This window comes from Oncorhynchus tshawytscha, linkage group LG01 (assembly GCF_018296145.1).
Source record: "Oncorhynchus tshawytscha isolate Ot180627B linkage group LG01, Otsh_v2.0, whole genome shotgun sequence".
Classification (NCBI taxonomy): domain Eukaryota; kingdom Metazoa; phylum Chordata; class Actinopteri; order Salmoniformes; family Salmonidae; genus Oncorhynchus; species Oncorhynchus tshawytscha.
Genome location: NC_056429.1, coordinates 69,568,850 through 69,857,207, shown reverse-complemented (window position 1 = coordinate 69,857,207; position 288,358 = coordinate 69,568,850). Strand labels below are relative to the sequence as shown.

Below are 288,358 nucleotides of genomic sequence, written 5' to 3'. Positions count from 1 at the left end.
TATACAGCTAGGGAGATGGGTTGTATTTATACAGCTAGGGAGATGGGTTGTATTTATACAGCTAGGGAGATGGGTTGTATTTATACAGCTACAGAGATGGGTTGTATTTATACGGCTAGGGAGATGGGTTGTATTTATACGGCTAGGGAGATGGGTTGTATTTATACGGCTAGGGAGATGGGTTGTATTTATATGACTAGGGAGATGGTTTGTATTTATACAGCTAGGGAGATGGGTTATATTTATACAGCTAGGGAGATGGGTTGTATTTATACATCTAGGGAGATGGGTTGTATTTATACAGCTAGTGAGATGGGTTGTATTTATACCGCTAGGGAGATGGGTTATATTTATACAGCTAGGGAGATGGGTTGTATTTATACATCTAGGGAGATGGGTTGTATTTATACAGCTAGTGAGATGGGTTGTATTTATACAGCTAGGGAGATTGGTTGTATTTATACGGCTAGGGAGATGGGTTGTATTTATACGGCTAGGGAGATGGTTTGTATTTATATGGCTAGGGAGATGGGTTGTATTTATACGGCTAGGGAGATGGGTTGTATATATATAGCTAGGGAGATTGGTTGTATTTATATGGGTAGGGTGATGGGTTTTATTTGTAATGGTAGGAAGATGGATTGTATTTATATGGGTAGGGTGATGGGTTGTATTTGTATGGGTAGGGTGATGGGTTGTATTTATATGGGTAGGGTGATGGGTTTTATTTATATGGGTAGGGTAATGGGTTGTATTTATATGGGTAGGGTGATGGGTTGTATTTATATGGGTAGGGTGATGGGTTGTATTTATATGGGTAGGGTGATGGGTTGTATTTAAATGTTTAGGGTGATGGGTTTTATTTATATGGGTAGGGTGATGGGTTGTATTTATATGGGTAGGGTGATGGGTTGTATTTATATGGGTAGGGTGATGGGTTGTATTTATATGGGTAGGGTGATGGGTTGTATTTATATGGGTAGGGTGATGGGTTTTATTTATAATGGTAGGAAGATGGGTTGTATTTATATGGGTAGGAAGATGGGTTGTATTTATATGACTAGGGAGATGGGTTGTATTTATATGACTAGGGAGATGGGTTGTATTTATATGGGTAGGGTGATGGGTTGTATTTATATGGGTAGGGTGATGGGTTGTATTTATATGGGTAGGGTGATGGGTTGTATTTATATGGGTAGGGTGATGGGTTTTATTTATAATGGTAGGAAGATGGGTTGTATTTATATGGGTAGGAAGATGGGTTGTATTTATATGACTAGGGAGATGGGTTGTATTTATATGACTAGGGAGATGGGTTGTATTTATATGACTAGGGAGATGGGTTGTATTTATACAGCTAGGGAGTTGGGTTGTATTTATACGGCTAGGGAGATGGGTTGTATTTATCCGGCTAGGGAGATGGGTGGTATTTATATGACTAGGGAGATGGGTTGTATTTATATGACTAGGGAGATGGGTTGTATTTATATGACTAGGGAGATGGGTTGTATTTATACGGCTAGGGAGATGGGTTGCATTTATACGGCTAGGGAGATGGGTTGTATTTATACAGCTAGGGAGATGGTTTGTATTTATACAGCTAGGGAGATGGGTTGTATTTATACAGCTAGGGAGATGGGTTGTATTTATACAGCTAGGGAGATGGGTTGTATTTATACAGCTAGGGAGATGGGTTGTATTTATACAGCTAGGGAGATGGGTTGTATTTATACAGCTAGGGAGATGGGTTGTATTTATACAGCTAGGGAGATGGGTTGTATTTATACAGCTGGGGAGATGGGTTGTATTTATACAGCTAGGGAGATGGGTTGTATTTATACAGCTAGGGAGATGGGTTGTATTTATACAGCTAGGGAGATGGGTTGTATTTATACAGCTAGGGGATGGGTTGTATTTATACAGCTAGGGAGATGGGTTGTATTTATACAGCTAGGGAGATGGGTTGTATTTATACAGCTAGGCAGATGGGTTGTATTTATACAGCTAGGCAGATGGGTTGTATTTATACAGCTAGGGAGATGGGTTGTATTTATACAGCTAGGGAGATGGGTTGTATTTATACAGCTAGGGAGATGGGTTGTATTTATACGGCTAGGGAGATGGGTTGTATTTATACAGCTAGGGAGATGGGTTGTATTTATACGGCTAGGGAGATGGGTTGTATTTATACAGCTAGTGAGATGGGTTGTATTTATACAGCTAGGCAGATGGGTTGTATTTATACAGCTAGGGAGATGGGTTGTATTTATACAGCTAGGGAGATGGGTTGTATTTATACGGCTAGGGAGAGGGGTTGTATTTATACAGCTAGGCAGATGGGTTGTATTTATACAGCTAGGCAGATGGGTTGTATTTATACGGCTAGGGAGATGGGTTAGAGTCTATACACCTGTCAGCGGCGGGTGTGGCTGAAATAGTCGAATCCACAAATTTGAAAAGGTTTCCACATACCTTTGTATATATACAGTAGTTTATTACTCCATTGAATAATGCAACCAAACCATATTACACTCTTGAATAATGTAACAAGTCACAAGCATGTGCAGACAACTAAATGGTTTATTTTCTCGTCTGAAGGCGACACTCGTTACATTTTAGCTTCAAAAGCACAGAGTTGCTAACATCACGTCTTCAATAAGTAACGTTAGCCTAACAAAATTGAACGATTAGTACTCTCATACAAATATAAAAGTACAATATGTCTACCTTACATTACAACAAACCTGGCTTCTTTTATCCATATAATGCATATCATTACATCTGGTATAAGCTCATTTCAACGAGATGTTCTATATGGAAGTCCATTTACATGAAATGCCTATCAGGTAGGAAGGTAAGACCCAGATGCAGACAACATCAAATGAACAATGGTTTAATAATCCAACAGGGGCAGGCAACAGACAGGTCAAGGTAGGCAGAGGTCAGTAAACCAGAGGTGGGGCAACACCTGGAGGGTGGTGGAGACAATCACAAAGACAGGTGAAATAGATCAAGGTGTGACAATGCCTCATGACTTGTCAACATGCACAATTAGTCTGTGCTTCAGTCTGACCAACTGTAGCCTACTGATAACAACCATAGCTGCAGGTAGCCTAGAGTCTGCTATGCGCTCTGATCCCATCTGGGCCTGGCCAGGGGAGATGTAACTTCATGCTTTTATAGCCTAAACTATGTAGCCTAAAATAGGCCCATTTATGTGTGTTCTGAGAAAATGTGAATGTGATCAAATTTGGTTTATAGTCAAACTTCAGGAGGCTAGGCTACCTAGGCCTTTTTAATCCAAAATGATTGACTGGAATCAATCAACACAATAGTGATGACATACTGTATGAGTATATTGTTTTAAAACGATATATATAAATCATATGACCTGATTTGAAAAATAATCTGGTCCCATCATAGCCCACATAAAACCTTTTTTTTACAACAATTTCTTTTACCATGTCATATTCTACAACTAGGGTCCGGAGTTGGTTTGGTTAGCCTACTACCAGATCAAGAAAAAGGCCCCAGAAAAACTATTTCCCCCCCTCCACTCTGGGACCTGTGGTGCCACCTCTGAAATCACCACACAATGTTACAAATTAAAAAACATCCGATTCGTATGATCTGCATTTTTGTTGGTGGCTGATGAGCTTCCATCGTTTTATGTGGCTTAGTGCAGCCGGCATCTACTGTGACAATTTCAGAATATAACATGCTGTTACTGCAATTTCAGGTAAAAACTCAATAAAACAAGACTCAAAAAAACATTGCTGTTTAAAGGTCTTACTCACATCAGGTACGGAGAGAGTGATCACGCAGTCGTCCGGAACAGCTGGTGCTCTCATGCAAGTTTCAGTGTTACTTGACTCAAAGCGAGCATAGAAGTAATTTAGCTCGTGTCACTGGGCAGCTCATGGCTATGCTTCCCTTTGTAGTTTGTAATAGTTTGCAGAGGGGTTGAGACATAAATGACCAGAGAGGTGGAGAGAGTGGGAACACCCTATTGCTTGTGTGTGTGTGTGTGTGTGTGTGTGTGTGTGTGTGTGTGTGTGTGTGTGTGTGTGTGTGTGTGTGTGTGTGTGTGTGTGTGTGAAAAAGAGATACATCACTTTTATTTCTCACACAGGCCCACTGCTGAGCTCTCTCTCACTCTTTTTTGATTTCTCTCTCGCTCTCTCTCACTCACTCTCTCACTCTCTCTCTCTGAGAAAGAAAGCAGGCTGAGAACATTCTACAGCCACACACTTGTATGTGTGTGTGTGTGTGTATGTGTTAGAATTTTCTGTGTTTTGAATTTGCCTTGTTAAAAACGTGATGGAAAAGCTTTTGACATTTCTCAGATAAAAGGCATTGTGCAATTTGTCTGCCCTTTTACAGTGCATCACAATGTGAACATGTTCAAATGGCTCTTTTGGTCCCTTGAGATTGTGGTTCAGGCCATTAGTGATGCGATCATTATGATGGTCAAATACCAGATTGATATTGTATGTCTAGAAAGATGTGTGTCCGTGTGTATACACACACACAAATACAAAGATGATGTGTACCTGTTAGAGAGGATTGGCTCCAGTCCGAGCCTCAGGCTATGATTACACTCTGACAAATTAGCTCCAATGTTAAGAGCAGCAAACCATCATCATAACAAATCATAACTTTGGCTCTCTTATTTCACAAAATATAGTCTGGTGTTCAGTAAACTTTTGAGGAATATAATTTGTCTCAATACATCAACTAAACAATCGCACCCTTTCAGATCCCTTAACATCATGCTCTTACTCCTCATCCCCCTCTCCTCTCTCTTTCTCCTCATCCCCCTCTCCTCTCTCCTTCTCCTCATCCCCCTCTCCTCTCTCTTTCTCCTCATCCCCTCTCCTCTCTCTTTCTCCTCATCCCCCTCTCCTCTCTCTTTCTCCTCATCCCCCTCTCCTCTCTCTTTCTCCTCATCCCCTCTCCTCTCTCTTTCTCCTCATCCCTCTCTCCTCTCTCTTTCTCCTCATCCCCCTCTCTTCTCTCTTTCTCCTCATCCCCCTCTCCTCTCTTGTTCTCCTCATCCCCCTCTCCTCTCTCGTTCTCCTCATCCCCCTCTCTTCTCTCTTTCTCCTCATCCCCCTCTCTTCTCTCTTTCTCCTCATCCCCCTCTCCTCTCTCTTTCTCCTCATCCCCTCTCCTCTCTCGTTCTCCTCATCCCCCTCTCTTCCCTCTTTCTCCTCATCCCCCTCTCTTCTCTCTTTCTCCTCATCCTCCTCTCCTCTCTCTTTCTCTCGGCCAGGTGAGGATGACGAGGATGAAGAGTGCGGCGAGGAGAAGCTGCCGTCCTGTTTCGACTACGTCATGCACTTCCTCACCGTCTTCTGGAAGGTTCTGTTTGCGTTCGTGCCCCCGACAGACTACTGGAACGGCTGGGCCTGCTTCGTGGTGTCCATCTGTATGATCGGCCTGCTCACAGCCTTCATCGGGGACCTGGCCTCCCACTTCGGCTGCACCGTGGGCCTCAAGGACTCTGTCACCGCCGTGGTGTTCGTGGCCCTGGGGACCTCCGTGCCAGGTAATATTATAAACTAACCCTGGTGTTTATGCTAGATGTACTTGCTTTGTAATGTTGACAGTAGCACTCCTTTTACAGTAGCATTTAACCTAGATGTACTACTATGTAATGATTGCGGTAACGTTTTTCCTACAAAAGTCCTCTAGAATTAGGGCATGATTCAAACCATATCGCGTAAATTCATCACTACAGCATGATTGAAATGTAAAGGCGATGTTCTCGCGTTGGCAGAGACTGCAATCACGGTAAACGCTGTGTATGTCGGCTCAGTCTGAAATTACCTTTACATTTCAATCGCGCCATAGCGCTGAACTTCCGCGATACGGATTGAATCGAGCCCTTAATCGCTCCGAACACTCCCAGTGTCCAGTGTTCACCTCCCACCATTCATTTACACTGCTTACACCCCAGCTAGATACATGTATACATGACATGTTAGTCAGTGGCCGATGCTCTGTTCCTGAGCAGCTTAACATCACCGTATACAAGTGAGTGGGTTGAACAAGAGCCTAAATAAATACACATGGAACATCAGTTCAACCCCTCAAAGCTACCATGGCATAAACCTCACACTCCTATGATGAATATTATTGCACAACCATAAGTGTATGGAATGGAAAAGGTTGAAACAGAGTAATTGCTAGTAGGAGAGATGTCAGGCGTGGCTTAGTCCAGAAGATGGCTGATGTCTTTAGAGGCAGAAGATGGGCAGTGACTCAGATGTGAAGCCAAACACACACACACACACACACACACACACACACACACACACACACACAGCTTAATAGCTTTCAACTGGGACTGATACAGTGCTTAGCTAATTAGCTAATTAGCTCTCAGTTCATGTATTGTACACTGAGCTGCATCACAGACCTGCTGACCAGCCAGCCACTGTAGTTCACTCAGGACTCACCGCTCTGACACTTCTAGACATTACTCCTGAAACACTGTTCCCCTCACTTCACCAATACTGTAAACCCCATTTCACAAGCACAAAGGACAAAGATGTGCAAAGAAACAGTACAAGCAGTCAATATTCTTTGTGTCTGTCATTCTGTTTGTTTGCACAAGGCATGTTGTGTGTGCATGGGTAACTTTCCAACAGAGTACACACGTAGTGGCTTCCTAATTTGAACCCTGCCTCCCTGCCTCACCATGCTCACACAGACACACACCGCTGCACTGCTTCGCCACCCATGTTCATTAGTATTGAGTCATTTCTCATGGGGATCAGGTGTTGTGCGGTGTCCTGCCCTTTAGAATATGATGCATTACTCTACACAGGAGCGATAACAATAACCGAGGGGGTTAAGCTAGCATTAGCCGCCATAGCGCTGTGCTGCTGTGCTGCTGTGCTGCTGTGTAAATGGACCCTGCTGGAGCCCTCACACCACACCTCTCACCCCACTGTAATTATAGTCAATACAAAGGCACAAAGGCCACAGCCACACGTCTCAATGAGCCTCGTTTGTCATGGTTAGTGAGCCAGAGAAGAACATCAGCAACCCATATAAAAGTAACATAGAGGGAGGTCAGATTGTGTGTGTGTGTGTGTGTGTGTGTGTGTGTGTGTGTGTGTGTGTGTGTGTGTGTGTGTGTGTGTGTGTGTGTGTGTGTGTGTGTGTGTGTGTGTGTGTGTGTTTCAAAATAAATTAAGTATGATAAAGAGCACACTGAGGAGAATATGTAAAACTCTGCATTTAATCATGCAATGTCATTGTTTCTAGTGCTATGGACTACTCCTCCTATAGGGGCCTTACTATGCAAACAGCCAATGGCAGCCAATGGCTGATAGATCAATCCAAGACGCCGTCTGTAGGCGTGAGCATGATATTCATCATGGAGGTGTGGATAGCTTACGGGGTGCACTGTCACAGACATTCCTAACATACAGTATCTAGAGAAATGAGAAGCTCGCTACTGTCCTTCCTGACTCACTAGAACCATGATTGGATAGCGGGAGTGTGGGAGCATCAAGTCATGTGAGAACACTCCCAGCACACAGGAAGTGACATCATCACCATCACTTCCTCCTGGCCTTGCCAGGAAGGGAGAGCAGCGACGGACAAGGCCATGGAGGCCCAATTGCCATAGTAACCGATATAGCCATTAACGGCAGCTGCAGCAGAGAGAGGATGCTGCTGCATGTTAATAGGCCCGGAGGGAGCAGCAGATGTGTAGTAGGCAGTTAAATGGCTGGTGATTGTAGGGCTTGTCAAAGATAACAGTCTCCACTGTGACTGTGTGATGTCACAGCCAGGAAGTGATTAGCAGGCAAGCTCTTATCATAGAGATGGAACTGGGAGGTGTAAAACAGTCTCAGGAGCTTATGCCTTCTTCTATCTGCTTTAGAAAAGCCATTATCTTGGAGGTAGAGAGGAGCCAGGTTTTGCTGTATACGGTCTTGATTGGGCAGAGGAGATTGAGTATATGGTGTAGGATAGAGAGGAGCAAGAAGAAGGACAACACAGTCACACAGAGATGCTCTCTCTGCCCACACACACTATCCTTACACAATCACAGCCGCCAATTGGACTACAGTGCGTGTGTGTGTGGCAGTGCTGGAAATCACTGCCTGGGGTTGGAAACTGCGCACACACAAGCACACAGCCCACAGCCCACACACACGCACGAGCACACACACACACCATGCAGGGACAAACAATCTCTCTATTTCATCTGACAGTACATACTGTGCAATTCTATGTCCGACAGTCCTCGCTACACAAATGTCCCTCCCGTATCAAAGGGTAGCTGCAGTAGTCCCCACCCTGTTGTGTGTGTGCTTGCGTGCATGTCCCTTTCTATAGATGCTCTGGTTTGTGTTGTCGAGAACTGTGAGGCTGCGGCGTTCCCAGTGTCCCCTCCCCTCCCTCCATTCCCTCCATCCCTCCTTCCATTCTCAGTGAAGCTGCACAGTATGATGATTAGTGCAGACACTTACGAGGCAACCCCTGTCTGTTCTGCATCAGCCTTTCGCCACTCCACAGCTCTCTCCCGTGTCTTTCTGTCCGTCCTGCTTTTGTCCTCACCCTGGATTCTGCTCAGGGGATCCGACCACACTGTTATCATAGAGAGAGAGAGCCTTTTGTCCAGTCTGCCGCACAAAGACTGCTGCACTGCCAACGCCTGGCTCAGTCTACTGTACTGCAGCTCTCCCTCTCTCTCTCTCGCTCTCTCCCACAGACATCTAAATACACCACACTATCCAGCTAGCTAGAGCATTCTCTGTAGAGAGAAGATTGAAGACGTTGCGAGTTTTAATGTCACATGCACGAGTACAGTGAAAATGTCTTTCTTGCTAGCTCTAAACCCAACAATGCAGTAATCAATAACAATGTAATACTACAAATAACAAGGTAGAACAAAAACACACAAGAAATAATAAGAACTGTCATTGAACAATACATGGGCCAGAAGAAGATTTAACCAATCAATTTACTCATAGAGACAGAAAGAGATAAAAAGACAAATATCTCAGTTAAACTGTTGTGTGGATGGCTGCTTCATGACTCTGTACATAGCTCCAGTACTTAAAATAACAATTCACCCATTTTGAATGTTATAACATTTTTGAGCATCTCTGAGTGATGTTCTATCGAATCCCAGGGTCATTTCATGTTTTCATGTGCATTACAGCCGGTACGCGAGTTTTGCATCGTATGATAGAACATTGCTCAGAGATGCACAAAAATTATGTAACATAAAAAATGGGTTATACATTTACTTTATGTTTTTCAATCGTATTTCTTCCTGGGTCTTGGTCCAGTGGTTTTCCAGCCCAGTGCAAGGCCCGAGTGGCCAGTCGGCAGGCATGGGATCAAGGGACAAGTCCCTGTGAGTACTATCCAGTCACTGGACATGAGATGGATTATTTTTAAGTGATGAATCTTCCTCAGTTACACGTTACAGCTCTCAGACCAGTCATTACTCAGCATCTGTTCTAAATCAATCACAGATACTTTATTCACTAGTGTGGTCCAGTAATGACCACACTTCCATGTCGGTGCCCGTCTTGTGCCATGTTGAAGTTAGCAGAGCTAGATTCCCAGTGAATAGTGCCACTCGAGGCCAATGACCATGGTATCATGTCCAGCTGGCTAGAGCCTGATGCCAGCTCAGTGAATGGAGTCACCCTGGAGAGTAATTTGTCTCAACCTGGCCTTTCTCGCTAAATCTCGGGCACCAGGAAAATAAAAGGGAAGGGTGCACAGAGGAAGTGAGGAGGGACCGAGGGACAGAAATGGGAATAAAACAGAGTGCTCTGTCACTTGCCAATGAAAGACATCTCAAACATTAGACTGGGTTCCTTGACTCTCTATGAAAGCACTTTCTCCTGGCAAGGTAACTGCAACTTAGCATAAACAGCTGGCTCCACTCCAGAAATTGAATGGTGTCTTCCTGCTGGGCTGCTGTTGTTCCTACAGCAAACTGTTTAAATCCAGACACATAGCCGGCCATTTATGGAGAAGATTGTGTGCTTGCCTCGGGTATTGATCTGGGTCTGGGGGAAAGAGACCCAGACAGATGACTTCTGCTGAGACGGAACTCCTGTCCCTGCAACGGTGACAATTTTGCTCCCTGATTATAGTCTGCAGACATTACATTGAATTATGTCTTATGAAACAATGCTGTTCAGTGTTTTTTAGACTTTTAATTAATATGGAGCTTTTTTGTTTTGCCTCTCACCCTTTACCCACACCCTCTGCCCCATACCCCATCACCATTAATTCCCCCAATCCAATAACATTTTCCCAATCCGTATTGAATCACACACACAACACCCTCCTCCCCTCCATCCTCTCTTCCCTTTCTTCCAGACACCTTTGCCAGTAAGGTGGCAGCCATCCAGGACCAGTATGCTGATGCATCCATCGGCAACGTGACGGGCAGCAACGCGGTCAACGTGTTCCTGGGCATCGGCGTGGCCTGGTCCATCGCCGCCATCTACCACAACTCCAAGGGCAACGACTTCAAGGTAGACCCGGGGAGCCTGGCCTTCTCCGTCACCCTCTTCACCATCTTTGCGTTCATCTGCGTGGGAGTGCTGATGTACCGGCGGCGACCTTCGATCGGCGGCGAGCTGGGGGGTCCGCGGACTCCCAAGATACTGACCACCATGCTGTTTGTCAGCCTGTGGCTGCTTTACATTCTGTTCTCCTCACTGGAGGCCTACTGCCACTTCAGGGCCTTCTAAACAGCTACAAACTTAAGGAGGCCCTAGAAGAGCTAACCGGAGACAAGAAGGAGGAAACAGCAGCAGTGAAAAACGTTTTTCTCTTGTCGTTAATAACCCCGACCCAACTCACCCAACCCTGACCCACCTCCCCCTTTTAAGAAGTGAAAGATCCCTCCCCTAGTGCTTAATAAGGGATGAGACTGGTTGTTCAGGCGAGGAGAGGCCTGTCAGCGCTGGGACAGAGAAACCTGTAGAATGACAGTTGTGTGTGTGTGCGTGTGTGTGTGTGTGTGTGTGTGTGTGCGTGTGTGTGTGTGTGTGTGTGTGTAGCTGTTTGTTATGTCTCTCACTACCCAGCAACCCTATAGAAACAGCATCGTCGACGCCTGGCGCTCATTTCAAACTAAACACTAGACATTTGAGTGAAATCCTTTAATAATTCCCATACCACCATTATTGATATGTATATGCATGAACATCAAAAGAAACAAAGATACGGCTGTTCACAAGCATAGTGGGTGGGGAGTAACAGGTACTTTTGAAGAAAGTCTCTTGTCTGTGTGTTAGTCTTAATAAATCTCAGTTAGGGCCTGGCTGCAAGAGCTGCTCACCACCTTCTGACCCTCGGTTTGATCCCCAGTAGAACATCTGATTAGGTGTCCTCTGTTCTTTTATCTTGCTGTAGATGTAGTTGTGTTAAAAGAGTTTAGCATACTTTTACCTTTAAGGCCGTATCGTGATTGAATGGCCAGCGTTACCATTTTAACTATCAGATAACTCGTTGTCAACTTACATTATCATTTTCAAAACTATCCCAAGATTGCATTTCCAGTTTAGTCAATAGGGGTTTCACCACCACCATGCTTGATTCAAATTGCAATAGAATGCAGAGAGACCGCACTGGATCGCCCTCTGCATTAGCTTCATCCATTGGCTACACATCTTTCAGCAGCCTCTCACTATTGGCTCTTTCTCTCTATCTTTGTGTCTAAGCTCCTACCAGACTGGTCTTTTTATCAGTCTCAGTCCTCAAGGGCTCTACAGTCATTTCTTAACCACTAACCCTAACCAGAAACCCTTTACCCCTCACCCCTATCATAAACCCACCCTCAACACCCCTATCATAAACCCACCCTCAACACTCCTATCATAAACCCCTCAACACTCCTATCATAAACCCCTCAACACTAAACCCTCTTTCTCTCTCCACTGAGCTGCACATCTTCATTTTTTAAAACATTAAATGGAATATTTCAATAAACAATATCTTAAACATAAAATACATCAATTGTAATGGTGGATAGATGTGTAGATTAAAAGGTTCCTATAATGCAGTAGCTACAGGGACATTTTACAGACGTTCAAAGTGAAGCTGGTGAGAAATACATTGACTGACTATTTTCTATTTTCTGAGGTAAAGGCTTTTGCCTTAATGATGCAATCTTTTGAATCCATCTAACTGCCAGTCCCCAGATATAAGGGTTTACATCCAAGACTGTTACTCCGCGTCCAGTTCAGACACATCAGGCAGGTCAGTGTGTGGAAGAGGAAGACGGTCCACATTATTTGATGAATACCCCGAGTTTCCTACTGAGTTGGTTTAATACACAATACTTGATGTGTAACGTAACAATGAAGTAAAAGTAATCGTAGTTTGGTTTAGAAAATTAAGACTTTGTCTCGTTCTTGTCATTTCTCACCACAGAAGTTGCAGCCCCTGAGAAGGTTCCATCTAGGTTAAAGTACTTATATGGAAGCCAAGTGGAGTTTACTCCTATTTTGCCAAAGGGAACTATTTCTAATGGAAACTCCAGTAACAGCTTAGCCAGAATATGAGTGTGTTTTCTAACACACTGACGTTTCTTAACACCACCAAAAAGATCCCTGTGTGGTACTTAAAGCCTTGGTATTGTTTGACCGAAACAGAACATTTCTAATTCCAAATTTGGATGAAAACATTCACATTTCGTGGAGATGGGTTGATGTTTCGAATTGAAGGAAAAACATTGCACTGGTTCCCGTGTTTCTAATGAAAAGGATGACATTGTTTATATGCTGACGATGACTCTGCTGTTACATGATTATACATTATGACCTTTCTCTGATCTGAAAAGGTTACTATGACATTGAAATACTAAAAAAGACCTTTCCTCCAACCCTAATACTCAACTAACCAACTACAAATGACAAGAAGAGGAGGAAGAGAAAGAAAGAACATGTGAAGTACAGCCATACATTGTGTACTGGTGCAGTGAAGCACAAGGACTTCTCCTGCCCAGCATGTGTTGCTATAGTGTACGTCTGCACTGTGACTGTGCAGCATCTCTCTGTGTCCTCTACCCTGCCCACATGCCATGTCCATATTTTGGAATGTTAATTGTTAATTAATGTGCTACTTGTTCACACTGTGCATGAATGATAACATGTCTGTATATACTAAGCAGTATCCCATTCGTTGATGTTGACGGAGGTTTGAATGTTGTATAGGTTTTGACTTTTTTTTTTTTATGTACTATAACCTAATGTTTTATTTTAAGTTGAATGATGTATTTGGTAACTTGCACATTAAATTTAAAAAAGGCAATATCTGCTGTTGTTGAATGAGGGTGAGAACTTAACGAGTTACGTATCTTAAGGGAGTTGCATGGGTATTTGTACAAAAGACAATGCTTGCTTATAATGACATGGCTGGTTGTATTATTTGACAGTGTAAAGGCTATTTTGTCATTGAAGAGATAATATGTGTATATACTGTACATTGTTACCAGAGAGAGGTCTGATACCTCCACATATCTTAGTGAATTCTACATATTTATTTTAAAACCCTCACTAAACTCAAGAATGACAAATATTGCCTTTTTGGAGAAGTATTTTGCTTTAAATGCTTGTTTTGCTCTCGCTCTCTTTTCCTTCCGTGCTGAACAGTGTTTCGTCGTAGATATCTGAAAAGTGTGTCAGTTCGTCATGCGGGGTGGATTCCTTCTTCAACTCAAGATCTGTCTGTCTGTCAACCTGGTATGTGCCCAGCCATCTGTCTCTCTGGCTGGCCGGTACTGTACCTGCCTATATGTCTCTGTCCCTGTTCAGTGTCTGTCTGTCTGTCTGTTGGTACCTGAGGTGCGTCATCTGATTTACACCACCACCGCCCACTGCTCAGATGGACCGTCGTTTTTCAGGGTTCTAATATATTTCACTTTCTCATTCTTTTCCCTCCTTGCATTCGCACTTTCTCACTGTTTAGCTCTCTCTCTCTCTTCTTTAACTTTCTCTCAACCTTCACCTCTCGATCTGTCCTTTCCTTGCTGTCTCTCTTTAACAGGGTTTAGTTGGCTATTTGTTTTGTCTTTTTGTTTGATTCTAATTGATAGAATATCATGAATTTGTCTTATTTTGTTGGTGTTGTCTGTGTTTTTTCTTTGTGTCGCACAAACGAATAGGAAGACATTACACTAACTGTGATTACTCTACATGGTACACTTCTAACACAGAAAATAAAGTTTGGAATACCCTGTTTCAAAGACCCTTGAGTGGAGTTGTTTTGTGGGTCTGCATGTGGAGCGAAGTGTGCTGTGATGTCAGTGTTCTTAAAACTGTTGAAATACATCAGAAAAATTAGTCGCCTTTATGCTTCCAAATTGTAGTTCAGCCAGTGTCCATCCACACGTTGATGTCATTCTTCGCTCTAGCCTCCAAACACAAGAGCACCTGGAATTAAGTGCTCTCTATGTCACATTGCAGGTTGTGAAATCTTCAAAAGTGTGTGTGTGCGTGTTTAGGAGACGTTTCCCTCAGCTGGATGAAGTGTGTTTAAAAGGTAGAGAGTTCACTAGTGGGAAGTCTGGGACAGTGCCACTCAACAGCGAAACTGTTAATCAACCTGAGTGTGAAATCGGGCACCACACTTTGCCTCTCCCAGAATAGTGTTGATTACTGTAGCAGAGAGATAACCTTATCTCTCTCTCTCTCTATCTCTCTCTCTCTCTCTCTCTCTCTCTCTCTCTCTCTCTCTCTCTCTCTCTCTCTCTCTCTCTCTCTCTCGTCTCTCAATCTCTTGTCTCTCCCCTTTCAATCTCTTGTCTCTCCCCTTTCAATCTCTTGTCTCTCCCCTGTCAATCTCTTGTCTCTCCCAAGCGGAATTTAAAAATATATTTTAATATATTACAAGTATATGAATGTATACTTAAATATACAAAAAAATGTAATAATATACTTCAAATATTATGTATTGTTCTAGTACATCTTAAGTATACTATAAATATATTATCATCAACCTTCAATACACTTATTAAAAGTGTACTTTAAATTCATTGTTTTTCAGTCTTTAAGTATACTATATTTTCACTATCATTGAACTTAAACACACACTTAACATTTCAAACACTTACATTGTAATTTAGTATATTCATTCAAAATACACTTGTTTTTAAATTGAAGCATAGATAAAACATTTTATGAAACTGCATGTGAGTGATCAACTAAACTATAAGTATACAGTACCTTGGAAAACTATTCATACCCTTGGATTTATTCAAATTTTATTGTGGTAAAAAGTGGGATTCAAATTGATTGAATTGTAATTTGTTGTCAACAATGAACTCGAATACTAATGTAATGTCAAAGTTGGAAAGAAATTCAAAAGGAAAGGAAAATTAATAAAAAATGGATAACTAAAATATAGTCATTATAAAAGTATTTAGCCTCTTTGTTTAGGCAAGCCTAAATAAGTTCAAGAGTAACATTTGACTTAACAAATCACAGAATATGTTATATGGACTATAATAGGGGTTGACACGATTGAATGACAAACCCTTCCTCTGTCCCCCGTACATACAACATCTGTAAGGTCCCTCAGTCTAGTATTGAATTTCAACTACCAGGGACCCTTTCAAGACCAGGGACCCTTTCGAAAGCCTCATAAAAGGGCAGTGATTTGGTAGATCGATAACAATATCAAATCAGACATTGAATATCTCTTTAAGCATGGTTAAGTTAATAATTATGCTGTGGGTTATTTATTAATCAATCCATTTGTATTTATAAAGCCCTTTTTACATCTGCCGATGTCACAAAGTACTATACAGAAACCCAGACTAAAACCCCAAACAGCAAGCAATGCAGATGTAGAAGCACAGTGGCTAGGAAAAACTCCCTAGAAAGGCAGGAACCTAGGAATAAACCTAGAGAGGAACCAGGCTCTGAGGGGTGCCCAGTCTTCTTCTGGCTGTGACGGGTGGAGATTGTAACAGTACATGGCCAAGATGTTCAAACATTAGATGACCAGCAAGGTCAAATAATAATAATCACAGTGGATGTAGAGGGTGCAACAGGTCAGCACCTCAGGAGTAAATGTCAGTTGGCTTTTCAAAGCTGATCATTCAGAGTTAGAGACAGCAGGTGTGGTAGAGAGAGAGAGTCGAAAACAGCAGGACAAGGTAGCACGTCCGATGAACAGGTCCACCCAGACACATCAAAGACACAGTACATTCGTCCTTCTGAACAGAGCTGCAGGACAGGAATGAAACTGCTCAGGGATGATTGTAAAACAGTTCAGTGGCTGTGATAGGAGAAAACTGAGGATGGATCAACAACATTGTAGTGAATCCACAATAATGATTTAAATGACAGAGTAAAAATAATAATACAAACATACAGAATAAAAAATATTCCAAAGCATACATCTTGTATGCAACAAGGCACTAAAGTAATACTGCAAAAATATGTTTTTGCCTAAATTCAAAGCCTTATGTTTGGGGCAAATCCAACACAACACATTACTGAGCAACTGCTGCCTTATTTTCAAGCATGGTGTTGGTTGCATCATGGTATGGGTATGCTGGACATCGGCAAATATGGAGAGTGTTTCGTGTTAAAAAGAAATGGGGTGGAGCTAAGCACTTTACAACAGACACTGGGAGAGGAATTCATCTTTCAGCTGGGTAATAACCTACAACATGAGGCCAAATCTACACCGGAGTTGCTTACCAAGGGGACAGTGAATGTTCCTGAGTGGCCAAGTTACAGTTTTTTACTTAAATCTGCTTGAAAATCTGTCAAGATTTGAAAATTGCTGTGTAGCCATGAGCACCAACATGTTGACAGAGCTTGAAGAATTATGAACAGAATAAAGGTATAATATTGAACAATCCCTATTACCAGCCTGTTCAACCTCTCTTTCATATCGTCTGAGATCCCCAAGGATTGGAAAGCTGCCGCAGTCATCCCCCTCTTCAAAGGGGGAGACACCCTGGACCCAAACTGTTACAGACCTATATCCATCCTGCCCTGCCTATCTAAGGTCTTCGAAAGCCAAGTCAACAAACAGGTCACTGACCATCTCGAATCCCACCATACCTTCTCCGCTGTGCAATCGGGTTTCCGAGCCGGTCACGGGTGCACCTCAGCCACGCTCAAGGTACTAAACGATATCATAACCGCCATCGATAAAAGACAGTACTGTGCAGTCGTCTTCATCGACCTTGCCAAGGCATTCGACTCTATCAATCACCATATTCTTATCGGCAGACTCAGTAGCCTCGGTTTTTCGGATGACTGCCTTGCCTGGTTCACCAATTACTTTGCAGACAGAGTTCAGTGTGTCAAATCGGAGGGCATGTTGTCCGGTCCTCTGGCAGTCTCTATGGGGTGCCACAGGGTTCAATCCTCGGGCCGACTCTTTTCTCTGTATATATCAATGATGTTGCTCTTGCTGCGGGCGATTCCCTGATCCACCTCTATGCAGACGACACCATTCTATATACTTCCGGCCCGTCCTTGGACACTGTGCTATCTAACCTCCAAACAAGCTTCAATGCCATACAACACTCCTTCCGTGGTCTCCAACTGCTCTTAAACGCTAGTAAAACCAAATGCATGCTTTTCAACCGTCCGCTGCCTGCACCCGCACGCCTGACCAGCATCACCACCCTGGATGGTTCCGACCTTGAATATGTGGACATCTATAAGTACCTAGGTGTCTGGCTAGACTGTAAACTCTCCTTCCAGACTCATATCAAACATCTCCAATCGAAAATCAAATCAAGAATCGGCTTTCTATTCCGCAACAAAGCCTCCTTCACTCACGCCGCCAAACTTACCCTAGTAAAACTGACTATCCTACCGATCCTCGACTTCGGCGATGTCATCTACAAAATTGCTACCAACACTCTACTCAGCAAACTGGATGCAGTTTATCACAGTGCCATCCGTTTTGTCACTAAAGCACCTTATACCACCCACCACTGCGACTTGTATGCTCTAGTCGGCTGGCCCTCGCTACATATTCGTCGCCAGACCCACTGGCTCCAGGTCATCTACAAGTCCATGCTAGGTAAAGCTCCGCCTTATCTCAGTTCACTGGTCACGATGGCAACACCCATCCGTAGCACGCGCTCCAGCAGGTGTATCTCACTGATCATCCCTAAAGCCAACACCTCATTTGGCCGCCTTTCGTTCCAGTTCTCTGCTGCCTGTGACTGGAACGAATTGCAAAAATCGCTGAAGTTGGAGACTTTTATCTCCCTCACCAACTTCAAACATCTGCTGTCTGAGCAGTTAACCGATCGCTGCAGCTGTACATAGTCTATCGGTAAATAGCCCACCCATTTTTACCTACCTCATCCCCATACTGTTTTTATTTATTTACTTTTCTGCTCTTTTGCACACCAATATCTCTACCTGTACATGACCATCTGATCATTTATCACTCCAGTGTTATTAATCTGCAAAATTGTAATCATTCGCCTACCTCCTCATGCCTTTTGCACACAATGTATATAGACTCCCCTTTTTTTCTACTGTGCTATTGACTTGTTAATTGTTTACTCCATGTGTAACTCTGTGTTGTCTGTTCACACTGCTATGCTTTATCTTGGCCAGGTCGCAGTTGCAAATGAGAACTTGTTCTCAACTAGCCTACCTGGTTAAATAAAGGTGAAATAAAAAATTAAAAAATAAAAATAAAAATGTGTGTAAAGCTCTTCTTACCCAAGAAGACTCATCACTGTAATTGCTGCCAATGGTGTTTCTAGCATGATTTGACTCAGGTGTAACGTCTGCTTCCAACTCACACCCTCAAACACCTAGATCCCCTGAACGCAGCTCACTTTCCAGCTCACACCCTCAAACACCTAGATCCCCTGAACGCAGCTCACTTTCCAGCTCACACTCTCAAAACACCTAAATCCCCTGAACGCAGCTCACTTTCCAGCTCACACTCACAAACACCTAGATCCCCTTAACGCTCTCCATTTCCCAATCACCTGAATTCTAATCAACTGTTCACACACCTGTATGTCATTACCACACACTATTTACTTCAGTTCTTTGCATCCTATCATTAAGAGGTATTGTTTGTTTTGTGACACACATCTTTAGGAACGCTGGGTTTCCTGATCTCCCGGACTATGTTGCTAGCCTTTTCCCTGCCTGTACTGTTGCCCTTTTGGTCACCCTGTGTATGACCTTCTGCCTGCCCCTGGATCCAGCTACCTGCCTCCTCCTGTGGTACTTTGCAATAAACACCTGCTGCGCCCTGCGCTTGAAACCAGCTCTCTGTCTCCCCTCGTGTTCATTACACAGGGAGCTGAATACTTCTGCAATAACTTAGTTATTTAACTTCTATCAATCTTTACAAAAAAATAGCACTCTTCCAGTTCGAAATTAGAGTATTTTGTGTACGTAGACAGTTGACAAAACATTACAATTAAATACATTTTAATCCCACTTTGTTACAACAAAATGTTAATTAATCCAAGGGTGTTACACCAGCTCCCGTTCTCCCTCTCTGGCGCTCGAGGGTGCCAGGCTGCCCTTTATTACACACACCTGTCACCATCATTACTCGCAGAAGCGCTCATTGGACTCCCCTGGACTCCTTCCCTTTGTTGATTGCCCCGTCTATAACTGTCTGCTCCCCCGTTTGTTCCCTGTATATGCATTAATGTCATTATGTGATCTTGACCAGATGCTGTCCTGTTCCATTCCATGTCCGTTTATAATTAAATGTTCACTCACTGTACCTACTTCTTGTCTGTACCAGCGTTGATCTTTGCACAAGGGCTATGAATACTTTTGCAAGACACTGTAATTTCAGTACTAATAATGAGTTTAAAGTACTTTCCGAATTGCTGTTCAGAATAGTGCAGAGAAAGTTGACAATTATAATGGTTGTTTTATTGCACAGCTGATGATCATGCTTCCTGAGAGTATACTTTTGTCATATCTCACGAAAATATACTTGTATACTTTCAAAAAAGTACATTTCACTTAAATGTCCACAAAATATATTTAAAGTATACTTTCAAAAACGAATTTGCACAAAAATGTATATATTCCCCAGCATCCTTTTCTGCAGATGAAGTTGTGATTTATAATATGATATTGTTTCTCATATTTAGATTATTTACATTTTGTATGTTAATTTTCAAATTGAATAATGCTGTACTTTTAATTACACATTACATATTACACATTACACATTTTATTGAAATGTTAATTTATTACTGTAATGTGAACATCTCAAAAGTGTTACTTGTAAATTGCTGCTCCAGGAATGGCTGAAGAATTGCAACATTTACCTGGAGATAACTCTGCAAAAGCACTGCTGGGTGATTTAAGAATTCATAGTCAATCGATCAATAATATAACAATACTCTTAGAAAAAAAATATTTTTAACCTACAATCTGTAGAAACTATGAGAATACAAAGGTTCAGAACTTTTGTGAAACATCACAGTCCATATTTGTCAAATAGAAATTAGAACTGGATGCTGTTCAGAGATCAAATCAAATCAAACTTTTTTTGTCACATGCGCCGAATACAAGTGTAGACCTTACCGTGAAATGCTTTACAAGCCCTTACAAGAAGAGTTAAAAAAATATTTACCAAATAATCTAAAGTAAAAAATAAAATAAAAATAGATGGGAGGGGTTTAGTGGAGTTGAAGGCTGGGACAAAAAATAAGATAACTGATGTAAAATATACTGTGACCGTAAAATGTATATAGGTTCAGAACTTTTGTGAAACAGCATAGTTGAAAAATATATGGCAAATAAAAATCTAAACTGGATGGTCTTCAGAGATAGAGGGGAGGGGTTGAGGGTAGCTGAAGGATGGGACTAAAAACAAACAAAACACACAGTACTAGTCAAAAGTTTAGACACACCTACTAATTTAAGAGTTTTTCTTGATTTTTACTGTTTTTTTACATTGTAGAATAATAGTGAAGACAAACTATGAAATAACACATATGGAATCATGTAGTATCTAAAAAAGTGTTAAACGAATCAAAATATATTCTCTCAACCAGCGTCATGAGTTAGTAACCTGGATGCATTTCAATTAACAGGTGTGGAAAAAGTCAAGGGGTCTGAATACTTTCCGAATGTACTGTAATGTATAAGCTTGAAGTGGAAGCCTAAGTGCTGTTGTGCATTCATTTACTCTAATTAAGGGAGGGGTGGTAGGGTTAAGGGAAATAATCAAGGAAAAAATGTATTAAAAAATATCAATATTTTCTTTATATATTTACAACAAAAGATATTTGGGGGACTGGAAATGCTGCAGACAATTACATTGATAGAAGCCACAATCTATCTGCAATATCAAAGCTGATCTACCGCCTAAACACTAAACAAATGCTGTTCCTGCCACAACAGCTTTGTAAATAGCATGTTAACATTGGCTGAGAAGATGCCTTGGTCAATCAAGGTAACCTTTACATGGCTAATTACAATAGCTAATGTGGTTAATGAGTAGAAGTGTATTTGTAAAAGTATACAATAGGAATGCTAATTCAAATACCATTTTAGTATATTTCTAATTTATGAGAAATATACATAAAATGTGCTTAAGATGTATTGAAAGTATATTTGTTTTGCTCTTTATCTAATATATAATATACTTAAGTACAAAAAAGTGTCCTAATATAGATCATTTTAAATGTATTTAATATACTTATATCCTAATAAAATAATAACATTGACATGAAATGTATTTAAATGTTCCAATTATTTGAAATATACTAAACATATATTATTGAAGTATGATTTAACTCTATCAAAAAAAGAAAAAAATCTGCTTTGGCTAATTTACATATACAATTAACAGTTTAATTGTAATGTGATCCTTTCACAATGTCTACATTAACCACTCTCTTGCAGGTTACAATGATGTACAGTAATACATCATGTGTATAGAAGCTTATTTTCCCTTTCTGTTGATGTTTATCACACTTCATCGTGCATACTTGTGTGTCAGAGGGATAATGAGTGTGTCAGAAGGACTGAAGGTGTGACCCACGGATTGTTTGTCTTTTTTAATTAATCCTTTATTTGTTTAACTGGGCTATGAGATGAAAGATCTCCTGTCATATAATGTTATGAGAGTTACTTCCTGTCTTATTGGTACTGAAGTATTTCCCCAGTCTTTCTGAGACATGTTCGAAGAAAGAAACACAGGTGTGAAGACGTGTGAATGCACAATGCGCAGAAAGAGCTGAAAAGCAACACAATTGTTTTCAGTTTGTCACAACATTTTATGTTGCTAACTTGACGAATACTGTCATTTTTCATTGTCCCCATTTAAAAAAAAGTGTTTCTGAAGTATTTACCATTGCATTACCATTCATTAGGTGTTACTTCCCCTGTTCATTTGTGTGCGAGTTGCTCGGCTGTCACTTTTGATTTCCAAATGGGCACCTCAAAAGGACGTCCAGGTTTTTATCTACAGGAAGCGCAGACGTCTGTTTGACAAGTCGAAATAAATGTCATCTCTGGAAAATAGAAACATTCACCGTCAGAAATGATAAATACAGAAGAGCCAGTTAGTCAGCACAAAAATGATTGGATCGGGGGTTATACAGGAAATGTGACAAATTATTCCATTTCTGTTTCAACTTCAGACAGTTTTCTGCACTTCTATTATTGTATTACTTTGTTTCTTTTGAATGGAAAGTAGACGGTCTGGTTTTAATCCCAGAAAGGTTGACAGGCCCCTAAGGCAGACTGTTGTGTCACAGACCAGCCCTTATAGCTGAGCTGAGATTGGCTATCATTCCCCCCATATCTCAAGGTCCTCGGACCAAATGGCATTTGTGTGATGGAAATGCCAAACATTGCTGCTAGAAAGCCAGGCCAGGTTTTAGTAAGCTGGGTCTCTTACAGGGCGAAACTATTTAAATGTCTCTTGCTCCCCCAGTGCCAGGTTGCTGACCACAGCTCTAAGACTGAGACAAACCCTGAAGTTCTGCCTCTGGGTTAGGCCAAAGACAGCAGTGGTACAACACATTAAAACAGAGATAAGTGAAGGGAATACTGATGGTGTAGCAGGAGAGGTTGGATCCTTTGATCCTGTGGTTCAGAGGCTAGTGAAGTCCTCCCTGAGCCAGAAAAGCCTAAACCCGGGTCTCGAATGGAGGTAGTAGAATACCTAGATACGCTGTGTCACCATAGGCATCTAAACAGTATTGAAAACAGTTCATGTCAGATATACAACGTTGCACTCAAAGTTTGTTAAAGGCCAAGTCAAACATGCAATTTGCCTGTGTTTTTTATATATAGATAATTCATCTATGAGGTTGGAATAATACTGTGAAATTGTGAAAATGATGATAATGCCCTTTTAGTGCATGAGTTGTTTGAAAAGACCACCTGAAATGTCAGACTTTTTTGGTGGGATGGAGTTTTGGCCTGCCTGGTTACCAGAGGTGGGACCAAGTCATTGGTTTACAAGTCACAAGTAAGTCTCAAGTCAAGTCCCAAGTAAAGATAGGCAAGTCCGAGTCAAGTCTCAAGTCAAGACCGTCAAGTATCAAGTCAAGTCTCAAGTCCTAAACTTTGAGTTTCGAGTCCTAAACAAGTCATAATGTGCTCTTCACCAAATGTAATGCCATTTCATATTTTTAACAAGAGTAATAGTATACTACATTCACGCAAATCATGAATGCTTTTAAAAATATCTATATATTTATTACTTTCCAATTAAACATTATATTTCCATGGAAATACATGGTTGCCATGAGAAATCCCCACCCCCCCACAGTGATCGACTATCAAGGATCACTATGGGGCGCAATCGGGCGATGTAGGCTTGTACACAATCACCCAACCTTAACACACACACTCTCTCTCTCTCTCTGTGTGGTTACAGTAGGCTAACGTATGTCAATGGTTTTAGGAACAGCAGTAACATCAGGCAGGATTTAGGCTACCGACTGCCTAGCCAGTTGTAGCTCAACCTTGGGTGCAATGATCATGTTCCCGCACTGACTGTGTAACGGCTTTCTTTTGTGGACGAAGGAGAGGACCAAAGCGCAGCGTGGTTAGTGTTCATCATGTTTAATAAAGACCATAAACGTGAACACTACAAAATACAAAACAACAAATGTGGAAAAAACCAAAACAGTTCTGTCTTGTGCAGACACAGGAAGACAGAAGACAACCACCCACAAAACCCAACACAAAACAGGCTACCTAAATATGGTTCCCAATCAGAGACAATGACTAACACCTGCCTCTGATTGAAAACCATATCAGGCCAAACATAGAAACGGGAAAACTAGACACACAACATAGAATGCCCACTCAGCTCACATCCTGACCAACACTAAAACAAAGAAAACACCAAAGAACTATGGTCAGAACGTGACAGACTGACTGTGTGGAGGCTCATTGATTTAATGTTACGTTAGCCTACATGATACACCAGTAAAGTAATCAAATATATATCTGTCGGCAATATTAGCCACGACTTACCGTTCTTTGTGCAGCTTCAAAAGTCGAACAAAGTTGGAAATTGTTGCGCCTCCATCTGTAATTTTCTTACCGCATGTTTTGCAAGTTGCAATCCGTTTTTTTGTTGATACAGCGTGGTCTTTATATCCGAAAATAATAATTTTGGGTATCATCGTTGCAAGGGCTCCATCTGAATTCACCCGCCGACATTCCTCTACACTGTCACGCACAACTTTTTCTCAGCTGGCACAATTTGATTGGCTGCTCTCCGATTCAAACTGGAATCTGTTAAATGAAGAGTTGATGCGCTGCACACTTTGTTTTTAATAGCATCATTTTTAGTATTTGGGCTTGTGGGGGGGTATCAAGTCAGGTCGAGTCATAAGGCTCAAGTCCATGTCAAGTCACGAGTCATTGGTGTTAAAGTCAAAGTTGAGTTGCAAGTCATCATATTTGTGACTCGAGACCAAGTCATGTGACTCGAGTCCACACCTCTGCTGGTTACATCAATAATAAAGAGAGTTTCAGCCTCTCTGCCAATATCATCTCATTTTCAGTTTTCCCCTCCCCACTCAGACCACAGACAGTCTTAGCAAAATTCTTGCTTGAGAAATTGGCCTTTACTAAGAAGCAATTTTTGTTTATTTGTGACCATTTTAATTGAAAACTAACACAGTAATGTGCTCAATTGTTACCCAGAAATGATTTGATATTGAGAAGAAATGGCTACATTGGACCTTTAAGAGTTCCGTTTTTATATATGGTGTGTTACAACTTTTTTTGTAATGCCATTATTGGCTCCATTGCCTTGGAAACGCATGAATAATGTTGAACAATTGGGGCAAACATTGTAATTTGTCTCTGTTACTACCAATGCACAATCTCCCATTCAGGGCCAAGAGGCTCCAATCTCTTCCAGGTCACTGGCCCTGACTTTTTGGCATAGCAGATTGCTCTCTGGATGTGGGATGATTATGATGACATAGAATGATTAAGCCTCCTCGCCTCATAGCTGCATCAGTAGGATCCAACCATAAAGCAGCACATGACTAGATATAGGCCGAGCCTCGCTACAGAGCTAGGAAATGAGGCGGAACTTCAGAGCAGAGGGCTATACATCACACAGCTTTTACAATGCAGTGAGAGCAGACAAGTAGAGCTACGATGCTGTAAAACATACCACTATAATACAGTTGCACAGCAAATTTCCCAGTGTTACCTAGTGTTGATTTTTCAGGGTAACGTTTCAAGTCCTGATTCAGGAGTTAAATTAACCCTCAGTGGTGTAAAAGAACCACAGTGTTGGAGTTAACAAACAGAGTGGACTGTAGACCGAAGTTGAGGACTGAAGTCAGTCGACTGCAGACAAAGCTTCATGACCTTTGATCACATGATGTTTGTAATGTTTATACAGTCAACATGTAGGCGCAAGTCGGACAATTTTTATTCCCATAAAAAAAGTGATCTGGTTGGTCCAGTTTAAATGGTTTAGGTAGTGTCCTTTAGCTATGCTCCTAACCATGACAGTCTTTCTGAATGCAGGTTGCAGGCGACCCAGTCTTTCACTCTTTTTGTTCTTTATCTATGTATGTGACCCAGTCGTTCGTTCTAAATGTTCCATTGCCATACTGGCAACGTTCTTATCCCTTGCTTGCAAGCAAGCCAACAACAGCTAACTTACAGTCACGTCAAACGGTGCAGGCAGTTTAACAGTAGGTGCATTTGCATTTGTTTAAGCTGTTTTCTAGTGAGCTAATGAGGTGCGATGTTGTCCGGCATAGAAAATGTGCTCTCTTGTCAGGACATTGTTGTTCAGAGGAGCTAGCCAACAGCACAGCTAACGCAATCATTTCCAACTGAAGCTGGAAAGACTGCAAACTAGCCGCACTTTGTTTCGTTTGACCTTTTTTCAATATTCATAAAAATGATGCCAGCTGATTCATGATTTTGACTGGCTGAGAAACGCTGCCTGCCTGTCTGTCTCCTCCTGATATCCAACGCGTTCATTACTATGGGACAGCTGGAGATTAATTTGGAATATTGAAACAATGTTGCAATTCTTGGAGGACAGACAGCAAGGTTTATACAAATCCCTGCTGTTGAAAACAAAATGTTAGCCTAAAAGAAATGTGAGATAATGTCTAGATGCTTTTATAGTGGAGATCAAGTTTAGAAATTGCAGATGGAAATAGGCATTTTAACGTCATAGATTTAGCCGGTGGTAACTTGTGGAATTGACACCAATCAGCATTCAGGATTAGACCCACCCGCTGTATAAAGTTACAATAAAAACCTATGTTACCGAGCTACCTTGTACTAAATTCACCTAGTTTGAGACCAACAGCAGAGTTGTCGTTGTGTTTGTTTTTCAGATGTTTCTGACCTCTTCTTTATGTGAGGGTCAAACACAGCATAATCTGTACACTTGTCTCTTGTACACTTGAACCCTGTCTCTACTGCAGCACAGGAGTAGAGCTCATCTGCCTGGAGGGTGGTTATATTCAACCTGGAGAGCAAGTAACATACATACAGAGAGAGAGAGAGAGAGAGAGAGAGAGAGAGAGAGAGAGAGAGTGTGGGGGGGGGGGAGAGAGAGAGAGAGGGGAGGAGGAGGGGGAGAGACAGGGGAGGAGGAGGGGGAGAGGGAGAGAGAGAGAGGGGAGGAGGGAGGAGGGGGGGGGGGGAGAGAGGGAGAGAGAGAGGGGGGAGAGGGAGAGAGAGAGAGGGGAGGAGGAGGGGAGGAGAGAGGGAGAGAGAGAGAGGGGAGGAGGAGGGGAGGAGAGAGGGAGAGAGAGAGAGGGGAGGAGGAGGGGGGGAGAGAGGGAGAGAGATAGTCATACAATAATTGATTCTACCATATGGCACCACTACTGTGACTCATAGTTTGACTGGAAGGTAAATCCAATCCAATCCATCAAATCACATTTTAATCATCACATGCTTCAAAAAACAACAGGTGTGGACTAACATGTTTTTTATTTAACCTTTATTTAACTAGGCAAGTCAGTTAAGAACAAATTCTTATTATACAATGACGGCCTACCGCGGCCAAACCCTCCCCTAACCCGGACGACGTTGGGCCAATTGTGCACCGCCCTATGGGACTCCCAATCATGGCCGGTTGTGATACAGCCCACGATCGAACCAAGGATCGAACCAAGGATCGAACCAGGGTCTGTAGTGACGCCTCTAAGATGGCGTAGCAGTCAGACGTCTTGTCGTGTCGTGTCCCTTGTATATATAGTTTTTTTTAACATATTTTTCTTCGCATATCTTTTAAAAGATATCTTTTAAAACATTTTGCTAAACCTCAACATCTAAATACTCTCCTGCAACCCGCCTCACCCAATGTAGCGTGGATCTGCTTTTTTTTCTCTGAAGTATTTATATTTACTTCGGATCCGGAACCCCTCGCCTGAAGCTAGCCAGCTAACTACCAGCTATCAGTCAGCAAACCATTGCTAGCGGTCATCAGCTAACCTTTAGCTCGGAAAGCTCTCGCCAGTTCGAACAACGCGACTCTAACCAGAGCATAATGGACCTATTATTTTTATCCCCGGATTCCCACCGCAAACAGAACATTTTCATCTGGATTTTCAGAACTAGCTAACTAGCTAACCGCAACCCCGGATGACTACTCCTGGCTAGCGTTTCCATCCACTTAGCTTGAAGCTAGCCCGGCCAGAGCTCCTGTGCTACCACCGAAGCATACTCCTGGGCTACAATATCCGGACCCATGACCGGTCTATCGATGTCACCACATGAATAGGCATAAACAGACATAACCCCATCGCGACGTCCCCCAAAGGCTAACTTTCTAGCCCTTGCTATCTGCTTACTTGCTAATTCGGCCTGCTAACTGCTAGCTTGTTTAGCCCCGGTCTGCTAACTGCTAGCTTGTTTAGCCCCGGCCTACTAACTGTTAGCTTGTTAGCACAGGCCTGCTAACTGTCTGAATCGCCGCGTCCCCAGCCAGCCCAACCACTCACTGGACCCATATTTACTTTCAATCTCTTTTCGATTTTTAATTCGATTATACCTTCCGGTAACCTGCCTCACCCAATGTGATACGGAATCGCTATTATTTTTTATTTTTAGAACACATTCAAGAACCTGCAGAAGCTAACCAGCTAACTAGCTACAAGCTATTTAGTCATTGTTAGCCACTGCTAGCGGCTTTTACCTTCTGCACAGCCAGCCAGTTCTTTTTAGCCTGGATAATACTCGCCAGTCTAGCTTCCCTGTCCCATCCACCGCTGCCCCCTGAACACTGTGATCACTTGGCTACGTAGTTGATGCCCGCTGGACTGTCCATTAATCACAGTACTCCATTCTGTTTGTTTGTTTTATCTGTCGGCCGCACTCAGGCTCTGTGTGTAGTTAATCCGACCCTCTCTGCCTAGTCAACGCCATTTTACCTGCTGTTGTTGTGCTAGCTGATTAGCTGTTGTTGTCTCACCTACTGTTTTAGCTAGCTCTCCCATTCAACACCTGTGATTACTGTATGCCTCGCTGTATGTCTCTCTCAAATGTCAATATGCCTTGTATACTTTTGTTCAGGTTAGTTATCATTGTTTTAGTTTACAATGGAGCCCCTAGTTCCACTCTTCATACCCCTGATACCTCCTTTGTCCCACCTCGCACACATGCGGTGACCTCACCCATTACAACCAGCATGTCCAGAGATGCAACCTCTCTTATCATCACCCAGTGCCTGGGCTTACCTCCGCTGTACCAGCACCCCACCATACCCCTGTCTGCGCATTATGCCCTGAATATATTCTACCATGCCCAGAAATCTGCTCCTTTTATTCTTTGTCCCCAACGCTCTAGGCGACCAGTTTTGATAGCCTTTAGCCGCACCCTCATACTACTCCTCCTCTGTTCCGCAGGTGATGTGGAGGTAAACCCAGGCCCTGCATGTCCCCAGTCACCCTCATTTGTTGACTTCTGTGATCGAAAAAGCCTTGGTTTCATGCATGTCAACATCAGAAGCCTCCTCCCTAAGTTTGTTTTACTCACTGCTTTAGCACACTCTGCTAACCCTGATGTCCTTGCCGTGTCTGAATCCTGGCTCAGGAAGGCCACCAAAAATTCGGAGATTTCCATACCCAACTATAACATTTTCCGTCAAGATAGAACTGCCAAAGAGGGAGGAGTTGCAGTCTACTGCAGAGATAGCCTGCAAAGTAATGTCATATTTTCCAGGTCCATACCCAAACACTTCGAACTACTACTTTTAAAAATGACTCTCTCCAGAAATAAGTCTCTCACTGTTGCCGCCTGCTACCGACCCCCCTCAGCTCCCAGCTGTGCCCTGGACACGATTTGTGAATTGATCGCCCCCCATCTAGCTTCAGAGTTTGTTCTGTTAGGTGACCTAAACTGGGATATGCTTAACACCCCGGCAGTCCTACAATCTAAGCTAGATGCCCTCAATCTCACACAAATCATCAAGGAACCCACCAGGTACAACCCTAAATCTGTAAACAAGGGCACCCTCATTGACGTCATCCTGACCAACTGGCCCTCCAAATACACCTCCGCTGTCTTCAACCAGGACCTCAGAGATCACTGCCTCATTGCCTGTATCCGCTACGGATCCGCAGTCAAACGACCACCCCTCATCACTGTCAAACGCTCCCTAAAACACTTCTGTGAGCAGGCCTTTCTAATCGACCTGGCCCGGGTATCCTGGAAGGATATGGACCTCATCCCGTCAGTTGAGGATGCCCAGCTGCCCTCTGCACTGAGGCTAGGTAACACGGTCACCACCGATAAATCCATGATTATCGAAAACTTCAACAAGCATTTCTCAACAGCTGGCCATGCCTTCCTCCTGGCTACTCCAACCTCGGCCAACAGCTCCGCCCCCCCCGCAGCTACTCGCCCAAGCCTCTCCAGGTTCTCCTTTACCCAAATCCAGATAGCAGATGTTCTGAAAGAGCTGCAAAACCTGGACCCGTACAAATCAGCTGGGCTTGACAATCTGGACCCTCTATGTGACTGGAACGAATTGCAAAAATCGCTGAAGTTGGAGACTTTTATCTCCCTCACCAACTTCAAACATCTGCTATCTGAGCAGCTAACCGATTGCTGCAGCTGTACATAGTCTATCGGTAAATAGCCAACCCAATTTTACCTACCTCATCCCCATACTGTTTATATTTATTTACTTTTCTGCTCTTTTGCACACCAATATCTCTACCTGTACATGACCATCTGATCATTTATCATTCCAGTGTTAATCTGCAAAATTGTAATTATTCACCTACCTCTTTATGCCTTTTGCACACAATGTATATAGACTTTTTTTCTACTGTGTTATTGACTTGTTAATGGTTTACTCCATGTGTAACTCTGTGTTGTCTGTTCACACTGCTATGCTTTATCTTGGCCAGGTCACAGTTGTAAATGAGAACTTGTTCTCAACTAGTCTACCTGGTTAAATAAAGGTGAAATAAAAAAATAAAAATACCACTGAGATTCAGTGCCTAAACCGCTGCGCCAAGCATTGAACTGCTTACTTACGAGACAAACAGTTCCCAACAATGCAGAGAGAAAGAAAATAAAGAAATAATAGAAAAGTAAAACGTAATAATAAAAGTAATAACAAATACACAATGAGTAACGGTTACTTGGCTACCAGTACCGAGTCGATGTGCAGGGGTACGAGGTAATTGAGGAGATATGTACATATAACTAGGAGTAAAACGCTAATTTCCATGAAAATAATAGAGAGCGAGAAAGGCAGAAAGAGAGAGATTAAAGGACGTGAGTGATAGGGAACACAGAGCCGGAGAGACAGGGAGAGACAGTCGTATGATCCTGGTAGACCCACAGTTGTAGTAGCAGGTGTTTTAGACACATGCGGAGGAAATGCCAACCAAATGTCACACTTTGATCTCTGTTCTGTGCTCAGTGATGCTGTCCACTGCAGATAAAATACCAAATGCTGTGGTGGCTATGGATACTTTTCTTTTCTCACAAACATTCCTGCGGGTATACATGAGTAGAGATGCAAAGACAAGGTTGCTTTGTATGACAGAGGCTGGCAATGTTCAAGTATATCGTTGATCGGGGCTCTCAACATTCAAGTATTTGTGGTTTGCATTGTGGAAAAATAATAGCGTTACAGTGTGGACTTAGAAAACATACACACATTTTCTTTTTGACAGTGAGTGTGTTTGTCCTGTGCAAATGACTGGTGTTAGTAATTTTACTGTATTGTGCAGATGTGTAGTATCTTATGCATAAGTTGTGAATAACCACATCAATAAATATCAGTGACACCCTTATTTCCATCTTTTGGAGGAGGCAGATGGACAGGTGTTCAGTGGGAGTGACTGAGGGTGAGTTTACCTACCCTGGCATCTGGCCCTCTTTGACCCTCTCTTACCTACCCTGGCATCTGACCCTCTCTGGGATTACATACCTGTTACCACAGCAACAGAGCATCATGGCCCTCATGTTAAGGCGCTGGTGAGACATGCAAAGTGGGGGGTATAACAACATTGCAGAGAAAAGAGGGCGGTATAAGGTTAATGAAGAGAAAGGGTGATGTATGGTGCTAATGAAGGAAGAGCACGGCCCCAGAGACGCTGCAAGACCAAGGCCTAACCCAGTCACTACATAAGTGAACATCACACAGCCATTACTGGAGTCTGTACAGTGTCGTCTGGCCATGGCACTTAGAGGGGGAGGGAGCGAATAAGACAGAACATCTGTAGAACTCTCATTTTATTGTTGTAAAAGTAAGTACGTATAAGCTCTGAAAAAGAATCTCCCAGCACTATGTAAACTTGTATCATTTCAGGAGTACTATATTTCTTCTTGCCTATCCATCCCTCCCTAGTCTTTATCTGTCACTACCTGACCCTCTGCCCCTCTATTTTAAATAATAAATACATCTTTAATCTTAATGGATCATATACCAACTTCATGGATTATATGATCTATTAACTGATTATCCACAGTCACACTGATCTCATTAGATTTGTAGCAGATGGCATAGCTTCCCAGATTGGCCAATGATAAGGCAAATCAATTCTGGGAGATTAGATATAACTTCATCCCATTTATCCTGATTAAGATAGTGTGATATAGATATGGTGCCCCGACCTGTCTGATTTCATGTATAAAAGCTTTTTTCTTGAGTAATAATGCCCTCGTTAAGAAAATTAAGGAAATGAAGAGCACCACTTAATCACGCACGCACACAGACCTCCAATACACAGGGAGTACTCCCACACTGTTTAACATTATCTTCTCTCAGACACACACAACTCTCAGTCTAGATGAACATACTGTATCGCTCGTATATTAAATATCATACATCACACTGATCTTTTGAGATGTCTGAGCTTCTGTCTGAAGGTATCTCACTCTTTTATTGATAAATCTGCAATATGGCACTATCATCCCACTCGGGGGAAAATAACATATCACTTTAATTCCAGAGACCGAGGATCAAACATCAGTCACGCTGTCTTGCAACAGGCTGTGTTCAGTCAGCCATGGAAAATAACAGCCATAACCTGCACTAAAATGATTAAGACAGCTCTCTAGGACAGAGATCTATGTGTCATGTGTTACTCTACGAGATTCACACTAGAAAGTGATGGACTAGACCAACTTGGGAAGGTGTCCTCCACTATACTTAAAAACAAACTTGAGTTTATATAACTGTTTTTGAATGCATCTGTTTGAGAAGCTATCTGTCTGAGGTGCTAGAGTGAAGGATGTAATCGTGAGATCCTATGGTAAAGTCACGTACATCCTTTCTAAAAACATATTTGCCTGAGGTTGTGTGGGTCTGCCTGCTATTTGGGGCAGCAGGTAGCCTAGTGGTTAGAGCGTTGGACTTGTAACCAAAAGGTTGCAAGATCGAATCCCCAACCTGACAAGGTCGTTCTGCCCCTGAACAAGGCACTTAACCCACTGTTCCTAGGCCATCATTGAAAATAAGAATTTGTTCTTAACTGACTTGCCTAGTGAAGGTAAAATAAAATTAGTCATTCTTTCCGGAGGGGGGTGTCTGTCTAGTGGTGTATTGACTGTATTAGGTCCTGGTCGACTTGAGCCTTTACCAAGCAGTTATTCATTTGGAGAGGTTGGACAAGGGAAGCTATAAATACCTGCACATCAACACCCAGCCTACCAATATGCCGTGTGCAGAACCATAACAACAATTCACTGAGATATAAATTGATTGACAGAGAGAGTGTGTCTGTTATCAGATCCAGCTATAAAAGAAAACAAAGCCAAAGTTAATTAATAAGTAAATCCTTCTACACTGGCAAGGCCCAGTGCCGTCTTGTAGCCCACCATCATTACCATGGGTGGTTAAATGGATGCTAAGGGATTAGCATCCAGCGAGCATGTGTCTGTGCATGAATACCCAGAGGACGGATAGATAACACTACACCCCTTGCTGCTAACACCAAAAGACAGAGCTACTTCAGCAGAGCGAGACTCTACGAGATTCACACTAGTGCAAAAACACCTCATTTGGCTTTTGATACAATAAAACATCAAATCCCCAAGGTATCTCTGCTGCTACCCCTCTAAGTCATTAACTCTGAAATGGAAGTTGGGGTTACATTAAGAGTGGCTGAGATGTCAACGTTTGATGTTAAAGCAGGGACATGGCATATGGGCTCAGTGACACCTGTTCGCAGAGCCCAACTCTCTTCCTCTGTTGGCTCCCATGGCGAGAAGGGCTAATGAAACATGAGAGAGAGGCAGAGAGGTGAGAAAAGGGAGAGAACGAGATTGAGAGAGGGGTGGAGAGAAAAGGATAAAGAGAGCTCTGGAAAGGGTTGGAGTGAGAGGCAGGGGGAAGATGGAAGAGAAGTGATGCAGAGAGGGATGGAGATCAAGGGTAAACGAGATAGCTTTGGCAACAGTAGGAGTGCGGAGTACTAATTACACAAATCACATAGCATTAGGAGAGCAGCTACGCCGATCGCTGGGACTTGAAATTGTAGCAATAAAGTGTGACTGAAATGGCATTCCGTTTGACAGCCGTCAGTAAAGTTGAACAGATTTCTACAATGACATTCAGCCATGGCAAGAGTTTCTTTTCACATAATCAGCTTTCGCTTCCGAGCACTCTACAAAGCCGTAAAAAAGTATTTTTGACCTGAGAGTTAGCGACAAAGCAAGAAAGAACCACTTCCACAAAGCACAAAGAAATCAATTCACCCTGAAAAAAAGAAGGGAAAAAAAGAAAGCAATTCAAAAACTGAACTGGAGCTTCCTTTTCAAGACCATACTCAACTAAAGTGGAAAGTTTGGAGACAGCAGCCAATGTGACAGAAGGGCGACTCCAAAACAAAATAATTCAGAAATCATTCCCGTAAATTCAATGTGTGGGTCACAGGGCTTGAAACTGGTGTGGAAGTGGGCAAGGAAATTTCCTTCCATCTTTTCTATGAACATTGTGTACCGCATGGGTCCTCTCTGCAACAGATTCGGTGTATAATTGTATGAATCCACTGTTTTGAAGTCAAATGGCAAGGATCAGCATCTACCCAGACCTGAGTGCCGAACTGCTGATACAACGAGGTGAGATCCCAGCTAAACAAGCTACTGTAAACCTGAGATGGGGCCTCATCCACCTGGAAAACTAATCTTGACCTTCAAAAATACAACACAAATGTTTCACTGCCAATGAGGCTCAAGACTTCTTCGAGAAGCACATCAAGCACAACACACACACGCCGACGGCTCTAGGCTAACTCCAATTTGACTAGCTCAATATTCAGGTATAATATCCACGCACAATCACACAGCCTAACCTATGGCTGTGATGCTGCCCTCAGCATAAGGCAATTATGGGTAATTGGGTAAAAGCAACACTATTACTATTATTATTGCTGAACATTGTACTTCATTATTATTATGTTGCCTATGGTCCAGGACATTTAGACAATGATGACACCACGCCAATGAATGAACAATGGACAATATATTGAAGTGTCATACAGACTGGTGCCGCTTCCTTGTGGGCTAAATATAGTAATATTAATTGGAAGCTATTCCGATAGTATTTTTACTGAACGATTGTTTAGGATAGATGGCCAGTCCCATATGGGCCACCATACAATTCCTTTCATTTTTTTCTTCCTGTTGATGGCTCTTCTCCTCCGTTTACGCTACTGCATTTATCACCCAGGGAGAACTTGCCTACAGGCCATGATTCATTATTTTGAAGCTCTAGATTTCTGTATTTGTATTTATTATGGATCCCCATTAGCAGCTGCCAAGGCAACAATTTAAAAAACATTACAATATATTCATTTACAGAATTCACAACACACTAAGTGTGTGCGTTTATTGTAAATACTCTCTTCTTTTCTTACATAGTATAAAGCACATAAATGCTTAATACAAATTTAGGGTAAATTTATGTTTTCAAGTTTTTTCTTCATTGACAACCCTTAAATCATCAATTCTCCCTCTCCCTCTCCCTCTCCCTCTCCCTCTCCCTCTCCCCTCCCTCTCCCTCTCCCTCTCCCCTCCCTCTCCCTCTCCCTCTCCCTCTCCCTCCCTCCCTCCCTCCCCTCCCTCTCCCTCCCTCTCCCTCTCCCTCTCCCTCTCCCTATCTGTCTCTCTACCACACCTGCTGCCTCGACCTCTGAATGCTCACCTATGAAAAGAGGTGCTGACCTGTTGCACCCTCCATAACCACTGTGATTATTATTTGACCCTGCTGCTCATCTATGAACATTTGATCATCTTGAAGAAGTACCTGGCCTTAATGGCAATGTATTCTTATAATCTCCACTGGGCACAGCCAGAAGAGGACGGGCCACCGCTCAGAGCCTGGTTCCTATCTAGGTTTCTTCCTAGGTTCCTGCCTTTCTAGGAAATTGTTCCTAGCCACAATGCTTCTATATCTGCATTGCTTGCTCTTTGAGGGTTTAGGCTGGGTTTCTGTATAAGCTCTTTTGACATCAGCAGATGTAAAAAGGGCATTATAAATACATTTGATTGATTGATTGATTGATTGATTGATTGATTGGTTGATTGATTGGTTGATTGATTGATTGATTGAATGGTCAGCAAACTTACATTTCAAAGGTCTAAAAGGGAAAAAAAAATTCTTAACACTAGAACCACTAAAGCAGTGATTTTGACTGCTCATGAATGGTATTTATTTATTCAGTGGTTGAAAAAGTACCCAATTGTCATACTTGAGTAAAAGTAAAGATACCTTTAAAATAACTCAAGTTAAAGTGAAAGTCACCCAGTAAAATACAACTTTAGTAAAAGTCTAAAAGTATTTAGCTTGAAATATACTTAAGTATCAAAAGTAAATGTAATTTCTAAAATAAGTGTCAAAGTAAAAGGCCAATTATAAATCATTTCATATATGATTTCTACCAGACGGCACCATTTTCATTATCATTTTTTACGCATAGCCAGGGGCACACTCCAACATTCAGACATCATTTACAAACAAAGCATATGTGTTTAGTGATTCTGCCAGATCATAGGCAGTATGGATGACCAGGGATGTTCTCTTGATAAGTGCATGAATTGGACCATTTTCCTGTCCTGCTAAGCATTCAAAACGTAACCAGTACTTTTGGGTGTCAAGGAAAATGTATGGAGTAAAAAGTACAACATTTTCTTAAAGAATGTAGTGAAGTAAAAGTAAAAGTAGTCAAAAATATAAATGGTAAAGTCAAGTACAGATACAGAACCTGTAAAACAACACATTTCACTGCACTTATCTGGTGTATGTGACAATAAAACTTTTGATAACAATCACATAATGAATACTTTTTTTAAAAAAATACATTGTCAATGCTAGCTATTCTCTTTGAAAATGGAAAGTCCTTAATAGTCCTTCCAAATGATCCAGCTGTCTTGATATCTTTGCAAGAAACCATATTGATATAGCAATGCTCCAACAAACACATCTGCTCCAAAAGGATGCACATAGAATAGACAATAATTTCTTCAAACTGACAGTTTTTTCATCAACCCCAAACAAAACTGAAGATGTATTAATAATGATAAATAAGAAACTCAAAATTGTAAAGGCAAAGACCAAGAAGGCATATTCACTTTCCTTAAATGTATCCATAATGGAAAGAAAATGTCCTTTATTAATGTGTATGCTTCAAATTCATATGATCCTAAGTTTTTGGATTCTCTATAACAGCATATTGTTATACTAGACAAAAATATAAATGCAACATGTAAAGTGTTTGTTCCATGTTTCATGAAATGAAAGAAAAGATCCCCACATTTTTCCATACGCACAAAAAGCTTAATTCTCAAAAATGTGCACAAATTTGTTTACATCCCTGTTAGCGAACATTTATTCTTTGCCAAGATCACCCTGACAGGTGTGGCATGTCAAGAAGCTGATCAAACAGTTGATCATTACACATGTGCACCTTGTGCTGGGGACAATAAAAGACCACTCTAAAATGTGTCGTTTTGTCACACAACACATTGCCATAGATGTCTCAAGTTTTGAGGGAGCCTGCAATTGACATGCTGACTACAGGAATGTCCATCAGAGCTGTTGCCAGAAAATGTCATGTTAAGTTCTTTACCATAAGCCGCCTCCAATGTCATTTTAGAAAACTTGGCATTACGTCCAACCGGCCTTACAACCGCAGAACACGTGTAACCAGCCCAGGACCTCCACGTCCGGCTTTTTTTTACCTCATCAGAGACCAGCCCCCTGGACAGCTGATAATACTGCAGAGTATTTATGTCTATAATTATGGCATTTTGTGGGGAAAAACTCATTCTGATTGGCTGGGCCTGGCCTGGCTCCCCAGTGGGTCGGCATATGCCCCCTGAGGCCCACCCATGGCTGCATCCCTGTCCAGTCATGTGAAATCCATAGATTAGTGCCAAAGGAATGTATTTCAGTCAACTGATTTCCTCTTCTGAACTGATTCTAGTTTGTGAGCGAGGCAGTACGAGATGGGGAGGGGGGCAGGGGTAGGTTGACCTCAGGTCGCCCCACTGGAAGCCCGAGGTAGGGGGAGCAGAGGGAATCTATCAAATAGCGCACTTCTATCTTTGTACAGTACTAATGCAATTAGTCAAATCAGTCACACTACAAAATGCTACCAAATAAACCACAATTCATTCATAATACTGTGAATATATAGTTTCACAGACATATTGTTGGATTCTTTCTGGTTTGTGCGAAATGGTTAAGAATAATATAAAACCATTCTGCACACCACCAAGGTGAATTGGTTTAGTCTTGACTCTTGGTTGACAGTGTTGGGGGATGGGTATTGATGCTCGAGTGCCAAATCAACACAAATGGATAAGAAAAGGTCTAAGCCATCAGGTGCCCAGTTTAGGAAAAAGAGGAAAGAAGAATAGGAGGAACGTGCAAAAGATAAAAGGTTTGCAGCTACGTCATCTCTTTATGAGTATAATAATATGCATGTAATGAAATAGGCTCGTATAACACTTGTTTGTTAGCCTATGTTGCTATGTTGCTTGCTATGCTTTCCCTTTTGAAAAGTTTTACGTTTCCATATTGTAGGTAACAATGATGATTGTATTATTCCTGGGTATGTGGGATGTTCCACCACTATAAATGCTGTGAATAACATGTGTAAATTAATGCTGAGGATGAACCCCTTTCTACAGACCCTCCCAACTGGCCTTCAGTTCTGACGGACAGAATTTGGACACAACTAGTTTGCAGAGGACCAAGTGTGGAACAACCTACCTTTGTTTTCCCAAGGAATGAGAGTGACGGAAGAAGTTGCCACCACCAGTATTTCAGGAAGACCTTGGTGAGTCTCTAGAAGTTCCCTAGAAGTTGGTTGGTGTATTCTGAAAGAAACAACAGCCTCTCCTGCTTCTGCTGCGAACTCTTTTCTAAGAAGAAAATTAATTGATCAAACTCAGGACTGACAGACTGGAAACATGCAAGCTCTTTGCTGACTTCACACGACAGCAGTCCAGAACACCAAAAATGCATGAAAACATGGAAAGAACTGGCAATGAGGATCAAAGAAGGGAAAACAATTGATAAGCATGAGATGGCACTTATGGAGGCTGAGAGGATAAGATGGAGAGAGGTGACTGACTGCTATTGTGCAGTCTCTGGCAATAAGAAATCTGGCACTAAGGGGACACACTGTACTCTCCATCAAATGGAGATTTCCTCAAAGAGGTTGAACTGATGGCACAATTTCATCCAGTCATGAAAGAGCACCTTAACCATGTCCAAAAAGGGACCTTGAGTCAGAGTTTATTTTCAACCTTGAGTCACACCACCAGCTACCTTGGCCACCAAATACAGTATGAACTCAATGATTTGTTGAGCATCAAGGTCATTTCAATAATGGTGAGTGACATCAAGCTGGCAAAATGATTCTCTATCATTCTAGATTGCACCTCAGATGTCAGCTACACTGAACAGTTGTCAGTTGTGATTCTAATTGTGTCACTGAAGGAGGAGTCCCACATAAAGGAACATTTTATGTGGTTTTTGGAGGCAGAGGAGTCCACTGGCCAACATTTGGCATCCCTGATTCTCAAAAAATTAGAGGAGCTAACAATTCATTTTGAGGACTGCAGAGGACAGTCTTATGATAATGGGGCCAACATGAGAGGCACAAACAAAAGTGTCCAAGTCAGACTCCTGGAAATGAATCCAAGAGCTCTATTTGTGCCATGTGGGGCTCACACATTGAACCTGGTTGTGGCTGATGCTGCTAAAAGTTCTTTCAATGCTACAGGTTACTTTGGCATCTTACACAAACTGTACACCTTGTTCTCAGCCTCCACACAGCGATGGGCCATCCTGAAAAAACATGTGGACATAACTTTGAATATGTGGACTGAGACAAGGTGGGAGAGTAAAGTTCTTCAGGATTGGTGGGTCCCCTGCGGGACGATTGAGCTAACGTAGGCTAATGCAATTAGCATGTAGTTGTAACTAACAAGAAAATTTCCCAGAACATAGACATATCTGACATTGGCAGAAAGCTTAAATTCGTGATAATCTAACTGCACTATCCAATTTACAATAGCTATTACAGTGAAATAATGCCATGCTATTGTATGAGGAGAATGCACAGTTTTGAACATGAAACGTTATTAATAAACAAAGTAACCACATTTGGGCAGAAATGCAATGGTTCATTGGATCAGTCTAAAACGTTGCTCATACAACTGCAGCCATCTAGTGGCCAGAATCTAAATTGCATTTGGTCTGGCATAATACATTATGGCTTTTCTCTTGCATTTCAAAGATGATGGTACAAAAAAAATACAAAAACCGGTTGTTTCTTTGTATTATCTTTTACCAGATCTAAATGTGTTATATTCTCCTACATTCCTTTAACATTTCCACAAACTTCAAAGTGTTTCCTTTCAAATGGTACCAAGAATATGCATATCCTTGCTTCAGGTGTGTGAGGTGGCTGAAGGGGGGGGTTCGCCCAGGGAGCCATACAAGCTAGAACCGCTACTGATAGGAACAACATGAATTTGTGCATGAGGCAGATGCGGTGCAACTCGAGTTTGACAATCAGAAAGAGCAGGGACTGTGAGAGGTGTACCCTCTGCTGCTCTTTCCCTCCCTCCGCTGAGACTAATGCCGTGTTCAAAACAACTGGGAAATCGGAAATCTTCAACTTCAGACTTCAGTGTGTTCAAGACAACTTTGAATCTCTGGGGGGGGGGGAAATGGATCCGACTGGGAAAAATAGTTTTGAACTGTCATCTAATTGAGATCACTGACATCATGACCTAGTTTATTTTCAGTTGTCTTGAAAGCACCATGACCATCAGATGCAGGTACCATCGTTCCAGGAAAATAAAAAAAGCAAATTATTTGCAAATGATTTAAATGTATGTTCAGCTGGTCCTCGCAAGTGCTACACCAACTGATATATTTTGTTACCAAAGCTGGAGTTTTGAAATATAATATGGTCTGATTAACAATATACTGCCCAAACCTCATTCCTACAAAACTGTTTTTGTTAGGTTAATGTTACATTTATTTATTTTTTAAATCTGAGCGATAGACCTGGGCTTGTTTTTTGACTGCAAAAGTGATCTTAACTCATAAAAGTTTGCTGTAAGGCATTTACTAGAGTGTGTTTCTTATGTTTCTTACCTTCAAATCCAGCAGCCAGCTGATATGGCAGGCAGTGACTCTGCACTGCAGCATTAAATCCAAGACAGCTGAGAGAGAAATGAGGTAGGGAACTAGAGCTCCCCCTGCTGGATACTGCAAGGTCGAGCAAATATTGAGCTTTTTATCCTATAAAATGGGCCAAGGGCTGCCAACACATTGACCCTCTTTTGCGTTATAAAATGGGACAAGGGCTTTGAGTCGTGTACTCATGTTATAAGTATTTTATTTTACCATGACTTGAGTTTGCATAGTGAATGCAGCCAAACTATCCGTTACAGTGTTAGTGTATGCTATACCAAGCTATACTCAACCATTGTTCAGCAGTTTTATGTGCACATGTTCATGACATCTTATCACACGCTCGTGCACGACTGTGAGGTCCGACCAGCCAGCCAATAGAAACATTGACACACTCCACTGCACGACTGGGAGAGGTCTGTTTGCAACTTGTTCAGCGCATCAACCTCTCCCTCCCTCCCTCCCTGCCTCCCTCCCTCCCTCCCGCCCTCTCTGCCTGCCTGCCTGCCTCCCTGCCTGCCTGCCTGCCCCCCTCCCTAACCCTCCTTCACCCCCTCTCTCTCCACCCCCTATGCTGCCTGCTTTGGGTTGATTTGTCCCTCCCTCCCTCCCTGCCCTGCCTGCCTGCCTGTCTACCTGCCTCCCTCCCTGCCCCTGCCTGGCTGCCTGTCTACCTGCCTCCCTCCCTCCCTCCCTCCCTCCCTGCCTGCCTGCCTGCCTGCCTGCCTGCCTGCCCCTCCCTCCCTCCCTCCCTCCCTCCCTCCCTCCCTCCCTCCCTCCCTCCCTCCCTGCCTGCCTGCCTGCCTGCCTGCCTGCCTGCCTGTCTCCCTCCCTCCCTCCCTCCCTCCCTCCCTGCCTGCCTGCCTCCCTCTCCTCCCTGCCTGCCTGCAGACCTGCCTCCCTCCGTCCCGCCCTCTCTGCCTGCCTGCCTGCCTGCCTCCCTGCCTGCCTGCCCCCCTCCCTAACCCTCCTTCACCCCTCTCTCTCCACCCCCTATGCTGCCTGCTTTGGGTTGATTTGTGCCTTCTGATCCACATGCTGCTCAGAGCGTAGCAGAGCAGAGCGGCATGTTGGAGCTGGTTAGTTCCAGCCCACAGCCACTGCTCCCCAGCCAGATGTGGCTGTGTCTGTGCAGTGCTGCCATGCTGGTCTGGGGTCAGTCAGTCAGTCACTGTGTAACACGGCCCCAAACACTCCTCAGCACAGGGCCTCTGCACTGCAATGCTCATTTAGCTGTGAGCCACAGAGCCTCTCCAGAGCCAAGAGGGAAAATGTTTCCTTATGTCAATCAATCAGCTGTTATGATGAAGGGCATGACTTAATTAGTATTAAAATGGTCATACGCAAACAAGCAAACACACATACATGTAGGCTACACAAAGAAATAGACAAGCACAGTTGTGCGTCCATACAAAGTTGTGAAACATATGTCTATGATAGGTGCATGTGGCCCAACTGTGGTTCGTGACTATAATGATTTGCCATTGTAGGCAATTCAATTGCAGTAAATCTGTTACTGATTATCTGGTAATTACGTTCTTCAGAGTTTTAATCACTTAATAGTTAATCAAAATTGATATCAGTAAAATCACTGTAACTAATTGGCAAGTCTACCATTACTTGTTACTTCAGTGAACATAAATAATCCTCCTACCTCAACAGTGAGAGAAATTAGAAAATATCTTAAAGATATGTGGGCTTTTGATAATGGAATTACAAGGCACAAAGCAATATTTCTTAAACTTAAAGAAGATAACCAATTTCTCCGAAACTGTTGATAGTAGTTGGCAGGGGACTTTACGACACCATTATTGTGTTTTGATGTATTTCTGATACCTTTTCCAGTAGATGTTATCTAAGACTCCTTTTCCATCTGTTTATTCAGAAATCAAAGCCTTTACTTATACCTCATTTTTAAGAAACATTTTAGAAAAATGTATCTATGCCTTAATTTCTAAACATTATACTCTTAGCTTTCATTTGACACCCAATTTGATATGTTCCTATGAGCTTCTCATGTTGGTGCTCATAGGTCCTTTTCGATTAATGCCCACTGTGGGATTTAAACAGTGTAAAGACATGACAGTAAATATTTTTTCCCTACAGGCAAAGAGACCGAGAGCATTCTCGCTGAAGAAAGAGTACATTGGTATTTTGTGGATTTGCCTCACTTTGAAGTTGGAACACATTTTCCTTCCATCATTACTTATGGGAGGCCCTGGCTGTCAGGTCTAAGCCCATTTACTGGGAAGCCTGCCAAACTGTCACATAATAAGGGTTTTGTATGCGACAGAAATCAGACCACAGCACAGGCTAAGATCCATCACCATCAAAAGAACAGACTTGAGCTAGGGCTAATGTTCCTCACTCGCAGCCTTATTAAATCCAATTCACTAGACCTCTGATGTCGTGCAGTATCAAATTGCCTTTTAATTGTATGATCATTGTGCCTTAATTACCTCCTCGATCCACGGTGATAAGTGACTAATTGTTGTGTAAGGCTTATTTGTATAATCTAGTGCAGTGCAGCTAAATACAGTAGCTGCTGAGGGACAGATCAGAATTTACTTGGGGACGGATGGTCCAAAATATGGGAGGATTGTCAAGCCTTTTTGTTTGCTTTGGGAAGGGTTGTGTGTTTTTTTTATTGGGCACAGGTTAGAGGTTATTGGTATTGTGTTTTTTTCCCTGGTTTACATTGTCTTTTTCAGGTTTTACTATATAATTTCTTCCATCCTAGCCACATTTCCTTATCTGTTTGCATGCAGGTGTTTTGGTACTTCCTTTGTACACTACACTTTTCCATGTGCTAACTTTTCTATACCACAGGTCAATAGCCTATCAGTCTAACTGCCTATCCTGCCCTCTATCCACCATTTGTTTGTGGATTGTTTGTCCAGATCTTCAATAGGCTAACTAGCAATCCTACCACACATAAAATCCTTCAAAGCTGCATCAATTTTCAATATGAATCCAGAAGAACAAATAGGAATAGCTGATAGGCAGCAGGTATATTTCACTGGTCATCCCCAAAGCCAACATTTCCTCTGGTCGCCTTTCCTTCCAGTTATCTGCTGCCAATGACTGGAACGAACTGCAAAAATCACTGAAGCTAGAGTCTTATATCTCCCTCTCTAACTTTAAGCATCAGCTGTCAGAGCAGCTTACCTATCACTGTACCTGTACCTGTACCATCTGTAAATAGCCCACCCTACTACCACATCCCCATATTGTTATTTATCCTCTTGCTCTGTGTTGTTGTTTTTGTCGCACTTTTTTTACGGATTAAACAACAGTGAAGACATGAGAGACACACAGTTCAAAAAAGCTCCTGATTTATCTTGTTTAGGGACAATACAATTTTCCTGCCTAGATTCGCCTACAATGCATATTGTTTTCAAATGAGTACAAAATTCTACTCTTGGCTGCAGTGAAAATGTCATTTGAATAACGCCACAAAAGCCCTGTGATTTGAATGTTTCATATTCAGACCCCTTGACTTTTCCACATTTTGTTATGATATAGCCTTATAGAAACAAACAAAAATCTAATCAATCTACACACAATATCCCATAATGATAAAGAAAAAACAGGTTTTTCGAAGATTTTGAAAATGTATACGGTATATACTGTATATATATATATATATATATATATATATATATATATATATATATATATATATATATATATATATATATAAACTGAAATATCACATTTGCATAAGTATTCAGAGCCTTTACTCAGTACTTTGTTGTAGCACCTTTGGCAATGATTACAGCTTTGAGTCTTCTTAGGTATGACACTACAAGGTTGGCACACCTGTATTTGGAGAGTTTCTCCTATTCTTATCTGCAGATACTCTCAAGCTCTGTCAGGTTGGATGAGGACAGCTATTTTCAGGTCTCTCCAGAGATGTTCGCTCGGCATCAAGTCCGGGCTCTGGCTGGGCGATTCAAGGACATTCAGAGACTTGTCCCGAAACCACTGCTGCGTTGTCTTGGCTGTGTACTTAGGGTCATTGTCCTATTGGAAGGTGAACCGATGCCCCAGTCTGAGGTCCTGATCACTCTGGAGAAGGTTTTCATCAAGGATCTCTCTGCACTTTGCGCCATTCATCTTTCCCTCGATCCTGACTAATCTCCGAGTCATTTCCACTGAAAAACATCCCCACAGCATGATGCTGTCACCATCATAGTTCCCCGTAGGTATGGTGCCCAGTTTCCTCCATCAATCAAATGTATTTATAAAGCCCTTTTTCCATCAGCAAAAGTCAAAACCCAGGCTAAAACCCCAAACAGCAAGCAATTCAGATGTAGAAGCACAGTGGCTAGGAAAAACTCCCTAGAAAGGCACAGAACCTAGGAATAAACATAGAGAGGAACCAGGCTCTGAGGGGTGACCAGTCCTCTTCTCAAATCAAATTAAATCACATTTTATTGGTCACATACACATGCTTAGCAGATGTTATTGCGGGTGTAGCAAGTGCTTGTGTTTCTAGCTCTGGCAGTATAGTAATATCTAACAAGTAATATCTAGCAATTTCACAACATATACCAAATACACACAAATCTAAGTAAAGGAATGTAATTAAGAATATATAGATATATGGACGAGCAATGTCAGAGCGGCATATACTAATAAACAGTAGAATAGTATAGAATACAGTATATACATATGAGATGAGTAATGCAAGATATGTAAACATTATTAAATTGACTAGTGTTCCGTTCAGTAAAGTGGCCAGTGATTTCAAGTCTATGTATATAGGCAGCAGCCTCTCTGTGCTAGTGATGGCTATTTAAACTCTACAGGATCGGTACCCCCCCCCCTAATGTAAGCTAATGTGATTAGCATGAGGTTGTAAGTAACATGAACATTTCCCTGGACATAGGCATATCTGATATGGGCAGAAAGCTTAAATTATTTTTTATCTAACTTCACTGTCCAATTTACAGTAGCTATTACAGTGAAATAATACAATGCTATTGTTTGAGGAGAGTGTACAATTATGAACTTGAAAATTTATTAATACACCAATTAGGCACATTTGGGCAGTCTTGATACAACATTTTGAACAGATATACAATGGTTCATTGGATCAGTCTAAAAAAACAAACAACATAAAGGCAGGTTTTTTACTTTGTATAATCTTTTACCAGATCTAATGTGTTATATTCTCCTACATTCATTTCAGTGGGTGATAGCGGGGTGAATAGAAAGTGGTTTGGGTGGTTGTTGTCCTTGACGATCTTTTTGGTCTTCCTGTGACATTGGGTGCTGTAGGTGTCCTGGAGGGCAGGTAGTCATGGCAGAAAATATTGTAGTCATGGCAGAAAATATTCACATTTTTGGTGACTTTAATATTCACATGGAAAAGTCCACAGACCCACTCCAAAAGGCTTTCGGAGCCATCATTGACTCAGTGGGTTTTGTCCAACATGTCTCGGGACCTACTCACTGCCACAGTCATACCCTGGACCTAGTTTTGTCCCATGGAATAAATATTGTGGATCTAAATGTTTTTCCTCAAAATCCTGGACTATCGGACCACCATCTTATTACGTTTGCAATGACAACAAATAATCTGACCCCACCCAAGGATCATCAAAAGCCGTGCTATCAATTCTCTGACAACCCAAAAATTCCTAGATGCCCTTCCAGACTTCCTCCAGCTACCCAAGGATGTCAGAGTACAAAAATCGGTTAACCACTTAATTGAGGAACTCAATTTAACTTTGCGTAATATCCTAGATGCAGTTGCACCACTAAAAACAGATACAATTTCTCACAAGAAACTAGCTCCCTGCTAGACAGAAAATACCCAAGCCCTGAAGCAGAAAATTGGAACGGAAATGGTGCTCCACCAAACTGGAAGTTTTCCGACTAGCTTGGAAAGACAGTACCATGCAATATTGAAGAGCCCTCACTGCTGCTCGACCATCCTATTTTTCCAACCTAATTGATGAGAATAGGAACAATCCAAAAATGTATGTTTGATACTGTCGCAAAGCTAACTAAAAAGCAGCATTCACTTCAGCAATGATGAATTCATGAACTTCTTTGACAAAAAGTTCATGCTGTGATGTGACTTTCATTAATGTGAAAACTAAAATCATTCCTTTCTTAACAGAAATTGTTTCATAGTTTGTCATATTGTATTCACAATGTATTGAATGGAAACTTGACGGCCAAAGGGGGTTTCCTTCCTAAGTTACAGTATTTAGTTCATACAGTTTTTAATAACATCAGAAAATGACAAGAAATATGACATGATTATTCTTTAGATCCCCACTGACCATTCTTTACATTCCTATCTTAGAAATATTGTTCCAGTATTCACTTTTTGGTTCCCCCCCTCCCTAATTTATGACAGAGTGTTAAGGTGTCAAAACCGGCCCAGCCCCCCTTTCCTCTTCTGTGGGTGAGAGGGGTCTGGTCATCGTCAGCCATTTGCCAAGCTGATCTGAGGCCTTGGATCTTCAGCCAGGAGAGTCATGACAATCATGATGTCACGTTCTGACCTTTATTTCCTTTGTTTTGTCATTATTTAGTATGGTCAGGGCGTGAGTTGGGTGGGCAGTCTATGTTTGTTTTTCTATGTTTTGGGGCATTTCTATGTTTCGGCCTAGTATGGTTCTCAATCAGAGGCAGGTGTCATTAGTTGTCTCTGATTGAGAATCATACTTAGGTAGCCTGGGTTGCACTGTTTGTTTGTGGGTGATTGTCTATGTTAGTGGCCTGTGTCAGCACAGGTCTATTTTGTAGCTTCACGGTCGTCATTTGTTTATTGTTTTTGTATGCAGTGTCAGTACTTTCTTTATTAAAGATTTACCATGGACACTTACCACGCCGCATTTTGGTCCGACTCTCCTTTTCGCCTCTCCTCTTCAGATGAAGAGGAGGAAGACCGTGACACATGATCATTACAAATCAAGTTATGGACTCCTTTTCTAATCTGCGTATTTCTCCAATGCTCCTAAATCTGCACAACACTGCCAGTACCTAGGATCAATGGAGACACTCAAGTTTTTTTAATCCTATATCTCTTGACACATTCATGGAAATTGTCATCGCCTCTAAACCTTCAAGCTGCATACTGGACCCTATTCCAATAAAACTACTGAAAGAGCTGTTTCCTGTGCTTAGGACTCCTATGTTGAAAATAACAAATGGCTCCCTTTCCACCAGATGTGTACCAAACTCACTAAAAGTGGCAGTAATAAAGCCTCTCTTGAAATAGCCAAACCTTGACCCAGAAAATGTAAAAAAACAATTGGCCTATATCAAATCTCCATTCCTCTCAAAAAAATGTTTTATACTGTTGCACAGCAACTCACTGCCTTCCTGAAGGCAAATAATGTATACAAAACGCTTCATAGCACTGAGACTGCATTCGTGAAGGTGGTAAATTAATGGTGTCAGACCAAGGCACTGCATTTATTCCTTGTGCTCCTAGACCTTGGTGCTGCTTTTGACACCATCGATCACCACATTCTTTTGGAGCAATTGGAACCTCTAATTGGTCTACACAGACCAGTTCTTGCTTTTTTAGATCTTATCTCTTGGAAAGATATCAGTTCCTCTCTGTGGATGGTTTGTTCTCCGACAAATCAATTGTACGTTTCAGTATTCAAGGTTACGTTTTAGGACCACTATTGTTTTCACTATACATTTTACCTCTTGGTGATGTAATTCGGAAACATGTTAACTTTCGCTGCTATGCGGACGATACACAGTTGTACATTTTGATGAAACATGGTGAAGTCCCAAAATTGCCTACCCTCGGAGCCTGTGTTTCAGACATAAGGAAGTGGAAGGCTACCCAGATAAGGCACTAAATCAACTTCAGTTAGTGCTAAACACGGCTACTAGAATCTTGACTAGAACCAAAAAATTTGATCATATTACTCCAGTGCTAGCCTCTCTACACTGGCTTCCTGTTAAGTATTGGGCTGATTTCAAGGTTTTACTACTAACCTACAAAGCATTACATGGGCTTGCTCCTACCAGAGAATCGCTCCACTGGGATTCTCAGCCCCTGACCCTTTTACGGGGGCTGAGTCACGGGCTTACTAGTGCTCTTCTGTGATGCTTGGCATTCAGGCCAATGAGTTCAATCTTGGTTTCATCAGACCAGAGAATCTTATTTCTCATGGTCTGAGAGTCCTTTAGGTGACTTTTGGCTAACTCTAAGTGGGCTGTCATGTGCCTTTTACTGAGTAGTGGCTTCTGTCTGGCTCCTCTACCATAAAGTCCTGATTGGTGGTGTGCTGCATAGATGCTTGTCCTTCTGGAAGGTTCTCCCATCTCCAAAGAGGAACTCTGGAGCTCTGTTAGAGTGACCATGGGGTTCTTGGTCACCTCTCTGACCAAGGCCCTTCTCCCTCGATTGCTCAGTTTGGCTCCTTCCATTGCTCAGCCAGCTCTAGGAACAGTCTTGATGGTTCCAGACTTCTTCCACTTAACTTCTTATGGGCAGGTGGGACAGTAGCGTTCCACCTGGCCAACACCGGTGAAATTGCAGAGCGTGAAATTCAAACTACAGAATTATAAATATTTTTACTTTCATAAAATCACAAGTGTAATACATCAAAATAATTAAACCAGCCGCTGTGTCAGATTTCAAAAAGGATTTACGGTGAAAGCACACTATGCATTTATCTGAGGACAGCGCCCTGCATACAAAAGCATGAAAAACATATTTCAACCATACAGGTGCGCCACAAAAGTCAGAAATAGCGATATAATAAATGCCTTACCTTTGATGATCTTCTTCTGTAGGCACTACAAAAGGTCCCAGATACATCACAAATGGTCCTTTTGTTCGATAATGTCCTTCTTTATATCCATAAAAACTCAGTTTAGCTAGCGTGCTTTAGTCAATAATCCACCCAGTTTCCCTCCATCAAAATGCATACAAAATGAATCCCAAATGTTACTAATGAACTTTTCCAAACAAGTAAAACAACGTTTATAATCAAACCTTAGGTACCCTAATACGTAAATAAACTATCAAATTTAAGACTGAGAATCGTTATTGTCTTTAGTGGAGAAAAATACCAAAGAACGCGCTCTCTTCCACGCGCTTGGAAAGACTACAACCAAAATGGGAGCCACCTAGAAAAACTACAATTTCTGGCTCATTTTCCCAAAAACCAGCATGAAACTCTTTCTAAAGACTGTTGACATCTAGTGGAAGCCCTAGGAACTGCAATCTGGGAGGTTTTCACCTTATGATAAAAGTTACAGCCATTGAAAACAGTGCTAGGACAAGAAAAAAAAACATTTTTGGGATGGTTTGTCCTCGGGGTTTCGCCTGCCTTATCAGTTCTGTTATCCTCACATACATTATTTTAACAGTTTTAGAAACGTTAGAGTGTTTTCTATTCAAATCCACCAATTATATGCATATCATAGCTTCTGGGCCTGAGTAACAGGCAGTTTACTTTGGGCACGCTTTTCATCCGGATGTGAAAATACTGCACCCTACCCAAGAGAGGTTAAGAATGATGGAGGCCACTGTGTTCTTGGGGACCTTCCATGCTGTAGACATGTTTTGGTACCCTTTCCCAGATCTGTGCCTCGACACAAGCCTGTCTCGGAACTCTACAGACAATTCCTTTGACCTCATGGCTTGGTTTCTGCTCTGACATGCACTGTCAACTGTAGGACCTTATATAGACAGGTGTGTGTCTTTCCAAATCATGTCCAATCAATTGAATTTACCGCAGCTGAACTCCAATCAAGTTGTAAAAACATCTCAAGGATGATCAATAGAAACAGGATGCACCTGACCTCAATTTCAAGACTCATAGCAAAGGGTCTGAATACGAAGGAATTTATGTTTTTTATTTGTAATACATTTGAAAAAATATCTAAAAACCTGTTTTCCCTTTGTCATTATGAGTTTTTATGTGTAGATTCCAAGAACACAGGAAGAGATGTTACTATCCTTTGTGCAAGCACTTCCAAGAGTTAATGAACAGTGAGCGTGGTGAAATTTGGGGAGCGCATCGTCAGTAGTGTACCTTTGGTTCCTAGGGTGTTTCGGCCTTTCACACTATACACCCTCCCCAAAGGCGGCCAGCGACAGGGCGATCAATCCTACGCTTGCGGCCCATTCCCAATTAGTCATAGGAGTTGCCTTATTGTTGATAGCCAACATCCCATGGGACTATGCATGGCAGGGGTGTCCTCCTCCCTGAGTCAAGCATTGTTGACCGCATACCTCCTGGCCCTCTCACTTCGGGGCCCAGCTGGGGTCTTTCCTCTTCATCCAGAGCCACTGACTGCTGCCTTCTGCCGCCTCCGATACAGCTTTGATTGCCGAACGCTGGCTCTGGCCCTTAATTCCCAGGTCTCTAAGCAGTCTGGTTGTAGATGTTGCCACAAAACCTCTGCAGCCCACCTCCACTGGTCGGACTTCTGTCTTCCAGCCATGATGCCGTGCTTCGGCAGCTAGATCAGCATAGCGCAGATGTTTTCGCTCATAAGCCTCATCTACTATCACCCCGCTATCACCCACTGAAATTAATGTAGGAGAATATAACACATTAGATCTGGTAAAAGATTATACAAAGTAAAAAACCTGCCTTTATGTTGTTGTTTTTTTAGACTGATCCAATGAACCATTGTATATCTGTTCAAAATGTTGTATCAAGACTGCCCAAATGTGCCTAATTGGTGTATTAATAAATTTTCAAGTTCATAATTGTACACTCTCCTCAAACAATAGCATTGTATTATTTCACTGTAATAGCTACTGTAAATTGGACAGTGAAGTTAGATAAAAAATAATTTAAGCTTTCTGCCCATATCAGATATGCCTATGTCCAGGGAAATGTTCATGTTACTTACAACCTCATGCTAATCACATTAGCTTACATTAGGGGGGGGGGTACCGATCCTGTAGAGTTTAAATAGCCATCACTAGCACAGAGAGGCTGCTGCCTATATACATAGACTTGAAATCACTGGCCACTTTACTGAACGGAACACTAGTCAATTTAATAATGTTTACATATCTTGCATTACTCATCTCATATGTATATACTGTATTCTATACTATTCTACTGTTTATTAGTATATGCCGCTCTGACATTGCTCGTCCATATATCTATATATTCTTAATTACATTCCTTTACTTAGATTTGTGTGTATTGGGTATATGTTGTGAAATTGCTAGATATTACTTGTTAGATATTACTATACTGCCAGAGCTAGAAACACAAGCACTTGCTACACCCGCAATAACATCTGCTAAGCATGTGTATGTGACCAATAAAATGTGATTTAATTTGATTTGAGAAGAGGACTGGTCACCCCTCAGAGCCTGGTTCCTCTCTATGTTTATTCCTAGGTTCTGTGCCTTTCTAGGGAGTTTTTCCTAGCCACTGTGCTTCCACATCTGAATTGCTTGCTGTTTGGGGTTTTAGCCTGGGTTTTGACATTTGCTGATGGAAAAAAGGCTTTATAAATACATTTGATTGATGGAGGAAACTGGGCACCATACCTACGGGGAACTATGATGGTGACAGCATCATGCTGTGGGGATGTTTTTCAGTGGAAGGGACTCTGAGATTAGTCAGGATCGAGGGAAAGATGAATGGCGCAAAGTACAGAGAGATCCTTGATGAAAACCTTCTCCAGAGTGATCAGGACCTCAGACTGGGGCGTCGGTTCACCTTCCAATAGGACAATGACCCTAAGTACACAGCCAAGACAACGCAGCAGTGGTTTCGGGAGAAGTCTCTGAATGTCCTTGAATCGCCCAGCCAGAGCCCGGACTTGATGCAGATCAAACATCTCTGGAGAGACCTGAAAATAGCTGTCCTCATCCAACCTGACAGAGCTTGAGAGTATCTGCAGATAAGAATAGGAGAAACTCTCCAAATACAGGTGTGCCAACCTTGTAGTGTCATACCTAAGAAGACTCAAGGCTGTAATCATTGCCAAAGGTGCTACAACAAAGTACTGAGTAAAGGCTCTGAATACTTATGCAAATGTGATATTTCAGTTTATATATATATATATATACAGTATATACCGTATACATTTTCAAAATCTTCGAAAAACCTGTTTTTTCTTTGTCATTATGGGATATTGTGTAGATTGATTAGATTTTTGTTTGTTTCTATAAGGCTATATCATAACAAAATGTGGAAAAGTCAAGGGGTCTGAATATGAAACTTTTGTGGCATTATTCAAATGACATTTTCACTGCAGCCAAGAGTAGAATTTTGTACTCATTTGAAAACAATATGCATTGTAGGCGAATCTAGGCAGGACAATTGTATTGTCCCTAAACAAGATAAATCAGGAGCTTTTTGAGCTGTGTGTCTCTCATGTCTTCACTGTTGTTTAATCCGTAATGATGCACCTGGCCTCTCTGTTGCCTATTTATTTTTTATTTTATTTTAATTTATTTCACCTTTATTTAACCAGGTAGGCCAGTTGAGTACATGTTCTCATTTATAACTGCAACCTGGTCAAGATAAAGCAAAGCAGTGCGACAAAAACAACAACACAGAGTTACACATAAACAAATGTACAGTCGATAACACACTAGAAAAATCTATGTACAGTGTGTGTAAATTGAAGGAGAGTTGGGAGGTAAGGCAATAAATAGGCCATAGAGGTGAAATAATAACAATTTAGCATTAACACTGGAGTGATAGATGTGCAGATGACGATGTGCAAATAGAGATACTGGGGTGCAAAAGAGCAAGAGGATAAATAACAATATGGGGATGTGGTAGTAGGGTGGGCTATTTACAGATGGTACAGGTACAGGTACAGTGATAGGTAAGCTGCTCTGACAGCTGATGCTTAAAGTTAGAGAGGGAGATATAAGACTCTAGCTTCAGTGATTTTTGCAATTCATTCCAGTCATTGGCAGCAGATAACTGGAAGGAAAGGCGACCAGAGGAAATGTTGGCTTTGGGGATGACCAGTGAAATATACCTGCTGCCTATCAGCTATTCCTATTTGTTCTTCTGGATTCATATTGAAAATTGATGCAGCTTTGAAGGATTTTATGTGTGGTAGGATTGCTAGTTAGCCTGTTGAAGATCTGGACAAACAATCCACAAACAAATGGTGGATAGAGGGCAGGATAGGCAGTTAGACTGATAGGCTATTGACCTGTGGTATAGAAAAGTTAGCACATGGAAAAGTGTAGTGTACAAAGGAAGTACCAAAACACCTGCATGCAAACAGATAAGGAAATGTGGCTAGGATGGAAGAAATTATATAGTAAAACCTGCAAAAGACAATGAAACCAGGGAAAAAAAACACAATACCATCCCCTGTGCCCAATAAAAAAAACACACAACCCTTCCCAAAGCAAACAAAAAGGCTTGACAATCCTCCCATATTTTGGACCATCCGTCCCCAAGTAAATTCTGATCTGTCCCTCAGCAGCTACTGTATTTAGCTGCACTGCACTAGATTGATGAGGAAATGGTTTTATTTAATCAATTTTAGAATGAGGCTGTAACATTGCAAAATGTGGAAAGAGTCAAGGGGTCTGAATACTTTCTGAATGCACTGTATATACAGGGTCAGTTCCAGTACCATACAAACTGGAAGGATACTGGATCGATAGAGGTAGATCTGTATGGGGTAAGGTGACTAAGCATCAGGATATATGAGAAACAGAGTAGCAGCAGTGCATATGATGATTGTATGTGAGTGGGTGTTCGTGTGTGTAGAGTCAGTATAAATGTATGTGCATATTATGTATGTGTTAGCAAATGATAGAGTGAGTGTTTCAAATCAAAGTTTATTTGTCATGTGCACCAAATACAACAGGTGTTGTTTCACCTTACAGTGAAATGCTTACTTACAGGCTCTAACCAATAGTGAAAAAAAGGTATTAGGTGAACAATAGGTAGGTAAAGAAATAAAACAACAGTAAAAGACAGGCTATATGCAGTAGCAAGGCTATAAATGTAGCGAGGCTACATACAGACCCAGACACCTGTTAGTCAGGCTGACTGAGGTAGTATGTAGATATGGTTAAAGTGACTATGCATATATGATGAACAGAGAGTAGCAGTAGCGTAAAAGAGGGGGTTGGCAGCTGGTGGGTGGGACACAATGCAGATAGCCCGGTTAGCCAATGTGCGGGAGCACTGGTTGGGCGGCCCAATTCAGGTAGTATGTACATGAATGTCTAGTTAAAGTGACTTTGCATATGTGATTAACAGAGAGTAGCAGCAACGTAAAAATAGGGGGGCACACAATGCAAATAGTCCGGTAGCCATTTGATTACCTGTTCAGGAGTCTTATGACTTGGGGGTAAAAACTGTTGAGGAGCCTTTTTGTCCTAGACTTGGCACTCCAGTACCGCTTGCCATACGGTAGTAGAGAGGACAGTCTATGACTGGTGGGGTGGCTGGGGTATTTGACATTTGATTTGTATGGCCTTCCTCTGACACCACCTGGTGTAGAGGTCCTGGATGGCTGGCAGCTTAGCCCCAGTGATGTACTGGGCCTTACGCACTACCTTCTGTAGTGCCTTGCGGTCAGAGGCCGAGCAATTACTGTACCGGGTAGTGATGCAATCAGTCAGGAAGCTCTAGATGTTGCAGCTGTAGAACCTTTTGAGGATCTCAGGACCCATGCCAAATCTTTTTAGTTTCCTGAGGGGGAAGAGGTGCTGTCACGCCTTCTTCACTGTGCGTGTGTGTGGACCATTTTAAGTTCTTAGTGATTTGGAGACAGATGAACTTGCATCTCTCGACCCGCTATACTGTAGCCCCATTGATGTGGATTGGTGCATGCTCGACCCGCTATACTGTAGCCCCATTGATGTGGATTGGTGCATGCTCGACCCGCTATACTGTAGCCCCATTGATGTGGATTGGTGCATGCTCGACCCCACTTAGCCCCATTGATGTGGATTGGTGCATGCTCGACCCGCTATACTGTAGCCCCATTGATGTGGATTGGTGCATGCTCGACCCGCTATACTGTAGCCCCATTGATGTGGATTGGTGCATGCTCGACCCGCTATACTGTAGCCCCATTGATGTGGATTGGTGCATGCTCGACCCGCTATACTGTAGCCCCATTGATGTGGATTGGTGCATGCTCGACCCCCGTTTCCTCTAGTCCACGATCAGCTCCTTCATCTTACCGACGTTGAGGGCAGTGGAGGCTGCTGAGAGGAGGACGGCTCATAATAATGACCGGAACGGAGCAAATGGAATGACGAATGATGTGTTTGATGTCAGGATTGGGGAGTAATGGATTAAATGTAATCCATTACATGTTAGGGATTACAAAAAAATTGTAACTGTAATCCGTTACGTTACTGGCAAAAATATTGTAATCAGATTACAGATACTTTTGAAAACTAGATGATTACCTTGAGGATTACTTTATCATTCTGAAAGGATGTTTGCGGAAAACAAATCTTTGACACTTCTCTGTTGTCTCAATGACATTCAAATCAGCATTGAAAAAAGGTGCAAGTTTAAGTTTGTTTCACATGAGAGAGTCTGACCACAAGTCAAAGACCACTATGATGACACACCAGATGTGTTTGATGGAGAGCAGGAATAGGCTTTTGTTCAAGGTTACAGTCCAAGCTATGTCTTCCAATGGTGCGACTACTGTCAGCATCCAAAGATTATCCACCTTGAATAAATGCTTGGAGGTAAGGATGCCAGCAGTGGTGTAGACTACGGCGATACTGACATCACGTATTATTGATATCTACATAGCGCATTGATGTGAATCACACTGCTGCTCTCTCATTAAGTTATTTGCGCCTTACAGATTGTGGTTGTTGTGGATGGCTGTTCACAAATCTAAATGTGTATTTGAACCCAATAATGGTTGAATTCAAGAAGTTTACGCTGCCTATCAACCATTGTTTTTCAAACTGGTGGACAGCCAGTGAAAAATGCGTTCTTGCAACAGCTTCATATTGTGGATCCCAGCCTATGGAATAAAACTGGGGCTTTTAATTGATCCTGATAAAAAACAAATCCATAGCCCTAATGGACACATGCTCAAACTCTGTATAGCCTCATAACATGGTTAAAACAATCATTTTGATATCATGGATGGTCAGTCCATAGCTCTGTCTACTCATCTGAGTGGTTACATTTTTCCAGGCCCATCCCTCAGTTTTTTACCAAAACAGAGGCGAGGCGACCGTTTTGTTATTATTTCTGTTTCATTTGTGGATTTGCCCTTTAAACAGCTGCATATTATCAAGATATCAAAGTGTCACTAACAAAAAGGGAAATAATAGGCCTATAGCAAATGCAGCATATGGTGTTAATTTCTCACATTGAAATAATATTTTCCAGCAGTGCTCAAAGCATACTATTCCATGAGCGCAGCATTTATTTTTCTAATCAAATCAAATGTTATTTGTCACACATACTGAATACAACTGGTGTAGACCTTACCGTGAAATGCTTACTTACAAGCCCTTAACCAACAATGCAGTTCAAGAAATGGAGTTAAGAAAATATTTACTAAATAAACTGAAGTGAAAAAAATCATAATAATCAAAAAGTAACATAAGAAAATGACATAACAATAACTTGAATCAATGAGCCCAATAAGTCCTACATGACAACAAAATCATAATAAACAGAGTAGGGCTGGCTAACATACATTTTTGTCTTTTCTAATGCTTCTTAAAGGGGAAAGTAATCTAAAAGTAACTGGATGTAATCAGATTACGTTACTGAGTTTGGGTAATCCAAAAGTTACGTTACTGATTACAGTTTTGGACAGGTAACAATAACTGTAATGGATTACATTTACGAAGTAACCTACCCAACCCTGTTTGATGTATTTGATACCATTCCACCAATTCCCCTCCAGACATTACCACGAGCCCGTCCTCCCCAGTTAAGGTGCCACCAACCTCCTGTGGTTGAGGGAGAGGTTGTTGTTCTGGCCCCGCACCGCCAGGTCACTGACCTCCTCCCTGTAGGCTGTCTCATCGTCGCCGGTGATCAGGCCTACCACTATCATTGCGTCAGCAAACTTTCAAACTTAATTGCTGATTGTCCTTCGGCACACTGTTTTGTATCAGATGTCTATTTCCAGTTTGGATGCTGGAATTATTTTGGACTAACATGCATACTTTTTGAAGTGATTTGTTTGACAATCAGATGGAAATATCATGACTGATTGTATTCATGCCACATTAAAAGAAGAAAAACGACGTTACAATCACGTCTTTATTATTAGGCCCATAAAAATACAGAGAAACCCGAATGTCATGTTGTAATTCGCACTCTGGTTGTTTCCACGTCATTTGAATGAAATTACTGTGTATATGTTTTTTTTTATTGACATAAAATCAATCAATCAATCTGTGCAGCGAGGAATAGAAACAGACGTCTGTTGCAAAACACCAAAATCTTTAATGACATTAGGAGATTGTCAGGCCTTCGATACTGGTTATGGCTACAAGGTAGGGAGGGATGTTTTTTCTGATAGCTGAGATTGACATAGTCTATTTATTGTGGTGTTGAAAATGCAAACCATGATGTTGAAGTGCCCGAATTCGGTATTCTTTGTTTATTGGTTGTGTGGAGCATTGGCACAGAAGCCTGTTGGCAGAAAAATAATTGAATATATTTTATATTATTATAAATATGACTAAAACATTTTGAAAATCGGATTTCTCCCTAGCTGATTATTGTCTGCTCTGATCGTAGTGTTATGAAACAGGCAGGGAGAGTGAGCTCGTGTGTGGGAGAGTGAGCTCGTCTGTGGTGATTGGCAAATCCTCAACCTTCTGGGCTGTAGTCCTGTGTGGCATCAACTGTGCCACAAAAGCAAGCTGAAATGGCAAAGTCAATATCCACATTTATAAACCCAGAGTTGCTACAGTTATTGTTATTTGTGGTCGTAAACATTATTTTGAGTTAATTCTATGAGGGGGGAGGTCGTCTATTTTACAGTATCAGGGGAGTATAATGCGAAAAAATATAAATAATTGGGGAGGGGGGTGCTTTTTTTATGACACATTGAGTCCCTCTCTCCCCCTGTCTCTGTCTGCCTTTCTCCCTCACTCTCCAGTTAATGCCACCTCTGAACCTATTATGTTTCACACGTATGACGTATGTTTCACAAGTTTGGAGAATATGGTACAGTACAGTGAGTAGAGCAAAGTAGAGTACAGTACAGTACAGCACAGTACTGTAACGTGAGTAGAGCACAGTAGAGTACAGTACAATACAATTCAATGCAGTATAGTACAGTACAATAAAGTACAGTAAAGAAAAGTAGAGTAGAATATATTGTACTGTTCTCTACTGTACTGATCTATACTTTACTGTACTCTACTGTACTGAACTCTACTCTACTCTGCTTTGCTGTGCTGTATTGTACTGCACTGTTATGTCCAAACATGTAAAACATGAGGAGAATGACATTCATATCCATAATTATACATTTCTGTGTAGTACAGATTAGGGACCCATGATGAAATTCCGTTACTGTAATTCCGTTACCGGGTGTAAATCCACTTCACTTACTGTAGTTCAATAACCAAAATAGATTTTTTCAAACCCAATGTGTCATGTCATAGCTGACCCCCCATTCCCATTCTACCCTAGGGCGGCAGGGTAGCCTAGTGGTTAGAGAGTTGAACTAGTAACCAAAAGGTTGCAAGTTTAAATCCCTGAGCTGACAAGGTACAAATCTGTCATTCTGCCCCTGAACAGGCAGTTAACCCACTGTTCCTAGGCCATCATTGAAAATAAGAATTTGTTCTTAACTGACTTGCCTAGTTAAATAGAGGTAAAAAATCTTAATTCCGGAGCAGTCTTTGTGGTCACATTAAAAAACTGAGGGAGATTTTACCGTAATTCTATTACCAAAGTCTGCATCTTCCATTAAATTAGTTTTTGTACATTTTTGAGTGGAAATTGTTAAAGGTGCATAGAGTTCTATGGTTTGTTCAACTGAAATCAATGGTTTTTGTTTGGCATACATTTGAAAGTGAAAACAACTGAGTTACAGCGTAATTCTGTTACAGTGGAATTGCCCCCATGTCTTCTTCACTGGAAAAGATCAACGGTTGAGATTGATATCATTTAAAAGCTTAAAAACTGGGTTGTCATGTATGTCGTTGCCTAAAAACACGTAAACATTTTCAAATTTGTATATGACTCTATTTTACATCATCTGAGGTGTTTGTATTGTGCCTGCCATCAGTGGATACACAACATGCTCTTGAATACAGGGTGGGTGTCATGTTTTCGCTGATCAATGTACTAAAATGCGAATAAAATAGAAATGCCTACTTACATTTTTCATTTAAAAAAAATATATGTTCTTTTTTAAACAGTATAAAACATACACATACAAACCACAACATACACACACACACACACACACACAAACACACACACACACAAACATCAATGATATCACACCTGCAAGACCCATCTGCTCACACCTCCAGCGCCGGCATCACTCTCCGCCACATGCCCTCAAACTACACCCTTTTGTTTCTCTCCACCACATGCCCTCAAACTGCACCCTTTTGTTTCTCTCCACCACATGCCCTCAAAAGCCAACACCTCATTTGGCCGCCTTTCGTTCCAGTACTCTGCTGCCTGTGACTGGAACGAATTGCAAAAATCGCTGAAGTTGGAGACTTTTATCTCCCTCACCAACTTCAAACATCAGCTATCTGAGCAGCTAACCGATCGCTGCAGCTGTACATAGTCTATTGGTAAATAGCCCACCCGTTTTCACCTACCTCATCCCCATACTGTTTTTATTTATTTACTTTTCTGCTCTTTTGCACACCAATATCTCTACCTGTACATGACCATCTGATCATTTATCACTCCAGTGTTAATCTGCAAAATTGTAATTATTCGCCTACCTCCTCATGCCTTTTGCACACATTGTATATAGACTCCCCCCTTTGTTTTCTACTGTGTTATTGACTTGTTAATTGTTTATTCCATGTGTAACTCTGTGTTGTCTGCTCACACTGCTATGCTTTATCTTGGCCAGGTCGCAGTTGCAAATGAGAACTTGTTCTCAACTAGCCTACCTGGTTAAATAAAGGTGAAATAAAAAAATAAAAAAAATAAAAACTGCACCCTTTTGTTTCCCTCCGCCACATGCCCTCAAACTGCACCCTTTTGTTTCCCTCCGCCACATGCCCTCAAACTGCACCCTTTTGTTTCCCTCCGCCACATGCCCTCAAACTGCACCCTTTTGTTTCCCTCTGCCACATGCCCTCATACTGCACCCTTTTGTTTCTCTCCACCACATGCCCTCAAACTACACCCTTTTGTTTCTCTCCGCCACATGCCCTCAAACTGCACCCTTTTGTTTCTCTCTACCACATGCCCTCAAACTGCACCCTTTTGTTTCTCTCCACCACATGCCCTCAAACTGCACCCTTTTGTTTCTCTCCACCACATGCCCTCAAACTGCACCCTTTTGTTTCTCTCCACCACATGCCCTCAAACTGCACCCTTTTGTTCCTCTCAAAGAAAAAGTAACTTTTTATAAAGATTGTTTTTTAATGAAATAGTTTGATGACACTGGATGTACAACAACAGTGATACTGCGACACTACATGTAGATGAGGACGCTGGAGGGATAGCAGTGCCTGTCATAGCACTGGTGATAATGATAGCAATTTGAATGGCAAAGGCCAGAGAAAGACCAGAGCGTCAAAAGGGTAGACACTAGACTAGAGGGCAGAGATCTTAGAAGCAGCAATGATACTATCACTCTGGGTGGCAATAGTGACATACATTACAATTACCAGGGCTGCAAACATGAACAGCCGCACATGGTTCATCGTATCTGGTCTCTCTGCACCCACTACCTTCCCAGATTCCTCTGGTATTGTGTATCGCTGTCACGTCTTCGCTGTCTTCTATTTCTCTCTCACGGTTCCTACGCCAAAGTGAAAGGTCTCATTTCCATGTGAAGTGGAGAGGCAGCGTAGTACAAGCGTTAAACAGAAGAGCAGCTTAGCAGGAAGCAGAGCATGGAAATGGGCTCAAACCCTCTAATTCACTCACTGAGTCACTCACTTTCACATTGAATGTGCTCAGTCATTAGCCAGACTCTGGGTACACTCACACCTTCACTGACATTTCGACTGATTACGCTTTGAATGTAAATCACGCACTTAGTCAATATACAAGTTGTTTTGCAGATATACTGTACTGCTTGACAGTTGAAGAGATGTTTAACGTTTCATGACATTTGCCATTAAACTAAAGAACAAAGTAGTCTGCCGCCGTATTAAAGAACAAAACTGACAGCACTAATCTTGCCCATAAATTTCACACATTTGTCAGTTATAGTATTATTTTATTTTTTATCCAATGAATGGTCAGTAAAGAAAGGGAGATAAATGAGCTATGTTTTTACCAGTGGTGTAAAGTACTTAAGTAAAAATACTTTGAAGTGCTACTTAAGTATTTTTGCGGTATCTGTACTTTACTATTTATATTTTTGGCAACTTTTACTTCACTGCATTCTGAAATAAAAGAATATACATTTTACTCCATACATTTTCCCTGTCACCAAAAAGTACTCGTTACATTTTGACAGGAAAATTGTCCAATTCACACACTTATCAAGAGAACATCCCTGGTCATCCCACTGCCTCTGATCTGGCGGACTCACTAAACACAAACGCTTCGTTTGTAAATTATGTCTGAGTGATGAAGTGTGCACCTGGCTATCCGTCAATAAAAAAAAGATTTTTTTAAATGTGCCGCCTGGTTTGCTTAATATAAAGAATTTGAAATGATTTATAGTTTTGATACTCAAGTATATTTGAGCAATTCCATTTACTTTTGATACTTAAGTATTTTTAAAACCAAATACTTTTAGACTTGTATTCAAGTAGTATTTTTATTTTTTTATTTTTTTATTTCACCTTTAAAGTAGGCTAGTTGGGAACAAGTTCTTAGTTGCAACTGCGACCTGGCCAAGATAAAGCAAAGCAGTTCGACACATACAACAACACAGTTACACATGGAATAAACAAACATACAATCAATAATACAGTAGAAAATTCTGTATACAGCATGTGCAAATGAGGTAGAATAAGAGGGGTAAGGCAAAAAATAGGCCATGGTGGCAAAGTAATTACAATAAAGCAATTAAACACTGGAATGGTATAATGTGCAGAAGATGAATGTGCAATTAGAGATACTGGGGTGCAAAGGAGCAAGATAAATAAATAAATACAGTATGGGGATGAGGTAGATTGGATGGGCTAATTTACAGATGAGCTATGTACAGGTGCAGTGATCTGTGAGCTGCTCTGACAGCTGGTGCTTAAAGCTAGTGACGGCGGTAAGAGTCTCCAGCTTCAGTGATTTTTGCAGTTCATTCCAGTCATTGGCAGCAGAGAACTGGAAGGAGAGGCGGCCAAAGGAAGAATTGGCTTTGGGGGTGACCAGTGAGATATACCTGCTGGAGCGCCTGCTACAGGTGGGTGCTGCTATGGTGACCAGTGAGCTGAGATAAGGCAGGGCTTTACCTAGCAGAGACTTGTAGATGACCTGGAGCCAGTAGGTTTGGCGACGAGTATGAAGCAAGGGCCAGCCAACGAGAGCATTCAGGTCGCAGTGGTGGATAGTATATGGGGCTTTGGTGACAAAATGGATGGCACTGTGATAGACTGCATCCAATTTGTTAAGTAGAGTGTTGGAGGCTATTTTATAAATGGCATCGCCGAAGTCAAGGATCGGTAGGATGATCAGTTTTACGAGGGTATGTTTGGCAGCATGAGTGTAGGATGCTTTGTTGTGAAATAGAAAGTCAATTCTAGATTTAAGTTGGATTGGAGATGTTTAATGTGAGTCTGGAAGGAGAGTTTACAGTCTAACCAGACACCTAGGTACATATTCTAAGTCAGAACCGTCCAGAGTAGTGATGCTGGACGGGCAGGCAGGTGCGGGCAGCGATCGGTTGAAGAGCATGCATTTAGTTTTACTTGCATTTAAGAGCAGTTGGAGGCCACAGAAGGAGAGTTGTATGGCATTGAAGCTCGTCTGGAGGTTAGCTAACAGTGTCCAAAGAAGGGCCAGAGGTATACAGAATGGTGTCGTCTGCGTGGAGATGGATCAAAGAATCACCAGCAGCAAGAGCGACATCATTGATGTATACAGAGGAGAGAGTCGGCCTGAGAATTGAACCCTGTGGCACCCCCATATAGACTGCCAGAGGTCCGGACAACAGGCCATCCAATTTGACACACTGAACTCTATCAGAGAAGTAGTTGGTGAACCAGGCGAGGCAGTCATTTGAGAAACCAAGGCTGTTGAGTCTGCCAATAAGAATGTGGTGATTGACGGAGTCGAAGGCCTTAGCCAGGTCGATGAATACGGCTGCACAGTAATGTCTCTTATTGATGGCGGTTATGATATCGTTTAGGACCTTGAGCGTGGCTGTGGTGCACCGATGACCAGCTCTGAAACCAGATTGCATAGCAGAGAAGGTACGGTGTGATTCGGAATGGTCGGTAATCTGTTTGTTAACTTGGCTTTCGAAGACCTTAGAAAGGCAGGGTAGAATAGATATAGGTCTGTAGCAGTTTGTGTCTAGAGTGTCTCCCCCTTTGAAGCGGGGGATGACCGCGGCAGCTTTCCAATCTATGGGGATCTCAGATGATACAAAAGAGAGGTTGAACAGGCTAGTAATAGGGGTTGCAACAATTTTGGCAGATCATTTTACTGGGTGACTTTTACTTGAATCATTTTCTATTAAGGTATCTTTACTTTTACTCAAGTATGAGTAAAAGTACACTATAGTGGATCAGAGCTGGCTTCAGACCACTCCCATCCCCTTTCTAAAGGAAATAGGAATTGTCCATAAGCACACAGACTCTACAAGCACATCTGACCTCTGTTCTTCAAACCCTGGGTATGTTATTTAATGTGTAAAACTCTGCTTTGTTGACATCTTGAGAATCAGTATATCTAAAGCGAGAGAGAAAGAGGGAAAGAGAGAGAGAGAGAGAGACTGAGCTATGGGTCTTGTCTCTGAGGCTGAGCAACAGCTCGTGAAGGATAGGTTAGAATGAGGTTAGTAGAGAAGAGATAGACACTAAGATTGGTTGTAAATATCTCTCTGACCTCTGGCTCCTTTCCAGACTATTTTTAAACGGCTCTGGTCCAACCTCTCCTTAAAAAGCCCAATCTAGAACCCTCCTCACTGAGTAATTATAAACTTCCTTTTTCATACAAGATTTTAGAAAAGTTGTTTTCAAGCAATTGGTGGCTAATTTGATTATCAACAACTTATTAAAACAATTTCAGTCAGGCTTACACTCACTTCACAGCATGGAATCTGCTTTATTGAAAGTCAGTAATGACCTTCTTCTGTTGGCTGCCGATGCCGGTGAATACTATAGTCTAGTTATTTTGGATCTCAGTGCCACGTTTGATACTATCGACCATAACATCCTTGTTGACTGGCTGGAGAGGTAGGTGGGAATCTCTGGTGTTGTCCTCGACTGGTTCAGGTCATATCTATGTGGCAGACATTTCTCAGTGAGCATAGGTGGTTCAGTATCATCCCCAGAACCTATTCACTATGGTGCCCTTTAGGGGTCAATTCTGGGCCCCATCCTTTTTTCCCTGTACATGCTTCCACTTGGTGACATAATCCACAAGCATAACATTCAGTTCCACTGCTATACGGACAACATGCAGCTTTATTTACCAATCAGACACAGTGACCAAGCGTAGCTACCCTTCACAGCTGTCTTGCTGACATCAAATGTTAGATGTGAAATGTTCATTTTAAGAAATCTCAATGATAAGAAATCAGAGATTGTTTTATTTGGCCTCCACCTTGCTGAACCCAGATTGGAAATAACCTTTGTCATTTGTCCACCAATGTCAAGCCTACGGCCAGAAACCTTGGTGTCTTCTTTGACCCTAACCTAAGCCTCGAGCTGCATGTAAAGAAGCTTGTCCAGTCCTGCTTTTCTCATCTAAGAAATATAGATTTAAGTCAAGTATTTTATATCAGTCACTGATCTGGAGAATGTTATGCATGCTTTTAGATGTTCAATTGGGTTCAAGTCCAGGCTCTGGCTGTGCCACTCATGGACATTTTCATAGACTTGTCCCGAAGCCAGTCCTGCATTGGCTTTGATGTGCACTTCGTGTTGTTGTCCTGTTGGAAGGTGAACCTTCGCCCCAGTCTGAGGTCTGAAGCACTCTGGAGCAGGTTTTCATCAAGGATCTCTCTGTACTTTGCTCCGTTCATCTTTCACTCGATCCTGACTAATCTCCGAGTTCCTGCCGCTGAAAAACAACCCCAAGAGCATGTTGCTGCCACCACCATGCCTTCAACTGAAATGTGTCTTCCACATTTAACCTTAATCAGAGAGGTGAGGGGGGGCTGCCTTAATCAACATACACGTCTTCAACACCCGGGGAAGAGTGAGTTAAATGCCTTGCTCAGGGGCAGAACCTTGTCAGCTCAGAGATTCGATCCAGCAACCTTTTGGTTACTGGCCCAATGAATTAAGTGTAATGTTGGAGAATAAGGCTCAGAGCGAACAGAAAATGAATTGGTGTATATGGCCCCTTGGTGCCCAGTTAGGCATACAATACAGGGCCATAGAGATTATTAACTGGTCATCAAATTGGCGGATTTTTAAATCAGTCAAGCGATGTCAAGATGGTGAAAACATCTCACTCAGACTTCATTTTCCCGTAACGGTGCATAAATATTTTCCAACTAACATGCAGTAATTGGCTGTGGTGATGAAGTTGTATACTTGCACTGTTGTTTCCTTATAGCAACTCTCCCAGTTAATATTCAGTACTTTCCAGTCCCTTCTTTGCTTTATGGGACATAGAGAATAAAAACACAATGCATCTCAATAGATCATGCTGTTCTAAGGATGGTCTGCCATTTAAACAACGTAGCATTTGACCATGAGAATGAAGCTAATTATTTCAAATGGCAGCTTATGTAAGAGTATTAATGTTTAGTTTCTACATGGATACATCCAATATTATGCACTGATGAAGTCTGCAATTTAAATAGAAAGAGAAAGAACTGGGAGTAAAAACATGCAGAGATGTCAGCCTAGATCTCAAATTCAAAGATGTTGTTCAAATAGAACATGACTTCATGACATGAGCATTAGAGTTTTGTCTGAATTGAAATTTGTTTGCTCCAGTGATTCTGTCTCCAAAAATGGTTTCCCTTCAATGACAACAATATGATAACTATGACAACCCATTGTCACATGGTGGTCCTGCGTGGCTCAGTAGGTAGAGCATGTAGCTTGGGTTCGATTTCCGCTGGGGCCACCCATAGGTCAAATGTATGCATGCATGACTGAAAGTCACTATGGATAAAAGCGTCTGCTAAAGGGCATTATTATTATTATTATTATTATTGTTATATATTATTTACAGGGCCCAGAAAGATACAAGTTCAAGTCAACTACTCTCTACCAGGAAGAGGGGCCTTAGTCAGACATTTCTAAGGAAAAAATAAGGCTATTCTTCAGTGAATCACTTTGGTTGAACTGTAACTCATTCTGTCAAATGTTCATCTTACAATAACGTTATACAATGTTACAATGTCATTAGCCCATAAATTACAGGGTTGCTCTTCCTGTCAGTGTTGAGGGATTTTATAGCAACAAACACTTTTTGAGGGGTCTTTCAATCTAATTGTGCTCATTCAATCTAATGCACAGGTTAGAAGTATGGAAGTAGGCATGCATATTTAAATTAAATGTCAGAGAGATGACAAAGCATTAATATGCAAATATCTCTTCAGAATGTCAGTGGAACACACAAAGCAAGATTAATGATGAAAAGAGTTGAAAAGATGAAGAGAAAGTTCCCCCCAATTAATCACGGCTTTCAATGCCAGAGCATGAATGGAAACTTATTTGCAGTACATCCAATTTAGTATTGATTTTTACATTTTAAATGTAACCTTTATTTAACTAGGCAAGTCAGTTAAGAACGAATTATTATTTACAATGACGGCATTTTATTTGAAAGCCATCTATGTCAAGCATGAGCAACTCGATAACATTTTTTATATTTAAAGGATGACACAAATAAATGTATGCGCTATATCCTTTTTTTTCTTTCACTTTTAACCCTATTCTCAGTTGTTGTTGAGGCTCTTTTGTAGCGCACGAGCGACCTCTGCTGGTCATATTTTAAATAACCAGCACCAAGCTGCTTCCCTTTGTGTTCCCCTGTAAACGAAACAACTTGGTAGCCCATGGAGGTGCTGTCGATCAGAAATGTCCCGTGCGAGAGGCAGGTTAGGGTTTCCAGGGTTAAAGTAGTGCAGAAGTTGTCATGTGCTGAGGCAGTGAAGAAAGTAGAGGAATATGGGTCAAGGCGGAGGGATCCAGAGAGGAGTGGTGTGAGTAGTAGATCTGTACCGGGAACAGAGGGATAACCCGAACAAGTGATATTTGATTCAGTAAGATTGGATTTTTAGCATTAATAGCAATGGCCCAATTTTTCAGTTTTTGATTTGTTAAAAAAGTTTGAAATATCCAATAAATGTCGTTCCACTTCATGATTGTGTCCCACTTGTTGTTGATTCTTCACAAAAAAATACAGTTTTATATCTTTATGTTTGAAGCCTGAAATGTGGCAAAAGGTTGCAAAATTCAAGGGGGCCGAATACTTTCGCAAGGCACTGTAGTAGGATATTTGTTCTTTTTTTTTTTTTTTCAAGCAAAGTATACGGGAGTTAAACTTCAGTCTGGTAGGTGGCGGTAATGCAACATTTATTGGATGCAAACCTCCGTTAAACCTCATCAAAGAAGAAGAGATGCTGTCGGTTCTGAGTAGAGGGAGTACAGGTGCGACTGGAAGTACCTTTTCCGTAGCAGGTTAAGATAATTTACACAGCAGGTTAGGAAAAGGCTTAGCTAAAATGCTCTCCTAACCTGCTACGAAATGTGTACTGGCATGGAGCTTTGAGTTGTATTTTTATTGCTTTCACAGCTTAGCATTTCTAAATTCGTTAGTATGAAAGACTCAACTTGTCAGTTGTATGCTCTACAGTACCGCCCGGAAGCGCATGGAGTCTTTCCTGATTCAAGAGGTGGGGACCAAATTTGCAGCCAAACAAGATGTTAGGAGCTAGACAGTAGTCAAGCACCGGTGAGTAGGCTACAATAGCAGACTAGCCAGTAATAATGTGCAAGTAATCTATGAAACACGAGCCAATAAAGTAAATAGCTTCCTTTTCTGTAAAATGGTCCTCATCGAAGCAGTCGGCAATCTAGCTGGAAGCTTGGGCAACGATTGCACATCAGTATTGCGTAGGCTACTTGTAATAAAGCCAATTGTTAATCCTGGCTCGGGATTCATATTCTCTTCTTAACAAGTGATGACTACATGATTGAGTTATTCTTATCTTACACTTAAATGAATAATGTTGCTCAGGTGGATCACATCACTGGACAAGTGTTCTTCACCACCTCCATTGGAATAAAGCAAGTGAGGGAGCTGAAACTGCAGAGGCTGTTTCTACTTCTAAAGCAACACTCGCCTCTCTGCCCATACAGATAGGCCTACCCAATGGAGGGATATGTATACTTTCTGATTGAAAGGAGGAAACTGCAATGATATGTTTTGGACTTTTTACTGACTTTCACAGTATTTCTTTTTCAGTCACTCTCATCTACAACAGCGTCTCAGATCCAGTTAAGGCTTATGGGTGATGGGAGTGACTGGACCAGAGCTGTGCTGTCATGGAGGTGCCTGCAGAGGGCGCTGATGATGAGAAGTGACTGTACCGTGAGGGTGGCCCTACCAGGGAGGAAGAGAAGGAGAAAGAGAGTTCTGTTGACCAAATGGAACACAGAAGCGGGCACTAGATGGAGACAGCCGAGGGTTTGGACTGAGCAGGGATCACATGTCATCAATAGAAGACTAGAAGTGGGAACTGTATTACATTATAGAAGGCAGCGGTGGTAGAAAGACATCCCAAATCAAATGTTATTTGTTACATACACATGGTTAGCAGATGTTAATGCGAGTGTAGCGAAATGCTTGTGCCTCTAGTTCCGACCGTGCAGTAATATCTAACCTAACATCTAATCTAACCTAACAATTTCACAACAACACAACACGTGTAAAGGAATGAATAAGAATATGTACGCAAAAACAGTGTTATTCAGAGTGAGCAGAGTACAGTGGAGCGCTGTCCAGACACTTCTCTCCCCAGGTATGTGCAACTTTACTTCTCATGCACCAAGGGAACTTCACCGTATGACTTGCAAAATGTGTAGCAGCAGGTGTTAATTGTCTGGCAGGTTTAAGGATATTGTGTTTTTTTTATGTGGGTAGAGGTGTCTCTCTGTCTAGGATCTGAGTAGGATCATTGGAACAGCAGCAAGGAGACAGATGAGCTGGAGAGCAGAGGAAACCGGATCTGGAGGTAATAGTAACCTTACATCATCTTAACATGGTCATAAGCATCATTGGATGATTACCACAACCTGTGAGGAGATTCTCATATTTATTTGCCTGTCCCTGCTAAGTGTCAAAGTATCAGGTCCATTGCACTAATCTGTAGTCATGCATGTAGACTATACTGTGTATACAAAACATTAAGAACACCTGCTCCTTCCATGACACAGACTGACCAGGTGAAAGCTAGTATCCCTTATTGATGTCACTTGTTAAGTCCACTTCAATCAGTGTAGATGAAGTGAAGGAGAGAGGGTAACAAATCTTTTTAAAGCCTTGAGACAATTGAGACATGGATTGTGTATGTGTGCCATTCAGAGGGTGAATCGGCAAGACAAAAAATGTAAGTGCCTTTGAAAAGGTTATGGTAGTAGGTGCCAGGCACACCGGTTTGTGTCAAGGACTGCAACACTGCTGGGTTTTTCAAACAACCGTTTCCTGTGTGTATCAAGAATGATCCACCACCCAAATGGCATCCAGCCAACTTGACACAACTGTGGGAAGCATTAGTCAACTGTGGAACATCCCTGTGGAATGCTTTCGACACCTTGTAGAGTCCATGCCCCGATGAATTGAGGCTGTTCTGAGAGCGGGGGGGCTGTACAGTAGCGTGCTATAAATGACGGCGTTTAGGCTCTACGCTTCACAGCACTGTATGGGTTTTGACTGACAACCAGTCTTACCTTGAGCACCTCATGCGACAAAAAGTTGCCTCATCTGCTAACTGGGCATCTTTTGCAACTTTTTTTTTGTCTTGAGTGAGGGAAATGCTGTAACTTCAGAGGACTCAATGTATTTAGAGAGATGATACGTTGAGAATGATAATACATACCGCTTTGATGTCATACAAGCAACCCAAACACCCGTGAGGGAGTCTAAATGTGCATTTCACATTTCCATATCATAAAACTCAGTGTCAACGTTTATGATCACTAAGTTTGATGTACAGTTACAAGATGACATGGTGTCATACCCTGGGTTGTTCTGATCTGAATTGTTTTTCTATTGTGAAGAAACTTTGCTGCAGAACACGCACCTGTATGCACTCATTACTTTTTTCTTTGTGCACAAATTACGATTTGTTTCTTTGAATTGCCTTGTGAAAGCCTAACACTAAGTTTTTTAAAATATATATATATATATATAACTTAGCTAGTCATGTTGATAATATAACAAGGTTTCAAATGATGCCCATCTGACCCAGATTGTGATTTATATGTTTGTGATGCGTAAACAACAATAGTACTTGTGTGATGCGGGGTTGCATTCCAAACAAACCAACTACTACAAGTGTGCTTTCTCTCTCTAGTTCCTCAACGGCACAGCTAGGCGAGCTCCAAAAAGCACGTTATAGTTGAAGACTCTTCTTTGAGTCATAAAAGTGCATTGAAATGACTGAATTACACATTGGAGAGGTGTCTGTGGCAACTTGGAGTCCTCACACTCAAACCCTTGTGATTTATTGTGTTATGTTGCACCTACCCACATTTTCCAGGAATATCAAATCAAAATGTATTTGTCACATGCGCAGAATGCAATGCAGAGTAAGAACATTTTTTCAAATAAAAAAGGAAATGGTAACACTATAAAATAACAAGGCTATATACAAGGAGTCAAGGTGCAGGGGTACGAAGGGTACATGGTAGTTGAGGTAATATGTACAATATGCGATGACCACTGGGTCCTATCCTCAGGTTGGTGACATCATCAGAACGTGTTCTTGCTCTCTGTGTTGTCAACCATATTTAATGTTTATGGTTTCGTTTTGTTAATCTCTTCTAGTTGAGTATTTCTAATAGCGTATGGTTTCATCTAGCTCTCCAGGCTTCCTTTAGCCAACCGGAGCTATATGAAGACAAATGAGCTGAGATCCACTATAGCCTGGCCTTTCTGTCTGACATCGAGGTAGCTACCACAGGGCATGGAAGGAGTTTGTGTGTTTGGTCTCATCTTTCTCTCTCTGAATATATTCCTCTCTTGATATTTGGTCGTGTTCTGTGCGAACATCAAAAGGCCCAAACATCTTGTTCTCACGTCCTTCTCTTGGCCAGGTGTGTTCTGAATGTTTCCTCTCTACTCTCTCAATCAACCTGGCTCTTGTGTGATAGACCCAATGTGTGGAGTGGGAACTATGACGTGAGACTTCTGAGGAAAACCTTTACACAGATCCCCTTTGAATGTTATGTCATGTGGGATGCTTACGTTAGCTTTTTGTTGGGGCTGCAGTGAGGGGAGTAATTGACAGAAAAATGTTGTAAACAAGTAATTGACAGAAAAATGTTGTAAACATGCTGATCCTTTTATAATTACATATATATGTATTTCCACTTAAATACAGAGCAGTTGGAAAGTATTCAGACCCTTTGACTTTTTCCACATTTTGTTTACGTTACAGCCTTATTCTAAAATGGATTAATTAAAACATTTTCCTCGTCAATCTACACACAATACCCCATAATGACAAACAAAAATAGTTTTTTATACATTTTTGCAACTGTATTGAAAATAAAAAACAGAAATACCTATTTACAAGAAGACTCAAGGCTGTAATCGCTGCCTAAGGTGCTTCAATAAAGTACAGATTAAAGGGTCTGAATACTTATGTAAATGTAATATTTCTTCACCAAAAGAAAGATGCCCAGGGTCCCTGCTCATCTGCGTGAACGTGCCTTAGGCATGCTGCAAGGAGGCTTGAGGACTGCAGATGTGGCCAGGGAAATAAATTGCCATGTCCGTACTGTGAGACACCTGAGACACCTAAGACACCGCTACAGGGAGACAGGGAGCTGATTGTCCTCGCAGTGGCAGACCACGTGTAACAACACCTGCACAGGATCGGTCGGTACATCCACACATCACACCTGCGGGACAGGTACAGGATGGCAACAACAACTGCCCGAGTTACACCAGGAACGCACAATCCCTCCATCCGTGCTCAGACTGTCCGCAATAGGCTGAGAGAGGCTGGACTTAGGGCTTGTAGGCCTGTTGTAAGGCAGACATCACCGGCAACAACGTCGCCTATGGGCACAAACCCACCATCGCTGGACCAGACAGGACTCGCAAAAAGTGCTCTGACGAGTCGCGGTTTTGTCTCACCAGGGGTGATGGTCGGATTTGCGTTTATCGTCGAAGGAATGAGCGTTACACCGAGGCCTGTACTCTGGAGCGGGATCGATTTGGAGGTGGAGGGTCCATCATGGTCTGGGGCGGTGTGTCACAGCATCATCGGACGGAGCTTGTTGTCATTGCAGGCAATCTCAATGCTATGCGTTACAGGGAAGACATCCTCCTCCCTCATGTGGTACCCTTCCTGCAGGCTCATCCTGACATGACCCTCTAGAATGACAATGCCACCAGCATTGACATGACCTGACATGACCCTCTAGGACCTGTTGGATCGGAGGGTGAGGGCTAGGGTTATTCCCCAAAAATGTCTGGGAACTTGCAGGTGCCTTGGAGGAAGAGTGGGGTAACATCTCACAGCAAGGACTGGCAAATCTGGTGCAGTCCATGAGGAGGAGATGCACTGCAGTACTTAATGTAGCTGGTACTGACTGTTACTTTTGATTTTGACCCCCCCCTTTGTTCAGGGACACATTATTCCATTTCTGTTAGTCACATATCTGTGGAACTTGTTCAGTTTGTCTCATTTGTTGAATCTTATGTTCATACAAATATTTACACATGTTAAATTTGCTGAAAATAAACGCAGTTGACAGTGAGAGGATTTTACAAATGCACTGTATGTATGACTTTATATAATTGTGGTTCATTCTGAAGTATGGAGATGAGATCAAATGTTTGTCGTTGTTTTCCTCATTTACTGTATGCATTATGATATTTGTTTACTCCCATGCAGTAAATTATTCTGCGTTAATTCCTCCTCATTTTCGTCCTACTGTATCTTTGAAGAGATTATACTTGGAAAGTTATTTTAATAAAGTTTATATAGACTACAATAATAAGGAATTGCTTTACTGTTTTTTCTAACCTGCTTACTGAATAAGCTTGAAGTGCGAGAAACAAAAGTACAATGAGTCAAAAACTCTGGACCTACTTTGGCATTAGCGAATCCAATCACTAAACAGAGTGTATCAAGTCAAAGTGCATAAGAAACGGTTCTGTAAAATAAGAAAACAAAACAAAAACCACTCGGTTTGCCTTGCTAACAGTTCACAATAACCTTGTCAAGAATACATCTTGTCTTTTTAACAAATAAATACTTACAATACTGTCCACAGGCCACAACAAATGTGCACACGTGGGACGGGTCATGTTCTCCCCTCTAGAATTTAAAAAATGATAAACCCCATTTAATGTCATTATCACAGCAATGATAATATTTTCCCTCAAAACTGAAAATGACCATGAATAAACTTTCATTTTGAAATGTAGCTCACACTTCAGATATCTTGTAAAACTCAACAACGTGTTTTTGAGAGAAACTTAATGCAACTAGCAGTAGCTAACCACCAACATCCGATTACAATCTGCAAACATCAAGTCTAATTTAATCATCCTAACTAAATATTACAAAGTGAACTGTTGTACATTGCAAAGGATGCTTAATATGTATAACTGTACAAAGCTGCATTAAGAGTCATATTTACCCATACATTTCACGAGAAGCCACGATGGACCCCAAACATTCTCAGGCGGCTTGGCTGCTACCAACGAGACTCTCACTCTACATGCGATATCCAAGAATACCTTGCATGCATTATTTACTGATCTCTTAAAGGGACAGTGCCATCTAGTGGAAATAAACTAATACAGCTATGTGCTTTTACCACCTGGCTACATAAGTCTTTAACACTAGAACTGCCAATGGCCACTGACTTTTGATTTTGTAAATTTCAAACAAATCTACAAAAAAAAAAGCTATGTCCTCCTCCTCTGACTTTTCCTAAATGTTTGTATTTGACACTGCTCATTTGCCATCATTTTTGACTGTGGACCCGAAGCATAAAGAGAAGACGTAAAGGTTTCATGCGTAAAGGCATGAGTATCGGGCATCAGCAAATGACTGTTTTTATATCTTGTCATGCATATATTTCCACAAATATTTTGTTATGCAATTAATCCTTTACAATTGTTCATCCATTGATGCTTTCGTTTAGGAATACAGCAAATAATTTCACCTGTGCACCTGGCTGGTTGTTATTATTATTATTATTATCATCTTTTTCATTTATACTTTGTCAAAAGAAGTTGTAACTGAACTTTATGAATTACTATTACTTAACTCTATTACTAATCGAATCTGCAAATAAAGCTGATCGAATTGATTACACTGTAATGTTTTTATTGTAAGGGAAACTAAAATAGGCTACAGGCATATATATATGTTTTTTTCTAGGAATTATACAAAACATATAATCAATCTAACAAATAACTATTTTGTTGTGGTTCGTGTCCATTTAATATTTCTTCCTGCAATTAATCATTTACAATAGTTTATACACTATTTTTCAAGCATTTATTATCAAGCATGTTTGCGTGCCTTGCAGGTTGATATGTATATGCTAAAGAGGACCCCCGGCAACGTTCTCTACCGGGTCCTTATATGCTGAAAGGCCAGGCGGTTCTAGTGTTAACTAACTGTATTATCACTTATCCCAATTCCAGAAGGGCTCAAATAAACATTCAGGATACAGCAAAAGTTGAGAGGAATTGCTTATTGATTGATTAAAATCAACTAAATGCATGTGTGGGCGCTTGTGTTCTCCATGTGGGTGGGACCCTGGTTCTGCTGCTTAGTCCCCAGCTCTTCCTGCCTGCTGAAAAGAAAATCATGACCCCCTGACCGGTACCCTCACACACTCAGGGAGAGGATACTGGGGTGGGGTTAAGAACTGATGTGGACCCCTCACTCACCCCAAGCCTTTTCCCCTTACGGAAACCTTAAGGCTACCAAAGAGTGAGCCTGGGAGCTATAGACGGCCTCATCCACAAGTATGTCAAGATACAGACTGCTGCTAACACATACTCAACACCTGCTTTGTGGATCCTGAGTGTGAATTTTTAGGAGATGGATACACTGGATTCAAGAGACACTCACACAGACTACTCGTACAACACAGAAAATCATTGCATCATTTTGGCATGGTTAGAATTTGACCAACTTCTACTCTACTAGTTACCACGATATGAAGCTAAATGCATAAAAGTCATAGTATGTCAAACCCAGTTTTGGTAATACTTTTTATTTATGATTTCATTGACTTTGCAAATGGTTTGAAGGAAATAATGCATCTTTCAAGAGTTCCTCAGTTTCTCTTCTCAGGAGGCGTATTCTGAAATTCTCCAACTCTATTTACCAATCAGACCGCATGACGCACATCCAACAAATATCCACTGTCTGGGGTTATGGCAAATGTTCATTGATAGTTTCAGTGGATGTATTCTGTAATCTAAGGTAAATACACTCAGATTAGGGTCCACTAGGATCGGGGTTCATATCCATTAATGAGGGAGATGTGGACTTGGATTTAGGTGCATATCCACCGAGGTTTGGTCTGTCTCCACTAGGATCGGGGTTCATATCCATTAATGAGGGAGATGTGGACTTGGATTTAGGTGCATATCCACCGAGGTTTGGTCTGTCTCCACTAGGATCGGGGTTCATATCCATTAATGAGGGAGATGTGGACTTGGATTTAGGTGCATATCCACCGAGGTTTGGTCTGTCTCCACTGCGATCAGGTTAATATCCATTGACGAGGGGAAGTCTTGACTTGGGTTTAGGAGCATATCCACCGAGGTTTGGTCTGTCTCCACTGCGATCAGGTTAATATCCATTGACGAGGGGAAGTCTTGACTTGGGTTTCGGCACATATGCACAGGGGTTTGGTCTGGGTCCATTGATAAGAGAACTAATGAATATCCACCAATGGGTTTCCTTACAGTTTTGGTTAGAGATCTGATAAGGCCTCTGCTATTCTAAGTATATTCTGATATACCCATTATAGTCAGAGTACATGTCCATGTCAGTTTTGGGCCACATCTTTCTAGAATTGTATATTCTTTTCTATAGTTACTTTCCTTTCAAATAACTGTTTTTGTCTGTCATTATAGATGATGTGCCAAGGCCTCTATTTCCCCCCACAGTTGTTTGACAATTACTTACATTTACACAGAATTCTGAGCATACATAAAACATACGTGCAAAGGTAGCAGTAGGCTGAATCCCAAACATAATCACATAAAGACCACAGAAAAAGCATGGACTCATGGGTGTAGGTAAGGTTTAGGTAGTTTGGATAAAAGCGTCTGCTAAATGGCATGTAGAGTGAGCTCCAAAAGTATTGGGACAGTGACAGATGTTTTGTTTTGGTTCTGTACTCCAGCACTTTGGATTTGAAATGATACGCACACATATCATACCACCTCCCCTCTTATTGTAATGGTGAGAGGTTAGCATGTCTTGGTGGTATAATATGTGTGTCTAACTTTCTCACTCATCAATATTCAGGATTCATTCAGGATTATCAGTAATCATGGTAGCATTCACATGAATGTAGAAGTGTTTAGAAACATGTTCTCTTCTCATTTACAATAAAAGTCACCCCATAATGACACGATACATTATTTACCATTCATTTCTATTGGGCACAAAATAATCTGAAACACAACCAAAACAAACAGCAAATGCATCCGACAAATGTTGTAAAGTCACTAGCTTGATGTAGCCATTGTGTGCTATGAAAATGGGACCACATACTTAACCTTTTCCTACTTGAATACACACCTATATTTGTCCCAATACTTTTGGTCCCCTAAAATGGGGGGGGGGGGCTTATGTACAAAAAGTGCTGTAATTTCTAAACTGTTAACCCAATGTGGATGAAAATACCCTCAAATGAAAGCTTACAGTCTGCACGTTAGCCTCATAGTCATTGTATAATTTCAAATCCAAGTGCTGGAGTACAGAGACAAAACAACAGATGTGTCACTGTCCCAATACTTTTGGAGCTCACTGTATATATTATGGTTCCATAATTCCAGGCCGGTTTGCTCCATGGATTTAGATGCAGGGTCTAGTGGAAGCATGGTTGACGCAGCAGTGTTTTCAGACTGAAAATGCAGGAGTCAGCATTGTCCCATGCGCCTGCTGCAGCTGTTTATGGGTTAGTCAGCCAGGTGTCTGGGGGTGTTGGTTTGCAGGCCCTTGCTGCAGCTCAGAGTTGATGTGAAAGATGCAGTAAGAGGTGTGAAATGCTGTGAGGTTTCTGTCAGACTCAGTAAACACAGTAGACACAGACATCTTAGACTGCCTGTAGGCCCTTGCTGAGGCTTGGTGTGTGTGTGTGTGTGTGTGGGGGGGGTGTAACACACAGCAAAATGTTTATCAAACGCAGTAAGGTGTGTGTCAAACACAGTCATTGGGGGCAGCCTTGCCCTTGCCCTGCTGGGCTTTGCTGTTGCTATGGCTGAGGATGGGGAAAGTGGTGCACAGGCATCCAGACGCCACTGTCAGCCCCAGACTGAGCCAGGCACAGAAGCTGGACCAGCTGTAGCCATGCTCCACGTCAGCGGGTAGCCCGTAGATGAAGGGAGGGACCCTGGCCAGGTCGTAGGACACGTTGGCCGCATAGGTACACAGGGAGATGGTGCAGAAGATCCCTGAGAAGGAAGAGGGACCCCAAGGAGAGGAGGAGAGTGTGTGTGAGAGAGAATCTGTGTTTATTTAAGAAAACGGTATCAGTAGGTGTGGTAAACTGTACCTGCCATGAGAAAGAGCAGCCCAGAGACGTGCTGAGTGAGACTCTTCTCCCAGGCGAAGCTGACAGACGCCACGATGCAGCCACACAACAGAACGGCTGCTGCCATACCCAGAAACCCAGCTGTGATCCGCCGCAGATCTGATTCAAGGAAGAGGAGGGGAGAAGCGGGTGAGCGCTTATGCAAGAGACACTGTTTCCCTCTCTGTAACCACTAGGGTTGCAGAGGGAGGGTATATTACGAGAAACTTTCAAATCTAGTGGCCCTATTTGGGTACTTGAGATTAACACAAGTAAAATATATGAAAAGAAAATCCAGAAAATCACATTGTAGGATTTTTTATGAATTTATGTGCAAATTATGGTGGAAAATAAGTATTTGGTCAATAACAAAAGTTTATCTCAATACTTTGTTATATACCCTTTGTTGGCAATGACAGAGGTCAAACGTTTTCTGTAAGTCTTCACAAGGTTTTCACACACTGTTGCTGGTATTTTGGCCCATTCCTCCATGCAGATCTCCTCTAGAGCAGTGATGTTTTGGGGCTGTTGCTGGGCAGCACGGACTTTCAACTCCCTCCAAAGATTTTCTATAGGGTTGAGATCTGGAGACTGGCTAGGCCACTCCAGGACCTTGAAATGCTTCTTACGAAGCCACTCCTTCGTTGCCTGGGCGGTATGTTTGGGATCATTGTCATGCTGAAAGACCCAGCCATGTTTCATCTTCAATGCCCTTGCTGTTGGAAGGAGGTTTTCACTCAAAATACTCACTCACGATACATGGCCCCATTCATTCTTTCCTTTACACGGATCAGTCGTCCTGGTCCCTTTGCAGAAAAACAGCCCCAAAGCATGATGTTTCCACCCCCATGCTTCATAGTAGGTATGGTGTTCTTTGGATGCAACTCAGCATTCTTTGTCCTCCAAACACTACGAGTTGAGTTTTTACCAAAAAGTTATATTTTGGTTTCATCTGACCATATGACATTCTCCCAATCTTCTTCTGGATCATCCAAATGCTCTCTAGCAAACTTCAGACGGGCATGGACATGTACTGGCTTAAGCAGGGGGACACGTCTGGCACTGCAGGATTTGAGTCCCTGGCGGCGTAGTGTGTTACTGATGGTAACACACTACGCAGCTCTCTGCAGGTCATTCACTAGGTCCCCCTGTGTGGTTCTGGGATTTTTGCTCACCGTTCTTGTGATCATTTTGACCCCACAGGGTGAGATCTTGCGTGGAGCCCCAGATGGAGGGAGATTATCAGTGGTCTTGTATGTCTTCCATTTCCTAATAATTGCTCCCACAGTTGATTTCTTCAAACCAAGCTGCTTACCTATTGCCGATTCAGTCTTCCCAGCCTGGTGCAGGTCTACAATTTTGTTTCTGGTGTCCTTTGACAGCTCTTTGGTCTTGGCCATAGTGGAGTTTGGAGTGTGACTGTTTGAGGTTGTGGACAGGTGTCTTTTATACTGATAACAAGTTCATACAGGTGCCATTAATACAAGTGCCATTAATACAGGTAACGGGGACAGAGGAGCCTCTTAAAGAAGAAGTTACAGGTCTGTGAGAGCCAGAAGTCTTGCTTGTTTGTAGGTGACCAAATACTTATTTTTGCAATATAATTTGCAAATAAATTCATTAAAAATCCTACAATGTGATTTTCTGGATTCTTTTTCTCATTTTGTCTGTCATAGTTGAAGTGTACCTATGATGAAAATTACAGACCTCATCTTTTTAAGTGGGAGAACTTGCACAATTGGTGGCTGACTAAATACTTTTTTTGCCCCACTGTATATATGAATACATTTTTTTGGGGGCGGTTATGATCGATTGCCATAGATGTTACCAAAAATACTGAAGATTATGGTAACTTTGGTAAATTGCTAAATGTAATTCATGTAAATTAACATATGCCCTCCTTTTTGAATGGAAGGTAGTAGGAGAGTAATAGGTGTCTGGATTATTCATTTAATGAAAGGCTCATTGGGGAATATCTTTCATAATGAGAAAATGTGTGTACGTAAGAGGTGCCACTCATCCTGCTGAATGGTGCGGGTCAGGTTGAGCGGGATGTTGCGGAGCCGGATGGGCTGGGAGAAATGGTACTTGATGGTGATGCATCGCTGGGCTATACCTGCATAGAGACAAGAACTTTTGTGAACATAACGAGTAGCAGAAAAGGGCAAGAGTTTCTCAAGGAGACTTGTCTTGAGAAAAGCTGTGGCTGTTAATTAAGTATTCATTTATAAAGTGGACTCCCCTGTTTCATGAACATACTTCATAATAAGGTTTTCGAGGCTGTAAATGTGTATTTTCCCACAAGATGGCAGATGATATACATATTCCTCAGCACTATGAAAGCCTCTACACATGGCTGTGAGAAGATACTACGGAAGTCAAACATAGGGAAATTCCGCCTATATCTCTGATGGGTAACAAAAAGGGGTTTCATTGTTTAAGTGATGTAATATTGTCCCCTCTCTCAGAGGCAGCAAAGAAGACTAACTATGGCAGGGATCTGACTTGCTCCCCTTCCACAAAAACTATAGCTCTACCAATATTACAAAAAGTTGTCCTAATAACATTTTCGTTTTCACTTGCTATATTAAATTGGACAACAACATTTTGACTTGAGAACCCGAGCTTTTGACTTTAGCGCGTCTATGGATTTAGTACATACGGAATTAATCACATATATTGATGCCACTTTCCATCCTCATGCAAATGATATGGATCATAGGAATATAACAGTTGATATTTAACACGCAACGCTCCCTCGTTGCCTGGAGTGTGAAGTGCACACTGGGCTCGCATGGTGGAAATACCTTTCGTGTCAGGTCAATGTTAACAACGTTGATTTTCTGTCCGATGCAGTCTAAAACTGATCAGAGCTTCTTTTGAAGTCTGTATGATAGACACACGCAAGCGCGCATGCAACCTGCCTATCTATGTACATAGGCCATGGGAGTTATCCGAATGAATAGAGTTGTTATACACAGAACTTTGCACGCCCATGGTTTACAGATAGGCTAGACCCACACATCTCCCCGAGGACAACATGATAGTTTAGAACATGTTTTGAAGCTACATCTGTTGTTTGCACACACTGAAATAACAACTAAAACAACTTTACATCTTGAGTTATGATGGGTTAAGTCAGTTGTACTAAGCTCATGAGTTTATTATTCAAGGGTCAGTGGATGTATTATCTAATTCATTGAAAGACCATTAAACAGCAGTGCATATGACGGAATGTAACTTTTTAAGCATTTACATATAGGCCTACCATTGCCAGATGTGTAGGCCTATATCTCCAAGGGATGCGGTTTCACTGCACCGCACTGGACCCCGGGTCAAATTCCCCACAGCATATCTTACCCTTGGCAATGAGGTTGTCGATGTCCCTGTCCTTTCCTAGATAATAACATTTCCTCCAAAGTCCAGAGTAAGTGGAGAATAGAGGCCGCCCGCATTCCGTTTCTAAAATTCCCATTCCCAAAATGGACCTCCAGTTTTCCAGGAGCTCCTCCTCTCTACTCCCGACGTGGATCGCCCGGAGCAGCGCCTGGTTCCTCCGAGGATTGCTGCTGTCCATCAGGGGCAGGTGATAGATGGGCATCTGCCGGTTCTTCTGGTCGTTGGCGTCCGGCCCGAACTGGTCGCAGTTCTGCCTGTGCTGTGTGGTGTCCGTCTCGTACCAGTGGTCGGTCATGATAGCGGCGATGAGAAGTGCCAGAGATGCCAGGCTCATGGACAAACTGATAGCCGTCACCAAGGTCTGTTTCTCCATCTTGTCGGCATTAACATTTGAAGATTCGGTCAGGGAAGTATCCGTCACTCCGTCCACTTCACTCCTCCATATCAACACGGGCTTGCAGGGCTTCATCATGTTCTACATGATGCCGAAAAGGCTGTAAGGTCCTGGCATCTCCGGCTGGGTGCAGGCACAAGAATAACCTACCCGTGTTCCGCCACAAGAATAACCTACCCGTGTTCCTGTTCTCCCACTGTGTCGATTCCCTTACTTCGGTATATCCTATAAACATGGGATGAAGAGGTGTGTGTGCGGATATATGTAATCCTGTGCGCGGGCGAGTCTTGTGCGCTTCTGATTTCTAGGCTTGCGTTAATAAGAAAAAGAGGCGCGGTGCACAGAGTGCGCGATGAAAATGTCAAAGCTGTCATGCTCTCCTGTCAGTGCAGCTGCTTGTGTCATTACCAATAGAAGTCCCTGTGGCATGAGAATTATGATATTTATAACAATAATACTACTGATGATGATTATTGTTATTACAGCCTATTTAAAAAGGGGCAATCTGCGATTGTATGCTACATCCGTTTTTTTCAACTTTTTAAATAAATTAAATTTAGGCTACCCATTGATTCTTGAAGAATATAACTACCTCATCAGCTTACAAAATGTGTGTACCCCATCAGAACACAAAATATACGCTTATTTTTAAGCTACTCCGTTGTTTTTAAACAATTCTAAACAAACAGCTTCAAATCAAGTTTAAAACGATCATTTTCTTCTCAAAGTTAAGCACTTGCGTCCATATAGATATGTATGAATTTGAGAATGGTACAATTTCTACAGCCCCAACCCTCAGCTGTTTACCATAACAGGGTCGGGGTGTCACTTTGTAATTGCATGAGCTGCAGATTGCCACTTTAATAGCAACAATGTAATTTTTTTTGGGGGGGGGTCACTATCATAACTTGTTTTCATCAAGCCTTCAGATATTTCATAGTTGAAGCACAGAACAACACTTCATCATAGTGCATTAAAATAGAAGGGTAGGCTATTTACTGATAAACATGATTTTCTGGAATTGTCAGATCAATGATACTGCAAAATGGCATTGTGCAGAGACAGCTCCTTTCCAGTCCGCTGCATCAGCAGGCAGGGCATTGAGCGATATGGGGACATGGACATCTCTGGGCATGAAGCACAGAGGAAGTGCTTATGAAGATTTATTATAACACATATATATTTGGTTTCTCATTCAATGGGAGTTGGTGATAAGCACTCAGCAGGGCCCAGTGTATCAACCGGCCCTCTGTAAAGTAAGAGCAAGTCTATGTAGCCTACATCATTAGGGAGTGGAACTTCAATACATCTTTCTTTCTGAGCTCTCTTTAATCAACATTTACCCTGAGCTTGACTTTCACCTTGTTACCCCTCCATCTTTTTCTTTTCTCTCTCTCTCTTGCCCAGTTTGTGTGGGTGCACTAACATAGGTGCACAGTTGATCCTTTCCCTGCTATGTTGAACAACCATCCATTAAATAACAGACTGGATTCCTGCCCAGAGTATTCAGCAGAAATAAACTACTCCAGCTATTAGGTATAACATTTGAGGATATTTACTCTTCCCTGTTGTTGTGTTGATTGAGACAGGCAGACATGTAAAATGAAAGCTTTCCTTGCATTTGTAGAGTTGCATAATTAAAAGATAATGTACTCTAATTACAAAATTGTAAAAGCAACTATGGAGTGTGTTGGCAAGCAGCTTCAGTGACAGTCCTACACAAGGCTATTCCTCCACCCAACTCAAGAGTGCATACAGAGTACTCTGTCGCACCACCACGGGGTGAAATTGAGTACAAAGGGTGTTCTTTAGGCTACTGTAGCTATTGTGTTACAAGTATTTATGTTCCAATTGTACCCGTGGACATCTACTTGGTTTGTCATAATTCTTACATAGCACTTCATCACAAGACCATGTTCAGATTCAAACAACAGTCATAATACGTTGGCTAGATAGAGAACGTGTCTGTGTGGTCTAACTTCGGTGTATCAACATGGCTGTCTGACCTCCATATTTACAGTACTTCATAAGTATAAGAACTTATTGAGGGTCAGTATTGGTAATATTATATGGTCGTTATCTATGTAGGCTCTACGCTGTGAATGAGACATGAAAAGGTTAATTGTATGGATGTAAAATAGAGAGAGGAGATAATTGGTGTAATAGTCAGTAGGTATTACTCATGAAGTAGTAGTTGGAATGTGGTTGAAAAGCCCGGGGGAATTATATGCCATGTTTATCAGACTTGGGCTCCAAGATACTAGTCAACAACATCCAGACTAAAAAGTAGACAAATTAGATTATAAAACCCATTAGAGCACAGGAGTCAAACATCCGGCCCGCGAGGTTCCAATCCAGCCCACGGGTGGTTTGAGTAAAATGAATATATTTGTAGTACCAGTCAAAGGTTTGGACACACCTACTCATTCCAGGTTTTTTAAAAATACTATTTTCTACATTATATAATAATAGTGAAGACATCATAACTATGAAATAACACTTATGGAATCATGTAGTAACAAAAAAGTGTTAAACATGTCAAAATATATTTTATATTAGCCACCCTTTGCCTTGATGATTGTTTTGCACACTCTTGGCATTCTCTCAACCAGCTTCATGAGGTAGTCAACTGGAATGCATTTCAATTAACAGGTGTGCCTTGTTAAAAGTTGTCACGTCCTGACCTTAGTTCCTTTTTTTATGTCTCCATTTTAGGTTGGTCAGGGCGTGAGTTGGGGTGGGCATTCTGTTTTGTTCTATGTTTGTATTTCTATGTGTTTGGCCTGGTATGGTTCCCAATCAGAGGCAGCTGTCAATCGTTGTCTCTGATTGAGAACCATACTTAGGCAGCCTGGTTTCGCCCTTGAGTTGTGGGTAGTTGTTTTCTGTCTCTGTACCAGACAGGACTGTTTTGTTTGTTCCATTTTATTCTATTTGTCCTAGTGTAATTAAAAGATCATGAACACGTACCACGCTGCACCGTGGTCCTCTCCTTCTTCCACCAACGACAACCGTTACAAAAGTTAATTTATGGAATTTCTTTATTTCTTAATGCGTTTGAGCCAATCAGTTGTGTTGTGACAAGGTAGGGGTGGTATACAGAAGATTGTCTTTTACCAAATAGGGCTAAGTCCATGTTATGGCAACAACAGCTCAAATAAGCAAAGCGAAACGACAGTCCATCATTACTTTAAGACATGAAGGTCAGTCAATCTGGAAAATATCAAGAGCTTGAACGTTTCTTCAAGTGCAGTCGCAAAAACCATCAAGCACTATGATGAAACTGGCATTCATGAGGACCGCCACAGGAACCCAGAGTTACCTCTGCTGCAGAGGACAAGTTCATTAAAGTTAACTGCACCTCATTGCAACCCAAATAAATGCTTCACAGAGTTCAAGTAATAGACATCTCATCATCAACTGTTCAGAGGAGACTGCGTGAATCAGGCCTTCATGGTCAAATTGCTGCAAAGAAACCACTACTAAATGACACTAAGAAGAAGAGACTAGCTTTAGCCAAGAAACACGAGCAATGAACATTAGACCAGCGGAAATTTGTCCTTTGGTCTGATGAGTCCAAAATTTAGATTTTTGTTCCAACCGCCATATCTTTGTGAGATGCAGAGGCGGTGAAAAAGATAATCTCCGCCTGTGTGTTTCCCACCATGAAGCATGGAGGAGGTGTGATGGTCTGTGATTTATTTAGAATTCAAGGCACACTTAACCAGCATGGCTACTACAGCATTCTGCAGCAATACGCCATCCCATCTGGTTTGAGCTTAGTGGGACTATAATTTGTTTTTCAACAGGACAATGACCCAACACACCTCCAGGCTGTGTAAGGGCTATTTGATCAAGAAGGAGAGTGATGGAGTGCTGCATCAGATGACCTGGGCTCCACAATCACCCGACCTCAACCCAATTGAGATGGTTTGGGATGAATTGGACCGCAAAATGAAGGAAAAGCAGCCAGCAAGTGCTCAGCATATGTGGGAACTCCTTCAGGACTGTTGGGAAAATATCCCCATGAAGCTGTTTGAGAGAATTCCAAGTGTGCAAAGCTGCCATCAAGGCAAAAGGTGGCTACTCTGAAGAATCTAAAATATATTTTGATTTGTTTAACACTTTTTTGGTTGCTACATGATTCTAGATGTTTTATTTCTTAGTTGTGATGTCTTCACTACTGTTCTACAATGTGGAAAATAGTAAAGATAAAGAAAAACCCTTGAATGAGGAGGTGTGTCCAAACTTTTGACTGGTACTATATATACAGTTGAAGTCAGAAGTTTACATACACTTAGGTTGGAGTCATTAAAACTTGTTTTTCAACCATTCCAACAAATTTCCTGTTAACAAACTATAGTTTTATCAAGTTGGTTAGGACATCTACTTTGTGCATGACACAAGTCATTTTTCCAATAATTGTTTACAGACAGTTTATTTCACTGTATCACAATTCCAGTGGGTCAGAAGTTTACATACACTAAGTTGACTGTGCCTTTAAACAGCTTGGAACATTCCAGAAAATTAAGTCATGGCTTTAGATGCTTCTGATAGGCTAATTGACATCATCAGAGTCAATTGGAGGTGTACCTGTGGATGTATTTCAAGGCATATCTTCAAACTCCCTGCCTCTTTGCTTGACATCATGGGAAAATCAAAAGAAATCAGCCCCCCAAAAAAAAAAAAAAAAAATTGTAGACCTCCACAAGTCTGGTTCATCATTGGGAGCAATTTCCAAATGTCTGAAGGTACCACATTCATCTGTACAAACAATAGTACGCAAGTATAAACTCCATCTGACCACGCAGCCGTCATACCGCTCAGGAAAAACAAAGTGTTCTGTCTCCTAGAGATGAGCGTACTTTGGTGCGAAAAGTGCAAATCAATCCCAGAACAACAGCAAAGGACCTTGTGAAGATGCTGGAGGAAACAGGTCCAAAAGTATCTATATCCACAGTGAAACGAGTCCTATATCAACATAACCCGAATGGCCGCTCAGCAAGGAAGAAGCCACTGCTCCAAAACCGCCAATAAAAAGCCAGACTACGGTTTGCAACTGCACATGGGGACAAAGACCACGCTTTTTTGAGAAATGTCCTCTGGTCTGATGAAACAAAAATAGAACTGTCTGGACATAATGACCATCGTTATGTTTGGAGGAAAAGGGGGAGGCTTGCAAGATGAAGAACACCATCCCAAACGTGAAGCACGGGGTGGCAGCATCATGTTGTGGGTGTGCTTTACTGCACGAGGGACTGGTGCACTAAACAAAATAGATGGCTTCAGGAGGAAGGGAAATTATATGGATATATTGAAGCAACATCTCAAGACATTAGTCAGGAAGTTAAAGCTTGATTGCAAATGGATCTTCCAAATGGACAATGACCCCAAGCATTCTTCCAAAGTTGTGACAATGTCACGTCCTGGTCTTAGTATTTTGTGTTTTCTATATTTCTAGGGTCAGGCCAGGGTGTGACATGGGTTTATTTTGTGTTGTGTTTATGTATGGGGTTTTTTCGTAGGTTTTGGGATTGTGGCTTAGTGGGGTGTTCTAGCAAAGTCTATGGTTGCCTGAGGCGGTTCTCAATCAGAGACAGGTGATTCTCTTTGTCTCTGATTGGGAACCATATTTAGGCAGCCATATTCTTTGAGTGTTTCGTGGGTGATTGTTCCTGTCTCTGTGTTTGTTGTTCACCAGATAGGCTGTATAGGTTTTCTCATTCCGTTCGTTGTTTTTGTATTGTTCGTGTTTCATCTTTATTAAAGATGTATATTATTAACCACGCTGCATTTTGGTCCGACTCTCCTTCGACGGAAGAAAACCGTAACAGACAAAATGGTTTAAGGACAACAAAGTCAAGGTATTGGAGTGGCCATTACAAAGCCCTGACCTCAAGCCTATAGAAAATGTGTAGGCAGAACTGAAAAAGTGTGTGTGAGCAAAGAGACCTACAAACCTGACTCAGTTACACCAGCTCTGTCAGGAGGAATGGGCCATAATTCACCCAACTTATTGTGGGAAGCTTGTGGAAGACTACCCGAAACATTTGACCCAAGTTAATCAATTTAAAGGCAATGCTACCAAATACTAATTTAGTGTATGTAAACTTCTGACCCACTGGGAATGTGATGAAATAAATAAATAATTCTCTCTACTATTATTCTGACATTTCACATTCTTAAAATAAAGTGGTGATCCTAACTGACCTATGACAGTGCATTTTTACTAGGATTAAATGTCAGGAATTGTGAAAAACTGAGTTTAAATGTATTTGGCTAAGGTGTATGTAAACTTCAACTGTATACACACACAGTACTGTGAAAAAGTTTTAGGCAGGTGTGAAAAAATGCTGTGAAGTAAGAATGCTTTCAAAAATAGACAAAATAGTTTAAATTGATCAATTAACAAAACGCAAAGTGAGTGAACAGAAGAAAAATCTACATCAAATCAATATTTGGTGTGACCACCGTTTGCCTTCAAAACAGCATCAATTCTTCTAGGTACACTTGCACACAGTTTTTGAAGGAACTCGGCAGGTAGGTTGGCCCAAACATCCTGGAGAACAATCCACAGTTCTTCTGTGGATTTAGGAAGCCTCGGATGCTTCTCTCTCTTCATGTAATCCCAGACAGACTCGATGATGTTGAGATCATGGCTCTGTGGGGGCCATACCATCACTTCCAGGACTCCTTGTTCTTCTTTACACTGAAGATAGTTCTTACTGACTTTCGCTGTACGTTTGGGGTTGTTGTCATGCTGCAGATTTGCAAATAAATTCATTAAAAATCCTACAATGTGATTTTCTGGATTTTTTTTTCTCATTTTGTCTGTCATAGTTGAAGTGTACCTATGATGAAAATTACAGGCCTCTCTCATCTTTTAAGTGGGAGAACTTGCACAATTGACACGACAGAGATGGCCGCCTCGCTTCGCGTTCCTAGGAAACTATGCAGGTTTTTGTTTTTTTACGTGTTATTTCTTACATTAGTACCTCAGGTCATCTTAGGTTTCATTACATACAGTCGAGAAGAACTACTGAATATAAGATCAGCGTCAACTCACCATCAGTACGACCAAGAATATGTTTTTCGCGACGCGGATCCTGTGTTCTGCCTTACAAACAGGACAATGGAGTGGATTCCATGCAGCGACCCAAAAAGACGACTCCGAAAAAGAGGGAAACGAGGCGGTCTTCTGGTCAGACTCCGGAGACGGGCACACCGTGCACCACTCCCTAGCATTCTTCTTGCCAATGTCCAGTCTCTTGACAACAAGGTTGATGAAATCCGAGCAAGGGTAGCATTCCAGATGGACATCAGAGACTAACGTTCTTTGTTTCACGGAAACATGGCTCACTGGAACGACGCTATCCGAAGCGGTGCAGCCAGCGGGTTTCTCCACGCATCGCGCCGACAGAAACAAACATCTTTCTGGTAAGAAGAGGGGCGGGGGCGTATGCCTTATGGCCAACGTGACATGGTGTGATGAAAGAAACATACAGGAACTCAAATCCTTCTGTTCACCTGATTTAGAATTCCTCACAATCAAATGTAGACCGCATTATCTACCAAGAGAATTCTCTTCGATTATAATCACAGTCCTATATATCCCCCCAAGCAGACACATCGATGGCTCTGAACGAACTTTATTTAACTCTCTGCAAACTGGAAACGATTTATCCGGAGGCTGCATTCATTGTAGCTGGGGATTTTAACAAGGCTAATCTGAAAACAAGACTCCCTAAATTTTATCAGCATATCGATTGCGCAACCAGGGGTGGAAAGACCTTGGATCATTGTTACTCTAACTTCCGCGACGCATATAAGGCCCTGCCCCGCCCCCCTTTCGGAAAAGCTGACCACGACTCCATTTTGTTGATCCCTGCCTACAGACAGAAACTAAAATAAGAAGCTCCCACGCTGAGGTCTGTCCAACGCTGGTCCGACCAAGCTGACTCCACACTCCAAGACTGCTTCCATCACGTGGACTGGGAGATGTTTCGTATTGCGTCAGACAACAACATTGACGAATACGCTGATTCGGTGTGCGAGTTCATTAGAACGTGCGTTGAAGATGTCGTTCCCATAGCAACGATTAAAACATTCCCAAACCAGAAACCGTGGATTGATGGCAGCATTCGTGTGAAACTGAAAGCGCGAACCACTGGTTTTAATCAGGGCAAGGTGTCTGGTGACATGACTGAATACAAACAGTGCAGCTATTCCCTCCGCAAGGCTATCAAACAAGCTAAGCGTCAGTACAGAGACAAAGTAGAATCTCAATTCAACGGCTCAGACACAAGAGGCATGTGGCAGGGTCTACAGTCAATCACGGACTACAGGAAGAAATTCAGCCCAGTCACGGACCAGGATGTCTTGCTCCCAGGCAGACTAAATAACTTTTTTTCCCGCTTTGAGGACAATACAGTGCCACTGACACGGCCTGCAATGAAAACATGCGGTCTCTCCTTCACTGCAGCCGAGGTGAGTAAGACATTTAAACGTGTTAACCCTCGCAAGGCTGCAGGCCCAGACGGCATCCCCAGCCGCGCCCTCAGAGCATGCGCAGACCAGCTGGCCGGTGTGTTTACGGACATATTTAATCAATCCCTATACCAGTCTGCTGTTCCCACATGCTTCAAGAGGGCCACCATTGTTCCTGTTCCCAAGAAAGCTAAGGTAACTGAGCTAAACGACTACCGCCCGTAGCACTCACATCCGTCATCATGAAGTGCTTTGAGAGACTAGTCAAGGACCATATCACCTCCACCCTACCTGACACCCTAGACCCACTCCAATTTGCTTACCGCCCAAATAGGTCCACAGACGATGCAATCTCAACCACACTGCACACTGCCCTAACCCATCTGGACAAGAGGAATACCTATGTGAGAATGCTGTTCATCGACTACAGCTCGGCATTCAACACCATAGTACCCTCCAAGCTCGTCATCAAGCTCGAGACCCTGGGTCTCGACCCCGCCCTGTGCAACTGGGTACTGGACTTCCTGACGGGCCGCCCCCAGGTGGTGAGGGTAGGCAACAACATCTCCTCCCCGCTGATCCTCAACACTGGGGCCCCACAAGGGTGCGTTCTGAGCCCTCTCCTGTACTCCCTGTTCACCCACGACTGCGTGGCCATGCACGCCTCCAACTCAATCATCAAGTTTGCGGACGACACAACAGTGGTAGGCTTGATTACCAACAACGACGAGACGGCCTACAGGGAGGAGGTGAGGGCCCTCGGAGTGTGGTGTCAGGAAAATAACCTCACACTCAACGTCAACAAAACTAAGGAGATGATTGTGGACTTCAGGAAACAGCAGAGGGAACACCCCCATCCACATCGATGGAACAGTAGTGGAGAGGGTAGCAAGTTTTAAGTTCCTCGGCATACACATCACAGACAAACTGAATTGGTCCACTCACACAGACAGCATCGTGAGGAAGGCGCAGCAGCGCCTCTTCAACCTCAGGAGGCTGAAGAAATTCGGCTTGTCACCAAAAGCACTCACAAACTTCTACAGATGCACAATCGAGAGCATCCTGGCGGGCTGTATCACCGCCTGGTATGGCAACTGCACCGCCCTCAACCGTAAGGCTCTCCAGAGGGTAGTGAGGTCTGCACAACGCATCACCGGGGGCAAACTACCTGCCCTCCAGGACACCTACACCACCCGATGCTACAGGAAGGCCATAAAGATCATCAAGGACATCAACCACCCGAGCCACTGCCTGTTCACCCCGCTGTCATCCAGAAGGCGAGGTCAGTACAGGTGCATCAAAGCTGGGACCGAGAGACTGAAAAACAGCTTCTATCTCAAGGCCATCAGACTGTTAAACAGCCACCACTAACATTGAGTGACTACTGCCAACACACTGTCAATGACACTGACTCTACTCCAGCCACTTTAATAATGGGAATTGATGGGAAATGATGTAAATATATCACTAGCCACTTTAAACAATGCTACCTTATATAATGTTACTTACCCTACATTATTCATCTCATATGCATACGTAGATACTGTACTCTATATCATCGACTGCATCCTTATGTAATACATGTATCACTAGCCACTTTAACTATGCCACTTGGTTTACATACTCATCTCATATGTATATACTGTACTTGATATCATCTACTGTATCTTGCCTATGCTGCTCTGTACCATCACTCATTCATATATCCTTATGTACATATTCTTTATCCCCTTACACTGTGTATAAGACAGTAGTTTTTTTGGAATTGTTAGTTAGATTACTTGTTCGTTATTACTGCATTGTCGGAACTAGAAGCACAAGCATTTCGCTACACTCGCATTAACATCTGCTAACCATGTGTATGTGACAAATAAAATTTGATTTGTTTTGATTTGATTTGATTTGATTCATAGTAATGGCTGGAACGGAATTAATGGAATGGTATCAAACACATGGTTTCCAGGTGTTTAACACCATTCCATTAACTCCATTCCATCCATTATTATGAGCCATCCTCTACCTCTACTCAGCAGCCTCCTGTGCTGTGCACAGTCAATGGACCCACATTCATACAGTTTCTTGACTCTCCAGCTCACTAATAAATCACTAGACAGCCGGGGAGCATAAAAAATGCAAAAAAAAATATAAATAGACCACTATTTTTTCTGTTGCACATTTTGACGGCAAGGAAAAACACATTTTCAGTGTGGCCCTCCGGGGTAAAATGAGTTCAGACACCCCTGCATTAATTAAAGGTTGACTGATTTTCCCTTCCAATCTTCCTTGGGAGACTTCCTCCTTGAAACATCTTTACTGGGGGTTGATGAGTGGCGAAATATTGACAGGTTGCACCAGTTGGCCCTGCTCTTCTTTCGTAACCAACATGTGACACACACACACCATTAAGAGGACAATGATGATCTCCTGCTCATCTCCCCTTCAACTATTAACCCTATCCCTCTTGTTACAAACCAATGTATAGAATTTTATATGATCAATTGAGTAATAGTAGTAGTGATTGACTTAATAATGCAGTTGAACAAGACCTTTGAATACACAAACATGGGGGCTCGGTTAAATGTATTTTTCAAAAAAAGTTTTTAAATCTAGCCAGTTTTGTGGACATCGTATAGGTCTCCTGTCGAAATCACTCTCAAAAGCCCTTCCATAAATGCATTCAGAAATAATTAAGCCCCAAGCACCAGCCTACATCAATCTTACATTTTTATAAAAGCCAAGGAGTTTGGGGCCCATATAATTTTCCGGCCATAGCCTATTTCATTCAGTCTTTATTGTCAGTCAGCCATCTGCCAGACTGCCACGGCACTGTAAAGCTGCTGGACACTTTCGCTCAGCCTGCTTTTTTTTAAATGGAGAATGTGAGCTGCATTTTTGCGCATGCCCATTGAGCATTGGAAGCCATGTTGAAGTTTCAGTGGCTGGCTGTGCTTTTCTGACGCTGTATGTTTTTAGGTTTGTTTTCTTCGATTTTTAGTATTAGTGACGTTCAACCATACCATTCGGAACCATAAATTGGAGTTCTAAAGATGAATTCCTGCGTCGACCTATCCAGGCGCAATCCGCAGGAGGATTTCGAGCTAATTCAGCGGATAGGAAGCGGGACATACGGAGATGTCTACAAGGTAACTGCAGCAATAGCAGCCAGTAGCTAACTTGCTTAGCTATGTTGATACATTGTTACAGTAAAAACAACACGCACGTTACATTCATTGTTACGACAGAGTATTCAAACTTACCTAATGACACACTAGAAAGCATACTACGGGTTTGACACTAAAAACCTGTCGCTCAAGTGCTGGTGAATAGCTTTGCTTGGAGCGGTGGAAGGTAACCCTCCCTGGCCAGAATTCCATATCGCAATAGCGCCCAACAGATCATTCCTCTCGTTCTGATCAACATAATTACACAGCCCGTAGTCACCCTTGGTCATTGGGGGGTGGGGTGTTACAATGTTGCGTGCCTTTTTGTGTCTTTATATTGTGGTAGAATATCCCCGAAGGATTCAGGCTGGTTCCACACAACAGACAAGGCCCAGCGCCTACAGGCTCAATCGGGCAACAAGGGAAAGCTATGGATATTCAAGTTTAATTAGATTTTAGCCCTAAAAAAAACAGTAAATTGGATTCTATTTAATGAACACAATGATACGGTTTATGTTTCGGGACTTTGCAATACTGTTTATGGTGTCAATTAACGTTTTTCCTCGTGTTGATTAAACCATTCACTCCTACTTGTTATAAATGAACCACAATATTGTGGGAGGCAGTGACAACCATTACAGATTACATCTTCAAACACTGATTCATTATGCAGGTCCAGTCAAATAAACAACTGGAATATTTCGCTATTTGTCTACCTTGTATAATCTTCACTTCACCCAGAGTAGGCCCATTAACAATCTTGTTGACATGATGCAGGGATGGGACACTCCAGTCCTCAGTGGCCTGATTGGTGTCACGCTTTGGCCCCAGCCCCAGCTAACACACCTGACTCCAATAATCAACTAGTCATGATCTTTAGTTTAGAATGACATTAGTTTAATCAGCTGTTTGCTAGAGATGGAGAAAAAGTGTGACACCACTCTGGCCCCTGAGGACAGGAGTTGCCCATCCCTAGTGGTTTGTCAAAGTATTTTGAGTATTGGATGACAGTTCATTGGATTACATTCATTGGATTACATTGGCCTACAATGTAGGCCTTTGTTTACAGTAACCAATAACTATACAGAGCATAGACTATGACCCTATCAAATGTAGCCAACAGATGAAGACATTTTAGCCTAATGGCATTTGCCGCGCTATGCTTTTAAGAATGGAGTTGTTATCCCCTTGATCATAGTGAATGCATGTGAAATGTGCGCGGCACAGCTCGGCAGGCATGGTCTAGAATGCAGTGGTCCTGACTTCCTATGCGTGTGTGCGACTGTGCGATCCATTGTTTAAGACTGATCATGTAAAGGAAGAGGTAGAGGAGAAAGCCTGGTCAGACCCTCAGCTGGATGTGTTCACAATCAGACCTTGCAGAACCGTCTGCAGTGGCCATCCTGTTTGGACCAGGATTGTTTTCTTCTAGTTGTTTGCTCATTGCCCACCCATTTTTACCTACCTCATCCCCATACTACCTGTACATGACCATCTGATCATTTATCACTCCAGTGTTATTAATCTGCAAAATTGTAAATATTCGCCTACCTCCTCATGCCTTTTGCACACAATGTATATAGACTCCCCTTTTTTTTCCTACTGTGTTATTGACTTGTTAATTGTTTACTCCATGTGTAACTCTGTGTTGTCTGCTCACACTGCTATGCTTTATCTTGGCCAGGTCGCAGTTGCAAATGAGAACTTGTTCTCAACTAGCCTACCTGGTTAAATAAAGGTGGGAAAAAAAAAAAAAATAGAACTGTTGGACATAAGCCCAAACTCACTTTTGGCTATCTTCAGGCATGTTCCTTGTCTTTTTGTATCTATTGTACCAGTGCAATGTACAGTAACAGCCTAATATGTTTTACCTTGGATCCACAAGATAAGGCAATGAAGTTGCTCACACACCCTCAGTGTGGTTCGCCACTGTACTTGTTAAGATATAATGATTTGCGTGGTGTGCCGATTTAGACCAGTACTAGGTGTGGACAATGGGAGAGAATCAGGAGATATGACAGGGTGGTGATATCTGCCTCCCGTCCCAATAAGAATGTGTTTGTTGTGGGCTACAGTGCGTCACTGTTGTCTTGTCAGCTGTGTTGGTCAGATAGCTGTGCTTCTCTTTCAAAATGTCACCTCATTGTCAATTCCATTCGTTAAGATGTTATAAAACATGCATTAATTAGGTTTTTACCCCCCCCCCATAACAGCATTCATATATTTGAATATCGATGCGGTAATATCATGCTGCTGGACTGCTGTGTTCTACTGCCCTGGTTCCATGCTTACTGTTTCTGTTTAGGAGGTCAGAAGTTCAGTAAGGTTTTTTGGGTGGGGTTGGATTGGGAGCAGGGCATTATAAGGTTGGCAGTGTAGACCATTTAGTTTGTTCTAAGCAGGTTAATAGGCCTGTTGTATGTGAACGACAGGGTTAGAAGGTGAGACACAGTAGGGGATTGTTTTCTTTGGGTTCCTCAGGAGTTTAGCATTTCCTTCTTTTCGGAGCGTGTGCCTCTATTCACACACTGTTCTAACGTAGCGTCCACTTGTGAAGTGTGGGATAAGAAACTTCACTGCCCAGTACAAGACTGGGAAGAGGGTGTTTTGGGTAGGCCATTCATCACGGAGTGAAGTGCTGTCAGAGAGTCTACTGAATGCTGTCCATGTACTGACCACTGAGATGTCTGATTGGATGTGTGTTCATGCTTTGTCTTAAGTTGCCAGTGCACGGTCCATGCTTTAATATATCCTCAGTCTTAGCTTGACTCACTGCTTATTGTTCTGGCCATCCAGTAGGTGATTCCATAGGTCTATCTGCTTGTTTTTAGGATCTAGGTATTAAGCCTAAACATGCATTAGGGAGGAGAGAAACTGGAAACAAGTCTCTTGCGCACACCCACAGACGGCTCACTCTCCACCTGCCGCACACACTGAGACCAAGCTAGCATCTGCATGCTCTTGTCTTGCTTGTCAGATAGCATTTGTCTCCAGCCCTTAAGTGTTCTCTGTGGGGTGTGTGTTGGTGGGAGGACAGGTGGAGCACTTTACAGGCCCTTCTCACTCAGATCACCTGTTCTTTTTCAGGGTCTAGGGCAAGGAGGCCTATATATAGGTGTTTAAGATGTGGTGGTGCCAGGCCGGGGATATGGCTTTTTAAGTGCAATTGTTATTCATTAAGTTTAAAAGTGCAATGGTTGGGTGTGTTCTATTTATTTCCATTAAAGTTATGTTTGTTTGGCTCATACACATTTGTGGTCCAATGACTGACTGACATGTGGTTGGTTCCTGTTTCTGTAGCAGATAGGGGGAAAGTTCAGTGACACAGTTTTCCCAGGATAAGCCTGGGTTTTAAGGCTGGCTGCCTGAACTGTGCAAGGGAGCCTAACTTGCAGCCTGGATTTGATCCCTCCACGGAATGAGCTCACAGACACTGGGCATCATGGCTCTCAGTCCAATGGTCCCCCACAATCACAAGAGATACAATAACTTAAACCTTCAAACTTACTGAGACAGTTTATTGAAAGCTCACAGCCACAAATATGGATGTAGGCCTAGATCTAGATACTCAGCCCAGTGCAGTTCCACATTTTGAATGGCAATATTCATACTTATACTGTAGAGAGAGACTAGGAAAAAGAGGGTAAACCAAATGCCTAACTGTTATTCATTTCGGTACGCTTTATGTTCGCCATGTGTTCAGTGCCCAGCTTGGCAGTGCTCATGGCGTCGAGCCTCCCACACAAAGCACCATGTTATGAACCGTCATACCTTGAGTCATCACTGAAAAGGCATCACCAGTGGAGGGCCAGACATCTACGAGAGGGAGAGACCTAGAAAGGGAGGGAGGGAAGTGGATTTTAATCCAAGGATTATCCTAGGCCTACTACTTCACGTCTATCCAGCCAACAGTAGGGTCAAATTAGCCTGTCAATGGGAAGGCTCACAGTCAACAAAGGCTTGTGTAACCTATAGGCCCTACATGTGTCTTGTGTTTTCAAGTGACTCATCTGCCAGGGACAAGTGGTAGCAGGCCTCTGCTGGGCAGAAATATTAGGCCTATGTTTGCCACATAACTACGTCTTTGATTACAGACTACATTTTGTGTTCTCACTCTGCCTTCAACAGAGAGGTGCTTGTCCCTCTGGCTTTAGGATGTAAACCTGGTGTGATGGGTGTGGATCAGAAAGTCTGAGCTGTAGCTTAAAGTCCCAGTGCAGTCAAAAACGTGATTGTCCTGTTTTATATACAGTTTATTAGGTACTCCCATCTAGTACTGGGTCGGACCACCTTTGGCCTCCAGAACAGCCTGAATTATTCGGGGCATTCTTCAAGGTGTCGGAAACGTTCTACAGGGATGTTGGTTCATGCTGACGCAATGGCATCACGCAGTTGTTGCAGATTGGACGACGGTACATTGATGCTGTGAAACAACCGCCCGTTCCATCTCATCCCATAGATGCTCTATAGGGTTGAGGTCTGGGGACTGTGCAGGTACCTCCAAATAAACTGAACTCACTGTCATGGTCCAGGTGATGTTTGTCCACTCCTCAATTGTCCAGTGTTGGTTATCATGTGCCCACTGGAGCCTCTTCTTGTTTTTAGCTGATAGGAGTGAAACCTGGTTTGGTCGTCTGCTGCAATAGCCCATCCGTGACAAGGATCAACGAGTTGTGCATTCCAAGATGCTGTTCTGTATATACCACTGTTGTTCTACGCTGTTATGTTGACCTGTTCGACCTCTATCAACGAGCTGTTTTCGCACACGGCTGCCGCTGACTGGATATTTTTTTGTTTGTCGCATCGTTCTCTGTAAACTAGAGGTCGACCGATTTATAATTTTTCAATACCGATTATTGGAGGACCAAAAAAAAAGGCCGATACTGATTAATCGGCCGATTTAAATTGATAATAAATAACTACATTTTTTTTTATTTGTAATAATGACAATTACAACAATACTGAATGAACACTTATTTTAACTTAATATAATACATTAATAAATTAAATTTAGCCTCAAATAAATAATGAAACATGTTCAATTTGGTTTAAATCATGCAAAAAAAGTTTTGGAGAAGAAAGTAAAAGTGCAATATGTGCCATGTAAGAAAGCTAATGTTTAAGTTCCTTGCTCAGAACATGAGAACATATGAAAGCTGGTGGTTCCTTTTAACATGAGTCTTCAATATTCCCAGGTAAGAAGTTTTAGGTTGTAGTTATAGGAAATAAAGGACTATTTCTCTATTGCATTTGTATTTCATATACCTTTGAATATTGGATGTTCTTATAGGCACTTTAGTATTGCCAGTGTAACAGTATAGCTTCCGTACCTCTCCTCGCTCCTACCTGGGCTCAAACCAGGAACACAACGACAACAGCCACCCTCGAAGCAGCGTTACCACGCAGAGCAAGGGGAACAACTACTCCAAGTCTCAGAGCGAGTGACGTTTGAAACGCTATCAGTGCACACCACGCTAACTAGCTAGCCATTTCACATCTCATCTTTACACCAGCCTAATCTCGGGAGTTGATAAGCTTGAAGTCATAAACAGCAGAGCTGCTGGCAAAACACACGAAAGTGCTGTTTGAATGAATGCTTATGAGCCTGCTGGTGCCTACCATCGCTCAGTCAGACTGCTCTATCAAATCATAGACTGAATTATAACATAACACACAGAAATGCGAGCCATGGGTCATTAATATGGTCGAATCCGGAAACTATCATTTCTAAAAAACAAGACGTTTATTCTTTCAGTGAAATACAGAACCGTTCCGTATTTTATCTAATGGGTGGCGTCCATCAGTATAATTATTCCTATTACATTGCACAACCTTCAATGTTATGTCATAATTACGTAAAATTCTGGCAAATTAGTTTGCAATGATCCAGGCGGCCCAAACTGTTGCATATACCCTGACTCTGCGTGCAATGAAAGCAAGAGAAGTGACACAATTTCATCTGGTTAATTTTGCCTGCTAACCTGGATTTTCAGGCAGGCTCCTCCTGAGGCAGGTGGTTAGAGCGTTGGACTAGTTAACTGTAAGTTTGCAAGATTGAATCCCTGAGCTGACAAGGTAAAAATCTGTCGTTCTGCCCCTGAACAAGGCAGTTAACCCACCGTTCCTAGGCCGTCATTGAAAATAAGAATGTGTTCTTAACTGACTTGCCTAGTTAAATAAAGATTAAATAAAGGTGTAAAAAATATATATATCGGCGTCCAAAATTACAGATTTCCGATTGTTATGAAAACTTGAAATCGGCCCTATTAATCTGTCGACCTCTACTGTAAACCCTAAACATTGGCGTGCGTGAAAATCCTAGGAGGGCAGCCGTTTCTGGCATGCTGATCTGGCAACAACGATCATACCATACTCAGTCACTAAAGTCACTTGTTTTGCCCAATGTTCAATCAAACAGTTGCTGACTGCCTCGATTCCTATCTGCTTTGTATAGCAAGCCAAGGCCACCTGACTCCCTGTCTGTAGGAGCGGTCCCTTGTAGTGAATGAGGTGGTGTACCTCATGAACTGGCCGGTGAGTGTATATTTCTACACTGAGGTTGGAATAATACTGTGAAAATTATGATAATGCCCTTTAGTGTAAGAGCTGTTTTTGAAAAGACTGCATGAAATTTCAGCCTGTTTTGGTGGGATGGAGACATTACCAGGCGGTACATTAATTGATCGACCAATAATCGAGTCCCAAACCTCTGCCAATGACTAATGGGTTTCCTCTTCCCACTCAGACCACTCCCAGACGGTCAAAGCAAAATTCTTGCTTGAGAAATTGCTCTTTGCTAAGAAGCTATTTTTGTTGATTTAAAACAATCACAGTAAGCTTCTTAATTGTTACCAAGAAATGCATATGGCCTTTTTAAGGTGATATTCGCTCATAGCCCAGCTAATGAACCTGTGGGTTTAGACCACAGAAACCTTTGAGACTACAGGAGGTTGGTGCTGTCTTAATTGGGGAGAAGGGGCTTGGGGTAATGATTGAAGCGGAATAAAGTGGAATGGTATCAAATGCATGGTTTCCAAGTGTTTGATACAATTCCGTTTTCTCTGTTCTGGCCATTATTATGAGCTGTTCTCCCCTCAGCAGCCTCCTGTTTTTGAGACAGGACACACACACCTTTCACACCTAATTTACTCTTCTCTCTCCCCCTCTCGAATGAGTGTGCTGTGTTTGATGTCTTGCTGCACTTTCAGATTTTGCATTCATGTTCATGGGATCTATAGATTAAGGTGTAGGCTGGCAGTTAGCATGCCTGCCAACATTGGCCTCCACTATAGCCTCTGCAGTCCTCTGCCCTGCCAGCTAGGCCCATGTCTACTTTGTAGCCCTCATACAGCTCTCTGCCTGGAGTGTCGGCCTGCCGCTTTCTTTCCCTCCCAAAAAGTCTCCTTTTCTCCTTTTCCATATGTTAAATGCCTGGTTTTCCATGAACCAAGTTCCCAGATTTCCATGTACCACATCCCTTTTTTTCCACGCTTTGTACTCCTTTTTTCCATACCATGATGAGCTCCACTGGCTTCATGAATATTGCAGGGCTGCTGTCCTGAAGCTGGTCCCCGATCACAGCTAGTCAGTTGTAACGCTCCCACCACAATGGCCACCTCCTATATTTAGAATGGACCCACTGCCGGGAAAAGGCAAGTTGGCATCTGCAGTCTACATCAGTGTTCAGTGTATCTACGGTACATGCCTGTCGATCTCAGCATCGGTGATATATGTGGCATAGTGTAGATCTCTGCTGGCTGTCTGTGGAGCTTCTTCTATTGATCAGAACTTGTCTGTTGAAATAGTTATTTCTTTGTCTTTGTTTCTCTTTGCCTTGTCTTGTCCTCCCATGGGTGTATGGCGGGCTCTCTGTCTTTCCCTGTCTTGCTCTATCCCTCTCGATCTTTCCATCATTGCCTCTCTCAATGGTGACATCACAACTGAAGCCTTTTTAGTCAGCCTGCCAACTATTCTGGGATGCTGGAGTAGTGCAGTGTTTCGTATCTATGAATATGGCTTTGTTCGTTATGCTCAGTGAGCCCTCAGTGTTTGTCTGAATCTGAAGGCTGGTGAATCTAATAAGGCAGATGTTCCATGACTGGTTTCAGCTCAAAATAAGGGCCTTAATGAGAGGTTAAATATAATGTCACATGACTTCTGTGTATGTCAGTCTTCATACTTTCTCATACCTGTCCTAGTGGACAGGCTGTTCTGGTGTATCCCATTCTGTCTGATCATTAGAATTTTTCTGTCTGCAGTTTGAAATAGGCTATTCTGTCTGTAAGGTCTGTCCAGACGGGGTGTTGATCCATATAATTAGAATTGCGGTTCTCTGTCCAGACTGGGTGTTTTATCGGTCTCTAGTACATAGTCTCCTGTACCTAGCTGTCAGACCCCATTTAGTCTCGGAGTCTCAGGTTCAATCAGATCAAGTCTTTCGCAGACACCATGTTTATCATTCTCATCCTCTTCTATCCATGCTGTTACTGCAACGTCAAGGCTGCATTTTAATGTCCTGACTCCTGCATACAGGTGTCTTTCCAGTAGTGTGTCCCTCAGTGATAGAGGCTTCAGGGTTTCAGTTCAGGAACAGGTCGGTGAATAGTAAATGCTAGTGAGATGCAGCTTAACTTACTGTATGGGTGACCAAGGAAAGTGGAATATTGAGTGACTGCCTTTTAACAAATGTACAAACCTCAAACAAAATGTAATCTCAGACCAGTAGGCTATATGATATACACTACCGTTCAAAAGTTTGGGGTCACTTAGGGCATGTCCTTCTTTTTGAAAGGAAAACTTTTTTTTTGTACATTTAAAATAACATCAAATTGATCAGAAATACAGTGTAGACATTGTTAATTGTAAATGACTATAGCTGGAAACAACTGATTTTTAATGGAATATCTACATCGACGTACAGAGGCCCATTATCAGCAACCATCACTCCTGTGTTCAAATGGCATGTTTGTGTTAGCTAATCCCTGTTTATCATTTTAAAAGGCTAATTGATCATTAGAAAACCCTTTTGCAATTATGTTATCAGAGCTGAAAACTGTTGTTCTGATTAAAGAAGCAATAAAACTGGCCTTTAGACTAATTGAGTATCTGGAGCATCAGCATTTGTGGGTTCGATTATAGGCTCAAAATGGCCAGAAACAAAGAACGTTCTCCTGAAACTCGTCAGTCTATTCTTGTTCAGAGAAATGAAGGCTATTCCATGCGAGAAATTGCCAAGAAAAGCAAGATCTCGTACGACGCTGTGTACTACTCCCTTCACAGAACAGCGCTGGCTCTAACCAGAATTGAAAGATTAGTGGGAGGCCCCGGTGCACAACTGAGCAAGAGGACAATTACATGAAATTGGCCTGTACTGAAGAGCTCAGTGACTTTCAACGTGGCACCGTCATAAAATGCCACTTTTCATACGAGTCAGTTCATCAAATTTCTGCCCTGCTAGAGCTTCCCCAGTCAACTGTAAGTGCTGTTAAGCTTACAGAACGGGACCGCAGAGTAGCATGTAAAAGTCGTCTGTCCTTGGTTGTAACACTCGCTACCGAGTTCCAAACTGCCTCTGGAAGCAACGTCAGTACAATAACTGTTTGTTGGGAGCTTCATGAATTGGGTTTCCATGGCCAAGCAGCCACACACAAGCCTAAGATCACCATGCCCAATTCCAACCGTCGGCTGGAGTGGTGTAAAGCTTGATGCCATTGGACTCTGGAGCAGTGGAAACGCATTCCCTGGAGTGATGAGTCAGGCTTCACTCAGATGAATCTGGCTTTGGCAGATGCCAGGAGAACACTACCTGCCCGACTGCATAGAATCAAATGTAAAGTTTGGTGGACAAGGAATTAGGGTCTGGGTCTGTTTTTCATGGTTTGGGCTAGGCCCCTTTTGTTCCAGTAACACTACAGCATTCAGTTACATTCTAGACGATTCTGTGCTTCCAACTTTTGACAACAGTTTGGGGAAGGCCCTTTCCTGTTTCAGCATGACAATGTCCCCGTTCACAAAGCGAGATCCATACAGGAATGGTTTTCTGAGATTGGTGTGGAAGACCTTGACTGGCCTGCACAGAGGCCTGCACAGAGCCCTGCCCTCAACCCCTTCGAACACCTTTGGGATGAATTGGAATGCCGACTGCGAGCCAGACCTAATCGCCCTACATCAGTGTCCGACCTCACTAATGCTCTTGTGGCTGAAAGGAAGCAATGTTCCAACATCCTAGTGGAAAGCCTCCCCAGAAGAGTGGAGGCTGTTGTAGCAAGGACCAACTCCATATTAATGCCCATGAGCACATGTCCACATACTTTTGGTAATGTTGTGTGCCTGGTATAGCAAGGATAGTCTACTCCACAGGAGGTTGGTGGCACCTTAATTGGGATGGATAGTCTCGTGGTAATGGCTGGAGCGCAGTCATTGCAAAGGTATCAAATACATTAAACACATAGTTTGATTCCATTCCAGACATTATTATGAGCCGTCCTCCCCCAGCAGCCTCCACTGGTCTATACTGTAGTTATGGAAAAGGTGGACAATATACTGTGCTTTGTTATAGGAAGGATAGGATACACCCCAACAGGCTCAAACCTGGTACCAGGGTTTAAAGTAAACAACCAGTGCTGATGAGGGTGACGGTGAAGTCTCACTCAAGTAAGGAGTTGAATCTGTTGCAAAAGAGGGGATGAGAGAGAACTGACTGCTGTCTGCAGTTTGTGCAGACTCTGTAAATGCCAGAGCTCTGTGGAGGAAATATTTTCCCACCCAACGTTCTGAGGCCACATACTTTCTTAACTATGTGTAATATGTTACTCCTCCCACCACACTATTTCTAACACCACTATCCCACTAATATCATTAATACTATTACTATTTTTTTTTAACAGGTCTTGCACATGTTATGCTCATGTGTTGACTTTATTTATGGTTACAGACTCATATTTTTAAGAATAGGAAGTAGGTCTGTAGTGAATAGCCTAAAGATTTGTAATTGTAAATAGTGTGGTATTTCTAGTAGTCCAGTCCCTGTGGTTCTGTTCTGTTCCCCATCTAATCTCTCGTCTGGGCCAGTTCTGAGCCGTCGTACTGTGAGCTCCACCTGGAGACACGAACATGCACTCGTGTGTGTGTGTGTGTGTGTGTGTGTGTGTGTGTGTGTGCCAGTGTAGGTGCATGTTTTTGAAACAGTTCTTGCCATAAAATAAGGAAGTCTATCTCCTCTTGTTTTAAATATTCTAATTTACACGGGCAATATAGCCTACCACAAATAGGCTATGGATTTTAATGTAAAACTATGAACGACTCATAAGTAAAACAATGTCATTTCAGCAAGCCATGACACCTACCATCACAGATTGTTCTGAAATCATTTCTGTAGTAAGAAACAAATTAATTCCTGTGACCATTGTTTTGTTGACATTTTAATTGATCTGAGAAATTGATTGCACCCACATTGACCTTGTTAATTTATAGTATTCACATAATATTCAATAAATATAGTAACCAACATCTGATTTGGACCAAACTTCTTCCTACCATTTGAGTAAGACATGAGGAATTCAATAAAATGGTCAATAGCCACCAATGGACCCCCCCCCCACACACACACACCCTACGCCAATCCCACCCCAACAACCAGTATAAAGTATCAGTTTTTTATGTGTAAGTATACTGAAGAAAAATACGGAACATGTAAAGTGTTGGTCCCATGTTTCATGAGCTGAAATACATAAAGATCCTAGAAATATTCCATACTCACAAAAAGCTTATTTCTCTCAAATTTTGTGCACGAATGTGTGTACATCCCTGTCAGTGAGCATTACTTCTTTGCCAAGATGATCTGCCACACCTGTCAGGTGGATAGATTAAAAAGCTGATTAAACAGCATGATCATTACACAAGTGCACCTTGTGCTGGGAACAATAAAAGGCCACAATTTTGTCACACCACACCGCAGATGTCTCAAGTTTTGAGGGAGCGTGCAATTAGAGGAATGTCCACCAGAGCTGTTGCCAGAAAATCAATGTTAATTTCTCTACCATAAATTCTTGGCGCACCCGTCCCGTTAACGGGATCATTGTCGTCAACATCCGCTGAATTGCAGAGCTTCAAATTCAAATTAAATGACAAAAAATATTTAATTTCCATGAAATCACAAGTGCAATATAGCAAAACACAGCTTAGCTTGTTGTTAATCCACCTGGCGTGTCAGATTTTTCAAAAAAGCTTTTCGGGGGGAAAGCTATCCAAGCGTTTATGTTAGGACATCTCTCAGCAGACAAAACATTACAAACAGCTAGCAGCAAAGTAGATTGGTCACGAAAGTCAGAAAAGCAATAAAATGAAACACTTACCTTTTGATCTTCGGATGTTTGCACTCACGAGTCTCCCAGTTACACAATAAATGCTCATTTTGTTCCGTCTGCGCCCCTGCCCAGTCATGTGAAATCCATAGATATTTATTTATTTATTTATTATTTAGCCTTTTATTGAACTTGACAAGTCAGTTAAGACAAATTCTTATTACAGTGACGGCCTACCAAAATGCGAAAGGCCTCCTGCGGGGACAGGGGCTGGGATAAAATATATTTTTATTATAAATATAGGACAAAACACACATCCCGACGAGAGACAACACAGCACTACATAGAGACCTAAGACAACAACATAGCAAGGCAGCAATACATGACAACACAGCATGGTACCAACACAACATAACATGGTAGCAACACAACATGGTACAAACATTATTGGGCAAAGTCAACAGCACAAAGGGCAAGAAGGTAGAGACAACAATACATCACGCAAAGCAGCCACAAATGTCAGTAAGAGTGTCCATGATTGAGTCTTTGAATGAAGAGATTGAGGTTTGAGTGTTTGCAGCTCGTTCCAGTCATTAGCTGCAGCAAACTGAAAAGAGGAGTGACAGGGATGTGTGTGCTTTCGGGACCTTTAACAGAATATGACTGGCAGAACGGTGTTTTATGTGGAGGATGAGGGCTCCGGTAGATATCTCAGATAGGGGGGAGGGGGGCCTAAGAGGGTTTAATACATAAGCATCAACCAGTGGGTCTCGAGACAAGTAACAGAGATGACCAGTTTACATGGGAGTATAGAGTGCAGTGATGTGTCCTATAAGGAGGATTGGTGGCAAATCTGATGGCCGAATGGTAAAGAACATCTCGCCGTTCGAGAGCCCCCTTACCTGCCGATCTATAAATGAGACCTCCGTAATCTAGCATGGGTAGGATGGTCATCTGAATCAGGGTTATTTTGGCATCTGGGGTGAAAGAGGAGCGATTACGATAGAGGGAACCAAGTCAGACTTGGTAGAGACAACCGAGCACTGAAGGTAATCCTTGGTAAAGACTGCCATCTGTCTTGCTGAAAAAGGTTATAACCGGGAAGGTTAACATCAGTATTCAAAACACTCTTCCTTATTAACCACGTCTCAGTAATGACCAACACATCTGGATTGGAGCTGTGAACCCACACTTTCAATTGATCCATTTTAGATAATAAGCTTCTAGTGTTAACATGCAGAAAAACCAGGCTTTTACGAGAGCAGAAATCAGTGATGCAGATATCAGAGCACAAGTCAGAATTGGGGCTAGCAACTATAGATGGGCCAGGGTGTACATGCACATTTCCAGATATCAACAGTAATACAATCAAGGCATGGCATAGTACATGGAGAGTTCATAGGACAGAGAGCTCTACAGTGCTGATTTATGACATCTGAATGTGCATCAGATGGCAACAAGATCATATTGTTCAGCAATTTCATCAGGTAACATGAATACAAAGCCGGCGAGAGGTGGTTAGAATAGGATGGGAGGCCAAAAGACTGTAACCAATAGTCAAGAGTGTGGGGGGAAAAAAGTCTGTCCCACAGTTTGGTAAAGAAAGTTCATAGTCAACATAGCATGCAGGAGTCATGAGGAAAATGGCAAAATGCACAAGAAAAACAAAATATACAGTTGAAGTCAGAGGTTTACATACACCTTAGCCAAATACATTTAAACTCAGTTTTTCACCATTCCTGACAATTAATCCTAGCAAAAATGCCCGATCTTAGGTCATTTAGGATCACCACTTTATTTTAAGAATGTGAAATTTCAGAATAATTGTAGAGTGATTTATTTCAGCTTTTATTTATTTCATCACATTCCCAGTGGGTCAGAAGTTTACATACTCAATTTGTATTTGGTAGCATTGCCCTTAAATTGTTTAATTTGGGCCAAACGTTTCAGGTAGCCTTCCGCAAGCTTCCCATAATAAGTTGGGTGAATTTTGGCCCATTCCTCCTGACAGAGCTGGTGTAACTGAGTCCGGTTTGTAGGCCTCCTTGCTCGCACATGCTTTTTCAGTTCTGCCCACAAATCTTCTATAGGATTGAGGTCAGGGCTTTGTGATGGCCACTCCAATACCTTGACTTTGTTGTCCTTAAGCCATTTTGCCACAACTTTGGAAGTATGCTTGGGGTCATTGTCCATTTGGAAGACCCATTTGCGACCAAGCTTTAACTTCATTACTGATGTCTTGATGTTGTTTCAATATATCCACATAAATTTCTGTCCTCATGATGCCATCTATTTTGTGAAGTGCACCAGTCCCTCCTGCAGCAAAGCACCCCCATGCTGCCACCCCCGTGCTTCACTGTTGGGATGATATTGTTTGGTTTGCAAGCCTCCCCCTTTTTCGTCCAAACATAACTATGGTCATTATGGTCAAACAGTTATATTTTTGTTTCATCAGACCAGAGGAGATTTCTCCAAAAGTATGATCTTTGTCCCCATGTGCAGTTGCAAACTGAAGTCTGGCTTTTTATGGTGGTTTTGGAGCAGTGGCTTCTTCCTTGCAGTCCTTGACTGTAACTCAGTAAAATCATGAATTGTTGCATGTTGCTTTTTATATTTTTGTTCAATGTAGTTAGGGATAGGCATTTGACTTTTTGACCAAGTACTTATTTTTTACCGATTTATTCGAATGGTGAAAAAAAAGAAGCTATTTTTAGAACGAGTAGCACTGGAAAAAAGATATGTGGAGCATTTATCTATATGCCAACAGTGAACAACAATGTCTAATTTATCGTAACCTTTTCAGATAACGAATCCTAATTGCCAAATTCCTCATATTAAGTCAGTAAAACAAATAAGTGCCATTTTAAGATTGATTAATTGAAACTAATATCAACAGGTTAGTATATCGTGGAACTCAATCTTCAAAAGGGTAGTAACCTCAGCAGTGTGGCGCTTGCTTGTAGAAGCCGGTGGCTGTGCAATGGCATAGCCTTTTGTTAATTTAGCAGACACAACGTTCTTAGTTCCCGAGCCCTTATCACAGCCAAGACACCTATTTTCTAGTAAAAAACACAATGGAATATAATCTAATTTAACAGCATAGTGTCAATGATTTGCGCCTGAAACAGGTAGTCTAAAAGAGGTATTTAATTTGAAACAGGGCTCAATTTGGAAAGTTGAAAGTTTCAAGGTTGCACATCTGTCTTTTCGATGTACAGATGTTTGATTTGAGTTTGTTCCTTGGAATGTAACTATTCTACATTAAACACTGCATGGCGATGAATTATGGCCAGGACATCTGTTTGGTGAGTAGACTTGGCTTAGAGATTCTGAAAAATACGCTCTTTGTCTTTATAAAACTAATGCTTTTGCATATTTTCAGTGTGGAACCTGAATGTTTAGGGAGGTAATAGCCTAGGCTAACCAATTCTAAATGCCACTAGCAGTTCGCAAAGTACTGTAGGGTCGTCACTAAGTTTTCATAAAACTTGAAAAAGAAAAGGAGAGTTGCACACCCTAGGAGCTCACTATCCCTGATGAAGACAGCTTGTCTGTTGAAATGATGGTTATTCAATTATTGCATCTGAGCTCTTAGAGTGTGCGGCTCTCCTTTTCCCCCCCCCAAGTGTTTTACTCCGCTAACCAGCACCTCGCCTAAACAGGTGTGCGTTTCTTTCGCCTCCGAACTATGTTTTTCTAGGCATTTCATTCTGTAAGTGCACAAAGCACGTGTGTGTAGACAGAGGTCAGAATGCAATTGAGTGACTGAGACAAGAGGGGAAAGGGGATTTAATGAGCTGAACTGTGTTGCTTGGTTTCTTTTTTTGTGTCCCGCAAATGCACATGTACAAATTGAACAGTCAAAGCAAATTAACGTGGTCTTCAAGACTGATTTTAGACGAAATTGTTTTACACTATTTGAAAAATATGATTTCTGGTTAAAGGTCGTGTTTTGACGTCAATTTGAGTACTTGATTACTCATACCCATCCCTACAAGTAGTGTGGATCTAATGCTTGGAGTATTGCTTTTTCATCAAATGTACAATATTCCCTGTGAATCTGGTGGATGTTTTTTTTCCCCCGAACTTTGCCATCTGAAGTTGCTTGCATTATTTACCATGAATGGGTGTGGAATTATCAGGTTTTGCCCACAAATGCCTCTGTTCCTGCTACTGCAACACCCTTGTATCAATTTGGCTTGTCTCTTGTGCTTCAACCTAATTCTCTTTGAATAGTCCAACATGAACTAGTCAGCCTCTCGAGTTGCACAGTGGTCTAAGGCACTGCATCACAGTGGTAGGTGTGCCACTAGAGATTCTTGATTCGAGTCCAGGCTCTGTCGCAGCCGGCTGCGACCGGGAGACCCATGGGGCGGCGCACAATTGGCCCAGCATCGCCCGGGTTAGGGGAGGGTTTGGCCGGCAGGGATGTCCTTGTCCCATCGCGCGCTAGCGACCCCTGTGGCGGCAGTGCACGCTGACATGGCCACCAGGTGTACAGTGTTTCCTTCGACACATTGGTGCAGCCAGGTTAAGTGGGCATTGTCAAGAAGCAGTGCAGTTGGGTTGTGTTTCAGAGGACGCTCGGCTCTCAACCTTTGCCTCTCCTGAATCTGTACGGGAGTTGCAGTGACGAGACGACTGTAACTACCCATTGGATACCACGAAATTGGGGACAATAAGGGGTGAAAAAGATCACATGAAATAAATAAATAATATACAACAGTAGTTAAATGGAATGGATGTTCTGATTTAATTAGAAAATATCTTTATACGTAGTGTGTTTAGTGACATTTCCCATTAAAGCCAACCCATTACCATTGCAAAACCACTATACATTGTTTGGGACATTTTTCGCATTTTGAAGACATTTTACAGACCATAACATTGAAACCATTAGAGCTGCAGTAGCTCAATGGTTTGCTTGTTCACCAGGAATGGTTTTACTAATCCAGACCATTTTTTTAAGGGAGTAAACCACGCAACACATGGGCTGTTTCCTGGACACAGATTAAGCCTAAGAGAAGGACAAACTGATTTTCTTTCATGGAGGTCTGACTTAAATTTTGAGGATAACCACACAATTTATTTTATCATGAGTTAGATCTATTGGTTTTCTACCCAAAGTTGCAAAGAAAATGGTGTGATCCATTTAATACTCACAAGAGACCAGCAAAATGGATAAAATGGTGTTGCAGAAACAGCAGCATTTAGTGGAACATTTTCCTCATGTCTTGTTCATTGTTAAGAAAAATGATGGTCCAAAAAGTGTTTGGGAAAATTATATGAATCTTTTGGGGTGGCAGGTAGCCTAGTGTTTAGAGCATTGGGCCAGTAACCAAAAGGTTGCTGGATTGAATCCCCGAGCTGACGAGGTAAAAATCTGTTGTTCTGCCCCTGAACAAGGTGGTTAACCCACTGTTCCACGGTAGGCTGTGATTGTAAATAACAATTTCCTAGATCAAATTATATTTAAACACAACGTTTCAGGAATGATTATCTTACAATTTGTACAATTTCTTTTTGGGGTGGAATGACCCTTATGCTTCACCATGCTGGTTCATAAAAAAGTGAAGCTCAGTCTTTATCAGTGACTATGTAACTTGCTTTCCTGTAATTCATCCAGTGATCAGTATACCTGGATGCTCATGCTGTTTTCTCTCCGCTGATGCTGGGAGCATGATAGTGGTAGCTGAACTCTGACCTTGCGATTGACTTGCTCGGTGCTCCCATGATGTGTAAGCAGAGTGCTGATAGGAGCTTACTGCTTGCCCAGTCTTCATCCGCGCTTTTTGTAATGAGTGGAGTCAAGTGAACACGGTTAGGAGGAGTAATGTGTAGTCAGTCACATGAGTGACTACCCAGTGTGTGCGTGTGATGATTGAGAAGACTTGATCTGGATATTGCAGCACAGGGCTTGGCTACTGGAGCTACCCTGAGAGTATATGTACAGCATTAAAGGATCAGCTTCCAAGAGGGAAGGGGAGAACGAGACTGGTGGAGAGGGGAGGGAAGGAAAGATTTAAAATGATTGAGCTTAGCTAGCTTGAATGATGACAGGGGGCTCAGTAAGGCTCAACGCCGTTGTGCAACGTTCAGATATATTATGTAGAATAGTCTACATCAAAGGAATCAGCTCTATTCATTACAGTTATAGCTGTAGGGTTCATTATGTGGCACCCTCCACAATGTGACCTTGATGTTGAACAGACATCAACAATCAGTGTGTCATAAAGATGGAAGGGTGGGCTATGAAATTATGCATTGTCAGACCAGAAGACTAATGCGATATTGGATGTATATTACAGGGTTGATAAGATTCTCCTCCTTCCTCCAAGCAGTTCCTAAATTAACTCATAATCTATTGTTTGTGTCCAGTCTTAACTGCATTAGTCCTAAGCCAGGATGGGTGATGTAGGGGGGGGGTAGTAAAACTATGAATTTTGCTCATCAAGCTTTTGCAAGATTTGAATCAACCTCTCTTCAGACAGAGAAGCCTGACTGAGTGGGGTTTGAAAAGACTAACGCAGAGTGAGTCATCTTGCCTACTCTGGTGTGCTGGGTTGATGAGTTAGAATCATAGTCAAAGGGAGTGTTTGGAGTGGCTTAGACATTTGACATAAGGGGACGAGTTCAAATCACTCACCATAACCAGGTTTACAGCCAACCTTGTTTTGCAATCAAAGTACGTCGGATAAAAATTGCCACGATATGCCTGATGGAAACAGCTCATTTGTATGTAAACGTTCCAAATGTTGACCGAACTAAATGCATTAGACAAGGTGGGATTGTTTTGTCGTAAAATAAATTGTGAGAAAAGTCTGTGGAAACGCCTTTTTAATGCACAAATATTGATATAATTACCATCTAGGGCTGTGACGGTAATTGAATAACCGTGTAACTGACGGTTAAGGATTAAGACCGCCATGAAAATAAAATGACCGGCAAACGTTTATAGGCCTACGTTTTTTAGGATTGACAAATAATTAGATGAATTTAATGTAGATTAACTTTACCTAATACCGTAAGTGATTACTAAACTAATAAGCAATTGTTTTGCTAGCTTTGTCTATTAAACTGTCTACATCTCTTCCTCTTTCCAACTGTCCGTTTGATGCTCGAGCAGCTAAACCGCTAGATGTGCAGGGGTGTGGAGTGCTATAGGCTACGTCACTTCCTCTTTCCAACTGTCCGTTTGATGCTCGAGCAGCTAAACCGCTAGATGTGCAGGGGTGTGGAGTGCTATAGGCTACGTCACTTCCTCTTTCCAACTGTCCGTTTGATGCTCGAGCAGCTAAACCGCTAGATGTGCAGGGGTGTGGAGTGCTATAGGCTACGTCACTTCAGTAAAAAAAAATGATGTATGGACTTTGTTTTATACAATGCCCTTTTTTATTGCTTGCTCTTAAATAAATCGGTCTTCAAAAGAAGGTTTGATGTGTCTGACTTAATGAATTATTCAACAGCAGTCAACAAGGTTGTTCTGGCAATGAGGTCTATAAATGTGCAATTCTTGTGTCAAATGGACAATGCACCAATCCTCGCCAACCTGGCATGGTATAATTTGATACGGAATCTTTTCTTAATTTATAGACTAATCGACTCTAATCAGGTCCTGGCCGATATGCCGTCCAAGGTGAGACAAATAAAATGGCCACCCTCTTATACACACAATTGTATTCATTTATTTCACCTTTATTTAACCAGGTAGGCCAGTTGAGAACAGGTTCTCATTTACAACTGCGACCTGAATAGGATAGTGGCCTAGGCTATAGTGTCGGAACGCAATGCACTTTTATGAATGCCCATGTGGTAGCCTACTGTTTCTAAAACAGGCAATTTACAGTTAATCCCTGTCATTTGGATACATTAATTTATGTTTATGCATGTGTTAATTACAGTAATTTACCATTCTCATTCTCGCAGTGGAAATGTAGAGTTCACACTAGAGGTCGACCGATTATGATTTTTCAACGCCGATACCGATTATTGGAGGACCCCCAAAAAAAGCCGCTGCCGATTTAATCGGCCGTAAAATAAACAATTATACATATTTTTTGTATTTGTTATAATGGCAATTACAACAATGCTGAATGAACACTTATTTTAACTAGTGATTATGATTGATTGATCGTTTTTTATAAGGTAAGCGTTGTTAACTGTAAGGTTGCAAGATTGGATCCCCTGACCTGAACGAGGCAGTTAACCCACCGTTCCTAGGCCATCCTGGAAAATAAGAATGTGTTCTTAATAGAAGTCAACCGATTAATTTGAATGGCCGATTAATTAGGGCCGATTTCAGGTTTTCATAACAATCGGAAATCAGTATTTTTGGGCACCGATTTGCCTATTAAAAAAAATATATATATTATTTAAAAAAAATGAACATCTTTATTTAACTAGGCAAGTCAGTTAAGAACACATTCTTATTTTCAATTACGGCCTAGGAACAGTGGGTTATCTGCCTTGTTCAGCGGCAGAACGACAGATTTTCACCTTGTCAGCTCGGGGGATGCAATCTTGCAACCTTACAGTTAACTAGTCCAACGCAATAACGACCTGCCTCTCTCTCGTTGCACTCCACAAGGAGACTGCCTGTTACGCGAATGCAGTAAGCCAAGGTAAGTTGCTAGCTAGCATTAAACTTACCTTAATAAAATCAATCAATCATAATCACTAGTTAACTACACATGGTCGATGACATTACTAGATATTATCTAGCGTGTCCTGCGTTGCATATAAGTATCTGACTAAGAGGTGGTAGGCAGAAGCAGGCACGTAAACATTCATTCAAACAGGACTTTTGTGTGTTTTGCCAGCAGCTCTTCGTTGTGCGTCAAGCGTTGCGCTGTTTATGACTTCAAGCCTATCAACTCCCAAGATGAGGCTCGTGTAACCGAAGTAAAATGACTAGCTAGTTAGCGCGCGTTAATTGTCATTGTGTTGCTGGTTCGAGCCCAGGGAGGAGCGAGGAGAGGGACGGAAGCTATACTGTTACACTGGCAATACTAAAGTGCCTATAAGAACATCCAATAGTCAAAGGTTCATGAAATACAAATGGTAAAGGGAAATAGTCCTATTATTCCTATAATAACTACAACCTAAAACTTCTTAACTGGGAATATTGAAGACTCATGTTAAAAGGAACCACCAGCTTTTATGGTCCTCCAATAATCGGTATCGGCGTTGAAAAATCATAATCGGTCGACCTCTAGCGCTTAACTGACTTGCGTAGTTAAATAAATATTAAATAAAGGTGTTTTAAAAAACGGCCAAATCGGTGTCCAAAAATACCGATTTCCGATTGTTTTGAAAACTTGAAATCGGCCCTAATTAATCGGCCATTCCGATTAATTGGTCGACCTCTAGTTCACACCCGGCTACACTTGTGAGAAACAAGTTTTGATTTATTTCATGTCATTTCCGCGCTCCATATGAACAATGAGCGTGTGTCTGGTTTCTCTGTCCTGTTGATGTTGACGGAGAGCTTGCCACTGAACACGCATAGAAGTACCTGGCCTGCTTCTCACGAAATATCAAATGTAGGAAAGTGCCCAGCTGGGCTTCTCAGTATTTGTATTTTTTTTCCTCAGCCTAGAGAGGAATGTGTTTGTCCTCAGCCCTGGAGGGAAGCCAAAGTCATTCCACTACCCTGGAGTGGTATAGCGGTCTTAACTGTTTCTAACAGCAGACCTATCAGCTTGCTGCCAGCTCTAAGCAAACTGTTGGAAAAAATGGTTTAGACCAAATACAATGCTATTTCTCTGTAAAACAATTAAGACTTTCAGCATGCTTTTAGAGAAGGGCACTCAATGTGTACTGCACTGACTGAAATTAATAATGAGCTGTACTATTAGATTTCTATGCAGCCTTTGATATTATTGGCCATAACCTGGTTGTTGAGAGAATTTGTGTTATGGCTTTTCAACCTCAGCTCTGAATCCATGATATGGCAATCTAATATAACTCAGAGGATTTTCTTTTAATGGAGCTTCTCTAATGTCAAACACAAAGTGAGGTGTACCGCAGGACAGCTCTCTAGGCCTTCTACTCTTCTCTATTTTTATCAATGACCTGCCACTGGCATTAAACAAAACACGTGTGTCCATATTTGCTGATGATTCAACCATATACTTATCAGCAACCACAGCTAATGTAGTCACTGAAACCCTTAACAAAGTTTTGGAATTGGTGGCCAATAAACTGGCCTTAAACATCTCTAAAACTAAGAGCATTGTATTTGGTACAAATCATTCACTAAGTTCTAGACCTTAGCTGAATCTGGTAATAAATGGTGTTGCTGTTGAACAAGTTGAGGAGACTATATTACTTGGTGTTACCTTCAATTGTAAACTGTCCCGGTCAAAACATATACAGTGCATTTGGAAAATATTCAGAACCCTTGACTTTTTCCATATTTTGTTACGTTACAGCCTTCTGAAATGGATTAAATAAATAAATCCTCAACAATGTACACACAATACCCCATAATGACAAAGCAAAAAAAGTTTGGACACTTTTCTCAGTACTTTGTTGAAGCACCTTTGGCAGTGATTACAGCCTCGAGTCTTCTTGGTTATGACACTACACACTTGGCACACTTGTATTTGGGGAGTTTCTCCCATTCTTCTCCTCAGATCCTCTCAAGCTCTGTCTGGTTGGATGGGGAGTGTCGCTGCACAGCTATATTCAGGTCTCTCCAGAGATGTTTGATCAGGTTCAACTCCGGACTCTGGCTGGGCCACTCAGAGGCTTGTCCCGAAGCCACTCCTGTGTTGTCTTGGCTGTGTGCTTAGGGTCGTTGCCCGGTTGAAAACTGAATCTTTGCCCCCAGTCTGAGGTCCTGAGCACTCTAGAGCAGGTTTTCATCAATTCTCTCTGTACTCTACTATGTCCATCTTTCTCCCCCGATTGCTCAGTTTGGCTGGGCGACCAGCTCTAGGAAGAGTCTTGGTGGTTCCAAACTGATTCTGTTTAAGATTGATGGAGGCCACTGTGTTCTTGGGGACCTTCAATGCTGCAGAAATGTTTTGGTACCCTTCCCGAGAACTGTGCCTCGACGCAATCCTGTCTTGGAAATCTACGGACAATTCCTTCGACCTCGTGGCTTGGTTTTTGCTCTGACATGCACTGCACTTTTGAATAAATTTGCTAACATTTCTAAACACCTGTTTTCATGTTGTCATCATGGCTTATTGTGTTTCGATTGCTCAGGCTTTTTTGTTTTTGATCCATTTTAGAATACACTGTCACGTAACAAAATGTGGAAAATGTCAAGGGGTCTGAATACTTTCCGAAAGCACTCAGTTCCTCCAGTTTTTTTTGTTTTTTCTCGAACTTATTCTGTGCCTCATGGTAGTTTTTATTGCCATCTGTACTGATAGTCCCTCAATTTCCTTTATGAACTCTTGACATAAATTGCTTTTGTTTTACAAACGAGTTTTGAATAAATGCACATTTTAAAAATGTCCCCTACAATAAATGGATCTGCTGTACCTATGTTATGTTGGAGAAAGTCAGTTATAAATGATTCTGTCCTGGTTAAAACCAACTTGTTATCCAATAGGCTTTGATTGCGTTTCTATTATCCTCGCCCAAGTGGAAATTCTGTAAGAGTAATTAGTTGGCTGTCATTGTAAATAAGAATTTGTTCTTAACTGACTTGCCAAGTTAAATAAATTTTAAATAAATGTAAAGTACCTTGGACCCACCTACTCATTCAATGGTTTTGCTTTATTTTTACTATACTACTTTTGACTATTTTCTACATTGTTGAATAATAGTGAAGACATAGAAACTATGAAATAGCACACATGGGATCATGTTGTTACCAAGAAAGTGTTAAATAAATCTAAATATATTTTATATTCTTTAAAGTAGCCACCCTTTGCCTTGCCGATAGCCTTGCACACTCTTGGCATTCTCTCAACCAGCTTCACGGGGAATGATTTTTTTCCTACATTCTTGAAGGAGTTCCCGCATTTGCTGAACACTTGTTGGCTGCTTTTCCTTCACTCTGCGGTCCAACTCATACCAAACCATCTCAATTGGGTTGAGGTTGCGTGATTGTGGAGGCCAGGTCATCTTATGCAGCACTCCTTAGTCAAATAGCCCGTACACAGCCTGGAGGTGTGTTGTCCTGTTGAAAAAAAATGATAGTCCCACTAAGCGCAAACCAGATGGGATGGCATATCATTGCAGAATGCTGAGGTAGCCATGCTGGTTGTGTACCTTGAGTTCTAAATAAATCACCAACAGTGTCACAAGCGAAGTACCCCCACACCATCACACCTCCATGCTTCACGGTGGGAACCACACATGTGGAGATCATCCGTTCAACTACTCTGCGTCTCACAAAGACAGTGATTGAAAACCAAAATCTCAAATTTGGACTCATCAGACCAAAGGACAGATTTCCACTGGTCTAATGTCCATTGCTTGTGTTTTGTGGCCCAAGCAAGTCTCTTTTTCTTATTGGTGTCCTTTAGTAGTGGGTTCTTTCCAGCAATTCGACCATGAAGGCCTGATTCATGCAGTCTCCTCCTGAACAGTTGATGTGTCTGTTACTTGAACTCCGAAGCATTTATTTGGGCTGCAATTTCTGAGGCTGGTAACTCTAATGAACTTATCCTCTGCAGCAGAGGTAACTCTGGGTCTTCCTTTCCTGTGGTGGTCCTCATGAGAGCCAGTTTCATCAGGTTTTTTGTGACTGTGCTTGAGGAATCATTCAAAGTTCTTGACATTTTTGGTTTGACTGACCTTAATGTCTTAAAGTAATGATGGACTGTCATTTCTCTTTGCTTATTTGAGCTGTTCTTGCCATAATATGAACTTGGTATTTTACCAAATAGGGCTATCTTCTGTATACCCCCTACCTTGTCACAGCACAACTGATTGGCTCAAGAAATTCCACAATTAACTTTTAACACGGCACACCTGTTAATTGAAATGCATTCCAGGTGACTTCCTCGTGAAGCTGGTTGAGAGAATGCCAAGAGTGTGTAAAGTTGTCATCAAGGCAAAGTGTGGCTACTTTTGAAGGATCTCAAATATAAAATATATTTTAACACTTTTTTTGGTTACTACATGATTCCGTATGTGTTATTTCATAGTTATTCTACAATGTAGAAAATAGTAAAAAATAAAGAAAATCCCTGGAATGAGTAGGTGTGTCAGCTTTTGACTGGTACTGTATATGCCAATGATTTTGACTGAGTCACTTTTTGTTTTTTTAAGAAACATTGTTCTGGAAATATCTAAATTGTTTGAATAGTCAACATACACACACTGACACCTCACTCACTCCACCAGACATGCCACCATGGGTCTTTTCACTTTCACAGTCCCCAGTTCCAGAACAATTAGGATCCCCCCGGCTAATGGGGATCCTAATCAAATAAAAATCACACAGTAAGTCAACAAAGTATATATTTTTCTTCTATTCAAATGATCATAATCCTCAGTATTTGAAAAATGTTTCCAACACTCGCCCCTCGATCATCAGCGTCGCTGATAAATAGGCTATGGTGAAGTTGTTGTTTTTACTATAGCATAGCCGTCACCTTCATACTTCCCTTGTCAATTCATTATAGCTTACTTTCGGAAAGCCTACGGTAGGCCTATGTTTTTTAAAATACATTTTAAGGAAAGGATAAATATTTGTTTGTTTTTTGTCTGACACGCTGGTGGCTTTGATTGACAGGTGCTTTTACGGGAGTGTGCTTGAGTTCGCCTGATTCTCTCTCTCGGCCTCCATGTCCATTCAGAAAGTTTCCAAAATTAGCCTGTCTGGACTACATCCTTTTTTAAATAAGAATCAAACGCTCCTGTCATGATTTTAATCTTGTAAAAGGGATTTTTTTCAGTAGTTTAGGCAAAACTATTTATCTATCTTTGAAGAACATATGCCATAGCCATCGAATGACCGCAACAGCAGGGGTTGTGATATGCAAATATTTCAGGAAAAGTGGGAGAAAACCCATTAGACTTTGTTTAAAATGGTTTTGTGCCTCAAAATGTATTTAAAAAAATGTTAGATGCAGAAAAGCCAACCGACAATGCTAAGTTACGAAATATATCTTCATTTTGACTCCGTTCATGTTCTCAACATGAAAATGCGACATCCTCTCCAACCTGGCATTTATTAATTTGTTAATGAATATTTCTAAGTAATAATAACGAAGCGTTATGGCTTGTTTCGGATAGGTTTTTATTAAGATGCATATTCATATAAACAAGTTCCCCCTAAGTAATTTTGGAGTCACATGATGATATTGTGTGGTCCTTCCGCTACAACTCAGGAAAGTATGCTCTTTATTAGGCTACCAATGAAGTAAGACAGAAACTTCACTGAGTGGTGAAAGTGCACGGTGATGAGGTTGATACTCCAATAAATATTGAGGGTCTTATTCTGGTGACATGATGATCTATGCTTGGCTGCTGTTTTGACAGTTTTTATCAGTCTAGCTTTTTGTCCATAATAATCTCATCATGTAGGCTTCACCCGCACTGTATCTGCAAGCTGTTGCCTAGAGCGCACGTCCCAAGACCAGAGTGGGAAATGCGCTATGGAAACCCATTGAAGTATTATTTTATTCGATACATGGGAATTTAACCTCATATTATTTAATGTGCACTGCATCATCACCGCACAGCCTTTCATCTGCAACACGTCAATTTGATGGAAACACTTCTCTGGTTGGGAAATGTGCATATTGTTTTTATGCAAGTTTTAGAATACTCGTGTGAAAAATCTGTCTTCAGTTGGATAGAAGCCTAGCTCATGTTAGATTTCTCTGAGGCTTAAAAATGGACTTTCAGTCAAGGAATGCCAATGTTTTCAGCCTGTTTCCATCTCTGTTTGTTTGTTTTTCATTTAGGTTGTGTGATTTGTGCAACAACTAACATTCTGTCTGATGTTTAGAACGCAATGAGCTTCTGTTTGAATTGATGACTGCTAACTGATTAAGAGTTGTAATGTCTATGAGCTTATTTGCTTTTCAAAGGTGAATCATCCATCTTCAGTAATATCCATGTTCAAACAAATGTTTGACTGTTTACTTGCCTCTTGAACTCACACACATCTCTTTGCATAGATTCTGGCATAAGCTACAAAAATATACAATTCTATTATCATACAATACTTTGGATACATGTGCTTGTGTTAGCCTGCAAGGCCAGTTGGCAGGTAAGCAATGTTATCCTGCAGTAGCAGCCTGCTCACTGATGGAGTGTACACTTTCTCAGGCTTAAAAACAGTGTTGGTCTGACAGAGGCCAGTCCGCTCTAAAGCCCACTGTTACCCCTTACTGACAGCTGGCTAATAAATGCTCTCTTTTTTTTGTCTCATCTGTTCTCCAGGCCCGTAATGTCAACACTGGGGAGTTGGCTGCCATTAAAGTCATTAAGCTGGAACCTGGTAAGCCCTCTTCTCTCTCTGCCATGTGTCATCATCACTAACATTTCCCTCTCCCGACTTCTAATTTCTTCCCCTTTCTCTTTTTCCTTACTTCTCCTTTCTCTCGTCTCTTATCCCGGTCTGTCATCCACTGTTACCCGGTTTTCACCAGTCTTTTACAAACCCATATACGGTCGGCCATCTCTTGTCACCTTCTGTTGCAGAGTCATAACCAATTAGTTATTTTGTTAATCTCACCAGCAGCTGAATTCTAATTATCCCTTAGAAAGACAAGGTCTTGTCTCTATCTTAGTGAACAATTGAAGTCTAATGTGTGCATTTTATGATTCTCGACCAGATGTTGGTTCACAGTACACTGAATTAATGATTAAATGAAACTTTAAACATTTATTTGATGTTTTTGCTTGTAAATTATGAGCATCATCATTCAAACATCTCTCCTCTAGTGTTGATCTTTCTGCCTATATTGAATTATTGAGCCACATATTCAAAGCCCTTTAATGGAAGTGTATCGTGGCCGGTACATTCCGGTCAGTTTCCCAAGTCTACAGCACAGCTCGAGGGCCAAAGGAAATATCATGCAGCATGTGCAAACTCACACGCAGTGTCCCAGTTTCCGCTTCCTCCTTCATAGAAAGGTCTATCTATCTTTTTGTTGTATACATTCCTCCCACACTGAAAGCTTTGTTGAATGTGTGTTGCCTGTTGAGTTTATTTTTGTTGCACACTAAAAATATTTTTGTTGAGCACACGAATCTTCATTCTTGCATCACAAAGAGGATGAGGCTTAGTTTACAAGATAACATCCTGATCTCAGTTTTTCAGTTTAAGTAGACTAAATCCCCTCTGAGTATTTTGATGGTGTGATCTTCTTAAGAGATGCATCTGTAGAGAAGTGAGGGAGTAGCCTAGTCTGTCTACTGTACCAAGATGCTTTTTAGACTCTATTGCCTGTATGTGGGCCTTGTCCCTCTGCATCTAACTTGACGAAAGATGTTCACATCTTTTGAGGTTTATATTTTGAATATAGTCTATCTTATCAGTTGCTATGAATTTAATCTGAAGGAAAGAATGAGCTTTGCCACCTAATGTCTCTGTTATAGGCCTAATAGTTAAAGATGAAACATTAAGAGAGATGAGGAATTGGAATGCACCCAGTGTATGCTAGGTACCAGATAAGACATTAGGAACACATGGAATGATTTCAACATTGCTTTAATTGGCAGTGAAATCAATTTTTTAAAGGCTGCCACATGGAGAATGCTAGTCTGTGTCCATTTTTAATGGTACTTTTTTAAGGGGGGTCAAAAGAAGCCAGGAACCGTGGCTGATGTGACACGCTCACGCTGGGAGCGATTACAGTGATGCCCTGGTGGAGTCAGGCTTGTCTCAGCTGATTGATAGGGACAGCTCAGTAGCAGGCCTGCAGATTGCATTAGTGCAGTGTTGAATATACTCGCTACACACACACACTCTCTCTCTCTTCTGCACACTCTGTATCATTGCTTCCCACCTGAGGAGACTGTGCAGTCACATAGAGTTTGTGCAGGTAGACTGACCACCACATGGGTTCACCTCTCCTTTTAGAACCTACTTGGAAACCCCTGCTCACCTGCCCCTGAAAACCGGTTGGATCTTATTGCTGACTCTATTGGAGTGCAGTATGTGTAGTTGTCATGCCCAGCTGAAACCCTAGAGCCATGACCTAAATGTGGGAAAAGAGCTGACGGCCAGTGGTTTTCAATTGCATTACATTTGATATCGTAGCCTAGCGTTATATACTGTCTAGATGTTGATTTTGAACATCCACACCAGACGCCATCAGGACACCAGGTTAAAATATCAAAATGAACTCTGAACCAACTATATTCATTTTGGGACAGGTCAAAACACATGAAACATTAATGGACATTTAGCTTGCTGTTGCTAGCTAATTTGTCCTGTGATATAAACATTGGGTTGTTATTTTACTGTTTATTGTGTATGCATAGTCACTTCACCCCTACCTACACGTACAAATTACCTCGGTTAATCTGTACCCCTGCACATTGACTTGGTACCGGTACCCCCTGTATATAGCCTCGTTATTGTTACTTTTTATAATTTTTTTTGTTTATTTAGTAAATATTTTCTTAACTCTTCTTGAACTGCACTGTTGGTTAAGGGCTTGTAAGTAAGCATTTCACAGTAAGGTCTACACTTTTTGTATTTGGCCCATGTGAGAAATAAAGTTTGATTTTCCTGAAATGATCTTTTTTTTTTTTGAATTTTGAGTCACACAAAATTGTGTGTTCTGTAAATTCAATTGATTGGATATGATTTGGAAAGGTACACACCTGTCTATATAAGGTCCCACAGTTGGCAGTGTGTGTCAGAGCAAAAACCAAGCCATGAGGTCGAAGGAGTTGTCTGTAGAGCTCCGAGACAGGATTGTGTCGAGGCACATATCTGAGGTAGGGTACCAAAAAATGTCTGCAGCATGGAAGGTCCCCAAGAACATAGTGACCTCCATCATTCTTAAATGGAAGAAGTTTGAGACCACCAAGACAATTTCTTTTGGGGTTAAATTTTTAACTACCCCCCCGTCCCCTATTATTATTATTAATATGCATAAGAACACAATATTTCTGTCAGTGTTCATTATGATTTTAGTGACAAAAAAAAATCTAAATATGAGGTCAAGTCTCAGCAGAGCCCCTTGTCCAATGGGTTTTTCCTCTAGCGTGTTGATGTTCTCCGTATCCATAGCCAGAATGATTTAGCAGTGCATGGTGAATGAACAGGTTTCATGTTATGTTCATCAGAGGTGTAGGGAGGGTGAAGTTTGAATGAATAAAAATTGTTTTTGCAATTATACAGATTAACAAAACATGCACAGGACAGTATTCATAACTTGTTTTTTTGTGGTAAATGTGAAATTTAAAAAAAAAAAACAGTTTTGATGATGGTTTTCACGCACATACCTTGTCCATAATGTAGAGGCCTATGGGATATTTATTGACGAGATAAGGGAGGAGGATGCTAACTGTGATCTGCTTAACATACCAGTACCAATTCATATACCTTTGTATGCCTCGTCTGTATACCTACAGACACAAAAGTGAGCAGTTCAGTCATCTGCACCCAATGCAGCTAGCCTTCAACATATTCCTTTGTTGATTGATATTTATTGAATTGTGTCAATTTTCTGTTTTATAAAGATTTGCACAAAATATGAAAAGATAGATGGTGTCATCATAAAACTATCAATTTAGATCAAACAAGGGACAGACCTTAAACTGAGGAGATTTTCTTTTTTAATGTTTCGCTTAAGTGCCTGCACCTGTTGTCCTTTTCAAATTCAATGTTCCTGGAAGAACCCCCCACTCAGGAGGTTCCTCGATGTACATCTCCTATGGAGTTCTTGGAAGAACCCTTTGGGGGCAATTTTTAGTGCCAAGAACCTAAGGTTGTTAAAAAAACTTTGAGCGTCTTAGAACCCTTGTTGAACCCCTAATTGTTCAGTGTATGTGTACATTTATTTTGCACCGCGAGTTGTGGGGTCAGCTTGTTAGCCTAAACTGTCTTAAACTCATTGAGGCTGTATATTACACCTCATTTGCTTTCTCCTACACAGAGACACGAGGTTGGTGTTGTCTTAATGTTCAACTTTTAGCCACACGTTGAGCGTTAAGAGGGGAACGATCCATCTGTGGTTTGTTGTTATTCTTCTCTCTCTGTGTTGTCGCCAGGCTAGCTGTCAGGCTGGTCGTCCTGTAAAAAGGCCATTGCGGATGCATACTCCATGGAAATGTAGTCGTCACAGTCGGAGGATTATGTTATTCTTCACTGGCGCTATAACTTTATTTTTAGTTTTCTCTTAAGGGTGTTTGAGAATGTACTCCCATTCTTTCCAGTGTCTCTGTTCCCTCTTGCGCGTGTATGTGTGTGCACGTTTTCAAATGTCTGTGCTTCTTAGTAGGTTTGTCACGATGTGGGTTTATGTTTGGTGTGTGTTACCCTCGCCCTGTATTTATATAATGGGGTGACTACAGCACAAGCTTATGGAGTTTGGCTTCAGGAGATATGGAAATGTCATACTTCAGACTTGTGCTTTTTCTTACATGCTTCAAGGTTTATTCTCAAGCTTCCCTTCTGTTGACAACTGCGTTGCTTAGCTTTGAGCAAAGGTCTTTAGCTTTGATGACTTCAGACAGTTCTCGAACAGTAAGCTGGAATAAGCAGCTGAAATGGGATGTTTTTCTCATCCATCCACGTGTACGTATGCAAATCCTTACAGGTCTCACTGTCCCAACAAACACCGCCGCCATACATTTTATTTAGAAGAAAGTTTGACTTTTTGTTTTGAATACTTTGCCAGGGGGCAGGCTGTGTGTTACCTAAGGTTTGTCTACCTGCAGCAGCATTCTGCAGTGAAACTGCTAATGTTATCAGACTGATTAAACATAAGTGTCCCTACGGAACCACCAGGGTGTTACGTATGTTTGGACTGGAGCACCCATCAGAACATGTCAGGATTTACTGGGTTCTTGAATAACAAACTAGTGTGATACATTTTTAAATCCTCACAGTGAACAGGCTACTATTGATTCTAGGTGAATCCAGTCCTATACGGGCCACAGGGTCGTTCCATGTCATTTCAGCAAGCCATGACACACACACACCATCCGATTTTGTTCTGAAATTATTTCTGTATTTAGAAACAGGTAAGATTCCTGCAACATTATTTTTGTTGAAATATAAGCCAATTGATTGCACACATTCAACATTTTAATTTATAGGATTCATAGAATATTGAATAAATATAGTACATAACATCTGATTGGGACCGAGCTTTTTTCTTACAATGAGTAACACGAGGAATCCAAAGAAATGTACAAAAGCCATCCACGGACCCCCCCCCCTCCCAATCCCAACCAAACAACAAGTATACGTTATCTACTTCTCTCTGTCTGACAAGTAGTGTGGAACTGTGGCTCGGAGTATTGTTTATTCATCCTATGTAATGTGTTCTCAGTGAATTTAGTAGGGTTTTTTTGTGGTCTTTTCCTTCAGAGAAATGTGTCATTGAAGTTGTTACATCCTGATATTACGCGGTTCTGACCACAAGGTGGTGCTGTTCCTGCAATTTGGTAAGGTATGACTGCAACACGTTCTTTGATTTTGTTTACCTGGCCATTGTTTTTAAATGCTAACTTTTTTGCATTTGTGGCATAAATCCAATGCAAGTCAATGGTACAGATTTAGCATTTTACACTGCATATCCAAATCTTCTATAAGTAACGTCATTGAGTTACACAATCCATTTAGATTCTTATGGGTTATTTGGACACAAAGTGTGAAAATGCTAACATAGGTACCATAACTAAAGCATGGGTTGCTGTCATACCTTCTCCATAGACTGTGTACAGGGTCAGGAAATCGATGTAATTTGGGTGAACTATCCCTTTAACATTGCTGAAACCAGCACCGTGGTCAGAACCTGGTAATATCAGGCGGCCCAAAGGGTCTGTGCTCAGCCCTCTCCTGTACTCCCTGTTCACTCATCAACTGAATCACGTTTGCTGACGACACAACAGTGGTAGGCCTGATTACCAATAACGACAAGAGCCTTCTGTTTGGCTGTATCACCACCTGATATGGCAATTGCACCACCCACAAAGGCAGGGGTCTCTAGAGAGTGGTGTGGTCATCCCAACTCATCACACTGCCTGCCCTCCAGGACACCTACAGCACCCGGTGTCACAGGATGGCCAAGAAGATCATCCACCCGAGCAACGGGTTGTTCACCCCGCTGCCATCTAAAAGGAGTAGACCGTACAGGTGCATCGAAGCTGGGACTCTACCAAAAGTATGTGGACACGTGCTCGTCGAACATCTCATTCCAAAATCCTGGGCATTTAATATGGAGTTGGTCCCCCCTTTGCTGCTATAACAGCCTCCTCTCTTCTGGGAAGGCCCACTAGATGGTGGGACATTGCTGCAGGGACTTGCTTCCATTTAGCCACGAGCATTCGTGAGGTCGGGCACTGATGTTGGGTGATTTAGGCCCGGGTCGCAGTTGGCGTTCCAATTCATCCCAAAGGTGTCGAAGGGGTTGTGGTCAGGGCTCTGTGCAGGTCAGTCAAGTTCTTCCACACCGATCGTGACAAACCATTTCTGTATGGACCTCGCTTTATGCACGGGGGCATTGTCATGCTGAAACAGAAAAGGGCCTTCCCCAAACTGTTGTCAAAGTTAGCACAGAGTCGTCTAGAATGGGGCAGCGGGTAGTCTAGTGGTTAGAGTATTGGGGCAGTAACCGAAAGGTTGCTGGATCAAATCCCCAAGCTGACAAGGTAAAAATCAGTCGTTCTGCCCCTGAACAAGGCAGTTAACCCACTGTTCCCTGGTAGGAAATCATTGTAAGTAAGAATGTTCTTAACTGACTTGCAAAGTTAAATAAAGGTTACTTTTTTAAAAAGTCATTGTATGCTGTAGTGTTAAGATTTCCATTCACTGGAACTAAGGGGCCTAGCCCGAACCATGAAAAACAGCCCCAGACCATTATTCCTCCTCCACCAAACTTTACAGTTGACACTATGCATTGGGGCGGGTAGTGTTTTTCTGGCATCTGCCAAACCAGATTTGTCCGTCGGACTGCCAGATGGTGAAGTGCGATTCATCACTCCAGAGAGAATTTTTCTACTGCTCCAGAGTCCAATGGAGGCGCGCTTTACACCACCCGAGCCAACGCTCACTGTGATCTTAGGCTTGTTTGCGGCTGCTCGGCCATGGAATCCCATTTCATTAAGCTCAGATGAACAGTTCTTGTGCTGATGTTGCTTCCAGAGGCAATTTGCAACTCAGTAGGGAGTGTTGCAACTGAGTTTTTTTTTTTACGCGCTTCAGCACTCGGTGGTCCCGTTCTGTGTGGTTGTGTGGTCCTCATGAGTGTCATCATAGTGCTTGATGGTTTTTGCAAATGCAATTGAAAATACTTTTTCCATATTGACTGACCTTCATGTCTTAAAGTAATAATGTACTGTCGTTTCGCTTTGCTTATTTGAGCTGTTCTTGCCATAATATGGACTTTTATCAAATTGGGCTGTCTTCTGTATACCAGCCCTACCTTGTCGCAACACAACTGAGTGGCTCAAACACATTAAGGAAGGAAAGAAATTCCACAAATGAACTTTTATAATTCTACACTGATGAAGACAGCTTGGCTGTCGAAACGTTGGTAATTACATTTTTGCATCTAAGCTCCTAGAGTGTGCGGCTCTCTTTATATTTTCAAACTCTCATGAGGACCGCACAGGAAAGGAAGACCCAGAGTTACCTCTGCTGCAGAGGATAAGTTCATTAGAGTTACCAGTCTCAGAAATTGCAGGCCAAATAAATGCTTCAGAGTTCAAGTAACAGGAACATCTCAACATCAACTGTTCAGAGGAGACTGTGTGAATCAGGCCTTCATGGTCGAATTAATACAAAGAAACCACTACTAGAGGACACCAATAAGAAGAAGAGACTTTCTTGGGCCAAGAAACACGAGCAATGGATATTTGACCGGTGAATACCTGTCATTTTGGTCTGATATTTGTGAGACGTGGGCGAGGTGAAAGGAAGATATCCCACCGTGAAGCATGGAGAAGGAGGTGTGACAGTGTCACCAGCAAAGGGCACTGTCTGTGATTTTATTTAGAATTCAAGGCACACTTAACCAGCACAGCATTCTGCAGCGATACGCCATCCCATGTGGTTTGGGCATAGTCCAACTAAAAAAAAAATCCCAACACACCGCCAGGCTGTGTAAGGGCTATTTGACCAAGAAGGAGAGTGCTGCATCAGATGACCTGGCCTCCACAATCACCCAACCTCAAACCAATTGAGATGGTTTGGGATGAGTTGGACCGCAGAGTGAAGGAAAAGCAGCCAGCAAGTGCGGGAACTCCTTCAAGACGGTTGGAAAAGCATTCCAGGTGAAGCTGGCTGAGAGAATGGCAAGAGTGTTCAAAGCTGTCATCAAGGCAAAGGGTGGCTACTTTAAAGAATCTAAAAATATATTTAGATTTTGTTTACACCATGATTCCATATGTGTTATTTTGTAAGTTTGATCTCTGAACTATTATTCTACAATGTAAAAAAATGTTTTTAAAATGTAAAAGTACAGAGAAACGCTTGAATGGTGTGTCCAAATCTTTTAGTGGTACTGTGTATATACCGTTTTCTAGTTATGGCTCATCCTATATAACTACTGCTGTAAACACCTTTTCTACTCGTATGCTGTCTACACACCATTTTATATACTGCTCAAAAAAATAAAGGGAACACTTAAACACAATGTAATTTCAAGTCAATCACACTTCTGTGAAATCGAACTGTCCACTTAGGAAGCAACACTGATTGACAATAAATGTCACATGCTGTTGTGCAAATGGAATAGACAACAGGTGGAAATTATAGGCAATTAGCAAGACACCCCCAATAAAGGAGTGGTTCTGCAGGTGGTGACCACAGACCACTTCTCAGTTCCTATGCTTCCTGGCTGATGTTTTGGTCACTTTTGAATGCTGGCGGTGCTTTCACTAGTGGTAGCATGAGACGGAGTCTACAACCCACACAAGTGGCACAGGTAGTGCAGCTCATCCAGGATGGCACATCAATGCGAGCTGTGGCAAGAAGGTTTGCTGTGTCTGTCAGCGTAGTGTCCAGAGCATGGAGGCGCTACCAGGAGACAGGCCAGTACATCAGGAGACGTGGAGGAGGCCGTAGGAGGGCAACAAACCAGCAGCAGGGCCGCTACCTCTGCCTTTGTGCAAGGAGGAGCAGGAAGAGCACTGCCAGAGCCCTGCAAAATGACCTCCAGCAGGCCACAAATGTGCATGTGTCTGCTCAAACAGTCAGAAACAGACTCCATGAGGGTGGTATGAGGCCCCGACGTCCACAGGTGGGGGTTGTGCTTACAGCCCAACACCGTGCAGGACGTTTGGCATTTGCCAGAGAACACCGAGATTGGCAAATTCACCACTGGCGCCCTGTGCTCTTCACGGATGAAAGCAGGTTCACACTGAGCACATGTGACAGTCTGGAGACGCCGTGGAGAACGTTCTGCTGCCTGCAACATCCTCCAGCATGACCGGTTTGGCGGTGGGTCAGTCATGGTGTGGGGTGGCATTTCTTTGGGGGCCGCACAGCCCTCCATGTGCTTGCCAGAGGTAGCCTGACTGCCATTAGGTACCGAGATGAGATCCTCAGACCCTTTGTGAGACCATATGCTGGTGTGGTTGGCCCTGGGTTCCTCCTAATGCAAGACAATGCTAGACCTCATGTGGATGGAGTGTGTCAGCAGTTCCTGCAAGAGGAAGGCATTGATGCTATGGACTGGCCCACCCGTTCCCCAGACCTGAATCCAATTGAGCACATCTGGGACATCATGTCTCGCTTTAGTCCAGGTCTGGGAGGAGATCCCTCAGGAGACCATCCGCCACCTCATCAGGAGCTAATTGCCTATAATTTCCACCTGTTGTCTATTCCATTTGCACAACAGCATGTGAAATTTATTGTCAATCAGTGTTGCTTCTTAAGTGGACAGTTCGATTTCACAGAAGTGTGATTGACTTGGAGTTACATTATGTTGTTTAAGTGTTCCCTTTATTTTTTTGAGCTGTGTGTGTGTGTGTGTATGAGACGGACTCTGACATTTCCTAATTCCTTTTTTACTTTTTGGATTGCTAGGTATTATGGCATTGTTGGAGCTAGAAACACAAGCATTTTTCAGCACCTGTGATAACATCTGTGTACGTGACCATTTGATTTGACATTAACCCAACAACTTTGATGACTAATTTCATTGAATGGGGAGGGTAAAAAAAAACATCCCAAAATTCACTGGGAATACAGTGCATTTGGAAAGTATTTAGACCCTTTGACTTTTCCACATTTTGTTACGTTAGTCTTATTCTAAAATGTATTAAATCAATAATTTCCTCATCAATGTACTCACAATACCACACTATGATAGAGAACAGGTTTTTAGACATTTTTGCAAATGTATTAAACATGTAAAACAGATACCAAAGGGTCTGAATACTTATGTTAATAAGGTATGAGACTCGAAATTGAGCTCAGGTGCATCCTGTTTCCATTGATCATCCTTGATGTTTCTACTACTTTGAGTTCACCTGTGGTAAATTCAATTGATTGGACATGATTTGGAAAGGTACCCACCTGTCTATACAATGTCCCACCGTTGACAGTGCATGTAAGAGCAAAAACCAAGCCACGAGGTCGAAAGAATTGTCCGTAGAGCTCCGAGACAGGATTGTGTCGAGGCACTGATCTGGGGGAGGGTACCAAAACATTTCTGCAGCATTGAAAGTCCCTAAGAACACAGTGGCCACCGTCATTCTTAAATGGAAGAAGTTTGTAGCCACCAAGACTCTTCCTAGAGCTGGCCTCCACACAACTCTTGGAGTTTGCTAAAAGGCACCTAAAGGACTCCCAGACCATGAGAAACAAGATTCCCTCGTTTGATGAAACCAAGACTGAACTCTTTGGCCTGAATGCCAAGCATCACGCCTGGAAGAAATCTTGCACCATCCCTACGGTGAACCATGGTGGTGGCAGCATCATGCTGTGGGGATGTTTTCCATTGACAGGATCTGAGACGAGGCAGGATCAAGGGAAAGATGAACAGAACAAAGTACAGAGAGATCCTTGATGAAACCTGCTTCAGAGCACTCAGGACCTCAGACTGGGGGCGAAGGTTCAACTTCCAAAAGGACAATGACACCAAGCACACAGCCAAGACAACGCAGGAGTGGCTTCGGGACAAGTCTTTGAATGTCCTTGAGTGGCCCAGACAAAGCCCGGACTTGAACCCGATCGAACATGTCTGGAGAGACCTGAAAATAGCTGTGTAGTGACGCTCCTCATCCAACCTGACATAACTTGAGAGGATCTCAAGAGAAGAATGGGAGCAATTCCCACAATACAGGTGTGCCAAGCTTGTCATACCAAAGAAGACTCTATGCTGTTATCGCTGCCAAAGGTGCTTCAACAAAGTACTGAGTAAAGGGTCTGAATACTTATGTAAATGTTGTTCCCACTAAAAAATATATTTTTAATTGCAACATTTCTAAAACCTGTTTTTGCTTTATCATTGTGGGGTATTGTATGTAGATTGTCGTCGTCGTCGCCCCCCCCCCCGTCAATCTAATCCATTTTAGAATAAGGCTCTAACGTAACAAAATGAGGAAAAAGTCAAGGGGTCTGAATACTTTCCGAATGCACTGTACATTACATAGCATGAAGAAACAATGTTCCGAGCCAAAGCTCGATACTACTTGTCAGACATGTATATAGTATAAATTCTCCGTGTTGTTTGGGTGGGGGGTCCATTGGTGTTTTTTAAATATTTTTTTTACAATTTCTTTGTATTCGTAATGTCTAATTGTTAGAAGAATGTTTGGTCCAATTTGAATCTTAGGTACTACATTTATTGAATATTATATGAACCCTGTCATTTAAAATGGCCAATTTGGGTGCAATAAATTTGCTTAACTTCTCAGATCAAATTATACAGTATTTCAAGTAGTGTGTGTGTATGCATGCCAGAACAGTGTTTAGTACTGTTTTGGCTCAGTCTTAAGTGATTGATTGTCTGGAATGTTAGTTATGCAGGACAAAGCATCTGATGGGCTGGGTATGGATTTCAAAGGCAGGAACAGAATGACTGAACCCTGCAGTGAGGATTATCAATTCTCCTGAAATGTTTCATGTGAAATACTTCCTATCCAATTGAAATCTCTCTTTCTCTGCTCCTCTCAGTGATTATGAACTCTCCCACTGGTAAGCTATGTATCATTACCTTGACACAGGTTTTAAAAATCTTGAGCTTCATTTGATAAGCCTTTGCAGCGGTGCACCTGTCATTTTCCGCAGGCATTAAAAGACAAACATCGAAGCCTAATAACACGGCACTGTGTTTGCACTTCATCTTCAGATTTATTTTACTTCTCCTAGGGTTGAGTCCTCGGAGATCCGCGTGCACAACTCCAAATGTTCATGTCAAGATCTTATTGACGTCAATGCATGATTTAGGCAAAAGCCTGTAAACGGCAATTGGATCTCATTCAGGATTTGCCCTACAATCCTCTGTGCTGTAACCTTTTGAATTTTATTTCTTTATTTTTTTCCTTTTTTGTTGCCCTTTTGTAGTGCTTGAGCGGTGACCCATCACAGCCATCTCTGACACAGAGCCAAGTTGTCATGCTGCAGCATTGGGGTGTAAACACTGTGGTATAGCTGGAGGACATACAGTGCCTTCAGAAATTATTCACCCACCTTGACTTTTTCTACCTTTTTTGTGTTATAGCTTAAATTAAAAATGGATTAAATTTAGATTTTGTGTCACTGGCCTCCACGCAATACCCCATTAAACTGAAATGTCTTCAGTCAATAAGTATTCAAACTCTTTGTTATAGCAAGCCTCTAAGTTCAGGAGTAAATATTTGCGTAACAAGTTCCATGGACTCACTGGGTGCAATAATAGTGCAATAATAACATTATTTTTAATGACTACCTCATCTCTGTCCCCTATACATTCAATTATCTTTATCTCAGTCGAGCAGTGAATTTCGAACACAGATTCAACCACAAAGACCAGGGAGGTTTTCCAAAGAAGGTTTTCTGCAACGAAGGGCACCTATTGGTAGATGGGTAAAAACGCAGACATTGAATATCACTTTGATCATGGTGAAGTTATTAAGTACACTTCTGGATGGTGTATCAATACACAGTCACTACAAAGATGCGGGCATCCTTCCTAACTCAGTTGCCGGAGAGGAAGGAAACCACTCATCGATTTTTACCATGAGGCCAATAGTGACTTTAAAACAGTTTGTTTCATGGCTGTAATAGGAGAACTGAGGATGGATCAACATTGTAGTTACTCCATAATAATAACCTAAATAAGAGTGAAAAGAAGGAAGCCTGTACATAATAGAAATATTCCATAACATTCATCCTGTTTCCAATAAGGCACCAAAGTAAAACCGTAAAGAATTGGTCAAAGAAATGTAACTTTGTCTTGAATACACGTTCATGTTTGGGGCAATTCCAATATACCACTCTTCATATTTTCAAGCATGGTGCTGGCTGCATCGTTATGGGTATGCTTGTCATCGGCAAGGACTAGGGAGTTTATTAGGATAAAAAGAAACACAATAAAGCTAAGCACAGGAAAAATCCTAAAGGGAAAACCTGTTTATTTGCTTTCCAACAGACATTGGGTGACAAATTCCCCTTTTCAGTGGGACAATATCCTAAAACCCAAGGCCAAATATACACTGGAGTTGCATACCAAGATGACATTGAATGTTCATGAGTGGCCTAGTTAGTTTTGACATAAATTGTCTCAATCTATGGCAAGACTTGAAAATGGCTGTCTAGCATTGATCACCAACCAACTTGACAGAGCTTGAAGAATAAAAGATAAAAAAGTGCAAATACTGTATATTCCAGGTGTTGCAGAGCTTAAACTTTACATAGAAAGACTCACAGCTGTAATCGCTGCCAAAGGTGATGTATTGACTCAGGCGTATCAATATTTATGTAAATGACAGAGTTCTGTTTTTCATTTTCAATACATTTGCGCAAAAAAAAAATGTTTTCACTTTGTCATTATGGGGTATTGTGTGTAGATTGGTGATGTCATCCATTTTGATTTCAGGCTAACAAAGCTAAATGGGTAATAAGTCGAGGGATATGAGTACTTTCTGAAGGTACTGTAGCCCCACCTATCATGTGACAGTGTTAGCACTTAGCAAGCTGTGTGGCTGCTTGACAGCTCAGGGTGCTAGAAGGATATAGGTGGTTATTCAGGGTTTGGCATGATTTAATAATTTGCCAACTGTCCCACATGAATTTATAGCAGGTTTTAATGACTGGAAAGGGTTAAACCTCTCCATACATAACTAGTTTATAAGGCTTATGTGAATGATTGTAGATGTGTCCTAGCATGTATGCCTTTTTGTCCAATATGTGCTTCAACAATTCCTGTCAGTATAGCTGCTGGGGCCCTGGGGTCAGACTCGTTACCATAGTAACAGAGCTTTGCCTTGGAGATATGGGTCAGGAAGGGCACTAATTCGCTTAGACATTCACAGATCTGAAGGGCTTGACATGTGACACACACAGCCCAAGCCAGGGTATCCATCAGACGGTAGCGCTTCACCTCAGGGTCAAAGGATGTGATGACGTTAAGGGGGCTATGTAGGCCCATGTGTGGAGATGCCAACTCAACAATATTCACCCATATCCATTCTGACTGTTGTCAAAGATGGTTCTGAGTGTGGATGGATGTGAGTGTACTGTATGTGGATGTGTGTGTCTCACTTTAAAAGTGTATACAGCATATAGATGGTCCTGTGTGGGTAATAGTGTCTGCTAAATTACTCAAATGTATATGGAGAAATAGACGTTTTGACATTTAAATAAGATTACTTCTAAGCTGGTACCCCGCTGAAATGGTATTTTAGCTATTTTATCCATGCTGAGATGTGCTGTCATTTTGTATAAGTCCGGGCTCTTAGTCATGTCCCAGCGTTTTGAAGGCGTCCTAAAATAGCTAGATCTGATGCAGTTAGTGCTGCAGTGCCTTCACTTCCTGCATCAATATATTTACTGTAGACACTACAGCCTCAAAACAAGTTCTATCATGTTTACCATCTGCATGAATTTGAAATGATGTAACGTGTTGGTGTTTGTATCCTGAGACGAAAATCGTCTGTATTGGCCTGGTAGCCATGTCTGTTTCTGCTTAAACTACCATTTCTGTTGTACGGCATGACGACAACATGTCAGAGGAGTTGGCTAAAGCACAAACGGATCTAGCCACCAGGCTAACGCTTTATGGCTTGATCATGTAATAATGAATATGTAACTGATTGGCTGACTGACTATTTGATTGACAGGTGAGGACTTTGAGGTGGTGCAGCAGGAGATCATCATGATGAAGGACTGCAAACACTCCAACATCGTGGCCTACTTCGGTAGCTATCTCCGGTAAGACTGGCATACTGATAGATCAGGTATGGATAGACAGTACATCTCTCTCTGAATTTGGACTCAATTAATACAGCTATTTCATGCCTTTATTTTGAATATAAGCTTGTCGCCTGCATTCTCGCCTTTTGGACGACCATTCCCGTTGTTAGGGCGGAGACGTGAGCATCTCGTCATTATATACAGGTCTCTGGTGCACAAAAGGAGCGAATGAGAAGAGACCAAAAAGACAACATGAGAACAAGCGGGAATACATACAAAAAAATCTAATTAATTAGATGTATTGCCCAGCTCTAGCTTTGAGTCTTGCCTTCCCAGTCTTGCTGACTTGTGGTCTGTTGAGAGGGATTTTGACTGGGAGTGTATCACTTCCCTTCTCCAGGAGGGATAAATTATGGATCAGCATGGAGTACTGCGGAGGAGGATCTCTGCAGGATATTTATCATGGTAGGACACATTCTCACACTCACAAACTCGCTCACACTGTGGCAACTTATGCATTCACCCATGCTCACAGTCACCCTAACAGAATAGCTGTGTTTTCATCTAAAAACAGACCATGAAGCACAATAAATGAAAGCTTGTTGCAATCAATATCCACATTTTTCACTCACACACTTAAGCCAGCCAGCCAGCACAGTAAATAGCACTCTAAGTGAATCAACTGGTGTTGAACTCTAAATTGTGTATGAATTGCTTGATACACATTGGATAGCTCTTCTAAACTCTCATCTCTTCCTCCCTCCTGTCCAGTGACTGGGCCTCTGTCTGAGTCTCAGATTGCGTATATGTCACGGGAAACCCTCCAGGTATGTTTTTACCCCTGCTGCCAGTGCCATGGGCATCTATGGGTCAGATTGAATGAGAACGTGTTTTGCTGTTTGTTTTTTACTTACAGGGTTTGTACTATCTCCACAACAAAGGCAAAATGCACAGAGACATTAAGGTAAAGCCATGTCAGTGATAGTAATAAGCATGCTTTTGAGTAGAGACGTTTGCCTTTCACTCCTTACTCATCTTTGCAAAAGATATCTCTGAAATGTTGATGGTATTTTTTGCCTGGCCCTATTACTTTTCCTCATAGGGAGCAAATATTCTATTGACAGACAACGGCTATGTGAAACTAGGTAAGGACACGGACAACCACTACTTTCCCCTCAATCAGACATGTCAGTTCCCTAAGCCTCACCTTGAGTACCTATTAGAATGAGATCGCACAATACATCTGATCTTTTTGCTCATTTTCCTCCCTCTCCCTCCTTAGCTGACTTTGGTGTATCAGCACAGATCACTGCCACGCTGGCTAAGAGGAAGTCCTTCATTGGAACACCATACTGGTGAGTGTCTCCCCTGGCCCCTCCCCTCGGTGTCATACTCTGGATAGACTCTGACATGATGTTATGGTTCATTGACTTATTGTGACAGACCATTCATATTGCTCTGGACAGTGTTATGATTGTATTTGATTGCCTTGAGTGATTGTTGGTCTATGCCTGATAAGTACTGTTTTTGTTTTCTCTTTCGCCTCCCTCCCTCCTCTCATCCTATCAGGATGGCCCCAGAGGTGGCAGCCGTAGAGAGGAAGGGGGGCTACAACCAGCTGTGTGATATCTGGGCCGTGGGCATCACAGCTATCGAGCTTGCCGAGCTGCAGCCTCCCATGTTCGACCTGCACCCTATGAGGTGAGTCTGTGTGTAGGGGGATGTGCGAATTAAGCCTTATGACACTGATGCTGGATATTTATTTAGGCAATAATGCATGAGGGGGTGAGGTATATGGCCACTATACCACGGCTAAGGGCTGTTCTAAGGGCTGGATACAGCCTTTACCTGTGGTATATTGGCCATATACCACAAACCCCAGAGGTGCTTTATTGCTATTATAAACTGTTTACCAATGTACTTAAAAATTAAGATAATGTTTTGTTATACCCAGGGCTCAAACCACCCAGTGGTAGATTCCTCCATTTACTTAGAAATCACATTGTTACGACTAATGTACTTTGTTCTAGAAACCAAGTCTGTTTCCTTTCTTCCTAGGGCCCTTTTCTTGATGACAAAGAGTAATTTCCAGCCACCCAAATTGAAAGACAAAGTGAAATGGTAAGTGTTCACCTCTCCTCTGTGAATAGTGAGGAACAGGTTTAATTCTCAGTTTAACAATTTTCTCTTCATATTATAAACTTAAATGCTCTGACATGTATATTTTCTATCTCCTCCTATGAAAGGGGAAATAATTTCCATCATTTTGTCAAATTGTCCCTGACGAAAAATCCCAAGAAGAGGCCAACAGCAGAGAAACTATTACAGGTACTCCCAGTCCAGAGGGAAACACTAGATATGAGTATCTGTCAGGATAAGAGTGTCTGTAGGCTGTGACCTCGCGTCCCCTTCCTGTGTCCACAGCACCCGTTTGTGTCACAGCCTCTCAGTCGAACCCTGGCCATCGAACTGCTGGACAAATCCAACAACCCAGACCACACCACATACAACGACTTTGACGATGACGACCCAGAACCAGAGGTAGAGTCACCCCCCACCACCCTAACCCACATCTCCAACCTCTCCATCTCTTCAGGTTTCTCAAATCTAATAGCAGGATAAGACTGACACCTGTTCTCATTGGTCTCTACGCATTTAGTTTGTCCAATCATGCTGATCTCTTAACTGTCAGAGTTCTACATCTTTCCTCCCTTTTCCATTACCCTTCTCTCTGCTCTTCTTCATCCTCTTCCTCAGTTTAAATATATGGGCCACTTCCTTCCCATCACCCCAGGTGCTCGGCGAGCACCTCGCTTTGCCATGCGCAAGAAGGTACCAATGTGGCCGGCATTACAACTGCACCAGTACCACTGTGATCAGTACCTGTAGAAACAGAGAACTAACTAACACCGGTCTGTGTGTGCTCAGGTAGACTGGACTGGGTCTCGTCATTGAACCTTGCTTATGGAGTTGCTGTTACTTCATTTGTTAAATGTATCTGCATGTGGGATTTTGAAGAGTGTTTTGGGTGTGTTTTAGGCATGAATAGGGGCACAGTTAAACTGTGAGAATAAATTCAGATGGCATACTATATGTAACACTTTAATGTCTCGCTCTCACACACCTTGTGTATACACATGTTTGTTACATATTGTACATACCTTCTATTTTGTATGTGTGTTCGTTTGTTAAAGCTAATGTTAACAAGCTTGTGATTTGTCTAGCTAGGCCAAGGGTGTGTTTAGTGCATAAACATATAGAAACTAGAACTTGATTGATATGCTGAGGTGAGGTCAAACTGAGGTGCCGTTTCCCACCTGGACAAGAGGAACACCAATGTGAGAATGCTGTTCATTGACCACAGCTCAGCGATCAACAGCATAGTGCCCACAAACCTCATCACTAAGTTAAGGACCCTGGGACTAAACACTTCCCTCTGCAACTGGATCCTGGACTTCCTGACGGGCCACCCCCTGGTGGTAAGGGTAGGAAACAACACATCTGCCACGCTGATCCTCAACACGGGGCCTCTCAGGGGTGCGTGCTTAGTCTCCTCCTGTGCTCCCTGTTCACCCACGACTGCGTGGCCAAGCGCGACTGCAACACAATCATTACGTTTGCTGACAAAACAACAGTGGTAGGCCTGATCACCGACAAGGATAAGACCGCCTATAGGGAGGAGGTCAGTGACCTGGTGCCAGGACAACAACCTCTTCCTCAACGTGAGCAAGACAAAGGAGCTGATCGGGGACTACAGGAAAAGGAGGGCCGAACACACCCCCATTCACATTAACGGGCTGAAGTGTAGCGGGTCGAGAGCTTCAAGTTCCTTGGTGTCCACATCACCAACAAACTATCATGGTCCAAACACACCAAGATAGTCGTGAAGAGGGCACAATAACATCTTTCCACCTCAGGAGACTGAAAAGATTTGGCATGGTTCCTCAGATCCTCAAAAAGTTCTAATTGGCACCATCGAGAGCACCATGACGGGTTGCGTCACAGCCTGCTCAGCATCCGACTGTAAGGCGCTACAGAGGGTAGTGTGTATGGCCCAGTACATCACTGGGGCCAAGCTTCCTGCCATTCAGGACCTATGTAATAGGCGGTGTCAGAGGAAGGCCCTAAAAATTGTCAAATACTCCAGCCACCGAAGTCATAGACTGTTCTCCCTGCTACCGCATGGTAAGGGGTACCGGAGAGCCAAGTTTAGGTCCAAAAGGCTCCTTAATAGCTTCTACCGCTAAGCCATAAGACTCCTGAAGAATTAATCAAATGGCCACCCAGAGCATTTACATTGACACATCTTTTGACACATCTTTTGTTAAGTACCTCTTTGTTCTCTATTGCTCCTCTATTGGTCCTCAAGCAAGGGGCAGGCTGACATCACGACTTCCCAACAAACCATCTCCTTGAAGTTTTCAGTTTTCAAAATGTTTACTCTTCAGTGTGTGTGTAATTGACTGTATTTGTGCTTGGGATATCACTTTTCAACAGGAAAGTTAAAAACAAATCACTGAAGAACATATTTTAAGTATATTATGTGTAAATTAGTATGTGTTTGGTCTCAGAAGACTGGTAAAAGGAATGTCCACTGATGTGAATTTGAGCTCTCCTTAATCTGCATGTGTTGTTGCTAAGACATCTATTGCTGCCTTGCGTTGCCATGGTTTATTTGCCTGCTTTCAGTGCGGTCTGTCTATGCTGTGTTCTGTTGCTGCCATGGAGGTTGTTGTGACTGGGTCATTGTTCTCATTGTCCCTGACTCATACACTATATATACAAAAGTATGTGGACACCCCTTCAAATTAGTGGACTCGGGTTATTTCAGCCACACCTGTTGCTGACAGGTGTATAAAATTGAGTACACATCAATGCAATCTCCATAGACAAACATTGACAGTAGAATGGCCTTACTGAAGAGCTCAGTGACTTTCTATGTTGCACCATCATAGGATGCCACCTTTCCAACAAGTCAGTTTGTCAAATTTCTGCCCTGCTAGAGCTGCCCCGGTCAATTGTAAGTTCTGTTGTGAAGTGGAAACCCTTAGGAGAAACAACGGCTCAGCTGCGATGCGGTAGCCAACACAAGCTCGCAGAATGGGACCATTGAGTTCCTCGGTTGCAACACTCACTACCGAGTTCCAAACAGCCTCTAGAAGAAACATCAGCACAATAACTGTTCGTTGGGAGCATCATGAAATGGGGTTCCATGGCCGAGCAGCCGCACACAAGCATAAGATCACCATGCGCAATGCCAAGCGTCTGCTGGAGTGGTGTAAAGCTTGCCGCCATTGTACTCTGGAGCAATGGAAATACATTCTCTGGCGTGATGAATCACGCTTCACCATTTGGCAGTCCAACGGCTGAATCTAGTTTTGGCTTATGCCAGGAGAATGCTACATACGCCAATTCATAGTGCCAACTGTAAAGTTGGGTGGAGGAGGAAAAATGGTCTGGGGCTGTTTTTCATGGTTTGGGCTAGGCCCCTTAGTTCCAGTGAAGAGAGATCTTAACGCTACAGCATACAATTACATTCTATGCTTCCAACTTTGTATCAATAGTTTGGGGAAGTCCCTTCCCTGTTGCAGCATGACAATGTCCCCGTGCACAAAGCGAGGTCCATACAGAAATGGCTTGTTGAGATCGGTGTGGAAGAACTTGAACACGTTTGGGATGAATTGGAACGCCGACTGTGAGCCAGGCCAAATCGCCCAACATCAGTTCCCGACCTCACTAATGCTCTTGTGGCTGAATGGAATCAAGTCCCTGCAGCAATGTTCCAACATCTCGTGGAAAGCCTTCCCAGAAAGTTGAGGCTGTTATTGCCCATGATTTTGGATTGAGATGTTCGACGAGCAGGTTTCCGCATCATTTTGGTGTAGTGTAGGTCAGAGGTCAGAACGGGTTCAGTGCCTTCTCACCCTAAAAACCAGACTGGAATTGAGACACCTGTAGATTGAGAACATATGAAATATACACATCTTATAGACCGTAAGATCTATTATGATCAGCAGTCTCCTTTCCCCTCAATGAGAGTGACGTTGAATGTTTTTTTACCATTTTAACAAAGTTCGCACAGGATTTAATAAGACTACAGTTATTGGACTGTGGAATGCAGTTTTTGTTTTTTGTGAGTGGTGATGATGATGATGATGATCTTGTCTGTTAAGGTTGTATGTTTTTTTCTTCCGGACAGTCTCCAGTGTCTGTTCCCCATCGGATTCGCTCCACCAGCAGGAGCACCAGAGAAGGGAAGACGCTGTCTGAGATCAACTGTAAGTTTCTATATGTGTGACTAAGGGCCTGTTTCCCGGACCCAGATTGAGCCTACTCCTGGACTACAAATCATGCTTAGTTTGTGAATCATCTGGATTCCATTCAGTCTGTGGCTATGGTGTATTTAGTTTTATCCCAGTCTGCTGGTTTTGCACTGTGCTTAACCTCTCTAGGGAATGTGGGACGCTAGCGTCCCACTTTGCCAACATCCAGTGAGATTGCAGAGCGCCAAATACAGAAGTACTCATTATAAAATTTCAGAAAACAAAACATATTTTACATAGGAATGGAGGGATTTAAAGATTAACTTCTTGTGAATCCAACCACGGTGTCAGAGTTTAAAAATTGTTTACGGCGAAAGCATACCTTATGATTATTTGAGAACATGGCCCAGCAGGCAAATCATTACAAACAGTAACCAGCCAAGTAGGAGTTACACAAGTCAGAAATAGAGATCAAATTAATCCCTTTGATCTTCATATGGTTGCACTCAAGACATTAATTTACTTAATAAATGTTCCTTTTGTTCCTAAAGTCTCTTTATATCCAAAAACCTCCGTTTTGTTCGCGTTTTCTTCAGTAATCCACAGGCTCAAACGCAGACAAAAAAATCCAAATTGTATCCGTAAAGTTCATGGAAACATGTCAAACGATTTTTATATTCAATCCTCAGGTTGTTTTTAGCCTAAATAATCGATAATATTTCAACCGGACAAGAACGTCATCAATATAGAAGGTAAATAAGAAAGGCGCGCTCTCGGGATTGCGCATGAAGAAGCTCTGTGACACGGCAGGGTCCACTCATTCAGACTGGTCTTACTCCCTCATTTATCAGAATAGAAGCCTGAAACAATTTCTAAAGACTGTTGACATCTAGTGGAAGGCATAGGAACTGCAACTTGAGTCCTAAGTCAATGGATACTGTAATGGCATTGAATAGAAAAATACAAATAAAAAAACTACTTCCTGAATGGATTTTTCTCAGGTTTTCGCCTGCCAAATCAGTTCTGTTATACTCAGACACTATTTTAACAGTTTTGGAAACTTTAGAGTTTTCTATCCAAATCTACCAGTTATATGCATATCATATCCTCTGGGCCCGAGTAGCAGGCAGTTTAATTTGGGCATGCTTTTCATCCAAAATTCCGAATGCTGCCCCCTACCCTAGAGAAGTTAATCTGGCACATTAAATTCTCTGCGAGTTCATGGTAATCGTACTTTAGTTAACCTCTGTCTGTCAGGATTAACATTGGCATGAGTATAATCTATGTTTTTCAGCTTCCATAGATTAATGGCTCCTCAAACCATGCTGTGAAGTGCCACAGAGAGAAAACACACACACACTCTCCTGTTTAAGCACCTCAGCACTCTCACTCATCTATCTCTAACCTGCAGCTGCACAGTTAAACTTGAACTCCTACTAGAACACCAGTCAACTCCGACAGGTTTGTTTCTGTCTAGAATACATGGCTGATGTTCCTCTCTCTTTCCCTCCCTCCCTCTTTCTTTGTCTTCTCCCCTACCTCTCTCTCTCCCTCCCCACTCTATAATTGTATCTTTCTCGATCGCTCTTTCTTCCCCCACCTCCAGTTGGCCAGGTGAAATTTGACCCTCCGCTGAGGAAGGAGACAGAGCCCCATCATGAGCCGGTGAGTGACCTGGTCCTGCAGTGTCCCCCTGATACTACTGTGGCTGAACCCTGTGTGTAGGTGACAACCCACAACCTTGTGGACAGGCCCCTTTAGTTGAGACTCTGCTACAGTTTTAAATCACGCTCACAATTACTGCATATCTCATCTCAAGTCATCCACGTGATCCATCTCCCTGTGTAGCATATTTCTTGACGTTGTCTCCTAAATTTGTCTGAATGCTACTCACACTGGTACTAACCTACACCTCTTGCTGATGTTTCAGTGCAGGGTTAACACACGGCATGCATGGCCACCCCTATTCTCTCCCCTTCACTCTCATCCCTCACTCCCTACCTCTCTTACCCATCCTCCTCTCCTATGCTTTAATGCCTTTCTCTGATTGGATGGCATTAACATTTGAATTAACGGGACTTTCTCATTCTGCCTGCTGAACAGCCTGACTCTGACCCGTTTTTGGACTGTGCAGAAGAGCTGTACTACACTGCGAGATCTAATCTGGTATTTTCCTCATCTCTCCATTTCTCCTTCTGGGTCGTCTCTCTGCTTCGTAACGCTTAACCGTCCTCTTTCAGTTGGCCCTTTTCCTGTCTCGCTCGTGTTTCTTTTCAGTGTCTACGTTTATTGGATGTCAGTAACTGTTTGTTCATTTGTGTCTGTGAAGCTGTCTTCGCCTCATTGGCTGGTGTTTTTCATTGTTATTCCTGTTTTATGATGTTTTTACTGTATAGCCTTCGGCCACACAACCTGTTAGACCTCACCAGCACATCGAAGGCTCTAGAGGTGTGTGTGTGTGTGTGTGTGTGTGTGTGTGTGTGTGTGTGTGTGTGTGTGTGTGTGTGTGTGTGTGTGTGTGTGTGTGTGTGTGTGTGTGTGTGTGTGTGTGTGTGTGTGTGTGTGTGTGTGTGTGTAAGGGATGGAAGAAAACAATTTCAAGAGTGAGTGGAATGGAGGGATTGAAGGGATTTAGGGAGAGTGATATCTCTGGACAGCATATGGGTGGATGAACCACCTCCTTGGGGAAAACATGTGTGACTGACTTGGAACCCTGAGTCCGTGGCCTGTTAGAGCGGGACCAGATCAAGCCCTAAGCTGCCATCAAAAGTCCCCCGCTGTCTCCTCCTGCCCAAATATTATCGCTGACTCAGACCACTGACCCCAGTCACTGTTAAACTTAGACCTCTTGTTCCTTTGTCACATATCCATACTGGGGAATTTATTGATGTGACGTGAGGCCGCAGGATATGTCAGTTTGTCAGCATAAGTAAGAATATGTTAGCCGGCTAACATAGCTCTCTCCGGCTCAATGTAGTATGGATGTGTCGTTTTGCGGTGCGTTCGCCTATAGGAGTCGGGGTCGGTCACTTGGTTGTGAAGGGGGAATACAGGTATCTATATCCTCGCTGGAAAATCAATATGTCCACTGAGCTGATGGACCCGCAGTGTCAGCCAATAAGTGTTCAGTAAAGTCAGCCGCATTGCTGCAGTGCGCACGCACACATACCATGAAACCCGCCCTTCGCCCATACCTTTGCAGCTAGTTGTGCTGAGATGCCTCTGTATGGCCCCGTGCTACACCTTCACATAGCGTTGATGGTTTCCATTCATGTTCATCTAGTCTTGGACGGCATGTGTCCTAGCGGTTGGAGCGTTGGGCCAGTAACTGGCTCCGGGGTTGCTGTTGCTAATGGCAGACCCTGGCCTCCGTTCTCCGAGGGTGTCTCGGGGGGAGTTGGGAAATGCAAACAAAACATTTCCAGTTCACATATGCATACACTTGTACAATAGGAGAAATATAAGCACCCACTGAACGGTTGTTGGTCTACTTGTTGCAGATCCATAGTGCATAATGCTGTCATATCCCTTAACGTTTATCACACTATCGTAAATCGAAGCGGTGTTTCTCTAAGGAACAGCAGTGGTGACCTGTGGTGTCCTCAGCTCTCTGTGGGCGCTCTGTTTGCCCGCCCAAATGGTGTTATTCTCATCTAGTCAAGGTCCTGTATGACCTGCTCATGAGTGTCATCAATGTGACCTGAGAGTCACTGGGGTTCCACCAGTCCCTGCCTTCTCTCTCTATGTGTTTTTAGGTGTGGTGTGTATGTGTGTCTCAGCTCTAACATAGTTGATGCCGTACAGTAGGTAACCTCAGCCATGGTAACTTTCCACATTGTGTGTGTGTGTGTGTCATTGTGTTTCAGAAACAATCATGTCATTTTGATATGTGTATCTCTCTAGGACCTTCAACTGGAGTATGGACAGGAATCTCCAAGCCTAATGGGAGAAAACAAGTAAGTCACTCATTCTGGGTTTCCACGTCTACCCCTCCCCCTCCCCTATTCCCTATCCCCTCTCTCGTCCCCTTGCCTCTTCTCTCGCCTTCTCTCAAATCTCCTCACCTCCCCCGATCTCCCTGCCTTGGCCCCACCCCCTCTTCTCTTGTCTTATCTGTACAAAGGGATTAGCCCTAGCAGATGGTGGTGTGGCACTGAGAGGTGGCTTCCTGTCAAGAGAAAGGTGTCTGATCATTTATTCATGACACCTTTCCTGGAACGCAGGTCGGCTCAGAAGAAGTGCGCTGTAAGCACTGTGTGTGTGAAAGGGCAAGAGACGAGACTCGCTGCTGTTTAAACCATGTGTATTTAGAAGGATGTGCTCCATAAACCGGATGGGATGGAATGATAGATGGTGTTTTCATAAGTGTATGGAGTAAATCAGGCGAGAGGATATTGAGAAGCCACTCAACTCAATACACCTATCAGATTTGAGGCACTCTGTTATTTGATCCCTGAACAATTGATGTCCACATTCCTTTGCCCTTCTCTCACCGGACAGCCTCATAGGGTTTATATTCTCCGTTTCTCTGTCATTCACGCCCACCTGCGTGCACAAACACTGTTGCCTACACACAGCTGACCTGACAGCTTCACACATCCCCGGTGAGAGTACAGCTTTGAGTAGCTAAGGTCAATGTTGGATGGGTTGTGATGTCCGCTCAGCTGTGATGAAACTCACGTACTCTCACACACGCCAACACGCTGAATGTATCGTCTGTGGTTTCCATGTGTTTTTGCCCTGTAGCCTTAAAGAATGCCATGTTAATTTAGGTCAACGCCCCCCAGAGGAGAGCCTTTACTCATGTCATGTGCGATTTCTGTCACAGAGTTATTTTCTTTCTCCTCTTCTTCACTTCTCCCTTGTTCATTCCACCTGTTTTCTGACAGGAGTCTTCTCAAATCAGTGGAGGAGGAGCTTAAGCAGAGGTGAGTTAGGCCACGGCCCTCAGGGCTCCACCTCCAACCGCTCTGGTATTTGATTCGCGGACATACCCTAACCCCCATCAGCCAATCAGTGTTAACGCAGGACTAATCCAGCCAATCAGTGTCACGCAAAGCTAATCTGCTCCGACTGCTGCCGTTATGGTTTGACTCTGCTTTGTTTTGTCCATTGCTGTTCAGTGCTTACAAACAGGACCGGCTACGCTGTGTGATCACCAGACACAGCACACTTTGACAACGCATGGCTTATATACTGACTTAATGACTTAGTCTAAGCCTTCTCCAGTTAGTGTGTAGTGAAATCACCAAGCCCTATACAGAAAATGAGTAAAATTAGCTAAATATAGCATTTAGGTTTAGTTAGCACTATTTCTGTTTGGTTCAGTTCTATAGCCATGTAGTTCTTTAAACTCTACCTTTTAGTTTATTTAGTTCTGCGAGTAATGTAGTGGAGTTAATTTCCGCCAATGTCTCCTCCTCCCAGTGGGTGAAAGAGGAGAGCAGCTCTGACTTTCCCTGTTGCTGTGAGTCCCACTGAGCCGCTCTTCCCCCCTCCCAACCCCACCCCCAATCTATCTCCGTCTCCTCAGGGGTCACATGACACATTTAGAGGCCGATGATGATGGTGGTGATGATGGTGATGAAACTCAACAGTAAGTCCTTCTCGTGTTCTAGTCTAGCCGCCCTCTCTGAGGAGGGGGAAGAGGGAAGGCTACCTCTCCAGTTTCATTCACGCATCTTCATGCCGCATGCTCCACCATCACGCCCCTGCGTCTCCCTCCCTTACCAAATACCCCGTCTCCGTCTTTCTCTGCGCCTCCGGTAGCCCTGCTTCCCTGCCACAGTTCACATTGAGCAGAACTATGGAAAGGTTCTGATGCATTTCGGGTTGCTTCCCCTAAGCAGTCTGGCTAACTGGGCTCCCATTTGCTTACATCTGTGAGACGATGAACCGTTGTCATGTTTGGGTTCAGTGCTCACCAACTGTGCGTCACCCTGCACCCTGCCATTCCTCATCTGTTTCCTGGTGTGTGTTCATCATTCTGTGCCACCTGCTTACATGCTTGCTGATCTCGGTGTGTGTGTGTGTGTTCTTTACTGCCTGTTTGCCATCTGCTCCCGATGTGTGGTTCACTCTGCTTGCATCATCACCCCTCTGTCGCCATAGGTGTCTCGGGGTCCTCCCAACCCTCTTGGTTTAACCCTTCCCACCTGTTTAACCCGAGTGCCACTCTGAGGTTTGTGCTCTCTCCTGGCGACTTAAACTTGTTACGCCGTTTGATTGGTGCCATGTCTATATCCGTCATGATTGAGGGGTTGATGGTGGTTACTGATTGGATCAGACTGTACATACACATTACATTGGGCCTTTGGGATATCCTGTTGAAGGAAATGCTAACGTGGTGTCAGTTGACTGATGGTGTCATTTGACTGGTGGTGGTTGACAGACACCTTTTTGTTGTCTTGTCCAACACTTGTCTGTTGTCTAACACTGCGCTGTGTGAAATTAGACACTCCTGGGTTTATTCATCTGTCACTCTGCGATGTGACACTGTGTATACACCTTTTTTTGAAAAACATGTTTTATAACTGTCTGTGTGGAACCTTGCCACTATCTAACAAACCTAACCCACCTCAATCTCTTCCTCAAGCAAACACAGTACCATCATGAGGCCCAAAGTCCCACCCCCACTGCCCCCCAAGGTAGGACCACTAGCATATTATCATACTGCAGCGTTTTGGGTCATAATCAGAGACTTCTATTTCGCGGAATGGACCCTCAAGCTAAATTCAGATTTGCAAACACCAATATTTTCTCTCAAATCTAATTGAAACTATTGATGGTAAATGTTCTCTTTGTTAGATGGTAAACCGAGCTTGACAAATGAGTAATAATAGGGAAAGCATTAATCAACCGCTAGAGATTGTTGTCGACCTTTGTCTCTCTGTCTCGCTCTTTCTCTCTGTGTCTCGCTCTTTCTCTCTGTGTCTCGCTCTTTCTCTCTGTGTCTCGCTCTTTCTCTCTGTGTCTCGCTCTTTCTCTCTGTGTCTCGCTCTTTCTCTCTGTGTCTCGCTCTTTCTCTCTGTGTCTCGCTCTTTCTCTCTGTGTCTCGCTCTTTCTCTCTGTGTCTCGCTCTTTCTCTCTCGCTCTTTCTCTCTCGCTCTTTCTCTCTCGCTCTTTCTCTCCCTCCAGCCCAAGTCCATCTGTCTGCCCCAGGAGAGCCCGTCCCAGGGAGAGGATGATGGAGGGGGGACCATCAAGCGCTGCCCCGTACCCGAGAGCCCTGCCCGAACCTCTTCCTCAAACGTACCCCCACGCCCTCCACCCCCACGCCTGCCCCCCCACAGACGCAGTAGCCTAGGTAACAAGAGCACACAGAGCCAGGCTGGTTCAGAGCCCGAGGGGAATGATGATGGGAGCTTTAGGCATTTCTGGGAGTGGCTTCACGCACCGCACACAGAAGAGGAGTTGGAAGAGGTGTTGGAGGAGGAGGATGAGAGTAAGGCCAGCCAATTAGTAGCCCCATAGCCTATCGCCCTTCCCTGATTGGTTGTTATTCCCATCAATCAGTGTCCATATAGTCTCGCACCCCCTCCCCATCCTTCCTTCCCTTTCTTCTGTCTGTCTGTAGATCTACATAGTGCAGTGTTGTTGCTGCAGTCATGTGACCCTGTCTGTCACCAAAATCCAGCCGCCTCCTCTCATCGTTGACATCATGTTCTCAGTGAGGCAATCAAAATGTAATCTGACCCTCTGAATGTAATCAAGCGTTGGGAATGCATTCTCCGTTCAGTGTGTTAGCACGGTCGAATCACTTAGTTTGATTACTGTTGTAATCCCATCAAAACATATTCCATTATTGATTAGCCGTGATTAGATTCCAGTATGTACTGCATGTGGAGAACTCTCTCGCAAGCACACGCACACACACACACTGAGATGTGTGTAATAAACATGTTTCCCGCTGCAGGTAATGGATTGAACTCTCACCAGAATGGAGAGAAGGACAGTGCTACAGAGAGGCAGTCCACCATGCCCCCTAGTGTCCCCATACGGAAAGACAAGAAGGACATTACGGTAATGCCCCCTGATCCCACACACTCACCTTATTAACAGTGACGTTTCAATACATTCCCTTTCCTTTCACATTAGGGCATCGCCACACTGATTGTTGTTAAAGCCGTTCATCAGCGACCACTCGTCTAAAACGAATGTGGTCCAGTGATCATCCACCTTATCTGTCTCGCCCTTTATGTGTCTCCCGCTGTTTTTCAGAAGCCTATCAGTAATGGCCTCCCACCCACACCCAAGGTCCATGTGAGTATGATGCCTTCTCTACAGACACACCATGATCTTATGAACCAATGTCAAATAGGGGTTTTGCCCCCTCAGATAAAGCTTTCAAGACGAAAGCTTTGAAGAAAAATCTGTCATGTCTGGCTTCCCTCCAATTTTCCAACCTCCATTCTCCTTGCTGCTCAGATGGGGGCCTGTTTCTCCAAGGTGTTCAACGGCTGCCCGTTGAAAATCCACTGTGCCACGTCCTGGATCAACCCAGACACCAGAGGTAGGACACTGGGGAAAAAACAACATAGTTTCACTTTTTTTTTTTACATCTTTATTGTCATGACTTATTACAGGAATCGTTGCCAAGATGATTATGTGGATGAACATGACTAAAAGGCTCTTTGTTTCGTCGTCGTTTCAGACCAATATTTGATATTTGGTGCCGAGGAGGGAATCTACACTTTAAACCTGAACGAACTGCACGAGACGTCCATGGAGCAGGTGTGTTCTGGTTGAAGGTTTATATATTTCTTCTTCAATGGAAGATTGTGAATGTTGTCATCAACTCTTCATTGGCTCTCTCCATCCCCGTCTGTCCCCAGCTCTTTCCCCGCCGGTGCACTTGGCTTTATGTTATGAACAACTGCCTGCTCTCTATATCTGGTAAGACTATCTTGGACCTGTGCTGTGTCTTACTTTTGTTGTTTGTTCTGTATCTAGTAATGGTTTTGCTGTAATTGACGTTCCTCTGCCAAAAAAAGGTCAACATTGAAGAGGGGCACTTGCCTTTAAAACCTTGACTTTGGAAAATTTGGCCGGACTTTCTTTGTTTGAAACATGTCTGGCCCTTCTGAAGATATAATCTTACCTTGTGAAGTGTGTTTTGAAGGCAGATCTTTTCTCTCTTTCTTTACTGTGTCAAAAATTGCCCTTTAAAAGGTTTAGAAGTCTAGCTGAAAATATGCTTTTGTTATTGCTTTCAGGAAAAGCCTCTCAGCTCTACTCTCATAACGTAGCTGGTCTGTTCGAGCATGCCCGGCAAATGCAGAAGTTACCCATGGCCATTCCCACACACAAACTCCCAGACAAGATGATTCCACGGTAGGATATCTAAGGCCTCTTCATTAATTTGGGTTTGAACTTAGGGGTTTTTAGATGATGCATAGAAAACAGATTTCTTGTTCCTTATGATCCTCATAGGAAATTTGCCATATCCAATAAGATTCCAGACACAAAAGGGTGCCAAAAGTGCTGCGTGGGTAAGTGCACATGTGTGGTTCACCCATATAAAAATGTATGCACACTTTGGATGATGGCGTCTGCTAAATGTATTATCAAGTGCTGCATGGCGTTGTTCTTGACTTACGGTACAACTGAATAAGAGAAGTTGAGGATGGGTCTGAAATAATGCACAAGACATCATTTTTGATAGAGTATAGCTCAGAGTTCAGAAAGAGATTTGTGAAAAACCTTGAATGTGTGTGTTTGTGTGCAGTGAGGAATCCCTACACGGGTCACAAGTACCTGTGTGGTGCATTCCAGTCCAGTGTGGTTCTGCTGGAGTGGGTGGAACCCATGCAGAAGTTTATGCTCATCAAGGTAAATCAGCGTTGGGTTCAGGTTATTCTTGGGCGGACTGACCATGTAAAGGGTTAGAATGGGACCTTTCATGTTTGGATAAACTTAACACAGTCCTGTTATGGAAAGCTGATTCGATTAGCTAAAATAGCATGTCAACCTTGCTTGTCTCTCAAACCGAGTTGAAATGATTCCTGTCAGTACATGATAATGGGTGATTTCTTGTGGGACAGGATGCTTGATCTATCTCCTCTGGTCTCTCCTGTAGAACATCGACTTCCCCCTGCCCTGTCCCCTGGAGGTGTTTGAGATGCTGGTGGTGCCGGATCAGCAGTACCCGCTCATCTGTGTGGCCGTCAGCAAGGGCATCGAGCTCAGCCAAGTGGTCCGCTTCGGCACGGTCAACCCCAACTCAACCTCCTCCTGGTTCACAGAGGCCGGTCAGTGGCACGTGGTCGCAACGATGATGATTATCTTCATTAGGACATTGATTGTTCTTGATGATGAGATGTTTTTCTGTCCACTCAGATACGCCCCAGACTTGTGTTATCCACGTCACCCAGTTGGAGAGGGACACCATCTTAGTTTGTCTGGACAGTACGTTTTACCCCCCTCCCATCCGCTGAACCAACCCAAATAATGATTTTCTTCTCACTCAAATGAGAAATTCCAACTTATGAATATGTTACTGTAACCATTATGGATGAACTCTTTTCTGTGATCAGGGTGTATAAAGATAGTGAACCTACAGGGAAGGTTGAAGTCCAGCAGGAAGTTGTCTGCTGAGCTGACGTTTAACTTCCAGATCGAGGCGATAGGTACGTTTCCATAACCATGTCATTCACACTTCTACCCAGCCCAAAGACACCAAAGATGGGGTTATTTTATGAAATATACATTTGAAATGATTATTGATTTATTTCAAAGACGCGGTTCTGTTGTGCTAAAGTTGGATATTTCCATCTGTGTATAGAGCTCTATGCAGAAAGATAATTCAATATCCTGAGCGTTTTTCCCGTGAAGCATTTATCTCACCTCCTACTTGTGCTTTTTATGGTTCAGTGTAACACCCACATGTCTTTGCAGTGTGTCTCCAAGATAGCGTTCTGGCATTTTGGAGGCATGGCATGCAAGGGCGGAGTTTCAAAACCAATGAGGTAAGTTGAGGGCATTGTTAGTTGTCTGTTTGTGTACACGGAGGGTTTAAAAAAAAACAACTATGTTCAATCCCGGTTCTGTTTTATAACTTGAAACCATTTAATTCTGTTGTATGTGTTTGAATATGATCTGTTTCCACCCCAGATCACCCAGGAGATCTCTGATAACACGCGGATCTTCAGCCTGCTTGGATCTGACAGGTGGGTAAGGGGGTCCATGATGCTCAAGGTCACCTTATATGACACACCTGTCTCAAGATAGACTTACACACACACTCCCACTCATTTTTACACTGGCAATGATATTAACATGGGTGTCGTCGTGATGCCCGGTTTGTTTTCTAACGATCTACTGCAGTAGTATAGAATCCTGATTGCCTGAATTCTCTGGTGTTAGTTGTTGGTTTTATGCTTGCTTGTCTCCTTAATGGCTTGTTTGATTTTGTGAATGAAGAAACTCTCAGCACGACAGTTCAGGGCAGGAGGGAGCCGCCAGTCTGCCCAGGTATACTCACTGCTCCCCGGGTCACTCCAGGCCTCACCTAGCCTACAAGCTTTCTGATCCATGGATGTCCCCTGTGGGGACCCTGGATTTCATCCCATCTGTGTGTGTGTGTGTGTGTGTGAGGGGGTAACTGGGACTCTAATGTTCCAATTTTGTCTGAACCTATTGGTTTGGAGTTTGATGACATCTTTTTGTTTTTAACACACTTTAAAGTAACTGTCCACTGTTTCCAGAATGTATTAAATATGACCTATAATTCATTACAATATGAGTGAAATAGTCCTTCCAAAATGTTTTAATAGAGTATATTAAAAAGCAGCTTCTCTGTGTTGGAATGGTGTGTGTGTGTGTACCCCAACAGCAAAATAATGTGGCGGTATACCAGTCGTTAAAAATATTCATGCAGGTAGACCACAGATTGGCCAGCTCATCCTCTGAGGAAATGGCAAGCATTTGACCTGTACTGTATGTGTTTTTTTGTGGGGGTTTTCTCTCCAAGTTATGCTTTGGCACAAATGAGAACAGGATGATTCAACAACATTGTTTGGGTATCAGTTAACAGAATATGAACTTTTAAAAGTTTGATTTTCACTGGACAGTTACTTTAACACATCTCCCTCAATGTTTCCCCCTGCTGGGTTACTCTGGTAACACCACCTACTGGGAGTAAACCTATGATTGCGGAAAGGGTACTCTGGTGGCCAGTGCATGGAAGTGTCAGGGTTTCTTATTCATAGAGTTGGAATGGATGCTTGGCAAGCTTACTTTTTTCTTGGGTCAGTGACTACTCTGTTACAGCACTTTGACCTTAACATGATGGACTTTACCTATGGTGCTTGAGTAGTCTATTGGTAGGATTTGGGATTGTGCATGTGGGGGGGTGTTGGAGTCTGTTGGTGTGTGAAAATGCATTTTCTGTTTGTGAGGCTTACATTTGTAATCCTCCTGGTCCCCTCTGGGACATATATTTTCACAGTGTGAGTCTGAACTGAACCTGTGTTTCAGAGTGGTGGTGCTGGAAAGCAGGCCGACCGACAACCCCACAGCAGCCAGCAACCTCTACATCCTGGCTGGACACGAGAACAGCTACTGATCACACCACACAGCATCTTGGTTACACAAGACACTACAGACAGACTACTGCTTTAGCTTCACAGGAGACTGATCCTTCAAGGGTCCACTTCCAAATTGCCTCTTACTTCCTTTTAACACCTATATTTATTGTGGCATATAACAAAGAACTGGATGACTTCTATATGATTTCATTTTAGAATTAAGTGTTGCCACCACTGCTAGCATCTTAGCCCATACCACACAAGTGCTTAATTGACCTCTATTTAATTGTAAATATAAATGTAGTATTTTTTTTGCAGAAAGGGACCCTGGCTACTCCAGGGTTGTAAACTAAAGACTGGTCATGTAGATAGGTGTTCTGTACCGGTATGGAGACTGTAAAGATTTAAAAGGGTGGTTTAGGGGGTCAGTTTGAGCACTAAAAATGACTTCTTGTTCTCTAATCATGTGACAAGGGACAGGATTTGATCCCCTCTGAGGTTTGGCTAAGTCTGAGCAGAAAGGAAGTACCACTTACTGGTAATGTCATTCTGCACGCATCATCATCCCAAATGTGGGAACTCCCTTTGTAGTTCGCTTTGAGAAATATCTAATGGGAGATCAAACATTTCATTCTTAGCTTCCATTTATAACTCTATGAGATGAACATTTCAAACTGTTTTAATTGCAGGCTTACTTCCCAGCTAAGTTGTATGCTTTTTTTAATACTGTGGGATCACTGGTGTTAAAATTTGCACAAAAAGGTATTTGAAGAAAAGAAAAGTGCCGTTGTATGTAACTGTATATGTGCTTGTAAACTTTAAGTATACATACATATGTTCTCACAAGCTGTGACACAGGGGTTGCATTAGCATAGGTAGAATTATTATGGAACACTCACTGAACATTACTGAAATACCATAATGAGACTGTGGAGGGAGAAATGTCAAAGGTCAAACTTAAACGGACTCTAGCGGTACTGTTTTGATCACCACCATTTCATCATGTAATTCTCAATGGTAATATCGATCATATACACTATAGTCAAATGGACAAAACACATTCCTTACTGTTGGACTCAGTGAAGATGTAAAAAGTAAAAATATGAATGTTACATTTTTTTTGTAATGTAATGCCAAAATGTGTTCTCGATTAATGGCCAAAATTAGTGCGGTGTCTCTACCTCGTGCAATGTTGAACAAAAGGAAACGAGTTGTGTAGAAGAGGAAAAAAGTCAGTAAAAACACAAGATTCATGTTGGTTTTAATTTACACAGTAGGAATGTGTAATGATTATGGACTAACTTCCTTTCTGGCGCATTACCATTTTCATATTGCAATGCACATTATATATTGTATATAGTGTAAAATAAAATCTGTTGGTTTTACATACTGTATAATTGCCTATATTTTGTTTCAAATGTGTAACAGATTTATGAAACAAGTTAACACATTAAAAGAAGGAACTGAAGCTTGTGTGTCTGTTTGTCGTAGAGAAATATTGATTGAAATGCAAAATAAATGTTGAATAAGTTTCACATTGTCTAGTTTGCTAGCTTTGTAGATAAGTTGCACATTTTTCAAAGGGAAGAACTGTTAAGCAGCCACTAATTTGTGTGATCGTTTTCAGACATTCTTTGGTTATGACGAGGTATAACAAATATTGATTACAACAGACTTATTGTTTAATTTAAGTCTGGTCACAATTTACATTCTATTTTGATTTGGGGATAGAGATTTTCTTGATGGCACATTTTTTTTATGTTAATGAGTATACTGTATGCAAAATATATTTTCTCCATGGATATTGAAGAGATCACAAATTGGAAACTACTAACTTAAAAATGAAGAAACCTATACAGCATTTTTACAGTAGGTCAATGTCTGTTGGTCTTCCAGCATGTTTTATATACATAGATTGTATTGCACTGTACACAGTGTACAAAACATTAGGAACACCTTAATATTGGGTGGGCCCCATTTTGCCCTAATTTGTCAGGGCATGGGCTCGAAGCATTCCACAGGGATGCTGGCCCAGGTTGACTCCAATGTTTCCCACAGTGGATGTCTTTTGGGTGGTGGACCATTATTGATACACATGGGAAACTTGGGTGTGAAAAACCCAGCAGCGCTGCAGTTCAGCGCCTGGCACCTACTACCATACTCCATTCAAAGGCACTTAGATCTTTTGTCTTGCCCATTCACTCTCTGAATGGCACACATACACAATCCATGTCTCAAGGCTTAAAAATCCTTATTTAACCTGTCTCCTCCCTTTCATCTACACTGAAGTGGATTTAACAAGTGACATCAATAAGGGATCATAGCCATCACCTGCTCAGTCTGTCATGGAAAGAGCAGGTGTTCCTAATGCTTTGTACACTCTATATACCCCTAGAATTTCACTGGCACCTATTTGAAGCCTTTCTCAGAGCAATGTGTTTCTCTGCTGGTGACGCTCTAGTCACACTTCACACGGCAGTCCCACGTTCGATGCCTAGGTGGGTGACTCTTGGGGTCTTGCCTGCCTCGTGATCACTAGAGTTCTGGCTGTCTGTCTTCTCTTTGTCCTTGTCTTTCTCTCCTCCCCCTGACCTAGAGGACACAGTATATATGAGGTTACTGCAACGCTAATAGTCTGAAAAAACTTGATACCCCATACAGCATTACTTGAGTCATTCCATCATGTATTTGACTAACATTGTTTATTCAACTTCCAATGAATCGTGGTGTAAAGTGCTGCTGATAAGTGACATTTTGGTCAGCAGATACAGTGTATCTTACTTTTTCTTGAAGAGTTTCTTAAAGGAGCTACGGAAGCCTCCCTTCTCCTGTTTCCGGCTCCTCTCACTGAAGGGGGTGTGGTAATTCGCTTCAGCCTTCCATCTTGGCTCCTCCCCCCAGGGTGGGCTCCCAGAGTCCTACATAAAGGAGTTATATTTGTTATACAGACACCCAGAGGTCTATAACAATATCACACACATAGTACATACTAGTCACAAATAGGCCCCAAATTGACACACACACCTTTCAGCAGTGCATAGCACTCACATTTATTTCTATGGCTGACCCACCCCTTTTCCATCTAAAAATGAACAACAGTCTTAGGGCTTCTCATAAACTCAACCCCACTGCTTGTTAACTGTGGGCTCCATCCAGCCACTCCCTGATGCCCACCTTGTTGTGGTTGTTGTTATGCAGCTCCTTGTCAGTGGCTGCTCTCTGTCTTTCTGGCTCTGCTTTGTGCTGCGGGGGGCTGATGGGGCTGTTGTTGCTGCTCTGGCCCTTGCTGCTGCGTGGGTGATATTTATTACTGGACTGCCTCTCTAGCTTGGCATGTTGGTGGTCCCTCAAGTGGTCAGACAGATGTCCGGGGCCACTGTCCCCACTCACAGTGCTGTCCAGCTGCAACCCGTTCAGGGATTTGCTCTTACACTGAGCGGCCTGCAGGGGGCGGTGGTGGTGAGCTTGTATCATTTGGGCCTCGTCTGGCAACACGCAACCCCGGCCAGGCAGCTTGTACCTGCTCCCCCGGCTGCCCCCTCTGTTGTAGACCTCACGAACAGCCTGATGGCTCTTAGGGCAGCGCACAAAGGCGATGTCGATACTAGAGTCGGACGAAGCACTGGAGTAGTGGTCGAACAGGGACACGTTGTGGAGGGACGAGTCCGCATCCTCATACAGCCCCTCCAAGCCTGGAGGGTCCCCAGGGCGAAGGAACTCACCTTGAGCATCGGACAGGGTTGAGCCCGGGGTCAGCCGTTTGCCGGGCAGCTGCTCTGATGACCCCATCTCAGGGATACTTTGCAGGCCTGGGGGTTTGAGGCGAGGGTTGGTGTCAGGGGAGAAAAATGGGATGGGGGAGTCGGAGTGGTGAGCCTCGCTCTCCCAGTCCAGGAAGCGTCTAGACTGGATCTGCTCCAGGTGCCTCTGCTTGCTGCGTTTCACCTGGTTGCCATGCTCTCTGTGAGGGGAGAGGGAGAGGCTGTCAGCGGGACAGAGAGTTAGTTAATCAATGCATTAATGACTGACTGCTAATATTAATGGCTGAGTGTAGTCAGAACATAACTCACAGTATTGCATTGCTGGTGGGGTAAGGGGAGCCCATCTCATTGGCTTGCATAACGTTACCACAGTCCACATTTTTGAAGAACTGCTTCATAGTTGACCTGCAACAAGAACAAGGTTGGAACTATATTTGTGCTTCGTTCACATGATAGTTGGAACTAGGAAACTGACATTTTCGACTTGCTATCTGGTTGTAGTTATACATGTGCCGCGTTCGACCAGTTAGCAAGTTGGACATTTCAGAGTTTCCTAGTTCCGAGTAGCACGTGAACGTGGCATTAGCCTCACAAAGAGTTCTTTATTTGGTCATATTCACAGGAGAATGTCTGTAAGGTATATCATCACAGTTCATTGTCCTCAGACCAGTCCATCTGAATCCTGTCCCCATCTGCACAATCTTACCAAAACACCAAATCTGAGCCTGGATCAGAAGCTGACCTCTTGAGCTCTTTGCGGTTGTGCAGAAGCAGCTCTTTGTTGTGCTGCAGTAGTTGGGCGTACTGGGTGGTGAAGGCTCTGACCTGCTGGATACACACCAGCAGCAGGTAGTAGTCAGGGTGCTCTGCATCCGTCTGCTTCAACAGAGTCTGAAACCAAAACAGGCCACATAGGGATGCTATTGACTTATCCCAGCTAGCACATAACGTTCTGAGAAACATATGTTTCTTAAAGCTTGGTGAAAGTGTGGTTATTTTGCATACAACGTTCCCACAACTTTCTGTAAATAGTGCAGGATAGTTGCTTGGCTTTTGAATATTCTCAGCACATTTTTAAGGAAAAAAAAAACAATTTTCTTGGTATTTAATTACTTTAACACAATGTTTCCTAAAAGTTCAAACATGGTTACATTTCATTTCATTTCTGGTCATGTTCTAGGAATGTTCTCCAACTGGTTTGATATCGGTAATGTTCTCAAATAGTTCCGCAAACGAAACAATGTTCTTCTGTAGGAATTTCAGTACTTCCACAGAACATTCCACACAAGTTCCCATTAGGTTCTATTTAATGTCATATTTTTACTACATTCTGGGAATGTTCTAAAAAAATACAAAATAAATGTAACTTAAGTGAATGTATGGTTCTCTTTTATGTCAGTTCTTGGTAATATTCTGGGACAGTTCAAAAATGTTAAATTCTACATATTGACATCAATTAACTAAATTCCATTCTCTGAACATGAAGAAAATGTTCCAGAAAAACCACAAGAAAATGTTTAATGTTCAGAAAACGTTCTAAGAATTTTATTTAAAAACATTCTGGTCTAAGAACATGAAGAAAACTTTAGTAACGTTCAGAAAAAATGTATGATTTTATTTAAAAACATTTCCATTCCATTCTCAGGGTCAGGAAAACTCTCTCGATCCTCTATCTTGTTAGGTGTGTTCATGTGTGTTGGCTGCACCCACTAATTGGTGAAACTTGATCTTAATGAGTGCTTGTTTCCTGGTTGGTTGAACAGACTAAAATGAACAGCTATGTATGCGGAAAAAAACAGCTAGCTTCATCCTGGTGGCTCAGTGGACTAGGGATGGAGAACAGAAGGGATAGAGAACAGAAGGGATAGAGAACAGAAGGGATAGAGAACAGAAGATCATAGGTTTGAATCTTTCTGATGCCATGTCACAATCAGTGGTGTAAAACTACTTTAAAGTACTACTTAAGTAGTTTTGTGAGGAATCTGTATTTTACTATTTATATTTTTGACTACTTTTACTTCACTATATTCCGAAAGAAAACGATGTACTTTAACTCCATACATTTTCCTTGACACCCAAAAGTACTGGTTACGTTTTGAATGCTTAGCAGGACAGGAAAATGGTCCAATTCACGCAGTTATCAAGAGAACATCCCTGGTCATCCATACGGCCTCTGATCTGGCAGAATCACTAAACACACATGCTTTGTTTGTAAATTATGCCTGAGTGTTGGAATATTCCTGTGCTATCTGTAAAAAAATCTATACTTAAGTATATTTTAGCAATTACAGTAACTTTTAATACGTAAGAACATGTAAAACCAAATACTTTAGACTTTTACTCAAGTAGTATTTTACTGGGTGACTTTCACTTTTACTTGAGTCATTTTTTGTTCAGGTATCTTTATTTTTATTCAAGTATGACAATTGGATAGTTTTTCCACCACTGGTCACAATAAGAAAATAACTGTTTGCATGATTAATGCCTAGGCAAATTCATTTCCATGTACCCTATTGTATCTGTGCTTGGCGTTCAAAAAAGGTGAACCCAAAATAAGCTAGCAGTGTTATTAAAAGTCTTATGGATACATTCAGGGAAAGTTTTAAGTTATTTAATTACCTTCAGATAATCTATAATGTCCATTAACAGAGTGGTAATAAAACCTACATTTTCAGGGAACCGGAGTGAAACTTTCTCAGAACCTCCCTGCAACCTAAAAATGTACATTACCAGAACAGCCAAATGTTTACTTCTGTTCTCAGGAAACATATAGCTTTGTTCCACAACCAATATGAAAAAAACATACATATCCACAACTTCCAACCAATCAAATGTGCTAGCTGGGATGTGAACCTGGCACTAACCTGAGCAGTTTATAGAGTCACCACCACTCTGATTAGAGATAACATACTATGATGGTGACGACTCTCTTTTCTAAATACCTATGTTGTGTTGGTGGTGTACTGTATGTATCAGATGTGAGTGTCATGGAGTCTGACCTGCAGCAGCTGAAGGTACATAGGGATCCTTTGCACTGGCTGGAGAAGCAGAGTGTGGAGAGAGGGGCGTGTCGTCTCGTCCCCGTTGATGTCACCCTGGAACATCAGACAGTCAATCAGAGAAGAGACAGTCAGTTGACACAAGTCTACACAGAAGTCATGTGAAATCAATTGTCGGAAAAGTTTACAGAGTAATAAAGACTGGGGATAAGATGTCATAAAAAAAAACTTCACTCAGGTATGCTCATCATGTGCTCTTTGTTCATCGAAATGTCAGAGATTTACTAAACGATCATTCGTAACAGGATTTCCTGAAATAACCCTTTCTTTCTGGATAACTGCACTACTGTGAGTTGTTCTCTGTGGGTCGCTCTATGCAGTGATTGTGGACATACTGAGGGTGTTGCATATGAAATAAATACAAATAAAAACACTAGGCCTTTATTACTCCTGGAGTAACCCAAGCTAAAACACCCCCAAGCCAAAACACCCCCAAGCTAAAACACCCCCAACCCAAAACATCTTCCCATGGCCATGATTGCGGTCAATACTGCCTGGTTGTTCAGCGTGCTTTGTTTACCTCAAACAGGCCGGCTGCTTTTAGTGATGTGGTGGTCAACATGTTGACCACAGACAGACATTCAGGCAGCTCCTTCAGATACGACACATAGAAGTCCAGGAAATCACTCTGTTGAAGACAGACAAGATGGAGAATTAGAAACACAGGCAGACATTCAGCCAGTCACTGAAACTCAGTAGATAGGGTCATAGAGTGTAGACAGACAGTCAGTCACTGAAACTCAGTAGATAGGGTCATAGAGTGTAGACAGGCAGTCAGTCACTGAAACTCAGTAGATAGGGTCATAGAGTGTAGACAGACAGTCAGTCACTGAAACTCAGTAGATAGGGTCATAGAGTGTAGACAGACAGTCAGTCACTGAAACTCAGTAGATAGGGTCATAGAGTGTAGATTGGCTGAATGTCTGTCTATCTACACTCTATGACCCTATCTACTGAGTTTCAGTGACTGGCTGAATGTCTGTCTGTCACTGAAACTCAGTAGATAGGGTCATAGAGTGTAGATAGACAGACATTCAGCCAGTCACTGAAACTCAGTAGATAGGGTCATAGAGTGTAGATAGACAGACATTCAGCCAGTCACTGAAACTCAGTAGATAGGGTCATAGAGTGTAGATAGACAGACAGTCACAGTCAGTCAGTCAGCAATTGAAACTCAATACAGTGGCTTGTGAAATTATTCACCCCTTTGGCATTTTTCCTATTTTGTTGCCTTACAACCTGGAATTAAAATGGATTTTTGGGGGGTTTATCATTGGATTTACACAACATGCCTACCACTTTGAAGATGCAAAATATATTTTATTGTGAAACGAACAAGAGATAAGACAAAAAAACTGAAAACTTGAGCGTGCTTAACCCCCAAGGGAGGGGAATACTTTTGCAAGGCACTGTAGATAGGGTCATAGTCTAGAGTAGAGTGTAGACAGACAGACAAGATGGATAATTACAGACAGACAGACACAGTCAGTCAGTCAGTCATTGAAACTCAGTAGATAGGGTCATAGTCTAGACTAGAGTGTAGACAGACAGACACAGTCAGTCAGTTAGTCATTGAAACTCAGTAGATAGGGTCATAGTCTAGACTAGAGTGTAGACAGACAGACAAGATGGTTAATTACAGACAGACAGACACAGTCAGTCAGTCATTGAAACTTAGTAGATAGAGTCATAGTCTAGACTAGAGTGTAGACAAACAGAGAAATGATCTGGAACATAGACAGAGACTAAATCTATCCTCTCTCCCCAATCCCCATGTCTCTCCTGAGTGTCAGATGTGATCTTGTGATTCATTTTAAGGACTCAACATGTGATGGTGTAATTGGTGAGGAGATGCACTGTGTCACAGTGGGCACGGTTCCACGATGGGAAAAAAAGGGGGCTTAGACCCGTTAGTTGAAACTTGTGACCCCTCAGTTTTAGTTTAATGTCCCTACATTAAAATGGCAAAAAAGTACAAATGATTAAATAGGCACAAAATCCGGGAAAAAACACTTCTCATCCGAGGTAGGCTAAGTGAAAAATGTGTAACATTTGATTTCGATTTATAAGGGCGGGGTAAAGTTTAAGCTGCTTCACTTATCTCTGCCTCACGCCCCACCACAACAGAGTTTAGATAGCTTCTTAGCTAGTTAGCTGTAAAAAAAGCATTAGTGTTATTAGCCAAACCAGCTAATCTGCCACGATGGATATCAGAAATTGGCTTTGCCAAAGTACACAAACAAAGAAGGAGAAAGACAGCAATGAGCAGCAGCAGCATCAAACCACCGAGGCCGCCAAGCTCAGCAGTGATGAGAAAGGGAAAGGGGATACTAGTCAGTTGCACAGCTGAATGCATTCAACCTAAATGTGTCTTCCATATTTAACCCAACCCCTCTGAATCAGAGAGGTGCGGGGGCTGCCTTAATTGTCATCGGCCGCCAGGGTAGCAGTTGTTGTTGGGGGTTAAAGGGACATTTTTTATATTTCAACTTCATATTCATCATCTCCAGCATGACCCCAACATCAATATATGTGAAAACTGTGTGTTTCTGTGTTTTGACATCATTGGTGTGCATTGTGTGATTTTAACCAATTATTGCCTACTTATTGGTTGATGATGTCATTGGAAACGCTTATCTACCTCACTACAAAACCTAGAAACACGTAGCAGAACTGCAGATTTCTCCACCCTGCCAGCTCAGGGATTCGAACCAGTGACCTTTTGGTTACTGGCACGACAATCTTGACCACTAGGCTACCTGCCACCCTTGGGAGGGCTGGAATACTTGGTTACTGCTGAATGATGCCCCTGGGTATTGCTACATATCGGTATGTTTCAACATAGAAATAGATACATTCTATTATGGATTTCTTGGTAGCCTATTGGTTTCCATGGTTGTAAATGGAACTGTATGTATTGGAAACATGTTTAAGGTAGGCTAGCATTGCTTAATTGATTACTTGGGTCAAATTTGAATTACAGAAGTGTATTGTGCCATATAACAATGTGTTGCTGTACTCATGAGCGACATGGTTTTCCATGTTTGAAGCGGGCCTGTAGGCTTATTTGTTTGTCAAGCCAGGCTGTATCTCACTGTAGTAGACTGTAGACTATGTTTTGGTTATTTGGATCTCCATTCACCTTTTGTTTACTGTGTTTGTTTACTGTTAATGTAACTAGCCTAAATATAGATTGTCATGCCTTTTTGATCTGATATTTTGGCACCGCTACTACTTGGCACCGCTGTTTTATTTGGTTTGCATTCACAGTTGTCGGTATTCTAAGGCAAACTGCTATTCAGTATTTTTGTTTTCATGCATGAATGACTAGGCTACTATTTTCAGCATTTAGTTTGCATTATTTTGGTAAGACAGCTGTGTGTACGGCTGCATTCACATAGGCTGTTTGTAATAGGTGAATTACCTTATCTGTCTTGTAGCTTGTATTCATTACCAATATGTACTTGCTTGAGTGCAGTGATGTCAAACTCATTCCTCGGAGGGCCAAGTGTCTGCAAGTGTGTAGTGTTTCCTTTCAATTTAAAACTAGACAACCGTTGAGGGGAGTTCCTTACTAATTAGTGACCTTAATTCATAAACCAAGTGCAAGAGAGGAGCGAAAACCCACAGATGCTCGGCCCTCCGTGGAATGAGTTTGAAACGTACTTTAGTGTGTAAGGCCCTGTCCATTGTGCTGATACAGTGCAGGGGTGATAGGCTACAGATTAAGCGCCAAACCTGCCACTCAAGCACTCAATCAATAGTCTCAGAGTCTTGGCATTTGAATGTTTAGAGTCTTGGCACTTTATGTTTAGTGTGACATAAGCAGAATTCAATATAATTCCAATGCAAGAACCCCCCAAAATTGTGCGGCCTCACCGAATTCAACTGCCCCCCTTAGTCACTTTATCCTAGCGCCAGGTCTGAGTCACAGCCTTTCCCCTGGACAGTCTCCTCTGGGGGCCCTAACTGCTAACGGCACCAATCAATTAATTTCCCTCGTTCAATCAGTCCCACCCGCTTAAATCACATTGGTCCTAATACAATAAGCACCTAATAGACTGGATACTGTATGTGAGGGGTAATGTGGTTTGCAGCCAAACTGTGGCACAATCACTAGAGTAGAGCCCTGAGTTTCTCTAGGTCAGTTTACCTGGTCCGGGTTAAACCCTTGAAGGCTCCTTTCCATGACTTCATGGGTCATTGGTGACTGTGAAAAAATGAATACCTCTTTGCTGGTGAGCCTCATGAATACATCTCCCATGATGCCCTGCCACTGGCGCTTGAGCACCCTCTCCTGCAGGGTGTGAAGCAGCTCCAGGTGTTGCTGGATGAGGAAACGTAGAGAACTAGGGAATGGCCTGGAGAGAGACAAAGGAGAAGGATATAAAACACATCACACCACATTACACTGTGAGGAGAGAGAGGTTCAGAAGAGTGGTTGATAAAAGCTCAAACAGAACTGGAGAAATGTGAAAAGATATGAAGGCTGGATGGATGAAAGAGAGAGTGAAACAGATGCATTTAACTACAGAAAGAGACAAAGGAGACGACAGAATTGAAATGATGGAATTGGAAGATGCATTTAAACATGATGGTGTTAGCAGACAGAATACTGAGGTAAATGGACCAGTGAAAGTTGTTATTATAATAATGGGAGTAGGCTAGTAATAGTAATTGCACGGTAAGTAACAGTCATAGCATGCTGACAGTAATAGCATGCTGACAGTCATAACATGTTGACAGTAATAGCATGTTGACAGTCATAGCATGCTGACAGTAATAGCATGCTGACAGTAATAGCATGTTGACAGTCATAGCATGCTGACAGTAATAGCATGTTGACAGTAATAGCATGTTGACAGTCATAGCATGTTGACAGTCATAGCATGCTGACAGTAATAGCATGTTGACAGTAATAGCATGTTGACAGTCATAGCATGCTGACAGTAATAGCATGCTGACAGTAATAGCATGTTGACAGTCATAGCATGCTGACAGTAATAGCATGCTGACAGTAATAGCATGTTGACAGTAATAGCATGTTGACAGTAATAGCATGCGGACAGTAATAGCATGCTGACAGTAATAGCATGCTGACAGTAATAGCATGTTGACAGTAATAGCATGCTGACAGTCATAGCATGCTGACAGTAATAGCATGCTGACAGTAATAGCATGTTGACAGTCATAGCATGCTGACAGTCATAGCATGCTGACAGTAATAGCATGTTGACAGTCATAGCATGTTGACAGTAATAGCATGTTGACAGTAATAGCATGTTGACAGTCATAGCATGCTGACAGTAATAGCATGCTGACAGTAATAGCATGTTGACAGTAATAGCATGCTGACAGTAATAGCATGCTGACAGTAATAGCATGTTGACAGTCATAGCATGCTGACAGTAATAGCATGCTGACAGTAATAGCATGTTGACAGTAATAGCATGCTGACAGTAATAGCATGCTGACAGTCATAGCATGCTGACAGTAATAGCATGCTGACAGTAATAGCATGCTGACAGTCATAGCATGCTGACAGTAATAGCATGTTGACAGTCATAGCATGCTGACAGTCATAGCATGTTGACAGTAATAGCATGCTGACAGTCATAGCATGCTGACAGTCATAGCATGTTGACAGTCATAGCATGCTGACAGTCATAGCATGCTGACAGTCATAGCATGCTGACAGTAATAGCATGCTGACAGTACTAGCATGTTGACAGTCATAGCATGTTGACAGTAATAGTATGTTGACAGTCATAGCATGTTGACAGTAATAGCATGCTGACAGTAATAGCATGCTGAGAGTAATAGCATGCTGACAGTAATAGCATGCTGACAGTAATAGCATGTTGACAGTAATAGCATGTTGACAGTCATAGCATGCTGACAGTAATCGCATGCTGACAGTAATAGCATGTTGACAGTAATAGCATGCTGACAGTAATAGCATGCTGACAGTCATAGCATGTTGACAGTAATAGCATGCTGACAGTAATAGCAGTATTTTATATTTTGCAGCAGTAATCTATCATTCGTTGTTTATCAACCCGAACCTAAGGGTTCTACCAAGGTCAATGTTGAGAACAACAGTTAAAATGTAATTTGCTTCAACGAGTCATAGTGCACTATTAAACCCTAACCCTGAACCTTAAAGCACTGGCCCAGTGCGAGTTTCCCAGTTCCTGCCGATGAAAAACATCACCACAGCATGATGCTGCCACCACCATGCTTCACTGTGGGAATGGTGTTCTCGGGGGGATGACAGGTATTGGGTTTGTGCCAGACATAGCGTTTTCCTTGATGGCCAAAAATCTACATTTTAGTCTCATCTGACCAGAGTACCTTCTTCCATGTGTTTTGGGAGTCTCCCATATGCATTTTGGTGAACACCAAACGTGTTTGCTTATTTTTTTCTGGCCTCTCTTCCGTAACACCCTGATCTGTGGAGTGTATGGCTTAAGTGGTCCTATGGACAGATACTCCAATCTCCGCTGTGGAGCTTTGCAGCTCCTTCAGGGTTATCGTTGGTCTCTTTGTTGCCTCTCTGATTAATGCCCTCCTTGCCTGGTCCATGAGTTTTGGTGGGCAGCCCTCTCTTTGAAGGTTTGTTTTTGTGCCATATTCTTTCCATTTTTTAATCATGGATTTAATGGTGCTCTGTGGGATGTTCAAAGTTTCTGATATTTTTTTTAGAACCCAACCCTGACCTGTACTTCTCCACATGTCATGCCCTGACCTTAGTTATCTTTGTTTTCTTTATTATTTGGTTAGGTCAGGGTGTGACAAGGGTGGTTTGTGTAGTTTTGTATTGTCTAGGAGTTTTGTATGTTTATGGGGTTTTCCTAGTCTAGGTGTTTTTATGTCTATGGTTGCCTTAATATAATAAAGTATTGAGATAAACTTTTGTTATTGACCAAATACTTATTTTCCACCATAATTTGCAAATTCATTCATTAAAAATCCTACAATGTGATTTTCTGGATTTTTTTTTTCTCATTTTGTCTGTCATAGTTGAAGTGTACCAATGATGAAAATTACAGGCCTCTCTCATCTTTTTAAGTGGGAGAACTTGCACAATTGGCGGCTGACTAAATACTTTTTTGCCCCACTGTAATTGCTTGCACCAGATCTTATTTAGGGGCTTCACAGGAAAGGGGGTGAATGCATATGCATGCACCACTTTTCCGTTTTTTATTTTGGATAATTTGTTGGTTATTTTTAAAATTTCACTTTACCAATTTGGATTATTTTGTGTATGTCCATTACATGAAATCCAAATAAAAATCTATTTAAATTACAAGTTGTAATAAAACAAAATAGGAAAAATGCCAAGGGGGATGAATACTTTTGCAAGGCACTGTACATCTCACATAAATGTGTAAATAATAACGTCAGTGGTACAGTACCGTTTGTCTTTGGTGTGGAGGTCCTCTGTGGTGTTGAAGGTGATGTTGGCTTTCAGCAGGAGAGACAGGTACGACACATACACCCTCTCTGACTCCAACAGCTCCAGGGCAGCCATCTGCCTCTTATCTGGCACACACACACACACACACACACACACACACACACACACACACACACACACACACACACAACGTGCAAAAGAAGCAACACACTGACTCTCAGTTGAAGTTTACATACACTTAGGTTGGAGTCATACACTCAGTTTACATACACTTAGGTTGGAGTCATTAAAACTTGTTTTTCAACCACTGCACAAATTTATTGTTAACAAACTATAGTTTTGGAAAGTCGATTAGGACATCTACTTTGTGCATGACACAAGTCAGTTTTCCAACAATTGTTAACAGACAGATTATTTCACTTAAAATTCACTATATCAGTGTATTCACTGTAATCCTCTTCCACCATAGTCCCTGTGCCCAAGAAAACAAAGGCAACCTGCCTAAATGACTACAGACGCGTAGCACTCATGTCCATAGCCATGAAGTGCTTTGAAAGGCTGGTAATGGCTCACATCAACACCATTATCCTAGAAACCCTGGACCCATTCCAATATGCATAGCGCCTAAGCAGACCCAGACGGCATCCCCAGCCGCGCCCTCAGAGCATGCGCAGACCAGCTGGCCGGTGTGTTTACGGACATATTCAATCAATCCCTATACCAGTCTGCTGTTCCCACATGCTTCAAGAGGGCCACCATTGTTCCTGTTCCCAAGAAAGCTAAGGTAACTGAGCTAAACGACTACCGCCCCGTAGCACTCACTTCCGTCATCATGAAGTGCTTTGAGAGACTAGTCAAGGACCATATCACCTCCACCCTACCTGACACCCTAGACCCACTCCAATTTGCTTACCGCCCAAATAGGTCCACAGACGATGCAATCTCAACCACACTGCACACTGCCCTAACCCATCTGGACAAGAGGAATACCTATGTGAGAATGCTGTTCATCGACTACAGCTCGGCATTCAACACCATAGTACCCTCCAAGCTCGTCATCAAGCTCGAGACCCTGGGTCTCGACCCCGCCCTGTGCAACTGGGTACTGGACTTCCTGACGGGCCGCACCCAGGTGGTGAGGGTAGGCAACAACATCTCCTCCCCGCTGATCCTCAACACTGGGGCCCCACAAGGGTGCGTTCTGAGCCATCTCCTGTACTCCCTGTTCACCCACGACTGCGTGGCCACGCACGCCTCCAACTCAATCATCAAGTTTGCGGACGACACAACAGTGGTAGGCTTGATTACCAACAACGACGAGATGGCCTACAGGGAGGAGGTGAAGGCCCTCGGAGTGTGGTGTCAGGAAAATAACCTCACACTCAACGTCAACAAAACTAAGGAGATGATTGTGGACTTCAGGAAACAGCAGAGGGAACACCCCCCGATCCACATCGATGGAACAGTAGTGGAGAGGGTAGCAAGTTTTAAGTTCCTCGGCATACACATCACAGACAAACTGAATTGGTCCACTCACACAGACAGCATCGTGAAGAAGGCGCAGCAGCGCCTCTTCAACCTCAGGAGGCTGAAGAAATTCGGCTTGTCACCAAAAGCACTCACAAACTTCTACAGATGCACAATCGAGAGCATCCTGGCGGGCTGCATCACCGCCTGGTACGGCAACTGCTCCGCCCACAACCGTAAGGCTCTCCAGAGGGTAGTGAGGTCTGCACAATGCATCACCGGGGGCAAACTACCTGCCCTCCAGGACACCTACACCACCCGATATTACAGGAAGGCCATAAAGATCATCAAGGACATCAACCACCCGAGCCACTGCCTGTTCACCCCGCTATCATCCGAAGGCGAGGTCAGTACAGGTGCATCAAAGCTGGGACCGAGAGACTGAAAAACAGCTTCTATCTCAAGGCCATCAGACTGTTAAACAGCCACCACTAACATTGAGTGGCTGCTGCCAACACACTGACACTGACACTGACTCAACTCCAGCCACTTTAATAATGGGAATTGATGGGAAATGATGTAAATATATCCCTAGCCACTTTAAACAATGCTACCTTATATAATGTTACTTACCCTACATTATTCATCTCATATGCATACGTATATACTGTACTCTATATCATCGACTGCATCCTTATGTAATACATGTATCTCTAGCCACTTTAACTATGCCACTTTGTTTACATACTCATCTCATATGTATATATTGTACTCGATACCATCTACTGTATCTTGCCTATGCTGCTCTGTACCATCACTCATTCATATATCCTTATGTACATATTCTTTATCCCCTTACACTGTGTATAAGACAGTAGTTGTGGAATTGTTAGTTAGATTACTTGTTGGTTATTACTGCATTGTCGGAACTAGAAGCACAAGCATTTCGCTACACTCGCATTAACATCTGCTAACCATGTGTATGTGACAAATAACATTTGATTTGATTTGACTTGATTTGATCCACAGATGATGCAATCGCTATTGCACTCCACACTGCCCTTTCCCACCTGGACAAAAGGAACACCTATGTGAGAATTCTATTCATTGACTATAGCTCAGCGTTCAATACCATAGTACCCTCAAAGCTCATCACTAAGCTAAGGATCTTGGGACTAAACACCTCCCTCTGCAACTAGATCCTGGACTTCCTGACAGGCCGCCCCCGGGTGGTGAGAGTAGGTAGCAACACATCTGCCACACTTATTCTCTGGGAGCCCCCCAGGGGTGCGTGCTCAGTCCCCTCCTGCACTCCTTGTTGACCCACGACTGCATGGCCAGGCACGACTCCAACACCATCATTGAGTTTGCAGATGACACAACCGACAACAACGAGACAGCCTACAGGGAGGAGGTCAAAGACCTGGCCGGGTGGTGCAAGAATGGCAACCTATCCCTCAACGTAACCAAGACTAAGGAGATGATTGTGGACTACAGGAAAAGGAGGACCGAGCACACCCCGGGGCTGTAGTGGAGCAGGTTGAGAGCTTCAAGTTCCTTGGTGTCCTCATCACCAACAAACTAGAATGGTCCAAACACACCAAGACAGTCGTGAAGAGGGCACGACAAAGCCTATTCCCCCTCAGGAAACAAAAAATATTTGGCATGGGTCCTTGGCATGGGTCCTGAGATCCTCAAAATGTTCTACAGCCGCAACATCGAGAGGTATCCTGACTGCTTGCATCACTGCCTGGTACGGCAATTGCTCGGCCTCTGACCGCAGGGCACTACAGAGGGTAGTTAGTATGGCCCAGTACATCACTGGGGCTAAGCTGCCTGCCATCCAGGACCTCTACACCAGGCATTGTCAGAGGAAGGCCCTAAAAATTGTCAAAGACCCCAGCCACCCCAGTCATAGACAGTTCTCTCTACTACCGCATGGCAAGCGGTACCGGAGTGCCAAGTCTAGGACAAAAAGGCTCCTCAACAGTTTTTACCCCCAAGCCATAAGACTCCTGAACAGGTAATCAAATGACTATTTGATTTGTGTGCCCATACCCCAACCTCTCTTTTACGCTGCTGCTACTCTTTCTTTATCATATATCACATATTCTTTATCACATACTACCTCAATTGGCCCAACCAACCAGTGCTCCCACACATTGGCTAACCGGGCTATCTGCATTGTGTCCCGCCACCCGCCACCCACCACCCACCAACCCCTCTTTTATGCTACTGCTACTCTCTGTTCATCATATATGCATAGTCACTTTAACCATATCTACATGTACATACTACCTCAATCAGCCCGACTAACCAGTGTCTGTATATAGCCTCGCTACTTTTATAGCCTCGCTACTGTTATTTTTCACTGTCTTTTTACTGTTGTTTTTATTTCTTTACTTACCTATTGTTCACCTAATACCTTCTTTGTACTGTTGGTTAGAGCCTGTAAGTAAGCATTTCACTGTAAGATCTACACCTGTTGTATTCGGTGCACGTGACAAATAGACTTTGATTTGATTTGATCACAATTCCAGTGGGTCAGAAGTTTACATACACTAAGTTGGCTGTGTCTTTAAACAGCTTGGAAAATTCCAGAAAGTTATGTCATGGCTTTAGAAGCGTCTGATAGGCTAATTGACATCATTTGAGTCAATTGGAGGTGTAACTGTGGATGTATTTCAAGGCCTACCTTCAAACTCAGTGCCTCTTTGCTTGACAACATGGGAAAATCAAAAGAAAAAAGCCAAGACCTCAGAAAAAAAATTGTAGACCTCCACAAGTCTGGTTCATCCTTGGGAGCAATTTCCAAATGCCTGAAGACACCATGTTCATCTGTACAAACAATAGTACACAAATATAAACTCCATGGGACCACGCAGCTCAGGAAGGAGATGCGTCCTAGAGATGAATGTACTTTGGTGCGAAAAGTGCAAATCAATTCCAGAACAACAGCAAAGGACCTTGTGAAGATGCTGGAGGAGACAGGAACAAAATTATCTATATCCAAAGTAAAACATGTCCTATATCGACATAACCTGAAAGGCCGCTCAGCAAGGAAGAAGCCGCTGCTCCGAAACTGACATAAAAATGCCCGACTACGGTTTGCAACTGCACATGGGGACAAAGATCGTACATTTTGGAGAAATGTCCTCTGGTCTGATGAAACAAAAATAGAACTGTTTGGCCACAATGACCATCGTTATGTTTGGAGGAAAAAGTGGGAAACTTGCAAGCCGAAGAACACCATCCCAATTGTTAAGCATGTTGGTGGTTTCATCATGTTTTGGGGTGTGCTTTGCAGCAGGAGGGACTGGTGCACTTCACAAAATATATGGCATCATGAGGCAGTAAAATGATGTGGATATATTGAAGCAACATCTCAAGACATCAGTCAGGAAGTTAAAGCTTATTGGTCTTCCAAATGGACAATGACCCCAAGAATTCTTCCAAAGTTGTGGCAAAATGGCTAAAGGACAACAAAGTCAAGATATTGGAGTGGCCATCACAAAGCCCTGATCTCAATCCTATAGAAAATTTGTGGGCAGAACTGAAAAAGCATGTGCGAGCAAGGAGGCCTACAAACCTGACTCAGTTACACCAGCTCTGTCAGGAGGAATGGGCCAAAATTCACCCAACTTATTGTGGGAAGCTTGTGGAAGGCTAACCAAAACGTTTGACCCAAGTTAATCAATTAAAGGCAATGCTACTAAATACTACTTGAGTGTATGTAAACTTCTGTCCCACTGGGAAAGTGGAAATAAATCATTCTCTCTACTATTATTCTGACATTTCACATTCTTAAAATAAAGTGATGATCCAAACTGACCTAAGACAGGGGATTTTTACTTGGATTAAATGTCAGGAATTGTGAAAACGGAGTTTAAATGTATTTGGCTAAGATGTATGTAAACTTCCGACTTCAACTGTTTTCATTTGTGGCTGTCCATCGCATATTTCTTTTGATATGTTACGAATTTCAATTCCTATTACATTATAATAAATAAGTAAGTAGTTGAAAAGTTGCTAATTAGCCTTTGCTAGATTACTAGATGTTTGTGTTATATGCCCAACCATCCACCCTGACCGAATCTGTTTTATGTAACCATACCAAATGTCATTTCAGTGTCCCAGATTTACATGTACTATGTTACCTCTAGTCTGTGAGACCAGGCTGGTTGAACTGGTTCAACTGAACTGGTTCAACTGTATATACTGTAGTTCTGTTGGCTGGCTGTCTCTGACTAGCAGAAGGGCCCAACATTGGCCATGATTCGTATATAAAGCACTTCTCCATAAACTCCCATACTACCTCACTTTACTTTTAAACTGGAAATCGAGTAAGTATGATACTCGTTCTGAAGACTGGTTGGTACTAGAGGTTCCACTGATCTCCTCTGCGTTAGGGAAGACTGCTTTCAGTTACTATGCCCCACAGTTCACTTTAAAACTAGATTTTTTGGTCCCAAAAGGGGAATTTAGGGCTCTGATAATATATATATATAGTATATTGATTGATTGATTGTATATATTAGTTTTTACTACCCTTTTTGAATGTAATGTATTTGAAATGTTGTAAGTGTAATTTTGTAGTGATCATTCCTGAATGTGTGGCTTACATTGTTTGAATTGTTGTTCTCAGGCCACCACTGGAAATGAAGGTTAATAAAAATAAGTGTGCTTTTTACACAGCTGTGACCTATTAAATGGGAATAAGTCTATAGACTACAAAATCATTTAATGTAGGGCTCTGAAATGTAACAAGGGAATAAGTCACTGTGTGTAACGTCAGTGGTGATGTGCCTCACTGTTTTCTGAGGCACTCTGTGCATCCGTGTCGTTCCGGCTCTCTTTCGATTCTGTCCACACTGGAGACATAGACTGACCCATCTGGGGCAGGCCACTGGCTGCCTCCTGCTCTGAGTTAGAGGCTGCACCACACACAGTACATACACAGGGAGAAAACACAAGCATTGTTAATGCGATTCCGCTTTCTCTGATTGATTTCATGTGCTGTAACATCCCTATACAGCCGCCGGGTATTTGATTCAGCTAAAGCAAGTATGTTCAATGGTTAACCCTAACCCACAGGGCACACAGTGGTTGAAGCAATGTTTTCCAACGTGGAATAAATGTTGAATTGACGTCTGTGCCCAATGGGTAAGGACCAGCTAGTCAGTACATCGATGACACACATACAGGATCTGCTATGGATTCTGTCTGTCCCTCAGAGATATAACTCACTCTGTGTCGAGGCTATGCTCCTGTGTGGAGAGATGCTGGGCAGGCTGGCGAAGTAATGCTGGATGACGTTGAGCTCTGTCTGGTTGGAGAAACACTCATGCCCCTCCCCATGGCAGTCCCCTTTGGAGCTTTTTCTGACAAAACCAAGGGGAATGGTGAGTTCATTTCAGGTGAAGAAAGTATGTGTGTGAATGTTTGTGCATGCTACGTGTGTGTCACACACCTCTGTTGAACGGGCCGGATCTCTCTGCTGTTCTCTGATTGGAGGAACTCCAGGCCATCCTGTAGCTCTTTCTGTCTGCTGCTAACCTCTTTGATCTGGGTTAGAGCACTGCTCAGGTCTTCCTAAACACAACCAGGACATACACTCAGTGGCCAGTTTATTAGGTACACCACCCCGTTCACGAAAATGGTTTCGCTCCTACAGTCAGTGAGTCACATGGCTTTGGCTTGCTATATAAATCAGGCAGACAGGCATCAAAACATTTAGTTACTGTTCAATTGAATGTTAGAATGGGCAAAATGAGTGAACTCTCGACTTTTTCACGTGGTATGATTGTCGGTGCCAGGCGCGCCGGTTCCAGTATCTCAGAAACGGCCGGCCTCCTGGGCTTTTCATGCACGACAGTATCTAGGGTTTACCAAGATTGGCACAACAAACAAAAAACATCCATTCAGATGCGGTCCTGTGAGCGAAAACAGCTCATTGATAAGAGAGGTCAAAGGGGAATGGCAAGAATCATGCAAGTGATGCGCAGTATGGCATCTCCGAAATGCACAACTCATCGATCAATGTCACGGATGTGCTATTTCAACAGATGACAACACCGGGTTCCACTCCCATCAGCTAAAAACAAGAAGAAGTGGCTCCAGTGGGCACGTGATAACCAACATTGGATAATTGAAGAGTGGAAAAACATTGCCTGGTCCGACAAATCCTGGTTCCTGTTGCGTCATGCTGATGGCAGATTCAGGATTTGGCATAAGCAGCATGAGTCCATTGCCCCAGCCTGCCTGGTGTCAACAGTACAGGCTGGTGGCGGTGGTGTAATGGTGTGGGGAATGTTTTCCTGGCACACGTTAGGTCCCTTGATACCAATTGAGCAATGTTTCCATGCCCCAAAGAATTCAGGTTGTTCTGGAGGCAAAGGGGGTCTGACCCGGTAGTAAATGGGTGTATCTAATAAATTGGCCACTGTGTATAGCACAATCACATCACTATGATATCTAGCTACATTCACAATGTACATTCACATGTACCATGTACCAGATAGCTACATACTGCAACACTTTTTTTGTGTGTGTTAAGCATCCTGCTTGAATTGCTAGAAACTGTTACTGGTTTTACTGTAGTCCACTTGTATGGTATGAGCAGAATGACAAACAGGCACATTTTTGGTTTCAGATATCAGTGAGGATCCGTCAAGTCATGTGGGGATTACGGTACCTTAAACGTGTTGAGCGAGTTCCTGATACCCATGATCCTATCATCCAGGTCTCTCTGGTGTGCCTGAGCCCTCTCTTCCAGACTGCTGTCCCTCTGCTGCAGCGCAGCCATGTCCTGTAACACCCCCTGTAGCAACGTACGCAGCTCTGCCACCAAGGACTGCAGCTGGAGCACCAGGTCAGACGTTAGCAGTCAGGATGTAACAACCATTACTACAGTGATATGATTTTTTGTGACATTGCTAATGGCTCCAAAATGTCCAGAACATAACTGTGAAATGCTACATTGGTTCCATATGTGTGGGTGACTAAATGACGTAGCTGTTTTAACCATAGTAGTAATACTTTTGTGGGTGCTTATATTTGTCCTACTTTACACATGTACAAGTGTGTATTAATACGCATGCATGAATCTGAAATATTTTTTTCCCTGAGACACCCTCGGAGAATGGAGTCACGGCCAGGATCTGAAATGATCAACAGCATCCCTGGAGCAAATAGGGTTAAGTGCCTTGCTCAAGGGCACATGGACAGTTTTTTTTACCATGTCGGCTTGGGGATTAGAACTAGCGATCTTTCGGTTACTGGCCCAACGCTCTAGAGGGTTCTCGTATGGGGACAGCCCAAAAAGCCTTTTCTAAGAGTGTATCAGAGGTCAGCTAGGTCACAGCTCATTTTGCCACAGGGTTTGTTTCCTACAACGCTCCCCACTGAGTCACATTATCCCCGCTATCTTTTTCATTGTTGTTGTCGTTTGGAGTGTCCCAATTTCTCTTTTTCCCCTTCTGTTATATGCCAGCAGTGATTCCCTTTTTTCTCTCCTTTGGTGTAGCTGCCGTTCTTAGGATGTTGGGTTATTGAATTTAGTCTGCAGAGATAAGTGAATGAGCTCATGTGAACAGACAGGGGTTCAGGCTGCTGCCAGCCCCAGTCATCTTCTCTTCACTCCTCTACTCTGTGGATACGGTCATGTGAAAGCCATCAGGCTACAGATTCATTAGGGCAGCTGCCCTTCTTTACAGATGTACAGATGTTATCTCTGTGTTGCTGTGCAATACCCTGCCCCTGCTCACTACTTTAGAGAGCATAACGATACAGTACATACGCAGCACATACAGTACCTTACAGCAGTGCAACAACGTCTGTGTATTATATTGTACCTTACAGCAGTGCAACAACGTCTGTGTATTATATTGTACCTTACAGCAGTGCAACAACGTCTGTGTATTATATTGTACCTTACAGCAGTGCAACAACGTCGGTGTATTATATTGTACCTTACAGCATTGCAACAACGTCTGTGTATTATATTGTACCTTACAGCAGTGCAACAATGTCTGTGTATTATATTGTACCTTACAGCAGTGCAACAACGTCTGTGTATTATATTGTACCTTACAGCAGTGCAACAACGTCTGTGTATTATATTGTACCTTACAGCAGTGCAACCACGTCTGTGTATTATATTGTACCTTACAGCAGTGCAACAACCTCTGTGTATTATATTGTACCTTACAGCAGTGCAACAACGTCTGTGTATTATATTGTACCTTACAGCAGTGCAACAATGTCTGTGTATTATATTGTACCTTACAGCAGTGCAACAACGTCTGTGTATTATATTGTACCTTACAGCAGTGCAACCACGTCTGTGTATTATATTGTACCTTACAGCAGTGCAACCACGTCTGTGTATTATATTGTACCTTACAGCAGTGCAACAACGTCTGTGTATTATATTGTACCTTACAGCAGTGCAACCACGTCTGTGTATTATATTGTACCTTACAGCAGTGCAACCACGTCTGTGTATTATATTGTACCTTACAGCAGTGCAACCACGTCTGTGTATTATATTGTACCTTACAGCAGTGCAACAACGTCTGTGTATTATATTGTACCTTACAGCAGTGCAACCACGTCTGTGTATTATATTGTACCTTACAGCAGTGCAACCACGTCTGTGTATTATATTGTACCTTACAGCAGTGCAACAACGTCTGTGTATTATATTGTACCTTACAGCAGTGCAACAACGTCTGTGTATTATATTGTACCTTACAGCAGTGCAACCACGTCTGTGTATTATATTGTACCTTACAGCAGTGCAACAACCTCTGTGTATTATATTGTACCTTACAGCAGTGCAACAACGTCTGTGTATTATATTGTACCTTACAGCATTGCAACAACGTCTGTGTATTATATTGTACCTTACAGCAGTGCAACCACGTCTGTGTATTATATTGTACCTTACAGCTGTCCAGTACTGTTACGATATTTTACATATCTGTAGCATTTTGTTAGAACATACTGTATACCAGTCCATTGACATGCATTTACATATAATAAGATTAGAGACAGGCCGTAGCCGAGGCTATTCCCATTTCTCTGGCAGTGTGTCTCTTGCAAAGGGACTGACTATAGAGCTGGTTACCTGAAAAATCTCTAGGTTGGCCTCTTCCATTTCCTGGTTTTGTTCTAGAAGTCAAGGCCATCAGTTAATCACACATCAATATGGATTTACTCTAGCTCCCTGTCACTCACACATCACTATGGAGAAAATCCTCAGTTACTCAGACACAGCTCCCAATTATACACAAACCATTATTTGGAGATACAGAACAAAATAGACTATGATAAAGACAAATCATATAGTCATGTGGGATGTCCAACACAATGTCTCATTTTGCAGCCTATGCACAGTAAATAATGTAAGAGTAAACCCTTACAAGTTACCCAAACACTGAAATTCTACATGTAATGTTAAGGTAGACAAGGCTTGTGTCATCAAACAGTTGTACCATAGTGGAAATACCCTACTGAACTCAATCTGTTTCTGTTCAAATGCCAAATGTCCAATCAGCGAGCAGCATTTAAAGGTCATTTTAAATGTCTGCTTATCATACATTATGCATTTGAGCTTGTGCTGGAATGACATATTCTGAACAGGAATACATGTATAGCAAATTTCCTGAAAAAATAACAATGTAAAAGATCATTCAAAGACAACTAATTTGGACCAAATTTGAAGTCTTCCAATGGTTGTATCATGCGTCAGAGTTTTGCCACTTAACCAGTTCTTAAGACATTGGATAGTCAGATAGTCATGTAATGCCAAAGAACATTGAATGAGAAATTCAAGCATACCAACTTTGTTTCAATATTTTTCCAATAACTGTCCACCAACAACAGGTTTCATAAAAAGCGTATTTGTCCATGTAACCAGTTCAAACACATAAAACAATCTGTTACACAGCACACCAAAGATATTCCACATCAACAATACAATTATTTTTCTTTACTGTAGCATCTCTATAAACCATGTGACTACCAACAAATCATAAAAACATACAACCATCACCATCTTGATTATAGAACCAGAATTTACCTTCTGTCTTGCTGTTTTCCATAGTTCCTGTGCCCACCTACCTAGACCACAAACAGGGTTGTGTAGTTTTAGTGTTCAAGGCACTCCTCTGTTCTGTCCTCCTCTGAACACTGTCCTGCCGAACCCTCGCTCTAAACCATGTGAGTCTGATGATCCTCCACACAAAAAGGGCCCTTGTGTACAGTAAGTGGAATGATGGTGGGAGAGGACAGACAGAGAGAGGGAGAGAGATGGAAGAGAGGGGTAGAGCTTGAGGGCTTTTGACACTCCTTCATGAGGAGACAATTGGACAGCTGATTCGATTTTCCCCTTAACACGAATGCCCAATTTCATAGAACAGATCAAACAGAACTGTGACACAGGATCTGGTCAGCTCAGGCGGGTGACATGCAAAAGGTAGTCAGGATATGATGCCATTTTAGTCACTGTACATTTTCTATGTGATTCCATACAGTATTTGGCCAAGTTTACTTGATGACTGTGTCTGTATGTTACTGTTAGAAACAGTGATGTGTGATGTGCTTCAGTGTGTTGTGTGTTATGAACACAATTAAGTAGGCCTATTGCATATGATGCTGTAGTATATTTTTACATCAGCATGTTTGTGCAGTGTTTCTACTGTATAGTGGGTATGTGTTTTGGATTCACTGATACACACAAGGATTCACATTTCCCCAATGTTTTTTTTAAAACTGTGTGGGTCTCTATGAATGAGCGTGTTATTGGTATCAGACTCTAGTAGGGTTAATGTTAATACTGTATATTGTGATGGCATTACGCTCCTCCACGCCCCCAGGACCAAGTTCAGCTCCTTGGGGTAATCAGGCTTTCAGCCTCTTTCTCTTTAGAAAGGCTTGTTGATAGCTGTGCTCCTTGTCCCTTGTAGCGTCAGCTGTGTTCTGTGTCAGTTGCCCTGTCTAGTCGTGTCCATTTTTTCTTGTTTATTTTTAAAATTGAGATTCTGTATAATGAAAAGTACTGTACAAATGTAATACATTATATTCTGTCAGCGTTGTGTGAGTGAGTCAGTGTGATTAGCCTTTTACTGCAGTAGGCTAAATCAGGGTCACACAGTGATTCTTGGTAGTCTTTTAAAAATAGATATTTAATTTAACTAGGCAAGTCAGTTAAGAACAAATTATTATTTACAATGACACCCTACCACGGCCAAACCCGGACGATGCTGGGGAAATTGTGCACCGCCCTATGGGACTCCCAATCACATCCGGATGTGATACAGCGTGGAATCAAACCAGGGACTATAGTGACACCTCTGAGATGCAGTGCTTTAGGCCACTGCGCCACTCGGGAACTTGTCTTAAACAAATTGACACACCTCACATACATGATTATGGGCCTATTTTTTTTTTAAGACACCTGTTCCACTTCAGATAGAGTTGAAATGCATTCAATTGGGAGTTTGCATCCCAATATTAAACTTTATTTACATCAGAGAAGACTGAAATATAACAACTGTTTGACATAGAAACACAGGCTTTCCATCAGTTTTATTAAAAAAAATGTTATTAATTATGAAATTATAAAAAATATTAATAACGGCACTTTTGGTCATTGACTGCAGGAGAGGACTACGTGCCTTATGATGCCAGCGGGCACAGTTTCTCAAATCTCAGAACTGATCACTCCTTCCACAGCTTGCGGTCTTCCAAGAAAACAGGAAGTTGTGTGTGTTGCCTCTCCTTATGTAGCATAGCCTTGTTACCAGTGTCACAAGTTCTGGCCTTGTGCTTGGAAGGCTGCAGCACAGGTCCACTGGGGATGAAAAGCTAGTTCAGATGCTCAACAAAAGGATGTGTGTTTCAATGAAGAGCATACTATTCCCACAAATCAAGGCCTTCCTGTAAACAATGTTCTGATTCTTTGTGTGTTTGTGGAGTGCTGTACTACCCTAATAAGCATATGGGAATATTCTCCACCGATCTGATACGCTGGTTGGGTGATGCAGTACATGCGCCATGCTACCTCCCATCATACAAACCACCCCCAGCACTCTAGGCTAGCTTTGGGTTGGAGGGGGAAGGACCCATATCTGTGAACAACAAATGGACAAGGCCAGGCGATGCTCTGACCTCTGCTTGTTTAGTCAGAGGGGTAAAAAAAAAAGTTAAATGTAAAAGACATTACTCAAAATATGCAACTACGAAAGAAAAGGAAACACAGTTCTATGCTCTCAGCAGATGTTTGATGATTTACTGAAAACACTTATGGACATAACCACCACACATCTTATTGAGGAATTCATCACATAACTGAATTTGTTGAACAAAGTTAACAGCAGATGCAGACATTAAGCAAAATAACTATATAAATTATACCACACACACATTATAGTGACATCAGTGGGAGTAAAGAGACATTCTTGTTGGCGTTCAAGAAACAGAACATTGATGGATTCCTCCACCGATCTAGATTTGTACGCTGTTTATGAAGAGTTAAAAGATTCCAAATAAACTATAGTAGAAATAGCTTTAGCTTAACACTGTTGGTTAACTGAGGCTTACACAGCCACACACACACACAGACTGTGTTTCAGCACCTCCAAAGAGGACTCTTGGCTGTGTGACTCAAAGCAATGACTCAGTCATTGCACGGTGCCATGAGGTGTGTTCACCACACTGTCATACGCTGACTACTAAAGTATTTCCTACAAGTAAAAGAGACCAGGTGTCACTGCAGGAGTGTTATGTGAAGAACAAGGACATTGTGTGTTTCATTTCATTTGGTGCCATTAAAATCTCTTACTGGAGTCTAATTTTGTTCTTTTGAATATATATATATATTTTTTTAAATCTATATTCAATAAATGTTCATAAATGTAAGAGAAATTAGAGTTATGTTATCTCACATTATGTCATGGGTCACATGCTGAGTTTAAGTTTCAATCCAGGAGCTGCCTTGTTGTGGAAGCCTCCAATCCAAACAAGTCCCTGAGAGTCAGTGAACTCCCCGTCACCTTCCAACCTAGAAAAAAAACAATAGAGCCATCATTCACTAGCCATCGGCCTAAACTATTATTCACTAGCATATCAAAATATGATAGGAAAAAGTTAACATGCTAAAGTAATGGGTTCACCTGTTCTTGCTGAAGCTGCCGCAGTATTTGGTCCCGTCAGAGAAGCTGTATGTCCCTGTGCCATGATACATGTTGTCTTTGAAGTCCCCTTCATACAGGGCCCCAGAGGGATGCTCCAGAGTCCCTCTGCCATTCATCTGGAATAGAGGGAGCACTGGTCACTCACAGCAGACATCACAAAAACTATGACCCGCTAATCCAAATACCAATCCCTATCAATTCTGTCCTAACATAGGCCTACACCCGACCATGCAGTCACACACACATACCTTGTCATCATGCCACTCTCCAGTGTAGGTGACACCACTGGCTGAGGTGTGTTTGCCCATACCACGCCTCACCACGACTCCCTCTGTGGACCCGCAGCACTCTCCTTCTGGTGATGACCACAGTAATGCAGCTCGTTATAACAGTTAGAATCATTCATTTAATGTTACTGTGTCAATATGAGCACTTACCATATCTGTCACCATTTGGGAAAATGTAGGATACTTGCAAATTCCCCTCCTCTGAAAATAAATATGTGAGTGGAGTTTAAGACTGCGACATAGGCTAATAGTTAGCCTTAAGCACAAACATACAATATTTACACACCAAAAAAAGCAGATATCTTGAGATGTCCAAGTCTGGTCTCTGCCTACCTTCGCTTTCTGTGACCTTTCCTTTTTTCTTCTCTGCAGGAAAAACACTTTAATAATGACAATATGTTGGAGCTATGCTATTTCTGTATTATGATGGCTATACAGTACGGTAACTGGCTAACGTTACTCACCTGACATTTTAGTAATGCTTCGTCAAATTGAATTTACTCAATATAGTTAGAGCTTTTAGCTAACTTTAGCTGGCTGTCAAGCTAGTCAATACATTTCGGATTTGTTACTAGTTCAAACATGACTATGGCTATATCTTATTCAATTTTTTCGTGATGGTATAGCTGATGTTGTCGCGATGCGTTTCCTAAACTTTATATTACCATGGTAACTCTACACAGCCTTTACCGGAAAATAAACTTTGACCTCTGATTGATTAACCAATGAGAAATACGGTGAAGTTGTAAATTGTCTTGGTCTCTGGATAAATAACCTGCTATCCGTTTCTCTTATGCATTATTTTTCTCGATAGTACATTTTTTTTGAATAGCAAAATAATTTACTAATTGTCCTCTTGCCCATACAGAAAGAAACAATGTGGTGCCTCCCGACCTACTGATATCTATTTTATGGCTAATGGCTAGCAATCCTCCGTCCTACCTGGCTGTGACAATGCACTGTTAAGTGGTCATTCTGGTCAATTATCTAGTTTGCCGACAACCCAAGAAGTGTTATGAACTAAACACGATGTAAACGTGTGCCTCGTCAGCCATAAAGTAACATTTTAGCTAGCCGGTTCCTACTACTTTCAAGGCACCGACACCGTGCCTTGCAAAAATGATGTCCACCTACTCTACTGTATGTGTCATCTGAATTGAAAACTGAAATCCAGATTAGGAAGTGAAATGAGCAACTGCAAAAGAACCTAGTGCTACAGTAATGCAAGTGGTATGTCTGACGCATAATCCACATAACATAGTTGGCTGGCAATGCGTTGTGCTATTGAATAGTCAGTCAGGTTTTATACTGCACTCCTCTTAAGATAATTAGTTAGATATTAGCTCTCATCCTTTGAACTGTGGAATAAACCTGAATAATAAACACATTTATCTTTCTCTCACCACAGGCCCACCTCAGGCAGAGGAATGGGAGGGTGTGGCGGTGGTGCAGGCCTGGATTAGCAGAGTCGGAAGGGGCATTGGCAGAGATGATGGGCAAGCTGCCCATGCAGAAGATCTTCATTACCAATAAGAACCAGGAGCAGGTGAAGGAGCTGTTGAGAGAGCTGCAGACCTAGGACTATGACAACGAGCCTTATGAGTGAGTGTTCTCATAACATAGGAAGAGAGCCTGTATACTGGAGTGCCTTCAGAATACTGGGGTCTCTGTATAATATTGGAAGAATTGGAAAATGTGTTGGTATTCAGGGGTTGTTGTTTTCTTCTCTGCTGAGGTTTGTGTAGTTGCACTGTGATGTATCAGGTGTCACTCACCTTTTTGACTGGAACAGACTAATAACATCACATAATCTTTACCCACCTGTTCTTTCTCAGTGAAGAAGCAGAGGAGTATGATGAAGAGGAAGAGTATGACTAGCTGGATTACCAGGAGGAAGTGCAGTTCTGGAACCTAATGAGCCTGTGGAGAGCCCTGTCTATGATCCTGACTCAGAGGATGAACGGTAGCCCACACCCAAGCCAGTCATAGGACTGTTTGCCATAGGAAAGTTCTGCAGGTATCAGCAGGAGTCTCTGGCCCTCACCGCCATCTACGGCAACCGCTTCACCGAGCGTATTGCCAACAGCATGTGGACCATCACTCTGGACCCAGACCTCCTGCACTATCACCGGCGGCCCCCGTTCACTTTCGGGACATCTGCCGGCTGCAGATTTGGAACCAAGTGCAAGTATAAGCACCAGATGCCCACCAAGGGGAACGCCTCGGGCCCCCAAGACCCAGTGCGAGCCAGCCTGAATTCAGCTTTACAGAGTATGAGCTGGAGCACCTTATATAGACAGGTGTGTGACTTTCCAACTCATTCCAACTCCAATCAATTGAATTTACCACCGGTGGACTCCAATCAAGTTGTAGAAACATCTCAAGGATGATCAATGGAAACAGGATGCACCTGAGCTCAATTTCAAGTAGCAAAGGGTCTGAATACTTATGTAAATAAGGTGTTTCTGTTATTTTATGGTTTTATAAATTAACAAAAATGTCTAAAAATCTGTTTTCGCTTTGTCATTATGAGGTATTGTATGTAGATTGCTGAGAATTTTTATCCATTTTAGAATAAGGCTGTAACGTAACAAAATGTGGAAAGAGTCAAGGGGTCTGAATACTTTCCGAAGGCATTGTATGTCAACCGGAGGAAAAAATGGTGAAAAGGCATGAAGAGAAGACAGAGGGCCATCAGCAAGAGAACACCAAACTGTGTCGAGAGTTCAGGAGAAAACAGGTAGAGTAGAGAGTGTACTTCATTCTGGGCTGTTACTACCAGGGTTTTTTCTGGATCAAAAAGGGTCTTAGGGCCTCCCGAGTGGCGCAGCGGTCTAAGGCACTGCAGAGGCGTCACTACAGATCTGGGTTCGAACCCGGGCTGTGTCGCAGCAGGCCGCGACTGGGAGACATATGAGGTGACCCACAATTGGCCCAGTGTCATCCGAGTTAGTGGAGGGTTTGCTGGCCGGGATGTCCTTGTCTCATCGCACTCTAGCGACTCCTGTGGTGGGCTGGGCGCATGCACGCTGATATGGTCGCCAGTTGGACGTTTCCTCCAACACATTGGTGCGGCTGGCTTCCGAGTTAAGCAAGCAGTGTGTCAAGAAGCAGTGCATTTTGGCAGGGTCATGTTTTGGAGGACGCATGGCTCTCGACCTTCACCTCTCCCGAGTCCGTATGGGAGTTGCAGCGATGGGACAAGACGAACTACCAATTGAGGAGAAAAAGAGGTAAAAAGTTTAGGTGGTGGGGGCGTAGCAGGGCCAATTTTCTGTAATTAATATAATTTCTCCATGTAGCTGAGAGACATTTTTGTCATTTTAAGCGTAGCAGGGCCAATTTCCTGCAATTCAACACATTTTCCCATGCAGCTGAGAGACTTAGTCGACCCGAAAAAACACTAAGGCTGACTACAGTACAACACTAAGGCTGACTACAGAACAAGAGAGAAATATAAGCAGCCTGTCATGCTATTTAGTGCCATCTATTGGTGTTATGGGGGAATTGCGATTTATCAGTCCTGTCCAATACTAGTCATGCCTGTAAACCTTACAGCTAAAATCATAAGTGGTCATGTCCCTAGTGATGATATTGGAAAGTCTGTTTGCTCCACCTAATCCCCTGTTACTGTTCCTCTCTCTGCCAGTCATCCAGGCATTTCACCTCCATGGTGCAGCAGAGACTCAAGCTGGCTGACTGGAATGAGAAGGACCTGCTGATGTGAAATGATGGTATTAGATTTGTTGCATGCTGCAGTGTCCTATGTGTGATGTTAACTTGGTGTTAAGATCTGATGTCTTTGTGTTGGTCTTCTACAGGTGTGGTAAGACCCCCCAGATCCGTTAGTTCACTTTGGATGTGTCTCTGAGTGGGCCTGCCAACCAGGTGGCTAGCATCATCTGCACCCAGCCCTGCCGTATCTTTGCCATCTCTGTGGCTGACGGGGTGGCACAGGAGCGGTACAGAACGCCTCGGTAACTCAGGGGCTACCAGATCCGTCTGGAGACCATCGGGGTCAGTGGAACTCAATGTTGTACACACGCTCACATGCATAACCTTACATTCTAGTTAAAGCTGTTGTTGAACTTCAATTAAGCTTGTACTCTCTCTCTCTCTCTCTCTCTCTCACTCTCACTCTCTCTCTCTCACTCTATGCCTCCCCCTTCCTTCCTTCCTTCCTCCCTCTACCAGGCTGCTGTATTGCACCACAGGAATTCTGCTGGGGGGGACGCAGACCTCACAGGGATCTCTCGTATCATAGTGGATGAGGTGCCCGAGCGCCTCCTTTATGAGTATGCAAAAGTGCCCCCTCGTAAGCCAACAGCATATAGACTTAATCACTATTGTGCCAGTTGTCTCGTCCTGATTTTCTCTCTCTCTCTCCATCCCTCTCCCTCAGTGACTTCCTCCTGCTGGTGTCGAAGGATCTGATGGTCCAGAACCCAGAACTGAAGTTCTTCATGATGAGTGCCACCCTGAAAGCTGACCGCTTCTCCCTGTACTACAACAACTGCAACACCAATCACATACCAGGTACTGATGCACACTATCTACCCCAGCACACACCATCTACATACCAGGTACTGATACACACTATCTACCCCACCACACACCATCCACATCCTTCAAGCCTCTTGGTGTATGTAGGGCAAAGTGGATAACAGTGGATATAACAGAATAGTTAGACGGGGGGGACGACAAGTCCTCATCGGGCAGCAGGAGGGACAGAGGCGGGGCCAAAGACTCTGTGGACTAGCTGGGAGACAACATGTGATCCATCAGGAACCTTCAAAAGAAAGACTTCATTAAAGACTCCATCCCTGACCAGCAGCTCAGCCTGCAGGAACTCACTATTCCAATACAAATCAAATCAAAGGTGAGGCTTTTGTTGATCTTCCTGTCCCCTCAGCTAAATACTCCACACTGTGTCATCGTCTGAAATGGCACCCTATTCCCTGTAGTCCACTACTACCCTGAGAATGTTAATCAGGATGTTTTTGTTTGTCTAAAGACACCAAGACGTCTGTGCTGAAGACCAGCTCTGCCTGGATAAGATCTGGACCTGGTGGACCTGGACCTGGAGTATATGGTGGATTGGGACAATAGCTACCCTCCAGGTGAGAGAGCACTACAGACAGATGGAATGGCAGATTGATAGTCACACAGTGAACGTTTAGTTTCTTGATTTCCCTTTAGGTAACACTTTACATGAAGTTATGCTGTATCCGTGTATTAACACTGGAAATCTCCAGTATCGACCATGTCTCCTTCCCTGTCCAGGTGCTGTGTTGGTGATGCTGGGCCTGGTTGAGATTAAGACGCTCTATGAGCAGCTCCAGACCAATAGGATGTTCAACAACCGGAACAGAGCCAGGTAAGGAAATACAGGGAGCACTGTACTGGAAGAATTTGCAGGATTGCTAGAATTATGAGTTGTAGAGTTTTGCATAAATATGTGGTTGTGATGGGTTGAGTTTTTATACAGGTGTGTGTGTTCTGGTACAGCTGTAGATGGGTTATGTTTGTTGTGGATGTGGTTGTGTGTGTGTGTGTGTGTGTGTGATTGTGTGTCAGGTGTGTGATGTACCAGCTCTACTCATCACTGTCTTTTTCTTTTCTTTACATTTTTTTGTATTTATTTATTTTAGTATTTTTTTTGTACTTCTACTCCCCAATTTCGTGATATCCAATTAGTAGTTAGTCTTTTCCCATCGCTGCAACTCCCCTACGGACTCGGGAGAGGTGAACGTCGAGAGTCATGCGTCCTCCGAAACACGACACTGCCAAGCCGCACTGCTTCCTGACACACTGCTCACTTAACCCAGAAACCAGCTGCACCAATGTGTTGGTGGAATGACCGTCCAGCTGGCAACCGAAGTCAGTTTGCAGGCGCCCGGCCCGCCGCAAGGAGTCACTAGAGCTTGAGGGGACAAGGAAATCCCTGTCAGTCAAACCCTCCTCTAACCCGGACGACGCTGGGCCAATTGTGCGCTGCCTCATGGGTCTCCCGGTCACGGCCGGCTGTGACACAGCCTGGGATCGAACCCGGGTTTGTAGTGACGCTTAAACCCCTGCATCACTCGGGAGGTCCAATCGCCCCTATTTAACGAGGAGCAGCAGGCTGTGTTCAGCTGGTCACCAAGATCATCATCACCACCAACTTCGCAGAGACCTCCTTCACTATCAATGACATGGTCTATGTGGTCGACTCGGGGTAGATAAAGGAGAAAAGGTACTGTAACCTCTGACCTCTAAACAATTGGATGTCTCTGCAGACAGGGGCCGTGTTTCAATACTCTCAACTGGTTTCCATAACTGTCAAGTTCTGATGAGAGCACATTCGATAAGTGCAAACTATGTTAATGTGTACAACTCATATTTTCTATACTAACCTGTTATAAGGAGTGAACCAATTCATTGATAGCAGTGCATATTTGGCTGCTTATACTACACACTGAGCTAGACGGCATGTGAGTGTTATTTCGCTGTCTTTCCCATCAGTTACAACGCTTCTAAGAGCATGGGGAGCCTGGAGGAGTCGTGAGTGACCCATGCCAATGCCCTGCAGAGGAGGGGGTGAGTTTGCCATTTGGCCTCGGGGGTCTGCTTCCACTTCTTCACCATCCACTGCTTCCAACACCAGCTGGCTGAACAGAGCTGCCAGAGATCCAGAGAGTCCCCTCGGAGCAGCTCTGCCTCAGGCAAGCAGACCATTACAGGACTCTCCCTACATCGGGAGTAAAATTTGCCTAATCCCGAAGGCCGAGATTCACTATGAAGGAATTTTATACACCATTGACACTGAAAATTCGACTGTTGCTCTCACCAAAGTCCGCTCCTTTTCTACTGAGGACTGCTCTACTGACCAATTCCAGTCTTCCAGTAAATAATTGTCAACTTAAACAACTTAGTCAATCCTTTGCCAGCAGCATACCACCCTGCATCCCACTGCTGGCTGACTTCTGAAACTTAGCAGGCTTGGTCCTGGATGGGAGACCAGATGCTGCTGGAAGTGGTGTTGGAGGGCCAGTAGGAGGCACTCTTTCCTGTGGTCTAAAAAAATATCCCAATGCCCCAGGGCAATGATTGGGAACATTGCTCTGTGTAGAGTGCAGTCTTTCGGATGGGATGTTAAACGGGTATCGTGACTCTTTGGGGTCACCCATGGCAGTTATTGTAAGAGGTGTGTTAACCCCGGTGGCCTGTCTAAATTCCCAATCTGGCCCTCATACCATCATGGCCACCTAATCATCCCCTGTTGTTGCTGTACATGAGAATATGTTTTCAGTCAACTTACCTGGTTAAATAATAGTTAAATCATTTCTAATGTCACCTAACTACAGCACTGTGCCTATGGTGCTCTTAAGTGACCAATTTGTTATTTACTCATGTACCAGGCACTGTCTCTCTATTTAACCACTGACATTCATTTGAACCTTCCCTGGATTTTCAATGTAGATACTCATGACATGTTGTCACCAATGCAAACATATTTTCACTTTGAAATTTCCCAACACTGCCCCCTTTCTCCACCTCTCTCTCTATCCCCACTTTCTTTCTCTCTCTCAGGATTAAGACCCTGCGTGTGTTTGTGGAGCGGCTGTTGGAGTCTGTTCTCTCGGAGGATGCCCCTAGCCATGGGCAGTATGGATGCGGCCCAGCAATGTCTGCAAGACCTGGGGGCTCTGACGGCCGACGAGAAGCTCACCCCTCTGAACTCCCACCTGGCCTGTCTGCCCATGGACGTCCGTTAGCAAACTCATGCTGTTTGGTGCCATCTCCCACTGCCTGGACCCTGCCCTCACAGACGCTGCCAGCCTGGCCTTCCCCCTTCAAAACGCACTTTTTACTACTGTTTGCCTGAGTTTACTAATGGCAGTCTATCAGAGCCTTTGGGTTGAATTGGAATGAGTAGAAATGTGATCTTCCGTGAGGCGTTCCATTTTCACACAGACGGTCACAAGTTTCACTCTCTTGTTTTTTTATCTTCTTTTTCTCCTCTCCTGCAGTGTTTTCTTCCTGTGGCCAGGTGTCTCCTTGGGATAAGAGGGAGGAGGCCAATGAGAATACCCTGAGTTACGCCCTGGCTAACAGTGACCATCTGGCCCTGCTGCAGGGATACAAGGTACTGTACTTGACACACTAGGGCTGGGCACACTGGGCAGACCTGAACCTCTCTCTACTGTTTATCCCCTAGCCATGTCACGAATATTAACACACACTAGCACTATAACACTAATGCCAGAAATACTGAAATGATACCTGAACCAGCTATGAAAAATTGCATTTGCCTTGAGACACAGATGTACATGTTCTGAGTGGCAATGCAAGATGTAGAACCAACTAAAACACCGGGTAGAATACAGATTATCTGCTGTGGACATGTGACTGTCTAATGTAATGTGTTGCTGTTGCACACGGCTGGTGTGGTGCAGCCAAGAACGTGAACCAGGCTTGGTTTCAGTACTGCTGAGAGAACTTCCTGCCTGGCAGGGCCTTACAGGTCAGATACTGTTCTGTGGCATCTTTCCTGACAGGTGGCATTATTACAGTGTTGTATTGTACGGTACTTGCAAGAGTCTGAGATGTGCTTTGTGGTTTGCAGGAGATAACCAGTCTGAAGAGGCAGTTTACGGAGCTGCTGTCTGACATTGGCTTTGTCAAGGAGGGACGGAGGGCCAGAGTCATGGAGAGAATGGCTGCCAAATGGACTGAGGGTGTCCTGGAGGCTAGGGGCTGTGAGGTAGAACACACACACATATGTTTCAATCAGAATTATACAGTACCTAAGATATATCCATGATAGAAATTAGTGATGGGAAGTTGGGTTCTTTTTACTGACTTGGATCTTTTCAACTCGTTCAGTCAAACAAACAAATCTTTAGACTCATTTAGTTCATTGGATTCTGTAATGCCCATAGCGCGCAGGACACTGCCAGCGAACAATGAATAATATACAAAATAATTAGGATTCCTCAAGCCTCTCGTTCACCGTAGGGGCTTATAGGAGCTGTCATTTGTGACTGAGACTTGTAAAAGTGTGCTTCAAGCAATGTACATTTTTGATTGCTAGGCATACAAATAACATCATGTATACCTTTGAAACAAGGTCTAGTTGCTGCCGCAACTGGACTAGATTGTGAACAACTCAATGGCAGAATGCCATTGCTTGACTTCTGCACAAGATCATTCGCAAACTGCAGCAGCCCCCAAGTTCATGTTTTTTGAGCAGAGGCAGGCTGTGTATGTTTTGGTTCTGCAAAGCTGTGTTCATTGATAACATTCAATAATAAATTCATTGCAATTTCGTTCTTGAACCATGCCATCAATTATCAAACATGTATTGGTCTTCTCTATTCTGCCTGGAGCATGATCTATTTTCCTGCGTGCACATGTAAAATCAAATCCCATATTATTTGTCACATGCTTCGTAAACAACAGTGAAATGCTTACTTACGGGTCCATTTCCAATAATGCAGAGTTAAAGATAAAAAATATATATAAATAGTAAAACGAGGAATAAGTACACAGTGACTAACAATAACGAGTAAAATATGAAATTACTTTATACAGGGAGCACCAGTACCGAGTTCATGTGCAGGGGTACGAGGTAGCTATGTACAGTGCCTTGCGAAATTATTCGGCCCCCTTGAACTTTGCGACCTTTTGCCACATTTCAGGCTTCAAACATAAAGATATAAAACTGTATTTTTTTGTGAAGAATCAACAACAAGTGGGACACAATCATGAAGTGGAACGACATTTATTGGATATTTCAAACTTTTTGAACAAATCAAAAACTGAAAAATTGGGCGTGCAAAATTATTGTGTTTGAAGCCTGAAATGTGGCAAAAGGTCGCAAAGTTCAAGGGGGCCGAATACTTTCGCAAGGCACTGTACATATCAGTAGGGGTAAAGTGACTAGACAACTAAATAGATAATAGACTGAGCTGTAGCAGCAGCCTGTGTGGTGTCAGTACGCATATGTGTGCATGTTATGTGTGTGTGTGTGTGTGTGTGTGTTGCGGTGTGTATGTGCATAGAATAGTCCGTGTAAGAGAGTTAGTTCAAAAAAAGGGTCAATGCAGGTAGTCCGGTTAGACATTTGATTAGTAGTATTGTGGCTTGGGGGTAGAAGCTGTTCAGGGTCCTGTTAGTTCCAGACTTGGTGTACTGGTACCGCTTGCCGAGATAGACAGTTGGTGGTCTCCGGAGCCGTTTAGCCGGGGGAGCGCATATTAATCCTGCTGTAGGATTCATTGCAGCCAGCAGGTTAAATGAACAACTAAAATGAATGTGTCACTCAGAAAAAGGAATCGTGACTCGAGTCAGTAAAAAGTAGTTCAAAAAGAACGACTCGTTCCTGAGCTGCAAATGATTCATTTAAATGCTGCATTGTCACATAAAATCTGTTCATAAATCATGCAAGTTAATAATTTCACTCTTTCTCTCCACAGGCCAACCTCAACTCTGACAACATCAGGTTGCTCTGTGCTGCCCTTTATCCCAATTTAGTTCAGGTGAGTCTTTACCCATCCAGCATGATCAACAGCTCAGTACTCAGTACTCAGTACAGTAAAATATTAGAAACGCAACATTCAACAATTTCAAAGTTACAGTTCATAGGAAATTAGGCCCTAATCTATGCATTTCACATGACTGGGAATACAGATATGCATCTGTTGGTCACATATACCTTAAACAAAAAGTAGGGGCATGGATCAGAAAACCAGTCAGTATCTGGTGTGACCAACATTTGCCTCATGCAGAGCGACACATCTCCTTCGCATAGTTGATCAGGCTGTTGATTTTGGCCCGTGGAATGTTGTCCCACTCCTTTTCAATGGCTTTGCAAAGTTGCTGGATATTGGCGAGAACTGTAACAAGTTTTCGTATAGGTTGATACAGAGCATCCCAAACATGCTCAATTGGTGACTTGTCTGAGTATGCAGGCCATAGAAGAACTGGGACATTTTCAGCTTCCAGGCATGGGCCATGGGGCACCCTGTTCACAACGTTGACATCAGCAAACCGCTTGCCCACACGACACCATACATGCTGTTGGCCATCTGCCCTGTACAGTTGAAACTGGGATTAATCTGTGAAGAACACACTTCCCCAGTGTGCCAGGGGCCATCGAAGTTGAGCATTTTCCCACTGAAGTTTGTTACGACGCCGAACTGTAGTCAGGTTAAGACCCTGGGTTCAGACAGTTTGTGCAGAAATTCTTCGGTTGTGCAAACCCACAGTTAAATCAGCTGTTCGGGTGGCTAGTCTCAGACGATCCCACAGGCGTGGTTACATGTGATCTGCGGTTGTAAGGCCGGTTGGATGTACTGCCACATTTTTTAAATTACGTTGGAGGCGGCGTATGGTAGAGAAATTAACATTAAGCTTTAGCTAGCAACAGCTCAGGTGGGCATTCCTGCAGTCAGCATGACAATTTCACACTCCCTCAACTTGAGACATCTGTGGCATTGTGTTGTGTGACAGAAGTGCACATTTTAGTGTGGCCTTTTAATGCCCCCAGCACAAGGTGTACCTGTGTACTGATCATGCTGTTTAATCAGCTTCTTAATATGCCACACCTGTCAGGTGGATGGATTATCTTGGCAAAATGGAAATGTTCACTAACAGGGATGTAAACAAATTTGTGGGCAACATTTGAGAGAAATAAGCTTTTTGTGCATATGGAACATTTCTGGGATCTTTAATTTCAGCTCATGAAACATGGGACCAACACTTTACATGTTGCGTTTTATATTTTTGCTCAGTATATATACCTTAGCTAAGCCATTGATTCCTGTGCTAGGTGAGGTCTCCTCATGAAAAGTTCAAACAGACCAGTAAAGGCACAGTGAAGATGAAGACGAGCTGCGCTACATGACCAAGAATGATGGCTGTGTCCACGTACAGCCCTCCTCCTTCAACTACACGTTACAACTTCCACACAGTGAGAATAAACTACAGAGACATAACCAATACTATTTTACAGTAACTAAAAAGTTAATCCAAAACAACCACACAAGCTATTTTTTTTGTTTTGTTTTAGTTGTTTAATGGTCAAGTGGTGGTTTCTGGGGCCACTATGACAGCCCCTACATTGTGTACCATGAGAAGGTGAAGACGAGCCATGTGTTCATCAGAGACTGCAGCATGGTGTCAGTGTACCCCGTGGTTATGTTCGGAGGGGGACAGGTTAACGTGGAGCTGCAGAAGGGAGAGTTCCTCATCTCCCCGGAAAGAGTACCTTGTCTACAGCCGCTACATAAAATCAGTACTACTGCTCTTTGGAAAGGAGCACTATGTACAGCAGGTGTTTTACTTCCACCCAATGCCTGTGTAGGAGACATGCGACAGTGGCTCATAGCCAAGGGACTGAAATCATTCCAAGAAATGTACTACCATGTTTCCATATTTTTCAAAACTGTTTGCCAATGTCTCTTCAAGTTGTATTTCAGAGATAGATATAGTAGTCTATTATTCAGTCGTGCAGATGAAAATGGACATTACGATTGTCTCTTGTGTGAACGTTTCAGGAAAGAAATGAAAGGGGATCAGAATTTGTTGTTACTGGAAAGGTATGGAATCAACTGGGACATTCCACAAATAGTATTTTATGTCTCTACACATTATGTGTATACATTTTGATCAAACATTCAATTTAGCAGTTAGATCACATACACCGATGCTTTAACTAAACTATGTTCAAATTTCCAATAGCAGTGTGTTTTCATTCAAATAAGATATTTCTTTTTTATGAGAATGTTGGCATGTCCAACACTATGTATGTCCAAATTCTAGGAAGATTTAATGCACTTAACCCCAAGATTTTCCTATGTTTTCACCGTCATTGTAAAGCCCTAGTTGTTTTGTTGCTTTGTATCAATGTCTGGGAGCAGAATTTCTTGTTGGCAGAACTGTTAAGGATGTGGTTCCATCATTGTGGTGCCAGGATGAAAAAGAGCTTTGATTGGGCTGAGCGGGAGCTGCCCCCCAAGGAGGGGTGGGAGGACCAAGAGACCAGAGGTGGCAGAATGGAGTACACGGGCCTCCCGAGTGGCGCAGTTGTCTAAGGCAGTGTTAGCTGTGTCACTAGAGATCCTGGTTCGAGTCCAGGCTCTGTTGCAGGCGACCGGGAGACCAATGGGGCGGCACACAATTGGCCCAGTGTTGCCTGGGTTAGGGAGGGTTTGGCCGGCAGGGATGTTCTTGTCCCATCGTGCACTAGCGACTCCTGTGGCAGGCCGGGTGCATTGCACGCTGACACGGTCGCCAGGTGTACAATGTTTCCTCCGACACATTGGTGCGGCTGGCTACCGGGTTAAATGTGCATTGTGTCAAGAAGCAGTGCGGCTTGGCTGGGTTGTGTTTCGGAGGACGCACAGCTCTCAACCTTATCCTCTCCCGAGGCAGTATGGGAGTTGCAGCAATGGGACAAGACTGTAACTACCAATTGGATACCACGAAATTGGGGACAAAAAGCGGTTAAAATGTTTTTATAAGAATGGAGTACTCGGGTTGGGGTGTTGGGTTTGAGCATAGCCTGGTAGGGAGGGGCAGTTCCTCTTGCTGCTCCGTAGGCAAGTACCATGGTCTTGTAGTGGAAACAGAATGTGAAATTGATAGCCTACGGCAACAAAATACCCAGGGGGTTGTTTTGTCATGAACACATCCCATCAACAGATGGGGCTATTGAACTAAACTCTGGAGTGGCTCTCATTTACCACTGACTGATACTAGTGCAGGTACTTGTTCGCAAGTGCAAGCATTTGCATTAAAATAATGATTGTGACCAAAACATACAATTAATCCTTTTTTCCAAGGTAATGTAAAGTCACTTGAACATAGTTCAAAAACACAGCATCTGCTTTATTCAAATGTTTGATAAGTTATTTTTGCTCAACATACCATATTATAAATGTGGGTATTACATATTTTACATCATCTATTCACCCATTTAAGTGTCAGTTTTAAGAGATCTGTGTGCTGATTAATTAATGATCGATGCAGCAATATGATTTCCTCTGACAGCCCATTCAAAACCGCACAGACTAGACTTCAACCTCTGTGTATTTTGATGAAGACATATTTTGATAATGGAACTTTTGGCAGTCCTGTATGTACGAATTTATTTGAAATAAGCTTGCTGCTATGTATCAAAAACCAATATGAAAGAAACTGATGTAGAGTCTGCTAAGTGCACACCAGATTCCTATGCGGACTGTATTTTCTAAAAGGCACTCGCTTTTCTGTCACATAATTCCAGTGCCAGAACTTCTTAAGTAGGTATCTGAAACACTGATTCAGACACATTTTTCCCCTGTTGGTACAGTGGCTTGTGAAAGTATTCACCCCCCTTTACATTTTTCCTATTTTGTTGCCTTAAAACCTGGAATTAAAATAGATTTTTTGTGGGTTTGTATCATTTTACACAACATGCCTACCACTTTGAAGATGGCAAATATTTTTTGTGTAACAAATAAGAAATGAGACAAGAAAAACTGAACTTGAGCGTGCATAACTATTCACCCCCCAAAGTCAATACTTTGTAGAGCCAACTTTTGCAGCAATTACAGCTGCAAGTCTCTTGGGGTATGTCTCTATAAACTTTGCACATCTAGCCACTGGGATTTTTGCCCATTCTTCAAGGCAAAACTGCTCCAGCTCCTTCAAGTTGGATGGGTTCTGCTGGTGTACTACAATACTCAATTGGATTGAGGTCTGGGCTTTGACTAGGCCATTCTAAGACATTAAATGTTTCCCCTTAAACCACTCGAGTGTTGCTTTAGCAGTATGCTTAGGGTCATTGTCCTGCTCGAAGGTGAACCTCCGTCCCAGTCTCAAATCTCTGGAAGACTGAAACAGGTTTCCCTCAAGAATTTCCCTGTATTTAGCGCCATCCATCATTCCTTCAATTCTGACCAGTTTCCCAGTCCCTGCCGATGAAAAACATCCACACAGGATGGTGCTGCCACCACCATGCGTCACTGTGGGGATGGTGTTCTCTGAGTGATGAGGTGTTGGGTTTGTGCCAGATATAGCATTTTCCTTGATGGCAAAAAGCTCAATTTTAGTCTCATCTGACCAGAGTACCTTCTTCCATATATTTGGGGAGTCTTCCACATGCCTTTTGGCGAACACCAAACATGTTTGCTTATTTTTTTCTTTAAGCAATGGATTTTTTTTATGGACACTCTTGCATAAAGCCCAGCTTGGTGCAGTGTACGGCTTAAAGTGGGTCCTATGGACAGATACTCCAATCTCTGCTGTGGAGCTTTGTAGCTCCTTCAGGGTTATCTTTGGTCTCTTTGTTGCCTCACCGATTAATGCCCCCCTTGCATGGTCCGTGAGTTTTGGTTGGCGGCCCTCTCTTGGCAGGTTTGTTGTGGTGCCATAATCTTTCCATTTTTTTTATAATGGATTTAATGATGCTCCGTTGGGATGTTCAAAGTTGCTGATATTTGTTTGTAACCCAACCCTGATCTGTACTTCTCCACAAATTTGTCCCTGGCCTGTTTTGAGAGCTCCTTGGTCTTCATGGTGCCGCTTACTTGGTGTTTCCCCTTGCTTAGTGGTATTGCAGACTCTGGGGCCTTTCAGAACAGGTGTAGATGTACTGAGGTCATGTGACATATCATGTGACACTTAGATTGCACACAGGTGGACTTTATTTAAATAATTATGTGACTTCTGAAGGTAATTGTTTGCACCAGATCTTATTTAGGGGCTTTATAGCAAAGGGGGTGAATGCATATGCAAGCACCACTTTTCTGTTTTTCTTTTGTATAATTTTTTTTTCATTTCATTTCACCAATTTGGATTATTTTCCATTATATGAAACCCAAATAAAAATCCATTTAAATTACAGGTTGTAATGCAACAAAATAGGAAAAACTCCAAGGGAGATGATTACTTTTGCAAGGCACTGTAGGTATAGCTGAATCACAACACATTATTATTCTCCATCCATGTGATGTGAAAATTAAGGTGTCACTGTGCACCTTTGATACACCATCCCTGCCAGTGAGTATTGGATTAGCAGGCTACATCATGGCAGGGGCTGCAGTTCAGACTGTGATTCAGCTGCTAGCTCAATTCTGGGAATGTTTGCTCTTTGATGGTTCCCATACAGATATCTGTAGTTAGACACACATCAGACAGAGACAGACACACACACTTTTTTGATGGGATAATTGTGGTTATCAGCACAGTGTAGAAGAGTAAAGCATTGCATTTGACATAATTATAAATCAGCAATTAATTTCTCTATCTGTAAGTGGTCAGCCTGATGCTTTGTTCTGTCAGAGTTCAGATATAACCCTCCCTCTCGTTTTGTCTCTCTTTCCCCACCCCCCTCTCTTTCTCTCTCTGACTGAAGGTTATTTTAGTCTTTGTCCATCTCAGGAGGCTGTTTGAGTGGTTTGCTACCTGATTAAAATAATGATTATCTTAATTGAACCAATTTGGCCTCGGTCTCCACCACGGCTGCTGATAGGAAGGGGAGCTTTAAAAAAAAACATCACTCACTGCTCTACCCTCAGAATGCTTCCATGTGTTGCTGAATGGTAGAAATTTGCTTTTTTTTGTCATGTGGGTAGGAAAAAGCCCCTCGGGTGTGACATGACATCTCCAGTGGATGTGGAGTTAACATTGTTACATCACACCAGATGACAAAACCCATTGTTGTTCATGGCATCTCAACACCCTGTCTGTTTCTCTGGGGAGAGATGACTGGATCTGCCCTCTGTGCCCTCTACTGAAGGCATGGCCGAGCAACAGGGAAAGTAGATCATCAGATGCAGTGGACCATGGGATTAGATCCTGCAAGAGCACAGCTGCCTAAAACATGTGCTGCCATAATGGCCATCAGGAAAGGGCATCTGGGACCGCAACACACAAACGACTGATGAGGTCATTTACAGGAATGGAGAACTTGGAAAACAGATCAAATTGATTCATTTCTTGGTTCTGTCACTTTAATCTCTGAATAAGATGTATATTATTACATTTATTGTGGGTCTACTTAATCGTGTGAAAACAGTTACGTTTACTTACTAATATATATACTGATATGTATTGTAGGTATACTGCGATAACCTCACGCTCCTGTAATGTATAGAACTACAAATATTCTGTCCTCTTCTAATGACATCAGTCATTACGTCATAAAATACGGACGCAAATATCATAAACATTGAACATTTGTACATTGTATTGCAAAGTCCATGGTTTGTGTTGTAGTGTAGCAGTTTACGCACGTGTTTTCATTTGGAACTTGCAATAAAGTTTCTTGTGACGTGAGAATGTTACTAGCCTATTGTTTCTTTATTGCCCATTGACGACAATTTACCATTTCCGTGTGCAAGTTCATATGATCAAAGTGAGAAATCGTGTCAAAGATAAGTCTGACGTTGAGGCAACATGGCACTGGTACTAATGGAGGAATTCGGTGAGGTACCGGGAGAAGGACGTGTACAGAAATGGATCCTGAAATCGTCTAACATCACAGTGGAAATCATAACACTAGGGTGCATCATAACAGCCATCAAGTGTAAAGGCAAGAATGGAGAGGTCAATGACATCGTTCTGGGTTATGATGATCTTGAGGGTAAGTGCTGATCTTGAATTCCTCCATGCTTAGCTGACTTAAAGGGATATTTCGGGATTTTGCCAAAGATTCCTTTATCTACTTCTCCAGAGTCAGATGAAATCGTGGATACCATTTCTATGTGTCTGTGTCCAGTATGAAGGAAGTTAGAGGTAGTTTAGCGAGCCAATGGCTAACTAATGTTAGCGCAATAACTGGAAGTTTCCAGTGTTCGCAGCCTGGTCTCATAGACTAGACGTAACATAGTAAATGTAAATCCGGGACACTCAATTGAATGATTTGTTATGTTTGGTATGGTTACATAGGACAGATGGTTACTTAATACAAAAACAAGGGTTGGTGTATAACGCAAACTTCTAGCAACGACCGCCCAGTTCAAATCTCAAGGACATTTTAGCAACTTTTCAACTACCTTTTTAAATCTATTTTACAATTACTTAGCATGTTAGCTAAACCTTCATCTATCCTTAATCTAACTCCTAAGCTACTTAATACATATAGCAAGCCAAAGGTTGCGAATTCAAATCTCATCAAGGACAATTTTAGTTAATTAGCCACTTTTCAACTACTTGCTACTTTGCAACTACTTAGCATGTTCGCTAACCCTTCCCCTAACCTTAACCCTTTTAGCTAACCCTCCCCTAACCTTACCCCTTTTAACTAACCCCCTAACCCTTTAACCTAACTCCTAAACTTAACCCCAACCCCTAGTCTAGCTAATGTTAGCCAGCTAGCTAACGTTAGCCACCTAGCGACCAAGCTAGAATTCATAACATATTGCACATTTAGCTAATTCTTAACATATAATACAAATTGTAATTCATAACATATTGCACATTTAGCTAATTCATAACATATCATATGAAATGGGTGATGGACGTACACAAACTAAAGGCGTGTTTTGGATTTACGTACAGAATAGTAAAAAATGCTCCGATACCAGGTCGGTGTTTGACATATGTTAGCTATGCTCAATAGGGGTAAATTGTTTGACATGCAGTCTCTGAACTGGGAGGGGGGGGGCGCATAATCAGACCTTTGACCTACTGACCTCCTGATGACTTATGCAATTAGTTTTAAAGTGCTAATGTGTGTGTGTCTCTGACATACTGAAGTCAGCAGGAGACACACAGAAGTCAGCCTCTGAAAATAAAAAAATGGATGGTTGCATCAAAACTGAAAGGTGGGAGGAATTGATAACAGGATGGTGAAATGATATGACAACTAAAAGCAAAGAGCCTGCACCAATCGAGAGAGAGAGAGAGTGTAGCTTGTGCTGATTATTGCTAAGAGTTTTATTACAAATATTAAAGTCTCTAGAGTGTTTTATGTGATGCGGATGGTAAACACTGAGCCAATGTGCTGTTTTATGTGCGATATCTGTGTGACTCTTGAATGAGAAACAATGACACGGCTCAACTGTTTTATTGCAGGCTATCTGGCCAACCCCAAGTACTTTGGTGCTGTTATCGGCCGGGTAGCCAATAGGATCGCCAAGGGCAGATTTGTGGTCGACGGGAAGGATTATCAACTGGCCATCAATAATGGACCTAACTCCCTCCATGGAGGACTGAGGGGCTTCAGCAAGGTAAAAACTACCAACAGAACCATGGAAACACACAGACTGCAGCATAGAAATGGAAGTTGAAGTATCTCGATGGAATGCACTTGCATATTAAGACGGGACTCACTAACACTATTTAAGTACCGTAGCGTAGACGTCAACATGACTACTTTATTGACAACTCTCTTACACATGAGTTGAGATCATTCTTGATTACCCCCAAATGAAAATAAGTAAAACATTACAGTGCTGGACAAGTGTGCAAAAAAAGCAATTGAAGTGTCTAGTTAGTGTGTAATCAATGTAATGTGTGTCATGATGACAGCAACCTGGTGCTGTTAAAAGCCTGAATGACTGGGCAGGAGACATTTTCTTAACCTTTCTTTAAAGGACCTGGGTATAATCCGTCTTCTGCAGTGTGTAGGAGGTGCAGTCCATTCAAAATGATTACCTTGATTTTCCTCATATCTCGGTGCTGCGCTGTGACTTCAGGAGAATACACAGGAATAAAGAGCCCAAAGGGAATGGCTGTAAATGCCTTATTGCAGCAGTAGGATCAATCTTTTTTTAAATAAATCATATATTTTTTGTTTTGTTGTTGTTAAATGAATGAGTTCAATAATCTGCTAGACATAAATGCTTCCTGTGTTTTTCTCTGTGGTCAGCACATTATGAGTGTTCTCCCCCGTCGGTCACACTACATGCCTTTTAATCAGCCCTGTATGGAAGCCATGGATGGATCCACTTTAAGCTGTGCTGCACAAAACACCGTTACCATCCAACCGTAGGCCTCAGTGTTCACTACTGCGTCATTACAACTGAATCAATTATAGGCATTATAAACGCGGCTAATGGCCCCCGGAAATAGCACTCGGCTATAGTATCTGCTAACTGCTCCATAAAGAGAAAGCTATCTAAGCCCCTGCACTCTCCAGCTAGAGAGAGGACAGACACAACAGCCTTTCTATAGTTCCATCTGGCTGGTGAGATGTCTGTGGATAGTCTTTTAGCAGATTCAGCTCCATCTTTCCCAGATTTGATCAAACATTAGCGCCTTTGAAGTCTGCTGCGAATATTCACAATCAGATTGTTCTCTTTGATTACGTCTCCCTGGGAGATTGTATCAGAAGTGTGAAAATGTGGTATAACAACAGGAATATTGTTAAAGTCAAAAGCAGTCCTAGTTTTCTTTCAACAACTTTTAAAAGAATATATTTTGTTTTATCCAGGGAAGAGCAGTGATATTTGATAAACCAGAGCTCAGACTGAGTTGTAATAGATCAGTCATATTCATCATTCCATTTTCACCTCGGGGGTCGGACTCTATTATCCATGCGGCGCCAAGAACACTGCAATTGCTTGATATAAATTCAAATTGTCGTCATTCCTGTTCCGATCACCAAGGATACAAGAGATAACATCATGAATTATTCATATCATGTCTCATCTAGGCTTTTTTTATTCATACACCCATAGACCCCATAGTGCCCGATGTTTCTTCAGGTCAAGTTGATTACTCATGAGCCCAAAATCCTGAGCCCACACTTTTAAACTCAGCTAGAAGTCCTCTGGTTACAAATCAGTGTCACCATTCCATTCACACGCTTGTCTTGGACCACAGATTGATCTCATTCACATCTGTTGTAGATAGAAACCAAGGCCACACGACAATGACATGGTGGGCTTCTGTTATGGAGTGGCAAGTAGTGGAATGTAATCGCTGAAGAGAGATGGCAACCAGGCCTGACTGTGGTCACTTAGCAACTGTCGCATTCTCAATTAGCATGGAAAGATTTGTTTACAGACAGATGCAGAGGCCACTCTTGTTCTTTTTGCTAAGCCACAGGTGTCCTCCAGATCACACCATGACTCAGGTAGCACTGGTAGCACCATGATGGAGATGACAAACTGATGGATTATAAAAGGAGCGGCAAACAGAAGATTGCATCATACTTTAAGTCTTGATGACATTCCTATTTCAAGCTGAGAGTAAGCTACAGAGGGCCAGAGCCAGCTGTCAATCAAAGGGGCTTCGCATTAACTGCAGGCAGTGTTTGACATTGGCTGCTGTCAGTGGAGTGAATACTTATTTTTATAAGCGCTGCTGGGGAGATTTGACGGTGCACTCCACTGAGAGAGAGGTGGAAGAATTGCTGTGGTACAGAAAGAAAGCAAGAGAGAGAATGGGCATGCAGAAAGTGTGTGTGTGAGGGGGGGGGGGGTAGAAGGAAGGCTGGAGAGAGATTAGCTCCAGGAGATGTATCAGAGCCTTGCAGATGCATGCTACCCCATTTTTAGCTTGTTGTTAGTACATCTTGTCCTTGCGCTTCAGGCTCCCTATTGACAGGTTCCTCCTATGACCAATTCACCCTACTCTGTCCCCCCCCCCTTTATACCCCTCTACCGCTGTCTCTTATCTTTATTTCTCTCCCTCTAGCTGTCTATCTCCCATCGCACCCTTTCTCTCCTCTCTGTCTCTCTGTCCCTCCCTTCCTCTCGTTCCCTTCCTCTCTCTAGTAACTGAAAGTGCCTATTATAACATTCAGCTGCAGTGTGGGCCATGGAGGATCAGAACACTTTCAGAACATTTAGACGGTGGATTAAGGTCAAACACAATAATGCTGGGAGATGATAACAAAGGTGTTCCATTGTTTGAAAGATTTGAATTCAGCTCTAGTTCATACAGGATTAGCTCATGGATTTGAGGCAGAACTGGGGAATCACTTTTTTGGCAGTTAACCCAAATTTCTCCTGTAAGTCGCTCCGGATAAGAGCGTCTGCTAAAGGACTCAAATGTAATTGATTTATTGATTTGCCCCTGTGCTGTGCTGTGTTCCAGGTGATATGGGGAAGTGAGGGTGTGGAGGGCGGGGTGCGGCTCACCCTCACCAGCCCAGACGGAGACCAGAATTACCCCGGGGAGGTGCAGGCCTCTGTCACTTACACCCTGGAGGGGGACACACTGAGCATCCAGTACCAGGCCCGCTCCACTAGAACCACCCCCATTAACCTCACCAACCACTCTTACTTCAACCTGGCTGGACAGGTAGGACAATGAGGAGGAGCTGTCCTCTGTCAGACAATTATGCAGTGAAATCATGTTAAAAATGTATGGATAAAACCAGCCAATCACTGGTAAGGCTCCTTGGTGGCAGAGAAAAGCAGACTCTTTCTATATTGTTGGCTGTGTTATTCTGTGTCAGTATTTAAATCAGACGTCATCGGGGGATTGCAGTGTGATTGGTTATTGACTGCCCACAGGCATTATGTTGTGGAATACACATACGCACATCCTCCTCAGTATCTCCTTGTCTCTTCGGCTGTCAACGGAGTGGTAACGGGGTTATTGAATGAAAGTGTTTCAAGAGAGTGCACGTTCTGAGTGACAGTGTCTCAGAAGCGTGCATGGGCTGAGATTGAGGTGCTTTTTAGGCTAACGCTAACTGAGCTTTGTTTAATAGCATCAATCAGCATGGTAACAAGGTGTGTGTGTGTGTGTGTGTGTGCGCGCGCAGGGCTCAGCTGACATATACGACCATGAAGTGTCCATCAACGCTCCAACATATTTGCCTGTAGATGACGTCATGATCCCCACTGGTAAGAGAGAAAAATACACTTTTCTTTTAAATAAATGATATTTGTATCACAAGGGGAAAAAAACTGCTTTTTATAGAATAGTCTCAAAAGCTCCCGGAGTAAAATACCAGATAGGATAATTACATGGATAGAATATAACCTGCCCTATCCTAACCCCAACCTCTCAGAAGTGAGCATGTCAGACATACACACAACATGACTCAGCTGAATGATTTTTAATTGGAATAAGTTTGTATTAAAGAGAGAATGTTTGCACTAGTCAAGTTAGCCTTTACTCTGTGTGCATCACGTCTCCTACCCTGTTGAGGTGTATAATGAGGATGAGGTGTTGACCTGTGTGTGTGACCCTCACGCTGCAGACAGACACACTGAGCTGTCAGGAAGCTGCGGTTATATGTTCTTACTGACAGACAGACACAACCTGTGGGCCTCTGTTCTAGGAGAGCAAATTTGTGATAACAATCTTCCCCAAACTCAGAAATACGACTCTGACTGATGCATGTTAGAGTCAGATGCATCAGATAGCAGACAACTGTTTCCCTTCAGTCTTCAGATTGAGTGTGCTCCAGGTCCCTCGCACTGTTTCTCGCTCTACAAATTATAATCTGTAGAAGAGTAACAAAAAAAATGGTTAAACAACTGTTGGGAAAGATTTAGGTTAAGGCCTTAAAAGTCTGCATCAACACACACTGATAAGAACCCCCTACTTTATCAGTTCACCGAATTGATTATATAGCAGAAAGCAATTTCAGCCAAAATGTAATCTTTCGCTCTCTCTGACTTTAGTATAACATTTAGGGCACTGCATGAGGCTAGACAATACTAGATCGCCTGAATAAGACTATAGATTGTTAACTGGATGTCAAAGACTTGACACAGTGCAACATAATGGAAGTGGATTGATGGGATTCAGGCTGTAATCTTCCATCAGGCTTAATCAGCAGAGCGAGAGCAGCTGGGGAGAGCAGCACGACTCAGTAATAATTTAGTAGGGAGTCCAAGCGTCGCTCCATTAGCAATGTCTGCATGACGTTACGCCACAGAGAAACAGATATGTTTCACCCACATGAGTGGAGGGACCACAGCACTGCCTAAAATGTAGTGTGAAATAATGATTTTTCCATCTTTTCCTAGAGTGCCTAAATTACACAAAAACAGTCCGCAATGAAAATGTGAATGATTTGCACAGAACAGTCATCTTTTCTCTAGGAACGGATAGAATAGAAGTTGGTTAGGCCTTTGGCCTATTGGTTAATTTTGCTAGGCTCATTTGAATGGTAATACCACAGGTATGGAGGACTGGATCGTGAATCCTAGTCTTTTTTTTGTTTGTAGAAGGGATAAATGGCCATTATAGCAGAGTGACTGACAGCCAGTTCTTCTTCTCCTAAATACAGGAGTAATCTATCTCTCTCTACCGACTCTGTCTGTCTTTATCAATGTCAGTCTCCTTTTCCACTCTCTCTCTCTCTTTCTCCTCTCCTAAAGATGAGACTATCACTACTAGACAGAGGTCTAACGCTGTTGAGTTTTAGAATAATCATTAACGTACTCCAGATTAACCTATCCAAGCTCTCGCAGACCTTTAAATAAACACATTCATTACAGTTCAATTACCAGTCCGCCCCGTGGGACGGCCTAATGGTGCAGACAGAATAGTTAATGACTGTTTATTTTTAGAGTCGGTTTTGGAGCCGCAGTAAATTGGGCTTTGGGATTTAGAGTAAATGTTAGTCCATGGAGATTCTAGATACATGTTCTGCTTGCTCCAGCTGATGCCTCTGTTTATTTGTTTGAAATTGATAGTAAGAGCCTGTTGGAGCACCTGTGTATTTTTCATTTTGAATGGCCCAGGGGTTAGAGGTCAGGTGGTCAGATGCGAACCCAGACTGATACCTCCAGATCGAGAGAGAAGATGAGCGATTGTGTCGTTGCAAAAACCATAAAATGAATCGAAATCGGAATGGAAAACCAGACACTAATCTAGAATCCATTATCCCTTCCACCCCCCCCCCTACCAAACAAATGCACCTGCTGCCCTCTAGTCCATACTAAGATGCTTCTTACCATACCAGAACATCAAGCGTTATACCAACAGCCCCTAAACACTCTAAACCAGTTTACAACTCACTGATCCAGACTAGAATACATCCCACAAACCAGTTTGCCACTTGATAGAACCTTGAGGAGCCTTCACGTTATTGTTCTTCATACATAATCACTTAATTAAGTCATCTTTGTGGTTGTATTTGTTTCTTCTCTGTGTTGTCTGTTTGGATAGTTTTTTGTTGTGCATGTGAAAGGCCCTCTGTATCATGTCCCTAGTTTAATTTCCTGTCTCAGTTCCTGTTGAGACACTGGATAAATGAGGAAACCGATCTGATTGATAGCCACTTTCGTCATGGCGATATTTTTGGCCTGTGAAATTGCAAGGGGATCAACGAGGAGGTGGTTTGGGAGTGGGCAGGCTCTCTGAGAAGCCTTTGAGTTGCTCAGCATTTAATAAGACCGAGAATGTGATCTGACATTAGTACGCTGTCAAGGAGAAAGGGGCTCTTTGTCCTTCATACCACCTCCTAAAGTCACTCTCTATGTTACAAAGGTATTTCCTAAAGGAAAGGGAGAATACATTCAATGGAATTGGGAGCTTAATGTCGGTTTATTTTAGATGGTTTGACATAATAAAATATCCTCACTGTTTCAATAGTGATGTGTGTCTTTCTCAGTCCATTTTCTGTCTCCTTGCTAATGAATTTGAAAGCCTATTGGCGTTGGATGTTTGCCAGTTAATTTAGGTGATGTGTCCAGGTCCTCAGCCCTATTCATGTCAAAACTGTCATACCCAGCTCTATCCCTGCTCTGTCTACAGGCGAGGTCAGACCAGTGGAGCACACACCCTTTGACCTTCGGAGGCCAGTTCTGATTGGCCCACGGCTGAAAGAAGTGCCTGGGCCTGGGTTCGACCACAACTTCTGCCTGTCATCACCAGGAGATGCTTGGACAGAGCGCATGTGTGCAAGGTGAGGCCAAACTATGTTGGGCTGTACAGTTCAGTCTTGCTGTTTCTTGATAAAGCATCAGTAGTGCTCTTTCAGAGCATAGAAAATGCATGAACACTGCACAGTGCCCAAGCTACAACCTTAGATAACTGAGTGACTGTCTCTCTCCTACCATACCCTCACCTCTGCCCTCCCTCTCTCTTTTTAGGGTATTTCACCCAGCGAGTGGGTGTGTTATGGAGGTCAGCACCACTCAGCCCGGCGTCCAGTTCTACACAGCCAATTTCTTGGATGGCTCTTTTAAAGGAAAGGGTGGGGCCTCTTATCCTAAACACAGTGCCTTCTGCCTGGAGACACAGAACTGGCCTGACGCTGTCAACCAGGTACGCTGTCCTTTAAGGTAGTCCTTCACTAATACATGGAGTAGATCAGCGGAAGAGGGGAGAGCAAGAGCCAGCTAACTTGGCCATGGTTCAATAATAGTAGTCTGTGTAGGCTGCAACCATCGAGATGAAAGTTGATGTTTAGCCACAGTCGTGGTTTGCCTATGGGCTTAACTACTGCTGCTGTAGACTTTGTATTGACAAGGAACATTACACACTGTCAGTACTCTTCTCCTATTTAAGTCTGGTGAGTCGACATGTATTTTAATCACTGCAAGGCAGGCTGCTAAGACACACACACACACATTTGAATTGTTCCTGAGCCTTCTCCTCACAGCCCATTATCTCTAATAAGACTTGACTTATTAATTCACCACTCTAGTATTTTTTGGGGAATAACTACTGTTAAGGTACGACATTAATGATGTGTCCATTAACTAAATGATAAATGACACTGCTACTGAAAAATTAAGCCTAGAAGTTCATTAGATTATCTTTGTATCTAACATTGCAAATGCCCAGCAGTTTAGTTACATGCAGATTTTTCTCATGAAAGTAAAATCAAATGGACTTATACTGATCAACAGACCTTCATATGGTGAATCATCCTCATCATACTTGCTTTGTAATTATGTGTAATGCTTTGATGAGCTGTAACGGGTGAGTTGAAGTCTAACAGGCTGACAACACTGTTTGCGCGCGCCAATGAGCGTCTGCATTGCCATGGGCTGAAATAGAAATCAGTTCTATTTCTGACGCAGATCGCGCTGCAAGTCCTGCCTCTCCCATCTCCTCATTGGTTTATAGAAGCAGGTACCCACGTGCCATCTCCTCATTGGTTATACGAACGAGGTCAGTGGCGGTAATGCATATAATTTATGAAAGTTGCCAATCGCAATATAAAGTCAAGAGACGAAAAAGCCTGGAAGGAGGAGAGATGACTAGAAACGATTCGGTTGACCGTTTTATGTGTGGATTAATTGGCAGAGTAGAGGACCTTGTGCATTTCAGGTAAAATAACAACTCAATGTTTATATCCCAAGACAAATTAGCTAGCAACAGCAAGCTAACTAGCTAAATTGCCATAAATGTTGAATGCTTTTCGACCTGTCCCCAAATGAATTTAATTGGTTCAGAGTTTGTTTTGATATTTTAACCTGCGTGTAGTAATCACATTTGGTGTGGGGGGACAAAATACATTTATGCACGATGTCGCATGCGCACAGCCGGTTTGGGTTCCGTGTAAAGCAGAACCTAAAGGCAATGGCAGTCAGTTACAGTTAGAAGATGGTATACATGAGAGCAGAAACGTTTCACGGCTCGAATGGCGTGACTCGATTGTAGTTGGTGTATAGGCAGTAAAAGCATAATGTAGAGATTGTAGTTGGTGTATAGGCAGTAAAAGCATAATGTAGAGATTGTAGTTGGTGTATAGGCAGTAAAAGCATAATGTAGAGATTGTAGTTGGTGTATAGGCAGTAAAAGCATAATGTAGAGATTGTAGTTGGTGTATAGGCAGTAAAAGCATAATGTAGAGATTGTAGTTGGTGTATAGGCAGTAAAAGCATAATGTGGAGATTGTAGTTGGTGTATAGGCAGTAAAAGCATAATGTGGAGATTGTAGTTGGTGTATAGGCAGTAAAAGCATAATGTGGAGATTGTAGTTGGTGTATAGGCAGTAAAAGCATAATGTAGAGATTGTAGTTGGTGTATAGGCAGTAAAAGCATAATGTGGAGATTGTAGTTGGTGTATAGGCAGTAAAAGCATAATGTGGAGATTGTAGTTGGTGTATAGGCAGTAAAAGCATAATGTGGAGATTGTAGTTGGTGTATAGGCAGTAAAAGCATAATGTAGAGATTGTAGTTGGTGTATAGGCAGTAAAAGCATAATGTGGAGATTGTAGTTGGTGTATAGGCAGTAAAAGCATAATGTGGAGATTGTAGTTGGTGTATAGGCAGTAAAAGCATAATGTGGAGATTGTAGTTGGTGTATAGGCAGTAAAAGCATAATGTGGAGATTGTAGTTGGTGTATAGGCAGTAAAAGCATAATGTGGAGATTGTAGTTGGTGTATAGGCAGTAAAAGCATAATGTGGAGATTGTAGTTGGTGTATAGGCAGTAAAAGCATAATGTGGAGATTGTAGTTGGTGTATAGGCAGTAAAAGCATAATGTGGAGATTGTAGTTGGTGTATAGGCAGTAAAAGCATAATGTGGAGATTGTAGTTGGTGTATAGGCAGTAAAAGCATAATGTGGAGATTGTAGTTGGTGTATAGGCAGTAAAAGCATAATGTGGAGATTGTAGTTGGTGTATAGGCAGTAAAAGCATAATGTAGAGATTGTAGTTGGTGTATAGGCAGTAAAAGCATAATGTAGAGATTGCGGTTGGTGTATAGAAGAGATTCAAGGGAGTGGTGCATATAATATTGATGTAAAGGAGTTTAGGAAGGTTGTGTAAGAGCAGAGGACAGGTTCCGTGAGTTGATGGAGATTTTGTAAGAGCACAGATTGGAATCATGGGAAATTGATTGTGGTCAGAAGTGTGTGGGAGGGGAAGAGGCCACTTTACAGATGGAAGGAGAGGGGGAATGGAGAACGGGTGGAAAGTGTGTAGGTGCGCGTGTGTGACTGGGTGTGTTATGCAAAATAATTGTTCAACACTAATAAATCGAATATTATTTTATAACAAATCAGCACATTAGGATTGAGAACAATGTGGTGGAGGCAGCAGCAGCAGAGACGAGGAAACAGCCCTGGCCTTAGCCTAATTGTCTAAGAAAATTGAGGAGAGAGGTAACCCCAATTTAATTAGGTCTATAATCAATAGACTTCCTGTTAAATGTGCATGGCTTTATAAATCATCCATGTATATCTATAGAAATAAGGCTAGCTTCTGTTACCTGTTTGAGTGTCTGTTTAATAGCCTAGTGATTCCGTGAGCACCAAGCCTCATGCAACGTCAAAATGTTGGATAAAGCAATGTCACAGATTTGGCTGTTTTTAATATTTGATATGCTATTTTAAAAAATCCCGTTAGAGCAGACTCGCTGTTATTTTTTTAACATGGTGTGACTGTTGGGCTCGTTCTTGAGTCATTTGTGTGTCTTAATTATTTGATAAAACCGTGTGCTTATTAAAGCATCAGACAAGCTCAGTGCATATGTAGTTGATTTTATTCAAACACATAGGGTGTGTCTGCCTATATACGCAAAAATACGTTTAAACATTTCGACCAATCGATTGGTCGAAAGAACTGGACGACAAGATTTTTTTTTTTAGTCGGGGACAGCCCAAGTATTGAGTTTTCTCCTTGTCGCCAGAGCCCCTAATCCCTATAGCATGCAATGTAATAGAGTGCTTTGACTTCTTGTGCTCTTGATTCATTGGGCACCTTCAGCTTATCAGTGAGCTGGCTGCCCTTGGCTAGAGTTACACTCCTGCATGGCTGAGCTGACCAGCAGTTCACTAGTACAGTTTTACACAGGTTGGAAATACAGTATAGAGAGATGAGAGCCTCATGGACTTCATGGCATTATTATTGAAACATTTGCCCTTGCTCTGTACATGTACACTTTGGCCCCTGTAATCATGCATTTTAAAGAACCAGACATTTGTTATTGATATACCTTTTACATCTGATGAGGTTGTGTTTGTGTGCTGCAGAAAGCAGCAAATCATATACACTGATTATACAAAACATTAAAAACACCTGCTCTTTCCATGACATAGACTGACCAGGTGAAAGCTATGATCCCTTATTGATGTCACTTGTTAAATCCACTTCAATCAGTGTAGATGAAGGGGAGGAGTTGGGTTAAAGAATGATTTTTAAGCCTTGAGACATGGATTGTGTGTGTGCTATTCAGAGGGTGAATAGGCAAGATGAAATATTGAAGTGTCTTTGAACCGGGTATGGTAGTAGGTGCCAGGCACACCGGTTTGTGTCAAGAACTGCAATGCTGCTGGGTTTTTCACGCTCAATAGTTTCCTATGTGTATCAAGAATAGTTCCCCACCCAAAGGCCATCCAGCCAACTTGACACAACTGTTGGAAGCATTAGAGTCATCGGCCAGCATCCCTGTGGAATGCTTTTGACACCTTATAGAGTCCATACCCCGACGAATTAAAGCTGTTGTGAGGGAAGGCGTTCCTAATGTTTGATATACTGCCCATATGTATACTGCCCATATAGACAGCATACAGTCACTAGTGAAAGTCAACAAACCCCTTGCACAGTAAATGTTTTTATCAATCTACACAACCTAGTTCACATTTTCAAAGTGGAAGAAGTATTTATTGCATATGTGCTTACAACTCAGAGTTAATACTTGGTGGAAGCGCATTTGGCAGCCATTACAGCTGTGAAACATTTAGAATCAATTTCTACCAACCTTGCACAACTGTTAGGGCAACATACAGTGCCTTCAGAAAGCATTCACACCCCTTGACGTTTTCCACATTTTGTTGTGTTAAAGCCTGAATTTAAAATGGATTAAATTGAGCTTTTTTGTCATTGCCCTACACGTAATATCCCATAATGTCGAAGTGGAATGATGTTTTTTGAAATTTGTACAAATGAATTAAAAATGAAAAGCTGAAGTGTTTTCAGTCAACAAGTATTCAACCCCTTTTGTTAGGGCAAAAATGTGCTTAAGAAGTCCCATGAACTCACTCTTTGTGCAATAAGTGTTTCACATGATTTTTGAATTATTTATCAGGTAAGTTGACTGAGAACACATTCTCATTTACAGCAACAACCTGGGGAATAGTTACAGGGGAGAGGAGGATGAATGAGCCAATTGTAAGCTGGGGATGATTAGGTGACTGCGATGGTCTGAAGGACAGCTTGGGAATTCAGCCAGGGTTAACACCCCTACAATAAGTGCCATGGGATCTTTAATGACCCCTGTTTTAACATCCCACCCTACACAGGGCAGTGTCCCCACTCACTGCCCTGGGGCATTGGGATATTTTATTTTAGACCAGAGGAAAAAGTTTCTCCTACTGGCCCTCCTACACCATCTGGTCTCCCATCCAGGGACTGACCAGGACCAACCCTGCTTAGCTTCAGAAGCAAGCCAGCAGTGGGATGGTGCTGGCTTAACTACCTCACCTCTGTACCCTACACATACAATTATCTGTAAGGTCCCTCAGTCAAGCAGTGAATTTCAAACACAGATTCAGCCACAAAGACCAGGGAGGTTTTCCAATGCCTCGCAAAGAAGGGCACCTATTGGTTGAGTTTTATTTAACCAAGCAAGTTGACTGAGAAGAAATTCACATTAATGACCTGTGGAGTAGTTACAAGGGAGAGGGGGATGAATGAGCCAATTGTAAGCTGGGGATGATTAGGTGACCATATGAGTGCTAGATTGGGTATTTAGCTTCTGGTCTCCCATCCAGGGACCAACCACCACAACCCTGCTTAGCTTCAGAAGCAAGCCAGCAGTGGGATACAGGGTGGTATTCTGCTGGTAGATGGGTTTTAAAAAAGCAGACATAGAATATCCATTTGAGCATGGTGAAGTTACTCATTAGACTTTGGATGGTGTATCAATACACCCAGTTACTACAAAGATACAGACATCCTTCCTAACTCAGTTGCTGGAGAGGAAGGAAACCGCTCAGGGATTTCACCATGAGGCCAATGGTGACTTTAAAACAGTTACAGAGTTTATTGGCTGTGATAGGAGAAAACTGAGGATGGATCAACAACATTGTAGTTACTCCACATTACTAACCTAATTGACAGAGTGAAAAAGAAGGAAGCCTGTACAGAATATAAATTCCAAAGCGTGCATCCTGTTTGCATCAAGGCACTAAAGTAATACTTCAAAAAATGTGGCAAAGCAATACAGCTTTTTGTGTCCTGAATACAAAGTGTTACATTTGGGGCAAATCCAATAGAACATATTACTGAGCATGGGTATGCTTGAAGTCATTAAGGACGGGGAAGTTTTTCAGGATAAAAAATCAATTAATGGTGCTAAGCACTGGCAAAATCCTAGAGGAAAACCTGGTTCAGTCTGCTTTCCATCAGACACTGGGAGATTAATTCAATTTATTTTTCAGCAGGGCAATAACCTAAAACACAAGGCCAAATCTCACTGGAGTTGATTACCAAGAAGACCCGTGAATGTTCCTGAGTGGCCGAGTTACAGTTTTTACTTAAATCTACATGATAATCTATGGAAAGACCTGAAAATGGTTGTCTAGCAATGATCAACAACCAATTTGACAGAAGAATTTTGATGTGAATAATAGGTAAATGTTGTACAATCCGTGTGGAAGGCTCTTACCCAAGACTTACCCAGAAACACTCACAGCTGTAATCTCTGCAAAAGTGTTAATAAAAAGTATTGACTCAGGGGTGTGAATGCTTATGTAAATGAGATATTTCTGTATTTAATTTGAAATAGATTTGCAAAAATGTCTAAACATGTTTTCACTGGGGTATTGTGTGAAGATGGGTGAGAAAAACATTAAGTCCATTTTGTAACAAAACAAAATGTGGGATAAGTCAAAGTGGTATGAATATTTTCTGAAGGCACACTTTGTAAAAATTGCTCAAGCTCAGTAAATTTGGTTGGGAATCATTGATGGACAGCAATATGCAAAGCTTGTCTTTTCATTTGTTTTAAGCAGATTTACGTTAGGAATATAGAGTTCCAGTCAAAAGTTTGGACACCTACTCATTCAATGGTTTTTCTTTATTTTTACTATTTTCTAGATTGTAGAATAATAGTTAAGACATCAAAACTATGAAATAACACATATGGAATCATGTAGTAACCAGAAAAGTGTTAAACAAATCTAAATATATTTTAGATCATTCAGTGTAGCCACCCTTTGCCTTGACAGCTTTGTACACTCTTGGCATTCTCTTAACTCTAATGTGTGGAAGCCAGGAGAAGCTAAATGTGTTTATGTTAATTAGCGGTCAATTACCGTGAGGCCGACCGTTATTTGGTTGACAATCATCGGCTGACAATTCCGTGCCCGCCACAGCCCTAGCTAAGAGTTGTGCAAAGTTGGTAGAATCTGATTCAAAATGATTCACTTCTGTAATGGCTCCCAAAGGTGCTTCCACCAAGTATTAACTCTGGGGGGTGAAGACATCAAGACATACGCAATTAAGACATCTTCATTTATTTTATTCATTGGAAAATGTTCTCTAACTTTCTTTCACTTGTGGAGTAGGTTGTGTAAATCTATAGGACAAAAAATATAATGTAATACGTTATTAGATTTCATTTTAAGGCAGCGAAATGTGAAGGCTGTCCAATCCTCCTCTGTAGTTATAATGCACTCTGCCCCTCTCTTTCTGCTGGCCCCCTGTGCTGCCAGCAGATATATGGCAGTAATTGTTGCTTGAGTAATCACAGCATCAGCTTATAACGGGAGTGCCTGCTATGGAGACCATGAAAGATTTACTGAGCACTGTATACTCCTCTCTTCTGTCCTCACTGTAACTCATTCCCTCGCCTGGACTGTCTCTTCTCTTTCCTCCCCATCTCTTTCTTTCTCTCTCCATCACTGTTTCTCCCTCTCTCTCTGTCCTTTCTCGCCTGCCCTGCACGTTATTGCCTCACCTCTATCCATCTTTCTCTCTAGGCTCTCTTTGTCTTTACATCCATCCATATCAAACTCTGAGAAATTGAATTCTGGGCTAGAAGACTGGCCTTTTAAGTAGGAGAAGGCTGCATGAGGTTGATTTCCATAAATCCTGTTCCTCCATTCCTCTTGCTGTGCTAGCCTTGTGGAGATTAGTTTCACAGCTTCTCTTCTTGCCCACAGTGTCAGTAGAGTGAATTAAATATGAGCAGGAAGAAGGACCAGTACAACTGTATTCTATACTATGTACTGTATCTTAGTCTATGCCGCTCTGACATTGCTCATTCATATATTTAGATATTCTTAATTCCATTCCTTTACTTAGATGTGTATTAGGTATTTGTTGTGAAATTGTTAGATATTACTGCACTGTCGGAACTAGAAACACAAGCATTTCTCTACGCCCACAATAACAAATCCAATTTTATTTGCCAGATGCGCCGAATACAACAGGTATAGATCTTACAGTGAAATGCTTACTTACAAGCCCTTAACCAACAATGCAAACAGTCTGAGGAGCCATTTGATTAGATGTTCAGGAGTCTTATGGCTTGAGGGTAGAAGCTGTTTAGAAGCCTCTTGGACCTAGACTTGGTGCTCCGGTACCGCTTGCCGTGCCTTCATGAGTGCTAAACACGTGTATGTGACCAATAACATTTTATTTGAACTGTACAGGTCTATGAGCCCCATTTCTGTCATTCCAAGTGTTTACGTACTGTATGTGGGTATTTGCATATAGGCAAGAAGAGTGTTTGAAACCTGGCTAACAAGGCTAGCTTAAACAGAGGGAATCACAAGCACTCATGAAGGCATGCACACACACACATCCCTAAATACATACACTGCCGTTCAAAAGTTTGTCACTTAGAAATGTCCTTGTTTTTTTAAAGAAAATCATTTTTTTTGTCCATTAAAATAACATAAAATTGATCAGAAATACAGTGTAGACATTAATGTTGTAAATTACTATTGTAGTTGGAAGCTACAGATTTTTTATGGAATATCTACATAGGCATACAGAGGCCCATTATCAGCAACCCTTTTACAATTATGTTAGCACAGCTGAAAACTGTTGTTCTGATTAAAGAAGCAAAAAAACTGGCCTTTAGACTAGTTGAGTATCTGGAGCATCAGCATTTGTGGATTCGATTACAGGCTCAAAATGGCAAAAGGCAAATAACGTTCTTCTGAAACTCGTCAGTCTATTCTTGTTCTGGGAAATGAAGGCTATTCCATGCGAGAAATTACAAAGAAACTGAAGATCTCTTAACACTGTGTACTACTCCCTTCACAGAACAGCGCAAACTGTCTCTAACCAGAATAGAAAGAAGAGTGGGAGGCCCCGGTGCACAACTGAGCAAGAGGACAAGTACATTAGTGTCTAGTTTGAGAAACAGACGCCTCACAAGTCCTCAACTTGCAGCTTCATTAAATAGTACCCGCAAAACACCAGTCTCAACCTCAACAGTGAAGAGGCGACTCCGGGATGCTGGCCTTCTAGGCAGAGTTGCAAAGAAAAAGATCTCAGACTGGCCCAAAAAAATAAAAGATTAAGATGGGCAAAAGAACACAGACACTGGACAGAGGAACTCTGCCTTGAAGTCCAGCATCCTAGAGTCGCCTCTTCACTGTTGACGTTGAGACTGGTGTTTTGCGGGTATTATTTAATGAAGCTGCCAGTTGAGGACTTATGTACAGTACAGTACCCTTAAAATATTGCCGTCTTGGTAGATTGGATACAGCTACAGTGCAAACAGTGCAAAAGTGCTGTCAGCTTGAGATTTTAACAGCTGCTGGTGGGTTTGCTGTCCGGTAATTACAGCCATTTGAGTTGCCTGCCGCTACGTGGGTCACATTCAGAGTTCGCTAGCGCCAGGTCTGGCCCCTGCCCTTCTGTACTGTAGGAGAGGCAGGGACCCATGCAGAGATATGGCCATTTGCATTGGATTGAGCTCAAGAACAAAGTGCACAGGCAAATGACAGATTGAGAAGCACTTCCATTTGCATACATGCATACATACATACAGTATCAAACCGCTGCGCATACGGGAGCCAGAGAACACTGCAGTTGGAGCAAACAGGATGAGGGGGAGGAAAGGAGAGTGTGGGTGGGAACACAGGGTGCAGGATGAGTCAAAACAGGAGATGAGGAGAGAGTGGTAGCCACACACACACACACCCTCACATGGAGAGGTTTGAACTGAACTCTGCCTCTTGTCTTCTTCAGACTGAACAATGTCAGCCAGTCCATGTTTTAACCTCAGTTCCCTTTTTCTGTTCAGATACTTCTCCAGTTCCTTAAACCTGACCGTGTCCATGTGATGGGAAACACCATGTGTGCGGGTGTACGTTTGTTTGTGTCCCACAGGGCGCACACTGGTTGAACCAACGTGGAATACATGTTGAATTGAGGTCTGTGCCCAGTGGGGTGTGTTTGTTCCTTCAGCACATCCATTGAACCTCATATTGAGATACTGACTCAATGTAGCTGTCTGTCATGTCACACATTGGGCCAACAGAAAGACCTCCATATTCACTCCTAACCTCCTAGCAACCAATTCTACAGTTGCATGTACCTAGCAACCAGTTTTATCCTGCCAATGAGTCTTCCAAAAGACGACACAGACAGAAACCTTGCTTCTGTCTTCAATGTGACCCTCCTGTGTCCTGTTCTTCAGGTGGGACCTTAACGTTGTGACCCTATGTTTATGAACAGGCCTCTTTCCCCGATGCTCTGCTGAGACCAGGGGAGCAGTACCGCCACGTCACCCGCTTCACCTTCTCCACCGCCTGACGGAGAGGAGGGGGGTGGGGAATCAGGGGTCAGCATCAAGCAGGGAGCGACCAATCAGAATCTCAGCCACTGATCAGAGCTGATCCTTTGCTGATGAAAGGATGGAGAAACACGGAACAGGAGTTGTTTACACTCAAATCAGAAGGTTGATTTTGTAGTATTCAAGAACCAATCTGAGATGGACAGGTAATGATTTTGAAATTAAAATGATGATGATGATGACATGATTAGAGGTGATGAGTTCATGAAGACGCACAGGTACATTAGCAATTTGACTCTCAATATCCTCCACATTGCTTTGTTCCCCTCTTTACAGCTGGACTTTTACTGCATTAAACATTGTAATATCCACTACCATTTGAAGTTGGCTTTGGGCCCTGTTCAAATTAGGCTTTAAACTTACATAAATAGTACAGTTCATGCATAAGTATATTAGTTTCCACTTTCCTTTGTTGTTGGGTAGACAGGGTCTCTTTTGCTCCATTACTCTTACAATATTTTGTGGCCCAAAATATTGTCACCCTTGGACTTTTTCTCCCTATTTCTTATCAAATAATTTTACATTTAGAATAACTTTTGATAACTGCCAATAAATGCTTATTGTAGCCATCAATGAGCTTGCTGCACCTTTCTACTGGCAATTTGGCCCGATCTTCAGCAGAAAACTGTTCTAATTCTTCAATGTTTGAGGGATGCCCTCCACCAACTGCTGTTTTCAGCTCTCGCCATAGGTTATGGATGTGATTCAGACCTCATCTCTTCGCTGGCCACTCTAGAAGAGTCCAGTGTTTCTTCTTAAACCATTCCACGGTGTTGTTGATGTGTGTTTAGGGCCGTTGTCCTTCTGGAAGACCCACAACCTTCAACAAAGTATGTTTTTGGACCCTGGGTTGAACATTGGTAGTCTGCTGATTTTATGATACTGTGTCTTGCACACATTCGAGGCCCCCAGTACCAGAGACAGCAAAGCAACCCCACAGCACTATCAAACCTCCCCATGTTTGATTGTAGGGAGGGTGTTCTTTTCTTTGTAAGCTTCATTTGGTCATAGGTAAAAATCATAAGACTAAACTGCTGAAGGAGACTCAAGATAGCTTGATTGAATTTCTCAAAAACCCATCTCAACAAGCCTTAATCCTGTGGAAAATGTTCTGTGGACAAATGAAACAAAATTAAAGCTCTTTGGCAGTACAGATCAGTGCTGTGTTTATTGACGACCAAATTAAGCATTCAATGAAAAGAGCACAATTAAAGATGAGGGTGGTTTGATAATGCTGTAGGTTTGCTTTGCTGCCTCTGATACTGGGGGCCTTGAAAGTGCGCATGGCATCATGAAATCAGCAGATTATCAGGTGTTTGAGTCCAATGTTCAACCCAGCGTCCAAAAACTGAAGATCGGGCCAAATTGCCAGTAGAAAGGTGCAACAAGCTCATTGATGGCTACAATAAGCATTTGTTGGCAGTTATCTTGGCCAAAGGCGGTGCAACCAAGTACTGGCTCCAGGGTGCCAATAATTTTGTCCATGCCATTTGTCTTTATTTTCTAAATGAATTTGAAACTTAAGTTAGCAAAAATAAATTTGGTTTTGCAATGTTGAAAATCCAATAAGGTGTGGTGACAGTTTTATTTAAATGTAATTTATTTGAAAAGAAATAGAGAATTATTTAGGAAAAGTGCAAGGGTGACAATCTATTTGGCAGCTACTGTATGTATTCAACTCCCTGGAATGTATTAATTGTGTATCTTATTGGTATTCACTGGAGTGATCTTTGATTATGGGACTCAATATTGGACTCTATTGCAATTCAATGAAAACACCCATTATATTACCTCTTCTACCTTGACGTACAGAGCCTTCAGAAAGTATTCACAAACCTTGACTTTTTACGCTTTTTGTTGCGTTACAGCCTGAATTTAACATGGATTAAATTGAGATGTTGTGTCACTGGCCTATACAATACCACATAATGTCAGTGGAATTATGTTTGTAGAAAGTTTTCCAAATTAATAAAAAATGAAAGCTGAAATATCTTGAGTCAACAAGTGTTCAACTCCTTTATGGCAAGCCTAAATAAGTATGTGAGTCAAAATGTGCTTAATAAGTTTCATGGACTCACTTGTGTGCAATAAGTGTTTAACAAGATTTTTGAATGACTACCTCATCTTTGTACCCCCCACACACACAGATAATTTTATGGTCCCTCAGTTGAGCAGTGAATTTAAAACACAGATTCAACCACAAAGACCAGGGAGGTTTTCCAAGGCCTCGCAAATAAGGGAACCTATTGGTAGATGGGTAAAAATGAAACATTTTAGTTACTCCACAATAGTAGCCTAAATGACAGTGAAACGAAGGAAGCCTGTACAGAATAAAAATTTTCCAAAACATGCATCCCATTTGCAATAAGGGACTAAAGTAAAACTTTAAAAAATGTGGCAATTTGTTTTTTAACTTGATGTCCTGAATACAAAGGGTTATATTTGGGGTATATTCAACACAACACATGTTGACAGCTGTGCCATACAGATTGCAAAATAGTTGGGAAGAGATTTTTGATGAACCAATTCCATGGTACAGGTAGTATCCCTTGATATATAAAACGACACAAGATTCAAGACTTTGCTTTTCAGCTAAAATTATTGTACAGAATTCTTGCCACCAACAAAATGTTGAATATTTGTGGCATACAATCATCGCAGCTCTGCAGATTTTGTTGTGAGGATACAGAATCAATAGACCATTTGTTTTGGTATTGCCCTCAGCCTGTTTCTGGTCTCAGGTTCAGGAATGGCTGAAAATGAATAACATTGATCTAAAATTAACTGTAGAATAGTATTGTTGGGAGATCTGGAGAGACCGGGTCAGTCAACTACTAATATACTAATATTCTTAGTGAAAGTATTTATCTTTAACTTGCAATCTGTGGATTCTATTAAATTAGATTCAAATTGTATGTTAAACATCACAGCATAGTTTAAATATATGTGGTGCGAAGGAATCTGAAGAGGGTGGCCAGCAGAGATAGATGGGAGGGGCTGAGGGTTGGGATGTGGAATTGGAGACAAGTGGGAGTGGAGTTGCTGGGCAGGGGATAGAGTGACGGTCAAAGATAAAAGTAAAAAAATAAAGTCAAAATAAAACATAACAAAAAGTTTGTTTGAATGACACTGAGGGGCAGTATTGTTAGAGTTAATGCCTGTTTGCCTGAGGCTGATACCATGCAGGTGTTTGTACACATGCATATACACACACGCTCATTCAAATGCAAACATGTGCACACATGTAAATAGTGCCACAAATGCACTCAAACATATTCAGTTGGCCTTGCTGTTATGATTTTTGTTGTCCTTTGGTTTTTGCATTGTTGACACTGGTTTCATCTGTGGGTCACTCTGGATGGGACACTGTTGATGACAAATGTGATGTATATATTGAGTGGCTTAACTGCAAGTAGATTGTATGTTTTATATATTCAATAAAATAAAATAAACACTGAGTACCGCTCTTCTTATTTTCAAGCGTGTTGGCTGCATCATGTTATGAGTATGCTTGTCATCGACTAGGACTTAAAAAATATATATATTATAATGATACGGAATAGAAATATTATAATTTTTCTTCCACTTTGACATTACAGAGTATTTTGTGTAGATCATTTACAAAAAATTACAATTAAATACATTTTAATCCTAACTTGTAACACAGCAAAATGTGAAACAAGTCAAGGGTGTGAATATTTTCTGAAGGCACGTTCTAGTAAATGAACAATCAGGTTTGTGGGAGCGTTATGTTTCCCTTTCCTTCCCCTTTTCAAAATTTCTCTGACTTCTCCATTTAGTCCAGAGACCAGAAAAATGCCCATAAAAAGGGAGAAATGACTGTTTTTGGGCAATAGAACTAGAATACACTTCTAAGCATTGGTATAACTAGTATGTAGGGGTCCATATAATCAATGGATGGTAAATCAGGTTGCAGTTCCAAAAACTTCTTAACGGAATGATTCTGAATGAATCCATATTAAACTACTGTTGGGAGTCTGCAGAGAATTACACGTTTTGTGTTTTGTTCCTCTGAATGGCAGTACTTGTCTAGTCCAGGGCTCTCCAACCCTGTTCCTGGAGAGCTACCCTCCTGTAGGTTTTCACTCCAACCCAAGTTGTAACTAACAGCATTCAGTTTATCAACCAGCTAATTATTAGAATAATGTGTGATGATAAGGGTTGGAGTGAACCTATAGGACGGTAGCTCTCGAGGAACAGGGTTGGAGAGCCCTAGTGTAGTCTCTCTTCCCACAGTCACTGTCTGGCAAGAAAGACCGTTTATCCAATTTTAAAAAGCTCAATTTGATATACTGTAGATAGCAATGTTTGTATATATTTGTCTCATTTCTAGAACTACAATTTAACATTCACTTGCTACAATCTTTTAATTGGAGTTCTTCATTGTCAGAGCAGAAAATATGAATTATTCCTCGTTCAACTGGAAAACATTAAATATCACCACGGCAGGTCTGTCTGTTTTGAAAATTGTATTACAGTGATGGGCTGTGTAAGGAAAAGCCTCAGGAGAAGTTGAGAATTGTTGGGGAAATCAGGAGAAAACACCTGCCTATCTGGCCTAAGAATGGCTACTTGTGTTTGTTTTCTACCACAAGTAAAATAACCAGATGTGTATTGTGTATCTTAGGCAAAGGCTGAACCAAGGCACTCTAACCAATGAGCAAATACAAGTCAGTGAGTCTCCTCAAATATAGGGTGGAGTGTTTCATTGTGCCATACCATCATGGACAAAATGGAAAGAGTGGCATCCTAAATTAGTTGCCTGTCAAACTAACTTCCTTCAGCACATCATGGAATACTAATGAAATCCCAATAGTATTTTTTCCGTCTGCGCCTGTCACACTTTTGGATTCATCTCACGTGGCCTATTTCAATTTGTGGCTACTCTAGCTGTAAGCAGTGTGAGTTCATTCTCATCTGAACCAAGTGAGTACTACCCTTTTGTCAAATCTGCTAAGAGACTCAAGTCAAAGGCCATTGGCAGCAGTGTTGCTATAGTAACTCTCCTTGGTTCAATTTACAAAAACTTTAAATTCTGAAGTCAGTCCTAAGCCTTTTTAGTCTCTTGGAGAGATGGGGGTGTTGAATTTTAACAGGTTGCTAAATCTACTTTTGCTTCACTGTTCATCTTCCTAGCATGGAGGAAGACAAGGTGTGTGTGGTTGGGCTGGATTTAATTGGATGAGAATAACATTCTTGTTCTTGAACCTATATATATTTTATTGCATCGGGCTAATGGCAAGATTTGTAGAGTATATTATTCAGTCCGATGGAAGATTGCTCTGAATGGTTGAATCTAAAGAATGTGACCTGTAGAATTTGTGTTGGTCTTAACTTTATGAAAGTAAATATGATTATTCAGTGTTGTCATAAAACAGTGTCCAACATCAGAGATAAGAGTGCCATTACAGTCTAAACTGATTTCACTTAAGTAAGCTAAAGCAGGGGTGCCAAACTCATTTTGCCCAGGGGCAGCATTCGGTCTTCTACAAGGTCCGGAGGGCCGCACTGATTTATCCTCACAGCCAAATTTTGCAAAAGATGGTCCTTAATCCATAATTTGTGGAATTTTCAATAATCCCTGACTGTCTATCTTTAATTTTGGTGATTATTAGCGAGCTGCAAAGGTCCATTATAATTTCTACACAGCTTTGACTGTTCAGAGGAGACTGTGTGATCAGGCCTTCATGGTTGAATTGCTGCAAAGAAACCACTACTAAAGGACACTAAGAAGAAGAAGAGACTTGCTTGGGCCAAGAAACACCAGCAATGAACATTAGACCGGTGGAAATCTGTCCTTTGGTCTGATGAGTCTAAATGTGCGATTTTTGGTTCCAACTACAGTGTCTTTGTGAGACGCAGAGTAGGTGAACGGATGATCTCTGCATGTGTGGTTCCCACCATGAAGCATGAAGGAGGAGGTAATCAAATCAAATCAAAGTTTATTTGTCACGTGCGCTGAATACAACAGGTGTAGACCTTACAGTGAAATGCTTACTTACAGGCTCTAACCAATAGTGCAAAAAAGGTATTAGGTGAACAATAGGTAGGTAAAGAAATAAAACAACAGTAAAAAGACAGGCTATATACAGTAGCGAGGCTACATACAGACACTGGTTAGTCAGTCAAATTGAGGTAGTATGTACATGTAGATATGGTTAAAGTGACTATGCATATATGGTGACCAGAGAGTAGCAGTAGCGTAAAAGAGGGGTTGGCGGGACACAATGCAGATAGCCCGGGTTAGCCACTGTGCGGGAGATCTGGTTGGTCGGCCCAATTGAGGTAGTATGTACATGAATCTATAGTTAAAGTGACTATGCATATATGGTAATCAGAGGGTAACAGCAGCGTAAAAAGAGGGGTCGGAGGGGGGGCACAATGCAAATTGTCCGGGTAGCCATTTGATTACCTGTTCAGGAGTCTTATGGCTTGGGGGTAAACTGTTGAGAAGCCTTTTTGTCCTAGACTTGGCACTCCGGTACCGCTTGCCATGCGGTAGTAGAGAGAACAGTCTATGACTGGGGTGGCTGGGGTCTTTGACCATTTTTAGGGCCTTCTTCTGACACCGCCTGGTGTAGAGGTCCTGGATGGCAGGGGGGTTAGCCCCAGTGATGCACTGGGCCCGTACGCACTACGCTCTGTAGTGCCTTGTCAATCATTTATTTTTCAACAGGACAATGACCCAACACACCTCCAGGCTGTGTAAGGGCTATTTGACCAAGAAGGAGAGAGATGGATTGCTGCATCAGATGATCTGGCCTCCACAATCACCCAACCTCAACCCAATTGAGATAGTTTAGGATGAGTTGGACCGCAGAGTGAAGGAAAAGCAGCCACCAAGTGCTCAGCATATGTGGGAACTCCTTCAAGACAGTTGGAAAGAATCCCAGGTGAAGCTGGTTGAGAGAATGCCAAGAGTGTGCAAAGCTGTCATCAAGGCAAAGGGTGGCTATTTGAAGAAACTAAAATCTAAAATATATTTGATTTGTTTAACACTTTTTTTGGTTACTACATGATTCGATATGTATTATTTCAGAATTAAAATAAAGAAAAACCCTTGAATGAGTAGGTGTGTCCAAACCTTTGACTGGTACTGTATATTTAAATTACTATTCAGAAAGCAGATGAGTGGGCGGTGGAAGTTTGAAAATGACAGCTGTTACTATAGGAACCACATCAACACACTGGTGGTGCTGTGTAGGGGATTAGAAAGAGAGTTTGTCACTGGATATGTTGTTTGAACACATCATTAAAAAAATCCCCTGACTCACATAGAACTGATGACCCATGGTATAGAGTCATGATATATGAAATATGGAAGATAATTGCATACATAACCTAGATAGTCTAGTAAAATTCCATATAATGAATTATGAGGGAATTATTGTCTCTTTGGTCAAATAAATAGACAAGTTTGCTATACATTTTCTTCACTATGTAGGCATCCTAAATGTACTAAGTGTACTACTTTCATGGACTACGGTGGTCCAACAGTCTAAGCCGCCTGCCTGCGGCACATGTCTACACGGTCGGCATAGGTTTGAATCCGGCCTACTGCTCTTTGACACAACCTGTCTCTATCTTTCCCCACTGTCATCTGTTCAATAAAGTCAGAAAATACCTATTTACTAACTGCGCAATCCACTGTCTCATCAGCCCCGGCAGGGAAGGTATAAACTTGATCGCCACTGTAAAAGCATCGAGACATTATCTCACATTTCTTTTAGACTAACATTTAGTTTTCTACAGCAGAGATTTGTATAAACCTTGCTGTCTGTCTCTCCGACATTTGCAACATTGTTTCAATATTCCAGTCTCGGTGGCCTTCAGTTACATATGCGTTTCTAGAAGAAGATTAAAACTTCTCCTTCACTAACAGTTAACTCATATAATGTTTGACTGTGCGGTCAGTATGAGTAACTGTTTGGGGACCATAAATGATGTCACACTTACTGAAACAGTAACTGCTCTCTTTTGACTTTATCCTCATTTGTCAGGGATATACTGTATATGTAAGTCGGTGCTGTTAACAAGATAAACATTTAGAAATCCAGCGGCCATAATGCAATCAGTGATGATTCTTTGGGCCTTTCACAGATGGGATAGAAGATCTGAGATCCTGACACAACTCTCCTGCCCCAAGTTATAGAGGCAGAGATGAGAATCTCCTAAAAGTGTCAGAAGAAGCTGTTTTTCCCCCAGCTGGGGAGAGATAACGATCACAGCACCATCCACCTCCTCTGGTAGACCACAGGCCTTCTACCAAACCAATCTCCAACGGAGCTTCAGGCACCATACTGGGACCCATTTTCAAAACTTCCTAAAGTGTTACCACAGCACACGATTTAGAGTTCACATATTTGTAAGGCTCCTGCTATATGTTGCATACTTTAGTCTGTTATCTAGTTCTCTAAAGTTTCCACTAAGATGCTAGACTTGAATGTATCCTAGAGCTGAGAAGGTCCTCCAGCTTAGTCGAACAGCTTTCCACTCCATAGGCTTATAGACAGTGGTGTATTATTGACTGAGAATCATAACTACAGTCAGGAGGAAGCCTTCCCTCCACAGGAGGCTGGTGAGGGGAAGACAGCTCTAAATAATAGCTGGAATGAAGTGAAGAGTAACCATGTGTTTGAGACCATTCCAATCATTTCGTTCCAGCCATTACTATGATCCCTTCCTCCCTAATTAAGTTCCCACCAGGCACCTGTGCTTCCCTCAGTACTAAACTAGTAAATGTGGCAGGTCTCTGTCTATCTAACCAATGTTTTAAATTAGGCATTGGGCCTCCTGATTCTAAACATGTCCAAGGTGTTTTGCTCTGCTGAAACACACATGACCAATGTCCTCCTCTGCTAAATCAATAGCTCTAAACAGAAAGATTCAGACTCTCTATGCTTCAAGCTTGGGTGTGTCCAGTTCACATGTACAGTAACATTATGAAACCCAATATTTCCTCACCTTTTCAGTTTTATATGCTGTCCTTGTGTACTTTCGATTCTTTGCCCACCTCAGTAATACCGGTAGGCTAAACACACTAGTTTAAATTGCCAATCTATGCCTTATGTTTATTCAATGTCCACCCTATCTTCTTCACAGAGAAAGCCTAGCTGTCCCAGGATGACATGGAAGCAGTGCTTGTTAAGCTTCAGAGGCTTCAGTGTGATAAACTGGGTCATGTTGAAACCCCTGAAACACTCCCCAGTAGACCCTGTTAAAGCGAGAGATATCACCTCATCAATTGCATCCTATGGCCCTGTACACAGAGGAGCCAACCAACTGGGTGTTTCCTTTATCTCTTCAAACAAAACTGCTTTAATCAAATCAAAGTTTATTGATCACGTACATAGATTTTAAGGTGTTATTGCAGGTGCAGTGAAATGCTTATGTTACTACTGTAGCTTCAAAAGTGCAGTTGAATGTCTCGCAAATACACAATAATCAAAAAAAATTAAACAAGAAATAACATTCCAATTAAATATATTAGAGCGATAACATAAATGTGGTGTGTATAGACCGAATGTCATTTGGAAAATAAAATGGTATGTACACTAGTGTATATAATAGGATGACCTATGTCGAGAATACAGTATATACATACAGTACACAGTGAGTAAACAGTGTATAAACAGAATATGAGGTGACCAGTGTTCAATTACTTTATATACATGGGGCATTAGTCTCAAGGTGCAGGGCTGAGTACCAGGCAGGTAGCTGGCTAGTGATGGCTGTTCAACAGTCTGATTGTAACGCTCGTCCTCTTCTTCTGACGAGGAGTCGCAAGGATCGGACCAAAGCGCAGCCTGGTACGTGTTCATGACGATATTTATTCAACTCAGAACACGAAAACAAAAATAACAACGAGAATGATACGAAACGAAACAGTCCTGTCTGGCGACATACACAAAGACAGAAAATAAACACCCACGAAACACAGGTGGAAAAAGGCTACCTAAGTATGATTCTCAATCAGAGACAACTAACGACACCTGCCTCTGATTGAGAACCATACCAGGCCAAACGCAAACACAACATAGAAAACAGAACATAGACAACCCACCCAACTCACGCCCTGACCATACTAAAACAAAGACATAATAAAATAACTAAGGTCAGAACGTGACACTGATGGCCTAGTGATAGAGTTTCTCAGTCTTTCTGATGCCAGGACCACGTCTCTCAGTCTCTCAGTCTCTCAGTCCTGGCTCTGATGCCAACTCTCATCATGACCTGAGAATCAGGGTCAGTGTGGAGTTACACCTTAGCACAAAGGGAAGCAGGTGTTGCATTGAAATGTATTGTATAGCACTGTTCTGTTATATAGGCCTAAATTGTAGGGGCGGTAGCGTGGAGGCTTGTTGTCATTGTTCCTCAACGGCACAATGTGCTCCACAAATTTGAGGTTTTGATTTTTACACACACATAGGTCTATTGTCAGAAAAACCCAAACAATATTACAGTGTGATATTTAAAGCTCTTATGCCTGTTTACACCCACTCTCTCTTTCCCGCATGTTCTTTTTCGTTTATGGTCCACCTGTTTCTCTTCCCTCTTGAGATACTTGTCAGGTATCGAGCTGCATGCGCCAGAGTACTGTGTGACCTTAGGACCTTGAAGTCTTGCCTGGCTACCCAAACTCTTTGTTCTGGCCAAACGCTAAACCATGGCCACAGTCGTTAGTTTTTTCTCCTCAATGAGTCTGGGTCTGAGTACCTGCTCAATGATTTTTAGAACGCAAACACATTCTAACCATTCTGATTGGCCCCAGAAACCAATGGTTTGGGCCAGAGCCAGAAGACAAATGAGTAAAGTGGCGTTGTGAATATTCGTCATTGGCTTTGATACTCTGATTGGTTAGAGATGATCCAATCGCTGATGACTGTGTTGTACAACACCCCTAATTTTGACGTCACCACAAACGACTTCAATGATGGCAGTTTCAGACTGAAGAATGTAGAGAACATAGAGCAGTGGAAGAATTCAGTTTGAGTTGTGAACTTTGTTTTATCACAATGTGCTACAATACACACACACAGAAACACATACCACAGATACAGATACTGCAGATACACACGGTGAAGACATCTATTTCTTCACTTCCTCTTCAGTGTGTGTGCTAGATGTTTTTTCATCCAGTTGCAGTTCCTCAGTTGGATGACTTAAACATTAGGCCCGAAATCCTAATATGAACTTTTGCATAGATTATATGCCTTCATGTCAACCTGAGATGTGCATATCTGAAGATATTTCAAGATCCTTGAATAACGATACCGTTAATAACGTTAGAATAACGTTATCAAACTTACATGCTCAGATACTTTTTCTTGATGTGTCTCACTTCTTCCCACGTAGATCTCAACAAGTGTGACTAGCATGTCTCACACACGTTTTGATATCTCAGCTCTCAACAACGGCAGTCAAGTGTGAAAGGCTTACTTTGGTGGGGGGGTTGACTGAGTATAGCTTTAATCCATGCTCGTGTATCACTCACTCCAACCACCTGTTACTATATATGGGTATTGTCCTTACACAATCTCAGCCTCCAACAAGACATTCCTGCCCAATGCCCATTGAATGGCTTATCAGATCTATGAAATCCGTTTTCTTTTCTGTCTTAACATAACAGAGTGTGTGGGTAAAGAAGGGTGTGGAACGTGTGTGTGTGGGTGTGTAACAAGTCTGATTCCTTCCTGAATATACCTGCAACAGCTAACCAACAGGTTGGGGACACTACCCTCAGACCCTCTATCCAGTACCCCAGTGGGAGTCAAAGGGTTTCAAACAACATGACAATCTGAGGATGTTCAGGATGTTCATCATGATCAGTTTGACTAATGCAACACACTCTAACGGATATTCCCTCTGGTAGCCTACACAGCATCTAATATCAAGGACGATGGTGTGAATGAGGTGTGGTTTATAACAGTGAGTGTCAGACGGTAGTGGATGAGACAAGAAGTGAAGGAAACCCACAGAGACCCTAGGATAAACAGCACAATTGTACAAACCCCGGAGACAGTGAGAGGAGGCTCCATTATCATTTCTTACTCCAACCTTTTTTTAAAAAACAGTGTGAGAGAGGCACTCACAGCAGTGCTCTGAGCTTGAGGGTCAAATGCATGCTGCCAAAAGAGTCTGACTCATAATAGAGGCTGTAGCCTATTGAATCAAATAAGGTAAAATCGTTATCATTATGGGTGCATTGAGAGTTTCAGAGAGATTTCACATCAGCAATCTGTTTGTGGTGGTAATTGTACCTCAGCTGTTCGTGATTTGAGGACATCTATTGACACCTAGCTGAATAGCCTATTGTTTATTTACAACAATATTTTAACAGTTGGTTTAATAGTGCAGTGCATGAGTAGCAGTAATGACTGAGAAGCTGTAGTGACCATACCGCCTATTTGCATGGAAATGTTGGAGTGCAAATACCCATTTAGATTACGAATATTTGCGTAAATGAAAATCGTGCAAGCGGTCACACGTTTGCCACTCAACCCTTTCTTTTCCTCAAGTTTGAATACACTTCAGCTATTCAGAAAAGTGTAAATGGAAAACTAGAACTGATATATATATATTTCAGTGGTTATTGTTGGCTAAACACTGATACCTTGCGGTAAGAATGTTTCACTTTACGAATTTAAACATTTTTTTCTGTTGCAGCAGAAGCACTGATATGACAGCTCGAGCAGTGGCAATAATCTCTGCGTACTTTGCTGCAGAATGTGGAGACTGGAGAGCGCTTGCTTTCTCTGTTGAACGACTAAGACTGACCAATCGGTATCTGTATTCCTAATTAGCAAGCACAGACTGTCCAATGAGGGACGTTCTGGGTGGGTTCTCCACACACACCTTCTCGGGGCCACTCTGGTACAGAATCGCGAAGGAGGGCGCGTTACAGAATGACATACAGGTTTTCTTGATGCATACAACGCCAGAGACAATTAGAAAAAAAGAACGAGAGGGACTTTTCGACGAACGACTAGTCCGTCTTCACGCCTTGTGTCCAAGAAGGATTCAATCTCTCAATTTGAAGAGGCATGTCGCTTATTGAAGAATACGAGGAAGGGGAGTATGGGAGGGCGCCGAAGCGACTGAAGACCACTGAGGTGGAGGAGGGCGAGGAGCTGGAGGAGGGAGAGGATTCGGACTCGGAGTCTGCAGGGCTGCTCGGAGATGTGGAGAATGTAGGAGCCGATAAAAGGCCCCGGTGGACCGCAACGAAATACGGACCTGAAAGACGGGTAAGGGAAGCGACCTTATTATAATATAACATCTGAATCTGATCTTTTACAATGTTTCGCAATATTACTGGAAATAACTGGCAATGATCACAATGTTGCTACTGGAATAGCCTAGCCTATATATAGTTTATTAATTCATTGGGTTCCTCTGCGATTGATAATCTGTCAGTCCTTTGCAGTCAATATATCAGTTAACAGTCTGAAGCACTACATGTAAGATTGAAGGGTACTGTCCGGCTAAAAATCATACAATGCGTTGGCAGACTACAGTTATTTTCTACTCTGACAAGGTGTAAATCTTGTTAAGAAAAGATGCACACTTGTTGAAGTAAAACGGGATTGCAATATGATCCACATGACATGGATTATAACTGATTTATTGGACAATTTATGCAGAACATCAAACTGCATAAAAAAAGAGAAGTGTTTTGCAGAGTTTCAACCAGCCTGGTCTCATAGACTAGAGGTAACATAGTACATGTAAATCTGGGACACTGAAATGACATTTGGTATGGTTACATAAAACAGATTCGGTCAGGGTGGATGGTTGGGCATATAACACAAACATCTAGCAATCTAGTAAAGGCTAATTAGCAACTTTTCAACTACTTACTTATTTATAATAATGTAATAGGAATTGTAATTCGTAACATATCAAAAGAAATATGCGATGGACAGCCACAAATTAAAACAGTTGAAGTCGGAAGTTTACATATACCTTAGCCAAATACATTTAAACTCCGTTTTACACAATTCCTGACATTTAATCCTAGTAAAATTTCCCTGCTTTAGGTCAATTCGTTTTTGGTATCATTGCCTTTAAATTGTTTAACTTAGGTCAAACGTTTCGGGTAGCCTTCCACAAGCTTCCCACAATAAGTTGGGTGAAATTTGGCCCATTCCTCCTGACAGAGCTGGTGTAACTGAGTCAGGTTTGTAGGCCTCCTTGCTCGCACACACCTTTTCAGTTCTGCCCACACATTTTCTATAGGATTGAGGTCAGGGCTTTGTGATGGCCACTCCAATACCTTGACTTTGTTGTCCTTAAGCCATTCTTCCCCAACTTTGGAAGAATGCTTGGGGTCATTGTCCATTTGGAAGACCCATTTGAGACCAAGCTTTAACTTCCTAACTGATGTTTTGAGATGTTGCTTCAATATATCCACATCCTTTTACTGCCTCATGATGTCATCTATTTTGTGAAGTGCCCCAGTTTCTCCTGCAGCAAAGCACCCCCACAAAGTGATGCTGCCACCCCTGTGTTTCACAGTTGGGATGGTATTCTTCGGCTTGCAAGCCTCCCCCTTTTTACTTCAAACATAACGATGGTCATTATGGCCAAACATTTCTATTTTTGTTTCATCAGACCAGAGGACATTTCTCCAAAATGTACGATCTTTGTCCCCATGTGCAGTTGCAAACCGTAGTCTGGATATTCTATGGCGGTTGTGGAGCAGTGGCTTCTTCCTTGCTGAACGGCCTTTCAGGTGATGTCGATATAGGACTCGTTTTTACTGTGGATATAGATACGTTTGCACCTGTTTACTCCAGTATCTTCACAAGGTCCTTTGCTGTTGTTCTGGGATTGATTTGCACTTTTTCGCACCAAAGTACGTTCATCTCTAGGAGAAGGAACGCGACTCCTTCCTGAGCGGTATGATGGCTGCGTGGTCCCATGGTGTTTATACTTGTGTACTATTGTTTGTACAGATGAATGTGGTACCTTCAGGCGTTTGGAAAATGCTCCCAAGGATGAACCAGACTTGTGGAGGTCTACAATTTGTTTTCTGAGGTCTTGGCTTATTTCTTTAGATTTTCTCATGATGTCAAGCAAAGAGACACTGAGTTTGAAGGTAGGCCTTGAAATACATCCACAGGTACACCTCCAATTGACTCAAATTATGTAAATTAGCCTATCAGAAGCTTCTAAAGCCATGACGTCATTGTCTGGAATTTTCCAAGCTGTTTAAAGGCACAGTCAACTTAGTGTATGTAAACTTCTGACCCACTGGAATTGTGATACAGTGAATTATAAGTGAAATAATCTGTCTGTAAACAATTGTTGGAAAAATGATCACACACAAATTAGATGTCCTACCCAACTTGCGAAAACTATAGTTTGTTAACAGGAAATTTGTGGAGTAGTTGAAAAACGAGTTTTAATGACTCCAACCTAAGTGTATGTAAACATCCGACTTCAATTGTACACAACATATGAAACCTAACATATCACACTAAATGGAGTGTCTTGGTTTTACATACAGAATAATATGAAATGCTCTGAGATCATGTTGCAACAAACATACTGAACCCTATATAGACTACAGTAGTAGTATGCCTACTATTGTAACCGTGACATGAATATTGACTGACATTCGTGAAGTTAGGTAATATCCGTCATATCCTTAGCCTAATATCATGATCATGAGCTATTCATTAACCCCAGTGTGTTTGGAAATGTCCTCTACCTGCTGCTTTTTGTAAAAGTGCATAGTGACATGACATCTCTTCAGTGAAGGTGATTTGCACGGCTTACATAGGCTAAGTCTGTAGACTGTGCTACACTGTCAGAGTATAGTCTAGTCTTGTACACCTGTCACCATTAGACAGTGCATTATTGATGGTGATCCATGGGTCGCTCGGTTGGATAGGTTATGCGAATGGCAACATCTCCACTTCTGATGTCTAACGTCTGGAATTAAATTATGTGAAGGCCTGCTCATGCTCTGCAACTCTGACTTTACCAGGACATGAATAGTTGACTATTATTAAGAGTAAATAGTCTATAAACATATAATAGTGCGTAAAGGGGAGCTGAGTATTTGGATTGTTAACCATAATCTTCTGAATTGTCCAGTGAAAATGAGCATTGTGATTTTCACTCATGTTTTAGATCTGATTTAGGTCATCTCAACCTCTGCGGGGTGCATAATGCAGCCCAGTATGTGCCTTGCTTTGAGATGCAGGAAGAGAAACCAGCTCCCTGCTCTGTGTGCATAGACCTATCTCCGCTACATCTTCTCAGCAGATTTTCATAAGAACGGTCCCGGCATGAGGAGGCATTGAACGCATTATCTAGATTAGCTATGCAGTGTTTTGGTCTTTGCTAGCTCAGGCGGTGCAGATCTTTCGTCCGTTGGTCGGCTTTTCCCCTTATCACCAAGAAAAAGCTGCGAATCCGCCACCGGCAAGACAGATTCAGCTGCCTGATGTCACAACCGGCTGTGGAGCATGCCCCTTATCTGTACTCTCTCCCAGCTAGGGTTGCCTGTACTTTCAACCAATAGATCGGTCGACATTTTAAAACGTGTATTTTTCCATATATAGACACACCCTATGTTTGAATAAAATCAACTATATTTAGGCTACCGAGATTGTTAGATGCTTTAAGCACTGCAGTTAAAAATGAAGACACACAGATTACTAAAGAGGGTGTCAGAGATCAATAGAATTTTTTTTGTTCCCGACCATTCTCCTCCCTCTGCTGCTTGCTGGCCTCGTCATGCTCCTAAAGTTGCCGGTATTAGGCTACACCAGTGGTCAGCAACCTTTTCCATTTGGAGTGCTAAGTTATCGTACCATTTCTACTGATCTGCTTTGCGTGCCAGTAATGTTTTTCGTATGCACATTTTCGTGGAGCAGTTTAATTTAATATATAATAAAGTCTTCATATCTCAAAATCAATGTCATGTGTTTAAAAAAAAAATATATATATATTTAACCTTTATTTAACCAGGTAGGCAAGTTGAGAACAAGTTCTCATTTTCAATTGCGACCTGGCCAAGATAAAGCAAAGCAGTTCGACACATACAACAACACAGAGTTACACATGGAGTAAAACAAACATACAGTCAATAATACAGTAGAAAAAAGTATATATATACAGTGAAGCTGGTTGATAATACAGTAGAAAAATAAGCCTATATACAATATGAGCAAATGAGGTGAGATAAGGGAGGTAAAGGCAAAAAAAGGCCATGGTGGCGAAGTAAATACAATATAGCAAGTAAAACACTGGAATGGTAGATTTGCAGTGGAAGAATGTGCAAAGTAGAGATATAAATAATGGGGTGCAAAGGAGCAAAATAAATAAATGCAGTAGGGGGAGAGGTAGTTATTTGGGCTAAATTATAGATGGGCTATGTACAGGTGCAGTAATCTGTGAGCTGCTCTGACAGCTGGTGCTTAAAGCTAGTGAGGGAGATAAATGTTTCCAGTTTCAGAGATTTTTGTAGTTTGTTCCAGTCATTGGCAGCAGAGAACTGGAAGGAGAGGCGGCCAAAGGAAGAATTGGTTTTGGGGGTGTCCAGAGAGATATATACCTGCTGGAGCGCGTGCTACAGGTGGGTGCTGCTACGGTGACCAGCGAGCTGAGATAAGGGGGGACTTTACCTAGCAGGGTCTTGTAGATGACCTGGAGCCAGTGGGTTTGGCGACGAGTATGAAGCGAGGGCCAGCCAACGAGAGCGTACAGGTCGCAGTGGTGGGTAGTATATGGGGCTTTGGTGACAAAACGGATGGCTCTGTGATAGACTGCATCCAATTTATTGAGTAGGGTATTGGAGGCTATTTTGTAAATTACATCATCGAAGTCGAGGAGCGGTAGTATGGTCAGTTTTACAAGGGTATGTTTGGCAGCATGAGTGAAGGATGCTTTGTTGCGAAATAGGAAGCCAATTCTAGATTTAACTTTGGATTGGAGATGTTTGATGTGAGTCTGGAAGGATAGTTTACAGTCTAACCAGACACCTAGGTATTTGTAGTTGTCCACATATTCTAAGTCAGAACCGTCCAGAGTAGTGATGTTGGAAGGGCGGGCAGGTGCAGGCAGCGATCAGTTGAAGAGCATGCATTTAGTTTGACTTGTATTTAAGAGCAATTGGAGGCCACGGAAGGAGAGTTGTATGGCATTGAAGCTCGTCTGGAGGGTTGTTAACACAGTGTCCAAAGAAGGGCCAGAAGTATAAAGAATGGTGTCGTCTGTGTAAAGGTGGATCAGAGACTCACCAGCAGCAAGAGCGACATCATTGATGTATACAGAGAATAGAGTCGGTCCAAGAATTGAACCCTGTGGCACCCCCATAGAGACTGCCAGAGGCCCGGACAACAGGCCCTCCGATTTGACACACTGAACTCTATAGTTGGTGAACCAGGCGAGGCAATCATTTGAGAAACCAAGGCTATCGAGTCTGCCGGTGAGGGTGTGGTGAATGACAGAGTCGAAAGCCTTGGCCAGGTCAATGAATACGGCTGCACAGTATTGTTTCTTATCGATGGTGGTTAAGATATCGTTTAGGACCTTGAGCGTGGCTGAGGTGCACCCATGACCAGCTCTGAAACCAGATTGCATAGCGGAGAAGGTGCTGTGGGATTCTAAATGGTCGGTAATCTGTTTGTTGACTTGGCTTTCGAAGACCTTAGAAAGGCAGGGTAGGATAGATATAGGTCTGTAGCAGTTTGGGTCAAGAGTGTCACCCCTTTTGAAGAGGGGGATGACCGCAGCTGCTTTCCAATCTTTGGGAATCTCAGATGACACAGGTTGAACAGGCTAGTAATAGGGGTTGCAACAATTTCGGCAGATCATTTTAGAAAGAAAGGGTCCAGATTGTCTAGCCTGGCTGATTTGTAGGGGTCCAGATTTTTGCAGCTCTTTCAGAACATCAGCTGACTGGATTTGGGAGAAGGAGAAATGGGGAAGGCTTGGGCGAGTTGCTGTGGGGGGTGCAGTGCTGTTGCCCGGGTTAGGGGTAGCCAGGTGGAAAGCATGGCCAGCCGTAGAAAAATGCTTATTGAAATTCTCAATTATAGTGGATTTATCAGCGGTGACAGTGTTTCTTATTCTCAGTGCAGTGGGCAGCTGGGAGTAGGTGTTCTTATTCTCCATGGACTTTACAGTGTCCCAGAACTTTGAGTTTGTGTTGCAGAAAGCAAATTTCTGCTTGAAAAAGCTAGCCTTGGCTTTTCTAACTGCCTGTGTATATTGGTTTCTACCTTCCCTGAAAAGTTGCATATCACAGGGGCTGTTCGATGCTAATGCAGAATGCCATAGGATGTTTTTGTGTTGGTCAGTCAGGTCTGGAGAGAACCAAGGGCTATATCTGTTCCTGGTTTTAAATGTCTTGAATGGTGGTTAATCAAAATCTAAATGAAAATGACACATCTAAAAGTAACTTATATTGCCAATATGTAAAAATAGTCTAAAAATAGCCAAATAAAAACATTGCAGCCCACAAGGAGAAAATATCCTGATAAAAATAAATGTCTTATGAATCACATTGGCTACACATGGCCTGTCTGCAAGGAACTTGAAACATGATCAACTATTGTATTAACTTGGTCAGGCCTGAAACTCCTGCTAGCAAACTTGCTACATTGTATAAAATATTCTGGGCCTTCAGAGTTTCCTAGACCAGTGAGCTCTGGACAGACAGACACTACTGTAGGCTATGTTGGGCAAGGGATAAGAAGTAATCAGGTAGGCCTATTTTACAACGTTTCCACCGGATCAGAGCATGACATTTTTTTCCCCTTTCATGCTGAGTGATAATCGAATGGGAGAGAGAGAGCTGGAAAGATTTTTCAAATAGGTTACGTCGAGGAACTATTGTCATTCTCAATGGATGTAAAAACAGGCTTTGTTTACTTGCTGTTTGAGGTGAAGAACTAATTACTTTGAAAAGCTCCACAGTGATGGTGAGTTAAGACAATCAGAAATAGTATCAGATCCCCAAATGGGCACATTTACAGGTCTACATTTGTGAGCAGGCCAGGTAGCCTAGGCCTAGTTCTATGTGTAATCAGGTGCGTGTCCTTACTCAAGATGGTCAGGAGCGCTCCAAACAAAACACAATGAATACATTGACAACCCATAAATGGGAATGAAATAAACCAACACTTTGTAGCCTAGGTTGTACTCTCTGCAAACAAAGTGTCCAGTCCTGCAATGACAAAGGTAAGACTGTAATAATAATAGATTGAATGCATTAACAGAAATGACTGTAACCAAACAAACATTGTAGATTAGAAAATGTGGGAATTAACGGTAAATGTACTACTGGTGATATTGGTGTGCCATCCCCGCGGTCTCCTCAATGGTTTGGTCCACTTAGACAGGCGTGAATCAGACAGGTGTCTCGTGTTCCATCATTTGTTACATATATTTGCCACTGCTTGACTAAAAATAATCTTGGTCGACCAGACAATCGACCAGTCGAGTAAATGTGGTTAGCCCTACTCCCAACTAATGTTTGGGTGCTAAACATTAGTTGGGAACTAAATGTTTGGGAACTAAACTAAGTGTTTATACAATGTTTATCCCATGTGTAACTCTGTGTTGCTGTTTTTGTCGCACTGCTTTGCTTTATCTTGGCCAGGTCGCAGTTGTAAATGAGAACTTGTTCTCAACTGGCCTACCTGGTTAAATAAAGGTGAAATAAAACAAAATAATCAAAAAATAAATTGGAAGAGCAAAAACAAATTTCACACTACAGTCCACGGTCGTCTAGACAAGACTCCAGCCTTGGGTAAGACAAAGGGGGAGGGGTGTGTCGATTTCTAGTGTTAAGGAAGTGTAGATTTTTTTTCTCGCTTGAGTTCCGAGTACCTCATAATAATCTACAGACCATAATATTTTCAAAGATAGTTTTCATTTGTATTTTTCATAGCTGTTTATTTACCACCACAAACTGATGCTGGCACTAAGACCACACTCAACAAGATCTATAGGGCCATAAGCAAACAAGAAAACGCCCATCAAGAGGCGGCGCTTCTCGTGGCCGGTGATTTTAATGCAGGAAAACTGAAATCCATTTTACCAAATTTGTACCATCATGTCACCAGTGTAACTAGAGGTGACAAAACTCTTATTCACCTTTACTCCACACACAGAAACATATACAAAGCTCTCCCTCGCCCTCCCTTTGGAAAATCTGACCATAACTCTATCCTCCTGATTCCTGCTTACAAGCAAAAACTCAAACCTGGAAGTGGACCGATGAAGGTGGATGCTAAGCTACAGGACTGTTTTATTTGCACAGACTGGAATATGTTCTGGGGTTCATCTGATAAAATTGAGGCGTTTACCACATCAGTCACCGGCTTCATTATTAAGTGTATCGGTGACGTCATCCCCGCAGTGACCATACGTACTGTACATATCCCAACCAGAAGCCATGGATTACAGGCAACATCCGTACTGAGCTAAAGCCTAGAGCTGCTGTTTTCAAGGAGTGGGACACTAATTCGGGCGCCTATAAGAAATCCCATTATGGCCTCCAATGAGCCATCAAATAGGTAAAGCATCAATGTTGACCTGTCATCAAATGCCATCAAATGACCTGCCATCAAATGACCTGTTAAATGCCTTCTATGATTGCTTCGAGGCAAGCAACACTGAACCATGCATGAGAGCACCAGCTGTTCTGGACAACTGTGTGATCTTGCTCTCCGTAGCTGATGTAAGACCTTTAAACAGGTTAACATTCAGACAGATTACCAGGACACGTAGTCAGAGCATGCACAGACCAGCTGGCAAGTGACTTCACTGACATTTTCAACTTCTCCCTGACCCAGTCTGTAATAGCCACATATTCTAAGCAGACCACCATAGTCACTGTACCCAAGAACGCCAAGGTAACCTGTCTGAATGACTATCGCCCCATAGCACTCACAACTGTTTCCATGAAATACTTTGAAAGGCTGGTCATGGCTCACAACACCATCATCCCAGACAACCTGGACCCACTCCAATTCGCATTGGTGCCCCAACAGATGCACAGATGATGCAATCTCTATTGCAATCCACACTGCCCTGTCCCACATGGAAAAGATGAACATCTATGTGAGAATGTTGTTCAACTACAGTTCAACTACAGTTGAGCGTTCAACACCAGAGTGCACTCCAAGCTCATCACTAAGCCCAGGACCCTGCGACTGAACACCTCCCTCTGCAACTGTATCCTGGACTTCCTGACGGGCAGCCTTCAGGGGCTGAGGATAGGCAACAACACATCCGTCACGCTGACCCTCAACAGGTGGGCCCTTCAGGGGTGCACGCTTTGTCCCCTCCTATACTCTCTATTCACCCACGACTGAGTAGCCGCGCACGACTGCAACACCATCATTACGTTTGCTGATAACACGACGATGGTAGGCCTGATCACAGACGACAATGAGACATCCTATAGGGAGGAGATCAGTGGTGTGGCAGTGTGGTGCCGAGAAAACAACCTCTCCCTCAACATCAGCAAGACAAAGGAGCTGATCGTGGACTACAGGAAATGGAGGGCCGAGGACGTCCCCATCCACATTGACAGTGCTGTAGTGGAGTGAGTTGAAAGCTTAAAGTTCCTCTGTGTCCACATTACTAATTAGTTAACCTGGTCCACACACACCAACACAGTCATGAAGAAGACACGACAATGCCTCTTCCTCCCCTCAAGAGGCTAAAAAGGATTTGGCATGGGCCCACAGATCCTCAACAGGTTCTGCATCTGCACCATTGAAAGCATCTTGAATGACTATTACTACTTGGAATAGCAACTGCTTGTCATCCGACCGCAAAGCGCTACAGAGTGTAAGATGTATGACCCAATATAGCACTGGGACCGAGCTCCCTGCCATCCAGGACCTCTATACCAGGTGGTGTCAGAAGAAGGTCCTAAAGCTTGTCAAAGACTCCAGCCACCCAAGTCATAGACAGTTCTCTCTGCTACCGGCAAGCGGTACCGATGCACCAAGTCTGATTCCAAGTCTGGAACCAACAGGACCCTGAAAACCTTCTACTACCAAGCCATAAGGCAGCTGAATAGTTAACCAAATTGCTACCTGGACGATCTGCGTTGACTCACTTTTGCACTAACTGTTTTGACTCATCACATATGCTACTACTACTGCTTATTATCTATCCTGTTACCTAGTCACTTTACCCCTACCTATATGTACATACCTCTATTACCTCAGCCCTGCACATCGACTCGGTACTGTTACCCCGTGCAAATAGCAAAGTTATCGTTCTATCATTTTTTTATTATAGAAACCCTTTCACTGTTTGTCTACACCTGTTGTTTACCAAGCATGTGACAAATCTTTAAAAAAAATATATATAGATGAAGTTTTTACTGTATGTGCTTGTTACGATTAAATAAACGCTTCAAAATTCATAAAAAGTGACGTTGGCTGATGAAGATTATCTTGTAAAATAAAACATATAAGATTTCCTAAGCCTGTGTTACACAGACCATATGTCCAGCATTTATCCAAAACCCCCCCAAAAAACTAAAAAACATTCATTTCCCCATAGTCCTACAAAAAGACCCCATTACTATTGCGCTCTATATGCTAATGTGATTCTATGTGGAGAAAACACGCCTTTTTACCTTTTGCGCTTCAATGCACATGTGTAATTGAACGTAGCCTTCATTTAAATGAGATGCTGTCAAATAGGCTCCATTGATAATCTGTTTTTATTTTGTAGGCCTATCCTATTCATCCCAATTAGGTAGCATAAAGTAGGCCTACCCTGATAGCCTTTCTGAGTGCTGGATGCTGATGCTAGTGTTATTTAACACCATAAATAATAGGAATGAGTGGTTTTGGGTGTATTTTTCCTTTAAGACGAGGCACCACAGTTTAAAAGGACATTTTTTTTACATCTAAAGTTATTAAAGAGCAGTGATACTATCAAGAGCAGTGATACTATCAAGAGCAGTGATACTATCAAGAGCAGTGTGTGGGTTTCTTCTTTCTTGTCAGTTTATCATGCTACCGTCATAGAAATGTCATGCATTTTAACCACATTCAAATGGACATAAATCCATCATTTCAAAGCTCACTACATTTAATCATGCATAATTTAAAAGCCCATTTCATAGACAATGTTACAAAATTGACGATATGTAGTAACATATTTTGAAGAGATTGTGATTGGGTCTATATAGGCATTTGGCGATTGGTAGGCACAATTCATAGCATTTCTCTTTAACTGCCGTTCACTGAAAGTTAGACCCTTCCCACACATCAAGTCATCAGAACTCTTCAGAAGCATCTATATTCATGAAATCTAATTTTGTGTGCTTATCTTTAGATATATTCTCCAGACTTGTATTGAGGGAATTGTGGATATGTTGTCAAATTCATTTTATGTACGTGTCTTTAGTATCTCACAGATAGAAAGATGAAAAATGATTTATACACAATCGCTCTGTAAGTCCTGGAGTGTCTTAACAGTGTCCAGAAAAAGCTAGGCCCTCCCCTCATTGATGATGATGTGTGTGTGTGAGAGAGAGAGAGCGACCTCGTGGGCAGCGTGGACTGCAGACATACCAGGTTTGCCTGCAGTGTTTGTGTGTGGGCTGGGTGCTGCTGTGTGATGCAGAGTGACAGGGTATATGGACCGAGTCTGGATGTGAGAGTGTGTTTTGAGTCATCACTACTGATAATATGACAACTGGGACTGATACTGAAAACCAGCATACACTGGAGACAGGAAGACGGAGAGAAAGACAGAGAAAGGCATAGAGAGAGAGAGACAAGTAGGTAGAGAGAGAAAGATATGGAGAGGTAGAGAGAGGTAGAGAGAGAGGTAGAGAGAGAGAGGTAGAGAGAGATAAATAAGTAGAAAGAGAGGTATGAGAGAGAGAGGGGGATAAAGCATTTTATTTTGGTATATAGGAAGTCAATGAGCTCCCTATCAGCATAGCGACAGAGACGTATGACTTAGTCCATGACTAAATGTCACACCTAAACTATTAAGAAAAATATATTTAAAGGTGTTTGAGCCTGTGGCATAAAATGTATTTATATTTCACACCGTCTTTGAAGAGGACGGAAAAGAGAGAGCGTCTGATAAAGGGAGGGGTTAAAGGGGTTAAAGCTATAGAGAGACAGAAGTTGAGACCGTCTGCAGCGAGTAGAGAACACAGCACCTTTTGATGTTGTCTGAAAAGTCTGTGGATGTAACGGTTTTCGTCCCCCTCTTCTGAGGAGGAGTAGGAAGGATCGGACCAATACGCAGCATGGTAAGTGTTCGTCATATTTTTAATCAAAACTGAACACTACACAAACTGAAAATGAAACAGTTCTGTGTGGAAAACACAGACACAGAAAACAATCACCCACAACCAAAATGGGGAAAACAGGCTACCTAAGTATGATTCTCGATCGACAGCTGCCTCTGATTGAGAACCGTACCAGGCCAAACACAGATATTCAACATAGAAAAAAGAACATAGACTACCCACCCCAACTCACGCCCTGACCAAACTAACACAAAGACATATAAAGGAACTAAGGTCAGAACGTGACAGTGGAAGACGCTTTAACAGTGAAAACAAGATTAGTGAAAAACAATATTGGATGTCTTGTTTGATTTCCACTTTAAACACTGTTTTGATGACTGCTGAGCACATTAATGTATGCTTTTGTAGTGTGAATGTGGGTATTTGTATTTATGGTTTGTGCAGTGGTGTAGTTTTGTGTATTTGTTTAGTTTGTGTGTGAGAGGTAAGTGACCTGGCTACAGTATTGATATTGACCTTGTATCCTACCTAGTGTGCCAGAATATATTAAACATTGACATTCAAATCCAAGGCACAACAAAGGATCAAAGATTGAATAAAAAAACATAAGGGCAAAGAAACAGTTTTAAGTTTGTCTTTTTAGGTTTAGGTATTTTTTTGTTTGCCTCAGACAAAGGTGCTTAAAACTTGGAGTGGTGTAAAAGCCAATCTGCCCTGGATAATTCTAGCAGTGCTGACAGAGAGTGCTTGTGTGCGTGTGTGTGCGTGTGTCTGCGTGTCTGTGTGTGGAGCCTAGGGCTGATCACAATTATTCAACTGGTCAATTGTTTGGTCGTCAGGCTGTTGGTCGACCAAGATTTCTTTTGTTGAGCAGTCGCAAATATATATACACTTCTTTTTTTATGGCGCACGAGACACCTGTCTTATTCGCGCCCATTTTAGCAAACTGATCCATTGCGGAGGGAATGGGAATGGCACAGTTCAAGAAGGGGAGTGTGGCTGCACAATGCACGTCTCTCTCCAGAATGCGCTCTCTCCCGCCAATTTGTGCACATTCATTGTTTCATAACTTCATTGTGTCAATTGTTTCTGTTTGACTGTTAGTGTCTATCATTTCCCCATTACATACAGTATATCACAAAAGTGAGTATACCCCTCACATTTTTGTAAATATTTGAGTATATCTTTTCATGTGACAACACTGAAGAAATGACACTTTGCTACAATGTAAAGTAGTGAGTGTACAGCTTGTATAACAGTTTAAATTTGCTGTCCCCTAAAAATAACTAGAGTAGGCCTATAGGCTACTTTGTCTGCTCGCAAATGTAGTCATATAAATGTGCCCATTTGGGGATCTGATAGTACGCCTATTTCTGATTTGCTTAACACACCACCACTAATGAGCTGTGGAGCTTCTCAAAGTAATGTTTGCTTCACCTCAAACAGCAAGTAAACAAAGTCTGTTTTTACATCCATTGAGAATGACAATAATTCCTCAATGTTTGAAAAATCTTTCCAGCCTCCTGAGTGGCTCAGCACTCGTAAGGCAGTGCATCGCAGTGTTGCGGTGTCACTACAGCCTGGGGCTGTGTCATTACTGGCGGTGACTGGGAGTCCCATAGGGCGGCACACGGGTTAGGGAAGGGTTTGGCCGGGGGGACTTTACTTGGCTCATCGCGCTCTAGCGACTCCTTGTGGCAGGCCGGGCGCCTGCAGGCTGACTTCGGTGGTTAGTTGAACAGTGTTTCCTCCAACACATTGGTGCAGCTGGCTTCCGGGTTAAGCGAGCAGGAAGCGCGGTTTGGCAGGTCATGTTTCGGAGGACGCATGACTCGACCTTCGCCTCTCCTGAGCCCGTTGGGGAGTTGCAGCGATGAGACAACATCGTAGTCACAAAATTGGGAGAAAAAGGGGGTAAGAAAATAATACAATAAATAACGTATCTTTCCACCAATCGATTGGTCGAAAGAACAGACGACTTTCAGTCTACCATTATTTTTTGGGGTTGGGGACAGCCCTAGTGGAGCCTCTTGCTGTTACACACCCCTCTATAGAATAAAAAGCCTCTCATTACAAGCTCCTCCAAGGGACTTCCCTCAGTGACAGAGTCCAGTGCTCTCTCTCCTCATCTCCTCTTCTCCCTAAACACTGTAAGTTTAAAGAGAGTGTGAGAGGGAACTATATTCTCATATTGCTCCAGTTTTGCTCCTTCTTGCTGTAAAGTGACCTCCTGACCTCTCCTACATCATCTCAAGTCTTCCTCTAACCAGGTTTTCATCCAACCTTTTCATGCATGTAAAGTACATGTCAGATAAAGTACATGTTTCGGTAAACTTTCTAAATGACAAAACAAAATACGCAAAGTGGGATTTTTTTGTGTCTGTAAAATTAATTATGCAAGAAATGTCGGTGGAAACACTTTTATGCACAAGTGTTGATATAATAACCATCACATTGAAGTAAACTTGGAGTCACGCGATGTTGTGTGATGTTGTGTGGTCCTCCCACTACGACCCGTGGAGAAGCATGCAGTTTATTAGGCTACAGATGAAATAAGTTATGAGGGTGGTGACTTCACAGGGTGGTGAAAGGACAAGGTGATAAGCTTGATGCTGCTTTCCAATAAATATCGAGGGTCTTATCCTGTTGACATGATCATCGATGCGTGGCTGCCATTTGATAACTAAAAATAATCTTGCTTTGTTGTCGATAATAATCTCATCATGCAGGCTATACAGTGCCTTTGGAAAGTATTCAGACCCCTTGACTTTTTCCACATTTTGTGGAAAACACCAGTCTCAACGTCAACAGTGAAGAGGCGACTCCGGGATGCAGGCCTTCTAGGCAGAGTTGCAAAGAAAAAGCCATATTTCAGACTGGCCAATAAAAAAAGAAAAGTTTAAGATGGGCAAAAGAACACAGACACTGGACAGAGAAACTCTGCTTAGAAGTCCAGCATCCCGGAGTCACGTCTTCACTGTTGACGTTTAGACTGGCGTTACTATTTAATGAAGCTGCCAGTTGAGGACTTGTGAGGCGTCTGTTTCTCAAACTAGACACTCTAATGTACTTGTCTTCTTGCTCCTTTGGGCACGGGGCCTCCCACTCCTCTTTCTATTCTGGTTATAGCCAGTTTGCACTTTTCTGTGAAGGGAATAGTACACAGCGTTGTACGAGATTTTCAGTTTCTTGGCAATTTCTCGCATGGAACAGCCTTCATTTTTTCAGAACAAGAATAGACTGACGAGTTTCAGAAGAAAGTTATTTGTTTCCGGGACATTTTGAGCCTGTAATTGAACCCACAAATGCTGATGCTCCAGATACTCAACTCGTCCAGATACTCCAGATACTCAACTGATCTCGTCAACTTTGTCATCTAGGAACTGGACATTAGCGAGTAATATACTCAAAAGCGGTGGGTGGTGTGCGCGCCTTCTAAGTCTAATTAGAAGACCGCTCCGAAATTCCTCTTCTCCGGTGGCGTTGTTTTGGGTCAGCCTCTGGAATCAGTTCAAATGCCCTGGGTGGTGCGAACAAAGCATCCGCTTCGGGAAAGTTGTATTCCTGGTCGTAGTGCTGGTAAGTTGACGCCACTCTGAAATCTAATAGTTCTTCCTGGCTGTTCTGGACTAACAATGTAAGAAATAATACATAAAAAACTAAATACTGCAAATCCTGACAGAGTTGAGAGGATCTGCAGAGAAGACTGGGAGAAACTCCCCAAATACATTGTGTGTAGATTGATATTTTCATAAACAAAAATTATTGAACCTTTATTTGATGAGGGGAACAAACAATTTTTTCAATTTTAGAATAAGGCTGTAAAGTAACAAAATGTGGAAAAAGTGGGTCTGAATACTTTCCAAAAGCACAGTACGTGCGCTCAAGCCAACAGCATGCAGATACAGTACTGTATCTGCATCCTGCACACTGTTGGCTTGAGCGCACATGCCAATATCAGACATTCACTATATAAGGCAAAAAACTATTGTGAAAAAAACATCAGTAGAGTTAAATACGTTTGAAACCCATTAATTTTTTGGTATTTTTTATTCGGTACATGGGAAATTAACCACAAAAGGTATTTTTATGTGCACTACGTCATCACACATAGCCTTTTATCTGCAACAAGTCCATTTGATGGAAACACATCTCTGGTGTAAAAATTAGCATCTTGTTTTTATGTAGATTTTAGAATATTCAAATGATAATCAGTCGCCAATTGGATGGAAACCTAGCTAAGGTTGCCAATATTAGAACAGGGCAAATATGTGTTAGATTTCCCACGGGCTTGAATCATTTTTCAAACAGAGCCTAGAACCGAGCCCTGGGGCACACCAGTAGTGAGAGTATGTGTTGCAGACACAGATCCTCTCCACGTCACCTGGTAGGAGCGGCCTGCCAGGTAGGATGGAATCCAAGCGTGTGCAGAGCCTGAGACGGCCAGCCCTGAGAGGAGGATCTGATGGTTTACTGTGTCTAATGCAGTGGATAGATCTAGGAGAATGAGAACAAAGGACAGAGAGTCAGCTTTGGTTGAGTGATCCGTCTTGAAGCCTGACTGTTTAGGGTCAGATGAGTTGAGTGTTGGTTTCTTGAGGGGAGCGACTCTGGCCATTTTGAAGTCAGAGAGGATGCAGCCAGTGGTCAGGGATGAGTTGATGAGGGAAGTAGGAAGAAGGGAGAAGCGGATGGGGTCAAGCGAGCAGGTTGTTGGGCGACCAGACCTCAAAAGTCGCAGGATTTCATCTGGAGAGAGAGTGGAGAAAGAGGTCAAGGCATAGGGTAGTTCTATGTGAGTGGGACCAGTGGACTCAATAGGCTGAGTGAATGAGGAGCGGATTAAGGAGGGAGGAGAATGTGGAAAATAATTTCTTAGGGTTAGAGGCAAATGCTTGGAATTTAGAGTGATAGAAAATGGCTTTAGCAGTGGATACAGAGGAAAAGAAGCTAGAGAGGAGGGAGTGACAGCAGGATAGGTCCTCCGGAAGTTTTGTGTTCTTCCATTTTCACTTATAAAGGTGTCAAGCTCATTGAGGAACTCTCCAAGGGCACCTGGTGGGTGATAGATGACAACAATGATAAGCTTGAGTGGACAAGTGACAGTGACAGCATGGAATTAAAATGAGGAGATGGACAGGTGAAAGAGGGAGAAAATATAAAATCTCCAGTTAGGAGAAATGAGTAGACCTGTGCCAACACCGGGACGACCAGATGCTCTTGCACTATCAGAGAAAACATAGTCAGATGAAGAAAGAGCAGCTAGGATATCAGTGTTTTCTGGGGTGATCCATGTCTCCGTCAGGCCAAAAAGTCAAGGGACTGAAGGGCAGCATAGGCTGAGATTAACTCTGCGTTCTTGACTGCAGATCGGCAGTTCTAAATGCTGCCATGTGTACGTGTGTATAGTGTGTGTTCAGCAGTGATGTGGTCGGGTTGAATAAAGAGAAAACAGTACATTAAAAAAAGTTACAAATGTATCATTATTGTGCAATTTATATCTATAGACTACATTGAGATTTTAGTTTCATTATCTTTAGGCTATCTGGCATTAGTGCGTAAGCCTAAACTTCAGAGCCTAACTTTACCGGCACAAAATGGCCTAAAGGCTTTTGGGAACAGGCAGAAAAGGTTAACGTGGATCCACTGATGCAAAAAGGACAATGTCAGAGTTTAATTCAGTAAGAGAAAAGCTGTGCAATGGAGGCTTGAAAATAAAGAGAAGGGAGGGCCAGAAAAGTCATGTTTGGGAAAGATTTGGTGAAGTGGTAAAAGAGGACGATAGCAGTGCCGGCGATGTTATGTGTGATTATTGTGAGGCGCTATACAAATTCGACAGCCGTAAGACTAGACTTCAAATAGGCTTTCTTTATCAGCATCATAAAAGCTGATAGTATTTCTACCACATAAAATATGCATCCAAGCCGATCTGAAATCTTATCAGAAACACGTTGGGTTGTTTTCACAGCTTTCTATTTCCTTACAACTGATCAAACCGATGTCATTTGGAAATTTTGCAGAAAATTGTGAAAGAAGCAGTGATGACAGAGGCTTTACCGATGTTGACTAGAGTGACACATTCATTCTATCAATTTATGACATTATTCTGGTGAGCATGGGTTTATTTAGTCTTCTAGGGCAACATACAATGACAGAAGAGAAGCCGCATGTACTGTATCTAATTATAGACAAGAGGACTAACAAATAACCTGCCAAAATGTTTGGTATTATAAGCAGAAACATATCAAAATTAGACAACAACAAAATACTGCACCCCATGTTAAAAAAAAATGTTCCGCCTTCTCTGACTGTAGGCTACAGCGCATTTTCTCATTTTCTATATTTGCGGGTTAGGGTCGGTGCGGGCCTCAGATTTTCACTTTATCACATATAGTTGGGCGGTTGAGCATGGGTTATTAGCGGATGGGTTATTAGGAGGTGTGTTTGCGTACGTGCGTGTGTGTATAGGGCCATGATTTATGTGATATTTGCCTGTTACCCACATTGTTTCATTCTGTGTGATTGTGTGGAGTGGTTGAAAAACAAGTTTTAATGACTCCAACCTAAGTATGTGTAAACTTCTGACTTCAACTGTACGTGTATGTACGTGCGTAGCCAATGTCTGTATAGTATGTGTAAATATTTTGTGTATTCATGCTTAATGGTATTTCTTAGTGGATATGAGAGTATATCAGTATCAGTTTCTCATTTTAATTCAGCTGATACAACTTGACACCACACAATGTCCTCCTGAGCAGATGACTCTGATACACATATCTAACACATATTTCTGGAGGTTTCTCTTTATGCTTCCTGGTCTTTATTAATGGTAAAGTTGACCTATCATTCTGCCTGCTCTGGTCATTGTGTTTATGATGTGAAGTCGTCTGTGTGTCTAGGCTTTCTCCCTTCTCCCTACTCACTCTACACCAGCCTTGGCCTGCTGGAGAAAGTCCATTTTATTGATTGACACTCAAGTGACAGGTCTCCTTTCCTCTTGCAAGGTCACAGAGCTACATATAGTAATATAGGGTGTGTGTGTGTGTGTGTGTGTGTGTGTGTGTGTGTGTGTGTGTGTGTGTGTGTGTGTGTGTGTGTGTGTGTGTGTGTGTGTGTGTGTGTGTGTGTGTGTGCTCTCTCTCTCTCTCTCGTCCTGGTAATGGAACACTGTATATACATGATAGACTGAGTGTGTGTGTGTTTGTGTGTGTGTGTGTGTGTGTGTGTGTGTCGTCTCTCTCTCTCTCTCTCTCTCTCTCTCTCTCTCTCTCTCGTCCTGGTAATGGAACACTGTATATACATGATAGACTGAGACTGTGTGTGTGTGTGTGTGTGTGTGTGTGTGTGTGTGTGTGTGTGTGTGTGTGTGTGTGTGTGTGTGTGTGTGTGTGTGTGTGTGTGTGTGTGTGTGTGCGTCTCTCTCTCTCTCTGTCCTGGTAATGGAACACTGTATATACATGATAGACTGAGTGTGTGTGTGTGTGTGCGTGCCTCTCTCTCTCTCTCTCTCTTGTCCTGGTAATGGAACACTGTAATATACATGATAGACTGAGTGTGTGTGTGTGTGTGTGTGTGCTCCTCTCTCTCTCTCTCTCTCTTGTCCTGGTAATGGAACACTGTAATATACATGATAGACTGTGTGTGTGTGTGTGTGTGTGCGTGCCTCTCTCTCTCTCTCTCTCTCTCGTCCTGGTAATGGAACACTGTAATATACATGATAGACTGAGTGTGTGTGTGTGTGTGTGTGTGTGTGTGTGTGTGTGTGTGTGTGTCTCTCTCTCTCTCTCTCTCTCGTCCTGGTAATGGAACACTGTATATACATGATAGACTGAGTGTGTGTGTGTGTGTGTGTGTGTGCGTGCCTCTCTCTCTCTCTCTCTCTCGTCCTGGTAATGGAACACTGTAATATACATGATAGACTGAGTGTGTGTGTGTGTGTGTGTGTGTGGTGTGTGTGTGTGTGCGTGCCTCTCTCTCTCTCTCTCTCTCCCTCGTCCTGGTAATGGAACACTGTATATACATAGACTGATGATAGACTGTGTGTGTGTGTGTGTGTGTGTGTGTGTGTGTGTGTGTGTGTGTGTGCGTGCCTCTCTCTCTCTCTCTCTCTCGTCCTGGTAATGGAACACTGTAATATACATGATAGACTGAGTGTGTGTGTGTGTGTGTGTGTGTGTGTGTGTGTGCCTCTCTCTCTCGTCCTGGTAATGGAACACTGTATATACATGATAGACTGAGTGTGTGTGTGTGTGTGTGTGTGTGTGTGTGTGTGTGTGTGTGTGTGTGTGTGTGTGTGTGTGTGTGTGTGTGTGTGTGTGTGTGCGTGCCTCTCTCTGTGTCCTGGTAATGGAACACTGTATATACATGATAGACTGAGTGTGTGTGTGTGTGTGTGTGCCTCTCTCTCTCGTCCTGGTAATGGAACACTGTATATACATGATAGACTGAGTGTGTGTGTGTGTGTGTGTGCCTCTCTCTCTCGTCCTGGTAATGGAACACTGTATATACATGATAGACTGAGTGTGTTCGGCACACGCCACATGCCTTCAAAATGTCTGTCCTGACAGAAGCTGCAGGTGTCAAATGGATTGGCTGTGTTTGCCCCCAGTGCTGTGGAGCTAAAAGGGATTCAATTAAAGTCACATCCACTCATGCTGTCACATTACATGTGTGTAAAAGAAAGTGTGTGCATGCGTGTGTGTCTGTTCACAACAGCTGCCGTCTCAGCGTGTCCAGGCAGAATTAATGTGACATTACACCTTAGTGAGGCATCCTGACAGGCATCAGGAAAACACCATTAAAAATGTACGCCCGTGTTCAGATAACGGCAGGACTCTTCTCAGCCAAAACAGCACAACACTAGTAATTGGCTGCTATAGTAAACGATGGGTCTGAATTTGATTGAATTCGTGAATGTCAAACGTTGCCAGGTGCATACTCAGAATAAAGGGGTATGAAAAGGCCAGAGAGAGGCCAGTTATTGTCGCAGGCTTGATGAGACTTGATTGCTAATACGGCTAATCTTCTCAGACAATTATGCAGGTGTTAGAGCAGGGTTGGGCTGAAACATTACCCTTTAAAGCTGCTTCTTCTGAATGTGGTGTTCTGTTGATTAAATGGTTAGTGTTTTTGGCACCATGAATGTCAGAATGACAAATTACGTCAAAGTCTAATTTGTACAAATAATTATCACCTGCTCTACCTTTCATTTGAAAGTGTTATTGTTCGTACAAGGAAGTCGAGGATGGACTCGATCATGATCATTATTCAGGGAAGATTTCTGTTGAAGCAGAGGTCTGTTAGTCTCATCGTGTAACATAGAGGGATTCTAAACGATTCATGACAGGCATGTGAAATGGTATGGTAAGCTACCTTTGAGCCTCATTTGAACCATCCCTCAAAATGTCCATTCGGAAATGTTGTTTTTAGGGCGAAGCTCAATGTGAAGGCCTTGTGTGTTTCAGGGATGCAGTCTGGTACAGAATGAAATGGTTTCATTTAAACGAAAGCCTGGTTGAACTCTGAGGTGGAATTGGAGAGGGATGGGATGCTGTAGTAGAATAATCATATTCTTAAGGAATATGTCTCAGTGAGGAATGTAGGGCTGTCACTGGGAAGTTTGTTTTTTACACATCCCTGACCTGTGGATGATATACTATTCCTCTCAGACGTTTAGGGGAAGGGGGTGGGGCTCCTGGGAGGCAAAACGTCAACAGTCGATGTTCAACACTCAAACACATACGGAGGGACACAGACACGCACTCATGTTTCTCCTATTTGCACATGCGCACACACACACACACACACACACACACAGACAAACACACAAACACACACACACACACACACACACACACACAACACACACACACACACACACACACACACACACACACACACACACACACACACACACACACACACACACACACACACACACACACACACACAAACACACACACACATAAACACACACACACACACACACACACACATAAAACACACACACACACACACATACACACACACACACTCACACACACACACACACATAAACAAACATGCTCAAGCCCCCAGGAAACACACCCTGGAAAGCTGATGTTGAACACAAACTCTCTCTTACTCACACATACTTGGAAAGCCTGGAAAGCTGATGTTCACAGTCCATGGAACATTACTCTGTACTCTCTGGCCTGGACCTCATAGATTCTCAACATGCTAACAGACTCCCCCAAGTTAACCCATGTTCAGTATGTCCCACTACAGAGTCCCAATACACTTAAACACTCTCTCCTCTTAAACAGACTATGCTGCTTTACTGCTTTTAATCATTCTCAACATGTCTCTCTAGACTCTCTTCACCATTTATCTGTTGTATTGCTCTCTCCCATCAGCTTACATGCTTTAATAGATATGTGTGTGTGTGTGTGTGTGTGTTTATGTGTGTGTGTGTGTGTGTTTGTGTGTGTGTGTGTGTGTGTGTGTGTGTGTGTGTGTGTGTGTGTGTGTGTGTGTGTGTGTGTGTGTGTGTGTGTGTGTGTGTGTGTGTGTGTGTGTGTGTGTCTGGATGTGTGTATCTGGATGTCGATTACAGGATTGGCGTCAATTCAGTTTTCAGTCAATTCAGGTAGTAAAAATGAAGGACATTTAACTACGTTTAAATTCTGTACGCATATCTCAGAGACTATCTCAGTATGTTGTATTAGGTTTATTATGATGGCATGTATAAATATTTACAACTTACATAGTAGGCCTTTTACTCCTCCTGGAACATACTCTGTTCATACTCTGTTCACTTAATACTGTTCAATACTGTATGAAGTGTTCAACAGTATGAAGTGTTCAACATTATTAAGTTCAACAGTATTAAGTTCAACAGTATGAAGTGTTCAACAGTATTAAGTGTTCAACAGTATTACGTTCAACAGTATTAAGTGTTCAACAGTATGAAGTGTTCAACAGTATTAAGTGTTCAACAGTATGAAGTGTTCAACAGTATTAAGAATGTTCAACAGTATTAAGTTCAACAGTATTAAGAATGTTCAACAGTATTAAGTTCAACAGTATTAAGAATGTTCAACAGTATTAAGTTCAACAGTATTAAGAATGTTCAACAGTATTAAGTTCAACAGTATTAAGAATGTTCAACAGTATTAAGTGTTCAACATTATTACGTGTTCAACAGTATTAAGTTCAACACTATTAAGAATGTTCAACAGTATTAAGAATGTTCAACAGTATTAAGTTCAACAGTATAAAGCATGTTCAACAGTATTCAGAATTTTCAACAGTATTAAGTGTTCAACAGTATTACGAATGTTCAACAGTATTAAGAATGTTCAACAGTATTAAGAATGTTCAACAGTATTAAGAATGTTCAACAGTATTAAAGAATGTTCAACAGTATTAAGAATGTTCAACAGTATTAAGAATGTTCAACAGTATTAAGAATGTTCAACAGTATTAAGAATGTTCAACAGTATTAAGAATGTTCAACAGTATTAAGAATGTTCAACAGTATTAAGTGTTCAACAGTATTAAGTGTTCAACAGTATTAAGAATGTTCAACAGTATTAAGAATGTTCAACAGTATTAAGTGTTCAACAGTATTACGAATGTTCAACAGTATTAAGAATGTTCAACAGTATTAAGAATGTTCAACAGTATTAAGTGTTCAACAGTATTAAGAATGTTCAACAGTATTAAGAATGTTCAACAGTATTAAGTGTTCAACAGTATTACGAATGTTCAACAGTATTAAGAATGTTCAACAGTATTAAGAATGTTCAACAGTATTAAGTGTTCAACAGTATTAAGAATGTTCAACAGTATTAAGAATGTTCAACAGTATTAAGTGTTCAACAGTATTAAGAATGTTCAACAGTATTAAGTGTTCAACAGTATTAAGTTCAACAGTATTAAGAATGTTCAACAAGTCCGTACTCTTTATCTCATCCTCATTTTGATCGTTTCATCAAAGTTCTGAGAAAATGAATGTAAAGATGCATTTCTCAATTTCTCTTCGCCATGTAAGGAAGCATGATATGACTTGATCATTTAAGGGAAGGAAGTTACAGTTCACTCTGCCTCCAATAAGTAGTAGAAAAGAACATTACCTGCCTCACACTTGAATTTAGTTCAACTGCACCGCCAAAACGTTTAGGTATCCGTGGACGTTTGGCAGGAAGTATGTTTGCAGGACTTCTCCTCTTTATACCAGTTCTACTGGCTGAAGATGTGGCAGTTTTATTTTGTAGAAAGAAGAGTGTTTGCGTCTTAGAAGGATTGTCTGTAAAATTGTCCTGCGGTTTCACAATCCAAGATACCAGACGTAAATTAAAAGAATTCTACTGGTTTAACAACAACAACAGGAAGAAATGGAAGGACACAACTATTCCGGAGGATCTGAGTGAAGACCCAGAGTATTATGGTCGTTTGTTACATGGTGCTGTTGGGAGTTTCAGTCAATATTCCCTAACTACTATACGATCATAAATTTGAGACCAAGTGACTCTGCTGAGTATAAGTTTAGACTTAACACACAGAACTCAGGATGGAAGAACAGCGAATCTGGAACAACTGTTTTTGTCACAGGTCTGAAGGTGATTAAGAATCCGGACACTGTGAAAGAGGGACAAAAAGTAACACTGACCTGCAGTACTATGTGTATCCTGAGTAACAACCCCAACCTGACTTACATCTGGTATAAGAATGGACGACGACTAACCAACCCAAAGACCCTGAAGACCAGCCTGTACCTAGACCCATTCAGCATTACGGATTCTGGCAGTTACTCCTGTGCTGTAAATGATCTCCGTTCTCCTTCACTTTGTCTCCTGGATAACTGTTGGGATGTGAAATACGCAAAGAAGACAATCTGCGCCATAACCGGGTCGTCTGTGGATCTGCCTTGCACTTACACATACCCCAGTGGTCAGACCATCACACAGACTCTCTGGTCAAAAACTGTGGATGCTAAAGGGAAGCCTGAAGCCTTGGAGTATGGAGATAGTGTGCAGTACCGTGGAGACAAGAAGACTGACTGCACCCTGAGAATCACAGAGCTCAGAGAGAGAGACTCAGCCAACTACAGTTTCAGATTCAAAACACAACAGGGGAGCTACAATGACCCATTTCAGGTCACTCTGTCTGTCACAGATGTATTTGTAAAGGTTAGACCCGACATTGTCATAGAGGGAGAGAAAGTCTGGATGTCGTGCTCAACGTCCTGCATTCTGAAGCAAAACTCTACTGACTACATCTTCTACAAGGACAAACTTCGCCTACCTAGCCCTAACAGACACGGGGTCTTGTACCTTGACCCAGTCAGCAGTGAGGATGCAGGCAGCTACTCCTGTGTATTGGTTGGCCTCGAGAATCAGCCCTCCCTTGGAGCTACACTCACTGTGAGATATCCTCCAAGGTCCACCACCGTGATTGTCAGCACAGATCAGAATAAAATAGTTGAAGGCAGTTCAGTGACTCTGACCTGTAGCAGCGATGCCAACCCACCAATGGAGAAATACACCTGGTACAAAAGGAACGGAACCAAAGTGAGCGTCTTACAGGGAGAAACAGAAAGCTACACCATCCCCAGTGTCAGTCTTGGGTACATTGACCAGTACTTCTGTGAAGCTAAGAATGAGATTGGAGCTCAGAACTCTACCTGGGACCTGACCACAGATGATAGACTAGTGAATGTCTTGACTCCTGTACTGTGCGTTGTGGCTGTCCTGACTGCTGGAACTCTTCTCGTTCTCAGCTACTACACACTGAAACAGAGAAACCGCGGAGAAAGAGCTGATACACCGAGAGTCCATTATGTCAGTAATGATGCCTCCAACGCCGCTGTGAGTGAGGAGGAGAGCGTAGATACTCTCTACGCTCACCCTGATGACTATGATGACATACAGGGTGGCATTGATGAGTACGATGACATACAGGATGACACCTACACAGCCCTTCAGAGAGACTCTCGCCTCTCGATGTACGATTCTATCCCGAAGAGAGAATCACCATAGAGCCTGAAGACCTACAGCACCAACCCAAAAATATGCCTTGCACCTTTTTTTGTCCTGCTATCACATTGGCCTGTCTGGGATGTTTCCCACACATTGAGCTCTAACCTTAGAGTTTATGCTGAAGGTGAAAATGATTGCTGGAATGTTTTGCCATTGGCTACTGCAAATGTAAATGGTGTTATATTGTTTGGTTTTTAGAGTTGATTGTTGCTTACTACACAAGATGAGGTTGAAAGAAACATAATCAAATCATATGCAAGTTTTCCTATTCTTTACAGTGAGGGAAATATATGAAAGTATGCCATTTAGTAATTGCCACTTCAATTACTGCTCATGCTCATGGTAATTCTCTTTAATCATGGATTGATTATTACAAAATAGACGCTTGTAGATATAGCAATTAAAAACAGCTATTCTGAAAGCAAAGATACATAGGAATATATCAGCAATCGTGCAAAACTGTCAGTATTGTTAATATAATACTAATATTTAAGTAAATTAAATTAATTAAATGTTTGCTGTATGACAATACATTTGTTTTTTTGACCCCTGGTTTATTAGCATACTAGTATGCTAACTCTAACCGTTAGGGTTATAATTACATTAAGGGTTAGGTGCTAGGGTTAGGGTTAAGGTTTTTGGGTTAAGATTGGGGTTAGGGTTAAACCCCCTAGAAATAGCATTTGACCTTGTGGGGACTAACAAAATGTCCCCAGTTGGTCAAATATTTGTTAGTTTACTACAGAATAGTTAAACACGTCCACACACACACAACACACACACCTCCCTATACAGGAAGCTAATTGGTCGTCTATCACAATACACTGCAACAGCTCTTTTCCTGCATGGCCTACATTTTTTCTGAAGCCAGTCCTGAAATGTGCTATAAATACTAGAGAGAGGGGAGAGGAACACACACACACACACACACACACACACACACACACACACACACAGTGAGGGTACACTCTTAGAAAAAAGGTTTCCGAAAGGGTTCTTCGGCTGTCCCCGTAGGAGATCCCTTTTTGGTTCCAGGTAGAACCCTTTTTGGTTCCAGGTAGAAGAACTTCTGGGTTCTCCTGTGGAAAGTGTTCTACATGGAACTCAAAAAGGGTTCCACCTTGAAACAAAAAGGGTTCTTCAAAGGGTTATCTTATGGGAACAGCCGAAGAACCCTTATAGGTTGTAGATGGCACCTTTTTTTCTAAGAGTGTAGGGGAAGACACATGTATTCTGTCTCTCAATGCGCATACTGGTGCCATGCACTCACTAAACGCCAGGCGCTGATGTGTGTGCCAGGGGGTCACCTCCCTATGAGACTGCCAGGGGGTCACCTCTCTATGAGACTGCCAGGGGGTCACCTCCCTATGAGACTGCCAGGGGGTCACCTCCCTATGAGACTGCCAGGGGGTCATCTCCCTATGAGACTGCCAGGGGTCACCTCCCTATGAGACTGCCAGGGGCTTAGTGAACACACAGTAAAACACTCGCACACACAATAGACTGAGGACACCGGCAAGAAAATGGGATCCACACATCAGAGGAGAGAGAGAAAGATAAAGTGCTGTAGAGAGAGTGAGAAGGTAAGAGTAATTTAACCTCATTTTAGCCCTGGTCACCTGCGCTGGGGTGGAGATTATTCAGGATTAGAGTGAGGAATGAGCTGGAATACAAGGCCAGTAGGCCACTCTCACTCACCACTTTAACACACACTGAAAAAAAAAACTGCGCTCTGGGAAAATGAATCAGCTGATGGATAGGACTGCCACTTAACCTTGGGAACCATCTGGCCATGCCTGCACATACAGTACATACACTCACATACACTCACACATACACACACACACATACACACATACACATACACATACACACACTTGGGCAGCCAACTGATCCTTGCACACTAGGTTGGTATTTCACAGAGAAGTGATGGGGAATGTAGATAGAACAGGGGGAGAGGAGAGGACCAACTAAGCTAGAAAGCCCAAGAAAGAGGAGAGTTATTCCGCTATTTTCATCACTTAAAGGCACCACATTCTATTTACCTGATTGTCACCAAGTAGCTGAGTCATTTAATTGGTTCTTTAGCTCAGAGAAACTGATGATATAGCCTTGCCTCCCCCTTATCCGTATGAAAGAGAATGTAATGGAACTTCTCCATGACCCTGGGAATGAATACATTGATATGGAAAGAATAACATGATTTAATGTGATGTTATAGATTATCAGAGTCTGCAGAGACTGAACTGTGGGCCATTTGAAATCAATCTCATTTTGGGAACAGAGCCTGCCAGTAAGGATTTAATCTTACTGCCTTGTCAGTAGTCTTTCTCTATCTCTCTCTCTCTTCGCACAGGCTGTAGTCTCTTTCTTTCTCTTTCTCCATTTGTACAACTAAAACCTTCCCTCTCTTTGCCTCTCTATCTTGAACTACTCGCATCTCTTCGTTAACCCCTAGCTGTCTCTCTTAGTGCTGTCTTTTGACCTTCAACCTCCTCATTCTGCCTTGCTTCCTCTTCCTCTTCCTGGCTCCCCCTCATAGACTTTGAGTAGAATAGGACATCTGAAAGGGAAGAGTGGGAGGTTTTTGTTGCACTATAGGAATGGAGGTGTATTGCTAAATCAATCAAAGAGAGGTGTTTGAAAGAGAAGTGAGCTTTAACACTATGCTGCACAACCACCTTGTCCATTCGGCATAGGTCCTGACCGTTATTCCTGCATGTCACATATTGAATGCATGTTAACATCGGGATATCACTATCAGAGAGAGATAGAGTCCCGCCCACTACCACTAGAGAAATGCAGCTCAGCCCGCCCAGTTACAGCTCAGCTCAGCCCGCCCAGTTATAGTTACTCAGCCCGCCCAGTCCTGAGGCTATTAGATCACAGAGGTAGTGTAAGCATCATTCTGTTGCTACAGCCTGAAATAAAGACTCATCTGAGATTCCCCGAGCAGGCCATGTTTTTTCTTCTAAATATTTTATCTTGCCTTTAAATATGAGAGCATTTTTTGCTGATTTGACCATTTTCACCTGTGGAACTAACCCTGTTCCCTGTTTTTTATTAAATACATGTTTTCACCTAATTTTAACATTCTATCTTAAAGATCACATGCTCAACGTAATTAAAAACACATTTTCCCATCTCAAGAGGTTCAATTTAAAAAATACTATAGTAAGTGCCGATTAAGTGCCAAATAAAATAACAGGGTTGACCATAACAGGGTTGACGATTTTATCTGATATCAGCCATACATCCCCTTGTGACAGAGGGAATGGAAGCTTGTTGTGCACAACAGGGAGTTGCAATTAAATGTAAGCTTCACAAAAAAACAAGGAAATTGTTAAAACATTTTTAGCCTGGGTATCTATGGGTAACAGGGTTGGCGTGTTATTCTAGCCTGGGTATCTATGGGTAACAGGGTTGGCGTGTTATTCTAGCCTGGGTATCTATGGGTAACAGGGTTGATGTGTTATTCTAGCCTGGGTATCTATGGGTAACAGGGTTGATGTGTTATTCTAGCCTGGGTATCTATGGGTAACAGGGTTGATGTGTTATTCTAGCCTGGGTATCTATGGGTAACAGGGTTGGCGTGTTATTCTAGCCTGGGTATCTATGGGTAACAGGGTTGATGTGTTATTCTAGCCTGGGTATCTATGGGTAACAGGGTTGGCGTGTTATTCTAGCCTGGGTATCTATGGGTAACAGGGTTGGCGTGTTATTCTAGCCTGGGTATCTATGGGTAACAGGGTTGATGTGTTATTCTAGCCTGGGTATCTATGGGTAACAGGGTTGGCGTGTTATTCTAGCCTGGGTATCTATGGGTAACAGGGTTGATGTGTTATTCTAGCCTGGGTATCTATGGGTAACAGGGTTGGCGTGTTATTCTAGCCTGGGTATCTATGGGTAACAGGGTTGATGTGTTATTCTAGCCTGGGTATCTATGGGTAACAGGGTTGATGTGTTATTCTAGCCTGGGTATCTATGGGTAACAGGGTTGATGTGTTATTCTAGCCTGGGTATCTATGGGTAACAGGGTTGGCGTGTTATTCTAGCCTGGGTATCTATGGGTAACAGGGTTGACGTGTTATTCTAGCCTGGGTATCTATGGGTAACAGGGTTGGCGTGTTATTCTAGCCTGGGTATCTATGGGTAACAGGGTTGATGTGTTATTCTAGCCTGGGTATCTATGGGTAACAGGGTTGGCGTGTTATTCTAGCCTGGGTATCTATGGGTAACAGGGTTGGCGTGTTATTCTAGCCTGGGTATCTATGGGTAACAGGGTTGGCGTGTTATTCTAGCCTGGGTATCTATGGGTAACAGGGTTGGCGTGTTATTCTAGCCTGGGTATCTATGGGTAACAGGGTTGGCGTGTTATTCTAGCCTGGGTATCTATGGGTAACAGGGTTGGCGTGTTATTCTAGCCTGGGTATCTATGGGTAACAGGGTTGGCGTGTTATTCTAGCCTGGGTATCTATGGGTAACAGGGTTGGCGTGTTATTCTAGCCTGGGTATCTATGGGTAACAGGGTTGGCGTGTTATTCTAGCCTGGGTATCTATGGGTAACAGGGTTGGCGTGTTATTCTAGCCTGGGTATCTATGGGTAACAGGGTTGGCGTGTTATTCTAGCCTGGGTATCTATGGGTAACAGGGTTGACGTGTTATTCTAGCCTGGGTATCTATGGGTAACAGGGTTGATGTGTTATTCTAGCCTGGGTATCTATGGGTAACAGGGTTGATGTGTTATTCTAGCCTGGGTATCTATGGGTAACAGGGTTGGCGTGTTATTCTAGCCTGGGTATCTATGGGTAACAGGGTTGACGTGTTATTCTAGCCTGGGTATCTATGGGTAACAGGGTTGATGTGTTATTCTAGCCTGGGTATCTATGGGTAACAGGGTTGATGTGTTATTCTAGCCTGGGTATCTATGGGTAACAGGGTTGGCGTGTTATTCTAGCCTGGGTATCTATGGGTAACAGGGTTGACGTGTTATTCTAGCCTGGGTATCTATGGGTAACAGGGTTGAAGTGTTATTCTAGCCTGGGTATCTATGGGTAACAGGGTTGACGTGTTATTCTAGCCTGGGTATCTATGGGTAACAGGGTTGACGTGCTATTCTAGCCTGGGTATCTATGGGTAACAGGGTTGACGTGTTATTCTAGCCTGGGTATCTATGGGTAACAGGGTTGATGTGTTATTCTAGCCTGGGTATCTATGGGTAACAGGGTTGATGTGTTATTCTAGCCTGGGTATCTATGGGTAACAGGGTTGGCGTGTTATTCTAGCCTGGGTATCTATGGGTAACAGGGTTGACGTGTTATTCTAGCCTGGGTATCTATGGGTAACAGGGTTGATGTGTTATTCTAGCCTGGGTATCTATGGGTAACAGGGTTGACGTGTTATTCTAGCCTGGGTATCTATGGGTAACAGGGTTGACGTGCTATTCTAGCCTGGGTATCTATGGGTAACAGGGTTGACGTGTAACGCTCGGCCCGCACAGTTTTCCACCACAAAACACCAGAAAATGGCCAAAAAGAGTAGAACCAGCTCACCTGCTTTTACACTAGGATTTGACTATTAGATGTTCAACGTTTATTTTTTTATATATTTACAAAGGAAAAGTTTCAGCAAATTAAAATGAATTAAAATGAGAATTAACAGGGTTGACCTTAAAATGAGGGACACTAATCACATCAAATAAATGAATCACTAATCACATGAAAAAAATAATAGTCTTCAGAAATGACTTTGTCAAAACAACAAAATAACTAGGGTTTTACAATGATGGTGAAACTTGGAGAAATGTTGGGCTTACGTGGGTTCAAATCTTCCCTTTGTGACACAGGGTTGATGGAGGGACATGTCAAAGTGCTGAATTTACTTTATTCATATTAAAAATCTGATTTATTGAATTATGCACGTGGTCTATAGTAAAGGGCACTTCATTTAATATAACAGGCTTTTAAAATTCAATATTGGTGCACAATTTCTACTTAAAATATCAAAGGGATGAAAAGGCACCCATTTGCACTCTCCAATGCACTCTCACTCTCTCACATAGAGGGGTACAGTCCCAGTTAGGGAAGGTTAGGCTGTACTGGAGGTCATCCATTTTGAGCTGCAGTTAAATGATTCAGCCTGAAACCTCCTCCCTACACCCACTCTTTTCAAAATGACTCCTATTTTAGATAGGTATTATACAGTGCATTGCACTTGAGTTGCCAGTTGATTTATGATCAACAGAACCTCTGTCCCTATTCTAGGAATTGTATTTGTTCTGATCTGTAACCAATATTGTGTGTGTGTGTGTTGCAGGACAGTGGGGATGACTCCCATAGAATTGCCCAGTCCCCAGTGGTCCATGTCAGGGGGCTGTGTGAGGCCGTGGTGGAGGCTGACTTGGTGGAGGCCCTGGAAAAGTTTGGCCCTATATGGTAAGAATCCACTCATATATGTTGGATGATATGTGCTCCCCCCCCCCCACCCCTTAACCCCCTGTTTTCGTCATTGTAAGACATAGAAATGAAAAGGCTTTTATCTCATCTTTTAGTTAAACAGAAGGGAAACGAATATGGAACATGCACTGTACTGTGACTTGGAAGACTGTGGATTAGAGTGTAGCTACATGGATCATGTAAATGTGGTGTGGATATGTGTGAGGCATTTCCCCTCAGGCCTCCCCAGTGACTTGCCTTTCATCCTGTTGAAGTCATTGGGGGGTTCTGTAGAAATAAAAACGTATATCAGCATGTACTGAAGCCTCAACTCACTTCCTTTGAAGAGCTACACACATACTCACAGACACACACAAACATTTTCAGAGTCACACGTCAGTATACAGTCAACTCACACACACACATACCAGCACGCACATGGAGTGGAGGTGTTTGTGGCCAAACCAGCTTTTACCTCACGGAGACCTTGAGTAACAGAGAGAGCTCAGTGTTAATCAGGCTCGTTATGTGGTGCAATATTAATTACGTAACGTCCCATCAAACCTAGGAGAGCTGCGACAGCATGGTTAACCCACAACATAGAGACAATCTACCGTACCATGGTAACTGTAGAAACTATGGTAACTGTCCAATTAGACCAGCACTGCCCACAGTATGGTCACAACTGCACTTACTCCCTCCCCTCTTCTGTTTTTGTGCACCTATGTTGAGCCAACATAGGTGTTTTTGGGGGGGAAGTATAAACAAAAAGCCCCACAAACAAATAGAGCGGTTTCCTTTCTGGTAGAATTGTTTGAGAATATAACCTCATAACCTCAGAATTGAACTTGGAAATGTTTTACATTCCAAACGTGCAAAGTTTTCTTTCTGTCAGTTCAGGACATGAGTTTTCATCGGGCAAATTTCAAAGACACCCTATTTCCAATAGTGTTCTACTTTTAGCACCAAATGCCGTTCCCTACAGTAGACAGGGAATGTGGTTTTATTTGAGCCACTGTCCATTTAGAGTAATATACCATTTTTCTACTCAGTGAATTGAATTCTAATGGACTTCCTTGTTGTTCTGTGTTGATGGCAGCTATGTGATGATGATGCCCTTTAAGCGGCAGGCGCTGGTGGAGTTTGAGATGGTGGAGAGTGCTGATAAGTGTGTGGCGTGTGGGAGTAGCGAAGCCGTCTACATCGCAGGCCAGCAGGCCTTCTTCAACTACTCCACTAGCAAGAGGATTACCCGGCCCACCAACTCAGACAACCCCAACAGTGGCAACAAAGTCCTGCTCCTTTCGATCCAGAATCCCCTCTACCCCATCACCACGGTAAGAACATGGTAACAGAACGTGACTCCTGGCATGAGTCAGTGCTGAAAATACATACTGTATTACACAATAGCATCACAGCAGTAACAGTAATTGCCACCCGCTTGGCACTGTATGCGTGTTATACTGTCACCATGGTAACAGTACTGACCAAGAGTACCTCATTATTGCCCATGTTAACAGTAGTCAAGTGAATATATGAATTATAAACATTGTGTATTATCATAGAACTACAGGGTTTATATTATATTTGTTTATATAAGTAGTGCTTAAAAGCATCTTGTGGCTGTTTCAAGGTTTATTTCCCCCCTGTTTGTACATATCTCCTGCCAACACCCCTCTATCGCCACCTTTCTCTGGCATCTCCCTCTGCTCTCTTTCTCTCCCCCTCTCTCCCTCTCAGGTTGCATTGAAAGATAGAGAGGGCTCTCCGCGGGGTACCTGTAGTGTTCAGATAGCATGTGTCTGATGTAGGGCTGACCCCATTTAGTCGACTGGTCGATAGCCGGTTGGTCGACCGAGATTTCTTTAGTCGAGTATATAGCAAACACGAAATAAAAATGTCATGGTGTACAAGACAACAGTCTGATTTGCGCCTGTCTGAGTGGACTGATCCATTGTGGAGGCCGTGGGGATGGTATAGTCCATCAGTCTAAGACATTTGCTACTGAAAATGTATATGGTTATATTACATAAGAACAATAAAAAATGTAATATTTTAAAACAAATGCGCTGTCTCCCACGTTGGATAGCGGCCGCTATCCGCGGTTCTGAAACATCAGTGCGCTGTTTAGTTGGTGCCATATCCTAGACCATGTTGCTATGTGCATAATAAAGCCAAATAAAATAAAATGTTATGGTTCGTATACACATATTTAGCACATATTATTGTGGGTGTAGTGAAATGCTTGTGGCATTGACTAAAATTCAGTAGAATATAATGCAGTACATACATATGACATGAGTAAAGCAAAATGTAAACATTATTAAAGTAACAAGTGTTCCATTTTTAAAGTGGGCAGTGAATTCAAGTGTATATCAAATTTATTTATATAGCCCTTCGTACATCAGCTGATATCTCAAAGTGCTGTACAGAAACCCAGCCTAAAACCCCAAACAGCAAGCAATGCAGGTGTAGAAGCACGGTGGCTAGGAAAAACTCCCTAGAAAGGCCAAAACCTAGGAAGAAACCTAGAGAGGAACCAGGCTATGTGGGGTGGCCAGTCCTCTTCTGGCTGTGCCGGGTGGAGATTTTAACAGAACATGGCCAAGATGTTCAAATGTTCATAAATGACCAGCATGGTCAAATAATAATAAGGCAGAAACAGTTGAAACTGGAGCAGCAGCACGGCCAGGTGGACTGGGGACAGCAAGGAGTCATCATGTCAGGTAGTCCTGGGGCATGGTCCTAGGGCTCAGGTCTTCCAAGAGAGAGAAAGAAAGAGAGAAGGAGAGAATTAGAGAACGCACACTTAGATTCACACAGGACACTGAATAGGACAGGAGAAGTACTCCAGATATAACAAACTGACCCTAGCCCCCCGACACATAAACTACTGCAGCATAAATACTGGAGGCTGAGACAGGAGGGGTCAGGAGACACTGTGGCCCCATCCGAGGACACCCCCGGACAGGGCCAAACAGGAAGGATATAACCCCACCCACTTTGCCAAAGCACAGCCCCCACACCACTAGAGGGATATCTTCAACCACCAACTTACCATCCTGAGACAAGGCTGAGTATAGCCCACAAAGATCTCTGCCATGGCACAACCCAAGAGGTATATATATAGGGCAGCAGGCTCTAAGGTGCAGAGTTGAGTAACCGGGTGGAAGCCAGCTAGTGATGGCTATTTAACAGTCTGACGGCCTTGAGATTGAAGCTGTTTTTCAGTCTCTCGGTCCCAGCTTTGATGCACCTGTACTGACCTCGCCTTCTGGATGAAAGCGGGTGAACAGGCAGTGGCTTGGGTGGTTGATGTCCTTGATGAGCTTTTTGGCCTTCCTGTGACATCTGATGCTGTAGGTGCCCTGGAGGGCAGGTAGTTTGCCCCCGGTGATGCGTTGTGCAGACCGCACTACCCTCTGGAGAGCCCTGTGGTTGCGGGCGGTGCAGTTGCCGTACCAGGCGGTGATAGAGCTCGACAGGATGCTCTCAATTGTGCATCTGTAAAGGTTTGTGAGGGTTTCGGCTGTAGATCTATTGGGGTGGTAAGCAAATTGAAGTGGGTCTAGGGTGAGGTAAGGTAGAGGTGATATGATCCTTAAAACTAGCCTTTCAAAGCACTTCATGATGACAGTGCTAGTCATTAAGTTCAGTTACCTTTGCTTTCTTGGGCACAGGAACAATGGTGGACATCTTGAAGCAAGTGGGGACAGCAGATGTCTTGTGTCTGAGTCGTTGAATTGCGATTCCACTTTGTCTCCGTACTGACGTTTTGCCTGTTTGATTGCCTTATGGAGGGAATAACTAGTGTACACTGTTTGTATTCGGCCATATTCCCCGTCACCTTGCCATGGTTAAATGCGGTGGTTCGTGTTTTCAGTTTTGAGCAAATGCTGCCATCTATCCATGGTTTCAGGTTTGGGTAGGTTTTAATAGTCACAGTGGGGACAACATCTCCTTTACACTTCCTGATGAATTCAGTCACTGTATCCATGTATTCATCAATGTTATTCTCAGAGGCTACCCGGAACATATCCCAGTCCGCGTGATCAAAACAATCTTGAAGCATGGATTCCAACTGGTCAGACCAGCATTTAATAGACCTTAGTACTTCCTGTTTTAGTTTCTGCCTATATGAAGGGAGGAGAAAAATGGATAGTGATCAGATTTTCTGAAGGGAGGGCGGGGGAGGGCCTTGGAGGCATTTGGAAAAGTTGAGTAGCAGTGGTCCAATGTTTTTCCAGAGCGAGTACTACAGTTAATGTGATGGTAGAACTTAGGTAGCATTTTCCTCAACTGTGCTTTGTTAAAATCCCCAGCTACAATAAATGCGGCCTCAGGATGTTTGGTTTCCATTTTGCATAAAGTCCAGTGTAGTTCTTTGAGGGCTGTCGGGGTATCGTCTTGAGGGGTAATATACACAGATGTGACTATAACCGAATCACTTATGGTCGGCATTTGATTGCGAGGTATTCTAGTTCGGGTGAACAAAAGAACTTGAGTTTCTGTGTGTTATCACAATCACACCATGGGTAGTTAATCATGAAACATACACCCCCGCCTTTCTTCTTCCCAGAGAGTTCTTTATTCCTATCTGCGCGATGTACTGAGAACCCAGCTGGCTGTATGGATGGGGACAGTATATCCTGAGAGAGCTATGTTTCCGTGAAACAGAGTATTTTACAATCCCTGATGTCTCTTTGGAAGGAGATCCTCGCCCTGAGTTCATCTACTTTATTATCCAGAGACTGAACATTAGCGAGGAATAAACTCGGAGCGGTAGATGGTGTACACGCCTCCTGAGTTGGACTAGAAGTCCACTCGGAATACCTCTTCTCCGCCGGAGGTGTTTTGGAGTAGCTTCTGGAATAAGTTCAATTGCCCTGGGGAGTACGAACAAAGGATCCATTTTGGGAAAGTCATATTCCTGGTTGTAATGCTGGTGAGTTACCGCTGCTCTGATATCCAAAAGTTATTTCCGGCTGCATTTAATAAAAATAATAATAATAATAAACCCTCCTTTTTAATCTCCTTATTGTTATTATTACTATTATTATTATGATCATTATAATAAGTAATGTTATTATCATTAGCAAGCTGTAGGCCAAAGAGGGCATCTTGTTTAGTCTTAATCCCGTAATTTAGGCCTGTATTTCAATACTTATATAGGCTACTGTATCAATCAATCATTCATTCGTTAATGTCATCACACAGCATACGAGTCATTCATGATTTGAAATGCAATCAAGCATTTTAGTTTTCAAATAACAAAGCGAACCTTGAATAATTAGCGGAAACAATAAATAAAGCGTTCCATTTCGGCGATTGCATTCACAAATTCATGCGACTGTTTTAGGTCTTTGCTGTAATAAAAAGAGAAATGAAAAAAGACTTACAACAGACTCTTTGCTTATAATTGAATTACTGTTGTTTACATTGTTTCAAACAGTCTGAAAAATTATATTGTAATCTAACAGCACCTGTTTGGCACACCTTACCTTATTTTTCTTGATCTCCATTATTTTCAGCAATTAGTCAAATTTATTCCACACATCTGACTTCCCCTTTACCTCCTGAGCAACCAAACAGTTTTGAGTTTATTCGTCACTTCATCTGCATACATTTTGTGTTTTGGCGTTCAGAGTTTGTGCTATAGGTTAGGCCCTCTTGGTCATGTGCATGCGATGCATACGTGTGTCAGGTAATGAGAGTAAGGGTTGAGGGAATAGGGAATGTTTAACCGAGACAAATGAGGGATTTCAGAAACCAAACTATTCCAGAAATGGCTTGTAATTATTTTTCAGGTTCAGCAACACGGACAGCGCGATAAACACTGTTGTCGCTGCAGCAGGGAGAAGAGAGTGACAATGGGTGCTAGTCACACAGTCACTCGCTTTCTTTTTATCAACACAGAGCATCAAGTCTGAGCCCCGCCTGGAACAATCAAGTCAATTGTGGTCGGACTACCTCTTGTCATCTGTGTGTCTTAATTATTTAATCAAACAGTTGCCTTAAAGCATCAGACAAGCTCAGTGCATATAGTTGATTTAATTAAAACACATATGGAAAAATTGGTCGAAAGAACAGACGACTCTCGGTCGACCAATTCTTTTTTTTTTGATCGAGGACAGCCCTAGGCTGATGATAAGAATACCAGGAAGCTCAGGTATATCAGTCTCCCTCAGATATGGGATGCACAAATAGGCTGAGAAAGGATCCAGCCTTATGCTGTCTCACTCCAGGTGAGCAGAGAAGAAATAACACACGCAACAACCAAGATAAATGTGCAGAGACCTAGATAGGGTTGAATTATGTTATTATTAAGTCAAACAGAGACAAACTGTCTGATTAGAGAGACACAGTCACTGTGTTAGAAGTATAACAGCACACACTAAAGTACTGATAAATGTAAAGTACACACCTACTCATTCAAGGGATTTTCTTTACTTTTACTATTTTCAACATTGTATAATAATTGTAAAAAAACTACGAAATAGCACATGGAATCATGTAGAAACCAAAAAAGTGTTAAACAAATATATTTTAGATTTTAGATTCTTCAAAGTAGCCACCCTTTGCCTTGATGACAGATTTGATCACTCTTGCCATTCTCTCAACCAGCTTCACCTGGAATGCTTTTCCAACATATGGAATGCTTTTCTCACATATGCTGATCACATGTTGGCTGCTTTTCCTTCACTCTGCAGTCCAACTCATCCCAAACCATTTCAATTGGTTTGAGGTTGGGGGATTGTGGAGACCAGGTCATCTAATGTAGCACTCCATCACTCACCTTCTTGGTCAAATAGCCCTTACACAGCCTGGAGGTGTGTTGGGTCATTGTCCTGTTGAAAAACAAATGATCGACCCACTAAGCGCAAACCAAATGGAATGGTGTATTGCTACAGAATACTGTGGTAGCCATGCTGGTTAAGTGTGCCTTGAATTCTAAATAAATCACCAACAGGGTCACCAGCAAAGCACCCCCACACAATCACACCTCCTCCTCCTCCATGCTTCACGGTGGGAACCACACATGCAGAGATCATCCGTTCACCTACTCTACGTCTCACAAAGACACGGCGGTTGGAACCAAAAATCTCAAAATTGGACTCATCAAATTAAAAGACAGATTTCTACTGGTCTAATGTCCATTTCCCATGTTTCTTGACCCAAGAAAGTATCTTCTTCTTATTGGTGTCCTTTAGTAGTGGTTTCTATGCAGCAATTCGACCATGAAGGCCTGATTTACACAGTCTCCTCTGAACAGTTGATGTTGAGATGTGTCTGTTACTTGAACTCTGAAACATTTATTTGGGTTGCAATTTCTGAGGCTGGTAACTCTAATGAACTTATCCTCTGCAGCAGAGGTAACTCTGGGTCTTCCTTTCCCGTGGCGGTCCTCATGAGAGACAGTTTCATCATAGCGCTTGATGATTTTTGCGACTGCACTTGAAGAAAATTTCAAAGTTTAATCCACACCTGTTAATTGAAATGCATTCCAGGTGAAGCTGGTTGAGAGAATGTCAAGAGTGTGCAAAGCTGTCATCAAGGCAAAGGGCGGCTAATACTCAAATATAAAATATATTTAGATTTCTTTAACACTTTTTTGGTTACTACATGATTCCATAGCTGTTATTTCATAGTTTTGATGTCTTCACTATTATTCTTCAATGTTACACCAGGAACGCACAATCCCTCCATCACTGCTCAGACTGTCCGCAATAGGCTGAGAAAGGCTGGACTGAGGGCTTGTAAGCCTGTTGTGAGGCAGGTCCTCACCAAACATCACCGGCAACAACGTCGCCTATGGGCACAAACCCACCGTCGCTGGACCAGACAGGACTGGCAAAAACTGCTCTTCACTAACGAGTTGCGGTTCTGTCTCACCAGGGGTGATGGTCGGATTCGCTTTTATCGTCGAAGGAATGAGCGTTACACCGAGGCCTGTACTCTGGAGGGTCCGTCATGGTCTGGGGCGGTGTGTCACAGCATCATCGGATTGAGCTTGTTGTCATTGCAGGCAATCTCAACGCTGTGCGTTACAGGGAAGAGATCCTCCTCCCTCATGTGGTACCCTTCCTGCAGGCTCACCCTGACATGACCCTCCAACTTGACAATGCCATCAGCCATATTGCTCATTCTGTGCGTGATTTCCTGCAAGACAGGAATGCCAGTGTTCTACCATGGCCAGCGAAGAGCCTGGATCTCAATCCCATTGAGCACGTCTGGGAACTGTTGGATCGGAGGGTGAGGACTAGGGCCATTCCCCCCAGAAATGTCCAGGAAGTTGCAGGTGCCTTGGTGGAAGAGTGGGGTAACATCTCACAGCAAGAACTGGCAAATCAGGTGCAGTCCATGAGGAGGAGATTCAGGTGGTGGCCACACCAGATACTGACTGTTACTTCCGATTTTGACCCCCCCTTTGTTCAGGGACACATTATTCCATTTCTGTTAGTCACATGTCTGTGGAACTTGTTCAGTTTATGTCTCGGTTGTTGAATCTTGTTATGTTCATACAAATATTTACACATGTTAAGTTTGCTGAAAATAAACTAATTTGACAGTGATAGGACGTTTCTTTTTTTGCTGAGTTTAGGTTCCTGCATCCAGGCTGCATCCTCTCTACTCGAAGGACACACAGATGTTCCTATTTGATGAAGTCTCACCTAAACACTGGTTCTCATTATTCCACCAATTTCACACAGGAACCTCTCAAATATTGTGAACAAATTTGTCACCGCCTGGTGTATTGTCTCCGGTGTTGTAGGTGTCAGGGAGAAGTGCCGTTTTAATTGGAACATGTATCTTCCAGCTGCAGCCTTGGTGAGAGCTGACTAAAGCCTTCCGTGTGTCTCCATCTCTTGTCTCCAAGGATGTTCTCTACACAGTGTGCAACCCCATAGGCAGTGTGATGCGCATCGTCATCTTCAAACGCAACGGCATCCAGGCCATGGTGGAATATCCTTTCTGTCTAGCTGGTTGGCTGGCTGGCTCGCTGGCTGGCTGCCTGGCTGCCTGTTAGAGTGTGAGTGTGGAGGGTGTGACCATAAAAAAAGGCATCCACAGGTCAAATTATTCAACCAGCGTAGATTTGTTTTTGTTGGTGGTTTTAGAGGTTTTATATCTTCTATGTGGGGACTTGTAATTGTAGATTAAGGCTTGAGCTTATTTGGTTGTGTTGCTGTTGTCCTTAACTGCCCCTCCTAACATTTGAGTCCATCGAGTGCGCTCAGAAAGCTAAGGCTGCTCTCAATGGAGCTGACATCTATGCTGGCTGCTGCACCTTAAAAATCGAATATGCAAGGGTAAGTCTATATTCACCACACACAATCACATACATAACGCTTAGCAAATAGATTTTCTTTAAAATGCTGGAACACTTCCTGATGATCAGCCTCAGCATGCAACAACATATCTGTTTCCCTCCTATAGCCAACTCGCTTGAATGTGATCAGAAATGACAACGAGAGCTGGGACTACACAAAGCCTTACCTGGTCCGAAGAGGTAAGATTCTGCTCCTTGTTCTGTGTGTGTAGGCTATGGAGTGATCTCATTGTGTAGAAGCTGCTGAGTTAGGGCTATGGGCTGCCATATAGGGCTGTCATTGTGTAGAAGCTGCTGAGTTAGGGCTATGGGCTGCCATATAGGGCTGTCATTGTGTCAGAGTGTCCATGGGCAGCCTGCAGGGCAGAGTCAGGTTTTCCTTGCCCTTTATCTGAAATCTGCCCAGGCTGCAAACAGAATAGCAGGAGAGGTAAGGATATCAAAGAAGTGTGGCTGTTTCTCTTCTCATTCCTCACAAGCTGTAGATAGATACACTCTGAGCTGAGAGAGAGAGAGAAAGAGCTGGACTGTTTGTCCTGAGTTTAGTCTGCGTCAGCTGAAATGAGAGAGAAGTTGTGATACTTCTCATTATCCTGTGCTAAATATGCTAACTTGAGACAGCCAGATACTGAATCAGAGGCTGAGGAGAGCACTGTGGTTGTATCATTGCATGAGGAATGTTATAGTAGCAAAGATGCCGTTTGAAAAAAGTGCAGCGAAATGGCCTGTTGTTGGCTACCCCTCTTTACCACCCTCCCCCCATCCCACCCCGTCTATGTTGAAGTCATCATTGTGACTGTAGCGCCCCCTATTGTGAGGTGGTTAAGGACCAGTATGGACCACAGACCTGCAGTCAACCAAGCCAACACAAGACCGACCCACTGCGCGTCCTTCTCCAAGCAACACACTCTCACATCCGTCTCTCACAAGCCTGCACCTGCCGCCCATGGGAATAGAGGGAGAGAGAGGAAAAAAAGAGGGATGGACGACAGGCTGACCCTGCACAGCAACATGCATCCATCTTCACCCAAACCTCAAGAGAGAGGGAGCGAGACTACTCATTCATCCTGACCTCATGCAACCTCAACATCAACACGCCCAGGACAACCCGCCAGTGCCACCTCATGGCTGGAGGACTGGCTGCTTTTAGACTTTTTAGACTGGACCAATTTCCTTCTCTTGCTTGCGTCCTGATCGTATTCAGTCAGTTATCTGACTGGTTAAAACCCTTTATATTCTCTCACCAAATAATCAGTAGTAGAAATATCGATGTATTAGTCTATACTATCTCTAGTCTGGACATGTGAACATAAGAGTGTATTTCTCTCTTTGTCTTCTAGGCGTTTGTCTTAAGTCAGACAATAAGCAAAAAATCTCTGCTCTGTAATCTACTTAAACACCAAGGTGACACTATCTTCTACTGTAAACTACTTCATACTATAGCATTTATGTCAGTGTCAATGTGTTGAAATGCCTACTGTAGTAGAGAGAACTGCTTAGATTAAATCCTGAACATTGAATGTCTATTCTTGAATGCACTGTTAATGGGGGTACATTGTGTGGATGAAGAGAGTCACAGTTCCTTAGAGGCCCTCTATCAGAGACCCAACCTTTATATCGCTATCTGAAAGGCATTGCCCTGTTAAAGTCAGCCCCTTTTCTCCTAGTGCATCCATCTCCTCAAATTAACCAGGGGACACAGTCGACTGCTGAGGGGGTTCACCCTATGATGAATATCACCCTTTACTGCATGGCTAAATGAGAAGTCAGGCGAGATGCTAACTCATTTGAAAGCCCAGTGAGAGTGAGTTAGCCTCCTGCTGTGGCGCCGTTCTTAGGACACTCAAATGTTTTCCTCCAGCGTCCTCTGTGGACGTCTCTCACCTCGCCTCGGGAATGACTGCTTCAGTACCATGCCGCTCTCTGCTTACCTGAGAGGAACTTATATTTGATTCACTTTAAATCACCATCACACTTTTATTATACTGGGTATTGGATTGTATATCAGCATAAGTATAAGTCATGGTTCTATCAGCTGCTGTATAATGAAGTATCCCACACTTACAGTATATACTGTGTGATCTGGTCTGTAGCACCTTTCCTTATAGAGAACCTATATCCCTGGCATTTAGGAACAGGTGTCAACATGGTGTTACAACACGTTAGAGTTCGATGCTCTACGTGCAACAACATGGTGTCTGGTTCACATCCCATGGGGACCAGCCAGAGAGGCTGTCTGTGACATCACGTCCCCTGTGAGTTGCCTTAGCCAAAGCAGGGTTCATATTGCTGTTGCCCACGGCGAAGATTAGCTGCCTATTTAGCTAGCAGTCCTCCGCAAGGAGACTTTGCTGTGACTCTCATCCCCTGGCCCCTTTGGGGGAAATAGCAGTCGACTTGGGTGGGGTAAATAACTAGCAATTTAAACTGAAATTTAAACCACGTAAAAAAAAGGGAGAATAGTGCTTTAATTCTCTAATCATGCTCAGTGCACCAGTTGGCCAGGGGACCAAAGCAAATCTGTTCTCTGGTAACTTTACCTGGATAAATAAAGGTTGAGTGCACAGCATGAGACTGCAGTCTCTCCGAGGGTGTTGTTAATGATGGATAGTTTTCCCTTCTTCTCCCCCCCAGAGGACGAGCAGAGGAGAGAGGGTTTTTGTGAGGCATGGGGGGTGGGGGTGGATCTCAGGGTATAATAATAGATGCTGTTTGAGGCCTGATTGTGGAGGGAGGCATAGGGTGAGATGGGGGATAATGATGAGTTCCGCTGGCACAGCAAACAGGGCGGTGAACCCTGCTGTACACCCCTAATCTGTGAGTGAAGGTCACTTTGACTATCTGATGAAAGCTCTCTCTCTCTTAATAATCCCCCTTATCATTTTACACCCATGTAGCATTTCAGTAGAGTGTCTTGTGACTTGGCCTGGGGGGACTGTTGTGGATACCACACGGCATCACCCAACCCCCCAACCACAGAGCTGACCTGGCTGCAATAGTTACATAGATGGGTTCCTGGAAGCTATAGTGGAGCATTACTGACCAATAAAGGAGATCTGGTTACTTGTAAGTTATAGAGGGGCTTTTCAGTTGTAGAGGTAAACTTATTGAACTGAATAATTGGAGTGATATTATCTGCGTTTCCACGTAGAAAAACAGGAGCTCTGATTCATGGAACATGGAAGATTCCCACTGGGCACACACTGGTTGAATCAACGTCATTTGAACCAACGTGGAAAAGATGCTGAATTGACCTCTGTGCCTAGTAGGTTTCTTTAATCTTTTCAACTGTATTGTTCGTCTTCTAATTAGGGCTCAGTTGGAACTGCTCTTGTGGGAGATGGAACTGCAGCTGCTCTTTGTCCATCCTGTGCCTCCATGTATCTCTCTGTGATTCTGTGCCAGTTGTGAACTGACTATCTGATGATGCAACACAGGTTGATGTTGTTTCACTTGTCCTGAAAGAGACAGCCTGTGCCAGTAAAGCCAAGACCTCAGTGAGAGGGGTTGCTGACTGTTCACGCTAGTGATGTAATTCAGGTACTTTTCCTCCACCAATCTTTGTATAAAAATGTAACAACGTTTTCCCCCTGTTTAAAATGTGCCCTTTGTTTTTTCTTTCTATTTTTGAATCTTCTCTCCACTGTTCCTTGTCTATAGATTGCTGAAGGATGTCAACTGTATTTAGTCAAGTAAATTGCCATTGTGGTTAACAGTAGACCTACTTTAGGCCTACGTGTCTTGGTGTCTCCTTCTCTCTGTATGTAATAGTACAACATAGTACTACTGTTCAAATAGTACAACATAGTACTAATGCATGGTAAAGGTACAACTGTGGATGCATTGAAGTCCTTCTAATGCACAGTATTACCAGGATTTATATTGTAACGTGTGTTAATCAATAGCATTGTTTCCATATGTTGCCTAATGGCTATAGTACTGTTACTATGTAAATGAATGTTAAATGTTAACAGACTTGGGGTATCACCAGTGTATTCAGACTCACCTGTAATGTCACAGGTCTTCTGTCGCTTCTCTAATTATATTTTGCTTATTTACCTCCAATGACCTTTTTATCAGCATGTCTATTTGAATAGCTCTTATTTGAATGTGTAGCCCAGAGTAATTTTCCTCATACTCTCTCCCTATGCTGTCAATGTGTTGATGTTTCAGAGCGTGGGAAGGGCAGGCAGAGACAGGCCATACTAGGGGAGCACCCGTCCTCTTACGGAGACAACGGATACGGTAAGGTCCCCCCTCCTAACCCCAGCACCAAAACACTACCCTATTACTCAGTGTGCCAACCATATCCCCCTTTGATGTCATGCAGGTTGATACATAGCTATGTTTTCATTTAAAAAGCCCTTTTACAAAAAGTCCCACTGTACCTATCATTACTAAACTTTAGACGTACGAGTTACCACACCCGGACTGCCACATTATCCACACTATCCACACTCTATCCACACTTCCCACACACCCCTTCTGCTCAGATGGAGGGTGCAGATTCTCAACCCTATCTGAAGGTGAGAGGAGTAGAGACCTCCCAAGAGGCTAGTAGAGAATAATAAAACCCACCTCCACACTCCTTTCACCATCAGGGTTGTGTTCATGAGGACCGAACAGGACAAGAAAGTAGTAGCTGATCTCCTTCATTTCAAAATAGTTTCTCCCGTTTCGTGCCTGCTGAGCACAACCCAGGTGGAAGTGAAAGTTGTAACCTCTGCTCCTCCTTTCCCCTTGTGTTATGTATTCCAGGGTCACACTGCCCCCTGCTGCCTCTCCCAGGGAACAGCAGGTACAAGCTGAGCTCCCACGACATCCCAGAGGTGGTGGCCTACCCCCTGCCCCAGAGTTCCTCCTACAACCACGGCTCCAGCTCTGTCGCCATGGTGAGCGGCCTGCACCCCGCCAAGATGAACTGCACCCGCATCTTCAACCTCTTCTGTCTCTATGGCAACATTGAAAAGGTCAGCAGGGGGACCCACCTGAGGAGGAACTTAAGGGCATCCATGTGTGTGTTGTGGTAGTTTGTCTGTGAATGAACATTTATTTTATATTTTTGGGGGGAGAGGGGGGTGTTATTCTGTTTGAAGTATTTCTGTTTGAAGTAGGTGTAGCTGACGGTGCGTGAATCTATTTGAGGATTGCTATGCACACAATGTTTGAAACTGTGTGTGTGGCAGGTGAAGTTCATGAAGAGTGTCCCAGGCACTGCCCTAGTAGAGATGGGGGATGAGTATGCAGTGGACAGGGCCATCACTCACCTCAACAGCATCAAGGTGTTTGGCAAGAGGCTCAACGTCTGGTGAGTGTCCTTGTTAGTACATTACAGGGAAGCTTAGGACCTGCAGTAATCAACCACGTAATTAATATTATTGCCTACTAGTATCTTATTACTCTTTCTCTGTTATCAAATCTAATTACCGGTACAGAATCAGTGTGCGGGGGTTACAGGTTAGTCGAGGTAATTTGTACATGTAGGTAGGGGTCAAATGACGATGCATAGATAATAAACAGAGAGTAGCAGCATTGTAAAAACAATGTAAATAGTCTGCGTGACCATTTGATGAATTGTTCAGTAGTCTTATGGCTTGGGGGTAGAAGTTGTTAAGGAGCCTTTTGGACATGGACTTCAACTCCCTCCCTCTCCATTTCTCTCTTCCTCCTTTTTCTCTCTTCCCCTCTCCTCTCCCTCTCTCATCTCCCCCTCTCCAGTGTGTCCAAGCAGCATGCGGTCATTCCCAGTCAGGTGTTTGAGCTGGAGGACGGCAGCAGCAGCTATAAGGACTTTGCCATGACCAGGAACAACCGCTTCACCAGCCAAGGCCAGGCCTCCAAGAACATCATTCAGCCACCCTCCTGTGTGTTGCACTACTACAACGTCCCCCCCTGCATCTCAGAGGACCAGCTACTGAGGGTAGGGCTGTGATAAGGTCTATGGTGGAGAGGGTGTGAGCAGAGGCCTGAACAGAGGGGTTGAAGGTCAAGGCTAGGGGACGGGATGTAGGGAGTAAGGTAACGATTAACTCCCAGAAGTCCATCCTTTGTACTGCACTACTGCAAATCCCTCCTGGCATCTGAAAGCATCAGCTGCTGAGGGTATGGCTGGGATGGCAGGGTAGGGTATTGGGAAGGGTTTCTGAGGTCCGTATGGGGTAACGTTTAGCATGGATTCATCCTGTGTGCTGAACTATTACAAGCCCCCCTACATTTTAGAGGCCCAGCTGGATCTTGGGTAGGTGGTTGGTATGAGGGTGCATATCTAATATTTTGTCAATAGGGCTAAGAGGTGAAATTAGCCTGCTACTCTTTTGCTGCACAATTAAAATAGCTTGCATAGAAGAAGATGACCGCTGATGGTTCTGCCTGTCACTCACTGTCAAAGATTTTTGTAGTTTGACTGAGACTAAAGAGCTCCACCATGTGGTTGTGGTTAGAACAGAAGTATTGTCTCACAACAACCTTTATCTTAGCTGTTCTGTTTTTTTATTACAGTTATGCTCAGAGCATGATGTGCCAGGTTTCACCAAGTTCAAGATGTTTGATGCAAAGCGTAAGTTTGGGCTTTTTTAACTTTTTCTATTTGTGTGTGTTTGGCTGTTGAAGGAGATAAGTGTACCGTCATACTTAAGTTGTCCTTTTCTCCTCTCTTCTTGTCAGCCTCCTCCAAAACCATTTCTGGCTTGTTAGAGTTTGACTCCAAGACACACGCTGTCGAGGTCTTGACCGTCCTAAACCACTACCAGATCAGAATACCAAGTAAGTGACCAGATGGCCTTGCTTTCCTCAACAGTGACCGCATACTAGCACCAAACACTCAATCTTTAGTAGTCACTCTCAACATGAGAACTGATAGTGCCACATACAGTCGGAGAAATGCCCATAAAATTGGATTTAGACCAAACTTACATGAAGACCTGAAGATAATAAATATATTTTTCCTGGGTGAAATAGCATGAGGGACATGTTATAAAATCCAAAGGGGAGAAAGCTGTCAATGCTGTCTGTTCTAGCAGCAGGTGGTTCTTTTTTACATTATTTCTCCTGTCTGTGTTGGTTGGCACCACAGGTGTTTCAGCCTGGCCCTGTGGAATCAGTCGCTGTCAGAGAGGGAGATTAGATGTGTGTGTGTGTGTGCTTGAAGTGAGATAGAGGGAGCACACTAGGACAGGAGTCTGCACCATCTGCTGCACACCTTTTCTCTTCCCAGACCGGACTTAACGCTCCCGTCTTCAGAATTCTCCCTGCCAATGTCCCCAACAGAGTGTGCACGTGTGTGGGCATGCCATATGATCATGTGTGTTTGTTTATGTGTGGAGATATGTGTGAGTGTGTGTGTAGTATGTGTGTAACCTCGTGTGTCTGACCTTTTCCAGATGGCTCTAACCCCTACACCCTGAAGCTGTGCTTCTCCACGTCCTCTCACCTCTAAAGACCAGTGCACCAGCAGGAGAGGGAGAGATGGAGATGGAGAGAAGGAGAAGCGATGGTACTGGGAGGGACAGACTACTAAGCTGACAAGACACTGATAAAGAGGGCCCTCATCCAGACTGACTGGCTCCTCTTGAAGTGGAGAAGACTACTGAAACACAGACGTGTGAAACACTGGAGATTGCTGAAGAGGTTTTTTATCTTGCACCTCTTATTTTGGGGTATTTTTTGTCCTCTTCGTTTTTTGTTTTCTCTGTATAGAGAGAGCCAATCAGAACTAAGAACTGAGAGATGACACCCTGTCTCTTTCCGGCATCCATTGGGGCTGAGCATGGTACCTTAACAGGTGACCCCTGAAAAGACTTGTTGTGGACAGAATAAGATGACTTGTTCATTTTTGCGTTGTGTTTGAAGACTGGATAGAGGACATCTATTATGCCCATGCTGGTGAAGACTATCCAAGATGGTCGCCACATTTATGGGTTGACAGCGCTGCTTTTATGCTCGGCACATTCTGTTGAGCAGCAAAAACTCAGTCGGTACTTCAGTGGAACAATGTGTCAATATGAATTTTAAATCACACTGTAATGTGATAATATGTAAAGGTGTATAGAATTTAAATGGAGGGGTGGGACGGGGGGGGAAGGGGGAATATCAATCTTATTTGAAGACATTGTGTCAGCAGGTGTTTTGCTTTGGAGTGGACTGTTTAATGACGCCTTTGTATGATGTTTACACATGAAGAGCCCATGGTCTGTGTCGTATGTCAGTGTTTTGGGGCACTCTGTTTGAGTGTTAGTACTGTGTTAGTATCATGGCTCGCCTGCACTGGTTCAGTGTCAGTAGTTTAGCACATTCGGATTGTTTTAGTGTTTAGTGGCACGCCGATATGTCTTATGTTCACAAATGGCTGTATCCAGAATCATTGTACATCATCCCTAGCTCTTTTCCTGATTAATTAGCAAATATAGCAACAATGTTATAGAGATATGTTTTATTTTTAAATCCCTCAAATACCTAAGGTTATTTGGGAACAGCCCTTCCAAAGAGGGTAACAAATAATATGATTGTACAGATGCTTTGTACAAGAATTGTGGAATTCCATTTTACTTGCAAAATAAGGAAATGACACCATATTCCATGGGTCGACTCTGTATATTGTACTGTATAACGTGAGCAAATACATAGGTGTTATTCAAACCTTTCTGCAAGTAGCAGATTGTAGTTTTTGCCACTACAGTGAAGGGTTGTCCAGGCATCAGGATCCGGGTTTGGTTGGATCTGGATGCATGCTGTGAGCGTGACACTCATTAAACATTCAGCAGTCTTCAGATCCTCTTACATCTTTATGATTCGATAATTGTTCCACGTCGTGAGTTACAAATCAAAAGGCTTGAGTTACCATGAACAGCAGTCTTGTGCTTCATTTAATGGTATCATCAAACGTAAGGAGGGTCTTAAATTCTCACTACACGCATGTTCAGATAGGTAGTACCCATGATGTCCATGTCTGACTGGTCATTAAATGGCGTTGTGTCTGTGTCTTTGTGGTGGATTTTGTGTTTGAGTTTGGTAATCTGTGCCAGTGATAGTCATTGGAGTGACACCAGAATAAAATCTTCATGAACACTACTGATTGTGTAGACTCCAGCCCTATGAGCTTTGAGAACACACTCCCACGAATCCTCTTAAACAAACTTCAGAGGATCCCTCTGCCCACAAATGTATCTCTGAGGGCTTGTCAAAATAGAATAATGCAGGCTTTTGGCTTTCTAGAGCCACATTGTCAAAAACACAGTGAAAACTTTACTTTTCATGACTTGAGAAAACATAGATGTACATTTAAATGTGGAGAGAGCTGGTTGGGAGGAAGGGACAAAAGAAGAGGAAATGGAAGGATGGAAACAGAGGCATACACACACAGTAACATTTCATGCTAGTTATTTTCCCTTTCAGATGAGATACTGTGCACAGCTAGTGCCATGTACTGAAATAACAAACATGTCTTGCTCTCTTAACTGAAAAACCAAGAAAAACATAAACTTATACAAACCCAAGTGGGCACACACTCACAAACACCTCTCTCCACCCCCACACAATCTCTCTCTTTCACACTCCAGCCTGGTCTCTACCCACAACTTTAGAGAATGTTCCCTTCAGTCTCATTAGGTCATTAACTAACGTTCTCATAGAAATGTTCCCGTGATGTGCAAGGAAAGTTCCCAAGAGACGGTTCCCTTAATGTCAAATAGAACTTACCCACAACATGGTTACCATGCTCACAGAACTTAAAATATTAATGTGATAGACACATTTCATGGGAACGTTGCAAGAACATTCATGTGTCCAGTTTTCTGAGGGTTAGGAGAATACTCCCATCAACGTCCCACCGAACATACACATAACAGGGTTGCCATGTTTTCAGAATAAAAAATATGAATGTTCTAGGTGTGTTTCATGAGAATATTGCAAGAATAATCCTTTGTCCAGTTTTCTGAGGGTTAGGAGAATACTCCATCAACATCCCACCAAACATACATTACACAGAACATGGTTGTCATGTTCTCAGAACACAAGATATATTCATGTCTAGACAAGTTTCACAGGAACGTTGCAAGAGCTTGTATCTGTCCCAAAAAAAATGTCTTTACCCATCACTGTTGCCGAGCCAATCAATGCCCTGATTGATGAACCACTGATGCATTCATAGCTCTTTGTCTGTTGGCAAGGGATCGTTTTTAACATACAGTCTCTTAAACTTACGCATTTGACACACAATTGCATTGTGCATGTTCATTTATACAGTAATCATTCTTCAACTTGTCCTCACCTATGATTTAAAGTCACACCATCTTTGTTCGTGGTATTCTGATCCTTCTGCTATGCCACCATATCCATGCCAGGTATCAGTTAGTCTGGCTATTCTCTCATCATTGATTTTATTTACTTATTTTAACAATTTAAGGGCTTTCTGTATAGTTGTCTAATTTTGGTGGTGCATATCAACCTGTTTTAATGACACTCCTGAATCACTAGGATCAATAAACTATTTTCTTGATTGTACTTTTAACAGAGCTGAGATTTACTTCAAAGTGTATTCACCCTATTGCTTACACCTATCAAGTTGTTTCAGATCTACACAAGTGCCTACTGTAGGAAGGAGGGGTTAGGGCAGTGTTTCCCAAACTCGGTCCTAGGTACCCCAAGGGCTGCACATTTAGTTTTTTGCCCT

General features: G+C 42.5%; 7 protein-coding genes, 2 long non-coding RNA genes and 1 pseudogene across 30 annotated transcripts in view; 7 read left to right on the top strand and 3 right to left on the bottom strand.

The window, feature by feature from the left end:
- Positions 1–14,250, top strand: part of LOC112255898 (sodium/calcium exchanger 1) — a 192,737-nt gene extending 178,487 nt beyond the window's left edge. For both annotated transcript variants that reach the window (XM_024428746.2, XM_024428738.2), the window contains exons 6-7: positions 5,276–5,551; positions 10,372–14,250. In XM_024428746.2, coding sequence (XP_024284514.1) covers positions 5,276–5,551; positions 10,372–10,748 — 653 coding nt within the window. In that variant the 3' untranslated portion in view covers positions 10,749–14,250. The remainder of the gene's footprint in view (positions 1–5,275; positions 5,552–10,371) is intronic.
- A 55,146-nt stretch (positions 14,251–69,396) lies between these two features.
- LOC112255891 lies at positions 69,397–73,779 on the top strand. 4 transcript variants are annotated; one of them, XR_006083804.1, is made up of 4 exons: positions 69,443–69,530; positions 69,684–69,782; positions 70,296–71,064; positions 73,727–73,779. It is a non-coding gene; the product is annotated as an uncharacterized LOC112255891 (long non-coding RNA). The 4 variants fall into 4 exon arrangements; XR_006083806.1 differs by lacking the exon at positions 73,727–73,779 and having other exon boundaries at positions 69,397–69,478; positions 70,296–71,336; XR_006083805.1 differs by lacking the exon at positions 73,727–73,779 and having other exon boundaries at positions 69,429–69,508; positions 70,296–71,336.
- Positions 73,780–78,678: 4,899 nt separating this feature from the next.
- Positions 78,679–84,020, bottom strand: LOC112255880 (transmembrane protein 178A-like). Its single transcript, XM_042324817.1, has 4 exons — positions 83,204–84,020; positions 81,846–81,959; positions 79,826–79,963; positions 78,679–79,724 (listed from the first exon to the last, which is right to left on the bottom strand). Exons 1-4 carry the CDS (start codon positions 83,712–83,714, stop codon positions 79,471–79,473), a joined length of 1,017 nt encoding a protein of 338 aa, XP_042180751.1. The 5' UTR covers positions 83,715–84,020; the 3' UTR covers positions 78,679–79,470.
- A 10,996-nt stretch (positions 84,021–95,016) lies between these two features.
- LOC112255843 (mitogen-activated protein kinase kinase kinase kinase 3) lies at positions 95,017–158,292 on the top strand. Of its 12 annotated transcripts, XM_042324777.1 has the most exons (36): positions 95,017–95,266; positions 122,947–123,004; positions 134,816–134,836; positions 137,962–138,052; positions 138,435–138,499; positions 138,806–138,861; positions 138,951–138,998; positions 139,137–139,179; positions 139,317–139,389; positions 139,604–139,735; positions 140,093–140,155; positions 140,281–140,362; positions 140,459–140,575; positions 144,234–144,312; positions 145,904–145,962; positions 146,401–146,463; positions 148,201–148,253; positions 149,187–149,225; positions 149,831–149,893; positions 150,893–150,944; positions 151,435–151,603; positions 152,213–152,319; positions 152,518–152,559; positions 152,725–152,809; positions 152,951–153,030; positions 153,132–153,192; positions 153,513–153,630; positions 153,730–153,788; positions 154,025–154,128; positions 154,376–154,547; positions 154,636–154,704; positions 154,833–154,925; positions 155,194–155,264; positions 155,410–155,465; positions 155,719–155,769; positions 156,775–158,292. In XM_042324777.1, the coding sequence occupies exons 1-36, from the start codon at positions 95,171–95,173 to the stop codon at positions 156,860–156,862; spliced, it is 2,778 nt and encodes a 925-aa protein (XP_042180711.1). In that variant the 5' UTR covers positions 95,017–95,170; the 3' UTR covers positions 156,863–158,292. The 12 variants fall into 12 exon arrangements, with proteins under 12 accessions (XP_042180711.1, XP_042180696.1, XP_042180702.1 ...); XM_042324762.1 differs by having other exon boundaries at positions 155,719–158,292; XM_042324789.1 differs by lacking the exon at positions 155,719–155,769 and having other exon boundaries at positions 95,018–95,266.
- Positions 158,293–159,132: 840 nt separating this feature from the next.
- LOC112255819 (rho guanine nucleotide exchange factor 33) lies at positions 159,133–182,778 on the bottom strand. 3 transcript variants are annotated; one of them, XM_024428658.2, is made up of 15 exons: positions 182,616–182,778; positions 181,662–181,705; positions 179,226–179,390; positions 178,002–178,123; positions 177,779–177,912; positions 177,343–177,465; positions 171,063–171,189; positions 167,873–168,005; positions 164,165–164,272; positions 163,585–163,680; positions 161,292–161,476; positions 160,895–160,990; positions 159,999–160,806; positions 159,606–159,742; positions 159,133–159,416 (listed from the first exon to the last, which is right to left on the bottom strand). In XM_024428658.2, the coding sequence occupies exons 1-15, from the start codon at positions 182,635–182,637 to the stop codon at positions 159,293–159,295; spliced, it is 2,424 nt and encodes an 807-aa protein (XP_024284426.2). In that variant the 5' UTR covers positions 182,638–182,778; the 3' UTR covers positions 159,133–159,292. The 3 variants fall into 3 exon arrangements, with proteins under 3 accessions (XP_024284426.2, XP_024284432.2, XP_024284439.2); XM_024428664.2 differs by having other exon boundaries at positions 159,999–160,785; XM_024428671.2 differs by having other exon boundaries at positions 161,328–161,476.
- Positions 182,779–184,099: 1,321 nt separating this feature from the next.
- Positions 184,100–186,897, bottom strand: morn2 (MORN repeat containing 2). 3 transcript variants are annotated; one of them, XM_024428636.2, is made up of 7 exons: positions 186,482–186,726; positions 186,351–186,383; positions 186,168–186,218; positions 185,979–186,085; positions 185,710–185,846; positions 185,482–185,597; positions 184,100–185,280 (listed from the first exon to the last, which is right to left on the bottom strand). In XM_024428636.2, the coding sequence occupies exons 1-6, from the start codon at positions 186,486–186,488 to the stop codon at positions 185,495–185,497; spliced, it is 438 nt and encodes a 145-aa protein (XP_024284404.1). In that variant the 5' UTR covers positions 186,489–186,726; the 3' UTR covers positions 184,100–185,280; positions 185,482–185,494. The 3 variants fall into 3 exon arrangements, with proteins under 3 accessions (XP_024284404.1, XP_024284410.1, XP_024284398.1); XM_024428642.2 differs by having other exon boundaries at positions 184,100–185,597; positions 185,979–186,082; positions 186,482–186,897; XM_024428630.2 differs by having other exon boundaries at positions 184,100–185,597.
- Positions 186,898–186,983: 86 nt separating this feature from the next.
- Positions 186,984–199,183, top strand: LOC112260961 (annotated as a pseudogene).
- LOC121838710 lies at positions 190,677–191,710 on the top strand. Its single transcript, XR_006083800.1, has 4 exons — positions 190,677–190,896; positions 191,032–191,137; positions 191,301–191,394; positions 191,669–191,710. It is a non-coding gene; the product is annotated as an uncharacterized LOC121838710 (long non-coding RNA).
- A 3,217-nt stretch (positions 199,184–202,400) lies between the features above and the next one.
- On the top strand, positions 202,401–224,187 carry galm (galactose mutarotase). Of its 2 annotated transcripts, XM_024428614.2 has the most exons (8): positions 202,401–203,631; positions 205,065–205,219; positions 208,035–208,241; positions 208,711–208,792; positions 211,662–211,812; positions 212,000–212,174; positions 222,070–222,199; positions 222,504–224,187. In XM_024428614.2, the coding sequence occupies exons 1-7, from the start codon at positions 203,445–203,447 to the stop codon at positions 222,169–222,171; spliced, it is 1,059 nt and encodes a 352-aa protein (XP_024284382.1). In that variant the 5' UTR covers positions 202,401–203,444; the 3' UTR covers positions 222,172–222,199; positions 222,504–224,187. The 2 variants fall into 2 exon arrangements, with proteins under 2 accessions (XP_024284382.1, XP_024284388.1); XM_024428620.2 differs by lacking the exon at positions 222,070–222,199 and having other exon boundaries at positions 202,821–203,631.
- Positions 224,188–235,268: 11,081 nt separating this feature from the next.
- LOC112255735 (heterogeneous nuclear ribonucleoprotein L-like) lies at positions 235,269–286,758 on the top strand. Of its 2 annotated transcripts, none has more exons than XM_024428597.2 (13): positions 235,269–235,889; positions 268,243–268,361; positions 269,461–269,698; positions 277,240–277,325; positions 277,576–277,672; positions 277,800–277,872; positions 281,866–281,937; positions 282,451–282,662; positions 282,879–283,000; positions 283,411–283,612; positions 284,191–284,248; positions 284,356–284,454; positions 285,072–286,758. In XM_024428597.2, the coding sequence occupies exons 1-13, from the start codon at positions 235,686–235,688 to the stop codon at positions 285,125–285,127; spliced, it is 1,638 nt and encodes a 545-aa protein (XP_024284365.1). In that variant the 5' UTR covers positions 235,269–235,685; the 3' UTR covers positions 285,128–286,758. The 2 variants fall into 2 exon arrangements, with proteins under 2 accessions (XP_024284365.1, XP_024284359.1); XM_024428591.2 differs by having other exon boundaries at positions 281,857–281,937.
- Positions 286,759–288,358: the final 1,600 nt, after the last annotated feature.

What these genes read in the sequence shown, in the direction of transcription:
- LOC112255880 (XM_042324817.1), bottom strand. Translation starts at nt 83,714, where the DNA reads ATGATGAAGCCCTGCAAGCCCGTGTTGATATGGAGGAGTGAAGTGGAC. An exon ending in CGACAACCTCATTGCCAAGG is followed by an intron (nt 81,960 to 83,203) that starts GTAAGATATGCT and finishes GTCTCTATGCAG; the next exon opens with GTATAGCCCAGCGATGCATC. An exon ending in GGATGAGTGGCACCTCTTAC is followed by an intron (nt 79,964 to 81,845) that starts GTACACACATTT and finishes TCCTTGAATCAG; the next exon opens with ATCTGCGGCGGATCACAGCT.
- LOC112255843 (XM_042324762.1), top strand. Translation starts at nt 95,171, where the DNA reads ATGAATTCCTGCGTCGACCTATCCAGGCGCAATCCGCAGGAGGATTTC. An exon ending in TACTTCGGTAGCTATCTCCG is followed by an intron (nt 138,053 to 138,434) that starts GTAAGACTGGCA and finishes TCCCTTCTCCAG; the next exon opens with GAGGGATAAATTATGGATCA. An exon ending in AAGACAAGAAGGACATTACG is followed by an intron (nt 152,320 to 152,517) that starts GTAATGCCCCCT and finishes GCTGTTTTTCAG; the next exon opens with AAGCCTATCAGTAATGGCCT.
- LOC112255819 (XM_024428658.2), bottom strand. Translation starts at nt 182,637, where the DNA reads ATGGAAAACAGCAAGACAGAAG. An exon ending in GGAAAACAGCAAGACAGAAG is followed by an intron (nt 181,706 to 182,615) that starts GTAAATTCTGGT and finishes CTTGACTTCTAG; the next exon opens with AACAAAACCAGGAAATGGAA. An exon ending in CTCCACACCAAAGACAAACG is followed by an intron (nt 168,006 to 171,062) that starts GTACTGTACCAC and finishes GTCTCTCTCCAG; the next exon opens with GCCATTCCCTAGTTCTCTAC.
- morn2 (XM_024428630.2), bottom strand. An exon ending in GAGAGTGGCATGATGACAAG is followed by an intron (nt 185,847 to 185,978) that starts GTATGTGTGTGT and finishes CCTCTATTCCAG; the next exon opens with ATGAATGGCAGAGGGACTCT. An exon ending in GGCAGCTTCAGCAAGAACAG is followed by an intron (nt 185,598 to 185,709) that starts GTGAACCCATTA and finishes TTTTTTTTCTAG; the next exon opens with GTTGGAAGGTGACGGGGAGT.
- galm (XM_024428614.2), top strand. Translation starts at nt 203,445, where the DNA reads ATGGCACTGGTACTAATGGAGGAATTCGGTGAGGTACCGGGAGAAGGA. An exon ending in TGACGTCATGATCCCCACTG is followed by an intron (nt 208,793 to 211,661) that starts GTAAGAGAGAAA and finishes CTCTGTCTACAG; the next exon opens with GCGAGGTCAGACCAGTGGAG. An exon ending in ACAGAGCGCATGTGTGCAAG is followed by an intron (nt 211,813 to 211,999) that starts GTGAGGCCAAAC and finishes CTCTCTTTTTAG; the next exon opens with GGTATTTCACCCAGCGAGTG.
- LOC112255735 (XM_024428591.2), top strand. Translation starts at nt 235,686, where the DNA reads ATGTCGCTTATTGAAGAATACGAGGAAGGGGAGTATGGGAGGGCGCCG. An exon ending in TAAAAATCGAATATGCAAGG is followed by an intron (nt 277,673 to 277,799) that starts GTAAGTCTATAT and finishes TCCCTCCTATAG; the next exon opens with CCAACTCGCTTGAATGTGAT. An exon ending in GCCTTACCTGGTCCGAAGAG is followed by an intron (nt 277,873 to 281,856) that starts GTAAGATTCTGC and finishes GTCAATGTGTTG; the next exon opens with ATGTTTCAGAGCGTGGGAAG.